Genomic DNA, 210,749 nt, shown 5'->3' with positions numbered 1-210,749 from the left:
GAGGGTCCCCACCCCCAAGGGCTGACTCCTTTTCCCTTATTTTCTAGTGGAGATTATAATCCCTTAGGTAAGGATTTGAATTACTAATTTTAATTTGTATTTTCTTTGTGGGAAAGAATGAGCTGAAACTAGAGAGTTTGGAAAAGTAAAATGTTTCACTGTAGCGTGTTGAAATGTGATATTAACAGTAGTCACTTCACACCAACATTTGTCTTAAGCTGTAAGACTTTTTTAATCCCAAAATATCCATATTTGTATTGTACATAAAATTTGATATATTTAAGGTTGGTTGGAAACACTAAAAGGTTTCTTCCACCAGAAGTCAGTTATTCACAGATACTGTCAYGTTATGGAGCTGTATGTAATGCTAGGCAGGGTGTTCTGCTTGTGTGGAGTGCTTAGGCAGTCTTTCTCTAGGTTATCCTACTCCTCCCRTTTAGTAATTGCTTCTGATAGTGTACAGAGCCTTTTTATCATTTTCTAGCAATCCCAGCTAGTATATTAGCTCTTCCTGTGAATGTGTGCAAAAGGATAAGCAGGATCTCATTTCTAAGCAATGCAGAACAATTAATGATGTTGTTCAGTTCCTGTCTGTATCAGACTTGGTGATTTGCGAAGAATTGCCAATAGGATGTTGGGATAAGGGTAGCTAGAGTTGATCTTAAGTGCAGATTTCTATTTCCAAAAGTCTTTTTTTAATAAAGAAAACAATATTCTCACATATGACTGAAAGATTATCAGAACTTGGAGAGTTAAAATAGTTGTTAGTGTCTTTAATTTTACTGTTTTTTCACTGATGTCTGAAGGTAGGTGTCTGTGGCCTTCTAAAGTAGTAAATGGCAGTCCTCTAGACTTCAGCACTGCTCAAGCTGTGCACTTCTGCTACTTCCTCCCCCCCATGCATCTTTTTTGAAACATAAGTAACTTAATTCCTGGGAGTGTAAGTGTGACTGTGACCAAAACTTTCAGTACTACAACATGCTGCTCTTCCCTGCCGGAAAGACTGCCACAAAAACCTGAGGCGGAAACGTAGTGGGTGATAGGAGTCCTACAAAATGGTTAGCTCTGGAAAACACAGCTTTGTAAATACAACTAGCAGGCTGTATTAATGACAAGTGCCTTACCAGGCAAGCCTTTAGTTAAGTCAAAATGAGCAATGCAATGCATGGAGGGGGTGTGTCTAGTATGGCCCAGCTTGGTTCACTTCCTGTGGTGAAAAGCTGCTCTAGGCAAATATGCTGAGCAGAAGTATGACTGCCCAGCCTCGGGAGGTGCCAGGTGCTGGCTGTGTTGGCATCTCAGACATGCAGGGAATGCCTAGGGTTGGTGCAGCCCTGAACAGCTGCTGAGCGTCTTCTCAGCCACAGGCTGAGGCCAACTTTGTTTTCCTGCCAATACAGTTATTTAGCAGGAGTCCTATGGGCAGCTTACTTTCTCTTTGGCCAAGCTAAATTAAAATCATTCTTAAAAGAGGAAGAAGCCCTGTTCAGTTAAGAACTGGCCACTAGGATCTCAGGAGATGTGAGTTTTCTCTTTGCCTGCATGACTGAGGCAAGCAGCTGAACTTACTGTTGCCACAGRTTTCTTGTCTTTGTGGACTGGAGTGCTGTATGAAGGTGCCTCCTGAGGGGAGAGGCAGTGGTGAGCTTGGGACTCCTTGCTAACAGTACTCCTTTAGAGCCCTAATTAAAGGGATCATTGAATCAGCTAAGCAGGCCATCTGTTGGGTTAAAGCTCAGAGAGGGAATGTAAGGTTAATGATGTGATACACCAGGCTTTATTTTCTTTCCCAGTTAAGTTGGCATCTATCAACAAATGAGGAAATAATGATTAGAAGAAAACATCTGCATAAGTAGGATGAAAATCCAGTGTTAGGTATGATTTGTAAATGCAGRGTTTTCAGGTTTGACCTATCTTGGTCTTCTACTTTGTCATAGCAGCTAATACCAATTTTTCTTAGAGAGGGGCTTTTAGACTGTCTGGACTGCGACACTGATGAGCATATCCAATGAAGTTACTTCACTATTCCTAAATAACAGGCCTTTGTACATCCCTGTATTAAGAACTAGAGTGGTGGGTACTGAAATACCTATGCTGAATCTGTGTGGAAGTTTCCTCAAAAAGCAAGCCTCAGATCTTAGGATTTCTGGTTGAAAGACCATCAGTGTTTGTTTAGCTGCAAGAAAATTGTTCTTACAAAGCACAATTTTCTTCAGACAGATGATCTTTATTTTCATTGAGAAAACTTTTTTTCTTTAAGATTTCTGCCCTAGAGAGCAATTTCTCTGATCCACCAGGCAGTGCAGAACATGTTAAAGCTTTGCTTGGAATGGAGAAAAATAATTGCAATGTCAATATAAATATTTGCTGTCTTTCAGTATTGTGTGAAAGTTTCAGGTTGTGTACTACTCTAGAAAAGGTTGTAAAAATATGCTGTAATGAAAATGAGAAATATTTCCAGAGTCGTCTTCAGGGAGATTGAGAGCCCTTGACTCTCACACTTCTGAGTGGTCACAAAAGAGAGAAGACAGGGGTCTTAGTCCTTAGTGATAAGGGAAATAACCTAATTCATTAAATCACTTCCCCGTGATCAGTAAATACAATCTCTTTTGTAAGCTTCATTTGCTAAAAAGATACCGGGTGTGGTGGGTTGTAAACAGATTTTTTGGAATCCAATATTACTGAATGAAGAAGTTTCATTTTTGTCATAGTCATTTTTTGCTGTTTTCCCTTTGACTTGAGTGCTCATTGTGAGAAAGTGTTTCACTTGAAATTTTCAACCGAGCATAGAAAATTTGGTATTATCTAGTCTTCTAGAAATACTTCCAGGACAAGCGAGAAGTATCTAGGTAGGCCAAACTGTGATGTTGCTCAGTAATCTTAAAAAAWTTAAGGTTTATCAGTGAGTATTTTTGGTCAGCGTAGTGGAAGAATGTTTATCTTGATCTTAGCATCATCAATGGAAAATGTCTTCATTCTTGGTAGAGGCCAGGACACAGCCCTTGTGTGATAAAAGGGAGCTGATGTCTATGTTGTTTATCAGATGCTCAGATACAAGGATTTGAAAACCTGTGTGTGTGTGGAGTGGTTCTTTTCTCCTCCTTTTTTTTTTTTTTTTTTTCCTCCCCTCCCCTCCTCCTCTTCCCCTGAAACTTCTGAACAGCAGATATCTACCTCAACTACCTCTTGCCAGGTAAGATGTTTTTCCTTTTCCTGTGCCAGTTAATGGAGCTGATTAAGGGGAGAAGCTGTTTCTTCTCAGATCAGGTAGATTCTCCCAGGCTCTGAAAGGCAAATGAAAGTATTTCTTTACCTGCTTTCCCAAAGCAGACAGTTGAAGATACTGATGGTAAATGGGAAACTATTGCAAAACTGAATAGACTGAGCAGAGAGAAGTCCGACTGCTGTTGAACAGGTTTGTCCTGGCTTTAAAGAAAAGCAAACTAATGTATGATATTATGTGTGAAGCAGTTTTCGGCAGTCCCTTTCTCCCTTTCTCTTCTCACCTCTTCGATTTACTTCCCCTCACTGTACCTCCCACCCTGAGGGAAATCAGTCTAGTCCTCTGATACAGGAAGGATGCTTTCTTAAGAGGATTTAGTCTGTACTAGGCTTTGCCCTCCCTGAGACTGCATTTAAAAATAACTTTGAATTCTTTTAGGATTCTATTCAAATATAAATATATTCATTTGGGTAGTTCTACATTATCGTTAATATTGTTAATGTTTTCTGCTCCTACTTCTCCTTTTGCTGGGCAAGTCAAAACAAATCACTGAATTTGCTTTTCATTAGTTAAGGGCTTTTAAGACGTTAATCTTCTGATGAAAATCTGGATTGTTAATGACCTGAATCCTGAGGACTTCTGGGCTTTGTGAGACACTTCTGTCTATCCCATTTTCCCTCAGKTCTGGCACAGACTGGACATCTAGTTTTGAATAACATCTGAGGGGATAGCCTTAACTTGCCAGTGTTTGGATCCCATGTTCTTGGAATTTGATCAATGTGCTTCTAGGTATCTTGACTATCTAATGTTTATTCTTTTAAGTCTGTGATGTGTGGTGTTCTTTAATATGTGTGGAATATACTTTGTATAGAGAGCAAAGCTTACTCTAAGAAGTTTGGCATTGTTGCAGCTGGGAACATGCTTGTGCCCAAAGACTTGAGGAGGGAGAGGATTACTTTGCTTTCAAATAATTGGTAGTGCAAAAGTGTTATGTCCATGCAGGAAGATCTCAGCATTTTGTGTGTAAGCTTGTAAAAGGACAGCTGGGTTGATGAGATGATGCTGATTCATGTCCCTACACTGTGACTCTATGGAAAAAGTGGTAATGGAGAAACAGAAGAGAAGATAATACAAAGCAATGTAGTTAGCAATTATTGAAGTTCAAAGCTTAACATTCTGTTGACTAGTGTCATTTGTTTGAGTTACACTATGGGTTAATTTGACTACCTGTGAAGAAATAGCATGGCAAATTAGACATATTGGGAAGTTGGACTTTAAAACAGATGTGGTGATAAAAGGCTGCTTTCTTAGCAAAGAAATTAGCAGAGACTTCAACAAAAAAGTCATTCTGAATACGAGAGTACAATATTTAACATACAAGTGGCAGTGAAAAGCAATCTATTGAATGTGCAATTAATTTGAGAAATTAGTGAGGAAAAAGGAGATTGAAGATGTGAGTAAAAGTGAATCTACAGTTGCACTTGCTGGGATGATATTGAGAGACTATTCATTGTTTTAACAAACTGGTGTCTGAAGGATGTCTGCTTAATACCATTCTGAGCATGTCATAGTATTTGAAACTAACTATCTGGGCATTCACTGGGTTGTTACTGCTTTCCTGGAAGCTTCTAGTCTTTGTCAGATGAAAGAAATGAAACCAAAGTAGATCAACCATAGTCTATTACCCTGTTATAAGGGCTTCTGACTGATTTGCAGCCTCCTAATTTTTTTCCTTTGAAAGTGCAGACACGTGTGGACTCTTTCCTGGTTAAATCTCATGTATTAGATTGTCATAAGCTTGCTTCTCTGAGCTATGCATCTCTGGCCTGTTGGAAGCAGTTGGAAATCATTGCCCCTTTGTTTTGTCCTGTGCATATAGCTTGGTACTGGGGAGATCTGAGCAGCAGATTGATGTTGCCTCACTGAGACACTTACATAATGATTGTAGTCTGAATGTTAATCCACTGGCATTATTACAGTGACTCAAGAAGAGTCACTATCTAGTGTGCTGCGGATGCAAGAACATGCCCTTGAGGTAACTTAGAATGGAGCTCTAGCGTCCCTCTCATCAAAAGGACAGTAGTAGGCAAGTTTCTTGACTCTTGTATGCTTTCCCCCACCCCCTATCTGTAAATATATAAGATGTAACTTATAAATACCCAGGTTTAATTGTGTGATTCACAACCAACAAGATTTAAGGAATGAATTTGTTAAATTGGTACAGGGTATAATTTACAATTAGGATGCTGACCATCATCCCAAATGTTTTGCTGATGTGACTTCCTGAGCTGCTTCAACTTTCTTGAAAAAAGATCAGTATAATTTGAAGAGATGCATGCAATTTGGGAGGCAGCTGAGGGATCATGAAGGATTTCTTAAATACTCAAAAGCCTTTTCTGCGTATGTGTTTTTTGCAATTCTTGACATGTTCAGCAACTGGCAGCCCCTCYGCTGTTGCTGTGCAACATTCCAGTATCTGACTGTCTTCACACATCCTTACATTAGCCCTTAATTGAGGATACGGTTAACCGCTTTTAACATTAAACTTCTAACAAAATGGGTCTGGCCTGCTCAATTCTTCTGATGTAGGCTCTTGCTTTTGCMTTTGAAATTGTACAGGCTTTGGTTGGTTTAGATTACACTCTTTTAGAATGAAATAATACTAGGTGAGAAACCAGCCTGGCTCATGCTGTGGCAACAGAATGGCTAGGTCTGCCGTAGAACTGGAGAGGGTGGAGGGAGAKGGACAGAAGGAAGGGCAGGGATTATTTTGACATCATGGTGAGATGAGCTTAGCATGTAGCTTAACACTACAGCTAAGCATTATTAAAAGCCAGTGGCTGAATTTGCAGCATAACATAGCAATCTTAGAGGGGCCTGATAGATAAAAACACTGCTATGAATCCCTGCCTAGCTCATCCCTCCCTTCCCAACAATTCTCTAGCGCAGTTTGCTTTTCCTCTTACTGGAGTAAAAAATATTTCAGCTCTAATTTGGGCCTAGATACTCCTTATGGTTGGTGGTTGGCCTTTTGTCAATGGCCACTAGAGAATGTATTTGAACTTGTCATGCCTTTCCAGCCTCGATATTGATGATGCTTTTTAGGAGATGGCTCCCTACCAATTGTGAAGAGGATAGCTTGTTTTGAATGCTCCAGCTCATGTTCTACTTGGTTATAGCTAGGTATACTTATTGACTTAATTGTGAGTGAGAAGTTGTCCATTTGCCATTGTCCATTTAATGCAGAGCTTTAAAAACCATGCAGGAGTTCAAGGATCATCTTTAATTAGAAGAATGTCCCATATAGTTCTCTTTCACAAATAGTTACCCTGCTAAGAAGGCCAGTTCTTAAAGTATGTGTTGAACAAGTAGCATGCATGCAGCTTGTTCTTTTATTACCTTCTTTTATTATTTCTTTTTATTATTTCTTTTATTATTTATTATTTATATTTTATTATTTTCTTCAGCTATCAATCAAATTTCTTTGGTCTGTGATAGTGTAAGGAGAAATTTGTTCTTTGTATCCTTAAATGAGCCTTGTATGTACAAATCTGCAATGGGAAGAGGATTTTGCAGGTGTAAAGCATGTGATCAGACTTATCAAGCCAAGCAGCAGCTTGGCTTGTATTTGTTTGGAAAGCTTTTTAAGAATTGATACAAATGTATTTGATGGTGGATAAAGTTGTCATTCCATTCCTCCATGAGTTAGAGTTATCAGACAGTGAGGCTGGCTGAGGGGGGATGGTGATATTAGTGATGGCTGTAGACAGACTTCTCTAGAGGCTGCTGCACAGTCTTAGTTAAAACAAAAAATGTTTCCGTATGGTCTTTTTCTAGCATAAATTCTGCAATATGTTGAGGATGGATAGAATTGAAAACATGTTTTCCCTTTCACTTATTTTTTTGTGAAATTTTCTTCCTTTTGCAAAGTGACTTACTCAGAGATAAGAAAAGCTCCTTGCAGATGAAGTCTACTTTCCACATGCTGCGTGTATTTGAAAGCCTCCCTTACAGCACAAGGAACCTTATGAAAAACCACGATTCTGCATGAGCTGCTGTTTGCAGGATAAGCAGGGAATTATATGGTTTCTGTTGAAATATCTTCATTAGATGTTTGATCTCTTATTAGCAGTATGGTTTCTGTTCTGGATTACACTTTTGGAGGAAAAAGGCAGGTTTCATTCCAAAATTGGCACCTACTTCTTGATGTAGTTTACTGTGACAGGTAGCTTCTTAAGCTGACACTTTTTAAAAGCAGCCTTTTTTTGTTACTTGTTGCTCTTTTTCTGTGTGACTTAATGAAAAACAATGCAAGAGGCATACTTTTGTAAAGACTTAATAAATGAAGCCTTAGTTAAACTAGTTCTAGTGTTCTTTTGTAAAGGCTGGATAACTAAATGCTCAGTTTCTTTTCACTACTAGTTAGTTGGTCAAAATTCACAGAAAAGAGTGCATCTGAGGTTGTAAACTGATGTTTGGTTTGTGCACAATCTGTTCTTCTATCTGGATTAGAAAGTCTTGACAAAATAATCCATTTGAGATCATAATCTCATTTACAGTTCTGAGCTTGCATGACAGGAAACACATCAATCTTCAACTGAGCACTCAAACATACCTAAAAAGTTCAGGCAAAATATGCTACAGACATACCAACTTTTGTTTGGTAATTGCCCCCCCCCCCCCAGTCAGGACTTCACAGAGGAGTTGTGCTTGGAGACAGTTGCAGCTTTTTAGCCAGAATACTGGTGCCTGATATAAATGGCTAGAAATCACAGGCAAACTTCAGTCAGTGGTRTATCAGCTTCTACCCATCCTTTTTAAGGTTGCTACAGTATGTATGGAGATACACTGTTGTGTTCCCCTTTGCTGTCATTGACTTGATTCAGCTACAGATATTTCTTTGCTGTTGTTATTTTAGAGTGTTTTTTTATTTTTCAGCTTTGTTTTTTAAATCACTATTGAATTTTGAGTTTCTAGTAAGCATGAATTCTGTATTGTAGATGCTGTTTCTCTGCAAAGGTACATTTGTCGCAGGAATTTTTTGTCTGGCATACTTGTGTTCTGTCAAGGACTGATAATTTCAACTAATGGTCTTCCTTTCTGGTGGATTTATATTCACCATATCTGTGGTCACCACAAGACCTTGCCAGGTGAAAGACATGTTCAAGAGATTGTTTAAAGTGTGCTTTATATGAGTCTATAGACAACTATGGGCTGGTCAGCCTCACCTCCATACCTGGAAGGGTGCTGGAACAGCTTATTCTGGATGTCATCTCCAAGCATTTGGAGGAAAAGGAGGTGATCAAGAGTAGCCAGCATGGATTCACGAAGGGGAAATCCTGCTTAACCAATCTGATAGTCTTCTCTGATGGAATGACTGTCTGGGTAGGTCAGGGGAGAGCAGTGGCCATTGTGTACCTTGACTTCAGCAAGGCTTTGGACACTGTCTCCCATAACATCCTCCTAGAGAAGCTCAGGAAGTGTGGGTTACACGAGTGGACAGTGAGGTGGATTAAGAACTGGCTGAAGGGCAGAGCTCAGAGGCTGGTCRTCGGTGGCATGGAGTCTAGTTGGAGGCCTGTGTTTAGTGGTATCCCCCAGGGCTCAGTACTGGCTCCCATCCTGTTGAACCTCTTCATCAGTGACCTGGATGAGGGACAGTGCCTCCTCAGCAAGTTTGCTGATGCTGCCAAGCTGAGAGGAGTGGCTGACACACCTGAGGGCTGTGCTGCCATTCAGAGGGACCTGGAGAGCTGGGCGGAGAGGAACCTCACGGGGTTCAACAAGGGCAAGTGCAGAGTCCTGTACCTGGGGAAAAATAACCCTAGGCACCAGTACAAGCTGGGGGCTCACCTTCTGGAGAGCAGCTCTGCTGAGAAGGACCTGGGAGTGCTGGTGGATAACAAGATGACCATGAGCCAGCAATGTGCCCGTGTGGCTAGGAAGGCCAATGGTATGCTGGGGTGCATTAGGAAGAGTGTTGCCAGCAGGTTGAGGGAGGTGATTCTGCCCCTCTCCTCAGCCCTGAGGAGGCCTCATCTTGAGTACTGTGTCCAGTTCTGGGCTCCCCAGTGCGAGAGAGACATGGAGCTACTGGAGAGAGCCCAGCACAGGGCTACGAAGATGATCAGAGGGCTGGAGCATCTGCCCTCTGAGGAACAGCTGCAAGAGCTGGACCTCTTCAGCCTTGGGAAGAGAAGGCTGAGGGGGGATCTTATCAATGTGTACAAGTACCTGAAGGGAGGGTGTCAAGGGAACGGGGACAAACTCTTTTCAGTAGTGCCATGTGGCAGGACAAGAGGCAATGGGCAGAAATTGAAGCAGAGGAAGTTTCRTCTGACTGTGAGGGGGAATTTCTTCCCTGTGAGAGTGACAGAGCACTGGCACAGGTTGCCCAGAGAGGTTGTGGAGTCTCCTTTTCCGGAGATTTTCAAAGCCCACCTGGGTGCAAGCCTTTCTAACATGCTGTAGGTGACCCTGCTGAGCAGGGAGGTTGGACTAGATGATCTCCAGAGGTCCCTTCCAACCTTACTGATTCTATGATTCTATTTGCACAGTACCTATTCTTGTACTTGATTCTGCCACCTTTCAGTTCAACCAATCCATGACCACTGTTGAAACTACTAACTATTTACCACTTTGTGACTAAAGTGAGGCACACTGATGGTGCACATACGTTCATTCCTCAGTCAAACTTGTCTGTTGCATAAATAAAGATACCTGTTCCAAAATCTGTTGTATTAGGTCATGATTGGATTTACCAGGTAGAGTGAAGGAGGGAAGAAAACACCCCCCCCCCCCCAAAAAAAAAAAAAAAAAAGTTCTTTAATGAAGTTGGAGTCACATTTCAAACCAGGGATCCACTAGGGTCTGGGAGAACTTTGGAGGTAGCTTAACAGATTGCAAACAGAAGGGAGTTTGGGAGGAAGATTCCCTTTATTTCTATTATTTGCCTTGCAGTTCTGACTTTTTGAGTATATTGATATTCAGAAAAGAATTCAAACTCTGAAGACCTTAAGCATTGTTCTTGTTGTACAGTTAAGGAAAATTAAAGTGTAAAAGGATAGCCTGAAAGACCCAAGAGTTGAGCACAGCTCTTGTGAGCCCCTGCCAAGAACTTAAGACCTTTTTTGCCTTACAGGGAACTTGTGGGGGGTGGTGGGCTCATTGGTTTTCTTAAACTAAATACTGTTTTTTTGTTTCTAGGGTCGCATGACTCTTTCAGCTACTGGGTTGATGAGAAATCTCCTGTGGGACCAGACCAAGCCACAGCCATCAAACGTTTGGCCAAAATTTCTTTGGTTAAAAAGATTATGAAGAAATGGTCAGTGACTCAAAACCTGACTTTCAAAGAGCAATTGGAAGGTGGGATCCGCTACTTTGATCTTCGTGTGTCTTCCAAGCCTGGGGAAGTAGGACAGGAGATTTACTTCATACATGGCTTGTTTGGCATCAAAGTATGGGATGGGCTGATGGAGATTAACACTTTCCTTGAACAGCACCCCAAGGAAGTCGTCTTCCTGGACTTCAATCACTTCTATGCCATGGATGACAATCATCACTTCTACTTGATCAACAGGATCCGCTCAGCATTTGGATCCAAACTTTGTTCCATTGCATGTGTAGAGCATGTGACATTACAGTACATGTGGGAGAAGAAACACCAGGTGGGGAAAGAATGTGTAGGGTTCTTCAAACCCCAAAGGTTAAGATATGAGTAGAAAGGCTGAGAGTGATTGCTACTTAGACATTAGCCAGTGAACACAGATGATTTCCACATCCAGTAATTTCAAGCCCACTTGAGACTGCTGTGTGTAGTCTGCATGTTTCTTCCTGTGAATTTGCAGCTGTGTAGCCCCCTCACCCACTGTGTGGCTGACTTGTATCCTTCTCCCAAGCATGTTCCTTAAATAATTAAGTTATACTGTACATGGGGTCTGTGCCTATTACCAAAAAGTATTTTCTTTTTGGAAGACCACATGGCGCTGATTTGTGTTGGTGAGAATGTGTTAAATTCTGTCACTTTAGCTTATCTGAAGCATACAAGCTGTATTATGATTAAGAGTTGATGTAGAATATCTTAGCTACTTTGCTTCCATACAAGTCTTACTGAGGCAGGATTAAATGCATTTTGTGTCTGTGGTAATTGCTTGCATACATGCATGCAAACTGAGAGATCAAGTCTCAGTGACTGCATTTAATTTTTAAATTATAAAAAAGGTTAGGAGAAATTACTCTAAATGTTTGCTGTCAGTACTTTGCCTTAGTTTTACTGGTGTCCAGAAAACAGTTAGTTTTGAGTTTGGGTGTTTGAAGTGTTGCAGTTTTATGTGCTGCTTTCTTAAAAGGAGCCACACTATAAGGCATAAAATACTGACTTCTGACCTAGAGAAGAGTTTCTGACAGCAGGACTGGCTTTGGCATTTCATTCAGTAAATGCAAGTGGGATACCACTGTATGCCAGTCTGCCTGACGTGCTTTAACCTCTTAAGAGTTATGTAGAAAATGGCAAGCTAGCTAAAACACTTACCTTCAAGTACAAATGGGTATGTTCTGTGACAATGCTTTGAAATGCTTTTAAGCTGAATGCTTTCAATGATACTTCACTATACTTCTGGCAACTTCATTTTTAGCTGATGACCCTTGAAGCCTGCAACAATCCTATCCTCATATCTGATTAAAATTATTTCCTTCTCTGTGGTAATAGTGCAACAAATTTACCGATAGTCGTGACTCAGAAGCAACTTTTGCTTGGTCCTTTGTTAACTGCTATGCTAGCTCCAGCAGTAATGTACAAGTGTAAACTAGTGCTTTAAGAATACAGCAATGAAGTAAATTTTTAACTCATTTCTTCTCTTTGGGTTGTGTTGTTAGGTTCTCATTTTCTACCACCATCCACTGTACCGGGAGTCTCCCTTCTTGTGGCCAGGGAGTAAAATGCCAGCACCATGGGCTAACACAACCAATGTGCACAAACTCTTACAGTTCCTGGAGACCACTCTCGAGGAACGAAGTCGTTACGGAACTTTTCATGTTTCTCAAGCAATTCTCACACCTCGAGTGAAAACTATTGCACGGCATCTAATCCGTGGTCTGAAGAATACACTTGTTCATAGGTAAGGATGTGTCTTGATCTTTCAGATTTTTAGCTTGATGCCTTTTGAGTTGAAGAGGCAATGAGTGAGCAAGAAACAGGGAAATGTTTACTTAAAAATGACTTGATCACCTTTAAAGAAGCATGCAATTTTATTTTGTTACTGTTGCTGATGCCAGATATTTGCAGTCATTTTAACAATCATGAATTACTAGAGGTAATTGCAGATAAAGTAACAGGGAATATATGTAAACATAAGTGCGTTTCCTAGTACGTGGAGTTCTTTGAGTGTAACTTCATGAAATATAGGCTAGACCCGTAGCTTAAGACTAATAATTATTCCCAAATTGACTGGATTTGAATTTAGGGAAGAAAAACTTGTACCATAGAGGAAATCAAGGCTGATTTTTTTGTGGACTAAGTTCTGTGTTTCTTTTTGTACATATCTGACCTGGCAATTTTGGTAATGGCCAAAGATAGGTGACCTGAGGCCATACGTTTCTGTGCATGTGTATTGAGGTTATCTTACCAAAAAACGAAATGAACATTTTCTTCTACTACTGACTGTTGCACAACTTGCCTATTAATATCATTAGAATAGGAGTTTGCTGTGAGTAGGGCAGTATGCCAGTCATTTGTAGTGGTGTTAACAGCATAAGTATGACTGAGATCAGGTCTGTGTGTGGTTTGTTTATTTATTTATTTATTTTTTTTTTTTAAGTATTTTGATATTATCAGTTTGTAACCTATTTGCCAAAACTGTAACAGTTCTCTTGATCTGATCTCCTGGCCTGCTGTTTCATATTGGCTATTTTGTCAAGATAAGCCATTAGTGAYACAATAATATATCAGATTCTACATAACACTTGTCCAGATGCTCACAACTGCCTTAACTTGTTCTGTCATTGTGATCGTCTGAGTAACTGAGCATAACACTGAGCATCAAGATAAAGGCATCCTTGTTTTGGCAGCCAGTTCATAGCTCCTTTGGGAGAATCATTGGTCACTTTAGTAGTAATTACAGTATTTTTTTTGAAGTCAAAGTCAATATATTGTTTCTTAAAACTCCCTTCTAAAAAAGAGTGAGCATTGTGGTTCTACAACCAGAAAAGTTGTTGACAGAAGTATGGAAATTCTAGGTGAAATATAAACCATGGAGTTCTTGGGCTTTTTCCTGTTTACAGAAATTAGTCTAGCAAAGGATTGGCAAATCCAAATGATATTTGCCACCATTTACTCATACTTTTTAGCTTGCTCTTTGCTCAGACCTGTGTTTAGCTTTAAACGCTAGATGGTGCTCAAGACTGTCATTTGTTGTTAATAAGCTGCACAAGTCTAAACGTACATTGTTGGTAGATATATTTAACAGAAAACATGAGTGTAATATCTGTGTATTGTATGTATAATGTGCTATTGTCTCATGATTAAAGGAAGAAAGATCATAGTGAATTTGTTCTTTTAAGGCAGCAAAGAGAACTTCATAGAATATCTAAGCTCTTTTGTTTCAACAGTGATTCCTGGCATAGATCCAGACTTAGCTCACTGATATGAAGGAAGCTTTGCGTAGCTCCTTTTCTGCCCCCTTTATTTCCACTTGTTTGAAAGCAAGCTATGACAGATTAAAATAGAGGCCGGTGTTTGCTAAAGCATGAATGTTTACACATCCTGGCTGATGCATAAATCTGAGAGCTGTAGAGTTTACCATTTCTGTTTTGTTTTCATTATTTTTTGGGGGGGGAGGGAGGGAAGCAGGGTGTCTGATCACTGATTTGCTTGTATGCAGTCATCTGTCTTGTATGCACATTATAGTGCTAATGTACATAAATACTATATACTTAGTTGTTTTTGTCTCTGTGCTGAAATCATTGGGGTTTACATATTAAAGTACAGAAGCTTGTACAGACTCCTGACTTGCACTCTGTCCGAGACATACGACTTAAACTTCTCCCCACTGTAGTGTTAAAACAACTCCCAACACACCTCACCTTTCTCCAGTTACAATAATGTGTGGTGAGATGCTCAGCCTTGACAGAGCTGAGGGCTAGAGTGTAGGTTTGATTTTTTTTTTTTTTTTTTTCCTCCTAATCCTACTGTTTTGGGTGGATACAGAAGCAGAAAAATTGATGTTTGGTGCAAATGCAGAGTGCACTGCCCTTTCCTAAGGCAAATGTTTCTGGCTGTGTGGGAAATGTTTTGGGACAGATCTGCCTTTCCTTTAGGCCATGCTGAGAGTCCTTGTGCAAGTCCTGCTGGTATGTAATTAAGCTCTTCATCAACATGTACTTGAGCAAAAACAAAGTGGGATGGAGGAAATTGTAGCATAGTGTTAAATCCTGATGCACTGTCTGCTCAGTGAAGAGACCATGACTTGTGTGTTACATGAATGGTAATTTTGATTAACAAAGAATATTTCTGTGCCAAATGGTTAGCATCTAATGACCAACATACTGTGATAAGCGCTCTTCCTATCAAGCTGGTTTTATTTCATGGGGGTCGGTCAGCATATGATCACGAACGTGAGATTAGTAACATAATCTACAAACTTCATGTAATATTTAAAATAAGCAGAATGTAACTTACAGATGACGATGTCTTTTAAAATATATAATTTTTTTTCTTTCATTCTTTTTAGGAACCTGCCTATGATCTTGAGTTGGGTAAAAACACAGAAACCAGGCGTTAYGGGTGTTAATATAATTACATCAGACTTTGTGGAGCTGGTTGACTTTGCTGCTACAGTTATTGCATTAAATGATCTTCTTTTAGAAGAGGATGAATCTGCAACTAAACACTGATTATTGTGGTCTTATTGTTTCCTCAGTGGTGATCTTCAGACTCTCCTAAACTTTTTATTAAGTGAAGCTACTGTAACCTGTTTATTTAAAAAGAAGAAACAATCTAGAGGAAGTGTGGTTAAAAATCATATCTAGGAAAGTCTCTTCTTTCACTGATGTGTAGGTCTGACTGGAACACAAAGTACTGTCTGAGTGCTGCTGCATGGCTTTTTGTGGCTACATGTTTGACTAAGTTATGCACACATCTGCTGCAGTACAGCGTGTTGTCTGCCTGCCAACAAGAGGCTGGCCTCTGAAGCAGATGTACCCAATTACTGTACGTGTCTCCCCGGTGACTGGACTCACCGTGGCTGTGTTGTGTGTCCAGCTTGTTTCTCAGCTCAAGGACTCAAACCCAGGATTACTGCTGATCCTTTCGCAGCGGTTTTACCAGGCCGACCAAGACAATACTGTTCTGGCCACCTCAGGCATAGCTGGTTTCAGCTGGAAGCTGCTGTTAATTCATTATGCTGTTCTGGGCACTACCTCTGACTTACTTGAAGAAACAATATTGCTGCTGTTCAGAGGAAGCTGTTAATACTGAGTTGAATACTCTAACTGTAGTTTGGACCTGAGATGCAAACACTTGGAATGCTCTTCCTCTTTGGACTCCAAACTCTTCTTCTGGACCTCTTTATTTTAATGCACAAATTGCAGTCATGTTCAAGTGTGTATTTCCTCTTTGGAATTAATTTGGTAATTTGGAAAAAATGTTAGTGCTCAGATCATGAGTCTTATAAGTTAATTTCTATTATGAGGTGTTCAAGAAACCACCTAGCAACCTTTGTTTCTTGCTTCTTGTTCACTTATTTTCCATATATTGACTTTTCTGTGGGGGAAAACTTTGCACACAGATAATTTTTGTGGAAGGAAAAGAGATAAATGGGAATTTGTTCAAAAAAACAGGGCCTAATAAGGACTGTTCAAAACCTAAATATCCAATCTGAGGTTTATAGTGTGGTAGTGAATTCCAAAATCTGATCCAAATGTCAGAGCTGATGTGTTAAGAACAACTACAGTGGAGGTAATTTTTTCAGCCTGTGCACACTTATGACTAAGGAAGAGCCACACAAAGGCAGACAGTGGTGCTGATTCTTTGTGATGATTTTTGTGTTGATCAACAACAAAATGTTACCATGTGTTTGTCACATGGTAGTACATATCAGTACTTAATTGACTAACTGATACTAGTCCTACAATCTGATTTATCTCAGGTTTATACCTTCTCTGCTCACTTGTCTTCCTAAAGCAACTGTTAGATACTCTAATTATTCAATGATTACAAATTTATTTTAATCTCCTTATGTTATCTAAGAGAATGGATTGTCATTATATATATGTTATTCAAAAAAAGCCTGTTGTCTTCCTATCTTTTCTGCCATTACAGTGTCACAGTACTGAAAAATCCCAAAGCATTATACTTGTTTGTTGCAAGCTCTGAACTTGGACAAGGTTATCTAAAGTTTGCAAACCTTCCATGTGAACCTTGACCGATTTGAGTAGACTGTAATCTGATTTATCTGTTTGCATGTTTTGGGGGGCTTTTGTGTGGTGTGTTTTGTGTGTGTTTTTTCAACTGAATACCCTTTTCTAAGGGAATGGGAAGTTCTGTTTTTTGAATCTCTTCTGTGTTTTGGTGGGGGGAGGAACAAGTAATGAAAAGCAATTTTGGGAAACTAAAAATGAACTTTCTGGTTTAAAACTTTGTTTGAAAATCCCAGTGGAAGATTTTCATGGCTTGTTTATGAAACTGTCACAACCTGTTTTGAACAGCTCTGTTGTCTGCAAAGTGATCTAAAATACATAGATTTCATTTAGCTGAAGTCTGTGTTAACCTACTTTTCTAGTGGCCCAAACAAACTCTAGTAGTACTAAATGTACAAGGCTGTTTTTGGTGGTTTTTAGTTACAAATAGTCTTAGAGCTCAGAACTCAAAAAAAACCTGGCATGAATGCAGATGAAACGGAAATGAATAATATGYTTGTAAGATTTCCTGTAGAAGTGGAGGACAAGGATAGAGGCGAAGCAAGCATAATGTTTGCATTTGACCCTTAATATATTTTGTACTGTATATATCTACCTCAAGAGATTTATTAGGCTTAGCCAATATTTATACTGTGTGTGCAGAGCAATGACTGAGTTGTTAGTCCTTCTGCTGTATTTATTTGAATAGAGATGTGATGGTTGTAACTCAGGGCTTTGGTTTAGATATATTCAAATACAAACTGGAAAGTTTCTTGGACATACTCACTGCTGACTCTTATGTCTTGAAATAGAACAAAGGAGTGCTAAGATTAGGAATGCTAGCAGAGGGAGGAGAAAKGGGAGATAGCTTTTTGAATTATTGATGAAGTGGGGAGGAGGAAAAAAACAGTGCTGTAAGCTTGGCCTGTCTGAAGACCTGCATGTCATTTTGGAGCAGTGCTTGGTGGTATGCCTCGATGTGAGAAATGTGACATGCTTGGTGGCCATCAGCAATGGTGGACAGTCAGCAGATAGGCACAATCTCTTTCTACAAGATTGTTTTTAGGGCAGTCCTAAACCAGCCTAAGCATTATAAACTGCCTTTCTCCTTTTGGACACTGTAGCCTGTAACAGCATATGGTATGCTTCTCTGGCACAGCACCATGGTATACCCCTATTCTGTCATGTTGTGCAGTTTGTGCAGTTGAGCTCATCTAGGACTTGAACTGTGGCCTATGGTCTCTGCCTGTTCATCTCATCTCTTAAGTTTTACTGCTTTAATGCTGGCAAAGCAATGAGGACTGTGGAATTACAGCAGTTATTTGCTTCTGGTTCCCATGTTCAAGGTGTAGTGGATCTTAGCCAGGTTTCAGGCAGCAGAATAGAGCAGGGCTGGGAGGTGAATGCCAGTGGGTATACCTGCTGCTGAGAAAGGTGCCTGAGGTCCCAGTCTCTGAATGGGCTGCAACTGGGCCCAGTATGGAACCTGCCACCTGTAAGACCATGTAGGTATGACCTTGAAGAAAATCTTGAGACTGGCATTAGGGCAAGAGAAGGCTATAGAGGTACTTGCTGTTTCTGTTGTCTGTGCTGTTGATGTAGATTTGTTGGATACAGTGGGTCTAGTCTTACTTGCATCTTTCCAAAGGAATAGAATTCATTTTTTTTAAACTATTCAGGTGGGTAACTATCCCAGAAGAATTATTTTTAGGACATGGCCATTCTGTAGCTGTAAGGAGAGGAAAAGTTGGTATACTGATATCTGAGGCAAAGTATTTACCTGAATGTATATTCCTGAAATATTTATTTGTATAAGGAAACTGAATCTCTAATAACAAACCATACATGGTTTTATGGCTGTAATCTCTCTTCCTAATGTGCAACCACTGAACACTGAGCACATTGGTACACTGTTTTCCTGGCACTGATCATCATGCATGATTGAAGGGCACATATGAGGTATCAGTAGCCTGTGCATATATCTCTGAGGGGGAGCAGTGGGGAGAGGAAGGTTAGGAAGCATGTATGAATTTTAGCATTTTACTGTGTGCTTGTAGGTGAAAGCAAAGGGGAGTTATAACTGATCTTTGCAGACCATTGATATCTTTCAGCTTCTTGTTTGGGTACTGCTATCTTCATATATTCAGCAGCCATAAAGCTGGGAGATTTGTGTTCATTTTTGAATAAAAGATAAGTTGCTGTGTCCAAGAACTTGGACAGTGGGAATCTGAAGGGAGATTAAGCTGCAGCATCTTTGTTGTGATGGTCAGGATCCTGCTAGAGATGACACTGCCAAGGCAAGTTTTGTGGATGTTGTGGTCAGTGACAGATGTCATAGTGGGGGTGTTTGGAGGAGAAAAAACAATTGCAAAAAGATGCATAGTAGATTCTGAAGACATGCGTTGGAGCAGAGTGGGACAACTGGGAAAATGATATCATTGCTCCTGATGCATGCTGGTTTGAGCTGTGTTTGGTACTATATTATTATGTTGGAGTTTAAAAATTGCTTGGTTTGTAAAGTTGAAGTATTTTAGAGCAGGGACTTTGGCCCAAACAGAATTGGGGCCATCTGCACAAGGTACCTTTCTATTGTTCTGATCTAGCTCAGCTTTTGAAAGTATTTTCTTTGTGTACATGTCTCAGGTGTCAGTTCGCTGTTACATAACAGACCAGTTTTTAGAATTTTTATGACTGAAGATAGGAAATAGCCATTCTTATTTGGAGATTAGGTTACAAATGAAAGTCAGCTGAAGAGTGAATCAAGATTTATTTGAACATACAATATTTAATATAGAGTCCATATGCATTTTTAAGAAGGCTTTCATACAGATGTGATCATAATGTTACCTATCCCTAATTAAGTTTTCTGTCAGATGACTACTTTCTGGGACAAAAACTTCAGTCAAGTTTTCAGTGGTTGTATAAGCACAGATAAACCGTCTAATACGGAGAAGACCAGAGCTAACCCAAAGCTTCATTTAGAATTCAAACCAGGTCAAAATATTAAGCAGTTGGAAGAAAAAATTGTTTTTCTGGGTATCTGTTTTTCTGTGTCAGAAATGAAGTTCTTATTCCAATATCTGGCAGCCGAGTATATACTGAAGAAATAGTGGAAACCTGCAAGGTACTGATGCTTTCAAGAGTCCTCGTTCAGTTTGCTGACTGTAGAAATTCACGATATTTGGACTGGCCTTCGTTTGCTTATTATTTTACTAATAGTTGCTTTCAGTTTTTAAAAAGAGGCCTATAATTAAAACTGGAGAAATGTACCCTTAACATGTTGTTAGTGTGTGTAAATCTTGTTGAACTGAAACATTTACAAATTCAAATGGGCTTTACTTGAGTTCAGATTTGAAAAAAAAAATCTGCAGTAGTTAAACACTATTTTGACTCTGTGGAGAAGAACCTTGATTATATTTYRTTTTTTAATAATGTCTTTTTTTTTGTAGTGTATTAAAACAAGAATTAAGTTGAAGCAGAAGCAAAACATTTCAGGCACCTTAAACCCACTTTTTCTTCAGGATCCCATTGTGTGTATCTTTAAGTACAGTTTTTGATGCAAGAAAACTTAGATTTCAGAATTCTTTAAAATTTCTTGTGAAGTCTTTTGAAGTCTGAGCTTCTGTTTCTCTGGTAGTGATGTTGATGTTGGAGACCTGAGATAATTAGGGGACATGAGCATAGTGAGGGGAAGAAGTGAATGTCACTTAGAGAACCTACATGTAACCCCTACACAGCAAAGCTCATATGTGAATTTTGCTTTCTGACTCAACAGGCAGAGCCTGAGCACATGCTGAAGAACAAATTTTATGCTAATTACACACATGTACATTGGGATAACTGTAAGAATAAGGAAGGGTAAGAGTATTATGATCTACTTAGTCATACCTTCCAAAGATAATTCTCTTAGCAGTCTGGTTTAGACCTATTGAATCAGTCTGTTTTACACAGGAAATTCGTCCCACTGATTCGGTATGTCTGCCTAACTGAACAAGAGTGTGGGCGTGTGTGTAAATACATTTATTTCTCTGAATCTTGAATTCAGTAAATTGACTTTAACAGTATTGGTCAAATAGAAATTGTAGGGACTGAAAAAGGAATGTCAACTTCAGAACTGCTTGAAACTTATTATTGTATTTCTGAGTATTGTTTGTTGGTAGTGTTTCTCATCTTTTGTTTGTATCTAAAATTGAAATGCAATATATTCTTAATTCTAAAAAAGTATGTATTTTTCAGTATGTTCTATAATAAAATAATGTTGTTGGAGTTTTGATTTTGCTCAGTGTTAATTGTATTTTGCAGTTGGATTTCTTTGTGCTATTTATGCCTTGGGAGGGGGAGAGGGAGCCAGGTATAAAGGAGTTACCTAGTCTCAATTTGTATTTTGTGCAATATATTTTCTTTGGCACTTTGTGCTTTATCCATCAGTCCAATTCAGTTTTGTGAAACTAGAATGTCTCATTTTAACTGCAAATAAATTTAGAGTTGACACCTCTGTTTCTGTTTCACTCCCATTTATGTATATCCTTGGGGGTTTTAATCCTGAAAATGATGTACAACTTGAGTTGATCACTTCACTGTGGATTTTGTGCTGTTGATTATTTTGATACACAAAGGTTACATTGTGAGTCAATTATAACCAGCTGATCACTACTTTTTTTGTGCTATAGAATGGTGTTAAGAGAATCTATAAACTTTTTCAGGCAGTGCAATACGTTGCTCTGTTCAAGTTCCCTAGCTAGTCAGATGCATGGACCAATTCTGTCTATCAACAAGATAGCTAACTGGTTTAATAGGCTGTCTGAAATGCACTGTACGAGGAGTTCTTGCAGAATACATACCTATGTAGCRTATGACTACTGTAAGATGCCAGTAGGTAAAAATGGTGAAATAGCTTGCAGTGGTTATATTACTACTTTTCACTCCAGATACTGTTTTCTGCAGGTCAGTGATCACATACCTTGGAGATTTTGGATGCAAGGGTGAGTGTGATATCTTTGTATTGCTTCCCTGGAAGGTTTCATAGAGCTTTTTTTTTTTTTTTTTCTTTGTGTGTGTGTCCATACTTCAGTCTGGCTTTCAGCAGTGCTGCACATGTGTGCACACATGCATGCTTCACAAAGCATGTAATGAGACTGCAAAAGCTGGATGTGTGTTCTGTGACAAATTTATGCATGGCTTTATATAGAGTTTCACTCCTGCCGTAAATCTGTGATTAGTTGTTCAAACAGAATCATTCCTGAATTACATGTGGCTTAGTATTTGCCTCTTAGAAGATACTGCTGCATTTACATGAAGATTTCTAGCTGTGGAGGATAAGCTCTTTAATGTTGTCTGAGGGAAAGCCAGTTTGAAACTTGGTGTACTTTGCTGCTCTAATTCCACACGTAGCTGAAAGGTGAGCAAAATGCTTGGCAGCTCTGGAGTTGAATAATGCTTATTGTTGTTGACTCTTCTGACCACATTTAGGTGACAAGCCAGTCATTTACATTAGACTGGGAAAAGCGTTTGACCAAAAAGCCTATCTCCAATTTAAATGCAGTAACTGGGGTTGGTTTGTCAAGATCCTAGGAGAGCAAATACAGGAAAAACAAACCAAGTGATTTTGAACTAATGCTGGTTAGTAAGTCCAGCCACAGTTCTCAGATCCAGAATTTAATGTCTGTTTCTGCTCTATGCAGTTGCTGGCAGCATGGCCACCTAAAATTGAGAGGAAGGGGAATCTGCCCTCTGGGGAAGAGTGAGTGACCAGGATAACTAGCAGGTAACTTGCAATACAGGTAAGCTGTTAAGATAATGGTGCTTAAAATCAACTTGCTCTGAATTTAGATTTGCTTTAAAATAAAAGCAATGTTATGTGTATCTTAGAGTAGGGAATGGTTGTCTCTTTGTCCCATCTTSTATATCTGTCTCTACAATAGAAAGATACTTTGGGGGAAGGATTGTAGGATGATACAGGATATGCTTGAGAGAAAAGATACTGTTAATGAATGGCAATGTAGTTTTATATATGTTGGTTGAAGAGTTCAGTGTTGGTGAGTAGGTAACCTTTCAGCAGCCAGTGAGAATAAAGAACACTGAGTGTGGGGGGGGACTGTTTAACATGGTCATATTCTTCTGAATTAGTAGGAGGGAAGAAAATTAGCATAATTATGTAATGGCAGAAATTCCATGTGGTTGTGAATTAAGCAGTGTTAATGGAGAATTATGTTCTTTGCCTTATGATTTTGCTTTCTGTAGTTAAAAACAAAACACTTCTAAAATATCATTGCGTATGCCTGGCTTCTAACTTAAAAGTGAAATTAGTACCAGGGCTTTTGTGCTGCTGTATCTGTACTGAGCAGCTTCTTTGTGCAAGTAAATAGCAGTACCTTAGGCGCTAGTGTATTCAGGTGGGTAGTTAGACTGCAGTTGCATGAAGTAGAAACTGTATGGTGCAATCTCATCATACTGTCGCTTTATAATTGAGGCAAACACCTTAGCTGCAGGATGAACCTTTGAAAGAGATCTGGTGACTCAGGAGATGCTTACAGAGTGAATTAGCACTCATGCAAGGACTTGCATGTTTCACTGAAATGACTGAAAAACTTGAAAGATACTTACAAAGCACAGATGGTATCTCTCGAGTTTGAAAGAGTAATTTTTGTATTTGATCAGACTCCAACAGGCTCAGCTGTAGATGTCTTTAATATTTCATCTGTTATGAATGTAAGGAGATTTTGATATTTGTGGAAATGTGCTTTGGATTGTTCAGCAATGTGGCAGAAAAACAGAGTAACCCAAGTCTTGTCCTCCTGATCCATTCCACTTTGAACTGCAAACTGCACTTTGGCACTTCAAATCTTTTTGTAACTCTAAGGTCAGTTCCTCTTCAGTCAAAAATTCTGAATCTAAAGTACAGAAAAAGAAGAACTAACTGTTATGGTGGCTTTTTTTTTGTAGTTTTTCTTTTCCCCATGTTGCTTCTAGCTAGTATGTTCTATGGTTGCCCTTAGTAAGTAAAGCTGCTTAAGGGGATATTGCACCTTGCTTCAAAGTCATTTCGCAAACTGGGGTAGAGAAAAACATGCATTGTTTGAGGATTGATTAAAGATGTAAATATATTTTACTTGAACTTCTTGATATGGGGGCCTCATTTCCTTTTGCTTATAGTAACTGAGCAAAGTTTTGAGATTCAGCATTCCTAGACTTTCTTCCAGCTTGAAATTGCAAAAAGAAACCTAAAATCATAAGTAGAAGTTGAGAACAAAAAGTACCCTCAGTAAGAGACTGGAGCAGTGGAAAGAAAGGGAGGAAATGAACACTGAGAAGTATGTAGTGGAGATGGTGCTGGAACTTTGAAGGGAAAAAAACTTTTGTTTCTTTCTCTTGAGAGAGAGAGAGAGAGAGAACAAACTATCACGTGAAGTTCACTCTTTGAATCACATCCAGTACAAAGTTCATCTGATAAGTTAAATGCAGTTCCACATTTACAAGAATGCTGAATTTGACTTGATCTTATCCTTTCCTTTTGAAAGACTACACTGGCAGCAAATAAAATACGTGCCGGGCATTTCTCCAGAGAAGAATAACAATCACTAGTATTTTGACCTAAATGTTTCAAATATGTTTTCAAATGCCAGAAGTTTTTCCTGAAGAATTGGGCAGAGTAAAATCTCTTGAGGTTCAACAAGGGCAAGTGCAGGGTCCTGCACCTAGGGAAGAATAGCCCCAGGCACCAATACAGGCTGAGGGTTGACCTGCTGGGAAGTAGGTTGGGGGACTGGAGTATTCTGCCTTATGAGGAACAGCTGTGAGAGCTGGGCCTATTTAGCCTGGGGAAGAGAAGGCTAATGGGGGAATCTTATCAATGTGTAGAAGTATCTGAAGGGAGGATGTCAAGGGGATGAGGCTGGAATCTTTCCAGTAGTGCCCAGCAAGAGGCAACAGGCAAAAACTGAACCACAGGAAGCTCCACCTGAGTATGAGGAAAAGCTTCTTCCCTGTGAGAGTGACAGAGCACTGGCACAGGCTGCCCAGAGAGGTTGAGGAGTCTCCTTCTCTGGAGATATTCAAGGCCTACCTGGATGCAACCCTGTCTAACATGCACTAGGTGACCCTGCTTGAGCAGGGGGGTTGGATAGATCGTCTCCAGAGGTCCTTTCCAGCCTCAACTGCTCTGTAATTCCTTTAATTTTGCTTTCCTTAGAGGAATCTTGATTTGAACTCTAAAGGATTGGGAACAACCAGTTCATTCAATAAGGTATTGATTATTGCTGGTGAAAAAAATACACTTTGGTTTTCACTGTCCTACCCCTCTCCCCTGAAAGAAGTGTGCATCACAAAGGTAATCATCTTCTGACATTCCGTAAATCTTGAAAACTGCATGTCCTGAACACTACGCTTAGTAACTGGATTGTCTGAGGATGGATGACACTAGTGATAAACTAGTATTTCTTAAGACTGTTTATATCTCCCTTGTGTGCTGGATATGTTTAGTGTGCCCTTGTGTGCTGGATATGTTTAGTGTGCCCTTGTGTGCTGGATATGTTTAGTGTGCAGCCATGCATGGTGCTGACAATAACACTTGAAACAAGACAATTTTTCTCTAGGCTTTAGGTTTCAAGAAGAATCTGAAACTTAGCGTAGGCTTGCTGAAATGATGTCTTCCACAGAGGAAGAACAAGGCTGCTGCAGCAATAGTTTACACTAGATCCTCCAAATTACGCTAACTTTTACTAAATAACTCTTACAAGGTAATCATTTGTTTTCATAGTATTACATCTGTAAAGAAATTTGGTGTCATCTTCATGCCACCTGGATTTTGTGCACAAGCAGGGCTTGTCTTCTCAGATGGTTATTTGACTGCCATCTCCTGGAAAGAGTTACTGGAAACTAAACTCTTRAAGTGCCCATTTGTGGTAATAAACTAGATAATTACAATCTTTCCTTCATGCATTTATTGCCAAGAATGATGACTTTTGAGTAGTTTAATTTCCCTTCTGTGTTTAGTTCCTTCCCCTCTGTCTTGAGGCTAAGTTGTTCCATTTCCAAGGCTGAAGGATAATGTGGGCAGTGTTAACAACTGTACACTAGGGAACCAGCTTCTCAAGATTGTGATTATATTGAAATTCTCTTTACCCATAAGTGAAGTGAAAGAGGTTGTCCACCGACTGTGTTCTCTGCTCTGTTACTGTATTGGAAATCTTGGAGCAGAAAAGGCTGCAGAAGCTGTTAAAGCAGTGCTTTTAGCAGAGAATGAGAAAGGAGCTGAAAAACAAGCCTCCAGATAATATTGGAGCTTCCACTGAATACATATGCTTTGTAGGTGGCTAACAGGTAGTCAGCTTGAAATTTATCTTCTTCCACAGTGAATTTGAGTGGTTGCTTAGGGTGCTTTAGAAGAGATGAGAATGAAAAWCCTTTTTACTCTTATGTTTACTGAAGTGCAATGTTTGGGTAGTAGACATCTGCACTGCTGTCCTTTCTGCTGCCCTGAGGGCATTGGCCAGTAGACCAAGAGACTCACCACTGTGGTGCCCTAGGGTGCTTTGTTATTGCTGAAGAGATGCAGTTGCCCTGTCCTCTTCCTAGGATCTTGCTTTTATTGAACCTGTATTATTTTAAGGTCATTCATGGAGTCTTTCCACCTGTGGAACAGACACATGCAACTTTCTCTTTGTGGGATCTCAAATCTTGCTGAAGTTTTTAAAAGTTCTGAAGGCAGCAAAATGAAGTAAACTGAGTGTTGTCGTATTTGGAAGAAAAACACAACTACCTTCTAATATGCTGAAAATTACAGCAATGGTAGTCATATCTGCCAAGATATGGATGTTGCACTAAATTCATTAAAACTTGAGAGATGCTCATGCTGTGATATTGAAGACTGCAGATATGTAGACTTAAGCGGGCTGAAACTCAACTTCCACATATAAAGTTGAAAATGATTTAGGCTAAGTGTACATGCATGTGCTACTTAGCCTTCATGTAGGTGCAGGTATGATGTACCCCCGCATTGGGAATGCCAACCTCAAAGTTGAAGTTAGGTTTGAACATGTGCTCAGAGATACTTTCTCCAGCATTTCAGGGCATCACACCTAATTCTTCTCTTCTAGAAGATTCCCATGTATCAGAGGGTGGGAGATGGATAACTTCCTGTGTTAATAATCTTAACAGTCCATGCACAAACTTCTCATGGTTTTGCTTTGCTGGATTCCCATCAGCCAGGCCATGGCTGCTCTGCCCAATAGGCCTCATTACTGTTGCTGTTGTTTTTCTAGCTCAGAGGTAGCTGATGCATGTGGCTGTGTTCCTCAAGAGAATTTAATAAGATTAGGTATGGTTTTCTGGCTCAAGGTTGAGACAGTGTTCAGACTGACTATTCTTTCAAAGCTGATTGGTCTAGGGCTAGTGTTGAAAGCTGCCTTTTAGTTTCCAAAGCATTCAGRCATCCTACTAAACTGTTAACATTGGCAAGATGCCACAGAATGGAACATAGTCTAGTTCCAGAGAGGTGATATTAGTGTTCCCTTACGTTAGTTTTCTTTTGTTCTTAACTAATAGCCACGAAAGACCTCCTAACACTCAGTTTTCGCCCCTGATCAGATGGGAGCAGGAAATACTAGTATAGAGGTTAGAGGAAATGTGTTTTCTTGTTTCCTATGTTTTTTTCTTTTTCTTTCCTTTTGCTGGCACTAAATTCAATATAGAAAACTCTATAAAGGAAAGGAAAAAGGGAGAATTCAGGAAATGCAAAGAATTGTCACTTCATCTTTTTTTCCCCATTTGTTTAAGTGCCTAAGAGTGACAAGCCAGTATCTTAGCAGGCTTCCCAAACTTCTATTCAGACTAATTTCTCCAAGATGTGTTTTGTGCTTGTTTTGCTAGTGGCATCYTCCCCCCAGGGGTAAGGGGGATTTTGGACTCCTGTTGTTATCCTGCTGGGGGTGAGATAAGTAAGCTTGCAAGTGGTGAAATTCTATTTGTCATCCTAGTCTGTTAGCTATTGTGTTTCAAACACACCTTTAGCTGACTTGTATTCTAGAGCRCTGTTAAACATTACAGGGATACTAAACAAAACAACAACCAAAAAATCCTCTTTATAAATTGGAGTGCATCATTAAACAGTAACCTACTAGCGTGGCAAAAGGTGTGGTAGATGCACTGTGGATGCTGCTTTTGAGASTGTTTAAACAGATCTGGAGAGAACTGGGAAGACAAAATGTGGAACCTCAGGCTTTATACTATGCTGGAGTGGACAAGTTGGGAGCTGTCTGTTGGCAGAACTTCTGTGTAGATATTAGGGCTTTGGAAGAGTTATGGACTACAGAAGGAACATTTTGAAAGGGTTTGAAATGAAACTGCTGTGTTGGATTTGCCTTGCTAAAGGAGGAGGTCACTGAGACAGTTAAAGCTTTAGCTGCTGAGCTCACTAAACATTCTTCCAGTTCAATGGCCTATGCAGAATGATGTGTTTAGTCAATGTTTAATTCCTAAGCAACAAATGGTGATTGTCATAATAGAAAGCACTTGTGGTGTTGACCGAAGCAATGGAGGCCAAGGATTGAAAAGGTCATGCAGAGAGATCTCTTCTGTAGTCTCAAAGCTTTTTCCTTCAGGTCCAATCCCTWTAGAGCCGGAAAAAATGGGGAGAAGTTCATGCTGTTGTAAAGCCGAAAAAGGCTTTCCAGTGAGAAAACAAACCAACCTATGTAGTACTACAAGTTAGCTGTAGGAGAAAGGAAGTATTAAATGTGGGAGGCTTGAGGGGGAGGCAGGCAAAAGCAGGGAATGGGGAGATCTCTACTATTGTCTTGGTGACAGGAGTGTAGGAGTGTCCATAGCTGCTGCTTTGCCGGGAGAACCTGGCTGCTCACCTACTACAGGATGGGAAAGGGGCCTGCAGCCAAAGCTACAGCAGAGGGGCTGAGGATGGCCTGTGTGGTGTCCATCAACAAGGATGATCTGGAGGGATATGCAGGGTCACTGAAAGGATGCCACAGAAAAAACTCTAGAAGCTTTCTTGTTGCATGAGTTAGAAATGAGAAGGATCCTTTTTCCTCTCACCCAAGAGCCAATCCAGTGTTTTCCTCTGACCCTGCCTCACTGCTCTCCAGACTCTACCTGCTCCCAAACTGATACCCTGCCTGCTCTCTTACCGAATGCCTACTCTTGAAAACCTATAACCTTTGTGTCTGCACTAAGAAGTTCAGATCTTTGCACAGGCTTTAATGCTTGTGAAATGCTTTGTACGGAAGACTATTAAAGGTTACTATCGCACCTGCCAGAGCACTTGAGTTGGACAATGTTGTAGTGAAGAAGGATTGGAATGGCCAGGCCTGTGGACTCTGAGCAGTCACTGAGCCAGTTTCTTTCAAAGACTGGTCTGTATTTGTCTGAACCTGCTTTTTCCCCCAAGGACTCTTGTTAGCTCAAGCTTATGGCAACACCCCTTGGGTGTGACCCTGCCACTTCCTGTGAAATCAGCTTATGTGATTTGAAGTTTGCAGGCCCATCAATAAAGTTTGGTCCAGGCCTATGGAACTGCCTTGACTGTTTCTGCACATATGGCAAGAGCATTTAAAGGTGGGTGCTTTCTGCATAGATGCTACAAGATCAGTGTGCTTTGTTCTTTATTTTCACATTTTTATACAGTGGCATATATAGTGATTATCACATGTGCTTTACTGCTTCCTAAAATACATTAGGATTTTGCAATTGCATTTGCTCTTTGATTGTTGACAGTTCAAACCACTGTTTTCCAGATTGTGACTCAATATCTGGATGGCCCTATCTTAGTTCTAGTACCAATTTTCTTGGTAGGCTGGTTTTGAATTTGGGCATGTGTAATACAGAACAGAGTTCTGCTTCTGTTGGAAGAGAAGACTAAGACAAAATTGAGTAGATACATCTTTGATCCACTGAGGCTTTCACTGTGTAGCTCCTAAAACAGGAAGAAGAATGGCAGGACTGACTTGTGGCCAAGACACCACTCCCTGCTGCATTCTAGACATTGACTGAGGCATTGATTTAATGGGGACAGGAATAAATTTTCACCTGTGTAGTTTTTAATCTGCAAAATAGGTTTAGTACTAAATTATTAGTCTGTGAGGATTTATAAGTCCTGGTAATGTTTTATTTTACTAATGAATTTGCTCTTGCAGAGCTGTCCTGAAAGTTTGTAAAAGTTGTAATTTATGATGTCTTTATTATTTGCAAATTTCCTGCTATTTACCTTGAAAGAAGAACTAATCTTACATAAAATCAGTATGTTCTAGGAGTCAGTGTAGCTTGGTCTTGCTGAAATATTGACAAAAGCAATCTCAGCAGCCAGGGTGCACATTCCAAAGCAATTAGAGCAGCTTCAGAAGTAAATATTGCTCAGCAGTTGATAAAATGCCTTTCAGATGTTTTTGTAGATAGAGGTGACTAGCAGAGAATTAGTGTTCAATCTTTGCAGTTGAATATGAAAATACACTTTTTCTTACTTTGATCTTTAACAACCTCTTTACTTTCAAATCACACTTCACAGCAATTTTAAAATGTAACTTCGCTTGTTGTGTTGAAATTTTCTGTAATTGAATTGGGAGGGAGCTAAAAAGGTGTTGATCAGTGGTTCCCCTCCCTACTGCCTCCCTGCTTGCTTCCCTAGAGATTCCTGCTCTCTGAGCATAACTGTACATGCAAGTGATTTGACACTTGGCTCAGCTGAGAGGATGAAAACCTCTAAGGAGGAGGGACAAGTGGGGGATGGAAACCATAAAAGGAGGATTTCCTTCTTCCATAAGCTGTATGTAACTGCAGTTTGTCTGGAAAGCTCAGCAAACTGAAGCATGCTGKTCTGTTGTTTGGAAACAACATGACTGCATGCTGTAGCCCTGCTTCCCAAATTTCTTGGACCAGCAAGTCCTCAGTTCTCCGCATTTTTACATGTGGTTCCCTGTCAAGGAGCTTTGAATTCCAGTCTCCACAAAGTTGGTGTAGTCTCGAGGCCACCTCACGGGTCCACTAGCTCTTTGTATCCCCCCAACTTTGAGAGCCCCTAGCCCAGAGTACAGTGTGGGTTCATACTTCAGGGAGCTGGCAATTATGTCCTCCAAGCTAAACATTTTCTTCCAGAAACATACTTTTAAAAGTTAAAATGAAACTGACTTTTATGTGCTCGTTGTTCTTTTTGTCTTCCCTGGTTTGTTCTTTCAGTATCCTTGATACCTTTAGGCAATTGTTACTTTCTTTGGATTGATTCTTTTTTCCTTGTTGCCTTTTTGTGAAAGTATCCCAGGATAGTATTCTTTAAAACAGTTTCTTTTTTGAGGAGTTTTATTGTGATTAGTTGGTATAGGAAGGAAGGCAGTGGGAAAGTTGCTCAAGGTGCCCACTGAAAGCTCCAAGTGTGAAGACTGAAGGGGGCCAAGCATGTGAAGAGACAGATAACTCAAGTCTTGTGAGTGAAGTTGGGAGCTGAACTTCAGTAGAGCAATACAAAACAGGCCTAGAGCAAAGCCAGCTGAAACTCAGCCTGGACTCTACATTAAGCCAGAACTCAAATTTTGTTGCTCTGACTGGGTAACTTAAGAGTCATACTTGGACATTGTGGTTTAGGCCCTTGCCAGACAGAGCATTAGCCTTTCTCAGTGTGTCTGTGTGTGTAGGGGGAGTCAGGTCTGTCAATCTCCTATTCAAGCTTGTCACATAATTAAATATTCCAAGCAAACCCTTAAATTTAAGCATGTGTCTAGCCCTAGACCTAAATGGCACATTATCTGCACTTTGTCCTTCATCCTTATGAGGAGAGCAGGATTTATAACAAAGGTTTTAGACATAGTTTACTTTTGTTCTGTGTTGYACCATGCTATCCAAGCACGCAGATGTAAAACATAACCAAAGATTTATTTAATTTCATTCACTCCAGCTAGCGCAAATAGGGCTGGAGCTGATCATGTATGTTTTTTGTTCTGGTTTGATGTGGTTGTGTGTGATGTGGTGGCATGAGAAATGTAACTCAAAGAATTGGGCTTGGCAATTTTCTATGAATGTCCAGAGGGACTGCTGTTAGCACATACCTGGCCAAATTCCAGATTTGACCAGCTACAGGAATATATCTCTAACTTTTGCCTGAACAGTTTTTCCCCCCTTCTAAGCTTATTTGCAGAAAACCAGTTCCTGACTGCACTTGGGAAAGCACAGTTCTGTGGGAAACCTGGGCCAATTCTGTCTTGGACCCCGGAGTCTGAGGTGATATCCGGGTACACACAGTTCGCTTTTCCGCTCCCTGGCTCTCAAACAGCAAGTCTATATATAGGATCTGTATTTCCAGACAGCCCTCTGTTTTGTGTTTTTTAAATCCTGAGTTGAATTCAATAGAGAAACAACTGCTGGCTGTTGTGAGTCTTTATTTATGGTACAGCCTTCTTTCTCAGCTTGACTCAGTTTAAAAAAACAAACACTTCCAGAATTAGAGATGTCCATGGCTAAAGCTTTGACACCCTTCAGAGCCTCAGAAGGGCCTTGATTTTAATTTGCTCTAAGTCAAAGCCTGAGTGAACAGAATCACAAGATAACTGTATTCCATCCCTGAGCCTCATTACATGAAAAGCAAGCATAAAAAAACTTAGCTGATTTGAAAGGTTTTAGAAATCTTATTGGACCCTACTCAGTTTTTTTTTTTAACAAAAAACAAAAAACTGTAGCAAAGCAAGAGGAAGCTTCCGCAGCATTTTCTTCCCTTGGATCAGACGGGGCTGCTGTGCATGGAGGGCAGGTAGCTGAGGTGCAGCTCCCAGGCCTCCCTGCAGCRCCTTGCTCTCTGCAGGTCAGCAGCTGTGCTTTGGAGGCTGGCTGCATCCCTGGGCAGATGGGCAGGAGAGCCTTAGCCTCCCTGCTTTTGTAAGAGCCMAGGTTTCCTATAGCCTTGCATTTTTAAAAAAAAAAAAAATGATGGCCTGGTTGGATGGGCAGATTTCTATGTCTCTGCTTGGTGTCAGAAGTTTCTAATCCTGAACTGAGTGGTACAGGGTTGAAATTAGCAGTGTCAGCTCCAAGCATGCCAACTTTCAGAACAATATTTGAACTCATAGTTTTGTTAAAGCCATTTTAGTAATTTTCAAATTCTGTCTTGGATGAGGAAGCCCTCAAAATCAGGGAGTGTTCAGATCAGGCCTTCTCATTTTCTCTATTCTGAATTAAAAAAAAATAAAGCCAGTCATACTCTTAAAATTAATTAGTTCTTAGACCAAAGCTCTTCTGTGAGCGTGACTAATAGAGGTCATGCAAACAGACCCACATGACTTTAGAATGTAATTTGCCCATAGGGGGAAGCTGCTTCCTAATATCTCTTAAGTTGGTTTATGCGAAATTGAAGACTTTAGACTACTTTTCTCTTGAGTCTTTTAATCACTTGAAATCTGGATGGTCCTGTTGTTTGGTCCTCTCTCTAGGCCACATTCCTGGCCTCAGGGCTATAGACCTGTATCATGAGGTCTGCAGTACCAGGGATCTGAACTTAGTGACCCAGGACAAATCCAGTCTCTATGTCCCTGTTGTGGCTAGTGCACCACCAGTGCAAAAGGTATGGCTTGCTTACAGTTTAAACTTTTTGCCTTTGCTATTTGCTAAATCTTTTTTTTTTTCTATTTTCTGGGAGAGGTAAAGAGAAACTTTAAGGCTATTCTTTCACCTTTACTTTGAGCAAGGTGGACTGTGAGTGCTGCTAATATAATGATGCTGGAATGGATTTGTTAGCATATTAACAGTTTCAGTTGCTAATCTTCTGTGCCACTCAGTGTTTTGTAGGTGAGTAACTACTCTTCCCTAATGACCTCTTGCTATTTGTCCTGCATGGATACATGGTATTCCCTTAATATCTGCAAGATCAGCAGGCAGCATGCAAAGACACCTCTAATGGGATGCTGTTTCCACAAAAACTAGCAGTCAGCTGAGAAACAACTGCATCAACGTGACCCTGTGGAAGACTGTACCAGTGATAGTCAAAAACAAGATGCTTCCAGACATGACCATGTCTTCACTTCTCTGTGTAGCCTAAAGAAGCTTGTCAAAGGCACATGATGCCAAATCACTTCCCATAACTCCTCACTAAGTTGGAAAAAACAGCAGAAATCCGTTTCTGTGAATTTCTGCTTTCACTCCCAGCTTGTTGGGAAATATATGCTTCTCCCATACTCTGAATGAGGACTTGGTCTGTGTATTCATTTCTTCCATGGTGGTGTTCTTGCATTCATTGTATGTAAAGCTAAGTGACTCCAATGTATGCGTACTTCAGTTACTGTAGTAGGAGTTGCCCTTCCCATATCTGGATGCATGCAGTTTCAGTGTGCGTTCATGATGGGGACTCTGATCTCAGGACTGCCATGAGAGCTTCAGGCTTCTAGGATATTGCATGTCATGAAGTATAGAGTGTGTGCTGGAGGGTAAGAGAAAATGGATTTGTGGCTGAAGAGATTTAAGAGGAAAACAAGTCAGAGTTCCTCTTTAGAAAACCTTCTCAAAGGAGATGTTTCACACTTAATCCTACCTTCTCTCCCATGAATGTCTAATGATTTAGCATACTGGAGAGAGAGAGAGACATCTCTTGCTGCTCATTAACAAGGAAGATAGTGGTGTTCAGCAGTGATAGGCAAGAATTAAACACCTCAGGGAGATTCAGGATAGKGCCTACTGCATTCCCTCTTATGTGTGCTTCTGAGCAGTGTTGGGCTTGCCTCTGACCTGGAGAGTGCACAGGTGGTGTCTACTGGCAAATCAAACCTCCTTAGCTTGTCTGAAGAGATGAAGGGCTTCCTGGAGCTGAACATTGTAATTTCAGCTGAAGCTTTAACACTGATTTCTTTAGTGTTAGTCTTCATTGCTGTTCTCAGTCCTGGTCTCCCACTACTTAATTTCCTGAAAACTCACTTGTATTCTGAAGTATTTTTTGGAAGTTAGGTGTTCAGGGAAAAGTAAGAAAATGAAGGCCTTGCAGCGTCCTCTGTTTAACAAGAGGTTAACAAATCCTAAAAATAGCTCCTCGAAGCTGTGGGCAATTTTGGGCCAGGTTTGCATTTTTCAGATTCTTCCTTTACCTTATTTGGCCATGCCAAATGGAATCTGGAGGTCCCTGGGGACTCAGCTGTACCGACGCGGGGCTTTGGTAAGGTAAAAGTATGTRCTTTTGACTTCTGAAGCACACTGCTAAATATGGTTTGTGTTAGTAACAAATGAATCTGGTTTCTGGCACAGCTGCAGCTTTCTAACATCCCTTGTGTTAGAAAGGCAAAGTCACAGCAGCCTTTCCACGTTGAGATAGGTAACTTCGGCTGAGAGTGTATGGAAAACTGAGGGCGAGCTAACCGCGGATGTGCTGATGCTGACAGCGACAAAGCTTGTTTGGATTTCGGTGAGAAGAGGTCTGGCTGCAAGATAGCTAGTTACGTAAAACAAAGGCTTAAAATTAGACTAAGCAGGCCAGAGAACTAGAGCTGAGTTTTTTTTTTTTTTTTGTGAGCTGAGACCATATGTTGTCTCTTTTTGTTGTTGTATTTTTTTGTCATCTTTTTCCTGTGGACAGCTATCTTCAATTTGAAAAATAAAAATAGACAAAACATAAGATTGCCAAGCAATATACATAGTTTTAGAGAATAAACATTGACTTARGATCTGATATGGGTTGAGTGATAAAACTGAGGGGTGTGTCTTATGAAAATGTAGCTCTCACAAAAGGAAAATAGCAGAGATTACAAAATGTCTGCTAGCAGCAATTGTGCACATACCTTTTTTTTWMYTWAAAAAAAAATTCACAGGAGTTATGATTAAAATACTGCCCCTCAGAGTGCTTTGGTAGGTATGAGTACTATCAACGCTGTTGTGAGGGCTGAGGTGGAGGACATGAAGTGAACAGTAGTGAAGAAGCATAGATGTGCAGGCATTATATAACGTGGAACCACTGTTCTAATCTAGTGGCATTAGGGAACCCTTGTCTAATCCCTTCCTTTTGTTTTGATGGATAAATGCAGTACCCTGTGTTCAAATCGAAATGCTACGCCTTACGTGGTGGGTGGTGGTCAGCGCTGAGCCCTGCTGGGAGCCGCATGCGGAGGAGGCCTGAGCCTGCTCCTGGGGGTGAGGAGAGCCGTGAAGGAGAGGAGCTGGGGCAGAGCGGGGTCTGAGGCTGTYGGGGAGCAGTCCGGCACAGCACAGATCGGCTTCTAGAAATAAAAAGGTGTGGGTGGTGAAACAGCTTATTTTCATCTCAGTGCTGCCCAGCTGGTAAAAGTTAAATCCTTATGCTGTTTAACAGAGCTATTTAGTTCCTTGGAAGTAATATCAGGCCAAAATCCTTACAGAAGAGTACCTCAGCTACTCTGTTTGCAAAAGGAATTTGGAAAAAAAAAACAAAAAAAAAAACAAAAAACAAACAAAAAAAACATTAGCTTAAACCCTTTTATCCAGCATGACTTCAGGTTGTGACTTCAAGGAAAAGCAGAGACTGCAGGTCCAAGCGAGACTGTAGTTAGGAACGCGTTACATCTCAAGCTTAGCTGCTTCCTAAGCTTACTCGGCAGCTRATGGAAACGTGATTTGTCCCAGTGCTTCTCAGCTATGCTGCAAACAGCCAGCGGGCGCGCGAGCTCGCAGGCGTGCTGATGGCGAAGCGCGGGTACTTGCAGCTGCACCGCAAACAGAAGCAGGTGGGGATCGACTGCACTGTGGCCAAGACCCCGACTTGATAGCTGTTCCTGAGAAAGCTGTTCAAAACTTGCAGTGATCTCTTCGTGTGTTTATATTTTGGCACCCCGTTGGTGAGAAATGGTTGAATTTTCCTGTGAGAAAAATCTCACAGGAAAGAAAGATTAATTGAAAAATAATTTTACATAAAAATGTGTATCCTRGCTGGTTATTTTGGGGCTTTCTTGCTCTCTATTTAAAACCATTCTCCCCTTTTGGTGGAAAATATTTTGAAGTTAAGTTTTTGCCTTCAGACTTCCTGTGAATATTTGTATGTGGTGGTGGGATGGAGAAGGATGTTGGTTCCCAGAGGCATTGCGTGGATTAGAGTCCTGACAGTGCTTTGAATGTGTGAAGTGTTACAAAACCTCTGTTATTTCTGACTATGAATGACATTCTCTGTCTTTCTGTAAATGGCTTTGAAAACCAGAGAGCAAAGAGCTCTAAGAAAACGAAGTGTTGTCATTCTTACTGCAATGCATTTGCATGTCCAAGGGTAACACGTCTTATACTGGCCACTGTTTGCTTGTTTCTATTTATTTTGGTGGGGGTGCTTTGTATCTGAATATTTGTACAAATGTATGGCTTCAGTTGGAGTTGCACATGGTTCAGGACTAGCTGAAGTTATGTTCAAGGCATCTAAGTCTCCATGTCTGGAAAAGACTTTGTTCTGGAGGTTTTGCTGAAACCTTTTTGCAGCTGATGCTGCTTTTACACCATTGTTGCATGCTTGTGAGTTGATGTTAGGAGATGACGACTGCTGAGGACTAATTTCACTTGGCTGTATGACAGCTAGGACTTGAAATGCCTGTCGAGAGCCTGTTCTAGATCAAAGTCCTGAGGTGGCTTGAGAAGGATGGAATGAATTACTGAATGTAATCAAAGGCTCAGAATGGTGCCTTTCTTCACCCTCGCTGTCCAGTACCCAAAGACATGTGGTTGTGACTATTTTTTATTCTGCATCAGATCTAAAGACAAGTTATGAGATTTTTGATTAGCTGCATCTTCTCATGCACTTTGAGACTATCAAGAAACTATATATCCGTTCAAAGGTGGGGATGCAGTTGGCATATGGCACTGTACTGGGGAAAGACCTGGGCAGGATCCAAGCAATTTCTCTAGCTTGGGCAACATGTGTCACATAAATGAAAACACTTATGCAGCCACAGTGGGCTTTTTAGTGAGATCAGTAATAGTTATCAGATTTCTGTAATGCTAACGTTATCACTGTGCATGCTGCTTCTGTTTGGTTTCTGAGCACCACCCACATTCCCAGTGCATGGAGATCCTTTCTCAAGGCTTTCTCAGGGCAGGCTGGCTGTGCCCACGTGCCGAGATGCAGTGGCACAATGCTCGGATTCATGTCAGGAATGCCTGATGCATACCAGCAAACCTACTCCCTCTTCCAGTCTGTTTGGAGAAGGCACTCTCAGACCAAAGGGCCCTCATGGCCCCYGATAAGTTAATTACTGGTGACTTAAATATTTATTGAGTGGAATGTGCCCCCCAGTCAGCATCTGACCTGTGGCGAGCAGCTGCCTTTGAGGCATTGTTTCAGGAGTGAATGGTATTAAGAGTCTGTGCAGAGTCCAAAGTTTTTTGAAGGATGTTATCAGTGATCCCTTTTAACACTGAAGCTTTTCTACTGTCCATTTTAGAAATATTAATTAGCACAGTGAGTTGAATTTTGGCACGTAAGCTTATCAAGCACAAAGCTTCCTATGAAGCAGTGGTGTAGCCCCTCAAAAACAAATCTCAGCATCTGGTGTGGGTGAGTGCCCTGCTGCTAATTACAGGAATTATTAGTTACAACTTGTGTTACCCTTCCAGCCATGCCCTGGAGCGATGGCCAAGCTTCACTCTGAGGCCRTGAGAGAGAGCATGCTTTGGCTGGTGATGACTGGCCCCGTCAGCCAAAGCCTGATACTTCAGAGGCAATGTCCAAGTTTGGACCAAATACTTGGGGTGGCTTTTTTTTTTTCCCCCTTCTTCCAGATAATCATAGCTGAGAGTAGGACAGGGAGGAACAGAGGGTCATGGGGAAATGCTTCCATCATAGGGGAGCCTTGCCAGATGGACTGAGGGAATGGGGTCTTGTCCACTGTAGAAGTTACTGTGTTAAGGTAAGAGATGAATTCCAAGCAAAACAGTTACTGTGGAACTACTGCATGGATAAATGAGCATTAGGCAGATTCTTGAATTAGGGAAGTTTTTTTTCAGGAAATTAGAAGAAAGAGGGGAAGCCTGCTTTTCCTTTGGAAACAATGATGTGGGTTTTAGGTTATCGGCTTGTGGCTGTATCAGTGCAGACACAATAGCCGTCTGCCAAGAGCATGTAGACTGTATAAGGCCAAAATCACAAAGCTCACGGTGCTCAGAAAACACTGCTCTCCACTGTGGGAGGCATAACTGGCAGCTGTAGATAAGACAAAATAGCACCCCCCCACACCTTCCCTAGGAAAAGGTGCCCTAGCATGACAGTCAGAGATGCTTGGGAAAGAACCATCATGAAAGTTTTCTGTAGGACAGAGAATGTAGCTTAATCAAAATTAAATCACTTTCCTGTGAAATTGGGGATTAGGGTGGGGAAATTTTTCTGGAAAGAATTAAGGCGATCAGTTTCTTCTTGACTTCAGCTGAATAAAATGAGAATATTTCCTTTTGAAAGGAAACATCTATATCTAATCAACAAAAACATGTTTTGGGAAGGTGTTATGTTTTGTTTAGCTTGTTAAAGAATATATTAAAGCATAACTATATTTGATATTTTAATATTCATTTGAAAGTGAACTAAGCTTGAGACAATGTTTCTCTGTATTGAAATCAGAAATTTGCATCTAAAAGTTATTTTAGCAATCCTAACTTAAACAGAATTGGTARTTTTCAGCCTTTCATTCTTGTTGAGAATGAACTGTTTTTAAACATCACAGTATTTTCTAAGAACCACATGATTCTTGACGGGCTTATCTACAAGGAAGTATTTAATCCAAGTATCCGCCTAACTATAAAAGAGCATTTGGGGTTATATTCTTTTTTTTTTTTTTTTNTTTTTTTTTTTTTTTTTTCCTTTTGTCTGCTAACTTTAAACTTTAGCCTTCCCCACCCCAGTCTCAGTGTTTAGCTGGGAGTTTATCATTCCATGTGGAAATAAGGAAATGGATGCAGAGAGGTGCACTTCAGAGCTCTATTTGGTTTAGACTGCCAGGAATGAGAGGGGAAAAAAATAAGGTGCATGTAAGCTGTGCAGGCACAATACTGCCTTTTTTTTTTAAGCACAATTGTGCTAATGCTTGGGTATCCTGTGCCTCCTGTTTCTGTTGCTGCTGGCAGCAGATGTAGCTATGTGCTCTGCTGTGTCTTAGGCCTGACTGCTATGGTGGGCACACAGGAGGGGAAGACAGGAGGAGGCGGCTCCCTGCCAGCGCTTCCTAACTGAGGCATCACCCATAGGAGACCCTGTGGGTCCATGTCCTGCCTTCTCCATTCTTATGTGCAGAATGACATTCCCAGTGGATTGGTAGTTAAATTATTACAGGGCACTTGCTTACAGACCTGATGGTACAACTCACCCTGGGCAGGGCTGTTATTTTGGGCTTTGTGCTTTTGAAAGCAGAGGGAACAACAATGTTAACAGAGAGGCTTTTCATGAGAGCTGAACCTCCAGGGAGCAATGCAAGCATCTGCTAGAGGTGTTGCTGGGAGGAGGAGTGTGAATGGGGTTCTGCTTAGTAATTTCATGTAACATAAGGGAACATACTTAATTATCACCTTAACTGATGCTACTTTGTCTATTTGATAGGTTCATTCTTTTCTGAAACATGAGTAGGAGAAGAAGGCAGTTGGTGTTCTTTTATGCCATCGTGCTCTAGAAAGACACTAGGGTCCTGTGGAAAAATCATGAGATGAGAAGAGTCAGTATTATGTTTCTGATAGGAAATGAACAGTGAGAAACAAAGCGGGGAGTGGAAATGAGAAATCACTGAACTGCATACCTGGCTGCAGAGTCAGCAGAGGCCCTCTCCCCGGCCTCTGGGCCACCAGCCTCCAGAAGATTGGAAAGAGGCTCTGGACTGAGCATGGAGAAAAGCACAGGGCCTGGGAAAGGGCATATTCTTCRGTGGAGGTTAGGAGCTATTTTCCTCTGTCTATTCTTGTCTTACCATAAAAATTCTTAAATGGGAACCAGCCTGTAGCTAGCTGCAGCCAATGTTGCATACTTTACATGTACCAGCTTTTTGTAAATGTGACTCATAAAGAATTAGAGCTGAAATTCAAGTTTAATTTTAAAGTGAGAGGGATGGATTATAAACCTTAATATAACAGGAAATATTTTCATACTTATTTTATTATTTTATTTTAATTTGCATTGCAAAGCTATGTAAATCAAGCACTGACTTTTACACTGTACCTAGACATAGGAAAGGCTGGGTAGGATAGTCCAGCGCCAGTGAAATGTAAAAGGTAAACTAGTAACATAAAACGATGGTTAACAGTGTTTTAAAAAAAGGAAGAAAAAACCTAACATCTAAGAAAACAGGACTTGTTTAATGAGGCCTGCTATTGCATCTGTCTTTTCTGCCCAAAAACTTTTCATTTGTTGGCTAGTTTTGGTTACACACGTGATAGGAGGAGAAAGGTACCCAACATATTTAAGTTTTGACATGTTTTGTGAAAGCAGACAGCCAAAGAGAGGGCGGAGATCCCATTACCCTCTGGCAGAGAGATTAGAAGTGATCTCAATTTTTTTGTTGACACCAGAGTATCCAGATGGGGGGAGAATTCTTGCAAATCCYGGGGCTGCAGCAAAGCTTCGTCTGGAGGTTGCCCTCTTTCCCTCTGGCTTCCTTAGCCCTGCTGCCTCGGGATCCACTTAGACTAAAACTGAGATGCCGAAGCAGTGTTTGGACAGCGGTTAAAGATGCCATAAGGCTATGTAAAAGGAATTAAGAAGCACGCATATGTGTGTGTGTGTGTGAGAGAGAGTGTATGTGTGTGTAGTCACTGTGGCTGCCTTCACATCCGTGGCTGGCAGCTCCTGGCACTTGCACGCCATAGCTGTTGGCACCATATCCTGGCACCCCTGTCTTGTCCCCTTGTTGGTAGGGGGAGAAAGGAAGCTGGTTGGTTACTTCCCCTGTTGTGCTGTGGGCAGGCTGTGTTGGCATCTTTCTGTGAATATTTAGGGGTGGGTTTTGTAGTTGGGTGGCATGGTCAGCCAGTGGATGGGTGATTTGTGGAGTGGAGCCAAGTTTTGCCAAATGAATAGAGTGGGAGGATTTTGCAGTGTGTGGCAGCGGTGATAGGCACTGTCCCCCTCCTTGTGAGCCCAGAAATATTCCAGATCCAAAATCCAAGACCCCTTGGTTATCCTGTGCTCCCATTGGCAGCATGACGGGTGTGGGGAAGGAGGGAGAAGAGGCTGGAAATTGCACCTCTAACAACAAATGTGAAATCAAGATATGCAAATCCCCACCCTGGGATTTGTTCCATCGGGGCATTAAATGACTCTTAAAATGCAGACAATGTGCTAGACTCTCCGCTGCATGATGTTTTTAATTAAAGCTACACCTTTCTACACAGCTTTCTGAAAGATTCTTTTTAGAGAAACATATTACTGAGATAACAAGCATTATTAAGAATAATTCTGTGCCCTGTGTTATATGGGAAGAGGGTAGATTAAAGCTCAATCTGACTTAAAAAAAAAGGAAGGAAAAAAAAGACAGAATGTGCCTTTGGCAAAGTTGCATTTCACAGATGCAAATTCTAACATTTCTGCAYGTTCTTCCAGTAGTGCTTTCCCAGCACTACGTGGAGGAGTTGACTGGATGAGGAGAGATGAAACTTAGAGGTCTTACCTAACCTGAAACACCCTACCTCCTTGCAGTGCTAAGTTTCAGAGTGCATGAGGTTGGTTTTGTTTTGTTTTTGTTTGTTTTCTCCTGTGACTGGCATGGTTGCTTTTGGGTGGTATGTGTGACAGCAGTTTTTGAGTGCAAGAGAGGTGGAAGGGTGAAAGGTGGAAATTGTTGCTCCTTTGGAGGTCTGTGTGGAGCAGGCTCAGTGTTGGATTATGAGCCAGATGTCAGTATTTGCTGTTCCTTACACCTGGTCTCAGCCTGATCTCTGCATGTTCAGGGAAGAAAACTCCTCTGAAATGTCCTGTAGCGTGTATGAGGACGGTGCTCAGCCGGAGTGAAATTAAAACATCCCACACCTGATGGCTGAATTATGACCTGGCATGTGACCTGTTCTTTAGCAAGCAGAGCTTGCATGTTCACTATGATAGCCAAAATGTTTGTTTTGCTGTGGCAGGAAATCCTAGATTGTGTATTTTTGTTTTGTTTTGTTTTCTSTCCTTACAGAATATGCTAGAAGCAAATTAAATTCAAAATCAAAAATGGCCAGAGTCACAGGTTGCGGAAGGATGGCAAAGTTTGAAAACGTAAAGGAAGCACACAATGTCTAAAGGGGATTTTTTTTTCTAAATTAGAGCTGATGTAGGACACTTATGAAATAAAGTAGCAGTATGATGCAAATTAGTTTTGCTGCTGACAAATTTCACTGTGGAGAAGTTTCACTCCCTTAAAAGATTCCCCCAAAACATCAAAAAGAAACAAAACCCAAAGTTACTGTTTAATAGTTTGTTTCCTATACCACTGGAGTGATTTGCTATGTTACTTATCACTCCATAAAACAGTATGTAATGTCATGACTTTTTTGCTTTAGCAAAATGGTAGGATTTATAAAACATTTCTGGATTTATACTTAAAGTCAAAAAACTCAGGGAATTGCACTAGACAGGTTTTTTTAATCCATTTGAAACAGATTGTAGTATTTTAAAAGTCTTCATTATGACAAAATGACTTCATTTCTAGCTTTAAATGCATTTTGAAGACAAAGATAACAGTTGTTTTTCATGCATATCAAATGACTATGCTTGTCTCAGTCTTCAAAGTGAAAGAATCCACTGACCAATGTTAGTGAGAAATAGAGCTACTAGAATCAACAAGGATGAGTTTGTGACATCCTTTTTGAATGTAGAATAAAATAACTGTACAGCTGTGACCAGTAAATCATAATTTTGCTGCAAACGGCTTTAATTTTAGAAATCCAGATTAAGTTCCCCTCAGATTTGGGAAGTGGTTGTTTTCTTTTTGTGCAGTATTCATTTTGAAACGAGGCCTCTCAGATCTCTGGTTTTAACATGCTATTCTATTCCCCTTAGAAATGAATGGAAAGTAAAGCCCAATATTTGAAGACCATGTTGATCATTGACACTCCTAGCTGATGTCTTTCAAATTAAATGACTGTGTGTATTTGCCACCCTTCCTTTTCTATTATTTTAATGTTAACTTTGGATCCTAGCTTTGTTGAAATTAATTGGACCCAAAGCCTTTGTATTTATGGGTGCAACCCTTCTTGCAGCCTGCCTTCTGCAAGATGCAGCAAGCACAAATGTTTGTTCCARCTAGCACAAAGAGCTGTAGTGGAGCTGTGTGCTTGTGAGGCAGAGCAACACCTGGAGCTCCATGGAGAAGTGGCAGCCTGGTAGGGTAGTTCTCCCTGTGATCATTGCAGGCATGTCCAGTGGGTAAAGGTAGTGTGGGCTCTGCTTGCTCTTGGATGCATGCCCTTGGATTGAGGGGGGGGAAGGTTTTGTTTCATGTAGTGGCAAATCAAACCTCTCTCATCCTCTTGAACTTGTGGCCTGTTCTTCCTCAGGGGAAAATAAAGCAGAGCCTGATTCAGTTTAGGGAAGGCTCAGGGATCAGCTATTAGGGAAGGGGGAGCAAAAGGTGGCTGCATCATGGGACGCTTGAGCTCTCCCCCTTGGATGAGGTAAATCTGTGCTTGCTGATGATGCTGTAACATGCCTGTTTTTCCTCAGTCGTCCACCGAGGGAAGCATTTTGAATGTTCCTTTCAACACTAGAATAGTTTGCATCAGTCTTTAAAAGATGATAAAGCCAATATGAATGTCCTTTATTTTTGTTTTTAATCAGACCTTTTAACTATGCTTTGATATTATCTTCTTTTATAGTCTATGGATAGTCTAGAACAGATTAGAAAAGTATTCTTAGAGTAATTGCAAGTGGATTGTTGTCCAAATGAAAGAAAATATATACATATATGAATATAAATATATATATATGTACACGCGCAGGCCTAAAGTTAGGTGATATTTTCCCTGATGACTTGGATGATGGAATAGTGAGTTCATGATTAAAAATACTTCATAACAGAAAATTCTGGCTGAGGAGTGCCACTCTGATTCAAGATGACTTGAGAAGTTGGAAAAATGGCTTGAAAATAAAATGTAATCCAGTTAAGACAAATGTGAAGTTCTACACAGTAACAAGCAATCATCAGCCAGGCAGTTGCTGAATGGGAAACAAATGGATAAGTTGCAGTTCTGCAGAAAAAGATCCAAGAATGACAGTGACTGAAACAGCTTAGTGAAAGAGTCATTTATCCCCCAAGGTTAGATAGAGATAAGAGAAGGCATATGAAGTGATCCTGCTGCATGTGGAGATAATAGCGATAATTCGTCTTCAAGACCAACTGGAGAGAAGCTAGAAGGGAAWAAGACGACCGAGGTTTAGACCGTGACCTATCAGGAAAGATGGAACCAGGCTTGTATAATTTAGTGAAGGCGTAAGGCTGAAGGAAATATACTTTTCATATAGATTGTTTGCAAAGGTGAAGGCAGTCTGTTTTCTGGCCCGCACTAGACACGGCGGACATTAAGATGATCCTTCTGACAGAACTGGTGGTTGGAACAGGCAACTGGCAGAATTTCTGTTCAGATCATATAGATAAATGTTCCCCCAATCAGGATCTATTGGACCTCTGTCATTCCTGACAGATGTTATGTGGTGTGAAGTCATGGGTCCCATCCAGTGCTGTGATTCTATGATCAAGTAGTGGGGGGAGGAACAAAACCAAACAAAATCCTAACTATAGCGATGTAATGTGTTGGAGAGTGCTCTCTTCAGCCCTTTCCTTGCGCTTCTGTTTCCTGAGCTTGGACTCCTCTCCATTTCATCTACTTGTTGACATCAATTAGAGCAAGTTCTTTCAGGCAGGAATTGTGTTTACCTGCCTGTTTATCTGGCATCAGTGGGGTTCCAGTTTTGACTGGAGCTTCAAGCATAAACAATAACCACTGTCAGAATAGATTATTCAGAGCAGAGCAATCTGAAGTCATTTGGTTACGAAAGGCTCCCCAGAGCATGAGTGCTTGCTGTGACCCAGCAATGTTGGCATGAAAATCAATTACATAGTAYGATTTATGTGATGAAATTACAGTTCTTCCTTGTGCAGACAGCACAGTGTCATGGAGCTTGCATCTATTGTGTACAATATATGTGTAGTCCTCATAAAAAGAGCAAAACTCTAGTAACGTGCAAGAGGAAAAAGGCAGGACTGAAGGAGCTGTTTTTTAAGGAAAAGATGCTATGAAGCTGGAGAGAGATTCTTTGGAGATCCTAACATAAGATGAGGTGAACAGTAATTGGGGTGGAGGGAGGAGATGGGAGATATAGGGGCCAAAGGAAGAGGATATGAAGAATGACTTCCTCATGGCATGTTTTCCAAAGGGATGGCAACTCTGCTGCTTAYACAGTGCTGAGGAGAAGCACTGAAGAGCGCACAATTACGTGGAATGGGCCAAAAGCCCTTTTCCTCTCCCTCGTCTCTGCTGTATTGCTATGTTCATCTGAACATTCCTGCCAAATCCTGCTTGCTGGGTTGGCGTGGAGAAACCATGCATAATTACTCATATTATCTGCCATGTTTCAGAATGCTTTGCTGTTACTGCTGCAGGCTGGCAACAGCTGAAGAAAGTACAGCATCGCTTGCATGGGGGATTCAGACTCAGGAAGCCCATTATGTTCCCCTCTGCAGCTGTGGCAATTGTGGAGAGGATCTGCAGCTATTTACCTCTGGGTCTCAGAGCTGCTAAGGACAGTCACCTGTGCTGGGCTGCAGGGGACAAGAGGCATGTTTTTTTAATAGAAGTTTGAATTTCCCTAAGAATGCTTTTAAAATAAAATTCTTAAAAAAAAAAAAAAAAAAAAAAAAAAAAAAAAAAAAAAAAGCCCCACAAAGCTAGCAGAAGGGCTAATGATCTTAAGAGGAACTATGTTCAGACTTAATCTGAAATGATAAAGCTGCCTCAAAGACTAAATGCAGGAGGCTTGCTCTGAAGAGGATCAAAAGCCCCTGCATTTTAACTAGCACTGCAAGGGGATTTCCTAGCAAGAAACTATTAGTATGTGAAAGTGCAATGCGTTAAAAATCTGCAGAGCATTCTCAACCCAAAGCAATGAAAGTGTCTTTTTGATTTGTGCTCTGGAATAGTTTTGAAAATGAGTGAGAGAAATAAAGTAGCAGGAAGATGTGTGTGTCCAGCATCCCCTCTCCAACAGTGGCAATGACCCAAATCTTGGGAAAATAGCGAAGAAACCTCTGTAACAGAGCTATGAAACTTTGCTGTAGTCCCATATGGTGGGAGAGACAGARTTTCTCTCCTAATCCATATAGTGATCAGTTTAAACCATGAAGCATGAAATGTGATTATCCTTGTCCACTTTTGGAATGAGGGGGCTGTAAGGAAAGGCTCAGCGCTCCGGCTTGCATGARGGAGGGAGGGGAAGACGGGCACAAAGAGCAAGAGCTGCTTCTGCGTGTCTCTGGAGCACAACAGCAACGGTCCTCTCGCTTGTTTTCTGAGACTTAAAWATGATGAACTGGAAGTATTAAAGTTTTGTCAGGAGGAGAAGGCTAATACAGGTCTTAGGTAYGGACAGTTGCTATGGAGGACAAGTGAGTGACTTGTTGGTCTTTTTGCATAAACTGGAAATMAGACAGTTCTTGGGAAAAACATGGCACTTGAAAATGAACGCTTAGTTAGTGACAAGMTTTGTACAGATCGCTGACTGTATCGCCAGCTTAAATGGTCATCTTAGTTTTACTTCAACATCTGCTAACTGGCACTGAAGACAGTGCAGATGCTTATGAATAAACCCCCATTTACAGATTTTTATTTTATTTTTTTTTCCTCCTAGCTGCAGACAGCCATCCATTATCAGTGCCTGGCTGTTTATACTATGCAAGAAGTTGATGGGAATCCCTTTGTTTCAGTTTTCAATAGCTGACAAGATTTTCATGCTGTAGTATCAGGACTGTCTCTGCTTTGGCACAGGCACTTACTATACTTTTGTGTCTGAGTAGGAGCGGCAATGTGGAAAGAATATCATTTTATTTTATATTTATCAGAGAACAGAATGGGCTATGCCTTACGGCATTGTTTTGAACCAGCAAATAGATATAGATTTCCCCCCCTCCCCCCCCCCCCCCAAAAAAAAAATAATTTAGTAGGTCATATGGCCTCTGTACTTTTCACCATGACTAAATGAAACTGTTACAGATGTGTTTACAGAAGTAATGAGAACAGTATTGAGGGTGAGTTTCAGATTGCAATGGATTGACTTGGAACACCTTCCCCTCTCCCCAAAGGTTTCCAGTGGCAATTAATAGAAAATCCGGTGTGCTTTGCTGTTGGTCCAACACTGGTGTAATTTTTGAATCATGAGGCTACAAAGTTCATTTGGGGGTTGGTGCAATGACTTTTCTTTTGAGTCTGCGCTACCATTTGAGCTTTTTGCTTCATAGCAAAGCCACAAAGTTCACCGTGTTGTGAATGCTTCAGGTTAGAAGACGTAAATGAGACCAGCTGAAAAATAGCAACTTTTGCCATTGAAATATAAAGTGAAATTTACTGTTGCGTCTTCACTGATATTTGCTTTTCTAGACTAATTTCCTGACTCTTTAASCAGGTGTGATGTCTCAAGTCAGAAGAACCATTGCTAAGCTCTGGCAGCAGTGGTGTGAAATGTTCTGGTTTTAGCAGTGGGGTTGACTGCTTGCAAACACTTAACTCTGCTTGCAGTCACTTGGGCTTGGATGCGTAGTAATGTTCAGGAGATCCTAGTGGTCCCTATCAAAGGAGGTAAATTAATTTTGTTAGCCAAGCCTGGCAGCTAGACTCAAGGAAATCCACACAGTAAAAAAACAAAAACAAAAAAAAACAAAAAAAAACAAAAACTCAGGCTTAGTCTGAAACACTATTATGCATCTGGTGTATTTGAAGACAGAATGTTTTTCTCCACCTGCCTATAAATTGCTATATGATTACATTAATGCGGATACTTGCGTTTATTAATATTCTTTTGCTGAGTTTTTCCACTGACCTTTAGAAACAAACGTTTCTTTTCAATATTCACTTCACACAAGCTGTTACAGAGATTATTGGCAAGCTACCTCCRTTCTGGTTGCGTATTGTTCTTTTCTATCCTGTTATCAATGTATTAATTTTCAAGTCATGTATAGCAAGTCTGTGCGCTGAGCTGAATTTGGGCTTCTTTCCCAAGTCCGCTGTGCTATTGAGAAAACTCAGGGGTGAGTGCTGGAGAGCTGTTAGCATGTGGGAGAGCCCCTCTGGAGCTCATGGGTTTCCACTGGTGAACCAAAGCAGACCAGGAGCTCCAGCCTGCCTCCTGAACGCCCGTCRGAGGCTTTTCTGCCCGCAAAGCAGGCAGCGGAGGAAATGAGGATGGCTTTGGGCTGGAAACCGGGAGACATCCCTCTGYAGCGGGGCACAGCCCCTGCGGTTTGCCTGCTGGGAGCTGGCACTTGGTGTGTATTTGCTGAACCGCTGGATTCAGCAGTAAGGGCTTCTTTCATTCATGCCCCAGCCTGGATTTGAATTGACAGCACATAACTGAAAGACTGCAGATCCCACGCTGGTTAGGCAGTATTTAAAGGGTTCATTATTTATTTTAAAATAAGTAAGTATGGGTAGGAACGACATAGTTTGGGCTATGAATCATGTCTGACTCACATTAAAGGTTAAAATTCCAATTCTACTTTCATGTATATCAAACGCTGTTCTGCTATTGACRCTAATACATGCAAAAAACAGGCGTTAATACAAGAAAGCTTTTAATATGAAGTATTCTTCTTATTTTGTTTCAGACTAGATATTTCAAGTGTCATCACTTGTATTTAACAGTTGTCAAAACAGTTGAATATGGCGGAGAAGTTGTTTCTCAGCAAACTTTGCAGCCTGTCTGACTTCAGATAATAAATCCCTTTGTAGCACAAAATGTTTTCCTACAGAGAAACTAGTTATTAACGTTTGCCTTTGTAGAAGTTTTAATAATATGCTGCATACAGGAGATATCTGTGGTTTGGATGAGAAGGAGAAAAGAAGAAATGCAGCAATTTATGTTTACATATTAGGCAATGTGTCTGGATGATGGGAGATGCGATAGAGAATTAATTATGCAGAGCTGTAGTGGCAGATAAAAAAAATAGTCAAGCATACAAATATGGACACATCTCTTTTGACTGCTGCTAGTGCAGGCCATCACAAGTAGTGCTGAGTATGTAGTTGGCCCTGCTTGGTTAGTAATTTCAAAGTAACTCTAATTTCCTGTAAATATATGTGGTGTTAGTCACTTTTATATGGTGCGTTTATAGTTTACTCTGTATTTTTTGAATTACTTGCCTTTTTTTTTTTTTTCTGGGCTTGGTTTAGTAATCCTGATGATGCTATTTCTATTCCCTGACTCCATGACTGACAAATGCTCTGCGGAGAACATTAAGGGAAGAAAGAAAATGCATTTAACTGTGGCATTGTAAATGTAATAATCTTTTAATATTAATCAATGTTTTGGGAACCACAAATGCCCTTAGGAATGCTTGGTAGTGTCCAAATATTTGCAAATAATTAATGCTCTGCTCTGGCAAATGAATGCAAACTAAGCTATGGGTTTAAATTCTATTTAATGTTACTTTTCCTTTGCTTTCTTGTCATCTCATGTGCTATGCTACTTGAAATTGCAGCTAGCCAAAGGGATTGCTTTTGTTGTTAGGTATCATTTTACGTAGCAAGTTAAAAACCTTTAGATTCGTAAGGCAAGGAGCTCTTCTACTGCACTGCCATACGCTTAGCGCTATGGGGCTCTATTGCTTGTGCATGGGCAACGGTCACATTCTCATCAGCACAGAAAGTGGAATCTGATGTTCTTCAGGCCCAGTGATTTCTTTGGCCAGGGTGTCATGTTAAAGATGTGTGCAGTCCTGCCAGGAATCCCTCAGTATTAGCATAAGCCATGGTGATATCTCTTTCAGTACCTTAAAAGATAATATAGGTAGAAAAGCAGTTTTTGGGATGTAAAAGCAAGGAGGTGCTTTATCTGATTGTATGTAATGCCTCCGGAGTTCGCCCTATGTTTCTGAGCTGTCCTGCACCTGCATCCCTTTGCATCAAGTTCTGGTAGGCTATCAGAGAAGCATCGGGGGAGGTGGATTGCTGGGCCATTTTAGGGATGCAGCTGCTGTTGTATGGCAAATTACTTTCAGTGTAGCCACTTGTGTACTGAGATCCCTCTGTCTTCAGCTAAGAACTAGGATTTGTTACCTCAGCAGATTGTTTCCATAAGCAGCATAAACTGAGTCAAGCAGCTTGTTGTTGTAGTCCTGTGCGCAGAATACATGCGCGGTCCTCTTACTTGAGCACAGTAGGAAACACGTTTCCGTGGCTCGTAAATCCCAAGCCTGTCTCTTCAACTAGTTCTGCAGCTGGTGTAGCTGTCTCTGCCATAATCAAGACCACGCTCACCATTGCTTCCCTGGCTGCCTGCCTTTTTTTGTTGCTATTATGTGATCTTGACTTAGTGCAATAAATACATGTTTTTGGCATAGGTAGTTGCTGTTACGGGTCTCATGCCTACTGCTTTGTACATAAAGCATGGGAGCTCCTGGTGTGGTGCTTCAGCTAGCTTTTACACCTAATGCAAGCAATTGCGATCTTCTCACATAAATCATCTTCCTTGCTGCTGGTGCTCTACCTCTCCTTCTCCATTTCTTAGCTCATCGTCAGTGCTGCTAGATCTTAACTTAGAAATGTGGTTCCCAAAATTAGTTTACTCCAGTATTGCCACTGGTAGCAGCAGCAGCTCCAGCTCTGCGCCTTATAAATGTACTGAAGGAGACAGTCATCTACTCAGGCAGTGTTTCAATTACGTTTGAAGTAGGTGGAGTGCAATCCATTTAGGAAACTCTATTAAGACTAGTTGGGTCCTGCAGCATCATTCTTCATCTCTGGCTGATAGTACAGAGTTGTAAGTACTGTCATAGACTTACTCCTAGAGCTTCAGCTGTGTGCTCTCACTCTTGATGCTAGAACTCAAAACAGTCAGATTTTCCTTAAGCCTTGCAAAAAGCTAAGAAACAAATGACCTCTTTGTCTTGCACATCACTTCTTGACACACAAGCAATGTGTCTAATGATTAGCAAAGGAGACTTTAAGGGAGTAATAGATCACAGAGGCACAGGCTCAAAACTTTGTAGAATTTTTTTTTTAACTGTATAACTTGTGGTTTTTTTTTGAGATACAAGCTAAACAGGATATTTAATCATAAGTCCACTAATAACCTTTGGAAATCCAATGCTGGTACTGCTGTTAGGTCCTGCTGTATTCTGACTTGAGGAAGAATATATAGTTTTACAACATAAGCCAATAAAATGAAACTTTACCCTAGTTGAGACTTCCTTGGATATTTGTACAACTTTGCACAATATTTTGGAAATGTCTGAAGTACAAGAGCATAATAAATCTCCTGCTGTGTCTCAGCTGTAGGCAAATGGCTCTGTCTCTGGATGGTCCAGGCAAATGGTTTGCTGTACTTCAGGGGCAAATTTTATAACTAGGCAATCAATGTGGATTTTGCTTTGTTTTGTTTTTTTAATCAACTCTTCCCCACTAGAGTGCAACAATATTCAGCTGGATCTATTGCTTGCTTGTTCCTTGAAGCTCTTTTTTGCTTCTTAAACAGTCAGCACTGGTTGAATAATCTTTTCACAAAAGAAAAACAGCTCTGATTACACAGCCATTGCTTTCTGTAGACCCATACTGAATACATTTCAGAGAGTGTTCTCCTCCTTTTGGGCTTGTGTGTAGGTGAGTCATCAGTACGAGATACTTCCTAGTTACCCCTGCTCGCTTCAGAGAAGGCAATTGTGCATGTGATTCTTGTAAAGTGAGGCTTTGTCTTAATGGACCACTGCTGTGTGAAGAAGTTATGACCCATGGAAGACACAGATTAAAGTGTCGCTGCTTCATGCTGGAATATTGCTGTAGCCACACGTGGTAAATAAGGCAAAGGAGTAGCAGTCTTTCTGTCAGGGTAAATATATGACTAAAGGAGAAAATATTGGTGCAGAGGAAAAAAGTAMTCTTTCATCCCTCACAAAGTAATAAGTATCCACAAGTAATTACATCATTGTCTCAACCTTTCCAATGCCATCRGTGTTGATAATTATGTACGTGCCTTTATGTGCCTCGTAATAAGTGGTAAAATTTACTTAAACAGCATATCTTGCTGGAAAGCCATTACTTCTGCTAGGAAAGGATTGCATGTATATGCTGACTCCTTTGACATATTTATGTCATTATTTTACTTTGTTATATAGCATTATGGATCATTTTCTGAGATGACTTGGTTTGAGAGCTTAAACAGTCTCATGCCCAGAATGCTGGGAGCAAACAGCCTGGAAGGGATCGTTTGTCCTCTTTCTTTAGCAATTATGCAAAATTAGAAGAAAAGAGGATGTAGCCTAGCATGGCTGAACTTGGTCTGGTGCTATGTGGTATTGTCTGCTCACATGGTCTAGCTTAGTTATCTCTTGTCTCAATTAAGAATTGAGATCCGCAGTGTTTGTGAGTAGAACCTTTGCCCAGTACCTCCCAACCTTTAGAAAGATCTGCTCATGCATTGATTTTTTTTCTTTTTTTTTCTTTTTAGTTAGTTATGATTAAAGACTAGTCAGTTAGAAAAGCAGTCTTCTCAATGTTGTAAGAATTTAAGGTACACCTGCATAAACYCTGCAGCTGATTTAGGATTTGAATCACTAGAAACATTCCTTAGGCTATTTCTGCTGACAGACTTTTTTTGTATAGGAATAGTTCTTAGCATATAAAGGATCTGTTTTAAGTTTTAAATCTCATTCTTTATCTTAGCTTTAAACRATGACATTTCTAACGTTTATCTTCATTTGTATCTTTTCACTCCACCWCCTTCCCCTCTGTGCATCTCCAAAAGATATTCTTCATTTTTTACTATGACCATATTATTTAGACTGTTGGTTGATGTCGGTGGACATGGCCAATCCTGGTATRTAAGGGGAATAAAAAGGGAGATGGCTGAACACCTTCTCCCACCCTGACTTACATGACAGGGGCAGCCTAGAAACCTGGAGCTAAGACAAGACATCTCAGGCATGCATGCATACTTACCTGCTCCTGGCCCCTATGCTGCAGTGCTGCTTCTCTCTGGTTTTGAAGGATGTGGGATTGAAGAGTTGTCTGACATGACATAATGGTGGGAGAGGCTGAAACACCCCAGGAAATCTGTGCGTGCACTGGCTGCTAGGAAGGTCAGAGCAATCTCATGCTGTCACTTCTATCAGGGAATTAAAAGCACCCCTGGACCAGAGCTACTCCCATCCCCGTGGGCTGGCCTGGTTGACAGGGAAGCTGGCAGTTCAGGAAGTAGCAAAAGGGATTCTTATGATAGAGCTTCCAGAAACTCTGTTATTCCTTCTCCAAAGTGTCACAGTTTGTCTATCTATGATATGAAAGATTAATCGGGAGTGTGAGGAGATGGCTCCTCTTACATTGGGTCCTTAAATTAGATGGTGCAACTACACTGACTCTTCATTTTTCCCTTGGCAATGAAAACAGCTATTTAAAATTTAGTTTGAGTATTGTGACCTAACCTGGTCTATGGATCTGAAGTGACTGACAATGGAGTTGCTAGTGAAGATGCTTCTCAATCGTATGAAGTGAATCCTCTAAAGTGAATGCCAAGGTTGCCTTCCCAGTTTGAAGACTGCATGCAAGACCTGGGTTTTCAGAGGGTAAGTACTCAATGCTCTCTTAAAAAAAACAAAGTCTTCTGAGCTGTTTTGCATGCTGWATGTGCTGGATCAGAGAGACGCAAGCTCACAGTTACATTAGAAAATGTCAGCTAGAAGATTGAAAACTCAGTACTCCATCCTTTAACTTCTGGCAATAATTTTGTTGACACCACTRCTGACATAGGAAATTGTCAATCTTTCAATTTCATTCTGAGTAACGTAGCAGTAGGAAGATTAAAATGCTTCCAATTCTTCCACTATAAAGTGAATTTATATCTTTTTTTAGAGGACATGTTTGCTTTGTTTGAATTCAGAGAGAATTGTAGGTTTTGCTTTTGACTTGAGTATTGAAGCTTTGTTAAATAGTTACTTTATCCTATTTTTCCTGCAAATTTAGATTTTTGCCTAAAAAAATAGGTATAGTTTTTAAACTTTTTAAAATAATAGTTTTTCCACATGTGACATTTGAGCTCCAGATGTTCAAAGATGAAGTTTTGGCTTTCTATGAAGATGTCAAAGACATKCAGAATGAATTAGAATAAATTTTGTTACTGCCAAATTAAACAGAATAAGAGAATATTTTCTGAAGTGGTAAAAATATTATTCTGACTTCTTTCCACTGCCCTAAGGGTAAGGTCTGAATTCTGTACTTGAACTGACATAAATCCGTAGTAATTCTTCTGAAATCAATATATAATCTGTTTTTACACTGTTGTTCAGGCAACTGAGCTGAATGGCCAGCTGAGCTGAATGGCCTGAGCTGAAATAGATACAACAATTTTGATAAATGGTTGCATTTGTCCCAGAAAAATCATCTGAGATTAAGCTTTTAAAAGGTTTAGATTGGTCTTAAAATGTATGTTTATTGGTTCATTATTTCAAATTGAAAGAAAGTACAGTGTAATCTATTTAAGGAAAGTAAAGGCTTTTAAAATTGATACTGATTGCATTCTACTAAATATTTCCTGAAATTTAACATTAAATGGAAACCTATGCTTCAAAGAAAAAAACCACTATGGTAACTGATTTTTGGAAAGATACAGATACATCATATATCATTAGGTACACTTTTTGCCTTATTGCAGGCATGGAACGTTGGAAGTAGTAATAAAAAAAGGAAATAGTTTAAAAAGATGATGACAAAGTCTYGTTTTGGATAAATATCTAAAAGTACAACCTGCTAGTTAAAAGCAAATGGAAAACCTGCTATGCTTTTTTGAAAAGACAGGTAAAGTGCTGGATATTTCTCCCATTATAATCCTTACAAGAAAGTCCTTCTAGAAAATGAAGTTGTTTGCTTCAAGTCTCTGATGACAAATATTACTAGTTGACTGAATTTCCTAGTCTTGGCAGGATGTACTTTCAGCTCATGTGCTGAGATAAAAGATAACACTTGAAATTCACTTAAACCATATGGCATGACAGCTCTGGAAAACTGAATGCAACTTGTCAACTTAAAAAWTCCTTCAAGGCCAAAACTTCCTTGCAGAATGAATCCCTGCTTGGACGACTTCTTAGTAGCCTATTTTGGAAGCCTTTTCCTGCATAGCCAAAGGAACTGTTTGTGTGGCTAACAGCAGTGCTGACTGTCCTTTCTAGAGCTAGCAATGATCAGAAAGCTTTGCTACTGGAGGAATCCTAATATGGAAGTGCATTCTTCTGAAATGTGACCCTGATGGACTCTGAGTGACTTAGGCAGTATTAAAATGTTGTTATTCTGTCTTCCAGAAAGCCAGCCTAAAACATGTCTATAGGTTTGCTCTTCTTTTAGTACCCTAATAGATTTCCTTGGAAGAGTCCATCAAGAGAAGTGCACAAAACAAACTTACCCATTCATTAGGTAAATTAAAGTATGGAGAAATGCTGTGTTAGAGATGAATAAAATATTTCACTTTCGTTTTAAWTTTTTTAAATTCTTTATTTCCTAAATTTACTTTTAGGAAAAATATATATGGTTTGAGGTTTTTTGCTCTTTTATTTGGCCTAAATGATTTGTCAAGTTTCATCTGATTTTGCACATTYAGTCCCCACAAACTGATGTGTTTTTACTAATAAATCTGGAGCTATTTTAAAGTGATACTTGCTATTAGTGATAGCACTAAGAAAATAACTTTCTTGTGGAGCAGTTTTCATGAAGGAGTGCAGAGCATGTTCCAGGGTTATATTATTAGACAGTATCTAATACAAGTGACAAACAGCAAGGTAAAGCAATTTACATATGGTATTTATTGTATGACAAATAGATTAAAGATTCCAGTCATGGAGTCTTTACAAGACAAGAGAGTAAAATCAAGAATCAGAGAAAACAGGAGACAATGTAAGGGTTTAAATGCTAGCTTTAGTTAGTGTTAAAGACTTAAATTCCTTAATGCAAATCTTATCTACTATATCTCCTCCCCTCCACACTCAAATCAAAGGGATAAAATCAACATTAAAACCTTATCTTGCAAGGTGGTGGTTTCAGAGTTCTTGTTTCCTATTCTGCCAAGCGTTTGTTATCTGAGCGATAAAACTATCTGCCTACCTTTGCATGGGCGCTTCAAAGGAGGAAAATGAATAGACTAATCTAGCTCCTGAAATAATTGTCCAGTCTTGCAGAAGAAATTACAGTGCTGAGAAAACAACAAAAAAAGGGGGGGGGGGGAGATTATTTTTATTGGCCAGTGAAGCTCATGCAGGTTCATTTCAAAATCACACCACCTCTGTGCTTTTGTGTTTTGACTACTTTTTRTGCCATTAAGTCTGGGAACAGGCAAAGTTGAGAACTGTGAGCCTGATTTCCGGTAAGCATTCCTTTTTGGCACAGAGGCTTCTTCTGCTTGCTGTTTTTCTGCAACAAAAAGAACGGGACGTTCTTTTAAGTTGGGATCTGGAAGCAGAAGATTTCTTACAGCAGTTCTACCTGTCATCACTGATTGTCATAGTGTCTTCAGAAGCCACTTATGCTACTTAAAACTGTAAATATACACCTTGGAAATGACATAGTACAATTACGATGCAAAACTGCATTGCATGGGGAAGAAATATATTTTACTCTTCCTTATTAAGGCCCATGTAACTATTTTCAGCAAAACCAACAGAGTTCCTGGTATGTTGTATGGTGAAAAATAAGACATGCTACTAGTTTTAAAACTTTAGTATAACTTCAGCTGGGGACAACATACTATAATATGTTTATTATGTGGTTCACAGTAGCTTTCAAAAGAGGAAATGCACATTTATTGGCATGACAGATGGTAGGCTTTTTTGAATGGCTGAGGTGATGGCACCTTTTTAGGACATGATGAGCAAAAGATGCTTTTTTTTTCCCCCTTTTTTTCCTTTTTTTACTACCTTACTTTTCTGTTATTGCTTTAATCCAGTGTTATTGCTGGATCCAATTAAAAAGAAAKTAGGTCACGGGGGAAGAGGAAACCAAGGAACTGATGAATCAATGGCTGGCATAATCTAAGATTTGCAGACCTGTGGCTCCTATAGGTCCACATTTTATCTTTGGAAGGAACCAATGGACTTTTTCAAGGAAAATGAAATATCCGTTGTACACCTCAGAAGGATGTGCTGGTCTTCCTGGATCCTACAGGCTGGAACTTCTGGAAGAGTTTCCTRTCTTGGTGCTAAGGGGGTGTGCTCCTGATTCAGCTTTCAGACCATTTCATCAACAYTTCTGTTTTGGAGAAGTCTGAGAATTAACAAAAAGAATACCTCATCGTTTGTTTTTCATTTGAAATAATTTTATAGAAACCAAAGAAAGACTGCTTTTCATTTTTAGCTGTGGAAGAAGCTATACTTTTCTGAGGAGCAAAACAGGTAACACAAGGAAACAGCATGTTTTAGTAACTGGACAAAGATGACCTATCACTGGTTTTCCTTTAGAAGCCTCCTTCAATTAGAGCGCTACCCATGTTGAAACTGTGTACTTTACCCTCATACAGCAACTTACCATGTAAAATTTGCTCATTTAATATAGACAGTTTATATTCAGGCTGCACAGAAATTATGGCCTTACATAGATTCTTCTTTCTTAACAGATTTTTTTTAATCTGAATATTCTGGTTTTGGCTTTGATTCTTCTATTAGTCTTCTACCTGGGCAGTCTCTTTTTCTTCTCMTCCTTTTTGTATTCAAAAGTGTTGATCTTTTTTTCTCAGTCCACTTTTCATTCTGTTTACCTCACCGCCTCATGCAGACATTAAAACACATACTATTCGTAATTACCTTGGGCTGCAATTTCCGTATCTCTGTTTATTTTCCCACTGCTAGCCAGGAAATGAAAAACAGGGTGTGCTTTTAAGGACAGGAAAGTAGCTCTAAATATCCTGGTGGCTGAATTCTGAGATCTTTTGTAAAAATGCGTGATTTTCTTGAGGACTCTCCAAACTTGTGGCTTTGTGAAGTGATAATTTTGGAGTCCTTACCCTAGTTCAGAAGTGAAGCTGTTTCTAGCAACACCAGTGGGACTTCCTTTCTCCTTTCCCCTCCCCRCCGATTTACAGATAACATTTTCCCTGTAGAATAAATAACTTCACTGAAATAGATACAAACCTACTATAAAACTTGGTCTGTTTATAGCTGAAATCTGGCTGTTATTTTGCAGCTAGTCTCTATATTTAGTGGTGAACATCACAGAAGATTGCTAGTTTATTTGAGATCTAATGTTTTGCACACTAGTGCCTTTTGAATGAAAAATCAGCCTTATTCCTAAGGTTTCTTAACACTCGCTCCCACAAGCAACAGATACAAGAAGGCTCATTAGAAGTAGCTAGGCTTAGTGAAAGTTTGCGAATTTTTACCATTTATCCTTGCCTAAGAGGCACAAGCTGGTGTTAGGGCTGGATGCAGCTGTGGTGGCAATAGAGGGGAGCAGAAGGGGGTTGATGGTGCCACCTCTTCTGCTGCGTGACAGGCTGCCTCTGTGGCAGTGGTTTCCCAGGGGGAAGGTGGCCGACCCGTTAGCATGCCTCTGCTGCTTCCTGGCCCTCGGAGAGGAAAAGCGATTAAAATTGGGGTGAGCCAAAGGTTGGAGATCACRTCAGATGAGAGAGACTTACAAGGCGCTTGTTCGCGGGGTAACGGCAATACGACGCACGTATCCCTAGGCTGTGTCCTGTGCTGAAGGTCATTAGTCATGCACTCTGTAATGGAGCCAGAAAGAGTATCAGCACTTCAGTAACAGACTCCCTTTGCAGCTTATTACCTAACACATTTGAAAAGGTAGATTAAGCCTATAAAGTAGTGTTGGGTTTGCTTGGTCTCGTTTTGCTATGAAGCACCAAGAAGGGCTCAGCTGAGCAGAGCCCATCAGAGSTGGCCCTAGCAGTGCTGAGATGATAGAAACCAAACCAAAGCTCCTCCTAATTGACACGATTGCTGCTCTCCTAAGTTATGTTGGTTTGGCTTTTTCTTGTTTTTGAAAGTAGGAAGGGAGAATAAAAGGGAGAGATGAGGTTTAATGAAGTAAACTGTGCCAGACTTTCTGTGGGTGAGTTCAGGACAGAACTAGTATCTTTACCTCATAATCCCGATAGTTGCAATTTCCAAACTATAGATCATGATTACAAAAGGTTTCTAATCCTGGAGGTGATTTTACACAAGATAAAACAAGAATGTATTTACAAAGTGAAAATTTTTGGAAGCAGAACTCTCTTTTGTTAGAGCTGCCCATAGGCTCTGACCACAAGAAAGCAAATTGTGGGGGCAACTGGAAAATTATGTCACTGTTTCAGCTCAGGTCTTGTTAGGTCTTGCACATTGCAACAAGAACAAGCGCAGTTTTGCCCTTTAATTTAAACAGATTCAAGTTGGAGTCACTAGTAGATTTGCATCATAATTTTGGTTCAATCCTGAGTCATGAGATTATTTTCTGCTGCTATATTCATTTTTTTGATGAGCCACTTTGCTCCTTTTTTTCTTTTCTTTTTTTTTTGGGGGGGAGGGGTGGAGGGTGGGGAAAGCAAATATTAACTCCTCAATGAAATACTTCTCCCTTGTTGAAACCTGAATGGGATATTTTCCAGAAAGCAATATCAGAATCCACCCTTCACACACAGGCTGTGCCAGAAATGTCTCACCAGGAAAGCAGATTGTCTAGTGGGAGGGTAACGTTAATGAAATGGGCAAGGGGGACTTGTCAAGAAGTATTTATATTTGATACCTGTTTTGTGGGCATTAATGTGAATTTATCTCACTGAATCGAGCTGAACTTCACATATTTCTTTGAACYGAGTTGCTAAACTTTCTAGCTCTTGCAAGCAGTAGACAAAGCTATCATTCCTGCTTTTTATTAAGGTTGTTCAACTATTTTACGTCACAGAAAAAGCAGTTATTCAAATTATCTTGTTTCTATTTGGGAGCAACAGATAGGATCTTACCATCCTGACTGCTAAAGGAAGTCCAGGACAAGGTAATGACTGTGGATTTTTACAGGAATCTGTGTGTTCACATGCCCAAAGAGCAAAACATGAAAAAAAAAAAAAAAAAGTGCAGAAATGGAGCAGCTGACTGATCCTGTACTGAAGATGAGGGCTGGAGCACTTGCAAAGAATGAGTCACCTGAGCATTTCTAACTTGCAGCTGCTACAGCGTGATAGGAAGGGACTGAATTGAAGTTTAAGAGGAGGAGMAAGGACTAATTTGGTGTACAAAGAAAACATAGGGTAGCTGAAGGATGCAAARAGATTTGGAGTTCAGAGACCTCCCTGGGATCTATAAGATTTTCCTGYACCTCCACCCTTTTAATTAAGAGAAGTGTTCATCTCAGGATGGAGRACAAAAGAGACAGCTACATTCAGCCTTGACTCAGATTGCTACTGTAAATGGAGAATGGATATGTATTTTTTTTTTAAGTCAGCTTATTGAAACCAGAGTTAAAATGTCTGAATGAAAAAAAAAAAAAAGAGAGAGAGAGAGAGATCATTTTAGCCTGGCACTGCTTTTCCTTTTCCATTTTACCTATGCTTAAAAATTTTTTATTTTCTCCCCTAGAAATTTGATCTTCCTCAAAGTAGACTATGTAGCTATAGGAGCAAGATTGCATTGCTCTTGGAAAAATCTACGTGCCTTTATGCTTATATTTCCCTGCTTTTGCGTCTGAGCAGAGCCCCTGACAATTGAAAATATTTAAAGAAGGCAAGCTAAACCCTAATGAATGTGGAAGGCATTTGTACAAAAACACAAGCCTTTTCTCCTCTGTCTTAATTGAAATACCTTAAAAGGCTTGCCCAGGCTGTACAAATAAATACAAGCACTCATTCCMGCTGAACTCTTGTGAACCAGTTCTCAAAGTCCTTGTTTCTATTTTTGTTTTCTTATTTTTCATCCTAATAAAGCTTTGGAAGTAAGTAAAATTCCTGCCTGTATCCAAGCTCAGCAGCTATGTGGTCACATCTCTTCCATATCATTTTTCCTATGGACTTTCAGTTCCTTGTCCTTTACTTGGAACCAAGTCAAGCACACTGTTAACAGCCAGCACTCTTGACCAGGAAGGCTATACCACATCTCATCTGGGCCTTTAYGTGCAATAAGTGAAATGCTACAGTTCTAATAGAGCTGGGATAAGTATCTTAAAAGTCACTTTCCTACAATAGAAGCTTAATTTGAAAGCAGTAAAAGTGCTCGTCTGCTTCGCTACTTTTCAGGACCTGCTTTAGCCATGTAAAGGCAATTAGCTGTAAGCGCTGGTCCCAGCTTGGCGTGAGGAGTGCTTGGCTCTTCATTCACAAACTAATGCTCTCAAGAGCTGCCAAACTGGGGAGATTAGTCTGTCTCATTTTCTGGCAAGCCGGGGCTGCCTGTATCACTTCATTTATATGCTAATTGAGGCCAAGCCTCCAAATAGACTTGGTGCAATATCAGTGTGCCTTGGCTCCATCCGTACAGTTATTCTGCCTTCCAGCAGCCTCGGGCGTGTGCTCTGATCCGGAGAAGGGTTTAGTATGTCTTCATAAAGGGAGGCCTGAATGCTGACCCCAGCTTTCTGAAAGCAATGATTAAACTCGAGAAGTGTGGGTGCCTCGTGTGAAGGATTACCGTATCGCTGTGAAGGTGAGCTTATGCCCTTTGTTGGCTCTGTACATTTTGGCTTTGGGATGCTGATGTTTCTGAAGTCAGCTGGTGTMATGAGAGGTTCCAGAGGGCACAGATAATTATGGGGAGACCTGGGGAGACCATGCTGACAAGTCATCTCCTTTTTTTCTGCCCATTCACAGTATGATTGAATGGCTAAAACTCACTTCAGTCCAGATTACCTATTTTTAAAGTACAATAAGAATCCATGCTTTATCAGCCATTCCTTGAGGAGCACTATATTGTTATAGGAAGAGGAGGTACAAATATATGCATTCAGGGCTGCTGTAACTTTCCAGTCAGTGGTTTAAGACTTGATAAGCTCAAAAGGCAAGAATGAACTGCTCTGTAATGGGACATTTGCCTCAGGCTGAATTTCTGGAACATGTCACCAAAGGCTACTGAACTTGAGGTGGGAAATGCACATGCTTGTAAGTCAAATTCTTTGAGCCTTTTCAGAGGAAAGTGTTAGCACCTGYTGAAAGCAGAGATGTGACATTGGTTCACAAGTCTATTTTATCTTTGACTCCAGAGAATAGAGGTCTGTGCTCAGTTCTGAAGTTTCTATGTAATGCTATTTCCACATTTTAAAAAATTCTCTTAAAAACATATCAAAGTGTATATTAAAAATCTTGTTAAAAGAAAACTGAGCACTTGAAAGTTAGAAAGATCCCAGCTGGTAGTTACCTGTACAAATCTCTTGCAGATCTTCATTACATTGCAAGCCATTACCACAGCAGCAGTTTAGGCACAGAAACACTGAGTTGCAACATGCCTAACTTATAGGTACCCAGCCCTTGGATGCAGCCCTGGTCTAGGTGCCCCAAAGGGCGCTTTGTAGCCTACTGGAGAGAGCGAGCACCTAAGGAAGGGCTGTTGACAAGATTGTGTCAAAAATTCCTGTACATCAGGCATGTTCACAGCTTTGACATGATTAAATATTTGGCATGAGGTTTTATGGCCTGAGCTCAGGTACCTATGTTGTCCTTCTGTACACAGARGACTTGCTGTGCTCTTCTGAGTTGTGGCAGTGTGCACCTCTCGTCTGGGAGTTCAGCATGAGCTTCCTCCCYTGCCTGAGGTATCTCAACCTTACAGCTCTTGTGCCAGCTAATTTGCTTATCCAGTGAGCACTCACTCGTCACCTCACCTGTTCATGTGGAGTCATGATTTAGCCAGAAAAGGAAGGAAGAGTCATCAAGCCACAGAGAGAGAAAGCAAGAGGGAGCATGACTGTTTTGCCTAATGATGGGGCAATTTCCTGGGATGGACAAGTTCTGGGATCYGGTACTTCCCAGAAGTACTTACACATTTTTGCAATCTGCTTATCAGTCATCAGATAAAACTTCCCTAGAATTTCTAGAGCCTGCTCATAAGTTCCATTTTYTTTGTTAGCATGAGCAATTTACTTGTGTCTGTTCTGAACAGCGTGTTGCCTCAGGGTTATGACCTGTTGTTTGACAAAAATAGGTGCCAGGTGAGATTTCTGCCAGGCRTGACTGCCATGCTGAGGACTATCAACACCCTCATGCAAGGAAGCAGCTCATTTATTCATATTGCGCCATGKTCCCTCACGTGTTCCACAAAGCAGGTCTTGGCAAGGAGCTTTCACGCAAGTCTCTATTTTAAATGGAAAAGCTCCAAATGCATGTTTTAAACTTTGAAGAAGCTGATGCATTTCCTGTGCCAAATGGGTCAATGAAAGGACATCTTTGTTCTAGGTCAGACTAGTGTCATTAGGTAAACAAGGATTGTTCATTGGTTTGGGAACCGACCCAATTCTGTAGTGTTAGGAAAGAGGCATTAAAGCCCATTAAAGGGCTGTCCTGAAGGGCAGAGTCGTGTTGAGGCATCGGCCACAGTACAGACACGTGGCCCAGGGAGATGAGCTTCCYGCTGCAGTCGGAGAATCCTGCTGCACTCCACAAAGGGTAGCGTGCCTTGCTGCGTCGCTGCAGAGGAAGAACCTGAGCAAGCTGGGGAGGGCCAGGTTGGCACGAATCAGTTCCCAAAAGATTGATACTCTGAAGCATGGCCACAAGCCTGGAAATATCACGTGAACACTGAAAGCCTAAAGGTTTTCTGCCTGAACTCTGTTGCTATTAGTGCTGTGGTTTTGTTACTGCTGAAGTATGATAGTTGCTTCTCAGAAAATTTAGAGATCTTGAAATTTGTTTAGTCTAATGGGATCTTTTAAYCTGTGGACATTTGTTTCATTGTACCAGAAACTGTGCTGTCATAAGATGCACCCTGCTTTAAAATGGTAGTTCTACCTAATTCAGAGCAGAGTTTTTTACCCCAGACTCTCTCAGATGGACTCAGCAGGAGCTTGAATGTGGGTGTCCCACAGCTCCTAGCTCTCTAGAATATGAAAACAGCTTCAACTCACTGCAAAAAAAAATGCCAGCTTTGACCAAAAGGTAAAAATCCCATTTTTTTCAAAACATTCTGGCTATGCTGTGCCTGTCAAATGAGGTTAGCTGATCACACAGGTTAATTTTGAAATGTGTGGAGTTGCAGTTCACAAAGTTACGTATCTACCGTAATGAAAAATCCAGCTCTGGCAGCAGAGAGATTGGCAGGCTTAACTGGAAAAGAGAATTGGCTGGAGAGAGAGGGTGATTTAAAGGGCGAGAGGAAAAGTGGAAGAGACTGTTTCTCTGTGGTACTCGGATACTACCTTTGTCAAGGAAAAAGGAACCGGTCCATTTAAATGCAGTGCTTCTTTACTGTTGGAAGATAGAGGAAGATCTGCAGCTCCAGGAGTTTTATGGGAACATGTTTGTGTGTCTGAGAACACTTGAGTTGCTGTCCGTGGTTCGTGTCCTCTTGAGTAGCTCTGAGGGACATACTTGCAATGACTTGTCTGAGCTTGTCTGAGTACTAAAAATGCACATCTAGTGCTGCTGGCAGTTGTGTGAAGTCTTGCTGAAGGTAGTGGGTGTAACAACCACCCTTCATCTGAGTCAACTGCAAAGTGCAATTAAGCTTTATGGACTAGATAGCTGAAACAATAGGAGCCACCACCCCAGAAATGAGGGTACATAMAAAGTTGGGCAAGAATCTGTGTTGCGTGGGTGGTGGGTTTGATAATAGGCTGAGTTAATGTGCAGGTGGCTGACTATTGTTCATGCCGGAGAGAATCCGGAAAGACATCAGAGAAGCGCATAGATGAGGCATCAAGAAGGTCCCAGCAAAAAGAAATACTTGCAGCTTGACTCTGAATAAAACCAGAGAGTTTTTCAGGAGTCGGATTCTTGGAACTCAGTGAGCAAGTGAGGTGCTACCTGCTCTGATAGTCTCCCTKATACTGGGAAATGAGTGTTTATGGACTTGCTTTGAAATCAAAAGCACTTGTATGAGAAAAACATAGCACCAGATTCCATCACCTGTCCGTCTGCCAGAGAGAAATGACCCAGAAATATTGGCCAACTGCTCAGCTCTGAATAAGGTAATGATCACGGTTCTCCCCATTATTGTGATGGCAAAATCTCTGCTTCTAGCTGGTTAAGCAAGTTAATTTTTTACAGGGAATTCTACTTCAGATTTCTATGCAAAAAATGCAAATGAACATTATTTTAAAGAGAAAAGTCAGGTCAGAATAAAATACAAATCAAGCGCCCTAGCCTGAGGGGGCTTTACACAGACATATTTACTTACTCTGGAGTTGAATTTGACATAGTGAGATCTGCACTTAGATTTCAAGGTTTGCCTTTTCTCTTGATTATACAGTTAGCTGGACCATTGCAAACCTTTGCATATCTTCTGAGTACTACTGTCCCACTTGCTGTCTCTCTTGAATGAGCTTTACATATTATTTTTATTTACTTACTTTATTATTCACACTTGCAAACTCATTGTGTAGAAGAGACCAGATTTTTTGCATGATTTTCACTTGTTGACTAGTTTTACCATGGATTGGTTAGCTGTGACAGAAAGATTGTCAGTTATGTCTTTATCTGAAAAGGAGACTTTGATAGTCTATTTGTAAGCATGATCTTAAGAGATTTCTAATATAATGAGTTTGGGCTGCAACTGAGACAAAGTTCAAGAACTGTTTTCAGTTCCTCCCATAGATAGCTTCTCTCACTTTAAAGTGTCAACAGGCTCCATGTAATGTGCTGTACAGCTGAGTCTGACTTATTAAACCATTGTCTGATGCTAAGTTGTGTTAGTCCCGTGAATGATCCCTAAACGCTCAGTACACTGATTCTTCTTACACCTCTATCGCAGGCAATATAAAGGGGATGGGCTTAAGATAAAACTGAAGCAATATTGCACATAATTCTGTTGTATTCTTCTCTAACTCAGGTCTTTGGTGATATGCAGGCCAGAGTACTGGCTTTTCAGAGCTTTCTGTAATGCATCACCTAGAGTTAAACCTCTAGACTTTTCATAGAATCATAGAATCAGTAAGGTTGGAAGGGACCTCTGGAGATCATCTAGTCCAACTTCCCCGCTCAGCAGGGTCACCTAGAGCATGTTAGACAGGGTTGCATCCAGGCGGGTCTTGAATATTTTGTATGAAAACATCCTTTTGTATGTAAAAAGACAATTTTTAGTCAGCTTTCAAAGTGCGAATATGATGAAGGCAAACACTTATTTCACATAAAATGGTAAGCAGTATAAAATACTGCACATTGTACATGGAATAGATTGCCTGGGTTATCGAATCCAGTCCCCCACAAGCACAGGGGTAATAGCTGGTTAGTCCTCTAAGGTCCACAAATCACCCATCCTGCACATACCACAAGCCACAAAACACTCCCCAATGCTCTATAACAGCTTGAAGACCTTTAGTACAACGTATTCAAAGCCACAAACTGTTGTGTGCCACAGTTGTGCTGTTGCAACCATGGTGATCTACCATCTCTTATACCACATGAGGATAGCAAAGAGCTCTAAGGCATTTTCAATATCCTAAGTACCAAGAACCCTGAAGATCTCTAAAAGAAAACATACCAAGCAATATATCCTTCCTCATTCTTTAGCTAGGCTTTAGCACTCTGCTACAATTAGGTCTGTTGAAGTATAAGGGTTTGATATAACATCCATACCTTGWACGCGCATACAAAGAAACATTTCTCTGTCATCCTTCAAAAATGATTTTTCTGTCTTYACAGCGTAATTATGTTGCATCTCCTGCACTCTGCAGAGCCAGAGAAGAAAAGTAGCACCTCTGTCCTTTCCAAACACTTCAAAACTGTGTCAGCAAGTAGTCTCGGGTGGTGGCTCTGCAGCCTTGGCAAGCTTCCAGCCCAGAGGTTAATAGTTTACAGTTACTGAGGAAGGAAAAAAAGCTTCTAATCTGTGTTTGGGGGGTGAAACAGGTTTTGGGTCCCAACCATCACAGCAGACACATCTCCTGGGACCTGATCAGATGCAAGTCTTAAATCCTTCCATCTATSATTTTTTTTCTCCCATGTCCTAATAACTGTCATTTCCATGAATAATTAGGTTTTATTTGCCAGCAAGATTGTCCTTCTGTAATTTCAGAAACTGCTCCTCAGCATTTTTATACTGCTGTGTGTAGATGCTTCTAGCTGAGCTGCTCTGCACTGTTCTCTGTGCATRTGCGGAGATAGGGAGTGTTTTCCCTTGCTTTTCTCCCCTTCTCAGAGCAAAATGTCTAATACAACTACAGAAAAGATTTGTGCTACACAAGACCCTACAGAAAGTGGGAATGTTTTCAAAAATGTTTAATGTTTGATTTCATTTTGAGATTTAGTCTAATTTAGGTTTTCATGTATCTGAAAGATTAGTTATCCTAATTTAATGAATAGAAATAATGTCTCTGCTAGGGATCAGAAAGACTATGATGGAAGCATTCCATAAACCAGWCCATAAAGCTCATTTGCTAAAACTAGTCCCAAATAAAATGGGCAAGGAAAAAAAAAGTCTTAGGACTGTAGTATTCTGATAACAGGTAGATGAAAACTTTGCCTCGCATAAAGGATAGACTCAGTCTATTGGCATCCAAACAAATCGGCAATGTGACATTTGTTTCTCACAGGAAAGTGCTTTCCCTAGGGCACAGGCAGGAAATCCAAAATAAGAGGAGGTAAACACCAAAAGGACCACTGGGGGAAGAGGAGGAGCAGAGAAAAGGGATCTCTTGTTTTGTAGGCTAGGGAAAGAAAAATGTGCGAGAAGTGCTTATCTTTACATTACATGAAGTGCTGATTGTAGAAGGAATCACTTCTCTACTGTGAAGACCTGCTGTAAATTGCTGCGCCTACTGTTGAATCCTTTATTTACTGTGATCTTTATTTTCTTGAGAAGTACCAAATTGCTTTYTGGAGAGAAAAACTAAATGATTCATCTTATCCAATGAGGGAGACCCTTAAGTTTGCTCACAGCACCTGCGGTTTCTCAAACTACTGAACAGCTTCCATGAGATGCTTGACTACTTTACATTAGAAATTTGCTACACACTCCAGAATGGGAGTAAGATTAATAGCAGCTTGCAAGTATTTGACTCAGGGCCTTTCTTGCTGAATATACCCTAAGTCCTGTTAAGTTGCTTTGCTCCTGGTATGTGCTGCCACGTGCTACAGGTGCTGTGCCACGGGCTGGGGGACACGGCAGGCAGACGGCCGCCTCCACGCTACGTACCCAGAGCAGTTTGTGTGCCTTAGGCCTCTCTGACTCCGTGCATCGTGGGCAGCTACTCAGCTGATCACTACACAGCAAAAGCAGGATTTAAGAAGCCTGGCTTTGGGGTGGGAGAGATGGGGGTCAGCCCACCGAACCTTGGGATTRCTGCCCGGATGGGAGCTGAGGTTGGGACCTTTGCTGCTGCTCAGCACTCAGGCACTGGGCAGCAACTACCTGCGAGGGTGAGGAGAGCCATTTACCAACGTGTACCAAACCGAGGAAGGATGATCCGGCTTGCAACGAATCGAAATGGAGAGCTCTTCCGCGAGGAGCTTTCGAGTGGCTCTGTGACAGCAAGGCTGTGAAATGTGGGCTCTGAAAAGGACATTCCTCCCATTGCCTTTGCTGACTGGAAATTTTTGTCAGCTGGATCTTTGGGCTTCTTGCCAGCCCAGAAAAGCTAACAAAAGGACATTTCTTGAGTTGTATATGATCAGGAAAGAAGGAGAGGAGGGGAAAAAGTGAGGAACTCCAATAATTTTAAAGGAGAGATTTTTTTCTCTCTTTTAGTAAAAGTGACCTATTTATATAGATACTCAGCCTCTAGTTATTGTAAGCCCCAGCATAAATCCATGTAAAGTGAGGCAGACCACATAGCCCTAACTTAGTCCAATGCTGTTTGGCATTATGTGCAAAGTTAGGACAATCTGCAGACTGAACCTGCAGTCCTACTGGGGTCGAATGCTAAAAGTAAACAGAAAAGATGCAACGTTCAGACTGAGAAGGAATTACTTGAACTGTGAGGCCCTGGATTTGTCTTTTGTCCATCAAAAGCAAATGTATCATTTGATAAATTATAAATGAAAAGGTTATTTCATATCATTCAATATTTTTTCATGCAGCTTCCTAGGTTATTTGTTGTGTTTGTATTATTAAGGCAATGTTTATCGGGGTAGGTGATTTCTGTGCCTTCAGACAAAGAAATGGACTACTCATATATCCTTATCTTTCAAAACACCCATTTCAGTTTCTCAGGCATTTAGAAACTATCTGCCTGAGCTTAATGATTTCCCAGTGCTCTTGTATTGCCTGGCCGTGACATTTTTGATGAAAGTTGAGCTGTTAGATATCCTTTCCTGAACAAATTCCATTATGGTTACATTTTCACATTCTCTTCCTGCACTGCTACAGGATGCAAGTGGCACCTTTATACGCACTGCTAAATTCTAGCTGGCTTCTCTTAAAGATAAAAAATAAAAAAGGAAGGAGGGGGACACAACATAAAAAAAGATAAAAAATAAAAAAGGAAGGAGGGGGACACAACATTACTATGGTGAATACTATAGTGAAGTATAACTAACTATTGCTGTCCTTTCTTTGTATAAGTTGTTATCAAATTTCTGAAGTTCTGCCAGCTTGTTTCCATTACAAGGAAAAGCCGATACCAGCTGGAATTTTTGGAGGACAGAGAAAGCAGTGGCAATCATCCTGTTGACTTAAAATACGTGCAGTTTATGAACACAGAATAAAGAAACTGAAAACAGTTTTCTGGTTAGACATCTCTGTCATTTCTGCAGATACTATATGCTTCAAAGCTCCATCTTTTCAAACTTTCTCCTAATGCAATATCCACTGCAACTTTTCTCGTTCGCTCACTTGTTTTCAAGGTGGTTTTTTTTTTTTTTTTTTTTTTTTTTTTTTTTGGTCTCTCTCACCCATCAGTCCTTCAAGTTATAACCATCAAATGTTCCAGCCTTGTGTTTATCTGCCCTGAGAGAAGCCTTCCTGTTTGCATAGCATAGCTTTTACCTAGTGTTTTGGGTGTCAGGTTCTGGATTTTTTTCTGCTATCATTGCCCCTGAGAGTCTTTTAGTCTTCCATGTTGCTTAATCCAAGTCTGTGACTGGTGCAAATGATTAACACTTTGAGTGTAACAGTTGGCTGCAGCTAGTGAAATAAAAAACATCTGTCACGTTCACTCCATCRATCTCACGCATCAGCGGGCAGGTAAAGCATTGTAATCAAGATTATTTGCTAAGGTGCAGAATCAGAAGCTGCAGTATAGACGCTTCCGAATACATACAGGTTTACCCCGTATAATTATGCACAAACAAACCATACCTCTGTTTTATYTACAAAACAGGGTTCAATTTAAGCACATGTACTGACTGTATTAATCTTTCTCTGCATCAAAAGAAAAAACAATTTCGACATCTGTAATACGTTGTGATTTAAGCCATATGGTGTGTGAGAAACAGGTGGAGCAAAGGCTGAGCAAAAAGCATGCAAAGAGAACATAAACTTTTTTTTTTAATGGTCAGGATAAAGAGCAACATTTGTGAGAATCTCCCACCCAGAAATTATTAGCAGGAAAAACAGGCAAGCTCTTCCCAAAAAAAGAACTTATCCAGGTAATATAAGGCCTGAATACAAGAAGTTATCAGCAAGCAGGCTGTAATCTTTAGGTACTCCTAAAAGCTATTTGACATACAATTTCTAAGGCTGTATTTCATCCTACGAATTCCTAAAGGACTGTTATGTCCAACTTTATGTCAATCTATTGACAATCTGCTGGTTGTGCTTTGCTTCTACATCTCCATTGCGGAGTTTTATTTCAGTATCTTGATATTGTATGAATCTCAAACCCGCTAAGATTCTTTTCAAAGTGGTTGCTGGAGCACTTCCCAAGTAAATATTTGTAGAAGTGCTTATTAGCAAGACTATTTCTTTGTATATTTTCTGTTTCCATGAACATTCTTATTAGTAATGTTAACAGAAATTTAAGGCAATTTGTAAAATGTGTTGATATTTCTAGCCTCCCTAGTTGAAGAGGATGGTTTAATCAGGATATTTACAATTACTAGTCTTATTTTTATTTTTCCTTTTGCTTGATGTCTGTTTTCTTGTTCTAGCCAAATAGTACGTAGTTGCATGTTCCTATGGCAAATAAAGCTAAAGCAGTCATCCAGCTGTTAAAATTACTGTTAGATCTGTTTTTTTCTATGGATTTCCACTGCATGGCAGGAAACAAGCTTTCACTGTTTCTCCCCCTCCTCCCCATCTAGCATTATATTAGATTAATACCAGAAGCATGAAGTAACGTTTAACAGAAACTTGTTGCTTTTAGCTCTCAGAAAACTTGGCAGCCTCTCTAGAAATGAAGGGAGGAGGAGGAACCTGAAACTTCCATTTGCAAAAGAMGAGATCTGGGGCATTACACATAAAGAAACATTTTTCTCCCATTAAACTTTTGAGGTATTACAAGTGACGAAAAGAMAAACTATTCTTAAGTTTAATGAGGRTCCACTGTCAACTCTTTCTTCTCTTTATGCAGTCATTGACTCACTGGTAATGGCTATTTTTGTGTCCCTTTTTCTTATTGCTACCTAATGCATGTCCTGTTAGCCAAGCGTATAACTAAGTATATTTGTTTTAAGGGGTTCTTAGATAAGTTTGTAGGATGATGTTGGGAGCTCGCAGCCAAAATGAATGGTGTTGCTTTTGAATGCTGGGATGCTGCTGTGGCTGTTTTAAGGTTTCAGTAGTACAAAAAAGAAGTAAAAAAAGGCAATGTGCAAACAAGCAATATGAAAAAGAAGAGATACCACCCTCAGCTTCCTCTCTCAGATTTCACAGTGGTCTTTAAACTAGAGTACAAAACTATAATTTATTAAAACAATGTGTTAAAGACTGTCATCTGTTAATTTCCTGTGATACTCCGGGAGCAACAAACATATTTTATTGCTTCCTGTGGGCCTAAGCCTACATTGCTCAGTGTGAATTTCATTGGAAGTGTGTGGGATCGTGGTCACAGCAGTACAGACCTAGACTGTAAGAGAGAAAGTACAGTATATGACTTCTCTGTAAAGAGCCTACCCAGGCTGTACCAAAGGGGAGCAGAAGACTGCTCTGGCTTGGCATYGAAGACAAATCACAAGGTCCCTAGACTAAGGTGTGTATGGGAACTTAAGAATCAATTCAGTGCTTGCTGGGAAAAGGATGGTCTAGAAAGGACAACCATAGGATAAAGATGCCCTTGTAGCTGACCACCATGTACCAGATGAATTGTAGTGCTAATCTGTCCCTGTAACTGTGAACCAGTGTAACTACTGCATTTGCACCACGTCTTCTGCCAATCATTAACTTACTGGCTTAACAGCTACAGGGAAATATTGCCTGTAGAGCCTAATCCTTGGAGTTTTCAAATGTTTGCTCATAAAACTATCTAAAAACATACTTAATGTACAGAGAAGCTTTAATGCCACTGAAGTGAGTTTAGGTGCAGTATCAGAGTTGAATAGTTAAATCCTAAGCCATCCCCATTCACATAAACAGGCTGAGTCTAGCAAAGGGAAGCAATTAATCAGCTACAAACACAGATAGCTGTACACAAGTTAATAGGGTAGTGCTCCTGTGATTTGAGGCAGAGTAGTGTCTGTCCTGTGTTAGCAAAAATCCTTTTGATTACTAAAATATTCTACTTCAGTAAGAAGTAGCATGATCTTTTATTAGACCAAAAGGATATCGTATAAAAACTGTTACCTATTCCTAAAGACCTTGCCCTGTTCACATTTTTAGGCCATTATGGCTGTAACAACATTACCACTACTTGTATGAGTAATTTGGAGTTGTACAATTTATTGATAGAGACATTTTAAGGTGATTATTCATTATTAAAAAAAAAAAATTTGCTTAAACTAGTAAAGTCTTTTCTCTTTAAAGGAAGTTCTGAAATAAAGCCATACTCTGAGCTAAGCAGTTATCATCAAAAGAAGAGCAGACCTCACTATTGCACTGCAAATTGATAGAGTCTCATGAAAGTGCAACAAAAAGCTGACACAGGACATACCACTTTGATCCTTTAAGTTCAGAATACAACCTAGTTAACTGTGGCTGTGCTAAGGAAGAGAGTGATGAAATTCCTTTCTTGACCCTTCCAGCAATTGACTTGTGCCCTGGAGCATGAAATTTGATTACTCATGTAACTTACTTTCCTTAGGCAGTTTCTTGTTGATAACTCTTGTGTGACAACTTAAGAAAGATTCAGGCCAAATCACAAGGACACTCTGCTGGTTGAACTCCAACTTACCTTATTTTCCTATTCACTTGATACTCTTCTGTATTGTAAGCTGGATTAAAAGATTTTAGATTTTAACTTGAATAACCAATGTAACTTTTGGACATTTTTTTTTTTTTTTTTTTTTTTACCAGAATGGTACTATGGCACTGATGAATTCAGTCATGCTCTAGGTTGCCTTTTTGTTTAGCAGGGATTCCCAACAAGCCTTAAAAATCAAGTTCTTTCAATAACTAGGATCCAGCCTACCACACTGCCTCAAAAAAGTTTTAGTGAAATTACAACAGAAGAATCTCAGCTTGCTTTGAAGCTCTAGCGGAAGTTCTGGAGGAAACAATTTTTTATCATTTTCTGAGCTATAGACAATTGTGTAGTAYTATTCTGCAATGACAAACAACAGCTGTGCTTCTTCACTGAGGCAGCAGTTCAAAATGTTCTGGTTACACGCTGCAAAGCACTGAATCATTATAGCCCCACTTGTTGCCACATACTTGTTTGAAAAGGGTGAAATTTAATAATCTGTTTTTGCCTAGTGGCAAAGTAGGTTCACAGAAGATAGGCTTGGTCTCAGCCATAGCTGCTGAGCTGTTGTGTGTCACAGCTCCTCACCTCATCAGTCATACTAATACAGCTGCTTGTTGGACCTTTTTTCAGTGGGAACAGGAAAGGAAAAGTTTTCACCTGGACTATTTTGTTTATTTTCACAAATAATTGCATTAGTCCACCAAAGAAGGAAGCAAAGCACAGAGTGGGAACCATAATGAAGAATTAAGGCAGGAAAGGGAAGAAAACAGACCAGGTTTGCCTCTAGACTGTGTGCAAGTAATTACACTCAAAGTATTCAATGGATAGCTTTATCTCAACAGGCTTTATGCCTGACCAGGTGTTGGCCATCCTCCTGCAGCTAGCATAAAGTCACTCCCACAAGTGGGCTGTGGCTCATTTGACAGAAAAGCAGTCRTGCCCACCCCTTGTGCAGATGAAATCTATAATGCTAAATGATCGGGTAATGCAGCAACTGTGAGTGTGGAAGCCTGCTCTGAGAAGAATGACGGCATTTCTGAAGTGGTTGCAGAGATCTCTCCTTCCTTGTTATAGAAGCATGTCACTGATGRGGTACCAAGAAACGTTACTGCCATTTGTCAGTGCTCCTGATTAAAATGCACTTTTTGCAGACGTTCCAACATTTGATTTTCACTTGTATGGATTACCATGGAAACTAAACTTTTATTGGGCATGCTTGCATACTCAGAGGTAATGAATTTTAAAAGCCCCCATGAGAATGTTCATATAGGTGCTGGTGTGTTATAATGCTTAAGCTATAATACAGTTGATGTAGAAGTACAACTGCCATGAAAGCACTTAGCGAGGCTGRCTGTTGAACCATATCATACCTCTAGCTCACATGAAAGTTTCCATACCCTTCTTCCCAACTTTCCTTAATAGCAGTACTGTTGGGTTTGTTCCAACAAGAGTAGATAGACTGTTTTCAGCTCTTCAGTTTTTGCAGTTTTACTTATTTGCTAATTTTAAGCATTTCCAAATCATAAAACATCCAAATAAGTATTCTTTGTTGTTGTTTTCATTTTTAAATTCCCAGATTCTTGCCTGTTAAACATTCCAACTTACCAAGTTATTTAATGGCCTCAACGATGGTTGTTTTTGAGTACCTCCTGTTATTTTAGAAATAAACCATATTCTTTCTTTGTTCTTTCCTGTCAAGACACAGATGATACTGGCTCAAGCAGGTACAATTTCCTCAGCATATATAAATGCGAGCAAAGACGTGCAAAGAGCTCTGCCTGAGCTGAGCTTTGCTAGCACCCCACTAGTGTGTATGAACTAACTGAAGGAACAATTTCACTGGCATATCTTAAATCTTTTCACAGTCATCGTTTATCCATAAGCACAAAGTTACTCCTTTCCATACTGTTAGGCTTTGTTATCTCTGGGGAGATTTTTGCAGACTGYAACTTACAGTTTTTTCCCCCCACTTAAAATAAAGGGAAAAGGAAAAACACATGAGATGAAAGGAAGGCTGGCTGCTTTTGACTCCGTCAGGGTTAAAAGTCATTCTTACTTCTTCCGGCTGTGAGAGGTCCTTAACTTTACATTCATTACGTGTATATGCTTTTATCTTTTATATAGGATGTACTTTTTCTTGTTTGTTCAGCAACCAAAACAGAAGAGCCAGGTTCAACACTACTGCAGATGAGTCACTCAGACATCCATAGAGACATCACAGGAGAGCGGCTTGCTTAGAGTCTGGCTTATTAGAATTATTCATCTCAAAAGCTTTGCTTTTTATATGTAAACTGCATTAGACATCAGGCCAGCCAAGGCCCTGTGGTTCTTTGTGTTACTCTATAACCTAGACTCGGAGCCTAACGAGCGATTACAAGTTTATATCGTGGTAAATAAAAGCTTTAGCCAAATAGGCTATCCCCTGGGAAATGCAAGGCACGAACGAGACCGAACGAACGCAAGGAGCGGGAACGGCAGCCTGCAGAGCGTTTCGGAGGTGCGGAGCGCGGCCTGAGCGCTCCCCGACCCCCCTGGACCCCCACGCGTGTTGCAGYGCCCCGTTCGCACCCGGGCAAACGGAGGCAGAGGGGCAGGACGACGACGGCTCCTGGGGACGCGCCAGACTCGCTCCCCACCGAGCTGTCCTTGTGGGGCTGGGCAGGGTGCTGGCGCTCCGAGGAGGAGGAAGAGGAGGAGGAGGAAGGGCAGCYGCCCCTCTTGCGCCCCAGGTAGCACATCCTCACCCCGGGCAAGGAAAAAACTGGGCCCGCTCCTTCCCCCCGAAACCGCCCTGTTTTCGCAGCTCCTCTCGGGGGCAGGAAACGGCCTCGTGGCTCGTGCTCGCGTCCCTGCGAGGCCGGCCCAGCATGGCGGCCACGGCGCCCCGGGCACGGCAGGGCGCTCGGCTGCCCCCCGCTTCCCCTGCTTCATTTCCGCCGTTTATTCTCTTTTGTTGGTCGTGGTATTGTTGTTCGTCCCCCTCTGTCTCCCGTTCGTCTTCTTTCCTCCTCTCTCCTATCCCCCCCCCCTCCCGGGTCCCGTTCGGCCGCCCCGCTCCCGCGCTTCCCCCGGCCTGCGGGGAGCGAACCATTCCGCCCGCGGGGGCGGCCGGTGCCCCGCCGGGGAGGGGGACGGGCGCGCCCCTGCGCGGGGCGGTGCTGGCTCCCGCGCGGGGGGCGGCTCCCGGCTCCCGGCGGCGGGGCTGGGACGGGGCTGGCGGCGGCGGCGGCGGCTGGGCGGGCAGCGGGATGCGCGGCGGCTGGAGGTGGCGGTGAGTGTGGGGCCGGCGGGGCGAGCTCGGCGGCGGCGGCTGGGGGGCAGAGTTGCCCCGCGGGGGTGAAAGCGGCGGGGCGGCGGCTCCGTCGCAGGGAGCGAGTTGCGAGCAGCTGTCCCCGGTGTTTGCCTACTTCCAGGGCAGTTTGTCGCCGTCCCCCCCCCAATCTCCGCGGCCGTTTCTGACCGTTGGGGGTGCGCGCGCGCGGGGGGAGCGACCGTTGGGCGGGGTGGGGGTGGGGGGGCGCGGCGTGACAGCCACGCCGCCCCTCAGCGCGGAAACCCCGCGCAGAAACTGCCGCTTGCTCGGCGCCCCCTCGGCACGGGTCTCGCCCGCCGCCCCGTCCGGGCGCTGCTCCGCCGGTGCCGGCTGCGGGCCGAACAAAGCCCGGCGCCGCGCAGCCGGGGCGGGCTGCGATGCTTGAACCCCGCGCCGCAGCCTGCGCTGCGCGCTTGGGGGCAGAGGGAGAGGAGAGGGACAGGAGAAAGGAACTGAGTGCTTTTTTCTTTCTTTCTATTTTTTTTTCCTTCCCCCCTCTCGGTATCTTACCTGGTAGAGGAAGGAGGAGGTAGAGCCAAGGCGCTTTGTCCGTGCCCCTTTGTTAGACCGTTCGGCTTTTATAGCCTCCTGCAGCTGCTTAAAGTCATTCTGCTGGGGAAAGATGGGGGTTTCTTTCAAGACTCAGCTGCCGATTAATGCTCTCTAGGCATCGCTGGAGTTTAGCAACAGGAACCCAACGTTACATCTGATTGGGCTTGGGTGAATCAAGATTTCTTTCTTCCCTTTTTTTTTTTTTTTAGCCTCAGTTTTTAGCGTTGGGAACTTGTCATTCACCCTTTCTTGTAGCTTTGCCCGTGGTGTGGAGGCTGTGGTGTGCTTAAGTGACTCCTGGAGCTGCAGGCTGGCTGGCAAACGGTGTTTATAGATCCCATCCATCTCAGAAAGCTCCCTGTTCCCCCTCAGCCAAAGGAAGAGCAAGATAGAAACTGGTGGTCCTTACTTTGTCTCTTCCCACCCCAAACTGTCTGAGAAATTTCCCTGTGTGGAGAAGTGTCAATAGTCTGGCTATGCTTACATAGAAGGATGAAGAGACAGGGTTTCTGTTCCTGCCATTGAGCTCTTGTGTGATCTTAAACACATTACTTTGTCACCAATTCCTTTTCCCCGTTTGCTTGCCTTGTCTACATGTCATCTTGTCTACATGCCTTGGCTCATCACGTGTCTGAATCCTGCATGTCTGCCTCTCAAGGGCAGTTGTGTGGACATGTTGCTGGTGAGAACATGGTGAATATTTGATCTTTGTGGAGCACATTGCTTCTTCTTCAGAGGGAGGTTGAATATAGGAGAGAGGCAATTTTGCCAGTTTTCAAATTTGGCAAATTTCTTAAATATTTCTTTTTTTCTAGGTCCTCGTTCTGCCCCAAAGATAAGGTATTACAACAGAAAATGAAGAGACATGGAGATGAAAAAGGGCATTGTAGTGCAAAATAGAATCACAAACAAGGAAGATGGGCTTGTTTTCCCATAGTGAGAAGAAATAATATAGGAAAAAGTTATAACATGGAAGAGCACTTACTGTGGTGTCAAAGGGAGGGATACATTGAACAAAGAGGGTAACAGGGTAAGAGTTACTTTTAAGGCAGTCAAATGGTAACTGCTTACTGTTTTAAGAGTCAGTAACACCTCTTAATGATTGTTCTAAGTGCTCCCTTTTCCACACCAGAAATTCCTTCCCCTTTGATCCCGACAAACGCTAAATCGATTCTTTGGGGTATCTATGTTTTCACTGAGAGAAAGGAAATCTTTGGTGGCATCTGCTAGGACAAGAAAGGTAGTCATATTTTTTTTCCATTTTTTTCCAAAACAGTTGCTATCCATACTTACCAGATACAGTTAGCAAAGAGTGTCTTGAAAGTATGCAAACATATTACTTGATCATTATTCAGAAGGAACATGTTTGAGTTGGGTCAAAGAACTAAATGATTTTGGATAGGAAGTGACAAGATCTTGTCTCTCTTTTCCACTTGAAGATCTGGAGGAGAGTTGAAATAATACTGTTAGTGCAGGAAGTACTGCTCTATTCACTCTAAGTTCAGTATATTCTCTCCATTTTAATTTGTTAGTACAGTTAATTCTGATGTGCAGTAGCTGGCAGTATAGCAGACAGTGCTTCGCTTTCCATTCACTAGACAGCTATAAGATGATGCCCTGTTTCAGGTGTTCAGACCAGCTGCTACTCCTTTAAGTTTTGGTTTAGACTGTTGGGGCATATCAAAGGTGCCATGGAGATCCAGGAGAAGTTCTTCTGTCTGTGAGGTTCTTTAAAGTCCTTGATATAGGAATGAATGTGTCCAGGCTTATTTTTTCATACCCGTATCTCTTGCAGATGCACTCAGATATTAATTGAAGTGTTTTTATTTATACGTGTTAATCATTTTAAATGGTGTCACTGCAAGTATAACACCTGAATTTCTCACTCGAGGGAACTGAGTGTTTTACTGTATTTATGTAGGCAGGCGTGCAGCATGGTCACAACAGCCGCAGAGAACACGTCTAGCCAAGTCCAAGCCACTTTAGCTGTCACTGTCATGACGGGGTTTGCCAAGCACTTGTGATGAGAAGCATTTTGTTTGGGAGCATGCTCACTGCCACAAAGTGCTGGAAAATGAAGAAATATTAGAGAGCTGGAGGGGATATTTAGAAATATGGAGCAAGTGTCTCAGGAAGGGAGGCAAACTGAGGAGAAAAGGACAAAGGAAATAAGAGACAGAACCTGTCAGAGTGAGTGGGCACTGAAGGAAGCCGATTAATGAAACAAACTGACAGACTCAAAGTGGCAGTGAAGGAAATCAGAGCAAAGCAAAGTGGATCATGGGCAAAGGTTGCCTGAGAGAGAAGGAAACCGTAATAGACAAATAGCAAAAAATGGCAAGGACATTCAAGGAGGGGGGAAAAGGGGGCAGAAGATCTTTACGGCTGCTTTATTAGTCTTTATTTTCTGAGATTTGCTCATCTGCTGCTGGTAGTAAGCTCTCACTGAACATGGTAAGGGCAGCCTAAAGGCAAATTTATGGTGTCAAGTAGTATGTGAAAGGAAGAACCTTTCCATAGGGTCTTTCTGCTCCTGTGCAGTGTATGAAGTCAGATTCATAATTGTTTTTGAATCAACATCGAAATTTTAGCTGAAGATGCAAGAAAGTCTGTATTTCCTGAGCTTCAGGAATGAAAATTATATTGGTTTAGTGTATTGCTGTGCTTTTATAACCACACTAGATATGTTTGTTTCTCTTAGTCTGCACAATTAGATTTAAGCAATCATCAGCCACCAGCAGAGCTTTCTGTTTACCATGTCTGTTTGTATTTTTTTTAATCCTGATTTGCAAATCTTTTAAGCATAGTCAAATTTTTTAGTAGGAAAGTAGTTAATGAAATAGTGCTAGGAAAATACCTGGGAGCTCATTGTTACTGAAGTGAGATGAATTAGCCACTGGGTTAGATAACTGACTTTAAGCTCAGCTACTGGAAAGGTACCGAGGTTGAGAAAACTAATACAGCTTTTTGAGGTTGAGTTGTTCTCTATTAGCCCTGTTTTGCTGCATGAAAAAAAAATGAGTTCATTGTTTTAATATAAATCTCTTCTAAAACTTTTTTTCCTGTTGATGGATTTTGTTTTGGCAGAAAGAATCAACTTCCATATTAGAAAAGTACTTTTAGCCTCAGCTTAGTTTCATTTGAACTAGTCCAGGTGAAACAATAGTTGATGTGAGTACAAAATTAAGAGGAGGCTAAATACCTGCTAAAATAATGCAGTCTGAATGAGTGTTTTAATCTCTTGTCCTGCCAAATTGAGCAGGAATGGGATTAGAGTTATTGAAATATGTACTTTAACGGTTACAACTTCAGCTAAGAATAGCTATTATTGAACAAAAGTTACAGAGCTTCAACATTTCTACTGTAATTTTCTTTTGGATTTACTCAGCAGTCAGTGTCTCTTATGTCAACTTTTTAAGTTTTTAATCTCAAGTTGTAATCACTGAGCTACAATAGTTACACAGTAATGAATATTTTCATTTTTGATGCATATTTAAAATCATTAGTGTTCATGACCTGATAAAATACATGGTTTCATCCTACTGGAAAGGAACTGGTGGAGAGCATCCATCCTTATGAAGTACGATAGAATCATATTTGTAAAGTAGGACAGAATAATTTAAAAAAAATGTATTTAGGTGCAATTTTGGCTATTTACTTGGAATAGCTAGGGTAATTACTCCAGTAAAACAGGTGTGATTTGTTAAGGACAGCAAGTTATTTGTGGTGTGTTTTGCTGTTGCAGTGCCTTTCTTTTTTTTTCTTTTTTCTTTCTTTCTTTCTTNNTTAACTACTGAGCTCTTTCTCCAATATCCAACCAACATGATCTTTTCTTAGAGGAAAAGATAAACTGTTAGAGCAGCTTCCTCTGCCTCTCCCTTTTCCACATCGGAAACCTGCCGGATTACAAGGGAGGGACTTAATCAAATCTGATTCACAGATGTTTGATTTTTAATTTATTTAGTGTTGGTGCAATTGCCAAGCTGTGTGCTTTGGGAATCAGAACTCCCTATATCTGTAACCAGACCTTGTGGTTGTTTGCAGCATAGGGACCAATGTTTTGCAGGATCTGTAACATGAAAGGCTGGAGACTGAGCAGTTTTCAAGGCTGTGCTGGCAGGGAATTAGATGTATCTCAGGATCTAGTATATTGTGTTGCAGGGGAGGAGGAGTAGGAGGACAGGGAGAAGAATGTAAGTGGATCGGTAGATAACAGCCTTGCTGAGTTCCCCAGTATGATCCCCATTAAGTGATGTGTCCATTCACTAGTTTATGGGTGTAGAATCTCAACTGAATTATGCAGGTGGCTTTCTGTGGATATATTGCTCTAGTTTGACAGGACGTTTTAAGAGGTTGAGGGAAGACTAATTTAAACATGAATATTTTTGAAGGTAAATTATAGAGCCCCCTGAGTTTTACTTCAGTAAGTTAATTCAAACTTCAATAAATTTGAATTTATCAGCACTTTTTCTTCTGTAAAAATAAGCAAAGTTAAGGAAAAAATACAGTCTTGATTTAATCAGGAGCAAGTGTATTGTCTTAAGATTATGCAGGAAAGAAGTAAATCAGTTTGGTAATGGAGTAGTCCATGTTTGGACTTAGGTGTGGTAAACCCTGGGAAAGTTAAATCTCCAGGCATTGAAGCCATTAGCACTCATTCATCACACGTTGTTCAGGGTGGAAAAATTAAGGAGGCTTGCTTTTCTCACGAACCCTATGTGTTTTATTGGAATAGATGAAAGGGACAGTAATCATTTAAGAACCTTCTTGTTTCTGAACAAATGAAACTCTTAAGGATGTTGTGTGGATTGTAACAGGGATGATTTTCTGTTATCTCTGTCCGCTGTCACTTGGAGTATCATGTGCTTCCCATGAATGGCTGTACTCAGCTCCAGGAGCTTCTGAAGACAGAGAACACAGTGTAGCAAGAATTGCTGGGAATGACTTCTTGTAATGTTTTCTAAGAAATTGCAGAAGAAGAAATGATAAAATGCAGAAAAAACTTAGAGGAGAGACAGTTCAAATTTAAGAGAGCCGAATTTAATAACTTTCTTTAAAAAAGACTTTATTTTCAGTTAGAGGAACACCTCAGCTTTTTCTGAGGATTGTGACAGACTTGGTTGGTACTGTAACAGCAAGTTGTATGCCATGAAGGTCTTTTCTGAAGGGAAGTGGATATTAGCTGAGGTAGAAGTAAAGGAAGGGGAAAGAGTTGGATATGGTGAGAAAATATCACTAAGATCTGTGAAATAAATGTTGGGCAGAGTTGTACCTGTGGCTTGGTAGAGCTGCAGCTCTATGCTTCTGAACTGCATGAAAGGAATTTTATTATAAAGTAAGCTTGTGTTATAATATCTTAAAACTGGAATCCTTTGTTTGTCTCACAGCCTGTTTGAGTCATGAATCACTGTTTCTTCTTAATTTGGCCTGGGCACTGTACAGATGAAACATGATTGGTAATGCTGTATACATTCACTTCTGATGACTTTATAAATACCAGATGAAATCATTTTGCTTCCTTCCAGACAAGGCAGAGTGCCGTGTATGCTCTTTAATGAAAATCATTCTAGCTGGATGTTGGGTGAGGCGCAGTATAATCCTAGTCTCAAACAATATGGTTTCATGTGAGCAGATAAAGCTGTTCATTGTGAGCTGTTTATTTGTTTAATTCATTAATTCATTAGTTGTTTGTTCACAGGAGAGATCTGTAGGAAGAAGATTCTTTTCCAAAAAAAGAAAAATCTGGTTATGTTCATGTGATGACTTCTCTGATCTCTAAGAAGAGAGATGTGTAATGAGTTCTCAAACTTGAGCTGAAACTGTATATTTAATCTTTTAAAGATATTCTCCATCTTGTCTACTAGCAAACCCAAGTATTCTTTAAAATGAACAAACGATTGGATTTTCAGTTAGTTAGAAACCCTTCTCCATCAGTTGTTCTCTTTTTAATGTCTGTCATATTGAATATGTGGCAGCCATGGCCTTGTGAGATAGACAAGATGCATAAATATATGAGGAATGAACAGCTGTTTTTTTTCCTTTGTTTTTACTAGCGGTTTCACCAAGTATTTTAAACAAAAAGCGTCAAAAGTAGAGATGCAAGATATCTACTTATTTCCTTTCTTCCCAAGCAACCCTTCCTTTTGTCTTTTGATTCAGATTGTCTATATTTTAAGTTTCTGATTGATAATATAATTATACTTTTTGGTATAGAGTAATATGAAATTTCGTGAGATGCTAGTTCTCTATGTGAAGTTGAACATGTCCTGAGAAGTTACAGCATTTTCAGTTGTCTTCTGGGGAGCACTGAGCTTGAATTGTAGTTTTAATAGCACCTTTCATTGAAGCAATATGCCAAGATGGTAACATAGCAGCAGTTTTAACAGAATTTCTCTATCATTTCTTAATACTTTGTGGGCAGGCAAAAGGCAGAATGCCAGTTCTAAAGGATGGGAGAACCACTTTTAACTCTTATTAGCACTCAATGCAGGAACCAGTTTAATTAAGAGATCTGCATGTTGACTGTGTGTCTCTAACTGCCTCCAGCAAGCAGAGTGCTGAGGTCCAGGGGTAGTCCTCTTAGCTGCATTCCCAGCAGTAAAGGAGCCTCTAATGCTGTAGAGATTTTTGAGTTGGGAGGATTAGTGGTAGCAGGCAGTTAGTAAGAGAAGGCAAAGCAAGCTGGAAGGAATTAGGGAAAGAATCTCCCTGTGGGGCCGAAGGCCCAGCAGGGTGAAAAGAACAGTAAATGTTTAATGGCAATAAAATAATCTGTTGAGCATGAAACTCGGGTTTAAGGGCTATTTGCTATCCAGGCTGTTTCCCACAATTTGTTCTGGAAAACTTCAGGCCTGTGGTGCTGGAGAAGGCAGATGTGGAGCCCAAGTCGCCCTAAAGAGGTAGGGGGTGTGAGGGGCTCTTAGCTCTGCTTTACCCCTTGAAGGGCAGAGCTGTTGCCAGAGAAGGGTGAAGTTCATGTTCTTAGAGACGACTGTTGGAGTGAAGCCCACTGCTTACTGTGAAGAGAGGTGCCTGGCAGAGGGGAAACTCTCTCCTTAGAAGGAGTGAGAAATGACCTCTGCAGAGAGAGACTGGAGAGAGAGAAAAGGCATTACAAAGTGAGATCAGCGTAGATATGATTCATGCAGTAACAGAGGGGAGGGAAAGGACCTGGCTAGCACAGCAGGAGAGTGCTTTCCAAGGGAAGAAAGCAAGGAGATAAGAGAAGAGCCAGAGCTGCTGCAAAGAAGTCTCTCTCCACAGAGATTTAGTGGTCAGCTTGCTGCTTTGGGGGCTGTCCTCCCAGGAGAATAATGCAAAAAAGCATGCCAAGAAAATTTTGTGCAGCAGAGACCTGAAATTTTGAGGTTGAGAATACTGAGGCTAAATGGGTGGCTCATCTGTAGACAGCTTAAGCCATCTGTCTCCACTGATTCTTTTTTTTGCCATGTTTCTATTTGCTTTTGCAGAATTGAAGTGCAGAGAGCCTGCAGATGGTCACCATTAATTTTGTCACTTGATGCATTTTTTAAAAGCTTTTTTGTCAACCTTTTAAAAACAGATGTGTGTGTGTGTGTGAGAGAGAGAGAAACAAAAAACAAAAAGCCCTAAAAAACTCAACCTTTTCTTTTGATAGAGGAACCTGCTGGAGATCTTCTATTTGGATTTTGACTTAATTTAGTGTTTAGTGACTGAGATTGAATTTTGGTATTTCTTTTAAGCTAAGTCTCTTTTTTCATAGACTTTGAAGAATCACTTTGCCTTCGCAGTCTGTTTTCTTTGGAAATTTAGAAATTGTTTCATGCCAAAATATTTTTTATGCATGCCTGTTGTTAGATGGGTTTCTTTGTGATTGCAAGATGCTGGCATTAGGTGAGATGAATTTGAGCTGTTTGGGCTTCTTCTGCAGAAAAGCCCAGCCTTCTTAATGATTTTTTTTTTTAAGGAAGCCACAGAGATGCAAATAGAACTCAGGAGCTATGACTGATAACTACCTGCACAGATTTGAGATCTTAGATAATATCAAATTATCAAATCAAGGTATATGGCCTTTTAAACTGATAGAAAAAAATGCAGTCAGGCTTTTTACAGCTTTCACATTAAACTTGGAATGTCCTTTCCAAGTATTTTTTAACATATTTCTTTGTGAATTGTCTCTGGAAATTCTTGAACAAGAAAAGTAAGTTTTGGTCTGTACTGCATATTTTTAAAAATGTTCTCAGAATGTATTTCTTAAAACAATATTTTTTTTCTTCGGTTACTTTATTTGCAGGTCAAGATTTATCTGGTTCACTCAAATTAGCTTTGTCTTAACCATCTTGTAAAGACAAATATGATGCCAAACAGAAGTAACATCTCCTCCTTCCAGAATGTTGGATCAGGTAATCAGTTAATAAAGATGAAGTTTGTTTGTCATTTTACTTAGATGTTTCTGAATGTGGTGTTGTCTCGGTCCTTTAGTTCTGCTGACACTTAGATAAGATCAGTGCTCTGCTGTTATTCCCTGTCCAACTCATTTTACCAGCCAAAACTGAGGCCACAGTTGTGGTATCTGGATACACTGAGCACAGTCAAGCTGTCCATCCCCTATCAGTTTAATATTTGGCTGGAGTACATATCGATAACGCTTAGCTAAAGAATTCAGGGAAGTAAGAAAAGAAATGAAGAACAAGAACTGGGGGATAAAGAACAGGAAGGGAAGAATTTGCTTCCATATAGCAAATGTTTCCAGGCAGCAAATGCTTTGCCAAAGAGATGAGTCTTAAACTGTGCACTGAGGGTTACTGAGGGAGAGCTGTGACTGACCTTGAGGTGAGATGGCTCCTATACACACCACCTGGAGCTCCCGGCCCAGCCTCTGTAACTGCACATGAAGGCAGCATCAGCAGGAATGTGCAATGAATCCTGCTATATTCGTAAAATTACATCCCACACATTACTTAAAAATAAACAAAGCAAACAAGCTCTGGTTTGTGGGAAGAAGTTAAGGTTCAGTTAAACATGTGCTGTAGTCCAGTTAGGGTTTAACCTTATGATTGTGGACACTGTGGCATTGGAACCAGAAACACAGAGGAATTGGCATAAGGTGTATGTAGAAGAGTTGAGTTTGAGTGGCTACATGAAGGTATTGTGACCTTTTTTTGCTGTACTTGGTTGGATTTAAAGTGCACTGAACCCTTCATTGCTGTGGTGAACAGGCCTGAAAGTTTCTATGAGTTAACTTGGTGTTTGGCAAAAGCATTTAGTTTTCACAGGATTAAATGTATACTACTAGCATTGCAAGGGAGTGATAAACAATTATTAAGTCTGCTGAACTATTAATATAGGAGTCAGTGGAATGCAAGAACATTTGAACCTCAGCTGTGCTCAAATTATGATATGAGATTAACTTTCATATTTAAGAGAGATTTGGAAAAGGGAAGACAAAAGAAAGTAGAGGTTATGTTCTGTTGCAGAACGGAAGTATACAAGGCGTATAGACTGTGTTTTAATATTTGTGCTGTTGTAGAATAACAGAATTGCAGAATGGTTGAGGTTGGAAGTCACCTCTGGAGATCATTTGGTCCAACACCTTGCTCAAGTAGGGTCACCTAGAGGATGTTAGCCAGGGTTGCATCCAAGTGGGTTTTGAATATCTCCAGAGAAGGAGACTCCACAACCTCTCTGGGCAACCTGTGCCAGTGCTCAGTCACTCTCACAGTGAAGAAATTCCTGCTCATATTTAGGCAAATAACTTTCACATCTTGTTGTTCTTCTTTATAACACCACTAATATGATGAGTCCTTGATCTTTTTCAGATGTCTCGACAGTGTTATGATGAACATGGGTCTCATTCTTCCTTTTGTTCATTTGAACTTTATCATTGCTATTCATCAAAAGTTGTAAAAGTAATTAAAAATATCAAATAAAGTGTCGTATTATAAGAAAATGTTTTGCTTACAGCAGTGATAGTCTGATAGAGAGTCCTGTAAACTTAGTGCTTCAAATGCAACTTAGGTAGYTGTATCATCATAACAAATAAAATCATGGTCTATATAAAAATACTGAATTCTGTGCAGAAGCAAACCCAAGGCTTGAGTCTGAAGCTACAGTAAATGTTTTCAGCCATTAGTAGAGCTTGTAATTAGCATACACTTAGCCWAGTCCACTGTGCTCAAAAAGGTGTTTACTTCAGTATTGCTCATTCGTTTTATCCTTTGTCTGTTTAACTCCATTATTTATGACAGTTACCTTTATTCTTAAATTATTTTTTTTCCCTTAAGAATTAAGGAGAATGTGTTATTATGCACTTAGACTTTATGTAATTTGCATAAGTTAGAGATCATTTTCACAAGCCTGTGAAACAGATGGGTATTGAATGATACTCTGGACAGTAATGAATTCCAATTTATTTTTTGCCTTGTGTTAACAAGGCCGGTCCCATAACAAAGACCTTCCTCAAAGGATGCATTGCCCCCTTCCACCAGATGTGTTAGCCTGGTGATCCTCAATGAAACTGAATTGCCTCAGCTCTGCTCTGAACATGTGGTACAGGGATAAGGTGAAATACAAATTGTGTGTCTAAATTGATATAATTGCCTGAAATGGTATTCGGAAGAGGACTGAAGCATCACATCTGAGAATTTTCAAAGCGCTTTCTGTGTTAAGATGCTAGGTTTTCCTGTAGAGTGGCAGTCTGAGACTAGGTTTCCCATGAGCTGGTTGAAGTCATAGGGGAAATGTGACTGAGCCCAGAAATGATCCTTATTTTCAGAAGTAACACCTTATTTTCAGAAGTAACACTTGGTGGCATTTCTGGAACTGACACTGAAGAGTGTCTGCCTTATTAATTTGAGGAAGCCTAGCGCATCCAATAAACTGCTCTAAAGGTTAATAATGCCATTTCTATATCAGCTGAGGTCTGAGTGCAAGCCTGCTCAAGGCCTCTTATATGCCACAGCAAATGATGCTGTCACTAGCTGGACTCCTTTCTCTGCTTTCTGGAAAGTGGAATTCAGGACTATAGGCTGGAATTTGTCATGTAGTTGAATGATAATATTTGCCACAACAAAAGCTTTTTTAGTGTATGTTCGCTTCCAGAATGTAATTTTTAATTCTGAACATGTGTTAGGGACCTGGGAGCTTAAACTGCTGCCAGTATTTTTAATGGTCACGTGAGTTTATTTTGTTTTATTTTATTTTTGAATTAAGGCTAGTATTATACTTCCTTAACACAATCTTTTAACTAAAATGCTGTTTGCAGATGTAGTTATGCAGCTTTATGTTTTAAAAACTTCAGAGCACTGAGCTAAGATCCTTGAAAATTGGACCTCAGTATTATACCTGTCTGTAAATCTTTACATTACAATCCACAAAGTGGAAACATTAATAATAATAATAAAAAAAACTCTTTGTGAGCTTTGAAATTGGGTTCATTAGTCTATTGGAAGGCAGAGCGCATTAGCTGTTCGGGTTGAAAGAAAAGGTGGTCTAGAACAGTATCTTAAGTTCTGTATCCTGAACTTTGAGACATATATTCAGTTCTTCTCTCCCATCAGCTTTGCCTCTTGTCTCTGTATCTCAGTTCATCAGCTGTAAAAGACAGTAAAGGACAATACTTATCTCATGGACATCTCAGGAGGCTCAGGATTATAATGGCTGTGTTCTCCAATGGATAGGACAACAAAGGAAGAATCTAGTCTCTTCCCAACTGTGTTCTTGATTTGTAGTATAAATTTGGTGATGTTCCTTTCCCTCTTTTTCTCAGTCTTTAGCTGCAAAAATGGGTATTAGAAGGTTGCATATGCTTTCCTTTGTCTAATGATCTGAGATACATTGATAACAAGCACAACAATTACTAGTGTTTTTTAAAGTTAACATGCAGGCATGTGCATATAAGAGGTTCTTAACTTACTTAATTTTTTTTCTATTGCTTACAGATTCCAGTAAGATTATGGCAGAGTATAGCCATACACAAAACCAGATGGAATTACAAAATGCTGGTTTGGGAAAGGGTTCTGTGGTGAATTCACTTGAAAATGGTCTCCAGGATATTATGGAAAACCTCAACCCGAAGAAATATTCATCAAGTCTCAAATTTAAAACGAACGGGGACTATGCTGGTTCTTATTTAACCCTTTCACAGCCTATGCCTGCTAAACCCAATCCTTCTTCCAATGTTAAAAATACACACTCAGTTACCAAAATTCAAGGAGGTAAGCTATTCCCTTGCGAGAGCCCGTATCTTTCAGATAAAAGCATCTCTGTAAAGCATTTGAGTTCTGTATCTGGCAGTTCTCCATCCTTCAGCGGGTACGGTTTGGGAAGGACAGAGTTTGATATCCATGCCAACAGAGAAAATGAAAAATCCCTTGGACATATGGATAAATTTCTCTACTCAAAGTACAGTCAGAAAAACAAATCTTATGACAATGTCTACTTCCCAGGAATGCTGGACACAAAGAAGATCTCAGGCTCTCTTCTTACAATGTGGAATGGAAGCTCAGGGAGTGAACTGATGCTTTCACCTGTAAGCAATTCAGGGGCAGCCAGCATGCCTTCAAGCCCAAAGCAAGGCAGGCGGATGAATGTTCAGGACAGCCTAGCTCTTCAAGCGAGACCAGTTAAACACAAGGATGTGGTGACAGAGCCTCTGGGTTCACGACCTAGGAAATACTCTGGCGGATCTCTAAGTCATATGGGAATGTACAGTCGTTCCCTACCCAGACTTCATAAATCAACAGAAAGCCAGCTGATGCCATTAAGTTTGCCCCCGAGAAACTCTCTGGGTAATACTAAAAGGAAAAAACTTGGTGAAAAAGATCTACCTCAGAATGCTTTAGATGCTGATAATTACCTGAATTTTTCTTCTTGCAGCTCAGGGGTTTTGGCGCATGCGAATTCTGTGTCTGAGAATAATCCCTATGTTAGTTCGGCTCTTAACGTTCCTCCAAGCCCTCGAATTGCTAGAAAAATGCTTTTAGCTTCCTCCTCCTCCTTTCTTTCTGATGATTTTGATAGATTTGGGCTCTCAGGAACAAGTCCCAGTAATTCTTTCTCCCCTGTGGATTTTGACAGAACATTCTCTGTCAGAAGAAACCTATCCACTAGTTCCATAGAATTTGATGAAATGGATTTGGAAAGTTTCAGGCAAACACCAAACTCACTGCAAACTTCTGTAAGAGAGCGGAAGAACAGCATTAGTTCCATTTCTGGAAGAGATGACCTCATGGACTATCACAGAAGACAGAGGGAAGAGAGACTTAGGGAGCAAGAGATGGAACGTCTGGTAATTTTTCATTTTCCTTTTAGTTTTTTCTGACGGTTAATGTTTGCAAAATGACCTTTCCAAATCTAGCCATTGGAAATGTATAGTAAAACACAAGCTGTTGTGTTTAGAAATTCAGATTTTGTCTACTTGAGATGTACTGCTTATTATGGCAGTCTCTGAAACTAATACTTATATAGTAGGCTGCTTTAATGACTCAGATTGTATTATACAGCCATCTTTAAAAAAATGTTGGGACCCACATAAGCTGCGATCATTCATCCTGTGGGCTCTGCTAAAATGTCTACGTACATAAAACTCACAAATTGCACTGAAGGGATGCAACACTTCTGTTTAGTTCATGGCTGTTTGTTTGTAGTAACTGGGTTAAAAAAAAGTCTGTGTCTTCGTTGTAAGCTGTTTGGAGTCATGCTTGTACATGTGCTATGCTGTGTATTCAAGTATACATTGGTGTGGGTTCATCATAATATTCTCTACTTGGTTGCAGCTTTTCCTTCTGAATATTTTCAATAGAAGATAGACTTCCCTGCTTCTCCCCAAAATGGACAGTAGCAGGAGGGGACATAACTTCTTCCCTTCTGTCAACCAGCAAAAATCTGAAGCAAAACAGCACATACTGCTTCAGCACTGAATTAAACATCATAGTAAAATGAAACTTGTATGTGTTATTAAAACAACTTTTGGGGAAAAAAGTCTTCAGAATGTACAGAGAGAGGAGAAACAGTTTCATATCAAAATTTTCCCCTAAGAAGATACCTAGTGTTTCTTTGAAAGTTTTTGCAGTGATTGCAGAGTCTAGCTGACCCCGTTTACTTGTATTCAGAATTTCAAATTATACAGATTTGATTGCTTACCAAGAACCTGAGGTCATTAAATGAGCAAATTTTTATTAGTGAGCACTCATCTTAGATTTGTGACAGTAACTTTGTATTTGTGAGCTTTAAATCAAATCTGTATTGCTTAGAGGAAAATAAAAATAAGATGCTCCTAAACCAGTCTAGCTTGTGTATAGTCAAAGTAGAATCTGCAGTAGAGTTCACTTCTCATGCTTGCCTATTCCTGTAGGCTAGAGTGAAAAAATATACAGAGAAATATGAAGAGAGAGTAGTGGTTGGTCATTTGAGGTCATAAATAAGAGCACAGTGAGATTTGAACATACCATAGTCTGTGTTACATCCTTGACACAACCTCATTTGTGAGAAATTTTTTATGAGGGCAAAGTCCTTTCATCATTGTTCTCTTCAGAGGTATACAGTATAAAATAGACATTACTACTTCACAAGACATTGTAAAAATGTTCAGCCTGGCATGCTTGAAGTCAGACATCTGAAATTCAGGCAGATTTAACAACGTAGTAGGCGTTGCCCCCTCTCCCCACTTCCATTTGATGTTATGAAATGTGCTTTTCCACATTACGTTATGCAGTTGCCACTGGAAACGTTCACAGACTCCATCTGAAGCTGTGGCTTCTGGTTTCTCAGAAACACCAGTAAGATTTTTAAAGGGTGAGGCGAGTCAGTTGCAAGTAGAAGTGATTAGATAGCTGAGAAAAAGTTGTTATGCTTTGCATGCAAAAGCAAAAAAATGTTGGCAGAAAGACTTGGAGTTTCTTCCTGCTACCTTCTCCCTACCATTATTTGACTCCATTTTGAAATTTCCTCTCTTCCAGTCCTCTGGAAAGCAAGATCTTACTGTTCTTGTGTGTGTAAAGTGGTTTTCTTATTATCAGAGAATTTTTCAGTCAGTAATGCTGTAAACATGAGAGATAATCAGCCATAAAAAGCAAGACAGTATGATATATTTATATTTCAAGGAATAATTCTTTCGTAGTGAGGGAATGAAGGTATTAGGGGAGTTGTTTCAGCATTCAATAATGCTAAAATTTGTCCTGGCTTTATATGTGGATGTAATGATTAAATTTGTTTCCCTCTTCCCAAGACAATACTTTTTCAAGTCCTGATGCTTTAACAAGAGAATTTGCCTGTTTTTCCCCCTGCATGTTAAATTTTTTGAAAAAGAGATAAAGATTTGTTTGTTGCATTTAATTTAAACAAGAGGGAATTTCCTCCTGCTTGAATTCATTTTCCCTTCAGGGTTCTGCTAAATAATATTTTTGCCTTGTTTTATCTGATTGAAGAGTTGTCAATCAAGGCAGTGTTTCATCCCAGTGGTCAGAGTAACAAGAGAATAACCCACATAATTGAGTTTTGGATCTTTGCAAGGAAGAACTATATCTGTAAAAGATACACTCTTTAATGTCCCTCTAGGGGCCCCCTGTCAGCCCTTTGTACAAGGAGGGCCTGCCCTGTTTTATTTATTTATTTATTCTGCGTGGACAGAGCTTACTGATCCATCTGAACAGGGTCTTTTTGTATCCAGTCCTGGTTTCCAAAGAACAGCTTTATCCAACTTCACTGGGACGTGGCATGGACAAAGATTAGAGATACCCCAGGTTTGTGCAGGCCTGTTTCCTGGGGGAAGAAAACAAACAAACAAGCAAAGTGCTCTTCAATAGCAAAAATGTGTGTTTTTGAATCCAGGTGTTGAGCAGAAGTCCAGGTTGAGCATGGTTGATCAAGTGTAGTCAAAAATACAAATTTTGACTTGTGTATATCGTGTTTTTGAAGCAAGGTAGGCAGAAGAAAAGTTTAGTCATTCAGAGAACCTTATTGGAAACATGACCCCCCTTTTTAGAGGATTAGACCACTCTACAGTCCAGATATAAAGTGGAGCTTAGCTTGCATCAGTACTGCTGCTACAGCTTCTACTGGCAGAGATCAAGTTTAGGGTGTTGTGTTTACCAGCTGCAATTCACTTCTGAATTTTTTATCAACGACACATTATAGTTTAACTGAACATCTGCCCTTGGTCTCTTACCTTTTTTTTTTTTTTTTTTTTTTTTTCTTAGAAATTTTTTTTTGGGTTTTTTTTGTGATATTCTAGAAATCTGTGAAACCTGTGCTTAGTTAGCTTTTTAAGGAGCGGAGACTTCTCTGGAAGGTCGCACTGGAAGCTGTTGTTACAGCCTGCTTGTGAAACCCGGTGGTCTGTTGTCATTACCCAAAGGAATAAGCATAGGGAAAAAGAAGTGCAGATACTGAAAATATGAAAATATGTACTGCATTTTTTTGGAAAGATTTAAATTTGTGCGTTGGTTACACCTATGCCAAGCAGAAAAGTTGTGTATGTACTTTGGTATTTCTTTCTCTGGCTTGCTTTTGATTTGCCTTTTATGGCTAGATTTACCAAAAGTAACTGAACACTAGTGTCACTTACATTTCTAACCGGTTAGTCTGTGACCTGAGAAACAGGAAGAATCAGTGTTCCCATTGCTGCCCTCCCTCCAGTTTTACTGTTGGGAGCTGGGGACTTGGGGTTCTGGGAGCAGATGGGCTGGCAGAAGGTTGCTCCTCAAGCCTGCTGAAACAAAAGACTGATCTGTTACAGTCTATTTCAGCTTTCTTTCTAGCAGAGCTGACTGAACATTACATCTTTGTGTAGGGATGTTTATACAAGTTTTATAGAAGTAGAAGTCAGAGTAAGCTGTTGCTGAAGTTATCCCATGATGCTGATAAACAACCGAAAGCTTCAACACTGTGGTCTAAGTATAGTCACTGAGATTGTTAGTGATTTGAATTCTTCTTCAAAAAAACGTAAAATTGACTCTTTTTTTTTTTCCCCCTTCCTGAGATAAAAGTCCAGTTGTGGCAGCCATTCCATTCAGCCTGGAAGGAGATGACACAGAAAACATAGTTGGGCAGATATTAAGACCATAATTTTGTTTGATAGACACTATTTAAATAGCACCAACCGTGATGGTTTACTGCTGATGTTTAAGTTAAGTTAATACAATATATTTCCTCTAGATGGTGCTAGATATTTAAAAATTTCTTGGGCAGGATTTGCAAGAGACCTTCTATTGGCTGGCTGGCTGTATGGATCTGTAAGCATGTTTACAAACAGTTTTACTACATACAAGAATTGTGCTTGGAGAGATTTCAGCTTATAGAAGCAATGAGCTGACAAGCAATAATAAAATTGGAGGAACTTATTTTTTTCAACAGGCAGCTGAGTATTGTTCTGTAAGTAGAAAATAATACAAAACTACCCTGATTCTGGAAAGTATTTAGCATTGATTCATTACAATTTTATATGCTGTGTTCATGTGAGGGAAAAATGAAATGAAAACATTTTGGAATTTTTGAAGTGATGTAACTTTAAAACTGTGATTAGTAGAGCTTTTTGATTTCCCATGCCACTTGGATAATGTCATGTGCGTGTTTTAAAAAATGTTTGGAAATGTCTGTCTTTTATAGATCTTTAAATCATAAAGTATTCAAGCTGTATTTAAAACTGTACGTGACTGAGCTCTTACAGGCACTCTAGCCAGATAGATAAAGGCTAGATCAGGATATTTTTTACCACCACTAATATTTGGCAGTCTTTCTACTGTTACAAAATGGCTACTTAACAACAACTTAATTTAGTAAGTGAGCAAGTGTCATATAATAGGTTAAAAAAAACCCTGCAGAATGTAATCAGTGCTAATGACTCAGTAAATTTTCACTTCAGGAACATTACTTTTTGGGGGTTTTGGAAAATATTTCTTTAGCATCCTTAATAATCCCAAGTATGGATTTAGTTAACTCCTGTTCAAAATAAGATGAATAACTAATGGGCAAATAAATGCATGGTTGTATTTCAAAAAAGCGTATACATAATTTTTGCAACAATATGCTTTATCAAAAGGAACAGCATGGGCCAGGTAGAAAGCAATTTCAGTAGAACTTATTTTATTTACAGAACTTAAGCAAGTGTCATAATAAAGTGTTATGCTTTAGACTCTGATCCTTAGCGTAATTTTAAAATGAGCATCTACAGAAGTCCTGTAGCAGCAAAAGGGCATGAACAAAACACAGTACTTGAGTGAAGAAATGGAGTCTATGCTTCTCGGTGGTGATTCTTCACGAACACACAGCGGTATTTTGGGAACCAGTGCTGCTTTGTCAGGAGCCAAATCCACGCCTGCCGAGGAACTGTGATGCAAGAGCTAATTCTGCAGCAGCTCTGCTCCGTTTCTGCCCAGGGACCAGCTCTGGCTCTGGCCTGTCCCACTTGTCTTCCCCGCTTCTGCCCTGCCATTTCATTTGTGTTCCAGCGGGGAAGGCGAGGGTGAGCCGTGGCAGCCTGATGCCTCTACCCAGCTCTGAACAGGGGAAGTCTTTGTCCAGCTTGTCTCCTGACAGGTATCGGTGCTGTAAAAGGCTCCCTGTGCATCAGCAGTGGGAAATACCTGTATTTTTTTTTTTTCAAATTTTGTGCTGCTAGTGATAACTTCATAGCCAAAAGGCTAAATATAACAAAACAAGGACTGAAAGCTATGTAATACATCGTGAGGCTGAAGTGAGAAACTGCTGCAAAAGAAAGGGAAGAGAAAGGGAAGAACAGCTTGAGGGCTGCTTTCAGACCCATTTGAAAGTCTAGCTGTGAAGTAAGTTTCTACCTCAGTATCTGACAGACATGAAATCATTGGTGCCTTAAAAAAGCTGGAAGGAAAGAGAAGCTTTTCTCCTGCCTTGTGCCCATGGGCTTACTGGTGTTAGTAAGAGAGAAGGTTTGGGGAGTTTGTCCTGCTGCAGAAGAGCAGCAGCCTTCCCTTCAGACAAAGGGAGCCATGGCTGCCCTGATTAGCCATAATTCTTGTTAGCTTCAGTCATAAAAAATAGACTGCACATGTATTTTTAATGAAGTCTTGGGTTATACAGCTGCTAATGGCACTTATCTAAAAAGCTTCCTGCTTGTCGCAGTTGATTAATCAAATCCTGCCTTGATTATCTAGATATGACATCACCTCTCACATTTGTAAAATTTGTATACGTGACATGCACCAGGTGAACAAAACCAGGAATCGGTGACATGATTGCTGTGAACAACAGGAGTTATTTATCTCTGCTGCTTTATTTTTCTTTACAGTGTGCCAAAGATGTCTCTTAATGCCATTGTTAATTGTAGCAGAGGAGGGTTGTTGTTATGCATTTACCCTATCCTCCTTCAACACCTAAATTCCCAGCCATTCATAAATGAATGTAGCTTTGTCAGTGCCTGTGAAGGTGAAACTGCTAATGTAGCAAGTGCTCCCCTGTGTTCCCCTTTTCATACCAGGTAGAAGATCCACTGGAAATCTAAGAAGATGCTCTAGTCTAGTAGAAAAGACATTTTATGGGGAAATATGCTGAAAGGAGGCTTAAAAGGCTTGATTCAGCACCCCTCCTTCCCCTCAGAACCATTTTTAAAGTACCTTGCTTTTTTTGATGTGTCTTTCTTCTTTGCTGTGTTCAGGGTCACAATTAGCATGTGTGGTATTTCTTGCAAAATCATTGTATGGATTTTCCATATGCTACTGCTTTTGTATTTTTAAATTGTGAGGGTGCTTTCCTGACTGGCTGCTTGACTCAGAAATTTATGCGGGAACAGTTAAATGCAGGTGTTTGGAGCTGGAATGAGTTGGCTGAGATGAARTGATGAGAATAGAGTGTATAAAATAGCCACGGAGCTTCCTGTCCATAAGCCTCCTGGTGCATATCAAAATAGAAGTGAGAGATATCGGCATTTCTGTAATGTGTCTGAAAGTTCTTCGGGAATTTTTTGAACACTGGCAGAGGTTTCCCTGTAACTTTTAAGTTTTCCTGAGCATGTGAGACTTTTTGGGGAAAAAGGAATCTCTCTTACTTGACTGCTCACAAAGGGATAGATTTGCACCAAGAGCTGTTTACCATAGCCTTTTGGCTAGGATAAGAAGCAGTTGCAATTTAAAACTTTCTTTCTCCTATTATTATAGAAGGAAGAGAGGGTTAGCATGGTAGAAAGTGACACATCTTGTTGCAGGGAAGGATGGTGTTTTATGTTTTAATGCTGTGTTTCCCCTCAATAACCGTTAGGAGAATTGTATTATGGGCCAGGCCTGGTGCTGCCACAACAGCAAGAGCTGCATAATTCCTGGAGATCCTAGCCAGCACTTGCACAGTGCTTTAGGAATTAGGTTGCATAGCCAAAAGACTTAGTAAGAGGGAGGATAGCAGCTTTGGAGGGGTAAAAGACAAGCCTGAGCATCTGGCAGTAGATGCATGGAGGGAACAAGGCTTTGGGGAGTTAGGGTTATGTTCGTTTGGGGTTGAAGGATATCCGCAGCATCTGCTAAATGAGATATTTCATGGAAAAGATAAGTGAGCAATTGCTACCCCAGAGCTGCCCAGGGCTCCATTAATTTCAGTAGCTTATCTCTGGCAGTGCTATTACAGGAGGCTTCACAGAAAAGTGCAAGAAACCTGCAGTGCAAGAAACCTGGGAATACGCTACTTGAAGGCAAAGTTTCTGACTCGCGCTCTCTTTCAGTTGGGTACTGCTTTGAAATAGTTGGGTTCAGGGCTTTCTGAAGTGGATAAGTGTGTCTCTTTCAGTTAACTGTGAGTGTTCTGGGGCAATATAAATGTGTAATGCATTTGGCCATGTGATCTTCTGGTAACTGTAAAAAGCTGGATTCTTGTAAACCAGCATTAAATTTTCATAAAACTCCAATGGTTTATTTAAGGGAAGGTGAAAACCGTACACTGCCCTAACTCTTGCTTGATTCTTGTTAACACTTGTTGCTGCATCTAGGTTGTTAGGATTGTAAGAAATAGCTGTTTGCAAATCCTATTTGCAAATGTATTGCCAGATAGAATTTGGAAACAGAATGCTGCTATAATGCTTCGGGGGGAAGGAGGCTGATATTTGTTTGGGGCTTTTTTTCTTTTCTTTCTTTCTTTTTTCTTTTCTTTTTTTTTATGTGATTAGGAATCACTTTGGGCTTTCCTAGAAATAAGAAATGTGATCATTAGTACAGTAATTAAGGCCAAGTATGTAACTTTCACAGTGATGTTTCTTTCCTGCAGAATTTTCAGTAGGCTTATGGTAAGCAATTTTTATTTACCTTATTTTTCCTTTTTAGCAAAAGAAACATGATATTGCATAGAAGCACTATGCCTTAAAAATGAAAAGCTCAAAGCTCTTTTTCAGTTTCATCTGAAGCAGAAGTTACAGAAAGTTATGCATACAATAAAATAAATATAGATTTTAAGTGTATTTTTATGAAGTATCATAGAGAGCTACAAAACTTCCAGGAATTAAGTGTTTACCGTAACTTGGAACATGTCAGGTCAAAACTGGCACAGCTATTCAGATTCTCAAATTTTAAATGAATCTGTGTGGAATTTGCCATAACTGGTAAATAAAGATTTCCCTCATTTTGGTACATTCAACATCTGTTGTATTTTAGCTGTGATGCTACGTTTATGCTCTTAGGGATTTGAACAGGGTATTTCAAAATGTGGATTAATCCCCCTCAAGGGAACCAAAGTTGACAGAAAATCCCCCAAAATTAGAGATGAATGAATTCATGGAAAATCTTTGCAATATTTCACAGCTTAGTGGGAGTACAGTGCATAAACTACAAAGCATATAGTACGAAGTGGAACAATTAGCAGTTTATAGAGTAAGCTCAGTGGACACACGTATGTACAAATCAGGTCTGGTTAAAGCAACATGAATAAACAGTATTAACTTACACTGGAAAGAAATGTCAGGGCATATTAAGGTAAATAAATACTTGTTTCTGTGGAATGTACTTTTAATTTTTAGGTTTTTCATACATGTTATCTTTGGTTCTTCAAGTAATGCTGTAATTATTTATATGAATCAGTTTATTATCTTTAATGGTTAGAGGCATACATGGAATTGCATGACTTTAATCTTTCACTCTAAGAAAAAAGAAAAGCAGCAAATCTAGTTTTGACTTCATCTTTGCTTAAAGTTCACATGCAAAGTTTAATGCTATATTCTTCTTTAAACCAGGAGCGTCAGCGGCTAGAGACAATCCTCAGTTTGTGTGCAGAATACTCCAAATCTGACAATGACCCTGCTGCAGCTACGACAGTTGCTGATGTTCAAAAAATTAACAAAGAACTTGAAAAACTTCAGCTATCAGATGAAGATTCAGTGTTTGAAGATTCACAGATGAATCTCGAAACAAGGTTTAGAGGCCACCTGAAATCATCTGCAAGTGATTCAGATTTTTCAGAGTTGAGTAATCACAGTCGCAGTGCTGGTGCTTTCCTTTCCTCTAGAGGGTTGAAAGCTGATGAACACTTCAATGAAACCATGAAGACTCCACCTTTAGCTTCTTCTGGCTTCCTGAAGGATTCCACTGAATCTTCCTACTTAAGTATCACACCAAAGGTAACACTGCGTGGAAAGAAATWCTACAATCTAGGATTATATGCTTGAAATTCTCCTCTAGAAGTCAGTTTTCGCAGCAGGAATCGCAGTCGGGGTGGCTTAGGTATAAGTCTTAATCTCAGGGTTCATCCAACTTTGTAGCCAGCACCTTAAATGGTGATTATTTTATTTGCTACAAGAGCTGTTTACCTCGGAAGTTTTTCCCAAGGGATGTACTGATCAGGGAGAGTAAAGAAAAAACAGAAAAATAGTATTTTCCATGGGAGAATGATTTAACAATTTAAAGCTACTTAGATAAGTAATGTTTCAGAAATCCTACTTAGAACTATTACTGTGCTGAGATTTACCAGAAAAGGGAAGTTCTGTCACTTTCTCCTCAGCTGAGACTCCTCTTTTCTGTAAAAAGGAGAGAGTGTTTTCTCACTGGTGAACTAGAATAATTGCAAAGAGGGAGAAGAGGAATTGCCTGAGCTGAAATTACTGCCCTGTCCACTTCCCCTAGATTGGACGTAAGCCACTTGTCTAATCAGCTGTTGCCTCTCGCGAAGTGTACTGTGGCAGCTTGCCTCTTGGCACACTAGGGCAATTCCTACATTTGTTGCTTCTTTCCTATTTACTTCATACTGCAGTTTTGCTTCTAAAGGGGCGTGGTCCTTTAAAAAATGAACTAACAACATTCCTAACAATTGAAACATCAGAATTTTGATTTGTGTATTATTTTTCAATTAGTTGCCATCTGGAGGCCTTGAGCTGGGACAGCAACAGCTGGGGGTGAGGGGATGGGGAAAGAGCCTTTCGTTTGTTCTTAAAAAAAATGAAAAGCCTAGGTTCTCATGTGCCAGAGAAGCACTATAGCGATACCTGGTGATAGACATTGTGCTAAAAAACTGTAGTCGATAATTAGAATGAAAATCATAGTAAGACCAAGTAAGGCCATAATAGCAGGCTTCTGTTTAACTATTCACGTATTAAAAGTACTTTCTCTGTTTCTCCTTATTACTTATAGAGTATATATGCTATAGAAGCTTCAGTATGGTTACATGCCTAACAGAAATTATATTTAACTTCTGCTTAACTTACATACATGCTTATGTGCAGCAGAAGTGTGTATGTGTAAAAAGAGAGAGAAGTAATAGAAAAATGCCTTATCTTATAAAGGGGTACCTTTCTGCAAATCTGCTGAGTCTTTCAGTGTAAAAAAAGATGTTGAAGAGGCACTTGCCATTATGGCTTTACTTAATCTTTCCAATGCTTTATGTGTTTGAAAGTTACAGGTCATTTCATTTGCCAGTTACTGTGGTCTTCCGTTCTCTCGCATTCATGTCTGTTACTTTCTTCATACAAGTCAGAGATCCTATTTTAAATCCTTGTTGGGAAGTGGAAACTGAAGATGTTGTGTCAGCATTATCCGAACAGGATACCGGACAAAAAGAAGTTTCCTGCTAGGATTACTAATGCTAATCAAGGAATCCCATTCATTCATTGTAAAGGGTGTTCTGCTAAGTCCAGAGAAAAGCCGTAACAAGCAACTGTGTTAATGAAACTTGCCTCATTGTTTTAAAATATCAAGGTCGGGTTTGTACATGTTAAAATGCCTGCTCTCAGAATAGCCATTCAGTAGCTGAGCTGAGCTGCTTTTGAGCAAGGCTGTGTGGTCTAGCGGTGAATGCAGAGCCCTGCACACAGCCTCATTCTAATCCTAACTGGAGGCAATGAGTGAGCGACCTTACAGAAATAATGTGCCCAAGGGGTCAGGGGAACATGAAGAATATATTTGAAGCTCGATACTCTTCTTAATATAGCCTTTCCTGGTGTAATAAGATCAAAATATTTGCTTAATAATATTGTTTAATTCTCTTCAGTCATCTAATACATAAATGGAAGTGAAAAGAGCGGTTAAGGGTGCTCCCCCTGCCAGTGCTAACTAGGAAGAGAGGACCAAATTTTGTCCCTATGTTACAAAAGATGCCATCTTAATGGCTAGTTAAAAAATGTCCTGTTCAGCATCCTGGCTTTTGTTATATGCACAGCTGAATACACAAAAAAAGTATCTTCATTTGTCTATTTTATTTCTATAAGGATTTTTTAAACCTAAATAGCATAGCATGTAGAATATTATCAAGCAGTAGATTTTAATAATTCCTGGAGTATGAATAGTATTTGCTACTCGGTGAACTATTTACTTCCAGTACCTGCAAGCAAAGTATTGTGTTTATTTCTTTTGTATACTTTCTAAGTATAGAAATAGCAGTGGAGTGGGTATGAAATTTGTAACAGGTTAAAAATTGGCAATACAGTACTTGTCTAAAATGAACAAAATACAAAAGAGAGAAAGGAAACACAGGGTTTAATATCTATCTAATAAATCTCTTGTAATGTGTGATTGCAGGTACCAGAATGCCTAAGTGATGAGCAAAGAGGGCAGGAGCTCGGTCGACTAGAGGAAGAGCGCATAGCAATACTAAATAATTTGGAAGAACTTGAACAGAAGATCAAAGATTTGAATGACCAGATGGATGAGTCCTCAAGAGAAGTATGAATATATTTTGATTTTAAATGACTTGGTTATTAAATGTATCTCATAGCGTATGTCTGATACGTTCTACAAATATATAAGAAACTTGGGCATGTACATACCCTTCAGATCCTCTACTTTTTCACCAACATTAGGTATACAATAATATTACCTGATAGTCTCCTACTATCAAGGTTATTTTTCCCTAGCAGGGAGATGGCTGCAGCACTCTGGCCTTTCCCAGCTGTAACCATAATACTCCTAAATGGAGTTAGAATAATCTTGCTTGTTGAATAGTCATTCAATTGATCAAAATATCTTATGTCATTTGGGAGTTTTATGGTGGTATCTCATGTGACCATTTAAAGAGAAAGGAAGTGCAGTAACTTCCTTTTTAACCTTGTTGTCCTTACATTGACAAGGTTATGTGGCCCTCTTGACTTCTGGAATCTCACAGTTGCAGGCTAAGCTGGCCAGGCATTTAGGTTGTGCTTACTCCAATTATCAGCAACAGGAAAGAAACAGCTGTTCCAAAGGGATTTCACATAGAGCTTGTGCACAGATAGTTGGTATAATACCATACAGGAGGAAGCACAGAGGAGAAGAATTAGAAAAGAAAAAGTTTTGAAAAAAAGAATCCTCAAACTGAAGTTGGTTTGGACTTTATTTTGCAGTATTATATGTTGCAATTTTACTTTTTCTCCAATTTATGATCTCTTTTTAACTTACTTTTGTGGGATCAATACTTTTTAAAATGTTTCTCTGTTGTGAATAATCACCAACTCCCCCCCCTTCCCCCAGAAAAAAAAGTGTGTGTCAAGATTTCTTCTTAATCTGGACTGCTTCTGAAAAATGTTTTGTGTTCCTAGTTGGATATGGAATGTGCCCTTTTGGATGGGGAACAGAAATCTGAAACAACAGAGCTTCTGAAAGAGAAGGAAATTTTGGATCATCTAAACAGGAAAATAGCTGAGCTGGAGAGAAATGTTATTGGTGAAAAGACAAAGGTAACCAAGCTGTCTTAGCTAGCTGTGTTCTCTGTTCCTCTTGACCTTCAAAATATGTTTATGTAATTGATGGAGGGGTTATTTTGTGAAGTAGTGTGTGTAAGTAAATATACTTGATAGGTGTAAAAGAAAATAGTTCTCATCAACAGCACACCTTAATGATCTTGTCTCCCAATGTATGTTTGACAGGCAAAATATAGTATGCTTAAGTAAAAAGATCTGACCTAGAGCCAAGATATTTTAGATTAACAAAGAATCTGTTAGGACTTGGACTTGGATTGTCTGTTGTTTGAAAGGACAGTATTAATTGAACTGTTCCAAGTCAAAGGAATAAAATGAAAGAAGGCTGCAGTTTCAGAAGATGGCTTTCTCTTTTATTGCGCAGAATGATAGATGAGACATCTGTTATGCATAGTTCTGAAGTAATTATGTTGATTTATTTTGTTTGTTGACTGACAATTTTAGTGCTCTAGAATAAATCTCTCTGGGATAAAGTCAAAGGAATTCATTAATTGTCCTTGTGTAGCTGCATATTCAGTTGCTCTCAAATATGCAGCAATGTCTGCAAAATATGCAAGCGCTATGATAAAATTTTAAATACAAAAATGGAAAAGGCCTGTAAGATAAACTTATCATCTTCAAGCCAGAAAGAGATTGTTTCCTCTAGTGCTCTCTGTTGACTTTTCCAGCCACCAGTTCATTTCTTGTTAGGACGTTCCACAGCCAATAACATCTCAAGGTCAGGAAGTTTTTCCGAGACATTGAGCCAATAATTTTTCCTTTTAAGGTTTCATCCTCTACCACATAATTTTAATCTGTCATTTGTGGCAAAACTCTAATAGCTACTCTACCTCACTTTTTTATACTTTCAAGAAATATTTGAAGCCTTTTGTGTGTTCTGTGTTCTTTGCTTTTGCTTAGACAAGCTGTACTTTTTTTGCTTTTTCACACTTCCTCTGTATTTCAAGCCTTACAGCTTGCTCTGCTTTTCTTTGATCTTTTTGTCCTCAATTTCTATGTACCCTATTATGAGCCTGAACACTATTTTGCAGCTGTACTTGCTCAACCTATATCTGTAAAGGAGAATGGTACTCTTACCTCTTTGCTCTATGAAATGACACCACACATCCAGTTTAAGCTTAAACTTTACTGGGCTTCCCTGCCTGCACCTTTCCTCATTCTCAGCCTTCCTCTCAATGCAGCTTTCAGTGATGCCTGTGGTCACATTTTCAAGTTTTCTCTGGACAACTCGAGAGATGTTCCTGTTTTTTATATTTTTTCTATTTTAGTCTCAAGGTTCAATGAAACTAATGCAAATTATTCTAAAACCTGTAGGTTGATCACATTTCCTTGCAATCATATGATAGGATGTATAACATTTTCGTACTAGTGTGTAATGATGAGAAAACTAAAATGGCAAGTCTAGTTAAAAACGTTTAGTTGAACTGAAAAGTGGAAAGCAGCCTAAAAAAAGGACTGTTGTTATTTAAAAAGTAGGTTTACTTAAAACATTTTCTTCATTATGAGGCACAGCATTGGTCGAATCAGTTACAATAATTTCATTCCTTTTTCCTGTGTTCCCTATTAAAAAGCAGGGAAAAAAAACAACTAACGAACCAAGCAAACAGCCCAACTTTTGATGGGTGCTTGGGCTGGAGTTAAACCTGTGGCTCAGTTAATTCTGAAAATACCTTTGTAGAAATAAACCAACTCAAAGAGAAACCACAGATTTTGTTCTGGGAGATGTCTGAAAGGATTACATAAATTTGAAAGTTTGAAAAAGAAATGAAAGGCAAAAAATCTGCAGCGAACAGGCAAAAAATATCATAATCTAGCAGCTGAAGTGCTTTGGAGAAAATAGTATCAGACATCAAAACAGATGCTGCTGCTAATGCTAGCAGCTAAAAAGTTCTGGCTCACTGAAAACGACAGATTTTAAATCTTGTTTTGTGCATCTATATGTTTAAGGTCACAACCCTGCAGATCTGATCCAAGATAGACAAAATCTTAACTCTTCACTAATGCAGTGCCAAACCTCCACAGAAAAACAATGCATATGTAGAAGTACTAGGTGATACTTTTTGCCAAAGGAAAGTTAAACTTATGGCCACCATAACACCTTAATTGGGGCTCAGTTTTTGACTGGTAGTTGCCATCTTTCTGATTTTTTTTTTTTTTTGCATTGTTTTCTTACAAAAGCAGGTGTTCTAATATCCACGTAGGGGCCACATTTTTTTCTTGTTCTTTAAATATTTCACCCATAATAATACTGGTGGTGTTGATGTCGGTGATGTATCCTGGCCAAAAATTGTTGGATCCATCCACTCCTACAATGGCTACATTCTTGTTAGGGTAAGAAATGATATCTGAATATGCAGTATGGTGTCTTCTTGAGGTGAAATAGATGGTTGATCTCAGTCACCAAATGATGCCAGGATATTGGTGCAGTACATGATGGTACTTGCCCCTGTGATGCCTTTGGAGTGACTTGAGTCTCTCCAGGAATTTGTCACTGCTCTCAGCACCTGTTTGACAGGAAACCCCTGCCTGATTGTATTTCTTCCGTGTTGATGCACCTGTTCGAAAAACCTGGGGAAAATTCCTGAAAAGAGAGATCACAGACTGTGACATAATTATTGGACCACGTATGTACTCAAAATAGCCTGTAAGTGGAAGACTTTGTGCTGCTTTCTACCCGTGGAGTTTTTTTTGTTTGTTTGTTTATTTTGTTTTAATTTTTAAGCCTTATGCATAGATCATTTAGATGAGGACACCAAGTTTTGCCAACTTTTTTACAGTCTTAAAGCCAGTATTTAAAAAGAAGTTTCTAGCTTTTGTGATGACAAGGCAGTGCTTGTGAAGCATGAGAATTAATTGCAAAGTGTACCTGAAGACAGAAGGCAAAGAGAAATAACTTAGGTCTCTTGCTTTTTCTCCCCTCTGCTTCTCCTATAGATGTACATAATATGTGTGTTTAATAGATGTATGTTTATATTTAAACTTTCTTAAGGCAGTTCTACTATTTCTGGCTATGCCATTTCATGTTTTCTGAGCACTTTTGTTTTGGCCTTACGGACAGTGCTTAGAATATCCTGGCATTAACCCTTTAAAATAAAAAATAATCATTGTCTTTCTAGGCCGTAAAGAGAAACTGCGGCTTGGAGGAAAATAGTACTGAAACAGGGAAAGGATTAGAGCCACCTTATGTCAGGCAGTATACAAGAGGAAGGAAAAGAAGAGTTTTCAGGGAAAGTGTGGTATAACTTGAGGGCCTGTGTTTGGCCTGAACACTTGTGAATTTAATTTTTGGCAGTGCCAGTAAGTGCTTTGCTGGGGTACAGTGTTTTTGCTTGTAAATCAAGAATGGATGTTGTGAGTGTATTTGTACACTGTTCGGTACACTGTGTTCTGATCTTACTCAGGACCTATCAGCCCTATCAAAATACCTGCCAGGGCTGAACGGTAATGAAGAATGAACSAATCAGTGAGGAGGGTTATGCGATAGTTCAGGGACAGTGCTAGTAAGTCAGCAGTAACACAGTTTGACGCATGCAGCTTGAAGCTCTTCGGGAAAGAGCTTTTCTGCAGATTTTGACAAAATTATTTTAAGTGCATCCTGCCTTGGAGAGAACTGAATGAACAAGTGAGCCAGTCAGCCAATCTCCCTTTTCCCTGCCATCCGGACCCAGCTTCCTGTAATTACCACAGGTCATGTCATATTACTGTACTGTACATAAGCAATAATGTTACTATTGTTTTGAGTGAAATAGCACCTCAGTTCTACTGTGCTATTTACAGTTATGACTTCCTTGCAATTACTTTTAGTCCAGAGTTGACATTTGTCTGTAAGGAAGTTGGAGAAAATTTTACTTACTCAATTCTGTGTTCTCCAGATTTACAGAGTACTTTCTCTTCATATGCCACTTCCTTAGTCTGAATAGTTTTAAAATGTGCAATCTAGTGAAAGTAGAGAGGATACTTAATGACTTGCCATCACTCACATCTCAAAGTTAAAGCATGAGGATGAAAGTAGAGCAGGGAAAAGAAATAATGGATTAGTGAACATAATAAACAGGAATAACTCAAAATGAGTAATGAGTTCAGCAGCTGTGTTGTTGCAGCTAAGCATAGTTAAATGGGAATTTTGTTAGCATCAAAACAGTTACCTACAAAAAGATGATGTAGACTGCATTTTAGGAAAGAGAGGCTGTTCTTTGTCTTCTTGAGGACCTTTGCATTGTATCATGGTAGAAATAGCCTGGAACTCTTCTCTTCTATCACACTGGGCATTTCTTTCTCTTTTCAAGAGCAAGTTCCCGATAGAAATCACAAGCAGCTGGCACGGCTAACTCATTTTCTTGGAAAACATTTTATTTTGTCTACATGCTTTTGTGGAAATATTTTTCAGTCATTAACAGAATACCCCAGACATGCCAAAACATTTGAAATTAAGCCTCTTTGCCAAATTGGTACTGCAAAGACTTACATGAATTAAGCCAAGAAAAAAACAGCTATTTGATAATCCATATGAAGAGGGAAATCAGCAATCACAGTTAAATATACCGGTGATCTCTCATGAATCATTTCTCTTCTCTATTCATAATTCTTGTTTTTTATCCTGATGAATCTGACAAATTTATATGTCATAGCCTTTTGAATCTTTCCTGGTCAGATTCCAGTTTAACAAAGTGTTTAAGTACAGGTATTAAGTCAATGAGTTATCATTTCTATAATACTAGTTACCTCTTTAAGACATGATACATGAGATTAAGTATTCTGAGGAGATACTAAGGATATGCAATAGAGAAGGAACTAATGAGGAAAGAAGATCATTGTGAAGAATTACGGAGAAAAATCTGAATCCCCAAATACATCTTTTAAGAAAACTGAGAGAGAAATAATAGTAAAAAAGGGTTGACCAATAAAGGAAATCCTCTTATCTTCTAGATCTTGAAGACTGTACAAAATTTTAATTTTCTTGCTTTCAATATTTGTTTTGGTTTGGATGATTATTTCCCCTTCTTCTGCATTCATGAAGGAGCAGTACTGTAAAATCAGGGTTTTTTTTGTTTGCCTCCCTGTCTGTTCAATAAAGCAGCACATTGCAATGCTCAGAGAATGAGCCTAGAAATTCCAAAAAACTTCAGCTGTCTTAGGAGTAAGTTTATTAGTACAACTGTTGTGATTTTTACCTCTAGCAGAGGCATTGCTTAGCCTGATTTAAAATACTTTTTAACATTAGTTTGGCACATGCATGTGAAACAAAACCCTTGAGAAGAAATCATTCCAACCAACTCCATCACTGTATAATCTGTTGTGATATGTTGATGTATTAGTTACTCCTTATGCAGTTAAAAAAAAATCACTATGAAATGCCTTCTACCATCATGTTATTCTCCTTTTCTTATGCCTGACGTATTACTTGTTCTGTTAATTCCTTCTTTCATAAAAGCAACAAGGGTTCAGTGACATATAACTGAATCATGTAAATATTACGCTTCTCTCCTGAAACAGATCAAGGAATGCAGGAAAAAGTAGTCCTGAAATATAGAGGAAGAACATGTACAGATTATTTACAGTAGGGTGTGTTTCTTTTCAATGGTATTTTTAGTCAAAGTTGTATGCGGTCCTGTTCCTTTCGCAAATACCAGCCATAGCTTTGGAAACACTTTCAGAAGTACTGGAAGCATTGGTTGGCCTCAGAATTATTTTTTTCCCCAACTACACTGTTGGTCCCTTGAGTAACCACCAAAGTAACATTTCCCAACCTGCTCCCTGTTAGGGAATAAGTTACTTTCTTGAAAATTTGCAGCAAGAGTTAGACCAGTTTCATTAGCTAGGTTTTAAGGCAGATTTTCTTCCTCTTCTGCTTTCTTTTCTCCAAAATATTTTACTAAATGAGCAAACTGTAGTATCACACCTCTTTCAGTTGGACAGAGATTATTTCTGTAGCTTGTTTCTTCTCTACTTCTAGCTGGCAGTCCTGTTTGCTGTAGACTTTTGAAAAAGGGGATAAATGTTCTTTGGAATGTATAAAAAAGAAAGGGGTGAAAACATAAAGTTGAGGTGGGGAAACTTTGTACCAAAGAATTGTGTATGTTTCTGCTTACTTGTCAGAAGAACTGTGGAAATTTTGACACTAGGCTAGTCCATGTTTGAAAAGAGCATGCATGTATGAGGCTTGGTGGGTAAAGAGATCTATGTATTTAAAGGCTACTGTGATAAAATATGACAAATTGCAAGTGAGTTGGACTGAGGAAGATTCTAGAGAATTTCAGACTGGAACATTTGAAGTAGAAGAGCATGCTGGATGGAAAGACATTCAGTATTTTTTTTCTTTATTTATGGCCTGTAGATTTCTTCTTCGCTGCTTCTCTTTCTCTCTGACAATAACACATGCTGATTTTTATTTTATAAAGTTGCAGAGTGAGTCCTACTCACCTAGTCACAGAGTCCATTTCACACTGACTGGTAAAAAGGTTGGGTTTCTTCCTTTTCTTTCTTTCTTTTTTTTTTATTTTTTGTTTTAATTTATTTTATTTGATTTTTTTTTAGAAGTTTTCTACCTGTTTTGTGCACGCTTACTCTGACTTACTTCAGTACATGTGGGAAGGTTTCTTCCGAAGGCACATATATGCAGGCTGTGTTCTAAAATTTTACTTTGCCTGCAGTAGCAGAATGTGATGAATGACAAATTGAAAAGCAGCACTTTTTCTCCACAGAAGGGGTGTGGGGACTTGCCGGGGTTTAAATAGCGGTGTTGATCAGACATACAATATCCTTAACCACAGGAGACAACACTGAAACAATTTGTGTCTCTCTGTTGTTTCTTTTGTTCCCACTCTGGTAGAGGCTATGATTGTCCTTAACACTTTCCTTTTATTTCCTCTGTGTCTTCATGATCTATGGGATGTTTTACATGTGCTGCATATATGTTCTTTGTTCTCTCTTTTGCTCTAAAATCAGTTCCACTAGGTCTGAAGGTTGAATTTCTTTCAACCCATGTTGGTTACTTATGGTCTGTGTTCATACCCACAGGGGCTCTGCTACCATCCTGTGTCTGTACACTGCAGGGACAACATTACACCTCAGTTCTTTCTACTGCAGTGCTTAGTGATCAAAACTGGTCTCAGCTTTCCCTCAGCAGCATCATAAAACAAGTGAATCCTAGTCTTCAGATCTTGCTCTCTACCCCTGCTGATCCCAGGTTCATAATGCAAATTAGGTAGTATGCTAAGATCAGATGCTATACTTCACTGATCTGGTCTTCTCTTGGATGGAAACAGAGTGTTAAGAATTCAATCGTACTACAGTTAACGTAACTCTGAAATGAACACCGGGGCTGGAAAGCAATTGTTTGCAGAGAAATGTTTAATATGTATAAGTTCATTTGGTTAAGATGAGGATGAGCAACCTGAACACATGGGTTTTATTCACAGCTATGCTACTGACTTGTTGAACAAACAGCTTAGAGTGAGCCACAGGCCTGCATTAATTAGTTGGATCTTGCATGTGGTTTACAAAGTTGTTAGTCTTTTCCCTTCTTAAAAAACTTTTTTTGATCCATTTATAGAAAAGTGTAAAAAAAAAAAAAAAAAAAAGCTAATTATTCAGTTCATTTATTTATCAAATTATTTGTGTAAACTATGTGAACTTAACCAAATGCAAAATTAGAGATGTGGATGAACTTAATTCCACAGCTGTAAAGCATATAAAGCTATTCAGTGCTGAAAGTGATATTTCCTGTTAGGACTGCACATTTTGAAAGGAGCCAGTTTAGTGGGCTGCGAGCACTTCCTATGCTATAAATAGACCAGATGAGTATCACTTTCAGTCTCAAAGGAATATCTTTCTAATTTCTAGAGGGAAGTAATACTATCTCTGGCATGATTTTCGGTTTTATGCTTGCTGATGATGCCTCTTCACACTTAGTTTTGTCTTGCTTTTTAATGAATGAGTGTACTTGTTGCAGTGCATAGACATTTAGAGAGCTATTAATAGCTTCAGAGTAATAATATTGTGTGTAAGGTCACAGAAGTCCTTGCTTCTGCAAGTTGTTGCTTTCTTCGCTTTTCGTTCTACCTAGCCGTGTGACAGACTGCTAATTCAATGTTAAATGGGCAGAAAGGTTTGTAATGTGGAAAACTACTGATTTATGTATAACTTTCCTTTTGTGTTGAAAGTCGATTCAGGAAATAAGGGGCTGAGGTTTAGAAATCACATCTCAAGGGTTACCTGCTTCTCTGCCATGGTGCAGTTTGCATGATCCATATTCTTTTTCTGAGCTCTGCTTCTGTTGTTATGACAGAAGCCAGTGCAGGAAGCCCAGGTGATTGAATATGCTGGCTTAGTTGCTCATTTTTACAAGCTTGTTTAAAAAAAAAAAAAAAAAAAAAAAAACAAAAAAAAAAACCTATATATGTTTGGCATTTTGCCAGTCTGATTACATGGGCAGAGAAGCTGCCTGTGGAAGTAAAAATATCAAACCTGGGAATTTAATTGCATTGGGCTTGAAAGTGAATGTTCTTGTTATTTTTAAATACTGGGAAAATGAAATCCCAGCAGCTGATCCCACTCTGATTTACAGATAAAACTATAAAGAAAGCAGGCAACTAATGTAAGTTTGTTATTGTGCCTCTGCTATGAGTAAGAGTTTGATAACCATGCCAGGAACAATAAAGAGAAGTTTTGTAAGAAAGACCATCATGCAGTTTGAAATGGAAGTTACATATGGTAAAAGAAGTTTCCTCTTCATGGCATGTGCCATAGGGTGCTGCAGTGTCTGACCACATAGCACTTGCTGAACCAAACACTTGATTTTTAAAACTAAATAATAACTGGGACAGGAAAGAGAACAAATGAGTGGACACTGTTAAAATTTAGTTGTTCTTCGAGCATCTGAAAGACAAAACTAGAATATTTGGGCTGATACTGTGAGGTTTTTGAATATTAAGGACTGTTAGAGACCATCTGAGAAGAGATGCATAACTATAGAATGAAATGTAGAAAAGGGGAACTGTATCAGTGTGACTCTAGAAGGTGGCAAAGAGACCTGGACTATTTGATCACTTCAGCTTTTATGGTGTGTCGGATGTATTGTGTTCTCCAGTTATGAATTATTCTGTTGAAAAAGATGTATCTGGTGTGTTGGCCAGTGCAGATGCAAGTAAATGGCCTTGGCAGAATTCTCCGTACTCTGATCTGTTGGTTTCCAAATTGTGGTCCAGACAAATAGTAGTCCACAACGTAGTGTTAAGTGATCAGCAGCTAGTTTTCAGAACAGTGCTACAGAGTAAAATACGCAGTATTTTATTACAAAGGTTTAAAGGTTAAAGGCTTTTGAGGGTGATAAGTGCTCTGTTGAGTACTACTGCGCTCAAGAAGTCAAGTGGGTCCAGTGGGTCAAGAAGACCCACTGGACTAGTTGCAAGAGATTGTAGGGAAGTAGAGCAGATCCCAGAGAACAAGATACAGTTCTCTCATCCTGAAGCAAGTGAAATCATTTGCTAAATCATTTGCTGTTTTTGCTGCAAGACGGTTTCCTGGCCCAAAGTTATTTCTTCATAAAGCTCTATCTCACTCTATCTTTTCACTGATTGCTAATTGTACTCATCTGTGCAGAAGCGCCTAGGCATGTAATTCATTCACACATCAAAGTTCCAGAAGTTCCTGCCAGACTATTGTCATTTGCCCTCCTTTTTCCTTTCTGAAAGCTACTCTTTTCTCTTTCCTTCATCAGTTACCTGACTAACGTGGCTACCATTTCCTCACTTTTTTTTTGTTTGGTAAGACAGTGTTTAGCCAGTGGGCTTGAAAGGCATCATCTAGGCACAGGTGCAAAACACAGTCATAGGGGAGAGAATTAACTGCCCCGCTAAAGTGATAAATGTTTTGTTTTGATCATTTTACATCCCATCATTGCGTTTCAACTAACAACAGGTTTCTGTCTTTGACCTACATGCTGCAACTATTCTTTAAGGTTTTGTCACACACTGTCATAATCACTAACAACTGCTTGGGTTTGAAGGTAATTCTGTTTATTTTCTGGTTCATGCTTCAGGAAAAATTAAAACTTGATGCTGAGAGGGAAAAACTAGAGAGGCTTCAGGAGCTTTACTCCGAGCAGAAGACGCAGCTTGATAATTGCCCTGAGTCCATGAGGGAACAATTACAGCAGCAGCTGAAGAGGGTCAGTAGCAAGTTTCAAGATTGCACTAACTTTTTTTTTTTTTTTTGGTTAATTTTAGAGTTAAGTGTAATGTGTTTTGTTTCACTTGTCCAACAAATTGACTGAACATACTTGCATTATATAATTTTTAATAGTCATGAGGTTACCTTTTTGTGGGACATTTGTAATAAATATTTTGCGTGGTCACAAATGAGTAGAATGCAAATGGGTGGACTATAAATAGTTTTGTGCTGAATGCTTTTAAAAGCTTTGGGCTACTTGCATGTAATCAGCACCTCAGGCCTGGTGGCTGGTATGAAACCTGTTGGAATCATGATGTTTAGATGGACATTAGAGCATTGCTCTTTAACTGTATGAGCAAAGAATGACTATTGACTTCACTTAGTGAGATCTATTATTTTAGCACTTCGCTCCCATTTTTCTTCTTTTACTGTTATGTAATCCTCTTTTGCAATGGTGTAAGTTGCGTTCTCTCTGAAACCATGCATAACTTACTATTTTTAATACATAATTTATCTGTTAGCCTGAATTGTGTCTTGAAAATTTCATTTTGAAGATTATTTTACTTATTAAAATAGCTTTATTTTTCCTACATTCTCAACAGATGTACATTAAGTATTTTTTTCAGCCCTTGTATAGTCTAATGGCACCTTGAATTTATTATGTGTTATCTGTAACCTAAAAACCTACAATATTTTATGTTGTAGGTTAAAGTACTGTTATTTTCTGAGGAAAGATTGTGAAGTGGTTGTGGTATTCATTAGTAGTTAAGTAGGTTTTACAGCACGTGTAGCCAACTGTAACATAAAATCGTTTTCAAAGTGTCTGTACTGCAAGCTCAAGAGGACATATGAAAGTTGGAACTTGAATTCTTTTCTGGCTTGAGCATTTACACCAGTAATAATGTCTGTAACAGTAGTGACCAGAAAAAGACTTTTTTGTTTTGCAGGAAATATTCTTTTAGAATATTCTTTTAGAATATTTCCTGACTTTTCCCCTCCTAATAATTAGATTTTGTTTTATTCGCAGAATTCTATCTTGTTTTTCAAGGATTAAAAAAGTTTAAAAGTCTAGCTTTGGAAATAACAATGTTAAGTACTTCTGTAGCAGTTGAAGTGTTTGCTGGCTTTGAGACATATGAAGGTTTTTGTAAGTTACCTAACAAATATGAAATATTATGTAATACCTCATAAGTATTAACAAGAAAAAGAAGCCTTTCCTGTGCTTTCATGTATTTGAAAGTATTRGTTTGTGAGAAGTTGCAGTCCTATTGCTGTGGGATGGTTAAATGTACTTTTCTCCTTTCAAGTTGGCTTAGTAACAGTTTTAGATTGAAAATTGAAGCTGAATATGAACTATAGGGGTGCGTTATATGTGCAGCTGCTTCTATTGCATATTAGTCCAGCCTATTTGTAGTGAAAGTTTGCTGTGAAGGAAGTAGTAGAAGTTGTCACTAAGACAGTGTACAGTATCTCTCAGATGGGTATCAGGTGTGAGAACAGTTATGACTTTACTCCAAGTATCCTACCCGCTATAGAGAAAATCTCTTTTCTTCCTCAGAAATAAGTCCAATACAGAATTAAGTATCTGAGTTTTGAGCAGGTTATATTGTATTACTTTACTGTCACCACAGTAAGCCCTGTCTGAAGATGCAGAACTCTCATACTGTTTTGACTCCAGGACTTGTGAACTGACAGATGTTCACAGCAGCTTTGTGAAACGGGAGCCCAGCAAGCTGGCAGCAAATGTCACACAAACAGCTGATTGCACTAGGGGGCTGGAGTTGTCTGGTTTGGAGTTGGAAGTAGATGGTTGGAAAATTAGGTACACATCATTGACTTAGAGCTGCTTCCTAGTGTTTGCAATTAATGCACGTCCTGTGTTAGGCGGGCAGACCACTTCATCAGTGAGTGGTGAAGTGATGAAACCTGAGGGCTTGAGGAGGGCGCTCAGGGAAAGCGTTAATCTCTCTGATGGCTTATTAAAACTTTATTAGCATGCTCTGCTTGCTTAGCTCTCAGTATGAAAGTGCCAAAGCTTCTGCTGTTCCTTTGTTCTCCTGTGTCTGGGTTTATTGAAATATGTAATAAATGAATAATGAAAATAGATGACTGGATTTCTGCACAATTATGAAAAGAAACTGCCTACTGTTAGGAAATGCCTTACAGTTCAGATAAAATTGTTCTAGTTCTTATGGATGTTGTTTGCCTGGAGAACTCCCATCATATCCTAAAGTAAGGGGTAGATTCTCTCTTGCTGAATTTTGTCCACTACCATTGCAGAAATAATGGAGATAACAGACAAATTTGTGATTTGGAAGTCCAATATGGAAGCATTGTATGTACTATTTGTCAATAGAGTATGGTATTTTCATGTTGATCGTTTTAGTAAAAGGTGGGTACTTGCTATGTGACTTAGGAAGCTATTAACTACAGCCAAAGCAATTACTTCTCTTCTAAGTAGGATCCCGGAGAAGGTTATGGAAGAGCTCTGCAACAGGATCTCAGAACCAGATTGTTTGCCCTTGCCACTCTGCTGTGATCCCACAGATGGCCCAGGGTCTAAGTCTGCACTGAGTCTGGCTGGCTGATAATCTTGCTGCAAGGCAATTAGAGCAACTGTTAAAACTAAACCACTGCCACTTACAGATTGGAGAGTTTTTAATTTCAAAATAGACTTGATCTTGAACTTGATACCTTTTTTTCAGATAGACATAGTAGTGCAGATTGTGGTAAAATACCTGTTCCACAGTGTATCTCACAAAGAATATAATGTTTCATGAGGTGAACTAGCTATCAGTGGTCTTTTGGACAAATGTATTCACAAAGGAATTAGAAACAGCCTTCTCTGAAGTCTGTCTCTTCTTCTGCCTCAGTAGCAATTGATTTGATATGAAATAGCCTGAATTTACTGACTTTCATAGCATGGGCAAAGCCGTTCTATTTATTTTCAATACTGAAAATTACTGGCTGGTTTGAATAGAGCGTTTTTGTGTTGTAGGTAACAGCTTCTCATGTCATTTTTAGCCAGTATGTCTTGTCTTTGCTTTTGATCTTTGTATTATTTATTTGGAAGTGAGAAACATATCTTTGGAGAACAGTGACAAAATATTGATATTTTGTATAGTAACTTGGAGTCTTTAGCTGCTATATCCCAAGTCTTCCCCTGGTACTTTGGCAGCTTGCTTTGAATGCTTTGTAGCTATATGCACATCATCAGTCACCAATCTTTACCTGAGGTTGAAATAAGAAAAAGGTTAAGTTTGCATTTCTCTTCAGCAGTCTGGAACTTACAAATAGATGTTTGTGTTACGAATATACAGATACTGCAGGAGAAAGATCAGCTTTCAGTTCTCACACTGAAAAGCAATGAAATTATATCTGGTTGTCCATAAGTGGAAGGCAGGTGTTCTTATTTCTTGAGACCTTTCTGCAACATTCCACCTCTTTTCATGACAAAATCTGGTGTTGGTCCGTGGGAATGCATGAAATTGGTTTGATTTTTCAAAAGTAATGTGTCTACTAACTAGCATCGAAGTATGCATGACTAGAGTCTTTAACTGTGTACTCGCCTGGGGAACAATTGTGTCTGCTGCAATTCAGGGTCCACATGTAGCCACATGTAGTTGAACAACTAGTGTGGTTGGACATTGCTAATCAAGTGATGGAATTGTGCAAATGGCATGTAACTCTACATATCTTCCCTCCTACATGGCTGTATCTCTGTTACTAAAAAGGCACAGTACTTGGGCTAGACTTGAAGAAATTATAACCACAATTCAGCCTTCTTCTTTAAAGAGTGTATTCCTGTAGTTAGTTCAGTGTTACTGGAATAATACTTTCTGTCCTTTTTGGTTGCTGAGCAGATGCTATCCCAATTTGGCATGTGACAACCTCACCAAATTGATTCATACTTTGGTTGTGTCGCAGCTAGGCTACAGCAGAGTGATCTGTCTAGCCAGGATGCGCTCAGTACTTCAGAGGCTCCAGCTTGCTCCAAATACTATAATAAACAACTTGTTTGCAATACAGGGGATTAATCTTTCTCGGGAAGGAGGACATTAGAAGTGATGGGAAAGAAACATGAAAATAGTGATTAGCACTATTTGCTCTCTTGTTACAACTTATATGAGTTGGTCATAAGAACATTGAGCTTCTGTCTGTTTGAACAAGCTGTGTGAGACATGCCGCTTTAGAATGCAAATTTTGTGTTTTGTTTATCAGCATCTCTTCACTGGTTACAGTTAAACATTACTTTGTTTTTGCTTCAGGATGCTGATCTGTTGGACATAGAAAGCAAACATTTTGAAGATTTGGAATTCCAGCAGCTTGAACATGAGAGCAGGTTAGATGAAGAGAAAGAAAATCTAACACAACAGCTCCTGCGTGAAGTAGCTGAATATCAGCGTAGCATTGTCAGTAGAAAGGTAAAAGCATGAAAACTTGTTTCGTCTTTTTTTTTCTTTTTTTCCTGAAGGGGATCTAGAACCTGGATCTAATGGATCTAATGGATCTAGAACCTGCCCATCTGTAAGAAATAATACAAAACTTTTTCTCTTTGGAAAAGTTTTTGCAGCTGAACAAAGATGATGGCTCAGTAACATCCCCCACCTATCAAATCATGCAATTCTCCAGAAAGGAAATAGAACAATAAAAAGTAATACCCTGTTTGCATACTTGCATATGCAAATAAAAAGCCCTCATATTTGCAACAGAAAGTACCAAAGCATTGTGTTTGTCTTCATTAAGCAAGGAGATTCTCATACTGTGGACATAACTACTGTTATTTGATGCTGTCATGATGATGTTGTTAAAAGTAAAGATAGAACACCAGATTAAGAAAAATCTCTTTATTTTTAAAATCAGTTGTAAAGGTCTTATTTCAACCTTTTACATAACAGTTTTGATCGGAGATCAGAAGTGGCGTCTCTAAACCAATTCCATTCAATATGTTAGTCACTGCATTATCAAAGATCGTGTGCAATTGTCCTTTTCTTTTGTCTCTTAGAGAAATTATGTCCTTACTATCTAAATTATGTTTAATCATCTCCTTCAAAGCAGTGGATTGTCTTGTAAAAACTTATTTTCCTATTGTTTAGGCTCTCATGAATGCAGTCATTGCTGGAGGTTGTCCTGTGATTTCAAAGTTAAATATGTAAAATATGATTGTTCTATTTTTATGTTAGGAAAAGATTTCTGCTCTCAAAAAGCAGGCCACTCATATTGTCCAACAAGCACAAAGAGAACAAGATCATTTTATAAAAGAGAAAAATAACTTAATAATGATGCTGCAAAGGGTAAGTATTTCTTGTCTTTCCACTATTTTAAATGTGTAATAAAAGAGTGTATAATAAAAGAACTTAGAACATGAGAAAAGCATTGTCGTATAGAAACTGGCAAGTCAGTATTACCTTGATGGGCATCTTTTACTTTCAATGTCTTGGGGAAAGAAAAGGAAAACATAATTTGTAATTTAATTAAATTTAATTAATTAGCAGATTTCCTAAGTGAAAACTATAATAGCATTTGATGATAGAATCATAGAATCAGTAAGGTCGCAATGGACCTCTGGAGATCATCTAGTCCAACCTCCCTGCTCAGCAGGGTCACCTAGAGCATGTTAGACAGGATAGAGGCGTTCCCAGTTAGGAGCATTCAACCTGAGGCATCCACCAAGATGCTGAAGATAGAAGCCTGACCTCTGTTCCATTACTGGAACTGCCAGAGGGCCACTAAGGACATGAAAGCTAAAAGCTTGCCTTTCTCTGCTAGCTAAACAGGGAGCCTCAGCCCCGTGTTGGATCCTCACGCTAATCTTACGCATCCAATATCAAACAAAATCTGTGCATGAAAAGATAACAAACAAAACCTGACCTTTGCTGTTAGGATTTTATAATATGATACTGTAATGCTTGCAGTGACTCCAGTAAAGGATTTCTGAAAGTGCACATAGAACGCTCAATTTTTTGACTTGTAATAGGCTATACTAAGCCACAAAATTAGCTATTTAGATCAGTGAACATCTATTAAAAAAAAAAAAAAAAAGCTGTCTTGAACTCTTCATGTTCTTTTTTTGTTCTGTTTTAATCGTGAGAGGAATTATGTTTAGTTCGTTAAGAAACGTGAATGTTTTCAGAATGCTAAAAGCTTTCAGCATTTTTGAGGAGCTTTTTGCTTGGCTTTTTTTGTTTTTCACCTTTAACAGTTTAATAGGGCTTGCTTTTCAGACCATTCTGATCCTTCCCCAGTAAAACCTAGCCCTTTTCTTCTTCTCAGAAACCTCAGACTGAGGACCGTCAAATTCACAGACTCCCAGAAGTGGTTGAGTATGTTGTGATAGTGTACACTGGATAGGTGGTCTGGAATTTTTTGAAATTGATGGGAATCAAGCTGAGAGAAAAGGTGTCCATGATTCCTTCTAAGCTTAGGGATCATGGAGCCTTTTGTAGCTGCCAGGTATTTGGGTGCCTTGTAGCATCTGACTCTGTAAGGTGACACTCAGGCCAACACTGGTCCCTCTGTCTTTCTCCTCACAATCAAGTATGATTTCCATGCAAGTGAAACCTCTGTACAGGGACCTATGGGGATGATCCAGCTAGGTCACCAGTCTGAACTGGTGGAAAATGAGGATCTTGAGTGCCAAGGGCACACTCCTGCAGGCCAGTTTACACATAGCCTGAGACTTCCAGATGCTACTTCTTAAAGATCTTTTCTGAGTTTAGATCTACTCTTCTGAATCTTTGCAAAGCATCTTTTGGGAGGCTACTAGAGGTTCAGTCCTGCTGTGTAAGTGAATGAAGTTGGAGTTCTGCTGTATAATTTCTAGCTTTCTATCTTAGAGTGTTTCTTTATTCTCTTAGAAAAAATGGTTAGCATTTATTTTTACTACATTGCTATTGGTTTTTAACATACACTCTATGTCTGTTATTATCAGGAAAAAGAGAATCTCTGTAACCTGGAAAAGAAATATTCTGCACTTTCTGGAGGAAAGGGATTTCCTGTCAGTCCCAATAGTCTAAAAGAGGTAAATAGGTTTCATTGCTTTTTACTTCACTATGTCATAGGCTTAACTTTTAGTAACATCTTACATGAAAACACTTTAGTGGCTAGTCACACACTTTTTTGGAGATGATGAAATTACTTTGTAAGATATACAAATGCAGAGTAGGGCAGAAATAGTTTCTCTGACATTTTCCCAGATGCGGCTGGCCCTAGGTAAATTACAATTTTATAATGAGGGGATCTCATTGATAATGAGGGAAATCTAATTTTCTCAAAATGGACAAGTAAACGTCATTGAAATAAACACAAGGTTCAAGAATAACTCTGTATTGAATATATTTCAGTCATATTTTTGTACTATGTATGGTATCATTGGCCTCTCCTCTTTTTTCTTTTTTCAAGGCTCTACAGAAATGTATTAAAAATGTACATTTTGATCTTTCCATAAAGCACTGAGTAAAAGATCTCAAGCTCTTGTAGTCAGAAGATTGCTATTGAGCTATTTATTTAACTATTGTGAATAGTGAGAATACAGATGCCAAATATTTTTGCTGGAAAAATTGAGTTAGTTGAGTTTTTACATGATGAGCCTCAGAGCTTACCTGTAAATATCATCTTAGTTTGGAGATTACCAGTTTAAGCTCTCAAACTCAAATCTGTGAAGAAGGTCAGCATAAGGTAAGCCACAGACTGTTATAAAGATTCAGTCAGCACATATAACATTAAGTCTACATATTTATCCTCTTCCACTGAGTCAATGAAGTTTTTAAGTTTACAATAAAGTTACAAATAATAAATGGAGAAACAGGAAAAACTAGCATTTAAAATACTCTGACAGGTATCTGTGTCGCAAACACGTGTCCTCTTGGTGCCTGGGAAATGTGATCTTGCTTATTTGTCCTCAAAGTTCCTGTGAACCAGGAGGGCCTTCAAAAGATGGCAATGGGGCTGGGCGCCCTTCCTGACTGCAAACCATGTTGCATGTGCTTAGGTATATCCAAACTTTCAGAGTCCAGGTGTGCTCTGATGTGCACATCTGACCTCCCATCAGGAGATCTGGCTTCGCTTACACTTTTATGAGATGAATCTGTTTATTTTCTTGCTAGAGAAGCAATTTTTTCTGATTTTTTCTCTGTATCCACGTAATGGTTTGTTTAATCTCAGATGTTTCAAAATGCAACTACATTAAGTGAGCCTGACAGTCCTTTTATTGAAATGGTTTGTTCAGYAGTGTCATTCTATGCATTGCAGTGAAATTACTTAGGATTTACTTTAAGGTAAATGAGAGAAGAATCAGCATACATTACTTACTTTATACTCTGCGTCTCCTTAGGCTCCCTCCTATAGAAGAAACTGCTTTCTTTGTCAGCTGTTACATTTTGTTTCACTTCAGTTTAGTTTTTGTCTGACTGTTCTTTTGTTCAGGAACCTTTAAAAATCTGCTCCCAGGTGGCGCACAGGCTTAAACAGACTCCCTGAACTGAGAAGTTAATTTTGCCATGCAGTTGTTCATGTATCAATTGGGAATTTAATCTGTGCTTTCACTTTTCCCTACCTCTCCCAAGAAAGCATGTGTTTCTAACTCTTTTCCATCCACCGTGAAGTTTACTCCCTGTTTGCATAGCTGCAGACATGAAGAGGGCCTCATAGAGTAAAGAAGCAGGATGCTTACTCCAGAACTTAAATAAATTATGAAAATCTGTGCTGTTTTGAAAAGTTCAGGTTTGACAAAACTTGACTTGGATCTTGACTTTTTTTATAAACATATTGGGAATCAGATTGGGATTATAAGAGTCTGAATTCATATATATATATATATGAATAAAGTGTTAAAAAATATAGTGTTAAAAATGTTTTTATTACCTGTGAAAATGAATGCAATATTACACAGCAACTGGTTCTTTCAATCCCATTTAAGTGAATTTTATGTTTATTAACAATGGATTTTATTTTACTCTGCTATGGCTTATGTTTTGAGGGGAAAAGTCTAGTATCTTACCTATTCTCCTCATTTAATATTTCATCAAACTGTATTTGAGTTAAGATTTGCCTCTTATTTCTAGAGTGCTGTGTTCAGGATGAGACTACAGTTTCCAAAATCGTGTAGGTGGCTTGAAATAACTGATAAACACATTGAAAATATGCTAAGAATTAAAGGGCTGTTTTCCTTCTTTTTTCTTCTTTTTTTTTTTAACATGCCTCCTTTGATCATTGCTAAATTTCTGTATTTTTTAAAAGAAGAAATACTAGAGCAATCTCTTATGGCTTCTCTGATCATTTAGGTGCCAAAAGTATACACACTAATGTGTCAGCATTCTGGTGCAGTCATGAAAACATAACCCTTTTGGAGACCTTCCCAATTTAAAAGCAGCTCACTATATTGATTTGAAAATAGGCATATTACTATCACATTTTTGTGACATCATTTCAAAAAGGATTTATTCTTCTTTTGAGTAGTCTTTTTGTCTATGGATAAAGTGTTGAGGCCTGAATTTTTTAGTCTGGTCTCCTATAGACCGTGGATTATAAGCCATATTTTATTTTTAAATAAGATTTATTTAGTTAACACTAGAACACATATAATCATTATATTCTCCCATTATATCACAACTCTGCCTGCCTGAACCTGCTTCTCGGGCAGAAGTGTGCTCTCATGTCCATTCCTTTTCCCAGTCTGTCACCTCCTGTATGTTTGTTTGAAAAAAAGGTGGGGGAGGGAGGGCAAATTGAAATAGCTATTCATGGGGCTAACACTAACAGCATTTTACATGAGCTTCCCAATAACATCTAAAATTTGGAAGCAACTTTCACACAATACAGATGGAAGATGTTGTGTCAGGGTAATAAGTAGAGTAACAGTGGCATATCTTTATGTAAATTCTTCTCAATTCTGTTAGTTATTTGGCCTACTTAAACTGAGCATAATTAGGCACAAAATACATTGAGGTAGATTATTTAAATAAAAACAAAAGTTTAAGAAATAAAAAGGTGGGTGAAATAAGATTTATTTTTCCTTTCCCTCCCATCTGTTTTACTGACAAAAAGCTATATAACTTCTAAATTGTATTTATATTTTAATAAAATCTGTTGGTCACTTAATGTACATTTGCCTTTTGATGACACAAATGTATTTAGAATTAAATGATGAACAATTTTCAGAATCCAAATATGCAAAATTAGAAAAGTGTGATAATTTTATTATGTTTATGTTGAACTGTTTAGATAATAATGAATATTTGGCTGTATCACTCTAAACTAACTTTCATCGTACTGGATACATTAATCCTCTTGCATGTCTTTTGGCTTTTGCTTCTTTTAACTTCTGAATTCCTCCTTTTAGGGTTATATCAGTGTAAATGAAATTAGTGAGCTGTATGGCAGTTCCACGAATATATCCCCTTCCACTCAGCCCCCCAAAGATGCTGAAGCAGTTGCCACTGAGCCCTCCACGGCTGTGCTGACGAGCCAGCCACAAAATAAAGAGGTTTGTTTGAGAGACATTTCCCTTTGTTTGCATTGTTTTTCGTCACTGCCTTTTCTGCCCTTTTTTTTTTTTTCCCCCTCCTTCCCCCTCCTTTTGGTCATTCAACATGTAGTAAATTGACCCTAAGGCAAACTGCCATCTCCCAGTTAATGAGTCAGGTAATGGTTTAAGAGTAAAGCTGAAGGAATGCTCCAGCTGTAAAGTGTCTTTGATGTTGGAGATGGGACTCTAAGGCCAAAAAACCTAAATGARTATGACTCGAGCAGCAATAAGTGACATCTCTGCCTATCAAACATTGAAACGTAATGCACGCTTGGAGAAGCGTCTGTGGACACATTTAATGATCATTTGTTCGATGGCTCTTAGGTGTTCATTTTGTATGTTTTATACTTTTTTTTCTGTGGGGTGATAGAAGATGTATATCTTGAATATTTGGGGGAGATCAGTAGCTTCTAATTATCTTAGTTGCTCCATGGAATCTGTCCAGTCTGTGTCTTCTAGCTTTTTCTTTCTTTTTCTCATTCTTTGTGACAATTTTGTCTTTGTAACAACCAAAAGATATTTTTAATAAACCTATTTTTAAAGGAATAGAATACCTTTATGAATGTAAATGCACAGACCTTTGTGTTGTGATAGGGCAGCACCTAGTTTAGGATTTGGCATATCTGTGCTGTTTCTGATAGTTATGTGTGCTTGAAGAGTTCCAGTAGAACAAATCACCTTTCCTGTTAAGTGCTCCAATAAACGTAGCACTAAGACTGCAGCTTGTATATGCCATAYCTTTTGAGCAATTCCAAAAGGAAAACTCTGTGTGTAATTTCTCTTTTTTCTATAAAGCTAAGATCACCTCTCTGTTCTGGATTTGTGTTTCCTCACTCTCTTTCTCCTCGCTCTATTGCTCAACTTCCATCAGTCCATTGGCCTGAGGTCATGGCTGCTCATGTAGATCCTATTCCTTTATCTGATACACCACCTCCTCTGCCAGCTAAGAAACATCGCAGGCAACCACAGGTAACCCTTCAAAAGCTGATGACTTGGGATGGGCTTTTTGTTACCATGGCCATGAAGTTAATTTACATGTGAATTTTTCAGGGTGTTATGATAGAGTTGATAAGCTGATCGTGCTTGCAGAGTGCTATACTTAAACACACTGCTCATTTAAATATATATAAAATATATTACAGAGTGTTATTGAATGAATATACTCCTTACCATATATGAATAATCCAGAGGCAAATGCTAATACTTAAGAGCCATTGTAACTGTTGGAAAACTTAAAGCAATAAAGTACCAGTGCCTATGTTTGAAGTCCTAAATTAATTTTTTTCCCTTTACATTTGGACAATGCCTCTCAAAAGCTGTATTTGTTTTAAGCCACCAGTTCTTCAGAATAACATGTAAAGAAGCATGTTTTTCTCTGTAATTGGATTCCAGTTATGAGCTAGACTTGAGAGACTTTTTAAAAAACTAGGTACAATGACATGTATGCAAAATATGTGCATGTATTTAATAAATATCCATTATCAGTGTGTTTTATACTGTGAGATTTGTAGAAATTCTGGATAACACAGTGATGCAGAAATTCTTTAAATATCATTCTTCCCAGTTAAGCCTTCAGTATATTCCATACAGAGCATAAATGAGCAAGTAGGTCAATTCGTTTTGCCAAAACTGTTTAACAAATTGCATTTTAAGCATTTCAGAAATCTGGAAGAGCGAAAGAAGCAGCACAAGGAATGCATGTACATGAGTGATACTTTACCTCGCAAGAAAACGACTCCATCTGTGTCACCGCACTTCAATAGTGCTACTCTTGGACGAAGTGTTACATCTAAAGTAAGTATTTACATGCAATTAATAGCTTTTCCATTTCTATATGAAAACCTATGTTACACTGGGGAACTGTAAGCATTATGTGGTCCTCCAAATTCATATATGCAATTGAGTTTGAAAKAAATTCAGATTTATTAACATACAGAAACATATGTAAGGCCTTCCATACTTCCAGCCTTTATTCTGACCTATAGAAATGCCGTGCTTTAACATTAATCATAAATGCATGATTTATTATTATCTGAAGGATTATGTTTCCAGATCAATTTAAAATGAGTCTAGACACTCAGCAAACTGTTTTCCTTTCCTCCTGTGGTCTCCCGATGGTAAAGAAAGATTGTGAATAAACTGAAAATTGTCTTTATTTGTGATAAGGTAAATTAACAAACAACTGTATGGTAGAGAAATCGCTTTGAAAACATTTTGGTCAAATGGAGACTGTGGATAACCAAAATATCCATGGCTGATTGATGTGATATGACATTGATATTCATGACAAAGCAAGTTATTTTACCATTAGTTGCTGGTGCAGAAATGTCTAAAAGTGTAGTTTTAACCATATATTTACAAAACCTGCTGCAGGGGCATTTACCACTAGGACAGAGCAACAGCTGTGGCAGTGTACTTCCTCACTGCTTGGCAATGATGACCAAAGAGTCRGAATCAAGAAGGATGCATAAAGGTAAGACCTTCTTATTTGATGCATTTCTATTAAAAGTCAGTGCTCGTTTTTTTGAAAAATAAATCCAAAACTCATGTATCTACAATCAACAGGACTACAAAATTATAAGTTTTCTCTCTTGGTTCTACGTTGTACAAGTTGTACAGTCTATTTGCAGGTAACAGCAAAGTTTAGACTGACACGGGCGTATGTGTAGATTTGAAGTATGTGATCATCAAATATACTCCAGCAGAATAGAAAAATACTTAGAAAAATACACATTGTGTAAACTGAGTAATTCCTGTGTGGATTTTGAGGCATTATGTTAAAGATAATGTGTTGCTTGCTTTCTTCATTTTTCTTTTTTGAATTACACTTCTCATGTCATGATCTTAAAAACTGTTTTCACAGGCATGTCTTTTTGCCTGGAAAAAATAATTCCCCAGTTTATGATTCAATACCATGACTTATCTTTGAGAATGTATGATTGCGTTATTGTGATCCCACATGAATATGGGCCTACAAAATAGGAAAGAAGTAGTGGTTCATTATGGATGTGTAGCTGCATTTTTGTAATAGGGATGTGACAATTCTGAATCCAAAAGAAAATTACATCTTTGAAACCTGATCTGTTAAGCTATGAGATTCTGTCTTGTTTGTCAGCTTGAATTGATGTATTTAATTTCTGCTTTAAGGAAATTCATTACTCTTCAGTTCCAAAGCGTCGATTTCTTTTCTTTCTGACACCTGAATCATTGTTATAAAAATTAATGCTATGAGACCTTATGTAGAATTGTAGTGACTAAGCCTGAGCCAGGATGGGACTTGTCAGAGCTAACAGATGTTAAAAGAACATGATTGAAGTCAGTCATATGTACCAAGATGACCCAATACATGGATAGAACAGATCTGCTGCGAAAGAATCACGATTTACTACATTTTACTTTATAGAGCTGATCCAGTTGCATTTTGTTCTTTTTTGAGCTTTAGTCACGCAGCAAGCCTTCCACAAGCCTACTGTGTTGTGGCCAGTTTTTATCTTGAAGTACTTCATACACAATACGGAAAGAGTGATTGCAAAGGGCATTAGAGTGTGTGACCAGAAACACAACTGCAAAGTGTTGCTGACTCTGATACAGGTGAAGATAGTTAATAGCTTTTAAAATAAATTGACTTTCTTTTTGGTCAGCATACAACTAAGAAAATACTAAGAGTATAGGCAGGTTACTTGTCTTAAGAGCGAAGAAGAAAGGCAGGCCCTAAACCAAACCTGAGTGATAGATTGACAAAAAGAGATGCGTTAGTTAAGGTACTTGGCACGTTAGTTGCTATATGCTGTGAGGCATAATGTGTGCTCTACTGCCTGCTATACTAGAAGATGATTATTGCTTTGAAAGAACCAACTGTTTGAATGGAAATACTAAAYTATGGAGAGAGGCTTAGGGGAGTTTGATTAATTCATAGCAGGAAGGTGGAAATTCTAGATGGCTTGTTTTGAAGCATCAGCTTTGTGAAAGGGAAATACTGCTGCTGGCAGGTGCTTTCCTTGAACTCTCACAGGATTTACAAAGTAAGGAGTACAGTCAAGACATGCAGGATGTAGCAATATAGGGATTCTTTATGCTTTGATGGCCTCTTTTAGTAATTAATGAAGGGTTTAGTACCCTCTTGCTCAACAGAGAGCTCCCTAAATTTATTTCTGTTGGAGGAACTAAGACAAATCCCGTGTAATTGGACATATTTTTTCTCTGTTTTGACAATCAACTAGCACCTGCATACCAACTTCATTTGGAGCTCTACAATAAATATATTTATTATATAATAAATACACTGTATTTCTTACAAAAACATTATTGGGGAAGATCAGATTAGCCGTTTTAGACTAAGTGAGTATTTTGGATGAGTAAGACTTTCTACTGAATCAGCAGAACTCTGCATCTTTTGTAGAAATTGCTTCTCTTCCCTGCCCCTCTCCCCCAAATAGCTAATGAGTAAATTAAAAGTGATCTCGATATGTCAGGTGTACTGCACCACTGCTTGCTTTGCTTGCCTTTCTTTCCCCACTTGACAGGTTTTCACTGCGTCAGTTTTCTGTATTCAAGGTGAGGTACTGCAAATGACAGGTCTTGGGTTACTGCTTCCTTAGGCATGCACTGTTGCACTGAATGCACCGCAGCCAGGCGTGGTCAGCGCAATGGAGCGTCATCGTCTAACATGACAAATGCCATTTTATCCGTTCCATTTGGAGCACTGGCCACAATGCAGTGTCACATGAACTGTGATACAAAGAGGATGATACACTTTGCTCCACAGAGAGGCTCCTAAAGTGGTATTAGCAGCTTACCAAATTCCTAAGGGCTTAAAAGCATTGAGCAAATACCTAGGCCAGATGCTCCCTTATGTTTGTATAAATCTAAAGAAAGTTTATTCAACAGTGCCTGGAGAAAGTGGCAGCTCAGCTAGTTTAAAGATGTTACCTGAGAATTACAAAATCACTGGTGTTTTGAGTTTTTTCTAATGGCTTTCTCCATTTTTTTTTATTTCGGTCCAAGAAGGTAAATGTAAAAGTCTGAAAAGAAAAATTCAGAGTTAAAAATGAAGTTGGGGAAAAGTAGAACTGCTTCATTTTGAACATACTGAACATGTTCCTGCACAATGTTAAAGCTATTAAAGTATAAGTAATGTCTATGAGTAAATTTTAGGCCACAGCCAGTGGAGATTCAGGAGGAACCATTTTCATAAATTTCCTCATACCAAACAGTCTTTATTGCAGGATTACTAAAAGTGTGTTTAGTCAGTCATGTGAGTTAGAAAAACATTCCTTGAAAGAAACAGTCAGTCTCACTAAAAATTGCCTGTGGGAAGAGCAGCTTATCAGTTGTTTAAGAGCACACATCTTTGGTGTAAATCATTTATGGAAAAACTGGTTTCTTAGCTGTCATTCATGAGGTATTTCTGAAGAACTATATAGAGATTATATATATTCAGCTCTCTGTAAGCAAACTGTGTGCAAAAAAATTAAATGAAGAAACTACTCTTTGGTGTAATCTAGAGACCAGACCCTGCACAGGTGGAATCTTGGGCCCATGGAGTTGCCATGGGACGCTGGGGACCAGAAGCCCAGGCAGGCGCAGGTAGGAGCGAGGGCTCCTTGGGCAGTCTAGTCCCGTACACTGTGGGCTGCTCTTCCAGAGCAAAGGGGAGATGGTTGCTTGAGAGTTAAAACGTGAGACAAGACATGACACTGGGAAGAACACCATTTGGACAGAGATGTTACATAACAGCAAGAAGATTATTTGTAGTATTTCTAAGCAGAACTTTAGAAGTCCACTGAAAAACAATATACTGAGGGAGACGTACATATTTAAGACAAATTTATAAGCTTTTCTATATGGTTTGTTTTTGTTTTTTGCTCTTATAAAACTCAGGAAAGGCCAGAAAAGGTATGAAAACGTCCCTTTACCTGGCTGTGTCCAGCATTGTTATGTTTTGGCAAAAGTACTGATTGCGTCAGCACTGTCAAGTAGTTTCCCAAATCTGTGAAAAATTTAAAATAATTGTTTAAATGGTGATAGCATTTCACAAATCCATTTTTTCACACTGTAAAATAACCTGTCACAACAAAACTTCTGATTAATGCTAATATCTGCAGAGCTACTGTTTTGTGAAGGACTTATCTTTTGCTTCTTTGCTCATAGCCAAACACGTACAGCGGAAAACTTGGAAATAAATCTTTGTAGATCTGTGGGTTACATTGCCTAGGCAGACTTGGGCTTTCTCCTTTGGCATGTTTCAATACAAAAAAATGTATTTTGACATTTTAATATCTATGTTTATAAAAAGAGGAAAAAATGGAAAGAAAAGAAAATATTGTACCAAAATCTTTTATATATATATATATATATAAAGAACTGCTTTTAACATACTTGACAGTGCTACCTTTAACAACGGCTTTCACTTACAGTTCTGACCTCATTGCTATTTTGTGGTGTCATATTTGTTCTTTGTGATTCTGCAACAACTGTAGGATTTCTTTTTTTTTTTTTTTATGATATGGCTTTATGGATATTTGTAATATTTTGCTGAACTTAACTTTATTATTTTACTAAGAGAATACAAACCAGTGCAACAAAAAACATTATTTTAGCTATTGCCAGCTTGCAATTATATTGTTGGCTTTTGGGAAACTTTTAGTGAAGTTTAAGATCCTACTAGGAGCTTGATATTTCTAAGTGCATGTTCTACGTGCAGAACTTCTTTAACCAATAGATTGTACTTGTGTGATGTGTAAGCCAGTCTATAATGGAAGTAGGTTGGCTGTGAGGTTTTTTTGAGTCACTATACAGCTGATTCTGATCTTTGAATTGTGTGTTGCTTAAGGCCTGAGGAGCACATGAGACTATCACATTATATAATGTTTCTGTGAATGCATGTCATTCTGTGACCTAACTGTTTTACTGCATAGAAAGAGACATGTCTTGAAATATATAGTTACATTTGCGTGATTATATAAATTTAACTGACAAATTTTTGACTTAAATAATGGATTCTTTATCATCATGGAAAGTTGTACATGTCATGAAAGTGTTCATATTTGTAAAACTAGTATGTTTCTCTGTATTTTGCAGAAGAAAAATCTAAAAGGTACAAGATATGAAATTAAGATTTCTCTGTAGTCTGTATTTTTGCAAAGGGCTTAATAGACAAAGATTCATTTGAATACAGTTTCTTTCACTAATTTATTTTTTTCTCTTTTTCCATAATGAATAATGAAAACCATTTTTACAGGAGCAATTAGTCATTCCAAAGGTTCGAGTATGAAAGGTAATTGCATATCTGCAATAAAAGCAGCATTTGCCATAATAATGGAGAAAAAAAAAATTGCACATGCAAATCAGTAACATCTGTGTTGTGTGATGCTATTATCTACAAATGCTGAAGTGTATTTGTATCCCTTTTGTTTCTTCTACTAATCAGTGCAGTTGAACTTTTGTTGAAATTTAATGTTCTCTCAAATGGCAAGTACAATTCCATTAGTTTCTTGGAAACCAGCTTCAATTGTCTATGAAAAGCCTTTGTGTTGTACAGAGAGAAGCAGAATGAAGGGAAGAGGAAACAATTTATCTGCCTTGGAGATGTGTGTAGGGCATGATTTCCACAATAATATGCTTTAATGTTTCAGCCTGAGTCATGCTCTTCAGAAACCTTTTGGAGAGGATTATAGCCTTTCCAAGGTAGAGCTGCGGTTGTTGGCTCCCTAAAACAGAACTCTTCTGACTCAAATGTCAGAGGAAATACCACACAGTAATGTTATATATGCAGATAGAGAACGAGACCAAGGCAGGAAAATACTCCCAATTCAAACAAGGTTTTCTAATATCGTAACGGTGTCTAATAAAAATTTGTATGTGGATTTTACAGACATTTTTCTTATGTTTTTTGTTTGCTTAAAAATCTGGAGTGTCAGTGGTGTGTTTCCTCTATGAACGGGAGATTTTAATTTTGTCTAACAGTCATCCTTAACACCCAGCTCTGCCACCAGCTCACTTTTTTGGTTAGGATTGCGCACAGAGTACTTGTCAGAGTATCAAAGCTGTGAGAAAATGTAATTTCTTGCATCAATTCAAGGAAAAATCGATCAGTGAAGCTATGTTTGTCATCAAGTACATTAAACAAACCTTAAAAGAGCATTGTGAAATCTTTTCAGCAGTTAAAATGATAATTGTCATTTAGCGCAAGAACCTCTGTAAGTCTGTGTAAATGCTACTGTTTTATTTACAAAGAGTAGTGGAGACATTATATTAAAAATACTTCTTCAGAATTATTTTCAAAGGAGATATAGTCAAACCAAATTTCCTATATTCAAGGATGGCTTTTAAAATACTTAATTCCAAATTAGCCTGTAGTTGAATACTTAACCTGACTTCTTGTCTGAAATAAATATACTGGTCTGTCAAGTACACTTAAAAATTAGACTTTCCACTCATGTGACTCTTTTGTTGAATGGCTTGGTTTTGTAGAAAATTAAAAAGCAGAAAATTTAAACACTACATAAACCTTACTTTTTGTTACAGTCACTGAGCTACAGAGATCTGTTTCAATCATATTGGGTGAACTGTAGTTTTAAAGCTCTAGGAAAGTACCTGTGCAATGGTAACTACAGTAATGTGAAAAGTAGCCTATTTATTTCACCTGAAACCAAAAGCCAACCTGCAGCTACCCAAAGGCAAAATTCCCCCAAAAGACAAAAGAAATACTGCACATTCACTACATCCAACCAAACAAGTACTCTACACATTTGAATATCAGGACAATTTTTTATTTAAACAGTGATGATTGTTCTAGGTCTCTGAATTACTTTGGAATTTGGCCTAATTTATGCATATTAAATTTTCTCAATTCACATACAAGGATATATATTGAAAAGCCAGCCATACTAGTCTGCATATATTACAGATGCTGTACCCACCAGTGATAAAATGAGTATTTATAGGTTTTATTTCAGTTATGATTCTTTTATGAAATTAACTGTAACATTGTAGTAGCTAGGTCACAATGCAGTTAGATCTGAGCTGGTATTCCAAATGCTTGCACTGCTAACACTTTATGTTCAAGTCACAGGATTTCCTGTGTAAAATAAGTGTTTCCTCTGTACTCTGCAGGGTATAACCATCAACGTATATGTGAAGAACACAGGCAGAAATCTCCTGAATTCTACAGCAGAACTGCATCTGAATCAAATGTATATTTGAATAGTTTCCATTACCCAGATCGTAGTTACAAGGACCATGCCTTTGATACATTAAGCTTAGATAGTTCTGACAGTATGGAGACAAGCATATCAGCATGCTCACCAGATAACATTTCCAGGTAAATAATTTTCATTTTTGACCTTATAATGGTCATAGGTTTATAATATTAAAAAAGAAAAAAAAAAGTAGATGTTGATGCTACAGTAATGTGAATACTGCTAACAGGTTAAGAAAATAAAGATATTAGATGGGCATAATATTTACATTTGTGTAGCATTTCATCAAGTTTAACTGTCATCTTATCTGTTTATTTGAAGATGGAAAATATAGAGAGGCTAAGTGACCAGTTCAAGGCTATACAGAAATTTGTGTCAGCTCTGAACAGAAATTTAGAAGTCATTGATGCTCTTTTCAGATGTAAATAATGGCTGAACTTCCTTCTCTGTGCACTACAGATTTCCGGTGATAGGAAATTTCTCAAAGCCATCTGCCAGTGATGAAGTACACTTGTTCTGCATGTCYAGCATGCTAACTTAATTACTTATGCTGAAACATTTTGGAGTCCTCTAGATTTTTTTGGCATTTCCTCTCCCTTTTGTGGCTCAGTAAAAACAAAGAGATAATAATGAAAAGACTTAAAACCCTAGGCTGTGCTTCTCCAACCCTAGGAGACTGTCAGCTCAGACACTAGTTAAAAAAAAATCTTCCATTTATGTAAAAAGAAAAGTCCAGCCAAGTCTCAAAATTGTGAGCAGACAAGTTTTCTTTCTAACAATCTGGGTTTAATGATAGTGCTTTCATTTCTGCTCATGGTCCTGCCCCAGTAATTTCACAAGTGCAGGTAGGGGCTGTGAATTAAATACAACATTGTCAAAGGATTCAAAATCTCATGTGAACATCGGGGTAGCTTTCTGGCTAACGTGTTTTATTCAGCATCTGTTTCCTGTAAAAGGGTGTCGGCCCACTCATTTCCTCTTGTAGTCCTTAACACTGCAATACTAGGAGTCTTGGAAAATACCAGTGAAATTGATTTTGCTGGTTGTTTTTATGTAGAAGCATTAGGACTCTGGCTCTGAAGAGTTCCCTTTAAAATAGATATATAGTTGGCTAGTTTCCAATAGCCTAACACAGGCTGGGAATTATAGTCTTACCTTGGTAGTTATCTAATGTGGCAGTGGTAAAAAATCTGACTGTGCTGACCATTTCGGAGGAAGAGCACATGTTGCTTGAACTACCCAAGAGCCATCTTATAAATGGAATCTTCCATCTAGGATTTCAGAGCCCTGTCTGCTGTTGCATTTCACTGCCATTGTTTGTCCATTTGTCTCCTGCATGTTCCAGCCGTCATGGTTTAAAAAAACAAAAACAAACAAACAAAAAAAACTCAGAACAAATATATTGGTTTCTCAGAAGGCAGTTAGTTGAGGGAAGAAAAAAGAGCTTTGACTGAATCTGTTAATAATTCTTGGAAGATAGCCAACTTAATTTCCTTCTTTAACAAAGATTTCCTTAATTGAAATGAATTCATATTGTTTTAGATGGTGTTTGAAAATGAAAAAAACCTATGTTGTTTTGTTCTGACACATTTAAACTATATAAGGCATATTTTACCTTTTTTGCTGGAAATACAGAAAGTGTCTGTGCTCAAAGTACAGGAGAAATAAAACTGTTCTTGCAGTGCAGTTTGTTAGCTCACCGAAATATATGATCCTGTGATCAGTTGATTGACTAGCAACTTCATTTTTCCTGGTTGATTTTTCAGAGATTATGATTTTCTGCTATGCATTAATTTCTGTGAGGAGGACAAGCAAATTGGGAGTGAAAGGATTTAATTAAGCTGATAAGTTACYGAAGTTGAGTATGAGGTATTGACCAGTTTTGTGTGGGAGAACTTACTATAGTTAAACCATTTTGCATGTTTTACTTTATTTTAACTTACGAGCTCACTGGTTTTACTAAGGTTATTTGACTCAGGTTCTGTAGGCCTCTCAACAAGATGTACTAAGGCCCAATTTAGGTTTAGGCATCTAAGTCAGTGGCCTGATTTTGTGGGTTTTGTTCAGAGACAATAAGCTTCAACAGCTTTGATAGATTTCAGCTGGATTTGTCTGATCTGCAGGCTTGGGTTAAATCAGGTATGTTATTTCGCATTGTACTATATTCTCATGAAACGTCTTCCCAATATCAGACAGAGAAATGTGTTCTGGAGATTATCACACAGGAAGAGCATTCTCTTAGCAGTCTGCTGTTGACAAAATCCTAGTCTTACCAGAAATAGCCAGCAGAAGCACGCTCAGAAAGCTGAAGATGTTGGTCTTGTAGTTTTCTTTCTTGCCTATGACACATAGTGGGACTACTTCCACTCTACCTTAGTCCCTTCACAGTGATCTATCTGCTATTAAGAAGCATGAATAAACCTGCCATTTGACACCTACTTTCACTAGAGAGGTCAGTTAGTTTTCAGTATAATCCCAGGTCAAGTTTCTCTCTGCCCTGAACATTTGACCTTATTCAATTTCTAACACTGTTGTGCTTTAGTCTAATGACACTGGTAATGGTAACATACCTAATATTTAACTGTTCTTAATGAATACTATAAGATGAAAAATAAAATGGAGACCATGATGTTGAACATATTCACATATGAATATACCACAGTTGAAATGTCTGTTAAATTGAGATGAAAGAAATAAATTGTATTAGAGGAAAGATGCGTAGTATTGCTTGTTGGCTACCTACAAGACACCAGATACTGCCCTTTGCAAGAGAAAGTAAGCGTTTTGGCAGAGCTTTTAGAGAACTAGCGTATTAGCAGAGAATCTTAAATAATACTTCCTCTCCCAAATACTGCCTTGTTATGAAATCAGGGATGAAATGGAAACACCTCCTTAGAATGTGTAAAGAGTGACTTTCATATTATGGAATGCATATCTRCTGAGGCACATGGATACGTACTCAACCGATTAAATTTCCAACAGATCATATGAAACAGAAAACTGACTCTTTCATGATGGGCTTCTCTGRATTATTAATTACAAGAGTGTTGCCTCAAGAGGCACAAATAATCCTTAACGACTATGATGCCTGTACTAGAATCAAAACATCACTGTGACTCAAAGAGCATGAAGGATGTTCTATGGTACTTTCAGGCATTTTTAATTTCACTTAAAGGAAAATTAGTCATTACATTAAGTTGGAACATTGTTCCAAAGCAGGCATAGTAAATCAGTGACATGAGAAATAGGACAGAAATACGGAAAGTCTGTGTACAAAACCTGTATGGTGATCTAGTGGCCTACTGTGACTAGAGATGCTCTATAAACTGATTTACTAGCTGTATGTGTTAGGATCCTCTTCATCTCCCACCATGTAAGAGAGATACTTATCACAGCAGAGCTTTTGAGTCCCAGATACACAAGTGATGCCACCTTCAATAAGAAACTGGAAGTGAAATGTCATCCAAATATCGTTCTATTGCAAGAATGAGCAAAAAAAAAACTGACAGGCAAAGTGACAGCTGTGTTGCAGTAGGCCAGGATCTAGCGCTCTTTGTGATTACCCCTGTTACTTTGGCTTGTTGGGTACTTTAACTGGTAGATCCTTTCTGACACTGCTCTGCCATTGAGTGTCTTTTATGGATGTCTCCTAATACTCCTGATTTTTATCTAGCATTTCCTGATGATGATTTCAGAGACACAAAACAGATTCAACCCATAGCCAGAAAGACTTGAAAAGCATATTTAGATGATCACTAATGCCAGCTCTAAGAATCGGTGGTGTGTTCTGTTAGGACATGGTAACGGCCTCCATCCATATTTTGTTATCTGAGAGAAGATGACAAATCACAGGGGACACATTTTTAGACATCCGAGTCTGCGTTTCTCACAACTCGGTATGGACAACATGTCAACTGAGAGAGTATTGTGTACTTTATACATTATTTGTAATTAGTGCCTACTGCACTGAATTGGATCTTAAAAATACAGATTCAATTCTTAACTAATGTTGTATTGTAAAATATGGCTTTCATACCAGCTATTGTTTTAAATAACTGATTTGTGTGTGTGTGTGCAGTGCAAGCACTTCAAATGTTGCAAGAATAGAAGAGATGGAGAGACTTCTGAAACAAGCGCATGCTGAAAAGACCAGGCTGCTTGAGACCAGGGTAAACAAATAATTTTGTGATTAAAACTAAGAGCTGGCATGTTGGGTAGATAATACCCTCCTAAATGAATCATTAGGCCCTATATCATTAATGCCTAACAGGGCCTTAAAAAACAGGGCCTCTCTCTGCTCAGTTTTTCTGCGGCTTAGTCTCATACTGCATCTTTGAGCCCATATGCAATAGCTGCTCTCTCAATGAGTGAGTTCAGGGCCACTTAATATTAGAAGCTAATCAGTATTGCTCCTACACCTGCTATGAGAGTTGCTTATGAACAACTTGCATTTCTAGAGCAGAAATATTTGCGATTCTGATTCCAATCTCAGTCTACTTTGCAGGGTATACACTTCTGCCTACCTGAAAGGCAAGAAGGGATTTAGTCCTAGCTAGGACTGAAATATATTATCGGTTATAATTTCACATATAACTGGAGTTCTGCATGTGTTGTGGTATTTAGGAACGGGAGATGGAAGCTAAAAAACGAGCTCTGGAAGAAGAGAAACGTCGCAGAGAGCAATTGGAGAAAAGATTGGAAGAAGAAACTAGCCAGAGGCAAAAATTAATTGAAAAAGAAGTTAAGATACGTGAGAAACAAAGAGCTCAGGTGAGATATGTTGACATGAAATGGTTTTAGTGCAAGGCTTAACTCTTGATACAGAAACATGAATTGTATTGTAGATGTGGRGTTTATTTCTGCCACTGGTAAGCTAAGCTACTTCCAGCTGAATAGACTGACTTAGTACTTGTAAGATGTAATTGTGCTGCTTAAAGTTCGTTTGGGCTTTTGGAGCCTCAGATAGATTTCTCTGTATTCATTTAAATCTAAATAATAACATAGGTATCTATTTACCATCTTGTATCTAAAGCATAAATTTAATCTTACAAGGTTTGTTACTGAGTAGCACAGTATTTTGATCTGAACAATAGAAATTTGTGAGAGTTAATTTAATAAACCGTTGTGAGCTTTTTGTTTTTATTTGTTTGTTTTTCCCATTTTAATACATAAAATATTTTGGAATGTGAATTGTCATTTCCAAAATAGTTGACTGGAGAAAAAAAATGTTTTTCTACCTCCACATCTGCTTTAAGGAGAGAACAGCGTTTTTTCCACCATTATGAGGACTACACAAAAGAAGAAACATGATTTAGTAAAATCAGTATTACCTGTTACATCTTCTGTGCTTCTTTTTGGGTTCAGTGGTATCTTGAGCTCTCTTCAGGTTTAGTGTCTTACCTATTTGTTTATTCTACCATAATTAATGAGGTTTTGTACATGGTACAGCAAATGAATTAGGCAGCCATTTTTTTATTAATATAACATAGCAAACTAATGTGTCCATCTTAATATTTGTATATGGGTGCGGAAGTTTCCAAATCCTATTTGAATATCTTTCTGCTTTTATCTGTGTTATCTTAGCTAAATCTTTCTGTTTTATGTGTTACTATCATATTTCTTCTCAACATTCCTACGTAACTGGCCTTTTTAATTGATAAAAAATCAGAGTAATAGGACAGTCACATAGGAATTTTAAGCTATTTCTCATTTAGTATATTCAACCCTGTGTTCTTGTAATTACCAAATTTTAAATTTTATGTACACTTCATTTAAATGTTGTCTTTTTTTCTTCTTTAAGAACTTCTAATGACAACCCAGGTTTGGTGTAAACAATGATGTCATGCGTATATCTTCATTCATAACTGGAATGCATATGCATTGTAATAACAGTGCTAATTGGCAGAGAGACTAATAGCTGAACTAGTAGGAAGAAAAAACTGTTCTTTCAGAATGAACTGTGCTTTTTCATTATTTATTTTACTTCCTTTGTGCAGTGAGATCCAGTTTCAAGGTTATAATGTTTTTTTTCTTTCCAGCACTTCCTGACATTTAGAAATGTAAACTAGGGGAAGGAACTCCATCTTTGCACATGCCAAAGCTAGTTCCAGCTTGTATAGTAAAGGACTGCATAATTTTAGAAGGGTGCTAAAAGTTCTTACAGGCAACACAGCTCCCATTGCRTAAGGAGATGCTTGAGAATGCAATGAGAGAAAGTCCCTTAGATTTGTGACTCACAGTGGTATTTAAAGGCTAACTTTAGGCATGGAGCAGGGGCGGACTGGATTCTCCAGGTTACTGATTTCTCTGGAGTCAATGTTGGAGCGGGGAGAGAGAGCGAAAGAGGGACTGATTTCTTTGACAGGGGATTCAGAGCACCTAAATGAGGTTTCAGTTCTGAATCACCCTGTGACATAGCCTCTGTCTGCCTTGACTGTGGTAGGAGCCTCCAGAGACTTTGTCTCTTGGGTTTATAATGAGTTTTCTTTGCCAGACTTCTCAGGCACGGAGAACGAGCACATGGCTTCAACTGGCAAAGGTCCTAAATCACTCTTCGAATTGTTCTCTCAACTTATCCTATCCAAGTGGGATGCAGAGTCCTGAACACGATCAAGAGTGAAGCACCGTTTCCTGTCTGCTTTGCTGTCTCTTGCAAAGGGAATGTACTTCAGTTCTCTATATTGTTTTGCCGATTATGAACCACATTTAATTAGTTCAGAAGAAAGTAATTATATTTTGTTTAGAGCAATCTTTGTGAAACGAGCTAAGGAGTACAGTTCACTCTCATTCTTCCTAATACTACTTTTTCCTAAGAAGAGCATGTTTTTGTTGTTTCTATTATACTTTGTATTGAAGTACCTGTAATACTGAAATGTTAATAACCTAGATATTTACCCATTTTGCTGCACAGAGAGTAAGTATCTTGTCCAGAGATGTAAAGAGTTTGTGTAACACAACTCGATTTCTCTAAAGCAGCCACAGGCCTTTCACATTTAATTCACATTTTAATTCTAAAACCACCCATCTGTGCTCTGGTCCCTCTTCTACCAGTTTATCTAACTGATGATTTTGAGATATTCCCATGCTCTAATCTCACTTTTATACAAGTATCAAACATTTTGTAAAGATACATGTTTTAAGGATTTTTCTTTTAAAGAAATCTTGGCCTGCAGCAGAAAGAAAGAGCATAAGAGAAAAGTTGACTTTTGTTTAAGGAAAAACTACTTTCTTTTCTTTCTTGTAGGCCCGTCCCTTGACTCGCTACTTGCCCATTAGAAAAGAAGACTTTGATCTGCGAAGTCACATTGAAACAGCTGGTCACAACATAGAGACCTGTTACCATGTCTCCCTCACAGAGAAGACCTGCCGAGGCTTTCTGATTAAGATGGGAGGGAAAATTAAAACATGGAAGAAACGATGGTTTGTTTTTGACAGAAACAAGAGAACTTTTACTTATTATGCAGGTAGGTTGCTTTTTAGGATCACTTATTAGGCTATGTATGTCCCTCTGTTTCCCTGTCAACCTCAGTCATGTTACGAATATGGATGGAATCCCAAGTAAAACCTGAAGTTGCATTTTGTTGGTGCATTTTATRCATACACTCACAGAAGATGTAGTCCCTTCCTGGTAGTGTTTAATCCTAGTAACACATAGGAAACAAACAAGCATTACTGACAAAGGAAGACAGTGGACAGACAAGAGAAAAAAAGTAAGGTCATCATCACATTCTTAGTACATACAATAGTGGTTCCACCTAACTTATTTTTAATTATTACCTACTTCCCCCAATGACATAATGACTTCTTTTTGCATCATAAATAATATAATCTGCGATACTTACTAAAAACAATTAAATGAAATGCTTCTGCAGTTGCCTGACTTTATGTGCTGAAAAGTTTTTCAGGAAGTTTAATACACAGTAGACTTTAGGAGTTCACCAGATTTTTGAGAGTCTAAAGAATTTTAAAATGAACAACATGAAATGCTCTAAAACAGATTTCTGTAGATTAAATTGTCTTAATACATTATCTGGAGCTATTACAGTAATTTGTTATATTAAATCAAAACCAGAATTCTGGAACTTAAGAGCTTTGGGACTTAAGTTCTTAAATCTAACAATTTGCTATGCAATCTACACTGAATTTGACTTTGAAGTTTTGGAGGAAGACATAAAATTACTTTGTGTTCTGAATTTTTATTGTTGGGGAGGTCAATCAAGGGCCTATGTGGAATGGTAGTAGCTAAGAAGCAGAAGAAAACATCTGGTATTAAAAAGCAAACAAACAAACAAACAGTTCCATTTCCTTTTAGGACATTACTTCTTTTCAGCAAGTAATGAGGAACTAAAAATTGATGGTAATTATGCATTGCTCAGTCTGTCTTTTTTTAAAATACATCATCTGAATTCATTACATATCCACTAAATATTTTTGGTAGTTTACAATAATACTGTGAAGAATATGAGAAACAGAAACAGTTCTTTTTTTTATTTTGTTCTTAACAGCTGGTTTATTGGTTAGCAAGGCCTGTAACATACAACAGTGTTCCCATCTGGTACTGATCTTTTCCATTTTTTAAGTAGTTATGCTAATAATTTCCAGTTTCAGTTTTGAGTGCAGTACAGTTGCCATAATGCAATTTCAATTACCAAAGAAAACTTTTTATAACGTCTCAAGGACTGCAGCCAACAAAGAAAATTTCATGAGAATTCTGTACCAGCTAAGCAAAAATGCAGCTGTTTGTGTAAGTGGGGATCTGCTTAGATCTTCAAATATGTTTTAGATCTCAAATACAAATATTGATGCTGTAAATTCAGAATAAATGAACATTACATGAACATATAGGTGTATTGTTTTAGTTCGGTGAGTGTACTGAACAAAGAATTTATCCCGAAGCCTGAAAATTTAGTGTAATGACTAAAACGTCGGTATTTTCTGACCTGAAGCAACATGAGATTCCACAAAGTCCACTATGATAGGAGTTTGTGCGTACCTGAAATGTTGCTGTAAACAAAACTCAGGGTGGGCTTGCAAGGAGAGTGGATCACTGCTTGCTTGTACTATATAGACATATATTGTATAGTGTTGTATATAGTTTAGTAAAGCATGTGCTATAATGTAGTAATCTTATATCTCAGAACTTCTTCTGGTTCCCTTGGGGTTGGCAGGGAGATTCCCAACAGTGTACTTCTGAGCTTCTGGGATTTTTTTTTTTTTTAGCTATTATCTGAAGCTTGGAAATTGCTTGCAACTACTCATAGGATGTAAGCTGATTTCATGAGTGTTCAAAATGACTGTAGAGTCTCTCATGGGACTGTTTAAGATGTTCTGCTTGACTGCTCAGTGTTAGTGGAAAAACTGGGGACCAGAAAGCATTATATCCCCCAAACACTGGCAAAAAATACTGGAAGGAAGTTTGTGCTTTTGTGTCACGTGCGGCTTTGATTTTCTTAATACCATCTGGGATTATTTAACAAGTTCTCTTCCACTGCAGGAAAATGTGCTGAAGATGCTCAGTCTGGGTGCTGAAAATGGTCAATCTGTCCTGGTCATATCATAATTGCGATTCTTAAGATGTTAAGTTCACAGCCTGTATCCTCCTTGCTTCTCCATTCACTAGCCAATGCTGGGAGGGAGGCAAGCAGGCTGCAGGCTGGTGGCCTTTAGGCCACAGACTGATCTCTGCTGTGTGTTAAGGCACCGTATGTATATAATGCCAGACTTTAAATAATTTTTATCTCTTTCTCCTCTCTAGATAAAATGTGCAATAATGCTTTATCTTATCTGAATACTTTTTCCCAGTTGGGTCTGCCAGATGACAGAAATCAGTGCCAAAGGGGAGGCTATATGAAGGCTGCACAGAAAATCAACACTCTYAATCTGTTTATTTTTTAAATCTCATAATAAAAGCTACAGATGATGCAAAACCTGTCTTGGATTCTTAGAATGGGACTTAATATATTGCCTCCCTTGAAGGTAGATATCTAAATAGTTTAGAATTTACACCCTAGCAGTGGCTGTTTTTCTCCATTGACCTTAAAGGGAGACTAAACAACTAGCTCAGCCATATCTCCATTGTAGATATCAAAACTTAAGTGAGAAGACTCCAACCCTTTATTTCAGTTTTGTACATTATCCATTCAGGCATTCTTACCTCTGCTGTGAAGCAAATGGAAGGCCCTTTTTTGTAAGAGTGGCAACCTCTTATTACCTCTAATTAATTTGGCTTTTACCATAGGTGTCACAGAGTAAGAGTGTACAGACGATTATAGTGCTGCTGCAGCTGCTGCACAGAAGCTTGCCTGCAACCTGTTAGCCTCACAGGTTAAACATTAAATAAATATTAATAAATATATAATAAATATTAGCCTGAGACTATAGATTTATTGTAAATAGGAAGAAGCACTTCTAAACAAATAAAAGCACTAATGCTGTTCTAATGTAAAGCTTTTACTATCAGATTTTATCTCAGATTTGCTTTTCATAGCAGTTTTTCTTTGAAGGAAAACCATGGATCTTGCCCTGCTAGCTTTGTTTTAACAGTTCAGCAGTATGTGAAGTCTTGGCTGGTTTATGAGATGACTGGCCATCCAGTAGTCTAAACAGTACAGACAGTTGGCGGGAATTCTTGCCCTAGCTGAGATTATGTGGATTTCTCTCTTCTACTTAGCTACCAATGGAATTGGAAGAACTTAATATCTCAGAGACATCTGTGCCTCTGTTAGCTAAAACTGGACAAAAGGTTCAGATGCTTTAGTGAAGGCACGGACTTACAAATAGATAGGAAAATTGCAAAAGCCTTATTTCCTTGGAAACCAAGCTGAAAAGAAGACAAATTAAATAGAAGTAGGAAATATATCTCTTTTTAACTCAACTGTTGTACTGATAACAGAGGTTGAAAATTACTGGGGCATTTCACAAGCAGAAGTACTAGTCAGTCATTTATATCAGCTGACAGATGTGGAAATGAAAATTACCCTTGTGTTTCTTGAAGTACTGTGTTTATCTCAGTTTTCAAAAGCCATTCTCTCTTTTCCGTTTTAGACAAACATGAAACGAAATTAAAAGGTGTAATATATTTTCAAGCTATTGAAGAAGTCTATTATGATCATCTAAAGAATGCATATAAGGTAATCTTTGTTACTGTTGTTTTAACTGAGTATTATATGGCAGTACCTAAAGTGCAGTAGCTTTTGTAAATACAAAGGGAGAGTTGACAGTATAAAAACYCCTGCACATAAACAAAGTGGAGTAAAAGGAAGATGAAGCCAGATCACTAATAATCATTACTTTTTTATCAGTGAAAATAGAGATAGGAGAGAGAGAGTCTGTGTGCCAAGTGTTCGTTCCACATAGGATTTGCTGGAGGAATTCTTTAGCCCTACTGTTGGCTAGACCACTGAATTCAGTGGCTTTGGCAAATCAAGAGATGGCAGTATGCCCCGACCATAGGGAGGGAGTTAATTGGTACCTGCAGCTGATGGCATCCCCTTGCCTTACATGTACAATTAGAAGGGCTGTGAACTCTCTGAACTTGTATTTTGCACCTGGACTTGTTTCAGGTGAAGTGCTTTTGACCTCTGAATGGGGTGCCTAAGGAATTACTTGTTGTTTGGACATGAAACAACTATTGGGAGCCTTGTACTGCTGTATAATAACTAAGAGTAGAAGTATATCATTTAAAAAAAAAAAAAGTATTTGTGCTGGGTGCAAGCACTTTAAACACATCTCTGCTTCCAAGACTGCACTGTAGGATGTAGTGCTCAGCATTTTGCATTGCATTGTTTTCCTTAACTCTGTCCTAAATCTCCCTGTAAATAAATTTTACTTATAGTGCCAATAAATTGGTTTCATTTCATTCTTTTGATATCCTTCTTTCTTCTTTTTGTTTTAGAGTCCCAATCCACTACTTACTTTCAGTGTTAAGACACATGACCGGATATACTATATGGTTGCTCCTACACCAGAAGCCATGAGAATATGGATGGATGTTATTGTTACAGGCGCAGAAGGCTACACCCACTTCATGTTATAATAAAATGGGGCAATAGGGCACATTGCAATAACTTAACATATGAAGTTAGCCATATGTAGTAAAATCTGAAAAAACACATACATTGCTGGCGAATGCTCAGAAATATCCTCCTTATGATGTGCACCCAAAACCGCAGAATGAAAGGGTTTTATAAATGCATTGAAAAGGAGGACCTGTTGATTGTTTTAGTTGATCTGTACAGGAGCAGAAGAGTTAAAGCTGTTGAATCATAGTGCTCTGAAATGGAAAATTAGGCAATTTAAGTGACAGCATTTTGATTCAGTGATAGTTCTGTACAAATTCTCCTATACAGAGAATGTCTTCATAAGCATACTAAACAGTTTACAAATGTGTGTGTTCTCATCAGTATGCAAAAATTCTAGTAATGGAACAAAAAGGTATAACAGCATATATTTTAATATGCAGCATTTGACATTTATAGATGATGAGCTGACTTTTTAAAACTCTTTTAATCAAGTATTTTATAAAAAATAAAAATAAAAAGCAACCCTAAGGTACACACACTTGCCTTAGCAGTTGAATATTACAACAGAGCCAAAGAGTTATAAAATCCCTGTATCATAATGTTTCTTTTTTCCCACACTTAGTTATACTTTAGCTTTCTATAATGGTGCCAAATAGTGCCAAAACTCTTCCTGACTTTTAACATAATTACATTGTTACAATATTCTATATGGTCAGATAACCCAGTTGCACCAACTGGATATTTAAAGTCCACATCTGTGGAGTCAACAACAAGAGGGTAGCTTTATAAATGGTTGATTTTTTTCCCCTACAAGGTGATATTAAAAAATATATATATATATTATTTTAGAAGGAAACTTTTCATAAGGAAGTGTTTTCTTAATCTGCCTTGTTGAATAGATTGAGCTGATCTTGCATCAATTTTCTTTTGATGTAGTCGGGTCCTAGTATGGTTCTAATCTTACTCTGTGCCAAGTGAACACACTACTCAAATGTCTCAGATATTGATCCCTGTGAAGCCAGTGTCAAAACATCTACCTATCTGAATTCATTAAGCCAGGATTTCAGTCCAGAACATTTTTTTACATGCATGTCTGCACAGAGTAATGCTGTCAAATGGAATACAAATAAAGAGGCAAGTTCTCAGCGTTTACACTAAGCAGTGTATAAATTTTTTAAAAAATAGAAGTTTTAAGTAACTGAATCTGAGGAAGAGTGGTCACCAATTTAAAACCACTTTCACGTTCTTGACTAATACTGCAAAAACGTATTTAATGGAACAATTTCAAGAAAGTCTCATATATTATGACTTTAAAAAGGGTCCCCATTCCAGTAATCATGTATGTGCTATGTGGTCTGTGTAACTGAAGACAGTGCATTAGACATTTTTCTGTAATGAAAATGGCTTTTGATGGAGCAAATTAAAAACTGAAAGCAGAATAAAAATAGGCTGACAGAATATTTTACTGTACTTTTAAAACCCTGTATCTGTAATGAACGGGTATGTATTCTTTTTTTGTGGTATACACAGGTGACATGGTTGGTCTAGCATGATGTACACCACTTCTGACTTGAATCATGAAAGAAGGGACAGTTATCATCTGTGCAGATCACCATAAGAAGCTTGTAATCTAATGATTTAAAGCACTATCAGAAATTAATTGCTTTGGTTTATATAATTAATATTGTTTCCTGATGTATCTTGATTTTACTTATAAGTATGGTTATAAAGGTTTTCTAATCACGATTTTTGTATCCTGCATGATGCAATGAAGGCATTTCAATAAATGTTTTTAAAAATGCATTTGTTTTAAATATTCACCTGATTCTTCATTTTGAGATTTTTCAGCTTTTAAATAATTTTGGATACACTTGTGTAAGCAATTTTGTATTTCTCAGTAATAATGAATCTAAGCAATCCAAATTTTTCCCTATAAAACAGATACAAAAAATAATCTTTCAGAAATGGCAGTCCAGTTAGGAGTGTAGTCTGTTCATTGTATGTATCTAACTTTCTCATTTGTACAGTCCACCTAGTTTGAAAATTGTAAGTAAACAGCTCTGGAAACTGAAAAAGAAATTTTAACTACAAAAGAGAAATTGCTGAATTTCAAAATTTTCAGTTTGCCTTCTGTTTTGATTGTGACTGATGGCAGGAGATGTTAGGGCTCTCATCATAGGAGTTTTTGCAGTTTCGACCCTTTCAGTATGTTTTCTGTTGTCGTTACACACACAGAGTAGCGTGTTTTGTGTTCGTGGACATCAAGACGAAGTAACGTAAGCAGTTTTTCCCTGTACTGCACCGGCAGGCTCCATTTTTCATGGTGAGTCTGTGAGGACCAGGGGAGCCAGGTGCACCCTTACTGTTAAGCATCTCCGGGCTGGAGACTTTCCAAGCGCACAGGCTGCACCTGGACACCTCAGCTGCTGCGCTCCTTGGCTGGCCCTTAGCTCCGTAGGCACCGACTTCTTGTACCGTTATTTTCCGTCTTTTCGGAGGACTATAAAAAGTACTGGGTGCATTCCCGAAGTAAAACCGTGTTTGGACAACCTTGGCTTTATTTGCCTGGACCAGTATTGCTCCGGAGTGGARTAACGGTTAACTAAACACTAGTTACGTCCGATGGCCAGCAGATGGAGAAATTGCTAAGCCCCAGTGCTGCCAGACGGGTGCCCGAGGGAGGGGCGGTGGGTCTTGAAAGAGCCTTTCCGGCCGAGCCTGTAGGAGCCGGTAACTACGTACAACACRGTAGCTGATATCCGCACGGCTAGAGGCCACCTCAAGTACTCGGTTTTTTTAGACTGCCTCTTACCAGCCGCTTACAGAGAGGCCCCTACCGAGGAGCACCCCCGCGGAACGCACCCCGCGCAGGGCTCACTTCACCTCCCCGCTCCCGACACCCCCTAACGGCCGCGGGGCAGCGGGGCAGCGCCGCCTGCCCCGCGGCCAGCGCACGCGCGCCCCTTCCCGGCAGGCCGCAGGCGGGAGGGGGCGCGTGCGCACTGAGGCGCCTCCTCGCCCGCCGCCGTGCGGGGCGGGCGCTGGCGGCCATGGCGGCGGCGGCGGCGCGCGCGGTGCGGGGGCTGGTGCGGGGCGGCGCTGCCGCGGCGGGCTGCCTGGGGCGGGGTGGCCGCCCTGTGCCGGGGCTCCCGGGTAAGGGAAGGGCCGCGGAGCGCCTCTGCCGGTCTTCCTGCGCTGCTCTGCGGGCGCCGGSCGGCCGGGGGGGAGGGGGCGGGGCGCCCGACCGTTAAAGTCCGTTGGCGGGCGCGTGACGGGTGCGCGTGCGCTGCGGCCCGCTTTGCAGCCTGAGCGGGGAGGAGGCCCGGGGGGGCGCAGGGGTCGCGGGAAGCTTCCCCGCGGCGCGGCGGCTGCTCCTTCCTCCGCTCCTGCTGCCGCTTCCTCAGGAGCTGCCAAGAGGAGGAGGTGGCCCAGGCCCCGCGCTTGGGTGGGTGTGAGATGTGCCGGAGGGTGAGGCCTCGACAGGCCCTGTTGGCCTCCGCTGTTGAGCAGGGTGTACACTTGCCCAAGCACAAGGCCGCGGTCTCGCTCTTCCAGACCCAGTGTTTCTCTGGTTTGTTGAGGTTTGTCCGGTTTCCTAAACCTGACAGCAAACTGTTTGCTTTCCTTGCTGAGAGAGTGAACCTCATATGAGGTTGCTGAAAGTAGAAATGAATAAAAGTGTTTGCTGCTGCTAAAGGCACATGTTGTGTGCCTGCATAAAAAGTGCTTGCAATGATTTTTCTTTTCCTGGAAGATTAGAAGAAAATGGTTATAGGATGATAATATCTGATTGTTTAGTGTGCTCTTAGGTACTCTGAGAGAGGGCTAAGCAGCAGTTCCCAATGGTGTCCTCGTGGGTTTCTTAACTCTGTAGTCTCCGCGATTGCATAAAACAAAAGGGTGGTCAGTGTAGAGGCCATTATTTAGAAGAGCTACATTTGTCTGCTACTGCTCTTTGCAGTGAGTAGGTTACAGTGCTTGAGCATCCCAAATTATTCAGCGGATGTCCTGGGCTTTTGGTAAAGGTTTCCACCTGTGTAGTATCATTTATGATTGCTGTTGGTCATAACACAAAATTGCACAGTGCCTCCATAGTATCAGACAAAGCTCCTGGGTTTCCCTGCAGTTAGCTGTTGCCAACAGTAATTTGTGGTAATCTGCACCCTTCAGAAATGCTTCCCTGGTCTTTCTGGGGTCTCAGTGAGATCTGGAGAAGAAATTACTGGGTGGATGTTCAGTTATTAATGTTTTTGACCACGCTAAAGAGAATCCTGATTCGTGTGGATTGTACTTCAGGTTGGCTGGCTGGGCTGGTGGCTTTAGGTTTTTGCATTATTTAGGTTAGGATTGCTGGTGGTGCACTAACAGTGACGCTTGTCAAATGTACAAGGCTAGTTTGTGGGGTATCTTAGATAGCAGTTGTCTTGTAGCTGCAGTTTAAATCTTGCTCAGTGACAGAGTTTGAGGGCACCCTCCAGAGTGCTGCAGGGTGGAAACCAACCCCTGCAGAGGTGGCCATGAGAGTTTATGGGAGAGAAAAATATTCCTAATTCTTTCTGTCAAGTTCAGCACTTTCTGGTGTATCTAATCTCTTGCTGGCAGCTGAAGAAGTGGCTGACTTACTGGCACAGACAGGCAAACAAAAAGCTGTAGTGTAGATACGTCTGAACAAATACACCTTTACTGTGATATTTATTCCCCTTCAAAATAACTGCAGCATAGTAGGATAAGGTAGTAGTAGGATAAAAAACTGTCCCAACTTTTCAGGAAAGATTTTTTATTATTTTTTCAATCTGTAGTTCCAATTTTTAACTTAAATTTTAACTGTTAGTGTTTTGTAATATCCAGCATCTTTCCTGCATGCACCTTTACTCATGCATGTACAAATTAATACAAAAAGCTTGACTGTAACCTCTCTGAAAACAGAATCCAATGCTGCAGAGCAGTTAAATGGTGTGAATACTGCCAAGGCCTGTTTTTGCACAGTTTATCTACCAGTTACGTAACCAGGGAGCCCTCATCTTTCATTTGGGGTAGTGTGGGCTTTGTACCCCACTACTGATTTGCAGTATTCGTGTCCTCTTTTATTCTAAAAATTAAGAGTATCAGAGTTTTATCAGAAGTCTAGACCAAGCTTTCAGTTTAGCAAGTTATCTTGCAAAGTGGGATAATAAAGTAGATTAGTTCTTGCTGTCACCTCTGTATAGATCACTTACCTTCACCCACAATAGACAGCTAAACTTAGATTAAATATGGTAATGCTGGTTGAGATTCATTGCAGTATTAATGATAATGAGTACTTTCTTCTTTGTTTGAAACCAGCTCAAATTTTTGATGATTATTAATATGAATAACAGTCCAACCTAATGTTCACTTTCAAAGTATGTCTGGTTTGCTATCTTGAGCAAAACAAAATATGTCATAAGTTCTCAGTACACCAGCAGGAAGACTTTCTTCTAATAATGTGTAGCAGATCACGTTGCCAGAAGTTGAACTAAACAATCTTACATTTTTTAAATATTTGCAAATACTTAGATTTGTAAAGTGGTATTTTATTCTGAGTAGATGTAGAACAGCATGAACAATAGAATAGTTTATCTGCCCTGGCAAGAATATACCAAATCATGTGGTGGGATATCTGTGCCTCTTTAGAAGATGATTAAGAACGTCACAGATCTGCAGAGGTCAACTCTGTTTCTTCTTATGGGACGTGTTCAGTTGTATTCTGTATTTACAGAAAATGTAGAGGTTTTTTGTTTTTGTTTTTTTATTTTCTGTGCTTCATATCTGGGAAAAAAAGACTCGTGTTAAAAATGGCACATGCTAAATAACTTGACAGAGCCTATCACCTTACTTATTTTCAGTATTATTGACAATAATACTTAGCTTAAGCAGAAATAGCTGTTGATGACATGCCCCCAAAAGGCTAGATATTATTTACTTATTGGCTATTTTTTTTTAGTTTTGGTTAATGGTCGATGCCAATGTTGGTTTATGTTCATCATGTTAGAAAAGGTAAAATTGCAAGCTTCTTTCTCAGTTCCCACTTTCTTTTATAACCTTTCCCCTTGTGTCTGTCTCCTGCGTAGATTTTTTGGATGTGGAGTTTTGACCCACTTGCGGTTTTGACCTTCAGTTGTAACTTTCCTCAGAAGTTTGCCGTCTTACGTAATTGTAAACTTCCTTTCATGCATAGTACTTCAGTCCCAAAGTTGTATTTATTGATATTCACTCCTGAAAAAACAAAAGGAAAAATAAAGTTAAACAGATGGAAAAGTATCGTTTCATGTGAAAATAAGTAAACATTCAAGATRATATAAAAGCTGAGGGAAAAGGAGGTATAGCAGACCTTGGCATTCAGCTTCTGTCAACGCCTTTGCTAATTGCTGGGTCAGCTGCTTATGTGGTTGGCGCTAAATGATCTGAGAATGAATCTCAGTCGGTTCTGCCTTCCAGGTTGATCAATAGTAGTTATAACCACTGAAGAATGTAGTGGAGACTATTTTTTTTCACTTGAGCCTAATTATGTTATTTTCAAATAATATRCCGATATTTCCTGAACCACAGTTTTATAAAATATTAGTATTTCTGCCAAAGTTATCATGATGGTTGTACTAAATAGCTCTTTCTATCAGTTTGCAGGCCGAAATCATCGGTTAGCTTCCTTACTCGACCAGATCGACCAAATCTAGCTTACCATAGACTAAAAGGCAGGAATCCAGGGATTATTTTCCTTCCAGGCCTTAATTCAAATATGAACGGTCAGAAAGCAATTGCCCTTGAGGATTTCTGCAACTCTCTAGGTCATGCCTTCATCAGGTACATTCAGAGTGGTGTTCTCAAGAAAATGAAACAATTGTATCATCATTTGGAAGAGGGGGGAATGGTTTTAGCAGAAAAAAAATCCATAAGTACTGAGATTAATTTTCCTTAATCTCTTAGTAGTAAATGTAGACTTTGGCATTTGGTTTGGAACATGGGCTCTGTTTTTTAAAAAGATTAAAAGTATCTCCGTTGCAGTGATAATGTGCATTTGAAACCTAGGCTTTGTCTTTTGAGAGACTGAGGTAAATCATGTAAATATGTATTCTGAAAGTAATTCAGAAAACTGTGATAAATTTCTGTAGTCTAGTCAGTACTGTGTGCTATGTTCAGGCTGCAAGCACAAAAAGAAAGGAAAAAGCTTACAAATTCTGGGTGTAGGGACAGGAATTCTGATTTTTGTGAATTATCACTGTTAGCATTCTTTTTAACTGCAAGATCTGATTAAACTATCCAGTGACTTGTATGATTTTAGAGGATCTTGTACGTAATTGGTGAGATTCTCCTTTGATAGGCTRGTGGAATGCTGAGTTTTATAAGTATTTCTAATTGGTAATATTTGAAAGAGTCTTTTACATATTAAAAATATCTTTAAAAATGCAGCTTGTCACATTTTTGCTAAAAGGGAAATTCTATGTGTCTGGGAGTTATCCTAGTAAATTTGGTTATTTGTATGTCACAGTATAAGAATAGTGCATCACCTCATTGTATATGTTGCATTTAAATCTCCTTTCATGTGATTTTTGGATGCTAAAGATAAGCAGGACCAAGTAGGAAAGTAAGCAATGTGATACATTGTCATCTGTTTAATTTTGATTAAATAGTACCGTTTCATTAGATTTTGTGTAGCTGCAGATAGTACTACAAATCTCATTTTTATGGTTACTTTTGCAGATTTGACTATACAGGATGTGGAAGTTCAAATGGTAATATCGAGGAGTGCACGATAGGGAAATGGAGAAAGGATGTTCTATCTATATTGGATGAACTTACAGATGGACCACAGGTTATATTTTATTTCTATGTATAGTACATTTTCCTCCCTCAAGATAGAGCATTATGTACTTGAAAATGTGCTACAGAAGCTCTGGTAAACAATAGTTTCTATTTACAGTCTCTTTCTCGTAACAACTTGCACTCTCAAGATGATTAATTTGAAATCAGTCAGATTCGTAGGACGTCTTTCACACGCATGTAGATTGCAGAACCATCTGGAGGTCACTTAGTCAGGCCCCTAACTAGGACAAGGACTGTCACTGCAGTGGGTCAGATCAGTCTAGGCTTTGTCCTGAGGAGTCTCGGAAATTCTGAGGATGAAGTTTCCACCTGACCTCTCTGGGCAGCCTGTTCTAGTGCTGCACTGCCCTCCTAGTGAAAAAGCTTTTCCATGTCTAAATGGTAGTGTCCAGGTGCTGATGAATTAACTAATTAAAAAGACTTTAACGGTAGCATTAAAAGTTAAGATACTGTGTATATGGTAAAATACCTAACAAAATTGTCAGCGGAAGCAGCATTTGGTTTCTTCTTTAATTTTAGAAGTGAAATGTAGATGCTCATTCAACTACTGTGTGGAACTTGAGAACTGCTGCCACCTGGAAATACCCCAGTATTTTGTTAAAACCTTTTTGTACTACAAATTGCTTTCGTTGGTCCCTGTCATTGCACTGAGCCTTTGTGATGTGCGTTTATTTTAAGAAAGAAGCATAAAATATGCATGTGGTACTGAATTGTTTCACCTCTCATTTTGTTTACAGTGTTTCAGTGCCAGTCAGCAATAACCAGCCATGCCAAACAAAAAAATAAAATACCAGATCTTGTGGTGCTTACTCAGGCAAAATTTCCACTGGAGATGACAGCAGTTCTGCCTGGGTAAGGACAGCAGGATTGTGCCCGAGGTTTAAATAGTTAAACAGATGAAAGCTGATGTTTTGTGAAAGAAAAACATAAAATATTAGATGCTTCCTGTACAATAACGTCTTGTTTCCTCTCTTTTAAGATTCTGGTGGGCTCCAGCTTAGGGGGATGGCTGATGCTTCATGCTGCAGTGGCACGCCCAGATAAAGTAGCTGCTCTAGTTGGAGTAGCTGTAGCAGCAGATCATCTTGTAACAACTTTTAACAGGCTTCCCATTGAGGTAAATGCTCATGATTGGCTTTTGTGCAAGCTAAACTCTATCAAACATTTAATATAGTGTGTTGTTCAAATGCTGTACTGAGCCTGCACATCTTCTGGTAATTTTTCTGTGGGTATGTTGGAGGTAAACTGAAAGCTTACATTAATTTGAAAATCTGAAAAATACTGTGCTTCTGCTGTGAAGCTAATGTGAATACTGCCTAGAATGTGTTTATGTGGCATATAGGACATGGAGTTACAAATGGCTGTTGTTCAGCAATCCATTAGATGCCAGTGTTAAAGATTTTATACTTGCATTCAAATTGGATTGAATCTATTCAGCTTATTGGGTATAAGGTGAATAGGATTGTGCTTTCAAGGGTGAAGAAGTAGCTGTTAAAGTAGTTGAAATGATATTGGGTGAGATAAATCTGACACAGGCCCTGCATAGAAAGGGAATTCTTCAGATCAGTGTGTTYGTAAAGAATCTGTGAGATCTAGATGGCACAAAGTCTTTCTTCACGTTGCCTGCTTAATGGCACTCGGTCTTCAGGAAAGTAAATTGGTTGTAATAACGTTACAAAGAAATATGTCAGCAAATAACTCATACTGTAGAATAATTAAAATTTTTTTTTGATAATATTCTAGTATCATTACCTAAAGCTTTATTCATACATGAGTTTAAGCTTTACTGATCATGAGTAGGCTTACTTTTGACATCTGTTTATGGCTTATTAATTAAATAGATTGAAAAAATTAGTGTCTTACATCGTGTCTTATAAAGAACTATTTCTTATCCTTTATGCTGAGTTTTTTTTCCAAAAGAGGGAAAATTGTGAAGAACAACAATGATGCTTTTTAAAAGATACTTATTATGGGTTGGTTCAGGTTAAATGAGACAGAAGTCACAGGTAGTTAGGATGTACAATGTACAAAAAAACTAAACATTTTTGGTAGATATTACTCTTCTTGTGTGTAGCAGTCAAGTTAGTATTATGCTGACGTAAATTTAATCTATTTATTACGACGTATTTTGTGCTTTATTTATCAGAGGAAATGGAAGATAAACAGATAGAAAATACTGACTTGACTTGATCAAAAATTATTTTCCTTAAACCCTACGGATATACAGATCTGTCTTCAGAGTCAGGAAATATAGTATTTAAACATTACTATTATGGCAAAGCCAGAAAAAACTCATCACTGGAAAATTACCGTTTCCTTGGAGCCTCCTTGTTTGAGGTTCAGTGAATTGATTGAAGCCAGAAAGACCTACTGTTTATTGTGGTTGTATATCTTTTTCTTTCAGACAGATTCTGTCTGAGAATCTTAATTTAGCTGGGGATTATTAACTAGATGAATTGCAGGAGAGAGGCGCAGTGTAGCTTTTGTGGCAGGGTAGGGGTTTTGTCTTCTCAGATGCTGGAAGGCAGGCAGGAATATACCTTCTCTGCTAATAGGACTGGGCAAAATGAAATGTAAAAAGTCTGAGGAGATTTAGTGCATTTAGAGCAGAAATGAAAAAACTGGGGCACTCTAAAGAATTCATAACATCTTGCTTGTGTATTATTTGGTTTTTTTTATATATATAGGCACAAAAAGAAATAGAAGAAAAAGGCGAATGGAAGTTGCCAACAAAGCATAGCGAGGAAGGCTATTACTCTCTGACATATGACTTCATTAGAGAAGCAGAAAACCACTGTGTGTTGAATAGTCCTATTCCTGTAACGTGTCCCATAAGACTTATTCATGGCATGAAGGATGATGACGTCCCTTGGCAGATCTCTATGCAAGTTGCAGATCGCGTTCTGAGCAAAGATGTGGATGTTATCCTCCGCAAAGCTGGCCAGCATCGTATGAGTGACAAGGAAGATACAAAGCTTCTTGTGAATACCGTTGATGATTTAATTGACAAGCTGACAACACTAGCATAAGCTGTATGGTAGCATAGATGCTTGAAGTCTGCACCTGACTGCCTTTCATGAGTAGTGGAAGCCATGTTCTTAGAAAGGTGATGCCAGGGTTGTGACTATCACAGTAAGAACCAGAGCTTTAACTGCTGTTCCTTACCTCTGTTTTGTAAATACACGTGTTTTTATTAATGCTGCATTTGCACAGATAGTTATAATGTGAAGAGAGTGCTGCTGTTTGCTTTAAAATCTCTCCTTCACCACTTACACCTTTTTTTTTTTTTCCACAAGCTTCCTACACTGTTTTGTAATGAAATGCTTACCTTTCTTATTTCGTGCCAGTGGTTCATTTTGTTACTACTTGGCCTGTACAGTACAACTTAATTTTGTCATTTCTTTGACACCTTTACTGTATTGGACTTTATGCTCTAACATTATTGTTTTATTTCTGAAACCTTTCTGTGCAAGTCAAATTACAATCTAAGTGTTCAGCGAAGTTACTGTCATTAGAAATAGAGTAAATAAACRTGAAGCATAATAAATAGATTTCAAATAAAATGATGGTAGTGTCCTTAAATAGTGTTAAAATTGTAAAAGAAAAAAAAAAGGCATGTGAATCCCTGATGGTGTGCTTGGAGTGCTGGTTAAGGAATCAGTTATTTTGGATTTGTTTAAGAGTAAATCAAGACAAAGTTTTACAGAGATGAATAACCATAGGCCTGTTACGGGACTACCCACATGCCACGTGTAGGAATCCCAATGCTACTGTCTTAAGAGCCTGAGCATTCAGTGTCTTGAAGTGCATAGAATCCCATAAGTAGGATTWATGTCCCCTTTTCCAGGCTACCTTTGTATAACATTTCATTTGTGAGACTACTTATTAAGGGAATAATACGTAATCTTGGCGTAAAGCAAACTGAAGTTGCATCAATATTGTGACCCATTTACTTCTGTGATAATTGCTTAAAAGTGAGGATTATAAGACCGTACATCCTCATTGCCTCTCTTCTATGTATAGATTATCAGGAACAGGGTCTTCTGGAGTTAACTTGCGGTCTGCAGTTGTAAACGTGAACAACTTTTAACTGAAACGTAGAGGTAACTATTAGATAGTCCTTGTAATATAAGTTACTTAGAATTTAATAGTATATGCATTTAATTACAAATGTGACTATTACCTGTCCTTTGTCCAGAAGTAAGATGTCATTCAYGCATTTGGAACAGAGATCAGAGCTTAGATGAGAGGTTGGAATCAGTTCCGTTTGCCTTGATATGAAACCTCAGTAAGAAACATTTAGTAGTTTCTAGCTTTGCTATTTTAAATAGTAGGTGGCATCCCTATTGATACCCAGAAGACTAAGGCTTCTGGGGGCAAGGTATTTCTATAGGATTTGTCTTTTTCAGTGTTAGCATTCTCAGTAGAAGCTCATCGTACAGAGCCTTACTGAGGAACTCATTTAATAAATAATAATAAAAATCTAAATTTCAGATGATTTGTTTGGAGTAGGATTTTAGTTAGGCTTCAACACAGGAGGGAGGGGGGAGGCTTTGATGTGAAACTTTTTGATCCTGGTAGGAGGATATAAGAGATGGCTCTAGCTCAAAAGAGACCTATAGTAAGGTTATAGTATAGGTGTGACCCTTCTAATTTAAGGGGACTATGTCCATAATTCAATTCATTTAGCTCAGGAATATCTGTCTTAGGAATTGCATCATTCCATGGAATGTTTTCCAAGTATTTCTGTCCTCTGTATACTCTGTGTCTACTTCTGAAGGGAGTAGACATTTCTACCAGCATGAGTATGCAATTCATTACTTTCTTAAGCTTTGAAGACTTGTAAATACATAACATTGAGGAAAAATGAATAAGATGGTTTATGAAAATTGCTCACGCACTTCTATTCTTGAAGGTTGAGTTGTGTTCACCTATATGTATTTCTAACAGTTACCTTCTTTATATGCATTCATATGACTGTTGCATCTAATACAACCTGAAAAATAGATTTGTGAGAGTTCTAAAGGGACAGTCAAATCAAAATTAAGTTACTTTAAAACTTTTTGCTGTTCACTTACCTATGGAAACTTCTTTTTTTGATTCACTTGTCATAGCTATTAGATTACTTTGTCTCTTAAAGGAAGAAATAGATAAAGCAGATTGCAGTAGTCCGGAATTACTTCAATTTAATTAAGGCACAATGTGTTTTCTTTCACATTTATTAAAGAAGTTATTTCAGTAGCTGTAAAGTTCTGAGTGCTTTTTTTTGTTTGTTTGTTTTTTGTTTTTTTTTTTCCTGAATGGACCTTGTCCCTATATACAACCAGTTGAATGTATGTATGCTGTTTGGTTTAGCAGTTTGGCAAAGTCTTTATATCTCTGCATAGAGATTCCCTTGGAAGAATCACACTGTATTCCTTCCAAGGTTCACCTTGACCTTTATCAAGCAATKTATATCTCATGGGTAAAGTCTTTTTGTTGCAGTGCCTTAGAGCAAGATAAGTGAAAACAAAGATGAAGAGGAGGAGTTGTTTTCAATTTTGTTTTGGTTTTTAATTCTGTTTTGATATCATCTGGGTAGTCCATCAAGAGGTAGACCTCATGTAGGTAGACCTTTTCCTCTGAATTTGCCGCAGTAATTCCATCGGTATTGCTCTTGCGGGCGTAGCGTTTTCTGCATGTTCRTGCTGGAATGTACCAGCGTGTTGGTTACTGCAGCTGGACATGTGCCGATGCCTGAAAGAAGGGCTGTGTGATAACCAGTGTCCTCYGCTGCATTCTCTGCTCCTGTGTCGGTGGTGCCACAGCTGTACTGCTAGCTGCAGCAGCAGAAACTGAAGAAAAACAGCTAAAGGCGCAGCTTTCCCGCTGTAGCATCTCTGAAACCAGAGATATTTACCAACCACTCATAACTAGCTCTTGGTTTATCAGGGAGTCTTGACAGTCTCTAATGTCATATTCACATGTTAAGGTGTCATTTGTATTATACTTGGTAGCATGTTTTGCCTTGGGAGGTAGTGCCTATAGCATCTCTGTCATCTTTGCCGGTAGATGCCTAGATAGTGAATTACTTTTAATGTTAGTCATGGTTTAAAAAACTATTTCTCTTTYGTAGAAATTCCACATTAAACTAATGTGTTACATCTCTAGAAGGAAAGCTTTGCATGGTGCAGATTTTTGGAATCCTTTCTAACGGAGTCTTAGGTTCCYTTTTTTWWTTTTTTTCCCCCCTGTGGACRGCTGATTTGCTGCCAAGTACAAAGTRTATTTTACGAAAGTGTAACATACATCTCTTCAACAGTATGCTGGATTTGCACAAAATGACCTGAGTCTTCTCCACTTCCAAATGTGCCGACTCGTATGTTGTGGTGTTTGGAGGGTTTTTTTTTCTTTAAATTTCTTAGTCTACACTTAGTTATTGTCAGTAATTCTCTTTACTTAAGCTAGTATTACTGTCTTTCACTTCTTACAGGACTGAAATGTTGTACGGATGTGTCAGGGCAGGGAGTGTTGTCACAGCACAAGGAAGCTCTGGGCRCTGACAGAGGAATTCAGCTGCTAGTGTAGTTACTTTTTGATCAAACAATACTAGTTGAATAAGCACTTAGAGATTATTTTATTTATTTATAATAATTAAATTACATAACATGAATTCCTGCCAAGGAGCTTTACCAGCTCGCTTCAACTGTCCATAGTCCTTATCCAGTGATGCTTTTGTTTCAGATCTGCTGCAAAATATTTGAAACTACTTGAAACCTAACTTGTGAAGCAAACTTTAAATCTGCGTACTAAAGAACCCACCAAAATGGTGAGAAATGCTTTCTAGGTTTCAGGAACTACTCTGCAGGGGACCAGTGTGTATTGAAAGGATCCGTAAAACTTACTAACCTTCTTTACTGGTTACTTTTCCACTGATTTTTTCCTGGTAAGCAAATGCTCTTCTTCTGTGTCACAGTTTTCTATAAATTTTTATCTTTTCATATATTCCACTTGTTTTGACTTTTCTGTTGTTTGGCTTAGTATTACATGCAGCAGCCTTTTTTGAGTTAACTGGTTTCATGTGTTTTCTGTTCAAGCCAGTTTATTTTCTCTTGCTTTAACATTAAATATAAACAAAACACTGTTCACAAAAAGACTCCTCGTTGGATAGGCCTCAGAGGAGCTGCCTCCTGCTGTTTCATTTTTATGTTAATTTTTGATTAAGTGCTTTCTCTTGGACACATTGTTTATTCATTGGGGCTGAGATTGATGGTACCATACTTTTTATATCAAGTAAAAAGATGCCTAGAGAGAAACTCCCAACCCGCTCTGATGTTTGGAGCACTAGAGTCATACTGCAATACCCAGTTCCCTCAATGAACCAGTGCCTTGGTCAAAGTCACAGCATTGGTTCTGGGCTTGTGACTCCTCTTCCTCTCCTTCCCCCTAAAAAATAAGAAAGGAAAATAATGGCCTGAGGAATAATGAGACATGAACCTCCTTGATTAAGTGTTACTCAATTGTGCTATTACAAATAGGCAGGTTTATATCACACTGCAGAATCATTTAAAAAAATTTAAAAGATTGCAAAAAAAAAAATTATGATGAAAATACTCAAAGGCTTCCCTGGAAAAAGGATTTTGCATTTGAACTCTCTCTTAAGACGAGCAATCCCTGCCTTGAGCTGCAGTACAACTTCAGTCAGGTTTGGAGAAACGTAGAATTTCAATAACGCTTTGTGAAAATCAACAGCTGTGTGAAGAACACATATCCAAACGCCCTGTTTTCCCCTCTGCCGTTGTACTCAAGCCCTGCACAAAGAGGAAAGGCAAAACAAACTCGGATCTTATATTTAATAGCAGGCAGCTTGCTGTGTACATACTTCTAAGGCCACTGTGCATATTGCTTTTTCCCTGCCAGGTGTTTTCAGTGGGATGGGATTACTGTAAGAGTTGGGAAGTTTGGGGAGAAGGGCTAGAGATGAAGGACAAAAGTACACAGATCACAAATTTACTGCTTGCAGGTCAGTTTGTGTGGTTCAAATTGATTTTGTTGCTATAGGACCTCATCTTGTTTTGATACATACTTGACTAGAAGAATGATAAAAGTTTCAGCCTAGGACACGTTACACACGGTTAAATTACAGGACCTATTACAGTGTAGTTGAAGGCTTGACCTCATATTTCTGTTTCCAGTCTTGCATAGGTATGCGATATGGTCCAACACTTCAAGCTCGCTAAAGAGAAATGGGCACCCTCCATATRACGCAGTAACTGTAGCTTCTGATCTGGTTATGGGTGAGGAATAGACATGTTCTCAGCCCACCACAGGGTCTGGTCTTGTGTTTGGCAAATGACTTAGCTAGCTCTGCGTTTATATTTGGAACAAAAATCAAATGACAGCTGCTAAAACTTCCAGTCATTTGGTTCTGAAACTAAAATACGGATTTGAAGTGCTCTTAGATTGGTATATAGAAGGTAGTGTTCTTTCTGCACCTTCTGACCTGCACCAAGTTATCTGTTCACCTCCCACGCAGCAATGTGAGAAGGTCACTGCTGCCTGTCAGGGTGGAAGCAGGCGCCTGGGGCTCTGGCAAAGGCATGCTGAACAGCAGCTCGCTTGAAGGCTGGAGCGGCATAAATGGTCTGCCCAGGCTTTGGGCCTGGAAAAGCAATCCCTGAAGGACAGAGGCTGCCTGGAATGAGGTCTGGGCCAAAGAAGTGCTGTCCTTTGCTGAATATGAATCATAAGATACTTGCTTAAGTTAGCTAGTGTTTCCTGTCCTTGACGTGCTCTACTTTTTGTATTTTACATCTGCATTTTAAATTAATGGGGAAGTCAGGACTCTTAAAATCACTGCTGACATTGTCTTCTGCTTCTGATGCCTCTGTAGCCTAATTTGCACTGTTAAAAAGATGACAATGTTTTAATAGCTTCCCCCCCCCAATCTGACTACTTCTCTTGCATACAGCACCCCCAGATATCTTATGACAAAGCAGGGCCATGAATAAAACCAAGAGTCTGCACAGCACTTCTCTGGCCTTACAACTCTCCGAGAAGGCCCTCCGCTTGCTTTGAGCTCTTACCGATCCTTGGCACCCTACCTGCAATTCCAGAAGGTGCTACATCAGCCCGTTGGAGCACATGCAGCGAGCATCTTTAMACAGTCCTTATGAAAAGTTTCCTTGTGAAGGGAAGTGCTGTAGGTGCTTTGGAAACTATCCTGAAAGATTTTTTTACCTACTTGGGAAAGGTCCATTATTGCACAGCCTAGACTTAGATAGCTTCATCGGAGGGAAGCTGACCCAGCGTGCTTCAAAAGAAAGCGCATTGAAAGTCCARATTCTTTCTGTGGGGTGAATTGTTGAGCAGTAAATCTGACAAAAGCTGAGGGTTGCTTTGTGGAAGGAGTTTTACTTTTCCCTCTTTATTCTAGTTAGAAACCATTGAAAACTATCAAATTACCCTGGATGTAAACATAGGTAGTGAGCAAATTAATGTTGGTTTTGTTGTTGTTGACAGCATTTGTTTATGTATTTACAAAGATTTTTAAGCCTATAAGTGATATTGTGATTATTTATATTACTTGAGGCATAGCATGAGCCATAGGATGTAGACGGATTAAATCTTGCTTCAGGACCCCAAGTTTCATCTCTGTTTTACATTTTTCTTTATAAGTATTATATTTTTATTTGTAAATTCCAATCTTGRGTTCCCAAGAAAGTTAAAATAGGACAGAAACCCTCAGAAGCAGTTGCAATGTTGTAACGGCTAAGGACCTCCGCTGCCGAAAACCTGCGCCTCGCTCTACGTCACCTCTCTGGCCATTACTGTTGCACCTCCTGCCTCTGCACAGCCGAGCTCTTTGGTCGCAGTGTTTTGCACAGAGCTGGTGCCCACCAGCTTATCTCCTGTTTCCCTCTGCGTTTTTTKGGGTTTTTTTCTTTTCTCTTTTTAAAGCTGATGGTTCGTATGACAGAACGCTGCTGCAAAGCACTTTTCTGCATGTGCTGTCGCTTTGGCTACGCTGAGATGTGGGTTTTGCCTGCTTCCAGATAGATGGCTTTCCGGGAGATTTTTTTTTTTTTTTAATCTTTGCTGTTTACTAATCACAAGTTGYATAAGTTGGAATCTTACTAGGAGTTTGGGAATTTTTTGGTGATTACTGATAACATGCTGAATAGTTCAGTGCTGAGAACATATCCTTGTACAAGCAGAATGAAAATATACCTGCTCCTTGGTGATTTCTCAATTACAGTCACAATAAGAGACCTCCTAGTTAGCCAGCTTTCGTCTGTTTAATGTCTCATGTTGTTTGGTTCCCTAATTAACATGTCATGTGGTAGCCAAGTCTAATGTATTACAGAGCTTTTAGTAAATTGCATTAATACTATTGCTTTTGAAATCAAAATTACTCTATTGTTTTTCCTGGGGCTGAAGTCACTATAGCAGCCTTACAATTTGATTACTCCTACTTTGAAAATATTGGTACAAGACTGGCATTTTTCCAACTCTCTCTGCAACTTTCCCAGGTTTCAAAGCCACATTAAAAATCGGTATCGATGGACAAGACGGCTTTCACTGTGCGGAGTGATCCAATGAGAACAGGTTGCGTAGCCAGCGTCAGGCGGGAAGGGGGAGACTTCTGCTGCGCCGCTTACGGGAGTTAAATTACTCGCCCCTGCCCCCAAGTCAGCGAGTGAGCTGGAGGCTGACACRAAGGTGCAGCACAGCTCTCGTGAAATCCCCCTGCAAGGGAGCACTGAGCAACCTGACGTGACCGGAAACGGCCAGGCGACCCCGAGAGCTCCCCTTTAAAGGGAAGAATGCAAAAAGATGTGGCAGTACAAAACAGAGTTCCCTCTTCTCTGTGGCACCTTGCAGAGCGGAAGGCCTTGCCCTTAGCCGCTGCCTGCCCGGGCAGGCCAAACCCCGGGGCCGCTTTTTACTGCTGCCGCTGGGGTTCGCGCGTCCTCCCGTCCCGTCCCGGGCTGGGCCCTTTGCTCCYGCGCGCCGAGGCTGGTCCGTCTGCTGTGCCTCTAACGGCGCGTTCTCCCGGGCGGAAAGCGCTCGAGCGATGGCCTCGCCGCCCAGCACGCCGAGTTRTGTAATCCAATGTTTCACTGGGTTTTAAAACTGCCAGGGCGCAGGCCAGAAAGCACTAAACGAAATGCCTGTGGAAGAGAACGATGAATTAGGTCATCTATTAAATTTTTCATCTYTTGAGTCTGCTCAAGCCCAGGAGCATCCCAAGCAGCATAAATCTGAGAATTCATGGCCTTAAATAAGAAAGTAATGGATGAAGAGGCCATTATGAGATAGATATACAAGGAGTTGCACTTTATTTATTCATTTACTTATTTTTTTTTAGGCAGCAGAAAGAGTTTCACTGGCAGAGAGCTGACTGTGAATCCCCTTGGTTTAGAAACCTTATTGTGTAGCAAACTAAATACCATACATTTACYGAAAGGTAACTATTTTATAGCAGGTTTGATTTACAGCATGACTGAAAGACATTTGAAGTCTGGTGCTGCTCAGAGAGGAGTAAAATTGTTTTGTTTAATAAAGGATAAATATGTACAAAGGAGACTGAAGTAAAAGTCTCTTGGCTTACCGCGCTTTCCTTCACTTCCCTCCCATCACTGCAATGCTACAATCAAAATTTAAACTACTGTACGTGGGCATAGCTCCCTTGATTTCAGTGCGAGTGTGCTGACTCACACCAGCAGAAAATGTGRTCTTTATGCTTTACAGTATGTTTGCTAGTTTTTGCCGGTTCTCGCTTATTTTCAATGGCTTATTTCCTCAGGATACTATTTGACAGCCTAATATATACTGACGAYGGGGTGATTGCCTTAATAGTCTACCTACCTGCTTTCTCCTCCTTGACTTTGCATCCTGTATCCCCCCATCAGGACTCCCTGTGAGCACTTGAGCAGCGGGCAGGAGCAGTTACTTTCCACGCACTGACCATGCTAGCATCATGCTGCAGAAGACAGAGAACAAGGTTTCGCTTCTACTTTGCAGAAGTAATTTGTATGTATTTTATTTGCTTTTATTACCTTTGTTTAGTGGAGCAGGAGCCAGTGAAGTCCCTCTCTTTGTATTTCTAGCTGCAGGGCACTGGGGTGCTTGGGGCAGTTTGGGTCGGTGTAGACTGGGGGAAGTAAAACGGAGGCTGCAGGGTGGCCAAGCGCAAGGCGGAGGAAACGTGCAGGAAAAGAGCCTGCAGATGGGCGAGATAAACAGGACCCCCCCACGGGCTGTGACTGAGTAGGCAGGCCTCTTTGATGGCTCTTAGCAACGCCCCTGCTCTGACCCTCCTCATATGTGAGGAAAATCAAATCAATACACTGTTCTTCAAACCACGATGCTGCAGCAGCAGCAGCAGCAGGGCGTTGTGGCAGCCTTCGTCTCCTCTTAAATTCGTCGACGCTTTCCAATTTGCTGATCTCTGGATACCCATCACTGCTGAGGAAGACCCTGATTGCATCTCTAAAAGGATTCCTTGAGCTCCCATGTGTAACCTTCCTCCTATTAGAAAGTATTAGGTAGGCAATTTTAAAGTGCTTTTGGATTTGCAGGCAGCCTTAACATTGATCTGAAAACTCTGTTGTATTCTCTGTAATCAGAGCAGAAGCCTCTTCTTAAAACCTACCCTGTTTAAAATCTTCTTTTTCTACTTACTCTGTTTCTGTGGGTTGGGGGGGAGGAGTTTTTTTTATTTTTTTCTTCTTTTTAAAGAATTTTCTAGCTGGTGTGCATCTTTGGAAAAGGATATTCCCTCTTTGATCCCTCCCTTGTTCTGCAGAACAGCTCGAACCGTTGCCATGCCGTTACTTTCAGCATTGGTGAACATCTGTTCAACTGTGTAGCACGTATAGCAGGCTGTTCACTCTTTTATTATTTAATTTTCTCCTGTGTACTTCAGAGCTGCCGACTGGAACCCACTAAGTTCTGTTCTGGTTGCAGAGATGGCTAACAGAGGACCAAGCTATGGCTTAAGCCGAGAAGTTCAGGAAAAGATTGAGCAGAAATATGACCCGGAATTAGAGTCTAGGCTCGTGAACTGGATTATTATTCAGTGTGGAGAACARATAGAGCATCCTCCGCCCGGAAGGCAGCATTTTCAGACCTGGTTGATGGACGGAACGGTAAGCGTTTTTCCCAATTCTGTACCTGCATGTGTTTACATATACACAGGGAATTTGTATATAATATCATCTGTGTCCTTGTTTTCTGTTTTCATCCAAATAAATTGGTCAGAGCCAGTATAGAAATACATATCTTAGCAGCTGACTGATTTCCTTTGGAGGAAAGAGGAAATCTTAACCTCGGAAAATAATTATTCTACTGGTGCACTGGGATTAGTACAGTACTTGTGATTCTTATGAGTCATGTAGTCTATATATGAGTATGACTCATTCCTTCAGCAGCATTTCTCATGCAGTTAGATCTGTTTTAAAATCGGTGTATGCTTTTTTGTATAAGAAATCAACATTGGTAGAGAAAGGTGAATAGATGCAGAAAATTTGTTACAGTAGATTGTCATAACTCTTTTCTTCTTGGAAAGAATTCTGTAGCTAAAACATTGTATTTCATTGGTTTATTGAACAACAGACAAATGCTGCTGTTTGCAGAGGACTCTAAGAATAGGCTAATCATTGAATCTCTGCCAAAGTGACTTTAACAATATTTCAATTGACATTGCTTATTTTTTTGGCCTATGCATGTGGGTTTCTTTTCTGTCAGTTGTTATATAACCTTTACCAGTGATTGCTTTGTTGTTTCCAGCAGATTAGGATTTATTTGGTCAGCCTATTGCCATCAGTTAATGAAAGCTTTAATGCATTTCTAATATACTTTGATTATTATCAATTGAGGTTTTCTCCTCTTTGTTTTTAATTGAAGAAATTATGTCCCTGACAAAAACTGACCAGGTCAAACCACTTTGCAGCATCATTTCATGTGCAGAAATTGCCTTCTAGTTTGGTGACTGCTTAATAATTCTGTTTCTGTGTTTGTCTCTCAGCTGTTATGCAAGTTRATAAACAGTTTACATCCAAAGGGAAATGAGCCCATTGCAAAGATYTCTGAATCAAAAATGGCTTTCAAGCAGATGGAACAAATTTCTCAGTTCTTAAAAGCTGCTGAAATCTACGGAGTAAGAACAACAGATATTTTCCAGACAGTGGATTTATGGGAAGGTAAAAATAATAAACTTGACGTGAGCTTGCAGTCTTCATTTTACTTGCTTTGATGTGTTGTAATGGTGCATTTTGTCTAAGACAGGTTCTCTAATGTAATTATCTTTTGTTTCTGTTTGCCTTACCTCATTACCATGTTCTTCCAGTGGCGCATTATCTCCTCTGAGGGACAGACATTACCCTGAGGGCATAATGGCTAATGCATTATCCAAAAGCCATCATTCTGACAGAAATCCACAGACCTAATAAAACAAATGTTCCCCATGCTAATTATTTGCAAGTAAACAGCCTCTAACAGCAAATATAGAGAACCTTCTTTTTCTGATGACGGGCTTTTATKGTAGTTTTCAAATTATAAGCAAGGCTCAAATTAAAGCTATAAAACTCATTCCCAAGAGCACATACAGCTCTTTGGAGCTTGTGAGGGCTCACTCATGGCTAGCTAGAAGCAAAGCTCGCTACTGGAATATAGGGGACTGTGCAGAGATGTAAGCAGAGCATCCCTTACTAACTATACTGTCTTTTTAGAAAGGTCACTATGGAAACAGCAGAAAAACTCGGAACGCCCCTGTGGTTTTGCAGTTGTGGAGGTGAAGGTTATCTCCATCCCATGTGGGCAGTGGAAACTGTTTTCTGGTTCCTGAAGAGCTGATTCATGTTCATATGGCTGCTTTTAGCCACTTCTGTGTTGATGCATTGCTCCCGGTGCTCAAACTAAATATACTCTATATCCTGKGTCTCTCTGGACAAGGAGGCGTGTAATGCTTCACGTGCGTTCAAAGCAGAGACAGCTTCAGGGTAGTGAAGGGCAGGTGTTGAGAGGTGTGAAATGGCCAAAAATCCACAAAGGGAATGAAACAGTGGGAGGAGGGAAATAATCCCTGGGGAAAACTGCTCAGGGTAGTAGGAATAGGAACATGCAGTGTCAGGACACAGGCTGTCAAGACATGTGGAAGGGATCACTCCTCTGAAGGACGGCTCAGTAAATGAAGGCTTTGCAGATGGGCTAGGGAAGGATGTACCGACAGCCTGAGCTACTAGGATCGGCAGCGTTCTCAGGGTACCAGGCCTGCCTGACAGATTTTACCTTTGGGCACAAGGGCAGGATTGTTTCTCACAGTTCAGTCTTCAGTGTTTCATCCAATCTTTACATATCTTAAATGAAGGGTTTTTCATTTCCCTGGAATAACACCCTCCCTCCCTGTCCCAGCCAAGCAGGCTGCTGAAAGGAAAGCTCCATCTATCTTACAAGGGATGGAATTAGCTCATTTCAGATGCTGTTCTTGGCAGTCTTTTGCATCTCGTAATAGCTTCACACCATGCAAATGAAAATACAGTACATTGATTCTTATGATGAAAAGGACTTGCTTTGAAGAGAACAAGCTCATAATGATGGTGACTGTCCCCTCATTTTTCTTTCTTTCTTTCATCACCTTTGCTCAAGAGATGTAAGGAAAAAAAGCCAGTAACTCCAGATGACAGGAAGCCAAAACACAATCCCCCAGCTGAGAAGGGASCCATTGGGAGCCATACAAGGCTTGTCTCTACTGTTATTTTAGGACCTCCCAAAATTATTCCATATTCCTTACTTCCCCATTCTGTCTTCTTATTTCCTTGGCTCATTTTGGTGCTGAGATGAAATGCTTTATCACTCCAGGAATGAGCCTGTACAGGCTTTTTGCATCTAACTGTAGCTCTGACTTCTGGCATCTCTGCTGTTTCATCTGAACCCAGGTGCATTAGCTGTACAGAAAGGACAGTATTTTTTTTGCTATTTCATAATTATGATACTCTTGTTTTTCAGAAAGATTTCTCAGGCCATAACCTGTTTGGAAAGAGAGGAGTTGTCAACATATATTTATAGGGAAAGAGAAGTACGTGCAACTGAAAACCAACTTCTCTCTGGCACTGATTGTTTTCTGGGAGCTTTTGATTTGAGATTCTTAGTAATAATTAACAAAAAGTATTTCAGGAGGCAATCTGGTATTGGCTTTTCAAATTCAYTTATTCATCCGGTGCATTTTTCTTCATCCGTGTCTTCTTGGTCCAGGAGAAGCATCACTTCTCCTCTGGTCCTTTCTCATTTGAATGTACTGGGCTGAGAAGCTTTCCCTAATCCATGCCCCATGTATTATGTTCACAGTTTTTTACCAGCTTCTCCCTAGTGAGGGAGATTTCCAGAGAACTAAGAGGCAGAGGTAACTCTAGATAGGTGTCCAGCTTTTACAAACAGCATTTCAGAAACACTGTGCAGATCAATCTCTCTCTTTGGGTCTGAATGCGCCCCTTTCTGGACTTGGCAGTGAAGGCCTTTCAGCTAGATTTCCCCCAAAGAAAAGAGATCTCTTCCAACAGATTATCATATGAACCAAACAGAGGACCCTTCCTTCCTGTGCAGGCAGGGCCAAGGTCCTGCTTAGTCAAAGCACACTGCAAAGGACATTGAAGCTGCAGAAGAARTGACAGAAGGAGATACAGCAAATATGCTGCTGTTAGCATGGGTCCCTGCAGCCCAATTCAAGGAGATAGTGGCTTGGAAGGCAGACAGGAGACCCACAGGGCTTTCTTGTGAATGGTTAAGTGCTCGAGCCAGCGGGGAGGTGCTAACTGCAGTTTTCTGAAATGCCAGAGTCAAGTTTGGCTTCAGAGAATGCCTATGCCTTCTTTCAAATGGCTGGAGTGTTAGGTAACTTTTTCAGCTGAGATTTAAACCTCCCAGCTCTTTTTATGCCCATCCCCAAGCATGATATGAAATTTCTTGTAACATCTGTGGTCTCTTCATACCCTCTTCTTCTCTGCCTCTCCTAGCTGCCTGTGTCCTTTACTGAAAAAGGGTAAATGTTGCAAGACGAAGAGATTTAGGGTGTTCCCTCATCCACAGCATCCTTCACTTGCAGCAAGGAGGCCCTGCTTTGCAGTGCCTTGGCTGCTGCTTTGTTTTGTCACGTGGCCTTCGCTCCTACTCTGTTTTTCCCTGCAGCGTCTCCCACTCGCCACTGACAATTAAAGCAGAGCTGAGTGCAGAGGGTGGGGGAGGCTGCCAGATGGCTCAGTGAGGCTCATCACGATATTTTGCTACCCGTCTTTTGTTTCTTTTCTTTTTTCTTTTTTTTTTTTGCACCTGCCATTATTGTTCAGCTCATTCACTTTTAAATACATCTTTGTATCCCTCCTCATCCTTGTCATTCACCGCACTCCTCGTTCTATGGGAGGCATCCCAAGGACATTATATGTGGCATCTGTTACAGCATATGGTACATCTGCTGCTTTGGGGATTTCTGAGTGTTTTTGCCTCACGCTCTTCCATGTGTGTTTGTGTACATGCGTGTGAGAGATGTTGGGCTCTTCAGCTGCCCTCTCTTAAGCAAGGACCACATCTCRTGTGGTGTTTGTGTTAACAAAGACAGTAAAACAAGGATTTGGGATGATTAACTGTTTTATGAGCAAATGGTCCCCTGCAGATAAGATTAACGTAAACTTTAAGAGGCTATATGACAGCCACAGTTGGAAACTGCTAGACATTTTCAGCTATAGGGTGTCTTCCTCACCTCAACCAATGCTTTATGCTTTTACGTTTGAATGAAACAAAGCCCTGAACTTAATCTATGTATAATTAGGGAGATGCATAGCATAAACGCATAATGTGTGAAGGCTGCTTTCCAGTACACAGCAGCCGGTCTACAATGATTTTCCTTAGTATTGGTCCATTTGGAGKTATTTCTGAAGTCTATCAATCATCATCATGTCTCTAGTATCGCATGTTTTTATGGATTTTTTATTTCTCCTTTTGAAGAAATTGAACCTGAATCCTCTAGAAAGCTTTTCTCTCTCCTTTGATTATGGAAAGAACCTAAACAACTAGTGGAGATGAGATATGTAACTTTTACTSGGCTGAAGATGAGATGAGCTCTGTGTTCTTGAAAAGAGGAATGGAGTGGGATAAGATAAGGAAGGGGAAAGTGGAAGAATAATGAAAGAATGAACTGTATAACAGGATCTGAAAGTATGAAACTGCAGAGCATGGATTTTTGGTAGTCTGAGAAAGGAAGCCATGAAGAAGGATTTGGAGACTGATTTGGTGGGTAATTTGTGAAGGATTGATGCAAATTGCCTGTGCAGGACTTCTACAGGACTTCTGTGAGCTCTGTTGGCACATGGACCATCTGCAATTGCCAAAGGTTTATGGTGGGATTGGTCTCACCCTTTTACCAGAGAMCAAAGTGAGATGCAGCACAGTCTTCTACTGCCCTGCCGTCAGCCACGTTTTCTGCACTCAGCAGCATTCAGTATCTTCCCATTGTGTGTGTCAAAGTGATCTCTTCTTGTGGCAAAATTCTGCCGACAGAATTATCGAGCAGGACTTAAAATAGCATGGAGGAAAGACATTAAAATAGTAATAGGCCTGGAAACCTGAAAATGCCTGAATTGTAAGTCTTGCTTTAACACAGTCCCTTTGATAGGTTTCAATAAGCTCTTCTGTGTCAGTATCTCCATTTCAGCATCTGCAAAATAGTATCTATAATGTTATTACTGCACCTTCTTAGGTGAGTTCAGAGAAATAATTAACACATTGGATGAAAAAAWTTATCAACATGCCAAGATACTTGTTGTGCAAGGCCTTCTTGTATTAATTTCACTCTCTGGCTTTCTAGGGAAGGACATGGCAGCAGTGCAGAGGACCTTAATGGCTCTAGGCAGTTTGGCAGTGACTAAGGATGATGGCTGCTACAAGGGGGATCCATCCTGGTTTCACAGGTAAAATCTAAAAACGGCTTCCCAGAGCGCCTTCCACAGGAAGCTGGTAATGTTGTCTGCCTTTAGGCTTTAGGAGTGACTTTAAGGAAATATAATGGGAAAGGAAGAGAAGAATCTTTCCAAAATAGTCTTGAAATAGAGAGGTTTTCTCTCTGGAGTCTGGAGGAAGAAGCAAATACCCAACCAAGCAGCAGCATTTTATACCCTTCACAGGTTCCYAGCTTGTTAGCATCACTGCTGGGCTCATTTCTTACCATATCTTTCTGGCCTAAAATTACACAAATGCTGTTGGGGAGAAGCCCCTATGGGAGCTGTGTAGCACAGCCATGCTGCCACCTCTACCCTGTAGCCCCCTCATTCCACCATACACATCCCTCCTGCTGACCTGGAGGTGGGAAGGAGCCACTAGAAACAGTATGATGTGTGCACCTCATCCAGCTCTGGGCTCCCCTGAAGCCCTSCCTTGTGAACATGGCTTTTAGAAGGGGGAGTGAGGTGGAGACCATCCTAGACAGCCAGCTTTTGGCGGTGCACACTGGGAGAAATGCAGCATCCTGCCGCCAGTAGCCTTTGTACTTATTTCTCTGTACAAGGGGTCTACACTGATCCCTGAAGAAGAGACATAATTTTCCTATCCACCAACATTACCCCAACTCTTATTCCTTAAAAGGACAATGACAATACTTAGGAAATTCAGCCCCTAGTTTTGGTGACGTCCATCTATTGAGCAGCTCCAGCTAATCTTCCGTATCCATTTACGAGGAAAAGGAAATGAAAGCAGTGCAGCTGCTTGAGCTACACAGACAGGTGTGCTAAGAGTGTGTCTGGTAGCAAAGGTGTACTTTTGCCTCACATCAGGTAATAGACAGAAAGACGTGAAGACCAGATTGCCRTATATGTCAGCAGGTAAACCCTCATGTAGAGCCCTGAATTTCCTTCAGTTATTAGCTCATCGTTAGCCTTCTGTGGGATGAAGTTGGCAGGTCTGCTGAGAGCACATCCATGTACCTAGCAAAGAGAAGGCATGAAGCCTTTCTCTTTTTTTAATCAAAACAAAAATGATTTCCTTCCCTAATCATCCTTTTTTTTCTTGTGGAGTAGCATTTATCTGTGAGGAATTCTCTCTCGTAGCAAAAATATTATTTGCTCTAAAATTTGGTTCAGCTAGGGAAGCTGAGACGAAGGGATGGTAAGAAAAGCAACTCCTTCCACAGTGAGCATGCCTGCCCCACTTGCATATTACTGAAATGAGTTTCCACTATCCAAGAGTACTTCTTACGCTGCAATGTCTGAGGCATGTTAGCAAAGCGAGTGCTTGCTGCCTGTTTTTTTGCTTCCTTTAATTTGTCTGATGTCTGCGTGAGCAAACTTCACTTTGTTTATGTTAAAGCTTGAGCTGGCTTAAATGAGGCTAAAGGAGACCTGAGTTTTAAGTGAAGATGCTCAAACTCCTGTACAGTCTTTATATAAAATTAGTTTAAATTAACTTAATATAGTCCACAAAGAGATTTGTATTTATTGACTATAATCAGTTTTAAAAATCAAACCCAGTTACAAGCTTTAATATAAACCAGACATGAAATCACTATGAGCCAGATAGGCTTACTTGTTTTATATAACTAAAACAAATTCCTACAGGGAAAAATTAATTTTCATCTGTGGATGGGAACAGTATTCATCAGCGTAACTCTAGATATGATCACTTCCATCCTTCCCTTTCTGTCCTGCTTGTGCTACACAGCTATTGCAGCCTCTAAAGCCCCAGTTTATAGACTGCTGKCTTAAGGAAAACTGATCTTATTTCCTTAAGGATCTTAAGGCAGATCAGGAGCTGTTTGCTGAGTGACTTTGCTGTCCCTACAGGCCAATCATGTCCCCTCATTGCCACCCAGCATTGGTCATGAATCAGGGCCTTCAAACTGATTCTTAATCTTATTAAGCTAAATTGAAAGACATCAAGATTAAACAGAGTAAGAGTATTCATGCAGAGCTCTATCATGATTAAAAAACACCCACACTTGAACTAAGCTGTTTAACTTTCCACTGGCAGTGTCTGACATACCCAGTTCCATCAGGCTTGATTTTCCCCTTCTCATATGTTCTAGTGAAGTTTGTGGATCCACGGCTGTGTATTATCTTGCAGTTTGCCAGTTATCAACACTAGTGCAAAGATGGCAAAAAAACTATCAGATCTGAATGGTGGTATTTTCCACTCAGTTTGCAGTAAAGCTGATGTCAGGTGGTGGCAGAAGAGGCCAAACAGAACTTGAAACCTGCTGAACCTCGAGGGGAGCAAACTTGCCCTCTCCTTTTTTTCCTGCAGTCTCAGAAAAGGCCACTTCCAGCAACCTAAAAACAAATCATAAGTACGTGCTGTTATCTGTTAAAATCATCATATGCTGAATGCAGTGCTTATGATGGTAAAAATAACTCAATATGATCCAAACTGTCTATATACTCAACTGTTATTAGTATATCCAGACTTCCCTTTGGGCTCTTTTTTTTTTTAAAAAAAATTTCTTCTTTGCAGTTCTCATTTCTTCCTGTTCTTAATTACATTTCAACTTTCTGTAGTGAACAAATTACTCAATAACATGGCTGAAAATACTAGGAGGAAAAAGGAGAAAGAAATAGAATGAGTTCCTGGGATTTTAATTAAAACAAAGGCAGATACAGTGAACCTGAAATTCAATTAGGTAATAGGAGTAGTTCTAAAAACATCCTCTCTTGGAGATTCTGGCAGCTGTTTTCTGGCCATGTAGGGATTCTGKAAAAGAAATTAAGCAGCAGTGAGACGGGGTTGCTCTCCGAGATGCCTAAAGTTCTGCATGCCTCCCTCCAAAAAGGCATGCTTTTTGGGAAGAGATCTGAGATCTGACCCTGTGATGGGCTTCTATAAATCCTCTTATGAATCTATACATTAATACTGGAGGTCCATCCTAGAAAATGACAGGTTGGTGATGGTTTTCAATGGATGTTTCTCACCTTTCTGCTGGGCTGGGCTTCTAGCCAGGTGAGGGTTCTCCTGCAGCATCCTGAGCACCCTGCGCCTAGTCCAGCAGGGGAAAGTTTAAGAAGTGCTTTTCTGGACTCGAGCCAGGGCACTCAGCACAGTGCAGGATCAGACCCTCACAGAGGATTATACTGATGGTTTTCAATCACAGCAGCTGCCTAATCTAGGATTCTGATCTAATGGTGGAGTGGGGAGAAGCAGGGGAATTGTAATGCGATGCCATATTGCGGAGTAACCTGATCCCAGGACAAATAGATACTGTGGGGAGAAAGGTCCTACCTGGGTGGAAGTAGAGTCTGGTGGATTGAAAGCTTCCCTCAGTTTGGGTCTCTGTTGATTTTTATAGTCTAATTGGCAGCAGCAGACTGACGCTTCTCCTTTTTAAATGACTTGTTTCCTCCAACTTATATGTATGTAAGATTAATCAAAGATGAATAGACAGTTTCTCACAAGGCAGCAGAGTACAAACTTTTGTGCCACTTCCTAACAACCACTTTTGCCCTTAGTGCTATTTTCAATGAAAAAAATGGTTCTTTTAAGTTCCAATAAAGGTTCATTGATCTAAGAGCTTATGAGACCACAGATACCAAACAAACGTGGTCAGTATGTTTTGACATAAGATACAGGATTGTCATATGRTTAAGACACAGGTGCAAAGGCCAAAATCTAATGCTTAGAGGAGAGATCTGGGAACTGTGACAGAGGCAATTTTACTGTCCTGGGGGTAACCATCGTCCACTCTGTGATAATGAGCAACTCGCTTCTCCATCCCATTGTATCCTCAGGGTATGTTCAGCGCTTATTTGCATCACTGAAYCAGATTATGCCAATGCTCTAGATGGATACCAAATTGTATTACAGCACAGGTAAATGTCTCATTGATCAGACCCCATGGAGCTGTATGGTTCAACAATATACAACATTATATGAATATTTTACCTATCACAGTTGCTCAGGAAGTCCTGGGAGAATCTTGAGTATATAGTAAAGAAAAAGTCTGAAGTATTGTGGGTTTGAGCAGGACATTGCTTCTAACTGCAGGAAAGCAATTAACCTAGCCAATATTGTCTGCCCCAAAGGATGGTGAAAATGAAATATTGCATTGCAGAGGGAACATTTATTAACATGAGCCAATTTTGAATTGCTTTTCATGGTCATCTGGGCATATGCAGAATGATGGTGTGTGTTGCTTTTTTGTGTGCATCTGGACAGGAAAGCACAGCAGAATCGGCGAGGATTTTCAGAAGAGCAGCTTCGTCAAGGACAGAATGTAATAGGCCTTCAGATGGGCAGCAACAAAGGAGCATCACAGTCAGGCATGACAGGCTATGGGATGCCAAGGCAAATTATCTAAAAGCATCTGCCTGTAGAGAAAACACTCCTTCTGCAGCATGGTCTGATTAAGAAAAAAAAAAAAAAAAAAAAAAAAAAAAAGCTCATTAGTTCCTTTTCTGCCTGGTTTTTTAATAGTTAGTGTGCTCTAAGATTTGGCATATTTTTGTTTTGGTTTGTTTTGGTTTGGTTTTGCAGCCGCAACTGTTCATCTAGGAACACGGGTTTTTGTGGTGGTGTGTGTCAGTTCACAGCACGTGTGCACTGCTGCCTCCTCTTTCACTTCTGAACTATGCAAAGACAATTATTCTGTATTAATTTATTTGCAAACTGTTATCTTCCATATTTGTCTCACACCACTCATATCTCAACCAGTAACCTCGTTCTTCAATTCAGTGATGATATTGTTTGACCTAAGAATAAAGATAATTAAAACTGCCTCTTAGACTCATTCTTTAAAGGAGATAAATGCAATTAAAACCAACCGACACATGGTACGGTCCTGAGGAGTTAAATGTTTTAATTGATCCATCTTTCTCATCTTTAACCCAGAGCTTACTTTGAGTGGCTTCTTGCTATCATGTTTACAGTCTGTGTTATGTACTTAATTTAACATTTGTCAAAGGCACACCCAAATTTTCCTAAAAAGAGAAAAGATCTATTATCCTGAGTCTGATTTGTGTGGTTTCACCCAATTTTGCTCAGATTTGACGACACTTTGCAAAAGATTAATTTTTTCTGAATGCAATGCAAACCTTATGTCTTCATCATTAAAGCAGAATCCATGAAACAGAAGTGAGAACGGGTTTTGCCTTGTGATAGTTGATATTATGTCAGGCAAATTGCTGCAAATCAAGGTGTTCTAAATGCAAAGAAAGAAATAAATGTGCCAGAATGTTTCTGACTTTAAACACCCCTACAGTTCAAGTCTGAAGAATTTGTTACGCTTACCAGTGTGTRTTTTTGTAAATTTGGTTAGGAGTTCATTTCAGAACAGGTCTCTGGAGAATCAACAGCGGTATTACCTGATGGCCAAGTCATCTGGCCACAGAAGCTTGCAAGAGCAGGTCCACCAAGTTAGTGCAGCTTGCATTGCTATGTGGCATATATGCTCAGGGGAATCACACCATTTTCTCTGTAGGCTTTTCCTCCTATTAACTATTTGTCAGCTTCACTGGCAAAGCCCAATCACTTCTTTCCTAAAGGCAAGTAGAAATGTGTGATTACCAAACTTTGTGTATTTTTCAGTTCTTAGGCTTCCAAGAAAACCTAAAAATGTAGTATCTGGGAAGGCAGCAGGTGRAAGGTAGCTTGCTCTGATAGCTAGCTGTTTGCTCACATACATAAGTTGAGGTGACTTCAGTCCTAGGTCTGAACCCTGCAATGCAAAATGGCAGCCAGTTGTCCACTAAGTAGCCCTGGGAGACTGTGACTCACAGATTGGTGAGGCTTCAGAAGTTACTACCACTGTTTAAACTGAAGGGATGGTTCCCCTAAGTCTGGGTAAGAACCTTCCTCCTTGGAGAAACATGGGAATAATGCCAATCCGCTTCATTCAATCCTGGCTGAAGCATAGTGGAGTGCAGGAAGTGGGAAGTGATATAATGATGATATGATGTGGTTGGGGCTGAGCTGATTTATAGCAGCTGCTGCAGAAAGGATCAGCCCCACTTGTACCTCCTCTTGCATCTACCAGGTTATCTTGGCCCTTCCGTTGCACTCTTGTCAAACACTTTTTTTTAAAGTTGTTCCACCTTACTATCTGCTTAGGGTTATTTTTTATTACTTTGTGAGGTGAASTAGCTCAGCACATGAGTACTTGAGATGGTACATGGAGGAAAAAGTATCTAGGGGGAGGAACTCAATTTTCAGCTGTAGTGGGAGGTTAGCTCAATGCAAAGTGTAACATGTAACTTCCTCCTGCACGTTACATTAGGGATGCCTTGAAGAGAATAGCCGGGAGATTGCAATCCTTCTTGCTAAGAGCAGGTATACTGCTTGAGAACCACCCCCCCACACACACATCAAAATGCACTAGACAGATAAGAGCAAGACAAATGTTGGAAATTTCACCTTGGAGAACATGAACATGAAAAGCAGCCATCATCCTTTAATAGAAAGTAGAAAGTCACAGTCGCAGCAGTCAAAGCAGCTCATGTTAGTAACTAGATGAGAGGAAGAACTCKCTTGTAGTTAAGAGGTCTGAAAGACAGCTTGTTCCTCTGCTGCACACCGTCAAAGCAGGTGCCAGTCTGCTCTTGGTGACCTGGGTCTCTTGCCTCCATCCAGCTGAAGAATTGTTGTTCACTATGTCCTTCTAGTTGAAAACACCATTTTTGTGTGCCACATGGTTACTGCATTCATGGGGTATGTCACTGTTTTTGCTGCATCCTTGATTGCCACAGCAGAGCGTCACCTGGCCCTCTTCCCTGACAGATTTCCTTCCCTGAGCTTGCAGCCAACAAAGGAGACCGGGGAAAATTCAGCAGCAAGACTGAAGCTGGGGATTTTCACCCGAGTGGTTGAAGTAGCTAGCACAACTACTTTGTAGCCAGAAGAAAGGCCTACTGGGCAGAGCAGTGTCTATCCAGCCAGGTGCTCTGGCTCTAGCAGTGGCAGAACCAGAGGCAACGTAGGGAGATCACATGAACCCGGCCACCTTCTGTAGGCCCTTTCCTTCATTCTCCAAACAGCTTCTGGGATTGCTGTAACCCGGCACATCCCAGGAAAAGAATGGCCATGGCCCAAGTAAATGTTCTTTCGTTAAAGCTACATTCCCTAATTAAATGTGCTTTCATCAGGTTTTGGCATTCTAGCAGTCTCACCGAAGTTATTGCAGAAAATATTGCACAGTAAATACATAGCAAGTTTAACAAGCCGTATTAACAACAGCTAAGCGCGGTAAGAAGGAAAATCTGTAACCTTTGGCTGTACCCTCAGGACCTGTTTGTGTGGGAATAACAACACCAAAAAAGACAGATATCCAGAATCTTACCTTTGGTAACAGCTCCCCTACTAAGCCCGCCACACAGCCTTTTATTACCTTAAACCATCAAGTTAATAAAGCTCTTTATTTCTGGCAGGTAGGTGCTCCAAAGTATACTTTAATCAGTGGGTTAACCTTATCCTTCAGTATTCCTGTAGTACAAGCTTAGAAATATTAACTTTGCAAACACCTTCAAACATACTCCAGTTTATTGATGTCCCTCTATTATAACATCCTTACTACCAAATCTACATACATCTTAAGCTAAGAAGTAAATTAATATACTACAAGGCTAATCTAGTAACCAACTTATCAGAAAGGATTATAGCTTTTYTTACATTAAAGACAAGCTATTGTAAGCCTACTTCTACTACCTCAAATACATTTATGTGGGTCTCCCAAAAGCCTGATTAATTTCTATTACAACCTTCTGCATTGTTGCTGCTAAAATCCTTAATATACTTTCTAAATATGCTCAAATTGGCAACAGTAGGGATGCACTCAGCAGACATAAAGAGCTGCATACATCCTAGCGGTTAGAATTATCCTTATATTCAGCAATCAATAAACTACAGGTAATGGAAAGCACTGAGACTGCATGACATGGAGAGCAAAGAAAATATGAAGTAAACATGAACTTCATTTCATGAAGGGAGGAAGAGAAGTACAAGAGCTTTGAACATATATTGGAGGGTATCGCGTAAACAAGTTTTTTTTTTTATTTATTTATTTGTTTTTGAGTGGGAGATCATGATTATCTCCCCTGTTAGGTATTGGGGTCTCTGATGCTCAGGGGATGGTTTCCCCCACAAGTGAAGAATTACTCCTCACTTCAGGCTGCAGCCTCCTTATAGTTCAAAAGCCACCATGAGTTGAGRTATGTCCCCTCACACATTGCTGGCTGTAACTTGGATTGGAAAACTATTCGAGCTTAAAAAAAAAATGTATTTTTGTGAGAAAGTATTTTAAATATCACACTGCCTCCACRTCAAGCAGCTGCACCAGGGAAAGCACCATACTAGGTGGACCAGAAACACCTTAAACGTTGCCTCCCCAGTGCTTCAGTTTTTCCTACTTGTAGAACTCACATAAATGAAATTTATCTGCCTTCATGAAGGTTTTTAGGACCATGACCCACCTCATTACGGAAAATTGTTCAGTAATTTCTTTTTAACAGTAAGGTAGCATCTAATGGCCTTCTGAAAGTGTCACATATAGGTGTGTGAGTGATGAAGAGRGTAAGTAAAAGTTGCATATGTGAGTGTGGAAATGAAGCTTAACCCATTTATTATGATAGTGGAAAGAAAATGCAACAAATAGAAAGTCAATATAAAGTTCAATCTGCTCAATTAAAGCTAGAACTTGAGGACTATTAAGCTAACTGAACATGATRTATTTTAAATAAAAATGATGAGGGTGAACTGCAGGAAGACACTTTGGTCTTCAGTAAATTCCCCTGTAGTGTCGCTTTGCAACATACCTCAACTGCCACACACATATACCTTAGCAAGGGCATTGGGAAAATCTGCTGCCAGCTGTAACAGGAGCCAGCAGGCTCTTCCTTTCCACGTTTGACCTGGCCTCGTGGGATGTTCTCACTGCAGGCACAGCCAGATCAGATAAAGACAACTTGTTTTTCTAACTGCTTGGGCCAAAACAGCCCCACCAGGAAGGAAGGACGGGGGCTCAGTATATCAGTGTATTATTTCCAAGCGTGCAGCTGATATTGCAGTCGGCTCTGGCTGCGTTGTCCGAGTTTGCTGACTCAGTTTCTCTTGTATGTAGAGTCCACAGAGGGGCTAATAATACTCACTTATCAGCAATGGTTTTGAACAGCTTAGACATTAATAGGATCAGTGACACAGAAACATAAATGCTGATACTTAATGACTACATAAACTACTAAGGCAAATAGTCTGTGGCACCTTTACTTTTACGATGCTCTCCAAATACACCAGAAGAGGAACCAACAGTTTTGTCTGCACGCATGTTCTGGGCACAAAGTACCGTTAACAGGAAATCTATTTTTTCCCTCTCTATAAAGCTTTCTAGTCTCCAGAAAAGGCAAGCTTTATAGGCACGAAGGCCGCAGAAGCAACTCTTGGGAAAACACGCACAAGCAGCCACCTCTTTCTCCCCTCCTCTTCCAACTATATTTAACTATTTAAATTTCCCTGAGATTATTCCTCCCACCTAGTTCTCCGGAATAAAAGCACCACAGTTCTGTGACTAAACTTGAGCAATAGGAGCCCACAAGGTAAAGTTAAGAAAAAAACTAAGGTGTTAACTATTACAGTAGGGGRAAATCACAGGCTTGGGAGGAAAGTAACTTTTCTGCTCTCATCTTCCAGTGTTCGTGTGCAGCACAGTGCATGAAGCTGTGACATTCAAGTAAAGAGATAATGTCATTTGTCAGAAGCAGAAATAAATTTGTCTGTAGTCCTACTGGATTTATAAAAGGTATTAGAGGTGACCTTTCTCCCTAATGAAATTTCTGTCAAATGGCTCACTTTGGTAGAAATGTTACTCCCTTATTCGGCAGGAGTGATTTCTATGCTCTGGTGAGTCACTGCTCTTCAGACCTCATGGCAAGGCTGAGGCTTACGTCTACACCTATTGGTGTTCAGAAATGCTGGAGCAGGTTGCTGCTCTGCTCCGAGGAGCTGCGGGGCCAAGCTCGCCTGGAGAAGTGAGAGGCAGCTTTGGAGGGAAGGAGCAGGTGCTGCCGGGCACATGGCATTTGTGGGCTAAAGCAGCACTGCCTGCCTGAGATAGACCGCCAAGCACTGGGCACAGCAAAACCAAATTTTAGAAAAGGGTTTGCAGTTATCACCTTGTCAATAAAGATGTGCGGTGGAAGAAAGCTTCTGTGTTTGTGCAATCAGCTAGATGTATTGCTTCTCTCTTTTCTCGCTAAGGCCTTCAAAATAGAAGGAAAAAATACACAGGGGTTACTTTGAGGAGCAGGTTTCAATCAGTGTCATGATGAGTCAACATTTCATACTAAGCTTTTTGTATTTAGCTCCCACACATAATACATACGTAAAGATAATTTTGCCACTTCCAGTTCCTTCCTACATGCAAACCAGTAGACATTGTTTTGACCATATCCTTTAAGACTTGCAGCAGTGCCCCTTTCTGCGTGAGAAGCCTTAACATCCCCAGCACCATCAAGCACCTGACCATCTCTCTGGGTTTGGCTGCTGGTAAAAGGGGACAAAAGCACTTCCCAAACTTTCCTGAAAATTGCAATATAAGTACAGGGCTGGCTTTAAAGTGCTTGGATACCACGGCAACATTGGCTCTCTAAGTGAATAGAGCACCTTTCAATGCAAGGAGAAAAATCAATACTTAAAGTATTGGTTCAGAAGGCTTAGGTGGGGTGTCAAAGGAAATTGTGTAAACACAAGGAGTGATAGCTGTCTCCTGATATCCCCTGAAGAAGCCCTTTGCCCCAATTTTCCATGACCCTTCAGAAAAAATCAAATTGAACAACATTGTGCCATGTGTGGTGATGATATTAAATCCAGGCAGAATCACTTAGATTCCCCCTACCTTACAGGGRAATTGGGGAGGATCAGGTACAGCTGGGTCCCCAGACAAGCTGCAGCTGAGGAAAGCTTTGCTGCTGAAATGCTGGAGTTTGAGCTACAYCCAGGTGGATTTATTTGCTAGCTTGCATGCAGGTACTGCAGTGAAAGGTTTAGGCCTTGCCTTAGGAAGGATAAGGTGAGGTAAATAACATTTAAGTTAATGTGTATAGCCTGAAGTTACACAGAGCTCAGAGCTTTCACTCTGAGACAGGGTCTSTGGAGTGGCTCAGCACTGGCAGGAGCTGCTGGGAGAGCAGCAAAGCAGCTGTTAATGCTTCCTGGTTTCTTGGCTGTTGTCAAGCTTATTTTGTTGCTGGATGTTGATGGAGTAGTTGTTAACTGGGAGCTGTGTGGCTGCTGCTGCAAGTTAGCTGTGTAGGAGTGAGAAGGTGTGAAGCTGCCTGTCTCCTGWGTGTGCCTAGTCCTTGCAGGAACTGCTGGGAGGCAGAAAACAGCCAGCTCACTCAGGAAGGTCTTGCAGCTAAGATGTACCAACTGCTACCATGAAGATCAATATAATGGCTTTTAAGGAATGGATTTGCAGTTTTGAAGTCCCAGAAATTATGTTTCAGGCTGCTATACATTTAATTTAGTTTTTTTTAAAGTTTATATCAAAGACCTTTATTTTCTTTTTATTTTCCTATTTTATTTCAGGATTTCTGGCTGTAACTAACAAGCATTTCCACCTAGGGGTTAAAAAGAGACCTGCTGCAATCATAGCCTATACTTTGAAAGAGTGCTAGTTAGCCCTGGAGGTCTTGCTTTAAAAAAAAAAAAAAAAAAAAAAAAAAATCTTTTCTGGCTGTGAAATGTTTAATTATGTTAATTTTTCCTGCAGAAGTATTCCTGTAGTGTGAGCTGGCTTGTGAGGTGCCAAACAGTGAATGGAACAGATATGATTTTTTTTTGTGTGTGTCTGTGTGTGTGTCAATAAGTCAGGTTATTGCTGTATCTTTTCTGTGAATGAAGAGAAATGTTACGTGAAAGTGATTGTTGTGATAGGCTTCTATGTTATCTGGATGTGAAACTCCTGTTACCTGCTGAATTGAAGTAAGCATAAAACAGTAGTGCMTTTATAGAAAAAAGGAGAAAATTCTATTATTCTTTTATATTTTTTAACTTGGTATATGATGAGGTTCAAAAATTAATACTTACAACCAGATTCAGCAGTCTCTGTATTATGTAAAAGTGAACTGATGAATGACTAAAATGGAAAACTGAAGGTGTGCAGAACATGAATAAACATCCAACTGTTTTGTATTGTTTGCTCTTTAAATGTGATTTCTGAAACAAAAGGCAACCCATAGTACTGCAGTATTACTGAAGGAGACAGCATATGTGAACCTCACTCTGGCAGAATATGTTCTGTATTTTAAAACGTCTGCCTCTGTGTAATACGATGAGTCCCTCAAGAGCTAACTTCTGCAGTTGCTCTGTGAATTACACTCCCACTGGAGACAAGGGCATCCAGGCAAACTGGATTATTAGATGGAGATAAATGGGCCCAGGGAGCACTTAATTGAAAGAGTGATGATGCTCATGTCCTTCAACTAAGTACAAAAGCTGTCTCTTATAAAAGCTGGAGGTATGGAGGAAGGAGATTTTAGTTCAGAGCGCGTTCTGCTTTCTGCAAGAAGCTGTATGCTAGCTATTACAAAATGAATCACAAGCTAAAAGGAATCTTCAATKTTGAAAGCAGTGAATTTCAGAAAATAACTGCTTGATAGTTTGTCTGAAATAAAAGGAGTGATTTAGTTTTCCATTTAGGGAAAAAAATCTTCAAACTATATGATAGTTTAGTCCRTGCTCTAGGCATAACATGCATGATTAAGGCCAGTTGAAAACAGTCAGATACTTTAAATTTCAAAGCATTTCCTTGCAGTGCTATTTTTTAGAATAAGGGAATCTGAAAGCAGAGGATGAGAACAGCTGCATTTCTTAGTTCACTTGCAATGTCAAGGTGAGATGCTCCAAACTAAACCCTGTGTGGACAGCAGAGTCTGCAGGGAACTGAACTGGTTATGACAGGCAATGGTTGCAGTGCGTTATAGCAGGCAGAGAAAACAGATGCTTTTTTCCCCCTTTTTTCAGTTCCTAGGGTTTTTTTTTTTTTGTTGTTGTTGTTGTTATTCTTTGTTTAAGGTCAAAAAAAGGGAAGAGGGTGCCACCTAATAGAGAAGAAAAAAAAATGTTAGCATTTCATACCTGCTACTTATACAAAGAAGCTGATAAAATAGCATTAGGCTCATCTTGTTAATCTAGTCAATTATGTTTTATCTTTGCCTGTTTTACAGATGCAGTGAGGTTTTATGTTAAAATGCAAATCAGAAAGTAAATGAATTAGAAGAGCAGATGATTAAAAGTTGTCTTTCCAATAAGCAGGCTTGAAATAGCCTGTGAAATGAAGGGAAGGATGTGGCAGAAGAAGAAACATGTTTACAAAAAACSCTCCCCCAAACCTAGAGGGGAGGGATTGCTCAGAACAAGAACCAGGTGCCCTATTAGAAAAGGAATGATCTCCTTCTCTCATGAGGAGGAGGAGAGGAATGACCTCTACAGATAGATAAAATGATCAAACTTYGTCATTAATATCATTCTTCCTCTGTGACCTCTGATAAGAGGGTCTTGAGTTCTAGTTGCCCCTTGGTCAACAAATGTATGTTTTCAGTTAATATTGCTAATTTATGCCTATATTTAGCCAGTGAAGGAGAAAGTTCCCTCATCTTGACTGGGAATGAGGGAAGGCAGATCTTTATTCACGTTAGAGGGAAGCTGTTCATAGCAGAGATCGGTAACATAGATTACTTAGAGAACTGGCATTTGTTTGTTTACTTGGCTGTCTAAAAATAAGATTGAATGCACATTAGAGCAAATGTGCTCTTTCCAGACCTTCACCTCTGGACAGGCAAAGCTGCATCTCTGGGAGAAGCTATTTCTGTTTCCGGTAGGTGCTACCGATCTGAAGAAACGAAGGATAGTTTTCCTGTTCAAGYCTTTCTATTTTGAGATTTACCAATGGACAAGTGTCCATCAATCAAAATGAAGCCTAGGACTCCAAAAGGACAGGAAATCTTTCTGAAACTATATTTTGCTCTTTGGAGTGAAGAAAACTAGCTCCAAAAATAGCTCTCTACAGAACATTACTTACGAGCTGAGGCGCTTGTACCTATATTGTGTCCTTTGAGATAAAGGCTGTGGCTAAGGCTGCTTGCTCAGTGTTGCAATGAATCATACTTCCTCCCTTGGGGTTCACGACAAATGCAAGGTGCCTTCTGAGACTTAATGTGGTGTTTGGCCATCCTCTAAAAGGGAATTTGGTCCGTTGAATTTTGAATAGGAGACTAGCAGTGTAATCAGTTCAACATAAGTGTGTGAGTACAGTGCAGCCCTTACATCTGCCTCCCACAAGTGGTTCTGGGGAAGAAACACTAACAGCCCTGCTTGTTGCTTGCAAGACTAAGGGCCAAGATATTGTGAGGCTGCACAAGGTCCTAAGCTATACAATGAGGGGTGCAGGCTGTCTATGTGAATAGGCATGTTTTGTCTTGGGTTGCTATATGGCCATGATAGTAAAAACAGGGTGAGTGAAAGGAAGTGGTTCTGCTAGGATCTCTGATGAGGCAAAAGGTAGGAAGATGCCTGGTAGACATGGATATTGAGAGCCTCCTGCGTCTGAAGGTCAACATCAGAGAAGCTTAGCTTCAGTCTGTTGCAAGGTAGGGAGAAGAGTTTTGGTRTATTCTGATAACACTGAATGCCAAGTATGTAGTATCATGATGTAATGTAGCATGTAGAGGCAGATAGGGGAGAAACAAATATATGTTACACGGATCACAGCAACGATTTTTGTATTTAGACTTCCTTTTTTATTTCCATCAGTCTAGATCCTCTTATATTCCGCCTGTTACTGCACTGCCCTCAACCCAAGAGCTCAAGCAGATGCTCAGGCTGATGAGGTTTCAGAATCCCTGCTGAAGATTACTGCTCCTACAGCTGAGATAGTTGCCTACGAGTACTCAGAAATGTTAAGATCACATGGAACTGCCATGATCTAGTTAGCACATCGGARGCATCTCTGAAAAACATTTGAACTAGCAACCATGCAATTCAGTGAACAGGAATCATTGCAATTCTTCATCAGTTGTATTCATGGTTAACAACTACCACTAGTGGGTCATCTTGACTGGTRTGTGTGTGTATTTTTAAGATTTTATTTTCTTTGTAAGTCATCTAGTTGTGCTAGCAGCCTCTGAAGTCAGGAGKGTTGTTTGTTTGAGTGAAAATCGTGCTATTATCGTAGCTCTTTAATTCAAATATTAACTACTTTTTTAACCTTTTCCTTGTTAAATTAACTAGACTAGCCCCCAGTGTTCTTCACTGTTATGTACATTTTCCACTCACTGAATTAACCTCCRTATGCCTTTTGGGAATTCCATTGCTTATCAAACTCTTTGTGGACAAGAGATGAGGCCCCTGTGTGACTTCTAGGGAGTGGTATGTGGAGTTGCTTCACTGTGCTTGACTGAGGAAAACAAATGAGGCTCCAAGTTCACCAAACCAAATGAAACAGCTTCTTGAAAACTTGGAAGTGCAAATAATGTAATTGTTTTATAATGTTTCATGTACTTGCTTTAAAAACAAAACAATAAGTTAAGTTTGTTCTGTCCTTCAAAGGATTAAAGCTGTATATGCTTGCTGTAGTCTGTTACYCTATGGATGGTAACATAACAGGGCACCAAGACCTGAAACAGTGGGGAGAAAATTTGCTGTGGTTCTGCACAGCAAATAACCTCATTGGGACAGTCTGCACTGAGTTTAAAGCTCCTGAGGCTTTTGCTCTGGTTTAGCCTTTTGTAATGCCACCACACAAATGCCCTGAAAACCCTTCCAAAGCCTTTTAGGTGGAAATGATGAAGCCAGAAAAGCTCCATTTTTTTCCAGGCTTTTTCATTCTGTCCTTCTACTTAGAAAATAATCAGATAAATAAAAATGAGGTTAACAGTCAAGACTGAAAGCAAGAGGCATGGGTAGACTTTTGGAAGACAGAAGGAGATAAAGAATTAAGCTTCTAGAGTTTTTTTTTTGTTTTGTTTTTGTTTTTGTTTTTGTTTTCTCTTCTCCAGGGCATGAAAAGCATTTTCTGTTTAATTACAAGGAAAATGCAGCTATGGAAAGGCATGATAGGTAAATTAGGCTGATATTTTACAGGGAAACTTCCACTTTAACTGTGGCAAATGCCTAGGYTAGGCTGACATGATGGCTGTGGAGGCCTTGGCATAGTGTTCACTGGGGAGATGCTGAAGYCCTGAGCATGCAACCTGTATGTCTTCAGTTCACTTGTATTAAACAGTAGCTTTTCAGCTGTACATCTGCTATGGCACCTCACTACTCTGAAAATATGGGAAGAGTGGTGTTTTCTGTTTGCCTTCCACACAGCAAATAAGGATTATCATTATCAGTAAGGATTTTATGATATTGAATGGGGTATCTGTTAATCATAGTAGCTTCTTTGGGCGTTAGTCTTGCAGGCCAGTGGTTTTGACATTATTTGTACATTGAAGCCTTAAGGAACTTGAATAACTATTCATTGTTCACTTTCAACAGGTGATGGATCAGGGCATGAATTAGGATGTGATTTGCAAGGAAGAATGTACACGTGTTCACCAGTGAGTGAGATGTGCTTTGACTTGGCTTGTCAAACCCCACTTAGGACTGACCTATACAAATTCACAGAAATGAGCGCTCTAATAGGTGGGAATTTGCATATCAGCACACCTCATCACCTGAAAAACTACAAATACGTTTGGTAGACTAAATGTTGCCATGACTTGACCGCCATGACTTGACTTCTGTGGGGAGTACTAGCTCTGTTTTTAGCTTCAGGGCTAGCTTTTGTTGTTGCTGAAACTTTTTTTTAAGTCAGGCTTTTTAGCACTGTGATTTTCTTACCAAACTGTGTGTGTTTTAGTACGGATGATTTGTGTATGCTGTGCCAGTGCMACTTGCCTTGCTCCCTGCTGTATACAGCTGTCCAATTTCATACGTGTAAGAGAGAAATCGAGAGTAAAATTAAGCTCATGACCCCAACAGAGGACAAGCAGCGCAAAACCATTAACTGATATAATAGCTGGGCTTGTCTGTTTTTAAAATGCCACAGACTGATAAATGGATGTTRTGCCAAAAGATGTGCTCATTTAGCCTTTTTGCTTTAATTTTAGTTGATGGGATACAAATAACTAAGCTATGTTCTCGGACTGCACAGGCTAGGCAAAATAGCTCTATTAGTGCTCAGGGAAGCTGCTATACAAGGCAGTCAGCTGCTTCATTTCGGGTCATACACTCTGTCAACAACCGTTATGTCTCACATCTGAATCTTTGAAGAGAGTTCAATAGCCTTTAATGTCTAAGATGATTTTTGTCTGATGAAAACTATTTTGTTACATGAAAGACCTCTAGTGCATAGTCAAGCATTGTCAAGGATGATAAATTAAGAGCTCAAGGAGAAGAAAAATAAGTACGAGCACTGATYTGAAGCTGCAGTTCTAGATGACAAAGCAAGCAGCGTAGTATTCATTCAGTGGAGGAAGAGAAAGGTTTGAAGCTGAAACTGAAACAAAAGCTAGCAGTTCATTACTAATGAGTTACTATGGCAGCCAATCAATTGCTACMCACTTCCATGGTTTGATAAAAGCATCATATCAACTTACTCACAATTCCAACTTTCAAAATATTAACAAAATGGTTGTTCTGTACCAGATCTGTCTGCAATGATGGAAGAGATGTATTCCAAATATTAATGACTAATCTGCATGTATTACAGATCTTTGCAGAATATTGATACCATAATGTTTATTCCTGGGGCACGTTTATCAATTCCCATTTTACAGATGGAGAAGTTGATGTCTATAGGTATTTGACCTTCTCCAGGTGCAAACTGAAGCTGAATTACAATTATCCCTGGCTTATTAAAAAGGGTAGCCAAAACTTTTTCTTCCCCAGTTGGAAGTAATCTTGACTGTAATTTGAGGAAATTATTCAAAGAAAACATGTGCAATTGTACAGAGTTAGTCTCTGTGTCAGTTCTGAAGATTGACTGGCTGATGTAGCTCTATGAGCTCTTCTCAAATGTTGTAAGTCATCACTTAAACCATTGTTTAGTCTTCAGAGTTGTAGCAAGACCTTTGTTTTTACAGAGAACTCTGTGGGTTTTGATTAAAGAAAAGTACCTATAAACAATATGCAAGAAAATTCTTAGTTATCAAAAATAAGTTTTAGTAGAATTTACCTTATTTTGTATAGACTCTTCTTCTGTCCATGCCTCTGTGCAGCTTGTTAGACATTGCAAAAGAGATCCTGAAATACAAGAAAACTGTCACTTTTAATGTTCAGCTTGAGAAAAATGACATGCTGATGTTTGTAGTTCTCTAGAGCACCATGATATGTTAGTGGGCTGATGCTGGTGAGTTGATTCTGGGCTCCTGTTAATTAAAGGAGTAAAGAAGCCTGTACCTCTGAACAAATCATAAAGACAATTTTGGTCAGTAGGAAAAAAATGATTTCTGTCAGAGAAAATTTTGTAGATGACAAGTTTAAGATAATTGCTGGTCTTCTATCTGTAGCCAATGGTAAAAGAGATTCATCTCCTATATACAGAGTGCTTCTTTCTCCATTGACTATTGACTGAGTCTAGAAAATGAGTTTGGATTTGTATGCCTGAATTCTAGACAGCTTGAGACAGGTAAGATGACTCCTACTCATTCTGGCAGAGCAGTAGGCTTATGCAGTGCAAGACAAGCACTTTATYTTCAAGAGCTGAATTGCTGGTATCCCAGCTTCTCCTGTGGAATCCATATAAAACTTCTCAGCTGTGGCTTGAGGTTGTCATGCAGATCTGYTGCCGAGCACTGCTGCAGTCTTCTCCTTCAGCAGTGACTTAGTAGGCTGGGGCCCACCAACCAAATTAAGGGAGCTGCCCCTAGTTGTGTGAAGTCTTGGGGAGAGGAATCAAAAAGCCAGGCTGCCAAACAAATGTGTGTGAGGAAGTCACAGCCACAGTCTCAGCTATTCCCTGAGAGAGAACGATGTGAGTAAAACAACATTCTTTGCAAACTGAGAAGGTGATGATTTGTGACAGTTGATTTTGGAGTAGTAGTAAAGCATGGGGAGTGGAATTGGTCTGGAAACCATAATAAGGGCAAAAGAATAAGATACTTCTGAAACTAATCAATTCATTATGTTTAATGTATGTATTATATTGAATCAAGTCAGAATAAGATAACAAAAGGGTTTTGATACGTGTTTTGATACGTGTTATTTGCAGGAGATAAAAGTGAAGCTGCTTAATAGCAGTTCATGCGTACAAAGTAATGGCTCCAAATCAAAAATCCTTTCAGGGTGTTCCACATGAAAGCATGTTTCTCCACAAAGTTCACAGAGTAATTGGCTCATCTGAAACCATTCAAGCTGCTGATCACTGTGTCCATAGGTGAAACCAAGAATTAGCCTATGGTTTGGGTTGGGATTTTTTTTTTTTTTTTTTAAGCCTTCAGACTTTGTTATACAGAAAATGTGCAGTTAATGAGATATACAGGGGTCCACATACATATTTTCTTGTATTTTATTGAAAGGAAGTAACAAAGCTCACTTTCAAAAAAATTTTACTTTTAATGTGTTATTTCTTATTTCAGCTTGCCAGCTTTATTATTCACTTCACTTGGAAAGCGAATGCACTGGTCTTGAATAACCTCAAACCCTAATTTTGATTTTTTTTTTTTTGATTTTCTTTTTTTTTTAAGCAKATGAAGCAAGTACAAGATACTATAATATTCAATTAGACATGCTTAGGGATGAATTCTACCTTCTGCTTCACCTATTTCATATGTACTTAAAATGTCCCTGATGTACATCAACGTAGAATGTGATCAACATAACATTACATATCTGAATTAAGGAATAAACTTCTACCTCAAATTTTCTGTGTAATCTAGAGAGCATGGTATACAGGTTTATTACCAGATATAAAACCTTTTTAGCACTATGGCTTTTGACTTTTGTTGCTACTTTAACAAATACCATGGTTGTTACTATCTTCTTGGGCAGAAATACGTGAGGTAAAATTGCTTAAAAGAAATGAAGTTTGGATATTTCCCCCYCCCCCCCCCCGAGCATAGAAGACTCACTGAATAAACAAAAAAAATGACAAAGGGAAAGTACATTTTATGCACAATGCTGTATTAATTGGTTGGACAAACTTTTGAAATACTGTTTGTACAGTAGTAATTGCCTGTGCTCAGTTTTGAGGAAGACTTTTGGGAATTACATAAATACTTTAACACTCCCCCAGTAGTCCTGGTAAAATTATTTAATTAAAAGTAAATCTTAGCAAGGGGGAGTGAGAAGCAATTATATGTAGTAATATGGAATAAGTTGATGGATTTTCCTATGTTATGGAGCTTAATAATGGCAAGAGCTTAAGGTGTCACTTTATATGGGTAAAATACATCACAGTTCTAGSAGAAATAACAGCAAATGACCAATATTTGGCTTATGCCCTGAAGCACAAGACTGACACACAGACAAGAAATTTCTTACTTTACAAGTATATTATGCAACTGTAGCATTTCTTGCACTCTGTTTGAAGTCATCTATTGCTGGTTATACCTGCAGAGCGTAGGTCTTAGCTGAAGCTTGTCTGTTATAAGGTCTGACCATATCCCTCCTGTCCTGTACTTCTCCACTACTACGGCACTAAAYTTTCTATGACTATTCATATAGGCTTAATATCTCTCAAGGTAAATTCAGAGACTGTGTGTGTGTGTGCGCGCACGCACTTTTTCTTCTCAAAAAGATAGTATCTCCGCAGTGTGTTTCTGAACTTGACCTAAGGAAGGCATTGAGATTGTTAATTGCTTAAAAGTAAAGGCAACTCTATAGTTAGCGTCCATCAGGGGAAGTACAGTTTTACATCCACTCTAAATATTTAATTACCAAAGAAGATAGGATGGGACTGTTATGACACAGCTGACTTCCTGCATCTGATTACAAAAAGGAGCATTTGTTGAGTTCCACTGTCTCAGTTTGAAGCATGCTCTATTTCAATAATACAATGTGTGTTGTGGAGCAGTTTCCTTCTAGGTTACAGTAAAATAACTAAATTGGGATGTTTAAAAGATACTTTAAATAGTTCTGGAAAAGAGTTGGAATGCTTCCTTGTATGCAATAATTATCCATTACTTACAGCACCTTTACCTAATTTGCTTACTTTTTTTTTAGTTGTATAATTTTGCTCATGTATTTATTTTTTTACTCGCTACTTTTCTTGTTTGTGTTGATCAATCTTATTAAATTTCACTGGTAAATAGTGGGGTTTTTTTTAGCCCTGTGATTTGGTGCGTTAACAAGCTGGAGTCAATTCCAGCTTAAAAAGACCATGAAAAGCCTTTTTCATGCAGTCTGACTTTGAAACCTGAAGTTACTTGATAACATCCTTCTAATATTCACAAAYGAGTAACAGGGCAGATGAAATTACAATTGGAAACTCATCAAAGTAAATTGATGCCTCTCTCAGTCCTGAACATCTTTGCTGTTAACTGTCTTTGGAAAGAAGTGGTGRTAGTGCCTAGAAAAAGGTGCAGGGCTCTTTCTTATTTGGCATGAACAATAAAACAAATTGTGCTAGAATGGATGAAAAAAATGACCGCTCAGCAGCTAAACCTGAAGATGAACTGAATGTAAGTAGTTGACTTAAGYATTCTTGATTTCGTACACTTCTTAACACTGTGAGATCAGTTATTATCTACTAAGTCAAATACTAAGCTTGACATCCTAGCTAGCTTTGTTATGGCTTTGTCAGTTCTGTAACTAAATCTGGGACTGTCAGTGTGTTTTTGTATATCTTCAGATTGCTGGTAACGTGTATTTATGGACAACTGAAATAATGGGAATGTCAGTGTGGTGATATGAATTTTTTTTTTTGGTGTCATGACACTGCTTTTTCTGATCGCAAATCAGTTTCTGGGTAAGAAAGGCAACATTAAGTAAGTAAAGTGCTCTGTTTTGCTTTGTSCTGAGGAGATGCAGAAGGGGGGTGCTGCATGAGGAATAACATGACAAAAAGCAATTGAATAATGTAGTGTATCTTGATACTCAGAATGCAAGCTGGAAACCAATTCTAGACTACAGAAACTAAGCTGTAGCAAAGGAAACCTGAATTAAGAATTGTCATCCATACTGAGGGAACAACTTAATGTTGTTATTGTTTTCCTTGCTATAAAACGTTTTGGGTAAACTCATTTAATTTAAGGATATATTGAAAATCTAGAGCATAACAATCAGTGTTTTTTTTATGAATTCTGCATAAGAGAGGCTTGCCACACAAGCCTCAATGCATGAATTGCACTTAAAAATTCTCATTACAGCAGATACAATGAAGATGTTGATTGATGTGAGTGCATATTGCRTTCCAGCAATATCAGTCCTGAGAAGCTTTTATAGATCCGTGATTAGATTCTGTGTCTAATTTTTAAGAAAACCTCTGATTAGGTGTACACGTACAAACAGGAATGGCACAGACAAATCTAAACAGAATTCTTGGGGGGAATCTTGATAAAAGTRGCAACAGTTCCCAGTRAGTCCATAAAGTGGCTCAAATTTCGTATGTCAGAACCAAGCATTATGCGCTGTCTCATGCTGTCYGGTGAACACCTGAGAGTATCAGGGAACTTTACATGATAGATCAGAGCTTTAAATAGGCAAATAGAAAATTTGGTTTTCATTCTTACATAGAATCTTACTCAATAAGTTATTTTAAAAATATAGCAGACTACGAAATTCAATTTCTTCTTGAGAACATGCAAAACAATTGCTGTTAATTACCACTTCCGCAAATAAATGTGAAGTAAAAGCMTAGGGTCTTCCAGCTGAGTATCTGTATCAAGGTAAAGTACTCTGTACTAAGCCAGTCATTACTTTAGTATTAAACATTTTATTTTGATCATCTTTGAACATCCTTAGCTCAGAAGTCAAAGCCATTGCATTTGACTACTGGCCTGGCGAGGGATGTTTGTGATAGCTGTAGATATTCTATCTGTGAAACATTTTAAGGGCAATTATAGCAGAGAATCATAGATAACTTTCAGTTGTAAAAATCCCTGAAGGTGATCTACCATCCCTCTGCTCAAGGCAGGACTAATGTTAAAGCCAGAGTAGATTGCTCACATCTTGTTCTATTAAATTTCAAATATCTCTAGTGATGGAGGTTTCCTGATGTCTCTGGGCCCCTGCTCTGCTGTTTGGACAACCTCATGAGGGTTATCCATCATGACACTTTTCTCTTACTTCCAAATGGAATTTCCCTTGCTGTAACGCATGGTTTCTGTGACTCTCTCTTCACTATGCATCACTGAGAAAAGTCCTGCTCTGTCTTCTCTATAACTCCTTTAGATAGTGGAAATCTACAATTCATTTACAACACATATGCTTACTTTGCCTTCYCTTCTCCAACTAAACAGCCTAGTGCCCTCCACCTTTCTGCATACATCACGTGTTCTAGCCCTGRTGATCTTAGTGGCCTTCCCTTGGAATTGTTCCAGTTTATCAACATCTCTATTGTACTGTCCCCAAACTGGACATACTACTTCAGATATGGTCCCACTAGTGCTAGGAAAAAGGAAACAATCTTTTGTTGTAGATGATACAGTCTTTTGGAGACTGCTTTTGCCAAGTTACACTTGGCCTGGGAGTTGAGCTTCAAAGGCACGTGCTGTCTGCAGCCACCAAACTGAACTTGGAATCTCACATTGCTAATTCAGTGTATAGTTCTTAACTGGATACCTTTTGATATTTGCAGTCTTTCATTTTTTCTCCTTCAGTGAAATATAGTTAGTAGGGATGAAAACTGAGTCTCATGCTTGCACCTTTTAGTTTATTATGGGCCACACACTCTTGTGATGTGCTTTCCATGAGGCTCCAAACAATGAAATGATGGCAAATAGCCTGGCAGCTTGTTACAGTCTTTCTCTGTGCTGCCTATACCTTGTAGCTCTACAAATGATAATGAGGGCCTATGGAGCATGGAGAACTGTCAGATCTGCCCAAGTCAAGGCCTGTGCTATTGTCTCTGCACCTGTTCTGGTCAGTTAGTGAACTATTTTGGTGTATTTCTGGGTGGCAGTGAAGGGGGTGGAAGATGATATGAGGGCAGTCCCTCAGCAGAATGAGGCTTACTGCACCTTTAGTAAGCAATTCAGTGACTCTCAGTAGGCATGGCCAGAGATTCTTGATTTACACCACTAAGAGCTGATGTACTTCTGAGCAACATCCTGGCCCCACACTGTAGTAAAATAGGCTGTGAGAGTGGAGAGATCCACTCTAAAAATGCTCTTAAGATGTGTAGAACTACTCCAAGGATGAAGGTCAAAACCAATAAAAAGTTTTTTTTTTTCCCCTTATCCTTACAGCGATGAAATTGTTTCATCTTTGTACAAAGTCTTAAGCCAGATTGCTCTGCCCCAAAGTCTGTTTTATGCTTCAACAGAGGTATTTTCCACTGAAGATCTTCTGCTGCTGTTGCTAACTGGTATTTGTCAATATCTCCAGCCGTGGAGATCCTGCTACCTCCCTAAACAGCCTCTTGCAGAGCTTCTCTCTTGCTAGCATCATGCTGTTTGTTGGAATATCTTTCCTGAATCTTCCTCATAGATGTGGCAACATTATCACATTTGAATTATAGCTGTGATATAAGAATGAAATTCATCTTGTCTGCAGTTGTAATTGTAGTGTAGCTAAGTATTAGGGCTATGCACRTGTTCATATTCAGTGCACTTGATTATTAATCTTCTGGAAATCCCTATAGCCTACACGTAAGTGAACGCAATAAACGGACTCGAGAAAAGGTGACTCAACTTCYAGCTGGCCTCACAACAAAGCATTTGACTAACTGTGACAGGAGCTCTCTAGGTCAGAATTTCATAAAGTCTTGATGATTCCTCCTGCCAGCTCTTGCTGTACATACAGCTATTGATACGCATTGCTTGTATGCTTAAATACTTGTATGTTTGTTAACATCTTGAGTTTCTGTTGCAGGAGTGGCCAAACTGTACATAGATAYAATACTTGTAGGAAGTAAAAACTGTTCTTGTAGATAATAGTCCCATAGGACAGTCTTTTGGACCTGCTAAAGATAGGAAGTATTTTTGTGTGTAGCTTTAGGTAACCTGGGCTTCCGCTAAGGGGATACATAACCAGGCTGGATAACTCTGTTCAGGGTCCCCTCGCAGTAAGAACTGTGCTGTGTCCTCCCATTTCCTGGAAAGCACTTCTCAAAAGGAWTTGGACACATAGGAGGAGGTTGCTCATACTTACCACTCCTCATCTTGAAAGGAGGCTGAGATGTCTTTGGAGGGATGAATGGGTTGAAGCCATTGGTACTGGGATAGGTTTTGGTCTGAGAAGAAAATGGGCTTAAATTCAGAGGGTTTGGGTGTTTTCTGTTTTGTTTGTTTGGAATGGCAATGACTTCTCTCCCCCCCCCCCCCCCCCGAATGGCAATGACATTTTGACCTTAGACTAGGAGTAGCAAGGGTAGCGTGCATATGCCTGTCTCCTGGGACCTAGCAGAGAAAGAAAAGGCTGTAGTATCGGAAAAAGTATTAACTATTTGAGTAATGTGTTAGCTCACTTCCCACTTGAAACAAAGGGTGGAATGTATGGATGAATATATGCCTGCACTCAGCTTGCACATGCATAGCAGCTATTTGGGTCATGAGACTTCTTGCTAAGTTATATTATCAAGCTAATGGTGAAAAGCTGCTCTTCAGCATACTTGTCTGTAGCTGAGATGCATACACAGACAATGCAAGGTAATTCAAGATTGTCTGCCCTTTTGACTAAAGAGGGCTAATATACCTCATGCTAATAGAAGATGCACGTGCACATCAGCACCCATTCAAATGGCTAATAGGGAGTAGCAGTTGCATGGTGAGACATTGTCTTAGGGTACATTGTGTTCTTCTGTCCCTATGCAATAAACCCTAGGCAATAGGGACTGCATCTGTGTTATGTCTGCTTTGTTTCTGGAAGAACAAGATCCTGCTTCCTGACTGGAGTTTCACGCAACTATTATTAATGGAGCTGTGGTTTGTGTGGTAACAAATGAATGTGTGTGGGAATCTATTTGAGTTGTTGGTCAGCCAGGTGCTGTTTGAAATTGCTGTTTGTATGTTCCCTATCGCTTGATGTTTTTCACCTTGTTTTAGGTATCCAACATCTCAGTCCAAATGGTAACGGGAGAAGATAGATTAGCAAAGAGGATTCTGGCAAGGAAAAAACACGGCAAATTGAAATTGAACAGAGAAGAAAAGTCAATGTGGAATTTTCAAAACAAAATCATTCTCTTTACCCTTGTTCTGTTCATCTTAGGCGTTATAACCTGGACTTTACTGTGGCTCTTTATTGGTGAGTTACTGAAAGATTGAGCCAATCACCATCCCCAACAGTACTCTCAGATATTTTTAGGATCTTACTTATCTTGAAGGTTTTTTCTAAAATAAACAAGCATCTTATTTAAATGAGACCTGGAAGACTTTTGACTGTCTTTGTTAGGACTTGTTTCAGAAGGTTGGATTAACAAGCAATTACGAAAGCAGGCAGAGCTGCTTGCTATAGGAAATGTCTTTTTTTTTTTCTTTTAATGGGTTATGCAAAGTATTCTTTACATGTACTAGATAATTGTGCAGGCTTGACAGCTCCTATGAACTTGATTCCTTAGAAATTCTGAAATCCTTAGAAATTCTGAAATCCACTGTATTTCTTGGCTGAATAAAGGCCATGCAAGCCCTCTACCTCTCACACAGAATAAAGAAGATAAAAGGTTTCAGGAAGCAAAATGCAGAAGGCAAAAGGGTTTTGCCAAGATCTGTGAAAACTCTGGACAGAATTACCATCTCTGTAGAATGTCTTCTTCCTACTTCATGTGCCTAACTGGGCAGGAAAAGCTATGTCTCCTCTTCAGGTCCCTGAGGCTAATATTGTATAAGACTCCTTAGGGCTACTCTGGAATCTGGATATTGATACTGCCTTCATTTTGTTGCTTTGTTTTTACAGGGGTATCTTTCCTTGTGTGTAGAGTTGCAGGTGCTCAATTAGTCTTCATAGTGTGGTACTTGTCTAGAACAGTTTGGCCGTGAAAATATAGTGTTCGTTTGGTAGAGCCTTTTCTACTGTAAGGCTGAATAAGTCATTTTGGTTTGGTATTAGATCAGTAAAAACACTTTGTTTACAAATATATATATATATATATATATATATATATATATATATATATATATATATATATATTGGAGGCTAACTGTGGTTCTTGTTTCTTGCAGTTCAGGCAGAAAACAAAGATGCATTGTATTTTGTTGGACTGTTTCGTGTTGCCAACATAGAATTTCTTCCAGAATACAGGCAGAAGGAGTCGAAAGAATTTCTCTCTGTGGCACAGAATGTGCAGCAAGTGGTAAGATGCATGGGCGACCTGGCTAGCAAAATGTTCAGACCTGTGAACAGAACATGCAGCTTTTGGGTGGCATTGAGGAGAAGCCTTGTGGTGTGCCTTGTTGTGGTGTTAGATGTCTTTGCTTTTCTAGAAGACTGTGCACAAAGGGTGGGTACCTGGAGGCAGGAAGGGACTAGCTACTTTCAGCTGGTTAATTACAAACTAAATCTAGGAAAGGTCTGTTTGATACGTAAAAGAAATATATATATCCCTTCCTTTTACCTCTCCCCAATTCAGGGTCTGTGAATAGGACCCTACAAAAGCCCTTCAAAAYTTAATTGCCACTTTTGAGACTTTAAACTGATGAAATTTCTTGAATTCAAATTGGTATTTGCTGCCAGTCTTGTGCCTTATAGCATCTATTATTACTCCAGAATTACTCTAGAGTTCTCGAACACATTTACATTTGTATCTGATGCCAAATCTAAAGGCCTTTATTCTTTCCAAACACCAGTCAGTCATAGTAGAAATAGTACTCTCTTGCAGGCTGCTAAGATTGCTTAACACAGAGAAGAGAGATAAGGGAATCTTGGTCAAAAAGAAATTTGACTTTAAAGGCATTTGGTGTGGGGAAAAAAATCATTAATGTCAGGAAATGAAGCATTGTCCACATGATGGTTATAGCAATAGCGACAAAACTGTCCAACAAAAATAAATACAAAAATAAATGGATCAGATGCATTCAAGTGATTTTTGAATAATTGCAAAGTTTTTGTCATCTTATAGTTTGAATTCACTGCTTGTGTTTTCCAGCTCCATCTTTGATAAGAGGAATGAATATTCCCCCACCCCAAAAGACTTGAAAGCAGGCAGTTTAGTCTTCYTTCCATGTTAAGCACTGCAGTGTTTTTAGGAAGGGGTGTAGCAGTGCGTGAAGCATCCTCCTCTACCCCATAATAGCATCCCAACTCCACTGTTTTGGCGGAGAGCAGCTCTAATCAGCTGTAATGTCTAAGCCTGTGTCTTGCTCTTGCCTCAGAGCATCTTGTGGTTGTGGCATGAAATGGAGAGAGAGAGAGAGAGAGAGAGAGAGAGAGAGAGAGGACTGCCAACAGATACGAATTGCCAGCACTGCCAATGTCATCACCTCCTACCCAAATATAACTCAGAAATGTTTTTCTGGCTATAATCTTTGCCTGAACTCACCAATAGATTTTTGTATTGCTGAGCCTGTGCTTCTTGATGACTTGACTACTGGCCAAAAATCATTAGTGTGATATCTGTTTGCTTGCTTGTTTTCCCACYATTTTGTTCATGGCTTAGATCCCCAGAGTGATAGTGGAAGAAACTCTCGAGATTGCCTCCTTTTTCCTTTGATRATAATAGTAACACGTAAAACCTCCTTGCAGCCTAATATGGAGAAAGACTGAGATCTGCCCATTTTATTTAGGCCTTCAAAATAATTGTTYGGACTGCCTGTGTTGAACACCAAAAATTTGGGATTAACGTTAATGTGATTCTTACTGTGATTTTTATGACCTTTGCTTCMAAAGAATCTGTTACAGTCACTTTGGCATTGATTTTAACTATTAAGCAGCAGGATGGGGTCTGAACAGCTTGTGGTACATGCCACCTTGTGGCTTTAGCAGTGTGCCTTTTTGTGTGTGAGGAATGAAGGTTATCATCAAGCTTTGGAACTGTTGGAATCAGAAGCATGCTTTCTTCAAATGCACGAAAGGCAGAATTTTCTTTCCTCACATACTTTACACTGTGTTAGTACRAAATATGTTAACATTGAGCTTCTAGTGAAGAAAATGGGCACAAATTGAATTAAAATACAATAAATTTCATTTAAATGTATGAAAAAACTGTGAGGATGGTCAAATGCTGGAACAGGTTGCCCAGAGAGACTGAAGTCTGCATCCTTGGAGATATTCAAAACCCAACTGAACACAGCCCTGAGCAACCTGCTCTACTTGACCTTGCTCTGAGCAAGGGGATTGGACTAGATATCTCCAGAGGTCCCTTCCCACCACAATCACTCTGTTGTTCTGTAAAAATACTCTGAATRTCTTTAACTGCATCATTACTGCAGCTGGAGAACACATACAGCATTATAAGAGTGTTCTCATTTCCTGAAKAATGGCCATAAAGTTTCAGCATGAGGAAAGAAGCTCTGTGTGTGTGAGATTTCCTAGAAAAAGAATACGCATGCTTTTCAAACTCACTTATTTGTGACAGACGTTGCTGTACATTTCAGTTGGTTTTGTGTGAAAAACCTGATGCTTCTTGGGAATACTGGACTCTCTATGGATGCTTTGAAGGGCTGATCCATGTTTGCTGCTTTGACTGGATTGTTTACCATATGTTTGGAAACCTCTACAATTGCATAATCCTTATAAAAAAGAGGATGTTTCTGAGACAGCTTAGGCATGTAAGCTCTCTAGATCTAGTTGTTTTGGAGGAATGCTAAATCTTCATCAGCTTAATACTTTTTCTTTCAGATGAACTTGGTTTATACAACCTCCTCTTTCTCCAAATTTTATAAGCAATCCACTGTTTCGGAAGTCAGGTAAAACTGTGGTTAATGTGTTAGTATTTTTGCTGGATATTATCTAATGCAATGAGCTACAAGAGAAGACTATTTTTGGTTGTTGTGRTTTAATCTCTTTGCTATGCACTTGTGATAGCAAAATCCATTTATTACTCATACCAATTCATTTCACATGAATAAGGGTAAACTTAAGTCATATAAGCAATTCTGCATCTATTAGGAATATGGTTTAAGGTAAAATGAAATAATGCCCATAAAGGGTTTGGTGATAGTTTGGCTGCTAGATCATCAATACGCAGAAGTTTGGCCTCTGTTAAAGCACAGAGTTGTGCATATTTTATAAATAATATTCATTGATATAAAACTATTTTGTACTGAGAAAGCCCTTTGCATAGTAGAAGGGAAAACCTCTATACTTCTATAAAGAACTTTAGTATGAGGTATACAATTAATGCCAGATATTTAATTATGATTGATACTGTTGAATCCTCTTGAACCAATACAGTTTTGGAATATGAGCTTCCAGGGTACATTGAATTTAAAGATCTTCCTCCATGCCAAGAGAGCAGATAGAGATTAGGGTGATGATAGAGAGCCTCTAATGTGCTATCTAAATAGCGTAGGCAGCTGTTTTGGCATACTACACTGTACAGGGAGAGGTGCACAGAGATATGGAGTACTCAGTTTCTGGAGATGATTGTTCTTTCATTTCTTTTATGCTCTTTAGGAGAAAATCTAGTTCAAACAGACATGATGATTTCCATAGACCTCAAAAGTCAGGAGCCCTCAGGAACTCATTCTAGTGAAGATTCCTAATTGGAGAGTTAGGGTTTTTTTTTTTTTTTAGGAAAGAAAATATGTTCAGTGTGGGAAAACAACATGGCAAGATGCAAAATGAGCCATAGCCTTCTAAATTTCTACTTTAGAAGCTTGTGTTAAGCGTCCTGTCTTGATAAAACCTTCACGATGACGGCAAACTATTGGACCTCTTTATTTCAGTAACAACAACAAYGGAGGCCTCCTTATTCATTTCTGGATCGTATTTGTAGTACCACAGGCGAAAGGTCAAGTGCTCTGTGAGGACTGTGTGGCTGCCATCTTAAAGGACTCCATTCAGACAAGTATCATCAACCGGACCTCAGTGGGAAGTCTTCAGGGCCTTGCAGTTGACATGGACTCCATTGTACTAAGTGGTTAGTATTAGGACTTGCCCATATCCTTCAGGAAATACTTTGTTACAATCGGACACTTTTATCTTGGAGTGACAGTTTCTATAAGCATACCAAAATCTCTATTGAGTATTTCTAATATTAAAGTGGTAATAAAAAAAAAGAAAACTGTAGGTCAAGTTAAGGTACGAAGTGTCATGATTGAAAAGACTCCTTTACTTTAAGTGGTTATGTCCAAATTTAGAAGTTAAGCCTGACCATTTGCAGCCAGCTCAGATTTGGGTTAAGCTGACTTGATAAGTATCAAAAGATCAAGGGTTAAGGTTTCCACAGAGATCAAATTTCAGCCTCTCTATTAAAAATGAAATTCCTGTCACCCCTTTAATATAGATTTAAAAATGTATTATACAGCTGCTCATTCATTGACTTCTTAAATGCCACCTCTGTTTGGGGAAGAAATCAGCAATGTAGTGTTCAAGTACTTGGTTAATGCAATTAGCTACAAAATCATGCATGATTTTCAGCTCTGTGAACAAAGTCAGAACAAGCTCCATGCAGATGAGTGTCTAATTGAAAGCTGAAGAAGACTTCATAGCAATGGATGAGGAAATGACCTTCTCGGCTTCTCTCAGTCGCTCCTGCCCGTGCACTCTCTCACGTGTGCTCGCTCTCCTTCAGTTAAATTTGACTGCTCAATTCACATGCAGTCACTTCTTGCCTAAGGCATTGAGATTCTGCCTGTGACATGACTGCTCCAAAGCTGCTCCCAGAATCTTCAGAGATTGAGGGGACTTTGGCAGCCTCCCTCTTTGAGACAGCTGTTCTGTTCTGCATGTTTCGCACCTCATTTAATTCAATCACACGCGCTTAAAGTCCAGATTCTGAATTTTGTTCAAATGAGAAGACTTACAGATCTCTCTTTTTCTATGCAGCTGGTCTTCGATCAGATTATTGGTCAACAACAGGAACAGGTAATTCACCATTTCTGGAAGTTTCCTGGCAGAGGAGAGAGAGAAAAGGAAAGCCGTTAGTTTGTCTCTTAGGCTCAAAGATACTGCTCAGTGTTAATTTAAGAGGAGTAAATTCAGCTTTAGCATTTATGCCCTGACCAGAGGTCTAGCATGTAACAAATATAGAAACTGTCTCCCTTTATTTTGACTGAAACTTTGCAAATGTACCAGAGAAATAAACCAACTCAGTCCTTTGTTTGCAGTTCCTTCTGTTGGAGGGGAAGAAAGCAACTGCTTCTAATTTGGGTAGTATTGAATCTAAATCCATCTGTTGGCATTTATTTACCCTCAACAACCGCAATGCTTAGCTCTGTCCTTTTTCCTTTCCTCCAAGATGGATAATGAATTTTGCTTTTGAATTTGTTCCATAGCAGAAGTTAGCCTAAGCAGCTGAATTTTGCCAGGTTCATGGGAGACACCTTTCAAATACATGCTTGGTTTCATTGTGTAACCTTTCCACTGGGGCTCTTTGGCAATGTGCAGAGAGACTTTACAAGCAGAACATACACACAACAAAGTACAACAAAATTGCATTGACTAATACAAAGAATATATACCTAGGACTAATATGCTACTAGACTAAGCATTAATATGCTAATCACCTTTGATGAAGAAACCTAATGAGTCTCTGTTGACCCAGAAGTTATCAATTAGGCAGGGATGTATTCACTCCCCTTGTCCTTAGAATAGGCTTACTTTTCGTTTGGCTAAATTGCTATCTTTTAATTCTTCCTTTTTTTTTTTTTTTTTTTTAATAGGGCTTTATCCCTTTTCATGTCCATGATTTTCTTTTGTGAGACACTAATTTTTACTATTTCAACAATTAAGTTTCTGTCTGTGTTTTCTGCTCTGTTATCTTGTGTAGTTGTAACTTGCTTACTTTCTCAGAGCTCAACAACTGCTTTTCTTAGTGCATACAAGCCAAGATCTCATAGATGTGCTGTCTGCAGCTTGACTTTGGGATATAGACCCTGGGCCATGGATAGCAATGCCTAGCTTGATATCAGCCCATAATTTCTCAAAATTCAACTCATGTTTGCTAAAACAATCATTTATTCAAAACCTTTCTTTAACTGCAAACTGCATTATTGGCCTTTGCCACATTTCTTTACAGGCATTTCAATTATATAAGAATTGCGTGCATTCGTGATTACTCACAGAGTTATTTTGGCTAGTTTCAGATATTTCAGTATTCTAGGGCAAAGGAATTACTATAGTCAGATCTCATACTTCAATTTATTGCAGAATGTATTCCCTAAATGAGAAGAAAACAAGTGGAAGAAGAGTGTAGCACAAATATTGATGCCAAGGGTTTTTTTAGGATATATATGATCCCCTTTCCACACAAATGGAGACGAATGACATGCCACATTCTAGACGTCTTTCAGAGACTTAGTGTAGTTGAGTGCAGTTGGAATGGTATCTAAAAGAAGCATAGTGTGGGTATGCGACGAGGTTGCAGGGAAAYGCCAACATGGATTGCCGAAAGATTTAAAGCCTTATATTGGTGTAACTTCATTTTCTGACTCGGGCTGGGTTCCCTTCAGTGTTTCTGCTTCAGGCTACAGAACACAGCATAGAGACGCATGTGCTAACGCAGCAGCATACACAGAAGTTGCATCCTGCAGATGCATTTTGAGAGTGGTGGAGTTATTTTGGCATAAGGACTCATTCAGTTGATTAGTTCAGACAAAGCACGGGCATGTAGATCTGTTGAAGGTGGGTTAGAAGAGGGACTTGTGCTGATACCACTGACACCGGTGACAGGCACTGTCGTGATGTGTGGCTAAGCAGATTGGTAGGATTGGTTTGTGTAAAGACTGTAGCCAGCTTTGGTTTCAAACTGGTATGCTTGCATTGCCTCCTGTTCCAAAGCTGGCTCTTAGTTCTCTGCACTGTGCTCCTTGCTAGCAGTGAGCTAGTCACATTATTAAGCATTTAGTAGAAATTCTTGTAGACACTTGACTCTGAAGAGCTTCTTTATGAGCAAGTCTGAATTTGTTAAGGGTGAGTAAACAAGCACAAATAACTATTACGAAAAGAATGTTACTGGGAAGAGATAAGAGAAGAAGGAAGAACAATGGCTCAAATAAAGCTTTAAACAGTCATAATTGTAATTCAGTTGAATGGTATGTGACCCTTGCAAATTGTTCAAAAACATTCATACCATTAGTTTCAGGACTGTAAACTAGAAGTGGAAGTCAGACAAAGCCTGCTACTTCCTGTCTTGATTAACTACTAGTAGAAAGGCCAGTGTTTAATCTGAGTCAAGAATTGATAGGAAACTTTTGCAGTGCTCTAATTGATGTTCCACCATTGTAGCTATTTCAGAGACTTATCTTTTTAATTGGCAGAAATTCATGCAAATATTTACTTTGGATCTTATTCTCCTTAGTTTGCAATTTTGTTCCTTCTCACCTTTCAAAGCTATATTAAGAATTTTAGGTATGACCAAACAAAAAAATCCCTAAGCTTTTTGCTGAATGGAAACTGTAATATTGAATTGAAACAAAGACCTCAAAATATTTGACTTGAAAACCGTAAGGGTTTCAGCTTAATTGGAAAGTTAGATGCAAGTAGGGTAATGTTCAGGTGATTCTGGTCTAAATTATGACATGGCTTTATTATTATTATTATTTTAAAAACTATGCTGTGTTGGCTCATCTATACTGTGCATATTTCGCAAGACTTTGATTTCTAACAGTGATTTCTAATGCTCTAAGTTTTCAAGGCTTGGATAAAGTCCTTGGATAAAATCCTAAGTAAATGAGTTTCAATTCATTTTGACCTTGTTCTGAGCAGGAGTTTGGACAACAAATGTCCTGGTGTCCCTTCTAACCTGAATGATTTTTTTTCTCTTAATTTAATGGCAGCAGTTACAGCTCATTTTTCTTAAAACATCGAGGAGCTGAACATTTGAATAATAATTTAAAAACTAAGTATTATTCTAGGTTGTGTGTGGGGGGAGTTGTTTGTTTTGTTTTTACTAAGCATCCTAATATCCATAGGGAGAATAGTTGATTTCTGCCCTGACAGTAGATGAACATTTCCCAGGGAATAATTGTTTGATTTAAGTTGTTTATCCTTTGGGCTCCACAGAACTTTGTGCTCTGTGAATAGCTGTTCTATAAAACGGCAGTGTTTTAGTGCAAATATCCCTACGACTATTTATTTACCATACTGTGTGCCATCCTCTGCAGTTTTATAAAGAGACTTTTCCTTGACCACAGACATGTAACTAATTAACGTGAAAACAGCAAGTGGGATAAATAGGCTACTTTTATGTTTAGATATGGTTTCATATATTGCTTTAGCTCCATATGACTTCTGTTTTTTTTTTTTTTTTGAACTTCGTGTGGATTTAGCAGTTTCACAGCAGATGTTTGGTGTTGAAAATGTGACATTTCCACAGGAACAAATTGTATGTATGATCTGTATGCTGATCACCTACACGAGCACTTTCCTCTGGATGTCTCTGCTACTTCAGAGGGAACAATCTGCTATTTTAAACTGATCGCGTTAGTGGGCCACCTTATTCGTCTTTCAATAGTATCCCTTCAGATTGAAGCAGATAACTGCATCACTGACTCCCTAACCATTTATGACTCTCTGATGCCAATCAAACATAAGATACTCTACCGGTGAGTACGTATTTTCCTTGAGAATTCATTGAAAATAGTTCATTTATTCTAAAGATTTGCAATCTGAATTTTGGAAGTTGTGCTTCRTTTAAACTGCTCTGATCTTCATCTACTATACAGATAATACCTGCAAGATACTTTTTTCTTTTCTCTTTTTTCTTAAACAAGTAGAAAAGTTGATCTGGCTTATAAAAGGAACAGCTAAATATCCTTCAAATTCTTTATTCTACCAATAAAATGCATTCTCACCTAGACAGAGAAATACAAGGAGAAATATGAGGAGTTCACATGTTACTGGATAAGAATTTCTGTTTCTTGACAGAAAACAGATGTTGATTAAAAGAAAATGTCAAAATTTCCTTCCTCGAGGTAAATTTTCTTCCATATTAAGATTAGTGCTCTTCATAGGAAGATTGAAGTCCTAAAACTACGTGACTTTTTTTTTTTTTTTTTTTTTGGTCTTTTTTTGGCTGTCCTATTTGAGCTGTTTAGAGCGATAACAAAATCTACAGCAGAGGCTCTGACAGCTTGAGGGAGTGTAGGGTCTATTTTTCTTTTAGGGCCCATTATTCTTGTCTGGGGATTTTTGATTGAAATTCCCAGTAGCTAATTCGATTCTTGCAAGAAGTGACTTTGAAATACCAGGTTTTTAACTGGTCTTGTAACAGGTTCTTCTGTGCTGAAGTGCATGGACTTATGGACTTTTTTTTTTTTTTGTGCCAGGCTTTGGAGTAGATAAGCTCTGCAGCAGTGGAAAACTTACACACAGAGTAGGAATGATGTTTTTTTTTTATAGATACGCTTATGAATATACTCTGCTTTCTTCCCCCYTCAGAGCCTGTGAGCCAGCTGATACATTGGTGTCACTTGTGTCCACAAATAATCTCATGTTGGTAATATTTAAGGCATCACAGACAAAGGAACAGAAGGAATTTCGTGGATATTTTGAGGTCATTACACAAGAAAGTAGGTTTGTTTTTTCTGAGTTTGGATATATATTTACTATGTTATTTCTACCTGAGAGCCTAAAGTTACTGTCATGTTCCTAAGTCTGGATAAATGACTTTTGTAGAWCTGTATCTCGTTTTCTTCTAAACCCTGGTCTCTTTTTTCATCTCCTCTAAATTACTAAGTAATTGTCTTCAGCTGTTCAAATTAGCTCTCCTTATGTGAAGTATTAAGACAGCATGTTAAAAMCAGTGCTGACTGAATTAACTTGTTCAGGATTCCAGTGTGCCAGTAGATGGAGTAGTTATTTTAGGTGTTAAACCATTTTTTTCCCTTTCTCCTGGTTTGAGACTTTCAGTGATGATGATAAAGCTGGAAATTTCAGAAGGTAAAGCTTGAGTAAATCTGTTTGAATTTTCTATTGGTCTCTACCTCCTCATTAATACAAAGGAATTTGCTATGCTTGTGTACAGAGTCCCTTTTCCAGTCAATATTGCTTTAAGACTTAGTTTAATCTTGATCTACAAATATTACCAAGGACATCAAACTGATAGCACAAGGGCAAAGAGTATAACATAATCCAATATCTGGAAATTCAAATCCAAGCTACTCAGAAAGATACTGAATAGTTTTGATAGTGAGAGTTTCTCTCTCTCTCTCTCTCTCTCTTTCTCTAAATCAATTGGATATTCGTAAAAAGAAAGTTTTGGCTTCCAGGGGGCTGATGCCCATTTATTGTCTAATTGGCTATTTTTTTTTTAAGACTAGATGTGCTCAGGTACTACTATACATTGATGCCTTAATGTGCAGTACTGTTTGTTTGAGACTTGTTTGTAGAACTTCCTTCAGTGAAATAACTCACATAAACCTTTACAATGTTTTCTCCTATTCCTGTAGAGCCAAAATAAAAGTCAACAGCCCAGTAAAAGGCTCCATTTAAAGAAGGAAAAGACATTTTGTGATTCCCAAACTTTTGAGTGGAAATGTGAGGCTGCAGTCATTTCTGATGGCCTTAATATATTCTAATAGATAATGTGAACTGGTGAGCTTCCTGTTTTGCGAGAGACAGATTCAACAGATTATCTCAGCAAGCATTCCTAGATTTTTACATCCCTTGACTGCATCTTTTGGAAACTCTCTCTCTCTCTCTCTCTCTCTCTCTTTTTTTCCCCCATTTTGAACCCAGATAAACATAATTCCAAAACTGTCCTGTTTAACATTTGAGGAGTTGTGATAAATTTGGATGCTTAGCCCACGGAAGTAGCATTACAAATATGTTAAGGTTCACCAATTTCTGTATCTCTCTTTTTTTTTTTTTTTTTTT

At 39.4% G+C, this 210,749-nt stretch overlaps 5 protein-coding genes and 1 long non-coding RNA gene across 16 annotated transcripts in view; 5 read left to right on the top strand and 1 right to left on the bottom strand.

The window, feature by feature from the left end:
- Nucleotides 1-15,128, top strand: part of PLCXD2 (phosphatidylinositol specific phospholipase C X domain containing 2) — a 20,174-nt gene extending 5,046 nt beyond the window's left edge. The window contains exons 2-4 of the mRNA XM_085304941.1: nucleotides 10,430-10,890; nucleotides 12,098-12,339; nucleotides 14,950-15,128. Coding sequence (XP_085161067.1) covers nucleotides 10,430-10,890; nucleotides 12,098-12,339; nucleotides 14,950-15,112 — 866 coding nt within the window. The 3' untranslated portion in view covers nucleotides 15,113-15,128. The remainder of the gene's footprint in view (nucleotides 1-10,429; nucleotides 10,891-12,097; nucleotides 12,340-14,949) is intronic.
- A 41,375-nt stretch (nucleotides 15,129-56,503) lies between these two features.
- On the bottom strand, nucleotides 56,504-78,038 carry LOC146595877 (uncharacterized). The gene is made up of 3 exons (XR_014895841.1): nucleotides 77,883-78,038; nucleotides 59,349-59,432; nucleotides 56,504-57,979 (listed from the first exon to the last, which is right to left on the bottom strand). It is a non-coding gene; the product is annotated as an uncharacterized LOC146595877 (long non-coding RNA).
- PHLDB2 (pleckstrin homology like domain family B member 2) lies at nucleotides 77,260-147,725 on the top strand. Of its 9 annotated transcripts, XM_085304935.1 has the most exons (20): nucleotides 77,260-77,330; nucleotides 86,197-86,305; nucleotides 89,843-91,191; nucleotides 100,081-100,464; nucleotides 102,854-102,997; nucleotides 103,849-103,986; nucleotides 114,047-114,175; nucleotides 118,446-118,601; nucleotides 119,361-119,471; nucleotides 121,109-121,198; nucleotides 124,517-124,660; nucleotides 125,498-125,671; nucleotides 126,356-126,496; nucleotides 127,076-127,175; nucleotides 133,817-134,024; nucleotides 137,981-138,071; nucleotides 138,526-138,672; nucleotides 141,146-141,365; nucleotides 144,946-145,031; nucleotides 145,796-147,725. In XM_085304935.1, the coding sequence occupies exons 2-20, from the start codon at nucleotides 86,257-86,259 to the stop codon at nucleotides 145,934-145,936; spliced, it is 4,002 nt and encodes a 1,333-aa protein (XP_085161061.1). In that variant the 5' UTR covers nucleotides 77,260-77,330; nucleotides 86,197-86,256; the 3' UTR covers nucleotides 145,937-147,725. The 9 variants fall into 9 exon arrangements, with proteins under 9 accessions (XP_085161061.1, XP_085161051.1, XP_085161055.1 ...); XM_085304925.1 differs by lacking the exon at nucleotides 125,498-125,671; XM_085304928.1 differs by lacking the exons at nucleotides 77,260-77,330; nucleotides 125,498-125,671 and adding an exon at nucleotides 78,789-78,946.
- A 1,230-nt stretch (nucleotides 147,726-148,955) lies between these two features.
- ABHD10 (abhydrolase domain containing 10, depalmitoylase) lies at nucleotides 148,956-157,324 on the top strand. Its single transcript, XM_085304924.1, has 5 exons — nucleotides 148,956-149,075; nucleotides 152,558-152,741; nucleotides 153,639-153,750; nucleotides 154,741-154,878; nucleotides 156,449-157,324. The coding sequence occupies exons 1-5, from the start codon at nucleotides 148,973-148,975 to the stop codon at nucleotides 156,788-156,790; spliced, it is 879 nt and encodes a 292-aa protein (XP_085161050.1). The 5' UTR covers nucleotides 148,956-148,972; the 3' UTR covers nucleotides 156,791-157,324.
- An 8,091-nt stretch (nucleotides 157,325-165,415) lies between these two features.
- Nucleotides 165,416-177,487, top strand: TAGLN3 (transgelin 3). 3 transcript variants are annotated; one of them, XM_085304923.1, is made up of 5 exons: nucleotides 165,416-165,776; nucleotides 166,713-166,894; nucleotides 167,773-167,947; nucleotides 172,600-172,702; nucleotides 176,928-177,487. In XM_085304923.1, the coding sequence occupies exons 2-5, from the start codon at nucleotides 166,715-166,717 to the stop codon at nucleotides 177,067-177,069; spliced, it is 600 nt and encodes a 199-aa protein (XP_085161049.1). In that variant the 5' UTR covers nucleotides 165,416-165,776; nucleotides 166,713-166,714; the 3' UTR covers nucleotides 177,070-177,487. The 3 variants fall into 3 exon arrangements, with proteins under 3 accessions (XP_085161049.1, XP_085161047.1, XP_085161048.1); XM_085304921.1 differs by having other exon boundaries at nucleotides 166,672-166,894; XM_085304922.1 differs by lacking the exon at nucleotides 165,416-165,776 and adding an exon at nucleotides 165,817-166,291.
- Nucleotides 177,488-194,305: 16,818 nt separating this feature from the next.
- TMPRSS7 (transmembrane serine protease 7) overlaps nucleotides 194,306-210,749 on the top strand; it is a 32,356-nt gene continuing 15,912 nt past the window's right edge. Inside the window, exons 1-8 of the mRNA XM_085304919.1 lie at nucleotides 194,306-194,356; nucleotides 198,881-199,079; nucleotides 199,994-200,124; nucleotides 202,608-202,675; nucleotides 203,657-203,850; nucleotides 204,759-204,797; nucleotides 208,249-208,477; nucleotides 209,313-209,462. Of these exons, the coding sequence (XP_085161045.1) occupies nucleotides 194,306-194,356; nucleotides 198,881-199,079; nucleotides 199,994-200,124; nucleotides 202,608-202,675; nucleotides 203,657-203,850; nucleotides 204,759-204,797; nucleotides 208,249-208,477; nucleotides 209,313-209,462 (1,061 nt within the window). The remainder of the gene's footprint in view (nucleotides 194,357-198,880; nucleotides 199,080-199,993; nucleotides 200,125-202,607; nucleotides 202,676-203,656; nucleotides 203,851-204,758; nucleotides 204,798-208,248; nucleotides 208,478-209,312; nucleotides 209,463-210,749) is intronic.

The sequence above is a fragment of the Rhea americana genome, unplaced genomic scaffold (genome assembly GCF_003343005.1).
Source record: "Rhea americana isolate MKP2758 unplaced genomic scaffold, rheAme1 scaffold_213, whole genome shotgun sequence".
In the NCBI taxonomy this organism is placed as follows: domain Eukaryota; kingdom Metazoa; phylum Chordata; class Aves; order Rheiformes; family Rheidae; genus Rhea; species Rhea americana.
The sequence above is the reverse complement of the archived record's forward strand: the minus strand, read 5'-3'. Positions and strand labels throughout refer to the sequence as shown.

What these genes read in the sequence shown, in the direction of transcription:
- ABHD10 (XM_085304924.1), top strand. Translation starts at nt 148,973, where the DNA reads ATGGCGGCGGCGGCGGCGCGCGCGGTGCGGGGGCTGGTGCGGGGCGGC. An exon ending in CCCTGTGCCGGGGCTCCCGG is followed by an intron (nt 149,076 to 152,557) that starts GTAAGGGAAGGG and finishes TCTTTCTATCAG; the next exon opens with TTTGCAGGCCGAAATCATCG. An exon ending in TTAACAGGCTTCCCATTGAG is followed by an intron (nt 154,879 to 156,448) that starts GTAAATGCTCAT and finishes TTATATATATAG; the next exon opens with GCACAAAAAGAAATAGAAGA.